Genomic DNA, 288,358 nt, shown 5'->3' with positions numbered 1-288,358 from the left:
ACATGATGCCGTAGAAAGACATTAGAACGTACACTTTAATGAAGATATTGTCATAAACCTTGCCACCCTTTGTCTGTTGTATGTTCTTTAAAAAAAAAACAACCACAAATCTATTTTCCTTCCAGGAATAGTATAATATAGTTGGGTGGGGGTTTTTAACAAAAAAAATAGTTTGATGAAGTAAGAAAAATAAAAGTTCTTGTCAACAAAAACATCAACATTTCATAGAAAATTATGAAAAAAGTCATTACAGCTCCAGTACTTTATAAACACTGTCACAATAGAAAATAAACATACAAAAAGGAAATGTAGATCCAGTGCTTAGAAAACAGATTGCTGCTTATCTACTAAGATGTTTCAAATCTAAAAAAAGCCTATGCTGCACACTAATCCCAAGGCATAGATATACCCTCTGTGACCTTGAGCAACAGAAATGAGTTACCTAATGTTAACAAAAGTGTTGCTGAAAACGTAGCCTCCAACTGAAAAGTGTGAAAACGAACAGGCATCATTTTTAGATGCTTTGATACTTGGTCCATTTTTTAAGTCTCCTACTTTATGACAGGGAGACTCAAAGACTGTAATATGGCTAGTCAGTATTAGAAATAAAGATAGCTAGAGTCATAAAAAGGAACAAATTCAGCTCCCATTGCCCTTTCACTTTGAAATTTGTGAAACCTTTCACAATTGAAGGTAATTTCTAAAACTACAGCTATTTCCCATGTGACTATTTAGCAACTTTTGGATTTATTATTTGTTCTAGTTATATTTTATTATGCTTTTGTGGCTTGCATCATTTTCATAACTATTTTAAAGCACCTTGAGACATCTGCAAAGCAATCTATAAATCAATTAATAGTAGCAGTTGTGGCAATAACAGCATCATTATTTTGATGGAGCTGGTGATTAATCTGTAAATAAAGAGACTAATCTTTAAATGCTTGATGCTTGTCTCCGATACCTACATGTTGTCATACTGGTTCCTGCTTAATGATAAATTCTTTTAAAGGAATGATTCAAGTTTTCTATCTAAAGAGGCTAAACATTTGAGAGCACACATACATGAGTCAGAATTATCTGGAACTACAACACACTGGATTTGTCTGAAAAATATGTAACATAAGCATTACAGGAAAAAATAATTCTAAGGAAAGCAACACCCTTGAAAATGTCCACAAAGAAGCAGCAAGCAGATGTTCAAAATACTGATCACCATTTTGTTTGCACTGCCATCATTTTCCCCACATTTCAAACATGTTCCAGATTTCCCAAAGTGCTACGTTTCTGTCCTGTTAAGCACTTGCTGTTCTCTGAATGCTGGCCAGTTCACAGGGTGATTGACGATGAACCTAAGTTGGTTTGCTTCTCTTGGAGTACTCTAAAGGATTCTTTTCTTCCCCCTTCCCCAAACAATTAACATGTTATCTTAACATCTATTGTACATACTTATAAAAAATAACCATCAGGAGGTAGTAAATAACTCTATACTTTCATGCAACACTATATTTGAATTCTGCTATGGCTGGGAAGTATATTTGAGCCACAGAACTTTACTACACAGTCCTTCAAAGACCCCTGGATACCACATCTGAACCCAACAAAATGCTACCCATGCCTTGCTCACTTCCACAAATGTGATGAAAAGACACAGAAGCGATGATTCACTGAGGCCAAATCAAATCCTCATTCTCCACTTCAAGCTAATAGCAAAACATTCTCTCATACAAAGCACTACATACAGCAATTGCTCCTGCAATGTAGACAAAGATAGTAATTCACTCTTGAAGATTTGCTGATGTCACAAGCGTATATGATGTCACTGAGACCTTTTTTGTGAATGTGGCTTTGTATTCTATCTATTATCAAGCTTATAATAAACGTATATACTATATCTCTGAACCTGTAATTAACCCTTAATTTTCTCAAATGTAGTTGTCTGAAAAGATCCAGAAGCATAAATGAGGTTGAACAAATCCATGCAAGCTTCCAACATTGCGATTAATAAAAACACAGAGATTATAAAACAGCATAACATCTTTAGCATTCCAGTGGTTTTGTACATATCCATCTTTGACTACCATAGAACCACCCATGGGCCTTAACCACAAGCAAACAAGCTTTCACTAGTTGTACATGAGAAAACCAGGTTTCAAAAGGAAGATTTTTCCATTCTGTGTAATCAGGTACACTACTATTTCTGACAAACTCAACTCTGCCAACAGCTGGTGAAGGGAAGAAAGTAGCCAGGCCCGTAAATTACTGCTCCAACAGATCACATTTTTTGATAACTACTGCTAATTTTCATGTCTAAAAAAACTCAGAAGAGCAACTTCACAGGGGTAACCAAACAGGACAGGCTTTTTAATTTTGATTTATTAAAACAAGTTCCTTCCTTTACTTATATACACAGAAGAAATATGAAGTTACCAAAAAAAACAACCCCTCTAAAAAGGAATTTGACAACAATGAAGCCAAATCAGGTAGCATTCAAATTTCACTTTTTTCCATGAAAGTGTGGCTTAAAACAACTTCTTGCAAAAAGAAGCTTTAAAGGAAAAATTCCTTTATTTTCTAGTAGAAAAATCTAGAAAATCTAGAAAAAAGGACCACCACACTACCTCCTCTGCATGCATAAAAAATATCTTGGAAAAAAAAGAAAAAAGTCAAGTTGGTCAAATTGAAGTCAGTTTTTGGTTTGATTTCTAACCCATTTGTCAAAAACATATTTCCTTTCAACATTTTCCCTAAAAGAAGTGTTGCACTCTGATTCAGCCAGCCCTCAGGCAAGGTGATCGTGCTGCAGAAAATACACTGAAATCAGAATAAAGTCAAACTGAAGTTTCACATCCACTCTGTTGACCTTGGTAGCTACCATACTCCACTAGCGGGCCTTAGCATAGCAGGAATGACCGAGGCTAGCTGTACTTAGGGACTGCAGTGGGCTGTTTATTAATCCGACAGCTACACTAAGGCAGCCAGACCCCAGGCTTTTAACAAGTACTTGAACATTAGTTTCAAAATTGAAAACTTAGATAAGATTCAGCTCTGCTTGTTTGGCTTTTCTCAACTTTGTTTGGCCTCAGTAATCTAAACGTGGTTCACTGAGGGCTGCAGAAGCTGTGGAACCTTGTGAATTCATGTAGGCAGCTTGTGGAATGATTTTTAGCGTTGGTGAATATTTTCTACAACAATTATGTCATTTGCCTTAGTTTCCCTGATAGCAGGCAGACTTCCACTCATTCCAATTTTTTAGATTTCCAAACTGTTACCTAGACAGTCCACGCAAATGTATAGTTTGAAAATTGTGCAGAAAAGGATTTTTGACAGTCCTTTAAGTTTCAATGTTTTCAGGTCCTATCTCTTAAACAGATGCTCTGTGTCTGTTCCGCACCTGCACAGGGACACTCCAGGAATCAAGGGATGCATTGAAATATCGAGAATCAACCTTCCTTCCACCACGTAGTCAATCATTCATACCGAAGAGCTACAAGCACTTTCAAGATGAGTGCTGCTCAAAATCAGAACTAGCCTTCAACGTGAAGGAGCTGAGCTTTTGCTCAGGTTCCTCAATGCCAGCTTCAGGCAGCCACAGTGAAAGCTCTCCAGACCATGCAGGACCTGGCGGAACCTCTAGGCACGTATGGGGAAAGCAGCACTGGGCTGAGTATTTTGGTTTGGCTGTTTAGGTTTTTTTAGCAAGTCATACTAATAATGCTTTCTTTGTAAATGTTTTCCAGTGATACTGGCTGCTTCCCAGACTCCAGCAAGGATGTCTCTGAAGTGTGCTGTGAGTATCCTATTGCAGAATTTTAAATGCCTACTAACTGAATGCAGTTGCCTTATTTGTGAAAGGTGGTGCCAGAAGTATTATTGCATTTCAGATTCTTTTCCCTGGATAATGGTGGAAAATTCTGTTTTAAATCCATCCAACACAGCAGTTAGACATAGGAATGTCCGGGTTTTTTGTTTTGTGTTGTTTTTTAATTCCAAAGATTACATTCCTTTGCATTCACCTTTGCCTTTTTAAACCATGTATCAAAAAATTCACATTGTTAGTAATCACTTATATAAAACCCCAGATTTTTTGTACGTACTGATAATAACATTTGTCAGAACAACTAAACACACACACAATAGCATGTGTGTTATGAATGCTAAAAGTAAACCCTGTCTGACAGGTATTTTGGTCTATTACTACTGTCTCTGACAACAGGCACCAAAAAGTGATTGAAGTAATTTGCTGGCTGCAAAGCTGACAGTGACTAATTTCCAAACTATGAAAATATGAAAGTGGAATGGGTAGAATCAGAAAAAAACTCATCTCAGGCAGGTAGAAAGCGAACTGACAGAGAAGTGACTTCCTCCAAAACAACAAGAATCAGCTGGACAGCTGTGTGTAGCGTTAATCCAATGTATGTTACATGTTAACTTGGAAGGGGCTTCAGTTTGTTTGCCACAGTTCAGGAACGTGCTCTTTATTCTTCACAGAAATGCATTGCTCTTTTAGATATTCACCTACTTTTTGGCTCCATGTGAAGCTGGTTAACCAAATCATGTTTTCTCCAATATTGTTTGTTTGCTAAGTGCTTGCTATATAGAAGTCAGAAGCAGCAAAGCATTTTGCATAAACGCAGTCAGTATGCTATTAATACCACCCAGAACTGTTAGTACAGGTCCAAAATAATTTAGGCTTTCTTCCATTTGAAGCCACAAGACAATAAGAGGAGGCTCCAAGAGAGGTGTGGATCACCCACAAGAGGTCTGAAGAGCAACGAGTATTTTTACTGGAAGTCTGCTAACTAGCCAAAAACCTTTGGAACGTCATGACACCAATTTGGCAAAATGGTATCTCTCTCTGCTTTACTGAAAGCATCTTAGACAGCATAATGAAAAAATGCACTTAATTTTCATTGGGTTTAAGCTTGTCTTTCTGCCGGCCTGCAGTCTGTCAGAAAAGTGAAGATTAGGAAACACAACAGAGCCTGACAGATTTCATTTCAAAATACAACAGCAAGAAAGAGGAAGAAAATTTGAAAAGAAAAAAAAAACCAAACTATCAAGAAGTCTGGGATGGGATTTTCCCCTCCAGTGATGTATTTATAGCCCCTAAATAAGGATCTAATCCAAAGTTAACTGAAATCAATGGGGAGACTTATTGACTTCAGCGAGTATTGGATCAGACCCTAAAAGCACAGCTTCCAAACCTATGGAAAGTATTTTGAGACATCTTGTACTAGAAATTATCACCAAGAACAGGAAAGAATAACCCAGTTATATTCAGGGTGCCTCATTGGTGACCAGAGCAGATAAAACAGCTCTTCTAGCAGATACAGGTCATAGATGGTGGGACAAAGTGTGGCACCTGTTCAAAAGTCCAGACAGTTGAAGTTCTCATTTTGGTAGAGCTTTCTGTCTCTTAGGCTTTCAGCATGACAAAGGTCAGAAATGCCTCCATGCCACTGAAAGATTAAGTTTATCTGATCTGTGAACATTCACACAGTAGAGATGCTACTTGATCAACTTGACAATACCTTACCTAAAAAGCCCCTGCAAACTTCTGTGCTATGGTAGTACAGGAAAAAATGTGACTACACGTACCAGAATCTGTTCTGATAACATATAAACTGCCACCTTTTGCAATGTGGCTAATAAGTAGGAGAGAAGTGGGAAAGATGTGGGGTAACAGCAATCTATTTTGATTATAAAATTAAAGTGAAATAGATGATTTTTCCAGAGCTCCCACACTTAAGAATACCAAATATAAATTCTTTTTACCTGAATCACACAATATGGAGTATTTACAGGTAATAAGCAAACCTACCAATTATCAGGAGTTTCCATATCTGCAAAGGCAGCTGAGAACAACACATTTTTATAGATAGATTTAGGCAGCAACTAAAGCAACCAAGTTTAGAAGTTTGGCTGTGTTCTTTAAGGACGGTTCCTCAGAGATTGTTACAACAAAACGCATCTGAGTATCTGTAAGTTTCTGGAGCTTAATTTCATATGAAGTAACAAGCATCTCAAGGGCACTGTCCATACTAAGCATGGGTGTTCCTTTCCTGTTAATCAGTCTTCTATTCAACACATCAGCAAGAACTAAGAAGCCCTTTAGAAAACTTGCCAGAAACCTGTTAACCTGGCAAGCATTCAGTTTTGAAATGTGTTATCTATTTGGCAGTTGCAATATCCAAAAGTTCAAGATGCTTTAGAAGAACACTGTACTCAAAACCATGGAGAAATCCAAGAAGAGAAAGTGAGTTGGGGATTAGCTCCTCCATACCAACTAAGGATCCAGTCTGCTGTATCCAACCAGCTGAAAGCTGACTAGAGTCAACAAACCCATAATAGAGCTGATACAAGGACTGCCTGAGTGCATTTGTCCCCAGAGAGCTCTATCTGCCATGAAAGATGACTGCTAGCTGGTGTGAGATCCATAGCTGAAGCTCGTTATCAGTTTGAGTAATGAGGATATGAGCAGATGAGTGGGGAAGGGTAGAGAAAAAAATTGGTTTGCTATGCTGGCAGACTTGCAAGTCACTTTATGGTTGTCTCATGTACCAAAAATCTAAGGTTTATTTAAGCCTGAAGACATGGATTTAACTAAGGTTACTATCAGGCAGATAATGACTAGGTGAGGTGAGAGCCTATACCTCTAACAGTTACGACAGATGGAACCATACTAGAGTCACTTCAGAGATATGAAAACAATAGACCTTTTAAAATGTTTTCACACTTGTCTTATACTTCCTAAACACAGAATCCGGTTGAAAAAATACCTGCTTTGGGTATTCCCAGTTAAAGACAGTGACCTTCAGAGGGATGGAGCACCTCTCCAGTGAGGAAAGTCTGAGAGAGTTGGGGTTGTTCATCCTGCAGAAGAGAAGGCCCCAAGGAAACCTCGTTGCATCCTTTCAATATGTAAAGGGGGCTTATAAGATAGATGAGGACAGACTTTTTAGTACAGCTTGTGATAGGACAAGGGACAATGGTTTTAACTTAAAGGAAGATAGAGTCAGGCTAGGTACAATGAAGAATTTTTTTATGATGAGGGTGGTGAAACACTGGCACAGGTTGTCCATAGAGGAGGTACATTCCCCATCCCTGAAAACATTCAAGGTCAGGTTGGATGAGGCTCTGAGCAACCAGATTGTGTTGAAGAAGTCCCTGCTAATTGCAGGGGGGTTGGACTAGATGACCTTTAACGGTTTCTTCCAATGCAAATTATTCTATGAGTCTGTATTTCCAGCTACTTGCAAACCAAGCAGCCCTGCTTTGCTGGACTTCTAGATCCATTCTTCACTGAAGGACAGCCTGCTACTTTAGAATCTAAGCATGAAACAGACTGAAGATATTCTAGACATTCATTACAGAGCTCCACTAAATGCGTTTCTTTAATCTTAATTTCATAAGCACCAAAACCCAAACCTTGCAGGAGATACTGGCTTTCAAAAACATTGTTTTTCCCCTTTTTTCTGCAGGACAGACCTCTAGCCACAACTACCATTGGGTTCTCAGGACGACTCCTGTGCTGCACTGCTATGAGTATCTTTTGTACTATCTCTAGGTGATCTTAAAAGATAACTTAAGTAGAAAAGAAAAAGCAATGAAGTGAGCTCAGAGGGGTAATTAGGCTCAGCTGAGATGCAGGCTATCCGGATCAGTGGCTGCCTACTGGTTCAGCTAGCACAGAAAAGATAACATCTACATGCTATGAACTAAGAACTACCTGTCTAATTACCTCATCTGCCCACTGACTGAGAATGCAAAACTCTGCAGAGTTTTTGACCGTGTGAGGAATATTCTGTATTACACTCCAAATCTTCCAAAATGTCCCCAGAGAAACAGATTTAACTTCTGGTTTCTATTTTATTTTCCTTTGGGAAATTTTTCCTGCAAACAGTTTTACACAGGGTTCTTTTAGGATACAGTATTTTCAGCAAATGAGATGCCTCTATTGCAACAATCGTGTACACAAACCAGACAAAAATCTGATTAGGAAATATAGGGTGGGGTGGAATCAACATTAAAGTGAAAGGTACAAGTCTTATTTTCTATTAAAAACCTTACCTAAAATTTTAAAAAATGAAAAATCATTAGTAGGTATCTATTCACCTGTCCACATCCACAGAACACATCTGCAAAGATATATAGCAGGAATTGACCAAGAAGAAAAAAAGTGTCATCATTCTTTGGATAAACTTGTAAACTTGCATAAAATTCTTAGGGCATTTTCAACACACTAACTTCCAAAAATCTGTTTGCAACTATGTTTAACGTCATACAGGTGAAATCATGCTACACTAAATAAGCTGTTTTAAGAAACATTCAGATTCAGAACAGTATTAAATACTACTTGACTTTTAATTTATTTTTAGATTTTGCTTTTAAGAGACAAACTGCAGGCCGTAGAAGGCTAGAAGAAGAAAAGAAATAGAGACTTTTCAGAGGTAATTTTTTTACAGCATTGCCATTATTTCTGGAATGCTGCACTCTAAGTTCAGAATATCAGAAGATAGACACCAGCTGGAAACAAGATTGAAGGAATTATGACTTATAAATCATCAGCGCTTTGACATAACCTATTTCCTTTAAGCACAGGTATTGTGCAATATGCATTCAGGCTTCTAGAACAAGCAGAGTCCAAAATTCAAGTGATATATGTAGCAAATATAAAGGATATATTTCTTACAACTAAATTTAATGAGGTTACATGTTTGTTATGTTAAAAATAAAACACAAACATTCATAACAAGCACATAGGGCCCTGAAACTAAAATCCTTTGGGGTTATACTCTTTCTTAGGGTATATACTGAAGTCTTGTGAAATTCAAGAGACGCTTTCTTTTGAATATAGCAGATCCTGGCACCTTTTCAGGTCACTAAACAGTCTCCTAAACCAGAAGGCTCTACAATGGTCTTGCTCATATGATATTATTGGTAGGTCTGTTGTTTTGCAAAGCTGGGAGGTTCTGCCAGCCTAACCAGTGTTACCAATTCTGGCTAACATAATGTTGTGTTGTGTTAGTAATTACCACAATACATTGCTAGAATATAGCTGGAAGCAAAGGAGTCTGAAAAGTCTATAGTCTTTGTGGCTGGATCACATGAAAACTTTTTGTATGGATTATCTCAGTGAGGTTCATGCCAAAGGAAACCTTTGGATCTTCAGATATTTTTGGAGTGTGGGATGGAAGATAAGCGGAATGTTATCCAAGGTAATGCAGAAACGTCAGTGAGAACCAAGGCTTTTTTCAGCTGAATTTTATAATATTACCAACTAAGAAATTCTTTTTCCCATCAAAATAGAGGCTGTAAACATATAAACACTTGAGGAAAAAAGCAGGTGAGAATTACAGAAAGCAGTCTTGACAGACTAATTACCAATAATATCCAGAGATAAATATTCTATGGGTGGGTAAAATTTTTTACCTATCCCAGTTGGGACAGAGTAGGCATTCCTTCTTGCAGCAGCAGGTAACAACCTAGAGTCATTAATGTTGACAGCCAATATCTACATCAGAAAGCAAATCACTGGGATTACTGATACTGACCCTAGAATGCTATCAGTGTATGGCAAGCAACTACTGCGATCCAAAACTGTGTGTTTAACACACAACTAGTCAAAAATATCATAGCAAGAAACTGAAAGGCAGCCAGCCATTCTGCATTTCAGCTACAAGGACTTCAAGTCTTTGAATTCAGATTAACATACTTTGAGTCTAACTCAACAAGTCCGCAGTTGTTTTCCAGCCACTGGGAAAAAAGTTAGGCATGGCTTTCAATGGAAGGTCATAGCAGTGTAAACATCACCCTCCACAGCACTGAAGCTAAAAACAAGCAGTAATATGCTAACCAGATTTTATATAACACTTTTATATTTTATCCTGTCCTCAAATGTCAAAATACTCCACAAAAAAAGTGGGTAAATAACCCTCTGTGGTCACAACTGCAGAGGCTGAACTAGGCACCTGGCAGTTTAGTTCCTCTCTTTTCTACACTGTGGAACATGAATGTTCCCTTGCCCTCCTTCCAGACATCCCCTAGTCCCTGCCACAAAGGAGAGGCTGAAAAAATAAACCAAATCTGGTTGGCTGGTAAAGAATACAAATGCATTCACATCTAAATACAAAATGGCAATCATGCCTGAAAGGTTTAAGTAGCATGCAACGCAAATATTGCTGAGTTCATGGGAAAAGAGAAACACAAAAGGTAGCCAGATGCTTCAAAGAACCTGAAGAACAACTGTCCCAAAACAAGACAGATGGCAGAAAAATCTTAAAGCAATAAGAAGCAAAGAGGTCACTTCTAGCTTTCCAGACAAACACTCTGAGTCACCCTCTGGTCCTTCCAAAATTCTAAATTAATAGTGTCAAAAGCTAATTAAGGAGCATACCAGGTACAACTTCCACCTTTCTAGAATATCTTAGGAAAAACGTATATTCCACAGAATTTTTCCATAGAATAATCAATTAAAAGAAAAAAAAAAAAATCACTCTGAAAAATGAAGTAGCTTTCCAGAAATCACAGGCAATATTAGAAATGTAAGCATACCAGACTTATTCCTCTAAGGGCCAGCAAACCATCAAATAAATAACATGTAGAATGAACTGAAAAGAACTGATGCTGTTGAAAAGTGGAAAGTTCTCCTAAGAAAGGAACTTGGGGGAAAAAAATAAAGACCATTGTAAATACTACGATATTATGAGGTAGTTCTAACCAGAGTTGTTCCTAAGAATGGAGCTGTACATCTAAATTGACAGCACAATTTCTGCAAACCTTTGCTTTCTAATACGGTAAAGTTCTCTTAAAAAATTAATATAAGTATAAATATGGATGCACTTGGAATTATAGTTTACTTAGATTTTCCAAGGGACTTTGATACATTTTCTCATGAAAGCCTTCTGAGGAAAATAAATATTCAAGGAGACTATTGTCATTTTCACATACATACACAACACACACTTGCACAAAAAAAGCAACAGGAGAACAGTTATGATGAAGACCTGGTCCTCAGAATGAAAAAAAAGAAAAAAAAAAAATAACTGCATGATAACTAAGGATCCCTTTATAATAGTGAGGTAGAATAGTCTTTATTCCACCAGGTGTTTTACTACATCTCATGCTTCAAAAGTTCATCTTGAGTAAGTTGGATTGTCATTCTGAGTCTAAGCCACAGATAAATTAATTAAAAATAGAATTGAATCGGAAGAGAGGTAAGATGGACACAGAAAGATAGGCAAATTCAGTAAAAAATTGTGGATAGGTAAGTAGACATATTTATGGGCACATTCTCAGCCTACCTTTCTAACCCTAACTCAGTACAGACTTTGGAAAACTATACTTTTGTTTTGAAGTTGAATCACTTTTAGCAGCAAGAAAAAGAAAATTAGATCAACCATGGGTTTAAATTATAGGAAAAATATGGTCTCTGAGCTCAAACTGGTTTTTGCCATTCTGATAAACATTTTAAATCATGCTACAGAAAACTTTAAGATCCACAGGGTTTGCATGGGACCCGTGTGCCAGGATATATTTAGTAGCAGGTTGTCCTCAGCTGCCACATCACATCTGTGGGGTGAGACAGTCTCAGAATCTTTGAATCCCAATATCCCCTGCTTGCAACACTCCTGGACCAGATCACAGACCAGCTGCGTTCCAGGTATATCAATTGCTTCTTCACAGCAATCTTGACACCTGAAAGCATCTCTTTTGGGTCAGAATTGTCTCCCCTTGTCCATCAAGCCTGCTGAATATATGTATAAACAGGAACAGACACTACAACTGCTTGGACATTTATGCAAATAGATGTATTTTAGTACCCATCATCTTGCTGCTCAAATTGCAATACATTTACAAGCTCTCTCACTAATCTGTAGCTCTACTAAACACCTGGAGTGCCAAAAGTTTTTTGGGACACAAGTTAAACATGGTGGAATAGGGGTTTGAAAGAAAGTACACCTGAAGCCAAGAAGAAGATTGAGTAGACAGCCAACATGACAGAGATTCTTACAGCGTCTGGCCTCCTCTAGTACACGTGCTAAGCCTAGGCACCCGGGAGGCCCCTCAGAAAGGCTCATACAATGCAGCCATCTGCCAGAACATAGATTTCCACTGCCGAGAGGTGCTACCTGCTGTGGCCCAACACCCATTTTTGACAAAGCCTTCAAAACCTGACCCAGCAAATACTGTTAAAATGAACCAGCCAGAAACTGGGGTGCCGTGACCCCTCACAGATCAGATGCATATTGACCAATTAAATTTAAAAGTCAGATGCTTGGGTGCAGGGTCCATCAATGTGCAGGGAGCTACACACATTTATACCTGTTGAAGAGATGCTGCATTACAATGGATGCTTTCACATAGCACAAAGCAGAACTTTGTTGTTTCCCTCCACAGGTTTAATGGAACTAGTATGTGTTCAACAAAACTTTCTCAAATTCTTCTTTCCTCCGAATACTTCCATTTGATTCTGCTTCCTCCCCTTGAGGAAAAATGCATATTTGCTCATTTGTTCCCTTTAATGCTGAAAATCAGGTAACAACTGTTGCCAGACATATAGGTTCAGAGAATGCTTTTTTTTATTTGAGGAAGGTAAAAGAGAAGAATTTTTTATTTCAGGAGTTTCTACTTACATACAAGGCTTTGCTTCCTGTTGAGATAGATCCCTAGTGCCCAGCTACTTTCTTTTTCCTATATGAATGTTTGGCTTTATCTGAATTATTTACTGTATTTTCAGACTGCTTACTCAGGTTCAAAGAAAGACTCTGTTTATGACTATTTGTGCATTCTTCTGGGACAAAGGAGTTTGTGTGCTTATTATGCACTTCGGTGGAGGAAGATTTTGTGCAATTACTTTGTACATGTGGTAACACAGATTTTTCACAATTACAGAGGAGAAAGATTTGTATTTTATGTTCCAATACTTGTCTTAAAACAGCAGCTAGAAACATCAATGGGCATAATCTTATAACATGAGTCAAAAAAGTTTGCTTACACAAAGTTTACTAGATCGCTGCCACAAAATAGAAGAGAGACATTTTTGTACAATGCAATTTCAGCTATTTAAGATTGTCAGAGTAAAAGCTGCCTGAAATAATATTGGCAAATATGCTTAAACTAGAGCTGGCTGGCAATCTTTGCCACCTGGATTACCTATAGCCTTAATCCTGCAACACCACTTGCAGCTGATGGAAAACAAGAGAGTCCCGAGAGACATCTGCTGATGGGTGGCGTTGCAGGGCTGTTGCTCAATCAAGTATGGGTGACAGTGCCAGACTTGGTTTTAACTGCTATCACTATGCCACTAGCACAGTGAGCTTTCATTAACCAAAGGCAGGCACAGGAGAGGCGTGAAAGGTGGGTTTCACACATCCCACTTCAGGTATCTTACTGAAGCACCGTAAGTATGTGGAGATGTCTTTCCTTTAAGTACAGAGAACCATGCTGTGGTCAGAGGCCCCAAACAATCCTTTACCTCAAAGGCCAATACGTTAGTATTAGTACTTTTCCCTACACCAATTTGTTAAATGTTTCAGAGTTTGTTGTCTATAGGACGATTTATTGCCATAAAAGAAATCAAAAACCTTTATTCTGGAGTATTTGCAGTATTAAAACCTCTGATACTGTATTTTCTCATCTTTCTAAATTACACTTTACATAAATTTATAAAAACTAGGCTGAATATTGACATGAAAGCATTAAAAATGAAATATCCTCTGAATATTTTATCTTCTGTTTATGTGGAATAATGTAGGAAATTTAAAACAAGTCCATAAAATTTTTGATTGGCCTAAATATGCATTTCTAAGTGAAAAAAGCTGGTGGGAAATTATACACAACTCTAGTCAGGATTACTTTTTCTCCTCCCAGTACTTTTCCCCCCATTAATATCTGACTGTCATGAAACTTCAGGAAGAGGATGGATCTCTTGATTAGCAACCCCACAGAATGGCAAGGGGTTTTACATGACTCCCCTCAGACTATTTGGTTTAAGGCATGCAAATAACAGAATCACAGTAATTAGGGAGAGAAAGGCCTACTAGATCATGTAAGACCCCACATCAGGGCAGAGGTATTCTCAACAGAGTAGTTTCTGGGACTCTGCAAAGAATGTTTGAATTATCCCAGCTTGAAGAGTACTGTGTAGGAACAGCATGTGTGAAAACCACACAGAGGAAGCTGTGTAGTCTCTCAGCAGTTCAGCCCGTGAACTGAGTGTTATCCAAAGCAAGTGGATCAATGACATCATGTCTTCAGATGCATGGTGGTGTCAGCTACTGACAGGTACGCTCAACTGAATGAGTTCACAGAAGTGAAGCAAATGAACTACCTGGAGTTGCTCTTCCATACTCTTTGAAAAAAAGCAAAAATCGGAGATTTCTGCTCTAGAAAGAAAAGGTAACTTCATGAGACACCTCTTACATAGAGCTGTAGCAGAAACAGATGCAGAGCAAGATTTTTCAGACAAATTTGTATAAGCTCCACAATGTTACATTCGGCCCCAAGGTATTCCCAAACACTGTTTAATGAGTGCTGTGAGAACTGAAATCTGTTACATCACCCAACATTGTTTACTGTAACAGCATAAGATCTCAATACACAACAAACAAAGATTTTACCGTGTTCTGAGGATAGAGAGAAATATTCCTGCTACTCCCAAAGCAGGATATTCTGGCAGGTTAAATAGTGGAAGAAAAATATTCAATAAACAGAAGATAGACTTTGTAGACTACTACTTACTCAACAAATTCTGCCAGTAAAGTAATCGAAAAGGGATGAAGAGCAAAGCAAGAAACTTATGTCACCATATTTTCTGCTCAACCCTCTCCTACACAGAACCAGACCAGTGGCACAGAACATCAATTCTTCCTGTCATTGGGCTAGAACTTATACAAATCTTCCTTAAAGTTGTTCAGTATCCTGAGTGGTGGAAAGGGGACAGAATATTGAGCTGGCTACTACACTCAGAATTTTACCAGAGACTGTAATCTTTCCCTAATCCTTGTTGCTTCTAGTATATAAATTGATACACTGAAGAACTTGAGAAGGGAGGAAAAAAATTTATATGCAATCTTCTTTGACTGTATCAGAGGTCTACATTTCAGAGCACATCACCCTACAGAAATCCAGTCACGGAGGAAGCTTTGTGTAATTGCAAAATAAGTCAATGACTGTGCTCTGGAAACATAGTAACTTTGAGTGCATCAAAGTTTTGTGCACAGCTTGTAGGGTGGTGCTACAAGGAAACTGTTCAGCCCTGATTTTGACACCCTCTCTTTTCTATATACATAGGGAGACCACCGATTTTGAAGTCAGCAAGTAGTGGGGGAGAATGAAAAGAGAAAGCTTTTCCTTAGAGGAAGAAAACCAACTTATCACATAGAGACATTCATAGGCAAAAATAAGAGTAACACTAGATTTTACTTTTGGGTAAACAGAGCTGTTAAAAAAGCTCTGTAAAAATGGGCTTGCAAAACATGATGACTAAGAACCACATTGCTGAAGTACCATTTCTTCCAGCTCACAGTGAAATAAGTGATTTCTGTTTCCCTGTAAAAACAATTCATTGCAGCTTTTGAGCCCATTCACCTTCAGCCAGCTAGTGCTTTCAGAACGGAACCTCCAGCCACTTTCCTTTTCTTCCCTGCCCAGTTCCCCTACTCTCATTGACACAGTCACTAAGGTAATAGATAAAATAATCGAATCCCTAGGCAGAAAACTAGAACAGTTTTGCAGCACTACATTCAAAAGTCAGCCAATAAAAAGAAAAGTAGAGATGATGGCCTTACTTCCAACATCTTATTTAACATCACTCAGAGCTGAAAACTTTTCCCGGTAACATAGGATCCTAAATAGATTTCCCATAAATACTGGGAAAGTGTTTTTAGCATGCACATTAGAGTAAAGCTTTGATCATGTCTACTTCATTTTGGCTTTTCTCTCTACTTCAAACCCTCATCATCATGCTGACCACATACCCCTCTGGCTTGTTTGTTCATGGTAAACACAAAGCAAACACTAGCAAAAGATCTTTCTATATGAATGTTCCATAGTTACAGCAGAAAAATCCTCAAAATGACTCAGTGTATGACATAAAGCCTGGGATATCCTAGGCATTCCCAGAATACTATGATTTGATGTGAAAAGAAAACGGGCAGGACACATTTGGTCTATTCCAGTTTGCTATGTAAGCAGGCACTGTTACCCCTCACATCTGGGCCTTACATCTAGAAAACCAAGTTTGGAAGAGTAAAACCTCTAGCTCCTTATTTCTTTGTGCAGACACATATTCCAAAATAACATTAAACCCCTAGATAAGCAAAGAAAGAGGAAAATTTCCAACAGAAGTGAATCGTTGCTGACTTTCTTTTTGAAGACTTTATCTAGAGCGTAGAGACAGTGTATAAAGCTTTGTCTTGGCCATGCAGAGAGCATAATGAAGCAGAAACCATTTTTCAGTATTCCACAATGTGCAAGTTTGGGGGGGGAATTGCATTGGGGTAGGTATTTTCTTGGTTAAGATATATGTACAAGAAATCCCTCAAGAGCAGTTAGAGCCAAGTGACAGCAATACTGTTTTCTTCCTAGAAGAGTTTTCATTAAATCTTATTGCAATTAAAGGTTCATTTCTAAACAAACACTAGAGGTTTAGGTTATGGAAGAAAGTACTATAGAGGAATAGCCTTTTCCTCACTTCAGAAATGCTTCTACAACATCCCAGCCTCCCATTACTACTTTTTGTTCCCACTATTGACTCGATTCCTGTAGTTCTGGGGGCACAAGGCACATGCATTTAGTCCACACAAAGTCCACAGAGAAAGCAAGAACCTGTCAGTGCTGCAGGATCACACACAATAGCAAGATGCTTGTGAAATGGCGAGGGAGGATGAAAGAGAACGCTTATACTTAATGAACAACCTCTGCTATGTTGGCTTGTTGCCAGAAAAAATAACCCATTACAATCTAAATCCAGTGAAGTCAAACGGTCCATGCTTAATTAAGCCCACTCTAAGAGTTTTCTGTTCAAAGCAGCTGATATTTTCAGCAGGTGAGACTGAAGCTTGCCAGCTCATAGTATCAAATCTAAACCCTTAAAATGTGGGTGTCCACATTGTGTGTGTTGCTAACGTAGAAAAGGGGGTGTAGAGCCCAGGACTACAACATTCAGCATACAAAGCTTCAATTGAAAACATCAGTGGCTATGCCTACACTACCAAATAAAGTGGGCCAGGCCTGTAATCCAGCCTTGAAGCCAAATGAATACACAGCACAGTTCACATCCACACAAGCTGAATATTTTTTCTCTTCCCAAAATGGTGTCCTCACTCACACTACCCACTGGGACCAGGACACTCCCTATTCCCAAAACATGTCTGGAAGTCACTCGGGTGACTTGCTGCATGTCAAAACTGTGCCGGGAGTTCTGCTCAACTGTCTAACAATTAAAGAACACAAGCAACCAACACGACCCTGTACTCAGACTCATGCCTCAGCCTTTTTCACTTTATTAGTATAGTGTGTAGCCCATCCATCCTGAAATCATTAACCAAAGCAAACAATATATTTTGAGCTTAAATTAAGGGTATCATCTTAGAGGTCATTACAGCAAGCCTGAAGCTAGCAAGTTTCCTTCCAATAACTCGAGCTTCACACCCAACTCACAGCACCGGTTCCTGTATACCGGCTGATACAGTAACTCAGAGCAGACCATACCCTAAGTATAATCTCAGATCACTAATATATCCTGACTTTTCTGGTGTAGAAACAAGCTCAGAAAAACCAAATTTGAATCTTGCTTGAAGTGTGTGGAGGAGGAAGGAGAAGGAGGCTGACTGAAAACAATGAATATCAGCTCATTTTAGCCATCTAAACCACAGAAATGTCTACAGTGTAGGTCAGTCATGAAGAATAGACAGAGAAGATAAGGAAAACAGGAAACCATACACCTAAACACACACACACAGAAGCACACATCTACACACATGCACCAGTTTATCAGTGCTGCTTGTCTGTAAGAGAGGCACAAATAAGCAGCAATGCTGTTCAAAAGATTTCTCCTCTCATTTTCAGACAGAGGTGTGCAAGCCAAGCCTTGACTCGTTTGGGGATAGGGTGTTTCATTGTGGTTTGGAGATGCATCCAAATTTTTTTATTACTCAAACTTTGGTTCTGAGTGTATTTTTATAAGGAGTCTGAGAATGAAATATGATTCATATTTACATCTGTTAGCATGTTGGGAACAAAAAAAAAAAAAAAAAAAGGATGAGCAAACTGCTGCTAAAAGAAATAAAAAATGTTGGTTCAATTTCCCACACGACTTTCTAGGTTTGGGCTGCAAATGTTTATGTTACCAGAAGTACTGCAAAAGAGGTAAAGGCAAAAAACAGTGGTAAAGTCATGATTTGAGCTGTGCATCTGGTCTTCTGGGAATGTTGATTTGCAAAGCACATAAGTGTTGCAAATTAGTAATGTCAATTTAAGATTTTGATAAAAACTGTTTAGTCCCATGATTTAATTTGCTCTGGCTAGCCAGAGCTCTTCCCCTGTAGAAAGAATACATTGTAATATTTTTGTCCATGTGAATGATGAGTGTACATATTCTTATAAACAAGATGTTATGTGTACTCTTTCCACATAAATCTGGGACAGCTGAAGTATAATGGAAGGAAAAATGTCGTGTATTGCAAAGAATTTTTTCCCCAAATTAACCTCCATAAATGTCTTAAGAACAGAGGAAGCATCTAATGAAAGGACCTTTATGCAGATGCAGATCATGACATTCCATTCATAAAACCAGAAAGGCAACATGATGTAGCTGAAAGACTGGGAAGGGGGGCGTGGTGGAGGTGAATTTTTTCAGAGCATGGCAAAAGCTTAGAGACATCTTGGCTAACACCATAACAATTTGCGTCATCCAGGCAGCTCATAAGGGTTTTCTAAAGTCTAGTTCTGAAAACCTAAGCTTTTTACAGGGCTGTGATTTCTCATATCAAGAAGCATTTTCCATAAAAATACTATTTATATGAGAGTAACTACATTACAGGCAATGATAGACAGGCAGTGATAGGCACTACACATGTAAACAAGCATCAAGTCAAGGCAGACATGAACAACCATAGAAAGGAGTACAGAAAAACTGTTATTCATTTCTTACAGATGAGTAATGACAGCAGTGAGATTCACCTACAGGACCTGCCTATGGCAGAGTCAAAGACTGAAATCACAAGTCCTGCAGACTAGTGCCTTTCTTTTAGGGTCTGCCATCCTCAGTCAAATGCCAGTTTCAGAATTAAAGCTGAAGTAAGAACATTTATTAGACATCTTACTACCTAGTAGGGTGAGGAGATGCCTCCTAATGAATGACTATTCAGCAAATGTTTTGTCCATATTGGGTTTTGTCTATCCATACACAGCAGGGAAGGTGGTAGAGACAAAAAGAAAGGTATTTTTTCAAGGTATCGTGTAGGGCAAAGTCTTTCCTCAGTGAACTACACCACCCCAAAAGAAAAAAAAAGAGAAGGCTCATTAGATACAGAAATCCAAGTGGATGCCTGAACAGACCCCCACCGCAGGCCTAACAGCGCAGGAGTACACTCAGGAGGCTGCAGACCAGATGCTACAGAGAAAAACTGCCAACCAGTCACAGCTAAGAGAGAAGCATTCAAAAGGAGAATCAAAAGGGTTTATGCTCCTTTTGTAAACATTTATTTGCAGGGGTGTAACTAAACAAATGGAGGGCTATGAGGGTCCAAGTACCTGAAAGAAGCTGCACTCTTCCGAAGTTGAAAAGCGTGCTCATGTGGCACTGTGAGAAGGCTTTGAGAGCTCCCGAGATGGAAACCACATGCTAGCATACCCCCCTGGAAAGAGCCCAATGTGCAAGACAGCGGGCAGACCACCAACTAACTACATGTGTACAAGTGCTCACTGGGTGTCTTTGACTTTTTTGAGAAGCAAAAAGGAGGGGGGCAGAAAGGTTCCCACCCTCTGGAAAGAGCCCGACACATGACATGTAGGTTTGCTGCAGAGAAGGAATCCCGCTGCAGGGAATGTGTTGGAAAAGCTGCCTGACAAGACAAAGTGGCTTGCTTCTTGCTTTCTCTGCCACAGTTTATCTTGCCTGATAGTGAGGTAAACCCAGCATGGGCTGGTTCGAATTGGACAATTGCTAATGGATCATATTTTGTACACTTCCTTGCTTAAACTAATTGCTGTAACTACTTCTAAGGTAAAGAAATAACATACTAACACTGCCATTCTCCTGTATCGGTAACCAATCATTTCAAAGTACAGGACGTAGGAAGAAGGCTGCTGCTGCCAGAGATTCACTTATCAACTCCATAGCAGGGTGAGGTTCGAGGTCCTCTCTTTATATTGCCCTTGTTCTCATTTCCTTTGGAAGCTCTCTCCTTGAAATAAGAATCTTGAAGTAAGATTCTCCCTTTTGCTGATACCTCCTTTCCATTCAATTACCTTCTCCCTTTTCACCCTTACAGTCACCCTCTTGCATCAAGCAGTACCCTGTATGTCACAACATCTTGGGATATAGCATTGTCCTCAGTGTATTACCTCCTGGAGAGGTGACAAGTATCATTAGAATTTCCTGTGTGCATCATAAAATACTCCTCTACAGTTGCTTATAGACTTGTCAAGCTTTGTGAAATACAGCATAACTGCTCAAGGAAGACAGGGTCCACTCATTGAACATTCCATTTTGATATTCAAATTTGCCCTTTGGTTGTGGTTTCAAAACTCTGTTTCTAGTTATGCTACACACTTTCACAAAACTTTAGCTTTCCTCAAGTCTCACGTATTGAGGTGCTTTTGAAAATCTGGCCTCTAATCTGTGCTGTAGATCCCAGAGGCAAGGAAAAATGCCTCGTTACTGCACAAAGCTTTCCACAGAAATTCCCAAACACTAAAGAGAAATTAAGAATGAAAAGGCCAATACACCTTTTGGATAGTTATGCAGACATTTTTGCCCTTTCGTCACTGTCCCCCTTAAAATCCTGCAGTCACATCTCTGACAAATTCTGCACTGCAATTGTTACCTATTGTGTTCTCAAACTATTACTCTGGGTAGATTTCAACAACAAAAAAACTACTTTTTACTTCTTTTTAGTCCAGCAAAGCAACAGAGAACAAAGATTTCTTTTGACTGTTTAGAAAAAGGTATATTCCACTGTCAAATTCTGCCAACACTTACATCATGACACTAAGTCATAAAATATTATAGGCACTGCGAAATTAGAGACCTGAATTTTGACTTCTGCAGAATACAGGTAAACAAATATTCTAATACAGGCAGGATTTATGTTTGGTAGGCTAAGTTTGCATATCTTTTTTTTTATTAACTTTTTGTATTGCAGAATTATTTCTGCCATAGTATTAGGCTTCAACGATTTAAAATGTTTTTTTAGGCTATGATTTACCAAATCTATAAATTTAGCTGTACTTCTATGACAGTTTGATCATCTTTATGCAGGGCGCTCACTTATTAAAGCTTAAATCCATGTGTAAACATCAGTAGACTAAAATCCTACTGTATTTCCAATGTAAGAAAACAAGATCTAAAACTATATTCACTTTAACATAGTATTGATTGTGGGGGAAAGAATAAAAGTAAATAAGTAAAAATTAATATACTAAGGGTCAGAAAAGCAGAAAAATTAGATTGCATGCAATCCCTAGTATAAAAAAGTAGCTCTACGTTAATATTAACCACAGAATAATTGAAGCAGGAATAAGGCATTTTTTAAATCATGTCTACTACATTTTATTTCAGCATAATAAAATATGAAATAAGTTAGTGTTAGATTTTAGTTCTTAATTATTTTTTGCAATTGGCAAAACATTCAGTATCTAAGCCTGAAGCATAATTGTCCATTGATCACAGATTTTAAACAGATGTAAGCTTGCACTGTTGCATTCAATGTAATAGCATTACATCAGCTGTCACTTCACTGATGACAGGCCTGACTTTCAATACAACTACCTGGAATATCCAAGTTGCACAGGTGCTATAATGCTTTGTCACATCAGGGCCTTAAGTTATTGACCAGACAATCCAGAACAAGGCAAGCAGGTGTAAAGCAGATTATAAATGCCCCTGCCAATATACATACCTGCAACCTCCAGCCCTCTCTCATGCTGAAATTCATTAATTGGATGAAGTACAGGCAGGGAACGAGATTTGGGATATAGATTCATGGCTATTAAAAACTAGAATGAAACAGACTCATTTTGACATATGACTTAAACCTGTATCTGGTGTCCAAGTTGAAAAACAATTGAACTAAACGACTGTAGAGTATTAGGGCTTTGTACTTTTCTTTCTACTAGAGAAAAATGTAGTAAATAACACTAAAGACAGACTGCTAATCTGCTCAGCATTGAAGTGAACCTGAACCCATTTTAAACTACATATTTCTGAAACAGATAATCTACTTCCTTTGGCAAATATTGATTAAACATTTAAAGAAACAGGCAGTTATCACTGAATAGCAATAACATCAGGATGACTTGGTAATCTCCCTACAATTTGAAATTTTATGTAACTACTGTAACAGTCATATTGAAACTTAAAGATACATCAATATGTAGAACCGATTATATAATAGCTATGGACTACATGAACAGTATAAGTCTTAGAAATCAAACAAATGTGAAATCTCCCCTGAGAAAAAGCAAGGCAGCAGACATTGGGGCTGTGGGGATGAGTGGCTGAAGTATCAGCACTTAAGTTTTGTTATTATGGATCAGCTCAAACCTGAGGTTAACTATCAGGTCTAATAGACCTTGTGATCTCACTTCAGAGGACAGAGTTATCTCAAAGCAGTAGCAGATGTGATGTAGTATCAGAGCTGCTGACGGAACAGCAGCCATTAATAAGAAACTGGTTCCTTTGTCCAAAACAGTTAAAACAGAGCTAAGCTGTTAGCTAAGAAATGCATTGACTCTCATTTTTGTAGAATTAAATATTTCTGGTTTGCAAGTGCCTCCCCTTTCTCTCCTAATCCCTTTAAAAAAAAAGTTTAAAAGTTGAGATTTCATTTCTTTTGGTTTTGAGGGGCTTTCTTTTTTTTAAAAAAAAAAAAAAGCATAGCTAACTAAAGTTTAAAAACTTCAACATTTGTATTGGAGAGTGACAAAGGACACGAGGGAAAAGTGCAGTTTATACCCTTAAAAAAGCTTCAGAGCTTGAGGAACTGCAGTCTCATCAATTCCACCCCCCATTTCCTCCTTTGTCCACCAATGAATAATTTGCTTACTCCTTGACAAGCAATTCTTGATTTTTAGAGTTATGACATTCAACTCAACCCCAACCTATCCCATAAAATTAAATGTAAATTGGTACATCAGCTTAAAGAAAATTTCCCAGAAACATTAAAAGAGCTTGTCTAACTTTCAAAAAAAGTCATGTCACTTTTCAAACAGCAAATCTTGATTTTATTATCTATGGTTTATGCTACTACAAAGCAGTTTCCATGACACATTTACAACTAGAAAGGAAAAGTACTGGATGAAGGCTCATACGGCCTAGCTTAGCATAAAACCACCAAGATCTTGCCAACTCTGCCACTGTATGTGGAAGATCTAGACTAAAAGAACTCAAGTGCAGTGTTTTTCCTTCAAATTGCTAAGTCTAGATTTTCCTCTCATGACTCTGGCTGAGCTCTATTAACACCAAAGTAACACGCAACCACTGAATTTCACTCCAAACATTTTCAACAGCCTTTGCCTACGTATGGAAGACCCACCAATGCTGTGCATATATCTTATTCTTTCAGCAAGCACAGGAATAGTATTTATTGTTTGAGCCTTCTCTGCCCAGCAATGCAAGAAAATTCTGGACAGAAGAAGAGACTTAGAAATGTCTTGTGTTTTAAGACTACATTAGATATAAAAAAACAATTTATTAATCTATTTATTCATTTTTACAGAAGTCGATGAGAAGTCTGACTGCCAGCCATAGTGTAATTCACTCTGATAACACAAACAGAGACTATAAATCTTAACTAACAGCTTAACATGTGAGGCATTTGATGTGTCTGGGAACCTGCTGTATGAAAGAAATTAGCTGTAAAAAAAGAAGCAAAATGCCTATTCCCATGGGAAGAGTCTGCAAGGCTGGTAATAGATCATTCGTTCATTTGGAAGACACTTGTTCCTCTAGTAAAACAGCAACTAATATTTTTGCTTTCCACTGCTCAGACAGGAAATATGGTGCTAAGGGCCAATAGACAGAGCAAATCATTGTGCTAATTACACGGTCAGTAAACATTTGCTCTCCCATGTTTCCTAAAGGTCTGAATAATTCCTGGTTAGAATTCAGCAGTGCAACCAGTCACCTTCCTCCTCTGATGTAAATGCTGAAGAGATGTATTGCATTTTATACCCCTCTTAACAGGATGATCATGTCACTTTGAAAAGTTTGAGCGCTACTATATTTAGAAGGGAAATGAGAGGGTTTCTGAAGTATCAGAAGAACAAGGTTCTGAAACCACCCCTCAATAGATAGCAAACATCCAAATTTAAACAGCCTGATAAGTTTACAAATTTAAGTAGCAACAAAGCAGGTTGCTTGCTGCAATTTTTTCTTTTTTTGTAGACAGAGCCCTTTAGTCTTACATTCAACTTCCATAAATAATTCAAATTTCTTACATGCAGAAACATTCAAAATTAACCACTTGATTACGCAAAAAAGGCATGATATGGAAAAGCCTCTACTTTCCTACAAAAAAACCAAAGTAAGTTAAGCGTATTTTCTTTTAAGACATGAAGATCTACTCGTCTACTATAAGTTTTGGGGTTTACTATACCTTGTCCGACTGACATTCTGGCTACCCCGATATCCCTTTATTGAGCCACAGCTTCATCTCTGCTGCCTTTCTAGCAGGCAAAGATCTAGTCCAGGAGCTAGCCACAAACTGAACATCCTAGGCATCTGGCCTCCTCTCAGGATAAGAATGGGCTTGTATGTTAAAAAGATACATCTACAGATTCCTAGTAAACTAACTTCCTTATAGCCTCTCCATGAAAGAAAGCTACTTCATCCACACAGTACTCGAGCTCCTGACTGCCACTTGCTAGATTAGGTTGAGCAAGTCACGGGAGGCAGTTGTGTCAACATCAAAGGAAAAAACAAACGTAAGTGTTTTGAAAATGCTTCAGAGTGAAATCTTGTTTGTCATGTGCCCTGAGTGTAGCTTCGCTCTCACACATTTTAAGTAAAACAGCTCACTAATAGCATTCTGAATAGCGCAACTGCAAAGTGCTTGGCTTCCACCCACTGCTTCTCCATGCTCTCAAAACGTGCCACCAACAATTTCCATTTTGATGTATGGTTGCTTTTAATTCTAAATGGGGGGGTGGGGGGTAGGGGTGGTGGTGTGTTTAAGGAAAAAACAACTGAACACTCACAAAGGGAGGAGGAGGAGGTGGGTTAGATCCTGCACTAGTACTGACTGTCAGACCCTTCCTAGAATGAGTACAACTGCTATAGTTGACCTCAGGAATCACCCAGCTCTGTAAAATTTCTTCTTTCACGTATCTACTGGGTTCTATCTCACAAATAATGTTCCCAAAGAGGACACCACTTTGGGAGTGCTTTAAGTGCTAGATTTTCAGAGATTCATAGGTCTAATAAACAGCATCGCTGAGCATGTGATTCCCAAATGCATAAAGTAGAGGCTGGGATTCCAAATATCTTCCCAAATCCAGCCATATACTATGGCTCCCACAAATCAGCAGGGGGAGGGAATCAGCACCAGACCACTGAACCAGAGACTGCTTCTAAAACCTACCCCGGAAAAGTCCAAGGCACTGACTTCAATGGCATTATCTGCATCAGGTTTGAACAGGGCGTGCTACACCCATTGCACTGTTTCACAACTACTGACTCTTGTAATTTGAAACACTGTTTATTCTATATAAAGTTTGAATATTACAAGAGAGGATAGGATATACTTTTCCTGGACTTTTCCTTTTTAAGAGGTCAGCTGGAGATAACAGTAATTTAAGTGAGATTTTTAGCCATATTTGTGACACTTGGGATTTGATAAACTTTTCTCATTGGTAGCAGGTTGTTTTCCTGGTCTTTCAAACATGCTTTACTGATTGTATTTTCACCTCCATTAACATTTAAATGCCTCTATGAGGCAGTACAGTCAGTTACTCTCCACAGAAATTGAAGAACACCACAAATGACTGTGCATTTATAAACACACAAAAAGTACCAGTTTTCTCCATTACTCTGTCATCAGAGATATCTGCTCTAGGTTGTGCTCAGAGCATTAGCCCATGTAGCCTGATATGAGTTCATGAGGCTGGAATTCAAAACACTAACCAGCTGTGGGAACCCGGGAAGAAGGCTGTCACAGTAAATGGTATCCAGATTAGAGCTGTGAGAATTTGGGAAAGCCCGTCTAGCAAGCATGATCTCTTGGGGGGAAGGGAGGGGGAGAAACAGTTCCCAAGTTGTTCGACTCATAAGCCTAAAGGAAACTAGGTCTCTCTGTTAGATACTGAAATTGCATGGCTTGACTGGAACTAAATCTGTATCAGGGGTATTTTCCCAAGGGAAGAAATCCAGCAAGTTATTTTCTTGGATTCAAATATAGATAACTACCTCTAGGATGGTTTTCTTTCTGCAGTGCAGTCTGGGGCTGGATGTGCACAACTCCCTGAAAAATCTGGCTGTGGTAGAAACTGATGGGAGTCATGGTCCAAAAAAATGGACTCTCTGTGCCACCTTGTATACAAAGTAATGTGTCTGACAAGCAGGTGCTAGATTTAAAGCCACCACTAACTAGACAGCCAGATTTGAGTGAAAAGGATGACTACACAGTTAAACATGCAAAGAAGAGAGAGAATGCAAACAGTTTATTACATATGTACCCTACAACTGATATACCACATGGAGGCAGGGAGGAGGAGGGTAGGAAACCTTTTTGTCTGTCCCCAGCTCCAATGCCACAAGTGATGTAATAAGGAGAGGTATCTTTACAACCAAGAACTACAATACCTTTTTAAAGGCATTCCTTTTCCAAGTCTTGCTAAGGCATGGCATACTTGAGGACCAAGCCCCAAATTTCCATGTGCTGCCTCATTACAACTGTCTTCAAGAATTCTTTAAGTAGGAAGAATGGGGACTTTCTAGATATGATCATTTGCATCCTGCCTGGCTTCCCTGGATCTAGCAAGACTAATTCATTCACACTCCAAACGCTGTGCCTGTACACAAATGGGCCAGCCAGAGTTTCAGGCAAGGACGAAGTGCTAACTTGGGCACATCCATCAGTGTCAACATCGGAAAAGTGATGCCCTTCAGGTGTTGGCTGTTTGAGGTATCCATCATGGAGTGGAAAAGGCCTGTTCAAAGGCAGAGATACCTCAGGAAGTGATCTTTTTCTGCATACTCAGTTAGTGACCCTGAACACAGGAGCCATGCAGATGGTGTCAGATCCCTCTGAGACTCCAAGAACATCATCCACAACTTGATTAATGTCACACCTGTAAGACTTGTGGGAGTAACTAATGACATGTGTCTAAGTGAAAATCCCATTTGCAGTTTCCCCCCCTTTCATTAGCGGCAAGTCTATTTATCTGCTAAACTTTGGTCCAGACTCAGAGGGAAGAAAAAATTCACAAGTGGTTCTCTTCTTTCATAATCAGACCAATTAACATGTCCCTGTGATTGCTTTCTGTTGACAATAGAAAAAAAACAAACGAACAAAAGGGCAAGACACTTGCATACTCTCTAATATGTATAGCACAGACAACAAACCAAGGGAAGAGAAGAGCACAACTTTCTTGCTTTTTGTCAATGAAGTGACTGACAGTAATCAGGAAAATTTATGTTCCTTTGTCTTCCAAAATATTTTGTTTCCTCAGCAGCAACAATAATGAAAACAGTCAATATACAATGACTTTGAATTGTTGAAACCTTGGTTTATAATGAAAGTTTGCACTATAGTCACATTTTTCTTTGCATCAAACAAAACTGCAAATTCTCATTACTTTCTTCCCCTTTTTCAGCTTCCTTTTCCATAACAAAATACTAGGCAAAAAGAAACCAGGGAACAGAAGGGCTTTTTGTTAAGTTTTGAAAAATGTATTTTGAGCATAACTTTCAAAGCTCAGAAAGTCTCTTTGCAGTAGTGACAGAAACCAAAATAGCGTGACTCACACATTCCCACTTCCATCTTCCCCTATAGGTAAGCCCACATTCATTTACAGAGATCAGCAAGTTCTGGTTCTCATGCCTAACTCAAGCCTCATTGAAATCTCTGCTTGGGATACTAGCCTCAAATCTGCTTTTGGCTGGCTTCCTATATGTTATAACATCAGATTCTAAAAGCTTCCGTATCTTGCATGTCCATACAATAGAACCCCTCGCTCCTTGGGAATCCCCGGATCAACCCAGGGCACCTGTCCAGTCACACAAGAGGCAAAGACTACGGATGCTAATTTTTCTTGAAGTTTCTCCCCCTTCTAGATTAAAAACAGCACAAGTTCCTACAAAAACCCCATCTGGCAGTTTTTACTCATGCAAAACTTCACCAGCTCCCAGCAGAGACATTGACTATGGAAGGATGTACAGGATTAGGCTGCAAGAGATTTAACCTGAGGCTAGTTAAATATGACTCATGAAACTAGACATCAATTACTGAGTACAGGAGACAGATTAAGGAAGAAGTGGAAACTTACTTTTCAGTAACTCATTTAAGCTGTGTTTGATTTAAGAGGTCTTTAACAAGAAAAGTACTTAAGGGTTTTAATATTTCAGCTATTCCAAACTGCAAATGAATAAAACCAAAGGCCAAAGCACCTTGACCCCTAAACAATCATCAGCCAAAAGCCAGTCAAGATACAACATCTAGCCCAACATCCTTTCCCAGATTTCATCTGTAGTACTACAAAGATTCAGGCTGTCATGATAAAAGATGGTAAAGCAACTCTTCTGGCTTGCTCTGTATTGGCTGCAATGATTAGCAGCAAGATAGGTCTTCTAGTGATATAGTCAAGACAAGTTCACCTTTCAATCTGAAATCCTGATGGTAGACAGTTTTCATCTGCCCAGTATTTATTACAGCAGTCTGCAGAAGCTTCAGGCATGCATGAGGACCCATTAAGCTCAATAATGGACACAAACAATTTGTAGGAGTCTGTACAGAACACACACAGTGTCTGCCAGATTTACATGTCAGAAACAGCCTCCCAAACTCAACAGACAAGTGAATGGCAATCATCATCAGCTGAAAGGCTCCATCCTGCCTCTAACCCTGGGTTCCACTATATCTAGGAAGATTCACTGGTTCTAGACCATTCCTCAGAATGCTTCAAGTGAGGTTTGAAAGAAAATTAAAATAGCAGTTACAATTTAACAATATGAGGATGCCTCTGCCTGAGAATATTTACATACATCAAAGAAGGGCCTGCCCAGTGTTTAAATAAGTTACTTAAATTTTAGCAACTATTATACAAGGCTTTATTTGTACTTCTGCTTTTGATAGTTATTAACAAATAATTTTCATCTGTTAAACATTTGCATCTTATATTAGAAACATCAAAAGCGTCAGACCTTTGATGACATTCATCCCCATCAGTGCATAGTAAATTACAGCAATGAAAGAAAAATCTAAACAGAAGGCATGTGAAGAAAACCAGCATGGAAGGCAGAAACACATCTAGCTCCTAGCAATTATATCTTAATGAATAAACATTGTTCTCCACTGCTACCTCATGCTAAGAGATACGGACAACGCAGTCAACAGGAACTTAATTCTTTCCATTCCTCTTCCTTCCTTACACCAGCTTTGTTACTTTTGTTACAGCCTAAGGTCTGCAACTGTATTATCAGCTGGGTGTACCCAACACCTATGATGAGACTATGGAAGAGCTTCACTCCCAGAAGCAAGATTGTAAAAGGGGTAGCAGGAGGGGAAAAAAAATCTCCTATACAAAGTGTGCTAATATTAGACGCTTACTGCCCAGTTTGTAACATCCATCAAGCCACAGGCTTCTGAAAGGTCCTACGCATAGAGGCACATATTCCAACTATTCAGATGCCATGGAAGGTGGGGGAATAAGGAGGCGTCATTTGTTACTTAACATGTGATTTAATCCCAAACAGCAATTAAGTACCACACATATCCTTCAGTGGCTTTTTAAAATTGAAGTTTCCATTAGATTAAAAAGTGCAAGGTATTGTAATTTAGCTAGCTTTAAAAATTACGTTAAGAAAATCAAAATGTTGATGACATTTAGCTCCAATGTGACATCAGAAAATTGGAAATACTCCATTAACTATGAGCACACTTCTCTTTTCTGAACAAAAAGCCCTAAACGTAAACAGGAAAAAAAGAAATCAGCAATCCAGTCTTACATATAACTTTGTTTATCAGTTCAATAGATGCAGTATTAGAAGTCTTAGGTGCAGCCTGAAGCTTGTCTCTGGAGTTCCCCTTATGACTCTCGCAGGTGGAATGCATTAGTTAAGTGTTCACCTATGTTCAGCAGGGAAATAGCTACATTTGTTTACTTGAAATAATTCCTTTTCTCCAGTAAAAGTTCATAACTCCCAGAGTTTCCTACACTTTCCAATGCAAGCACAGCTTTTTACTGTGCTAAACCAAGCCTATATTTCATCAGTTACACATTGCAAGCTACTCCATAAGATCAGTAGGAATACTATTTTCTTTTCCAGTTTAGGATTGGTAAGCATCATTCAGATACAATCCTTCAGCAATATCATGTAGGCAGATATAACCAGGGATATATGTAGCATCCAGTCTCACAAATGTCTTATTTATGGTTTTAAGACTTTGTAATACACATTGATCACTTAGATCTATCAGTTATACCCATTTGGCATGCTATGAGAAATTTTGACAGTAAACTTGAAATTTCAGGAAGATCTTTAATAGATTGCTTTCAAGGAACTAACAGGGACAAGTGCCTCCTCCCTCCTGTCTAGTACCCGATACCAGGCTACCTGTCAGCAACAGAGGAGAAGACATTCACCAGGCGAGGGGGGGGTGTCCTGCCCTACTCCAGCAGCAAGCCAGTAGGCCCCTAGCACCTGTGCACTGCTGTGCTAGCACAGAGAGGAGAAGCGTCTGCTGCTTACAAAACCAGAGTACAGGAAGAAACAAAAGACTTTATCCAGAAGTAAGAGGACCACAGTGGAAAAACATGAATCTCTGAAACAGGATTTCCTTCATGGTCCGGTTAAGCAGCAGCAACAGCAGCAGCACACACTCCTTTTCAGTGGGGTCAAGCTCAAAGCTATAAGCTTGCCCTCCAGTAAAATAAGTAAAACAAAAGGTTTCAAGTCTTCCAGGATTTTTAAATCCTTTACATAGCTGAAGTAGCTATGCACAGCAAAGATTTACCACTGGTATTGAAAGCGAGTTCTGTGCACATACATATAAACGTCAGGATTGGGTATGTACTTCAAACTGTCTTCTCCCAGATCCTATCTGTCACTTCTTTATCTAAATGAAGCAACCAATAGATTCAATAGGTGTAAGGTTAAAAAAAAAACCAAACACAAACACCACCACACAAACTGCAGGATAAAGGCCTCTTTCAGCATGTTAATGTTGATCAAAAATAAGAACCAACAAAAACTATTAAGATTTAGCAAATTAAGAGGTTGACTTTAGTGTTGATCTAATAATTGGAGTGAAATATTTATAACTGTAGTTTCACTGGAACCTCCTAAAACTGTCTTTTGCACAGGTTTATGCTAAGCCTACAGCAAGATGAATGTTTAAAAAGAGGTATCCTTAAAGCTACTCACGTTGAAGAAATTACCCTGTGGGCTGAATATCTCTTTCAGCTGACAATTAATGCAATCATAGAAAGAAAAGAAGGAAATGTGAGTGCCAAGGGATGGGAAATGGGAGGCCTAATTTCTTTTGCAAAATTAACTCTTGGGGCTGAAATAAAATTCAACCTGTTGGCTAAAATTTGGCTCTCTTCCTATTAAAATATCTTTCTAATCAGTTCAACATGTTAGATTTATATTAAACTGGACCTTGCACCTCTGGGGAATACACCACTGTTTATTTCTAATTTTATGTAGGGTACTACCTAGAACATTTCACACACCCAGGCCTTTTTTTTTTTTAAGCTAAGCATATAATTAGTATACAGAAATAATGTTAATAGATAGTACCAAGTTCAAATAAACAACACCTAAAATATTTTTCTAATTAGCAAGAAGTACTGAGGTGTCCAAAACTGAAGTCAGCAAAAAAACACTTTTACCACAGGGCAGGGTAGTAATTCAGAGAAGCTAAACATAATACACTGAACTGTAACCTGGAGCATACACATAGGCAAGGGAATATAAACTCATAGCAACATTTTTCTCCAGTGAAGCATTAGAGCACTTATTTTTAAGCATATATTTAAATCCAATCAACATTTAAAAGAATTTAGAAGTGTGTTGAAATGCTTTACCAAGCTAGGCTCAAGAAATAACTCACTTCCATAAGCTACTCTGATATTAGGCTGCAATACCAACGGGAATTGCCCACACATCCCCTTCCTGAAGATGAGGAGCCAGGACTGCAATCATCCTTCCCCCACTCCCAACTACTAATTCATATTGCTGTGCCACTGCAGGCACTTTACCATGGCAAAAAATAACAGCAGTATCTTTCCATTTTACAGCCTTGAGAGCCAAGGGAAAGCAGGGAGGGATTTTTGTCTCAGCAGTATGTCTGTGAGTCACGCTGCCTCCCGGGGCTGCTCCTTGGGTGGTACAGTTTACACACCATCTCTTGCTCGGAGGATGTGCCTAAAGTCACCATCAAGCCCTTTGCAAAGGGAACAAACAAAAATTTTACATACGCTTGGTCATATGGTCTATGTGATGTTATCCAACATGTAATTAAGAAGAGCACATTTTCTAAAGCTCAGACTGTTTGCTTCCAAAGTAATCCCAGTGGAAAGCATTTCTACTTCCACATTTCCTTGTTTTGATTTTTTTTTTTTGCTTTGGTTTTCCAGGTCCTCTTATAATTTATACCACCTACTCAGCAAGTTTCAATGCAGTCAATACTGACTGACCACATCCATAGAGCAACTCAATGCTCGTTCCAATCATTTTCAACAATATATGGATTAGATTACACACACACTGCCAGAAAAAACGATCTACCTCAGATTTAAATCATTAAGAATGACCCTCTGGAGACAATAATCTCTCCTAAATGTGAAAACTACAGACAAATGTCAGAATGCTGTCTGGCCCAGGAATGTTTCCTCATAACAAGGCTGGTTTGTGCAATCAATGAGGCTGACAAAATCTCTGATACGCTCTCAGGGCCTGATCCAAGGCACAGCGAAGTTTATAGTAACGCTCCCATTGACTAGAGCTGTGTGGGAAACATTTTTCTGACCCATGAGAATTTTTCAGATTGAGAGCTTTTTCCCATCCTGAACAGGAAAGAAAAATTGAAATCTCAAATTTTTGCAACCTGAAAAATCTACTTGCATCACTCCCATAAAAGAAGCAAGATTTAAAAAAAAAAGAAAATCAGCTTGATTAAAGTAATTTGTTTAAAAGCGAAAGGAAAATAAGTTTTGAAATTCTCACATTTTAAAAAAATCAAAGACTTTCTATAATGAAATTGGCATTTTTCAACAAAAATGTGACATCAAAAACTTGTTGAATTCCAACATTCTCTCCTGAATTGCAGAGCAGGCCTTTCCTGCATGAGTGAGCTCATCTGGGCTATTTTGCTCTTTTAAAAAATCCATCATATACAGGCAGTCTATTAATCTTCATAACTAGCATAATTTATGTTCCAGCCACTGAAGAGGGAAGATCCCCGATTGCACCAAGAGGTGGAAGCCATTTGATACAAGGAGTATTAAAAAAAAAAAATATAGTAGAGTAATTCCTCACAGCTAATTGCAAAAGTATAACCACATCTTTCATTTTTACTTTAATTGTGCTTTCTTCTGCAAGGTGATAACTGTCAAATCATGTCTTGGAGTAGCATTTTTCAGCCCTGAAGGTTTTGAACCCTGTGAGCCAAGCCCTGCATTCGTATTACAGTAGAAGCCACTGGATGGAGCTGTTATAAACAGTCTCATGAGCTCTGAGATTGAGTCATGTTTAGTCTTGAAGAAATCTACATTGACGTTATTTTTAAGAAATTTCCAATGGGAAAGCTGTTGCAAGCAGCAAGGAAGGTTTCTTTCCATTTACAACATTTACAGAGTTCTTGCTCAGCAGGTAACAGATCTGCTAGTTCTGCAGAAACAGGGACTCTCTACCAAGGCCCTAAGATATGACTGATATATTTTGTGTAATAAGAGCAAGTGGCACTAAGGATACACACCTATATCCCCATACAAGTTTCACTTCTTTTGAAGATAAACCATCTTAGAAGGCCCTCAATATGGATCATCAGTCAAAAAGGCAAGCAGAACAAAAACTCCACTCCATGTAGAGTAGAGGGAGGAAATGGAGGAACAGACAACTACTGGCTTACTGTAATCATAAAAGGAAACATGCACAAAAGTTGGAATTTCAACTAAAAAGTTTTGATATTAAGTGCTAAAGCAGCCTTCTATGCATTAAGCAGTTCCTGCCAAGATTTGAGTCTTTGCAATCCATAATTCTTAAGAACAGTAGTTTCCCAGACATTACTGTAGTTAATAGTAACAGAGCTGAGGAGTCCATTATTCTTTCTATAAGTGTGTATGTATATATAGCTAGACAATAATACCGACAATCCAAGAACTAGTAATAAACTGGGTGACACAACCTGTAAATATACACTTCCTCCAAGAGGACTTCTGAATTGACATTTTCTATCCAAAACCAAATTAATGTCTCTGAGGGCCATGTGAGCTGTTTCACCTACAAAACCTAGAGCACACTTTTCTGCATGACAGGGAGAACAAACGGCATCCAAGACTTCAGCTGGGTGTTAAGAGCAGCAGGCCATGTTCAGAAACACCCTGCAGCAGCACACACAGTGCTTGATGACACCGGCATCCGCTGTGGAATGTGCTGCTCCAGGAACACACGTGCACAGTGTAGTAAATCCTCATGCTTCTCCTGTGCCTGTGACTTTGACAACCAACAGAGTAAGTCAAGCTTCATATTTTTCATAACAACTTTAAATAAGTGCATGTGTCATCTTAACCAGCAATCTACCTAGGTATCTCCATATCTCTGGCTTTCAGTGAACTGTCAGGAAATTCAGGACAGCAGTCAGTTCCCTCATTTCTAGCTAGAGCCTAAGGCCAGTTTCACAGACACTCATTTAACCTCCCACTTTAAATCTCTTGCTGAGAATGCCATGTTTTATATCATCAGCACCTTTCTACAGCTATCATCTCAGCTCCCACAGCAAGCAAATTCAGCAGCTGTCCCAGCACAGGAGCCCTCTTGCAATGCCTCTTAGACAAAGTAGTACTAGAGGCCCACGACTCCTCCAGCACCTTATTCTCACATCCTTGCACCTATTCAAACATTCTTACACACCAGGCCAATTCACCGCCTTCTTTCCCAATCACCATCCAAATGCAAAGTCTTATCTGTTGTCTGAAAGGTTTTCAGATTATGTAGCAGATGGACAAAATGCTTAATTTTTCTCCATTTTTTTGTTATCAATGCTATGCATTGCATGTGCTGTTAAAATAACTAGGAAGTCAAAACATGCTTACATCTTGCTCCTTCATGGGTTACGGGTCAGGTGGGGTCCTCCAGAGCAAAGGAAAAGATTGTGTTTCTCCTCAAAATATCTTAATAAAGGAAGCTCAAAGTTTCTAGAGGGCAGGATGAGTCCAGCTGACATTATTAGAGAGCAAGCAAAGAGCACAAAGGAAAACTGGCAGATTCCTGAGAGGAGCAGGGACTTGTCTATAGCAAGGACGTGGGAAAAAAAAAAAAGCTTCAGCATTTGTGGAAAGATGCAGACTATTCAAAGGCTCCATAGACACTGCATGGAATTAGCTGCAACCTCAACAGTTTACCAATAACTATTAGGCACAAAGCAAGATAGAAGGCTATAAAGCACACTGCAAGGATGTACTCTGAGTACAAATGAATTCAACTGGTCTCACTTGGAAGTTGTGAGATTTCCACACTGTGGAGTTATGCACAGAGGGGTTTTTTCTTACCATTTTTTAACAAAAGCACAGCCTAAGAAACTGAGCTTTTTGGCATTTTCTAGCATGTTTAAGAAATAAGCGGCATAGTTCTACCTCAAGACTAATGCATCACCTCATTACAGATGGGCTCAGAGGATTTTACACATATATAAATATGAAGACTACAATAAAAGTGTGCCAAAAAGTCATCAAGAGGTCTGTCCTGCAAGGGACACAGAGAAATTAATATATGTACATTACTCAGCAAGTGATCTAATGTTCAAAATACTCCTGAAAGATGCACTTTCATTATTTGATAATCTTTGTTCTCCCATCCCTAGTCTTAGTTTCCATCTATGTATTGAACAGGTTTCTATACAAAAATGACATTGTTTATTCCCAACCTGTATATTCACATGCATAGAAGATGATTGATTGGAAAGACAGTGTATAATAATTCTAACCATCTCCAGAATATCTTAATTAAATTTGGAAATTCAATGCCCATTTCCTCTGTGGTATTCCTGGGGTTTTTTTACTAGAGCAAGCCAAAATAACTATATTGTTCTAATGCACAGATAATTGCCACGTTGCTGTCATAGCTTTATGAATGTATGTACACACATACAGCTGTTCATGCCAGCAAGAGCATGGAAAACACTTCACATGCAACTAAGAAAACTTTTCACAGAAGTGGAAATGAGATTTTCAATCTTTGAAAGGCCTGTTTATACTTTCTTTATCCATGTTATGACTAAGTAGAAAAGGATAAAGAGTGACAGGAATAAAAGTAAAAAAATAAAAAGGGAAAGAAAAAGTCAAGAAAGGAACAAAGCTTGCAGGCTTGAAATCAAAACTCAAAAGTTCTATCAGTATTTTTTCCAGATATAAGAATTTCCTCTCTAAACTTCTCTAAGAAGGAGAAGTATTTTGATTTCTTATAATTTGGAAAAAATCTTCTCTATGTCTGAATCTGCACTATTGGTACTATTGTTATGATGCTTGTTACAATGCCAGTCATCACCAAGGACTAAACAACTATAAGTGCAATATACACACATACTAAAAAGACAGCACCCTTTTCATACAAAAGGGCACATAAACTGTTAGCATTCTATAATTTACACCAAACTAATGCATGTTCTTGCTATTTACTGATTTTGGAAAATGCAAGAGAACAGGAAGTTTATTCATAAAACACATCAGTTTTGTATGAAAAATAAAACATGTCAGTCACAGCATTGCTCATTCCTGAGATAAAAGGGCAATTTACTTTCTCTGCTTTTCACTCATACATACCACTTGAACCCTAGAGGACTGAACAATGTCATGAATTTTGAAATTAAAGACACCAGTACCTCTAGTGTTTTTTTAAACACAAGCTCACTTTTTTGGCAGGAATATAAGATAGCCCCATTCCTGATGATTAAATGATCAGAAGATAGTTGGCAAAAAAAAAAAAGTTGTTTTATGTACAAAGTCTACATTTCATGGACTTAGAGAATAACTTTTGCTGTCATTCTGGAGAAGAAAGGAAGTAAACTCAAGCCACTGAACTCTCTGAATTGCACAGGCCTGCAACAATGACCAGAATCTCATCTCTGGCTTCAAATGTACACCAGAATCGTGATGAAATAAAATATTCAACACTAAAATTTTTGAAAGGGCTCTCTTTATGTTAATACCATAACTCACAGGTAAATAGCTTTAGCTAAGAAAAAAAATAAATGTTCTACTTTGTAAAATTGTTCCTTCAACATCCAAGCAACAGACAAGATGCACACACTTGCTGCTTTTGTGTTGTTAGGAATTTTGCCAGCATGTAGGATTAAGTCACATTTCCATATCGTACCCAGATGTGTAATCAGAAGAACATCACCTTCACAGTCTGCCCTAGGAATCAGAGCCATTTTTTATCCCACCCAGCATTAACATCTTTTCATAATTCTTCAACTAGTGAACAAGGACAGCCCTTATACTAAATACTGCACAGATTTAGTCGCAATTTGTTTAATGGGTATTGTGACTACAAGACCTGCCTCTAATTTACCATATTGTAAACTGCTTGGAAGCAGCGTGTTTTCCCAGGCTTCAGCTACACTGTTTGAGGAGATCCATTCCCTGTACTAATTTCCACTGGGAAAAGGGAGGCAAAGTGATGCAGCTGTGAGGTGTCTGCCCATGCCTGACCCTGGGTCAGCAGTGGGCCATGTGGGCAGCAGCAATAGCCCAGGAGGTGCTGGAATCCCCCCTAACCTTCTGGAGGATTTTCACAGCACTGCATTTCTGCAGTGCCACTCTTCCCCATCCCTGCCAGCCCCATCCCTAGCATAGCTTGAGAACAATACACAAATGTGATTTCAATTAGGTCAATAACAAATTCATGAGGGTTCAGCCCTCACCATCTGTCCAAAGGGAGCAAGGCTCTGTTTGGTTTGGGGCTTGGGCTTCCCCCCCTCCCTCCATTCTCCTTTCTTATGAATACTGTTTGACAAAGCCATCTACATAACAGAGAGATTTAGGGGGGTTTATGGCAAAAAACAAAAGAGCAAATTAAGGCAGTTCCACTATTAATTCCCAACGCACCGGAGTATTACATAATTTATCACTTAACATGTACGTAATCTAGCATGATTCAACATTCAAACACATTAAAGACAGAAAGACAATACTGAAAGCCTATTAATAACTAGTAGTTCTTCCTTTACAGAGGAGTTCCATGTGAAATAACTGTCCCACTGAAAACTTCACTTCCAAAAATTTAGGTGCACTTTGCATTAGATGCAAAAAAAAAAAAAATCTATCTTAAGCCAAATAACTAAACAGGAGGAATTTTATATTTTGTTACATGACTATCCCAACACCTTTACTTCCTGTACATACAGCCAGTAAATTTAGATTTTAAAAGTAACTTAGATCTTGATATATCCTGTCAGATACTTACCTTGTGCTGCCATGTCCTTCCCAGATGAAAAGGTCAGGCATAGGTCTATACAGACAGCTAGTGCCTCGCTCTATGGATATTTTACATGTGGTAACTTCCACAGCACTACATTTCTGAATTAACTTGGATGGTTTGTGGCCCTGGACCTTCACCCAGAAATCTGCATGTTCAAACCTTATTTCTACTCCATGAAAGTGGGGGGGGGGGGGGGGGGGGAGGTGCCATAAACCTGAATGCAGCAAGAAGTCTCAATGCATACACAGTGAGGTATGTAGGACAGTGCTGAGATATGAATGTACATCCCAGGTACGTCCAGACACCCAGCACCAGGTGTGTTTCTGGATGCTTTGCAGAGCCTGGGCCATTAGAGCAACTGCATCAAGAACATGGGGGGGGGGGGGGGGAGAAGAAGATAGGAAGAGGAAGATCTGTCTAACATACTGAAACAATTTCTTGAAACAAATTTAATCATTTCACTCATGTTGAAGGGAGTAAATTAATGCTAAACTTCCCATGACTTGTTCCATTATCTTCAGTATAGCAAGGAAGATGTTACTGAGTTGAAGAGCAACAAGGGAGAAAGCAGAAGAAGTGTTTGCTTTGCTTTTAAATGCTCTGTAAGGTTATGTCATCACACTGAGATGTAGGGATGAGTAATTTATTCAGAACATGGATTTTCCACCCAGGACTTTTCTAGCTTTGCCTCAGTCAGTACAAAAACTTAACAGTTCAACATCACAGTTTCCAAAAATACGGTGCATTTCCTATTTTAAGAAACTGTTTAACTTTTGCAATATAAAAACTAATACTTTTCTACATGTCAACCAAAACACAAACTGCTTTGCTCAACATCTGAAGCCTAAAAGGCATCTTTGCACACTGACATAGATATCTAGAAAGTGGGAATATACCAGACAGTAGAACCCTTATGATTTATCTGCCATCTGTGGAAAAGTAAATTGACAACACCTTTACACTTTCCTGCCCTAAAACAACAGTTGCACATAAACACAATAGAGACAGATTAAAATGAGGGAGCAGAAATCAGTTCTTCTACTTACAAATATTTAAGGCATAGGAGGATTAACCCCAAATTGTAGCTATATCATTCAATGCAAACATAAGTGACAAAATTTATAGATTGAAACAGAATTAGGAAAGATTGAATATCTAAAAGGATTCAGCATTGACTGAAGTGAGTATAAGGGAGCTTTGGTATGGGCTTCATGTGAGTCACAACTGGGTGCAAACTGGTTTTGAAAACCTGTTTCTAGACCTGTATCTCAGCAATTTAATAAGTCAGGGACATCCATTCAAAGCCTGCTCCAAAATCCATCTCCCTGACAATCTAACACTGGTGAGTCATCCTAGTTTGGATGACTATGGGACTGAGCACCAGAAGAGCTTCAGCTCTGTGTTTTAAGAATGTGTTCACATACTGATCATCCCTGGGCATTGTGAAAGGAAAAGAGTAAAGGATGTAACCATAACCTGTCCCTCTAGTCACAGGCAGATCACTGAAATCTTACCCAGACCTACCTAGGAAGAAAATGATGGTACCTCAAAGTTAACTTAATCCTTCCTTTGTAGGAATGGGAAACTCAGATATCTTTCACCAGTGCACTTATTCCACTGTTACTCTCCTTGATGACTACTGAAGACAACTTTGAGCTATTGGAGAAGTCTGCAGCCATAGGAATACAAAAAGCTGTTCCTAGAAACCACATTCAGAGTTTTACCTTTAAGCTTTTCAAACTGAATATTTTGTCCTCTGCACTATGTATTGAATATTAACCAGGGGGATTGATTTAAAAGGGAGACTTTTTTGTTGTGTTTAATAACTCTGTGCACCGAAGTCAATGGAAGTTTTACCTCAGACTTAAGGAAAGCAAAACTTAATGTTTAGACTGTACCTTTAGATGTCATCTAGCTCACAATTCAATGATATTTCACATTCTGGCTACTGACAACTTTTATCAGACATTTCTTGTCATTCATTGCTTTCACAGTCTGCAGGTATCTTTTGCAATAAAAAAAACCCTGTTTACATAAAGTTGAAGATGCTTCAGCCCATTGCACCACTTTAGTGACACTTATTTATGACGCCCTAAGGAAGAATTTGTTTTACTATATTTTTTTGAACAAATAATAAAATTCTCACACACAAAAAAAATAATTTAATTCAGGATAATATTTGTCAGAAGGTGCAACGTTTGAACAGTGCTCGGAGTGCTCTTAGATATAGCAAGATTAAGAGGACAGGTCAGGGACAACTGGCCTTGTCCCACAGTGTATGTTTCCAAAATATTTCAACACCTTAGGGACAAAGCCAGCATGGTTAAAACAGGCAGTATGTGGGATCAACATCCAGTTTTACTAAAGGAATTTTGGAAGCTTTGTAAATTCTTATCCAAAATATTTAAGCCTGCTGGGTTTAATTTTAATAGCTTTTGGACTGTCTAATATAATGCAGGATACATTTCCTTCTGATAAGGTCAGAAATTTAAGTTCTTCAACAAAACATTTTTTACACCATTTTTAACAAGAGAGCACACATATGTGAAAGCATTGAACAAAGCTGCTTTCTTCTCTGATCTTCCTCAAAATGTTCAAAGAGTTCAGCTAAGTTCATTGCAATAAATGAGTGAGGTTTTAGAATAATTCCCTTTTCTTTAAGACTAATTACACATTGTCATACTCCACTTAACAATACTGTTGCAAAAAAAAAATTGCCTACAAATGTACAGAATTTGCTTATGTAGAAAGATATTTCAAAGGACACTACAGACCAGTTTTTAAGAGCACCTGGCACCCAGAAGCTTCTGGTGTGAAATTGAACATAAGTTTTTCAGAGGAAGATTAGCGCTCAATACTCAGCAGTTTCTGAAAAACAAGACATATTTCAGCCTTTCTGAAAGTCTGTCCTTGATTATGGAAACTCAGCAAGATTAGTTCTGAGAAGGGAGACTCATCACCACTCTCAAAACACTTTGCTGCCCTACCATATCAGGATTTGGCAAGAACAGCACATATTCTTCACTGTCAGTTACAATCAGGATTAAACTGAAAGTCTTGGCTTCATTAAGGTAAAAATATTAAAATTTCAACATTTAATATTTAATAAAAACACCCCATTCCTACGAATATATTATCTAATAACAGCCAGCTCTGCTTTCAGAGTAAGAAGATTAAGAAGAGGAGTTCAAATTTTAAAAGGAATAATGCAGCAAATTATTACATTCAGGGATTATATCCTTCACTGGTGTAAAAGCTGGCACAACTTCAACAGAGACCTGTTGATTAACATCAGTACATGATCTTGTCTAACCTGTTTAGCACTGACAAATGTGTGCACTCTTGTGGTACTAGCCTCAATATCTAACATTTGCTTTCAGCTGTCAGCAGGTAGTACTCAAAGAAAGAGATAATTCACTTCAAGTTTTTCTTCTCCATTTTGTACAAAATCCAAAAATCTATTTTCTTTTCTTCTCCTTTGGTTATTTTTGCTCATGGAGGCTTTAGGACAGCAGCAGTGGAAACTGAAGCTGTCTGGTTAGTCTGAGGTCAAATTTTGTGTAGGCAGCTGCAATCCAACCTTCCCCACCCTGCCCTACCACTAACCTGAACTCTGACCTGCTGGGACCACCCCCTCACTCCTGCAACAACTTGGTCCACATTTCTACTGAGTGAACACAGACATTTAGCTGAAATGCCAAAATATCTATGTGTGAAAATTATGCATGCACTGTCAGGTCTCTGTGACTTTTTCTGTTGGACAATAACCAAGACCACCAAATGCATTTGGCAGTCTGGAAGCTACTGATGAATCAAGTCACTTAGCACATGTACTTTGTCCTTGTGACCAAGTTATATTTTTAACTGAAGCAGTGGTTGAAGGGAAAAAGAAAACACACAGAGAGCCACCACCAAACCCCAGCCTCACACATATACAGCCAGGCTCCTAAACCCATCTCTGTCTGTGACACCTGCAAAAACATTAAGCACCCCCAATTCAGGCCTACCCTATACACAGCAAATTACAGGGTGTTGAGCACTTCTGAAATCAAGCCACTAATTCAGGGACCTGAATATGGATTTAAAATTTTAATTTTCTAGCGTATTAGTCTGATAAGTCTCCCTGATACATAGATATGATCTTCAGGAATTTCAAAAACCTACAGTAAATTCTGGTCTGAACATTTGTTATATGTGTTACTTTAACCCTTAAGCTCACAACCAAGGTCCACGTCATTGATTTCAGCGTTGTAGCATTGTACAGAAAGCATTGGCTGTGGAGAGCTGACCACCTGAATGGTTAAGCCAAAGGAAGGGCAAGAGGAAGTTTTACCATCCTCATTTTACAGGTGGGAGATTGAAGCACAAGGAAAGGAGGGGCAGGAAAGAAGGGAAAGATGTAAGCGATATGTTCAAGGCCACCCAGGAAGACTGTTCCAGAGAGAGAACATGAATCCACATTTCTCACTCCACCCCCTTTCCCTCCTTTCTGTGTACAAAGTCTCCACTCTCAGAGCTGTGCGAGAGTTTATATGGGTCAACGCTATTGTGTATAGTGGTTATCAAGAGGCACCCACATCTTCACAGGTGTAAAACTGTAGAACTCAGTTTGCAGCTTTTGAATCAGTCCAGCAGAGAAAGGAACAGTGTATAAGCAAGAACTCACATCCTGCTCCCTAGGTTCAAGGAAGGAGACAGAGATGACAGACTCTTCAGCAAGGACCACAGTGAAAAGTCACAGGTAAGCATGGTAGGTGAACATTAGCTCATCAACAACTACTGAAGTGGGAAAAAGGAGGTAGCCTAAATAAGCAGTTCAAAAGACCAATACTACCAATTTTAGAGAAAGCAAAACAACGTAGGTTAACATGGAGACTGGAGCTAGGAGCTAGAAAATGCAGGCTCTAAGTCTAACTGGACTGATGACTCACTACGTTACTTCTGTGCAAGTCACCCCAAACCTTCTCCTTCACTAGTTTCAAGCTGCAACTGCCTTGAGGCAAGGACTGTGACCACATCTGTCTTCATTTCACACTGACATGTGGACAGTCACCACACTTGAGTTTGAACCCTGTTACCACTCACACTGAAAGTCTGTAACACAACTCTGAAGGGTTTTTAAGCCCATAATAGTTTATGAAGGTAGAGGTTCAGTTTATTGCCTAAACAGTTTTTAAATGGGTTTTAAAAAAAAAAAAAAAAATCAACCACAAGAACAGGCAGGATGGGAGGGGGAAGAGTCACTAAAGTACCTGCCAACCTACATCTCTTAAACCCTTTCCAAAAGAGAAAGAAGTTTGTCCCTGGTTGACAGAAAAAAAGCCCAGGCATAGGATGTCCCTACCCACACACAGGCAGAGGCAGGCACAGAAAGCACCAACACAGGCAGAGCTCTGCTGTGGAATCTCTCACTACTGGCACAGACCTGAGTGTTTGTTGTGTAGGTTCCCTGCACAAGGAGCACACACCTTGTGGGTCTGCACAATGAAGTCGCAGCAATTGTGGCTTTTAGGAATTGCTATTACAGGATTTTAAAACCCATAGGAAAAGAGCTAGCTTGATTTTCTCCTAGCTAACTGGAAACATGGCCCAGCATATTGAATCCAAAACATCCCACTGAGCTTTAGATAACATCCATAGTCCATTGATAGCCCAGTTGACCAGAGTTCCCTGTCTCTGACAAGCAAGGATAGATTTCCTTTCAGATTTTTATAGGAAGAATTTGATGCACACAAACCAGTAAAATGAAGAAGATTATTAGTTAGCTGTAGTCTGGTTTCTAGACTATACAGAACATTATATCCACCACTAGGCTTTTGTCTACACACCATAGACTGTATTGGTGACAACAAAACACTGCATCCTTTTCAGCATTTGCATTCAGGACAACAGTGCAATTTTGAAGCAAATTCACCAGCTGTCCTCAGTGAACTCGTCCAGGCTTGCCTCAGTGTGGCATACAAGCTAGGCACCTTCTCACAAGTTTTGGACCACAGGTATGGGGATATATTCAGTCCAAAGTACATCCCCCCCATGCAGCACTGATGCTCATACAGCAGAGACTCAAAGGGCTCAGCACTGACTGGTTTGATCTACTGATACACTCCTGCACCAGATTACCCACTAACAAAGCCAAAGCAACTTGGAAATTACTGAGAATTGCTCTGTTGATGTGAGCATTTGCATAAGAAATAATCACCACGAGCAGAGATAAAAATTAAAAGCAAACTACAAAAAAATTCCTGCAGTAAGAGTAGCACGGCAATGTGTAAACTGAAAATGTAGGAATCCAAGTCACAGCACACAACTCTTGTCTGTACTACTATGAAAATTATTTTCACCGAGTGGTCTTTTGAGAACAGCAGAGTTCTGTTTACATAAATGTTTTCCCTCTGAAAAAAAATAGTTTGCAAGTAGACGTGTTTCCTTCAGAAATATAAATTTAATCTTTTTGTACTTATTTCTTCAAAAGCAGAAGAATCACTGTAGAGGTGTCAAGTCAGCAACTCAACAATTACACAAATTAAGTTTCTATTTTATTTAGATCAAATGTCAAACTGCTTGAATTTTTGCTTTACCGACATTTCAAGTTTTTGTTCTGACTTAGAGGCAAGTTAGCCTTTAAAATGATGAAACTCTTACAGAGGAAAAATTATCACCTACACTCTTAGAGGACAAACAGAGATTAAGTATTACTACCTTATAGAGGTGTCAGCTGGTTCAAAGCCTGGCAATAAGCACAAGACCTCCCTCTACATACACCTTTCCCCTATGTAATTGACCCCAAAATCTGAAAAAAATCAAATAAATGTACACCTTAATTACATCACCATTTTCCCAGCCAGTAGTTTGTCAGTATGGGCCTCTTACTAATAGTTAGTCCCACAAACAGAAAGATTAGGAGAAATTCTGACTTTCTATTGATGGAAGAAGGTAAGTACAATTCAAGAAACAATGAAGATTAAAAAAATCTCAGCATCAAACTCAATCCACACACATTAGCCCAGGAGAAGGGAGGGTTTGGCATCCTGTTGCCTAGTCATCCTTGATTTCATTGAATACTGTAAACACAGTCATCATGAAAATCTGTTTCAAAACTCACTGGGTAGAGTACATATATGCGGTAGGACATGATAGCGCTCTTGAGGCTTTCAGTCTAAGATGTTTACAGGCTATAATGAAAACCAAAAGTTTCTTCCATTGCCCAAATCAATACACATTCCTTTAACCCACTGGCAAATAGGAGACTGAGGAAAGGTTCACAGTGATTAGTCAATTTTTTTCCTGACAGTTTAATGGGATTCTAGGAGTACCATATTAGCCAGCAGAATACCAATACTGATTTTCTTTTTGGCTTTTCACCAGTGAGAAGTTTGCGTAGGTTTAGGGTTAAAACAGATACACAAGCAATTCTAATGCTACTGAATACAAGTATACCTCTGAATTTTTAGGCTGAATGGGATTTTTCAGGCCAGGAAAGAAACAGCAAATATTAAAGCACCACCAACTCTATCTGAGTTAACTCTTTCCTCTTCCTGAGAAAGCAGTATAATGTCATGGCAGTTATGTTATTTCTCTCAGGTTCCATTAATCTTCTTGGAAAGCCCAGTCTAGAGGTGACGAGGAGCAAAATGAGTAACACTCAGCTATATGAAGCAGAACATCCAGCCAAAATCTGCTTGCTTAGAGACAGATGGCAAATACAGCCATGCTCTGCAACTACAGCTGCATGCCTGAGATCTCTCAGATCTATGTGTGTGATCATTAACGATTTTCAAATTATCTAATAGAGCAGAATCTCCTGGAGATTTGGGTTTCCAGATTTTTGTTTTCTTTACTGAGGACCACATTAAACTTACTCAGAACAAAGTCAGAAGAAAACAGTTCTCAAGCTTTCTATTTAGAAGTGTTATACACACACAAGCACTCCAAGTGAGCTTAATTTTCTCCTGCAAGTGCAATTTGAGCACACTTTGTATCAGCAGGAACAGTTAGAAACAAATTACAGCAGGGAAGACTGAAAAGCTCTCACTGCACCTTTCCAGTCTGGAAGCTTGCTAGCTGTGCATCACTCTCATCCTTTTCCCTTTGCTCCAGAGGACAGCTATGGCTTTCTTTTGCACCCAGGGGCTGAGCACAAAAACACGTACCTGCCTGCATGTTTGGAGAGCTCCATATAGAGCCCACGACCTTGTACCCAGTCTGTCGCACATACACGTATTGCTAGTCAAACAGATATTTAGCCTGGTGCAGACACCAACATAGTGTGTACAAATGCAAAAAGTATACATGGCAAGGCTCATGCATAGTATTAACTGCATTGAGACTGAGAAAGCATTTATCTTATGCTTGTTCAGTGGTAGAGGGGAATCTCTCTCATGCTTTTCCCTAAATACCATTTATTCTTCTCTCTTGACATTTTTTTTAGATATCTGTCTTATTCCAGATCCTATCAGCAATACTGCACACTGTTCAGACTAGAGCAAAGGAAGAACTCAGCCAGTGACACACACTGCATACCTTCCACTGCTACTTCTTTCCAAGAGATGTGAGCTCCTCAGTCCTAAAAGCATGGCCAGCATTCCATTACCAAGGCTGGGCAATACCACCATAGCTGATTATTACAACCAAGCTGGTGAGAACCTGACAACATACTGGGCTAAGAACATTTGCTATTAACACTCATCAAATACATCAGCAAGAAATTTCTCTCCAAAAAAAAAAAAGCTTTACCCTTTTGGGGTAGAATGTATCTGTTCTGAAAATGCTTAATGTCAAGAAGTCAAAATGTCTTATTTCAGTAGTATCCTCCTGACCTCTTATTTCAAGACATTTTTTCAATAAAACAGAGCAAACTTCAGCTTTTCCTCTTAGTTGCACTAAACAAAGCAAAATTACTTTAGCTATATAAAAAGTTTCAGTGCTTCTGGATTAATATATTTTATTGAAATTGTTTGGCAAGAGTTTAAAAAGTATTCATTTGGAAGGAGCTGCTTTTTTTTTTGGAGTCCATATTAACCATGGTATGGAAATCCCACTTCCTATATAGCTAAGTATGCTTCCATCTCTTTTTACTGGTTACATGTGTAAGGGGTTTTTTTGTTTGTTTCTTTGCCTTTAAGTACATAAAATGCTTATGAAGGCTCTTGGAGGTATGTTTTTAATATGGCTTGAGACCCTAACTCCCCTAAAAGACCAGCACCAAAACCTTGCTGCAAAACATGCTCCATATAAAATACCACAAACAAATGCAAATATGGAGGGTGGTTCTCTTGTTTCCTGATTTGTCACTGTGAGTAATTCTCTTAAGTCACAGGTATTCAGACTATAACCCAAATTTTCCAGGTAGAAGCAGATCTGAAAACAAACAGTACCAAAAAAAAATTACTTCAGTTTGATATCTAGACAACTGATTTGTCAGCCTGAGAAATCAAAGAATTCATTTTCAAATGACAATGACATTTAGCTGTGTGAAGTCCACTATAATCCTACCATCTTCTAGACTGAGAGGCAAATATATTTATACATGACCACAAACTAAAAAGGTGCTTAATCGGGGAGTACCGCACAATGAAGGTCTTAAGCAAGGAGTCCCTAGGAAAAGGTGTGTTTACTTCACAGAAACAGAACAAGTAGGCTAGATTGCAAAGCAATTTTTCTTTCTGGCTATGATTGATAGAACTCATATGCATGCAAATGGAGGGAAAACAACAACAACAAAACCCTTTGCCAAGCTGCATTAACCTGTTTATTTAGAAAGCTCGTCTCCAGATTCAGGGCAACACTTCATTAGATAGCTTTGTTCTACAGAACTTCTTGGCCATGTAAACTACAGACAACCTATCATAGTGGCTTGCAAAGTAAATCACTTATATGTAAAGTTTATGCAAACAACAAAAACCAAAACAATCCAGCTCATTATTTTCTTCAACCAATTATGTCAAATACAAACAAACAAAGATATCACTTATGTTCAGAGAACACAGACCAATGCTGGTTTCACAGAGGAGTGACCGACTCCAGTAAATTAAATGCCCAGGGCTTCAGAGGCTTCATCTGGTCCTAATTTTCAATCGGCAGTAAAATGATATGTTTTTTTCACTTTCTTTGTAGATTGTTTTCATCTAGTTTGTTCCAAGGCATCCTGTTTTTCAAGCTCTGATCTGTCACACTAAAAAGAAAGTGGACTTGGAAAAATGTTCAATAGCCAATGCAGTGGCACTGCTAAAGCAGTTGAGCTCCTGCACTCAGCTGGCTGCAGAATCTCTCTTCCCAAAGCCAATAAAAGTTGGGAGCAGAGAAAGGTATAGGAGTTACCCATGGCAGATTCTGCATAGGTGGAAAGCGTCCAACTGCTTTAGCTTCCAGAAAGTGGGTGAAAGCACCACCTCCCCCCTCCAGTTCTCAGCAGGACCCAACTGCCTGAAGGACTCGACTCTCCTGTACTGCATTTCAGCCTCTCTGAGGTATGCCTAATATTTATGAACTGCAAAGTGTCTTTAGATCTATTCCAATACACTGCGCTTTACCAACAGAGTGGGAGAGGAAAGGAAGAGAGAAGAATGAATTTGTCATCACCACCAAGCCTTCCCTCTCAGCAACAGTGTGTAATCCCTCACCTTCCCTAGTACCAGCAGCCTACAGGAATCAATTCACTAAAAGCTTGTGAAGATGAGTCCATAATAGCAATTAACAACATACAGTTGCAGTATCTCTTATGCCATGTACAAAATAAATCATGGTAATTTGCGTAAGGACAGTTAGCCCTCTCATACAACCAAGAATGACAAGCCTTAGCCAACTTCCCAGACAAACCATTAATAGATTATATGGCTATATGTGCATGGAACACAACTGCGGCACATGCTGAACTACAGCTGCAAAACTGAGCTTAATATCAACTGCAAAACCTTCCCAAGAAGATGGATAAATATATGGCGATTAGGCTGTGCTGAGCTCCACGCTGCTTCAGGAACATTGTCATCAGTGCCAGAGGCATATAGAGTTACACACTCAAAGTACCCTGTTTGACTGCAGCAGAGAAGTATTCCAAGGATCAATTTGTTACCCATAAAATGAAACCACAGTTTTAATGGTCCCATCCAGATTAAATTAGAACATTTCTAAAAGTTAATTTTGCAGATGTTTCTAAACTACCATATCTCTGTGCAACAGGCCAGGCATGAGGACACTCATTTGGATAGTATACCAACATTTCCCCAGAGTTCTAAACAGCATCTCCTGACCACCTGATTAATTGAAAGGTCTTTGTCAAAATAGATGTACACAAACCATGTACATGTAGATTTCCTACGAATCAAACACTATTCTCCTTCTGCTTTCCCACCTCCCCCTTGAAATAAGATTATCACTTCACATCCTCTGGTTTGAAAAAAATAAATAATTAGGAAAGCAGCTTGCAGCCCCTCAGTCAATTTTCCCAGGGTAGGATTGCTCAGCCTCAGCACTCCCGTTGCAGCTTTGCCTCCCGCCCTGTTTGACTTTCAAACCTGCTGCCAAAATCTCTCTCACTGTCCTTCCATATATTCCTAGTTTTCTTTCTTCACTTGCAGGATCACATATCTGCAGCTCTCTCAAGACCCTGCAGGACCTTTCTTGGCTGGTGTAAATCAGAAGAAACTTTTCTGATCCAAGTCACAGCAATTCCAGCCTACAACAGCAAAGAATTTGGCCTCTCCCTCAGTCCCTCTGTCCCCATGTTCATTTCATGAGCCCATGCCTTTCTTTCCCTCTAGGAATTTGGTATCAGGACTCAGGTTTTCCTCATCCACCATCGATTTGACCCCAAATACACCAAAACTAACTGTGCAGTTTGCATCTAACTCACTTTCCAAGAATTATGCTTTGGTTCATTTACCCTGGCTACCTTTACACTCATCACTAGGCTGTGATGGACAAGATAAGTTCCACAGGAAGATGCTCCGCAACTTCCCTTCCTTGCAACTATCTAGTAACAGGCACAATGGGACAAAAAAGAAAATAAAATTCATGATACATGGCACTAAGAGTCTTTCTATGGACTCTAAGAGGATCTCCACATTTTTAAGGAAGTTTTCTTTCTCACCTGAAGATGTGTCCTTCCCTTTATAGGGATTTTCATGGGGACAACTTTATTTTTGAGGGACCTGGGCATTTAGCAAGGTCCATTTACCAAATACCAATGGTAGCTACAGTTCACTTAATCCTGTTCTGTCTCAGCTTCCACTGCTAAGACTTTGCTGTTCATTCTAATAGTAGCTAAAGAGGCAAATAAAAGAAGCTTTTACACCCCTGATTTTGAATACTGCGTGTAGAAGGGAGGAGACAAAGAAAAGTAACATTACTTGAATTTTCCCAGGAATTCACAGCATAAAACTAAAATAAAGAGCTGCCTCATCTTTAATGGTACTATGCTTTCGTCATTTAGAAATACTTGTCTTAATCCTTTTTCTGTGAGGACTACCCTGTACATTGACAGGTAAGCCTACTTAAAGGTGTTATGTTTTGTCTTTTAAAAAGGAATGTAAAAACAGCAGCTTCATTTGTACCATAATCTTCCTCTCTTGCATACAATCAAATGGGTGAAAGAGACAGGGGGTGGGGAAGAATTCCCAACATAATCATTTGGCAGCTTATATTATTTTCTTTCAAAGGGCATTGCAATACACTTTTCTCACTTGGGGAACTTCAAGAGAAGATAATTATTCTTGTCTGCCTTGTAATATATATTAAAAATGTTCAAATGTGGCTTTCCAGGGAATTCTGCCAAATATTTTTAGGCACCAGACCCAGCTTTACTTAATTTTATATTGCCTTCTTAGTCTATTATAAAATACCCTTCCATGCAGTTTGAATTTGGTAAAAAGGCTGAAGCATACTCATTTATATTAGAAACATAAAAATGCTTCTTTCCTTGAAATAGAGATCTTTAACTCCTAATGTGACAGCCATTCTGATGTACAGTAATTAAAGTGTCTCTACAGAGCTTAACACACATCAGTAAGCTTTTACTGCCACAAAAACGAAGCAGAAACAGAGAGGGTTGGGGCTTTTTTAGGAGACAACATACCAAGAACAGAAAGTAGCTTTAAACATTTTGCTTTTATAAGCACTTTATTAGTAGTATAACAGTAGCACCTTGAGACTGCAAAGACAACCAGAGCTCTGCTGCATGAGGCATTGTAAAAGCTTCAAAGATGCAAATCCTAAACCTTTAAGTGCTGTCATCAGCTACAGTCAAGTATGGGGTTACACTATCATTTTTCTTTTTAAAAAAGCTATTTGAGGTAGCAATCATCTCATTATTAGCAATAATGTTTATTACAAGGGATAAAACAATGGCAGTGGGCAAACCAATCTGATCCAAGGAGTTTACAGTCTAAGCAAACAAGAATGCCAAGCCTGAACACACAGAGCTCATTATACGAGAGTAGAATATGAAAATTTGGAAAAAGATAAGCTAAGTAACAGAGAGGAAGGAATAAAACAGATGCAGAGTGCATTCGAAGAGACTATTATGCTCACAGTACCACAAGGCAAATAAATAGTACAGAGCTGGCAGTCTCAGGACAAAGAGCAAGTGGGAAAGAGAGGCACAGAGACTTGCTCTAAACCACACAGCAGATCAACTAGCAGTGAGAAGCCTGACAACCAGATCCTCACTTTAGCATCCACCCAGCGACTTCTGGTATTTCACTTTTTAACAATTGAAGTCTACCTTAATATAGCTCAGTGAGAAAGGCCAGGCAGCCCTCATCCTGAACTTCTGAAGAATCCGAGATAATTTACACAGCAAGATCAGGATAAAGCCCACAGTACTCCCATCAGTACACTTTCTGAATATTTTACTGTCTTCCCCCTACCCTTTTAAAAGTCAGCATCAGAAACTGTAGATAATTAACACAAAAGTCCATGTGAAATGCTGTATTTAAGTGTTTATTTTGGCTTCCTAAAATGGGCTGGAATCCAGCTCCTGAGATCAGCCCCACCTTAGTTATATTTGTCCTGTTATGCACAACAAACTTGGAGCCACATTAAAATATGAAACACTTTGAAACTATATTAATGCTATCACTTTAGCATTAATACACACATTAACTCCCTTCACAACTGACCCACAGGTTGATTGGTGGACCTAGCTTGTTTTAAAGGATACGTTTCACAGAGTGGCAACGCTGGGTTACTTTTCTTAGCTTTCCCTGATAATCAAAAGGAAGCCAGTCCAGACTGCATGTTAAAAATTGAAACAGCTGAGTGGACTCCTCCTACCTCCTCTCTTGTGTTTTCATCTTTTATGGTGGCAGGCTAGTCTGTGCCAGACAAGCTAAGATTTCTTATGTTCTTCAGTCACTTGGCTGTTCTTTCCCATAGATATTCCATAGCAGATTAATGTCAAGGCATGCTGAGCCAAACAGATGAATCTCTGTGAAGACTTCAGTTGAGCAGGAATGCTGCTTGATAGTCTTTTTTTGCTGTTAAACTAAGAGATTACAACTGAACCTGGTCTCACATGTGTGAGTTAAGAGTAACTCTCATCAGTGTCAACTAACATGGGTGTATGGGAGGTCAAAATCAGGTCCCTTAAATAGCATCTGAAGAAACACAGTTGCATAGGGAAGTGAAGTGTTCCCTCTTTAGCCTGCAGCTGCCTACACCATCCGCACAATTTCAAAGCGCTGGACTTCACAGATAAAAGGAAACAAACAGCTGCTCCGCTCCCAACAAAGCCACAGGCAGGAGATGCTGCTTCCCCAGTGCCCTAAGTATCATGTCTTTTCCTTGCTACAAACGCACCCAGTAACTCAGCATGCATCTCAGAGGGTGGACACAGTGGACGAAGAAAACACCCAAACTCACAAGCCAATGAAAAGCCTGCAGCACCTCCTTTTAGGGTCTTGCATTGCTGAGGTGAGCTGGTTGGGTCTGGCCTGCAAGACATACCACCTTGCATCTCTTAGGGCAGGATGAGCAGCCTGCAATACAAGGGTCCAAGCAGACATTACTATCTTGGGTAGCAGGCCCAAGGACATCAGAGAGGAATCAGTGGTTCAGGAGAACACTCCCATCAGCTCCAAACTCCTCCAGATCTGCTGCCTCTTGCAGAAATAACATGCTAGCATGTTCTTACCTCTGGGAGGAGCAGCAATTCCTACTGGTTTTCTACCTTCATGTTTAGTGTCTAACACAGGAACAAAAGCACATTTCTGAGTCTTGTCTCACCACCTCAAAGCGATGATAATCCCTTCAAACACCTTTATAAGTTCTTCACAGACACAGATGAGGGAACAGAGGGGAGTCTTCCCTCCTCATGACAACCACAGACAAATAACACAAAGGGAGAATAACTCAAAAGAATTGAAGATGGGCAAGTTCGATAAATATAGCAGGGCAGCATGCTCTTGTTAACACAGTTTCTTTCCTAGAGCACATGCAATTAAGCATTCATTAAGCACCTGTTGCACCCTTTTGCAACAAGATCCCAATATATCCTTTACATTGAGCAAAATCCCTGTTTACATTTAATCATTCTTATCAAGGCTGTTTACCTGAACTCATCTTGTACACTGCAGCAGCACAACCACTTAGCAGTAATGTGACCTTACCAGCCTGTATGTAGAGGCTTTGCAGATCTGCTCATGATGTTCAAAAGATTACTCTAAGGAGAATGCAGATCCCATTAAGAAGTCAGTGACACAAGGAGCCCCTGAATCCAGAAGGTCAGCCCAAGCCCAGGACTTTTACTACAAGCAACCCAAGCTTTGGAGAAGGTACAGAAGACCAGCTCCTTGAAGTCAGAGACCAAGCTGATCTCATCATGCTGATAGCCACTGCTATCCGCCTCTTTGCAAGTCAGTCCTCCAGCCAACACATAACCCATAACCCTACAATTTCTAGATATCACCTTAAGTGCAAACCACACAAGGAGGAAAAAAACACACCAAAAAAAACCCCAAGCCAAACCAAAACCAAACCAGGACACACACAAAAAACCACAAAATAGTTAACCCTCAGCAACACCATACATACACGCTTTCAATTTCTCTCCCCCACAAGTCAGTGAAACTACATTTTCCATGTATATCAGCCATGGAAACTGTAGCTGCACATAGACAAAACTTAAAAAAACCCAGTTCTTCAATAAAAAAGCAAGCCAAAAACTACTAACCTAGAACAGGCTTCTTTCTTCCATGAAACTTGTTCCTGAAACACAATCTAAACCTCCTTTTAGAGGAGCAACTCTGAGGAGACTTTTCCAGAAGAGAAAAGCCAGTTTGCCTGCAGGTGTGCCTATAAACTGGTAGCCACTCCAGGTGTTGCCACTCTCCACTTCTGCCCCTCTCCAGTGGCTTCTGCCAACTTTTTGTTTGCGAGTTTAGGGTTTAATTCAGGGCAGTGCACCTCTTGAAGATGGTGAACCAAGACTCCACATGTGAAGAAGTTCGTGTGTGTATATGTTAGGCCTGTATGCAAATCTAGATTGCCCCTTCGATTCTACACAACTAGCAGTCCTTGTCACCCCTGTTGCTGTGGTGACAAAAATTGGTAGATTTTTGTGCTGTCTACAGAAAACAGATCTCCAAAACCATCACTGCAAGATGATGGACTCAAATCATTACTTGAACAGAGATACTTCAGTCTTCAGCAGTATATATCTTTCTTCCATAGCATTCCAGGAAAATAGAATCACCATTTGAGGGGAAATTACATGTACAACCATGAGCATACAAATCTATAAGGCTAAATGACAATAAATTCTAGCTTTCTTCAAGAAAAAAGTCAGTCTACCATTGAAGTAAAGGATGTAGCCCTGTCAGCTGATAGGCAACTGATGGAAGAGATATAATGGGGTTTTTTTTCAGTAGGAGACACTAGAATCCACTAGAAGCTAAACATGATTATCTGCATGACTGACAGAAAGATATGAATTATTTGTATGATCATGAAGGGGGAAAAGAACCTCCAAGCTGATATATACATCAAACTATGGAATACTAGTCCTTCAGTAGGTCTGTAATCAGCTCACAAGAATGCATGAAAAAGTAAAATCTATAACTTCATTTCTGTGCAGTTGTGCAGGGGGTCTGCAAGATGGATCAAAGGTTGACAGTGGGTTTGCTCTCCAAAATGTTTGGAAACCAGGGCTCCAAACAGTACAGCTTGTGCTCTTCATCTATTGGCAGCTTATGTTTCTAAAAAAAATACCCAAAAATTTAAATGCCAAACTAAAAGCTTCTCAGAAGACATACTTAAAGAGCTAAAGGAGAATTGGATACCAATGTTTTGCAGTTAAAAGTGCTGGCACTTTATAAAGAGAAGCCTTTTGTTAGAGACAGGAAGTTTAGTTTATTGCCTGGTGTATACAGTTCGGCCACCACATTATTTTGGGCTATTTTCATTCCTCACACAGTAAAGAGGAAATTCTAAGAACATTTCACTGCTTTTCTTTGTTTGATGAACAGCAAAGGTTTGCAGTTTACTGACCACTGTGTTGCTTTGCTACTTTTGACATACAATTTCACTTCACATAGATCCTCCGGAGGTTAAAACATTTGTTTATAAAAATCAGTTGTTTCTGTCCCATTCATTTTAAATCTGTCTCTTACCCTCATCTTTCGTTACTTCACAGAAAGAATTCCTAAAAAATAAACTAGAGAAAAAACCCAGAAGTTGACACTTTTTTTTTTTTTTTAATGAGCAAAACTTCAGGTTCAGAAACGACTAACAAGCACACTATGAAAACTTTTCTGCCCCTCGCAGTTTCCCCAGATTTTTTTTCAGTAGGACGCAGTCTGAAGCAGAGTAACACCACCAGAGCTATGGTACAGCACTATTAATAATTAGTAAGATTGCTCTTCTAAAGGGCATTCATTTTCATCATAACAGACACTGCATCTTGTGTACTGACTGTTATGATTATGTTGTCTCCATAACATGGTTCTATGCAGCTGAAATTATAAAGCAAAAAGCTAGAACATATGCCTGTCCATCTACTCTTTTACTTTTCATCAATTCACAAGGTTATCCCAAATGTTTTATACCAGTCTTGCTTAACAGGAAAAAAGGATTCCTCATAAAAGGCTTGGTTTCTAAAAAATGCTAAGCATTTAAACATTTATTAGAAACAGTTTTAGTTCCTCATTAATCTGAAGATGAAGTATTATTGATTTACAATGAGCAATTCATCCAATATCCATCAGCAGCATATAAAAACAGAGCCTGAGAATTAAAAAATGGGTGATGCCTGTTTGGCAGCAGCTTGCTATGTCCTGCCAATGGCATAACCTGTCCAACTGGATGGGAAACAGCCCTGCTCTTTCTGTGTGTTCTGCATGCTTCACTGTGTATGTCCCACAGATCATAGACTAACCTACATTTATTTTTATATTACAAGATCAGCAAGTATATATTAGATCAAGGCTTTGGGGACTTTACATATTGCTTAACCTCAGTCACCCAGGCTCTTAGTCACTCCAGCAATGAGCATGGTAAAAATAGATAAATTACACAGATAGATTGACACAGAGACATATACACATCTGTGCACCTAGAGATATATATATCCCTAGGGCCCAATGGAACAACTCCAGTTGAGTACAGTGAGCTTTGGATCAGGCCCAACATCAGTATATGATACAGACTAACTGCCTCTGATCTTTGAAACCAGTTTTAAAAGGCTAACATAGGGGGTGAGCCTCCATTCTGTGACCCTGGTTTTCCACCAGCATCACTCTACTGGCTTTAGTGGCATGTAAAACCAATGTAATGAAGTGGAGAATTATGCTCACATTATGTTTTTTAAGTAGCTTATTAGCCTGCATATTACACCCTTTTTAGTGAGTTGGCAGCTGTGCAAAGGACTCTAAGGACCTAATTCGCTGAAGCTGATATGGCTCGTCCCACTGGCTTTGGGTCATGGCCCTAAATTATTCTGAAAATTCAGGGGAAGAGGATATTATAGAGTGGTACAATCAAGGTAAACGGGTGTTAATGAAAGTCCCTTGAGGATGTCATGGATTTTAATGGCTTTTATTCATTTAGAAGAGCTTTCCATGAGTAAAAAACAGTTTAAAAAACCCTATTTTAAAATGTGCCAAATGCTCCTGAACATGACTTTTTCTTCCTTGTTACCATTTAAGAAAGAACCAAACCCAACCAAATATCGGGGGGGGGGGGGGGGGAGCGAAGATGGTTTTCCAGCCTAAATACATTTGTTTATACCTTGTAGCATGCAGTAAGTGTACTGGGTGAGACCAGAAGGTAGGGGGCAGGGAGATAAGAGAAACAAACATGTCTGTGCCACCCCTGACTCCTTTGCTTGGCCCTCAGGGTGAATTGCATGTCAATGTTACTTGATCTTAACTCTTCTCTCTCACTCCTTTCAAGGTTGCCTACCTCTCAGGTGTGCCAGAGTCACATCTCTCAGCCCTTAGGGCAGCACCTGTTTTTCCCCTCTCTGCTGCTATTGGCCAGGCACGTCTTTTCTGGAGGCCTCCTGTCACACCCAGCCCTACTGCCCACCCCAGCTTCCCACACACACACACACTGAGCAGGTAGACTAATTGGTTTCATAACATTTTTCCCACAATGACATTTCTTGGTTTGCTCAGCCAGGATTTAGTGTTATTGTGCCTGCTCCTCAAGCCCTGTCTCAGCCCAAGTTCCCTCAGCATTACTACTAACCAAAATGGGTGCTTTATCCAAGGAAGGGCTACTGGTCCCATAGCTATAAAAGCCTGGGAACTAGAGAACTATCAAAGATTGAGTGCAAAACCCAGCTCCTCCACAATCTCCTGCTACCTCTTTGTCCCTCAGCTTTTGCAGAATGGAAATTAACAACAGACATTTACCCTGCAGAAGAATTATGATAGCAAATGCCTCAAAGACATGCAGATGACCAATTCTCATGTCTACACAAGTACCTGAAACACAGCTAAAGTGCAAAAGAGTATAACTAACAGATTTCTGAAATTACGCCAGTCCTTGGCCAGGATTTAGAACCAAATCCTTCAAAAGAAGATAGGCCAAGTTTCATTCATCTGATATGTCAGTATAAAGGTGGAGGCCAAGGGGAAACTACGGATTTCAAACAGGATATACCCAGAGCCTGTATACCATAAAATACTATTGTTACTGTCCAGACTTCTTTGCAATGGACCCTGAAGATTCGGTAATGTTGATTTGACTCTTCTCTTTTGGCATTGGGTCAGGACCCTGAGTTACCATGAGAAACCTATGAAGGACTCCCAAAGTATGAAGAGCTGAAGTATGACAGAAGACTGATAATGAAGGGTTTTATTACTGAAATTACAGTAGCTCCTGGAAACTCCAATAGATGTCACAGTCCAAAAGTGAAGGCATCCACAGAGTAGGCAGACAAAAGTAGTTCTTGATCAAACTTGGAGAAGAGTGCAGGTGGGCTGAAATTCATACAACAGATGAGAGTGACAAAGTTAAAAATAAACCCCCAGTCTCACATGTTACAGTGCTACACCCATTGTAACACACTGCCTGTCAGTGTGTTCCCTAATATTTCTTGTGACTCTTTCTCTGACTTTTGTTCCCCAGTACCCAAAGAACAACTTTTCCTTTGGGTATGCTGCACAAAGAGGTGACAGGCAACACTCAGAGGCACACTTTGCCTGGACATTTTATGAGCTAACAGCAGCTGGTCAACAGGGAAAGCAACTCTCAGTAATACCTGGAATAATGTAACCTAGAGCAGTAGGCAAGCAAAAGTCCATCTTGGGGCTCTGCCCCTCACTGCTCTTCATATCTGAAATTAAAGCTAGTTCAAATGACTGAATTTGGTAAAATTTCCCTTCTGAGAGCTGAATAAGTTTTCACTGAAAAGCTCCTCTTTTCTCAAACACTTTTAGTTTTCCATTTATTTTTTCCTATTACTTAGAATCATAGAATCCATCACTAAAACTTTTTTTTTATGATCTTAAATCCTGCATTTAAAAATTACATGCCAATAGACACACATTGTTTTTCTTTCAAAGAATTATAGCTATTAATCTACTAAGTTATATTTCAGTGAATCTCAATAATTTGCAAATGTTTAAAATTTGAACTGAACTATTTTGAATAGAGATGAATAGAATGAATAACTATCCACTTCCCTGCCCCCCCACCCACCCCCGAATATTTATCAGATTCACCAGAGGAAAGAATTATGAAAATTACAAAATCCATTGCAGAAGTGCCAAATATTTAATTTAGCCATACTAATGGAAAAATGAAGTAATGAAATTTCAATGTATTTTCATTTCAAAACACTACCTTTGGTTTCAAAATATTCTTAGACCAATAAGAAAGTGCAGGGTAATCCAAAATATATATTCCATTTCATGCCAAAATATGGATGTAATTTGGGAGGTTCACGTTTTCTTGAAAGACACAGAAAGTGTCTGCTTCAGTTCCTGCTCAAGCAAATTATTTTCTAATAGTTTGGTTCAGTTAGCAAAATACAAAGAAGAAAAGCATCAATTCTACCAAGTCTACAAAAAATATTTCTTGTGACACATCATGACTACAAGATGTCACATCCCCAGAAAGTGATGATATGAAAGCAGCAACTTTATGATTTCAAGAGCTGAAGAGGGACATTGGTTCCACCCTGTATGATGTAGCAATGGGAAGCAAATCCACCCTAATTTTACAGAAATGGGGTAGGCAGCTTTGCTGAGAAGCTATGCAGTGTTCTAGCTCCTTGCATAATCTTTAACACCCTTTGTTTGTAAGACTACCTGGTCACCATATGCATAGATCTTTTTCTATGGAAATCTTCTCAGAAAGGAAATCAAATCACAGAGGTATCATGCACAGAATCATGCATGACAGGGTTCTCTCAGCCACTTCAGATAGTAGTAAGGAATGCAGTTTACTGATAGCTGTGGACCTTCTGTGGGTGCAGTGAGAGAATTACACACAATAGACATGTTCTAACAGCACACACTTAAAGGGTGTTCTTTCTTATGTGGAGGTGATAAAGTAAATTAATAGTAGTTTCTATCAATAACAGTGAATGCTTGTTTTTTATCACCAGTGCTATCTAAATCATTGACCATATGCCCATTTGTTAAATTAAGATACACTTACGGAGGCAGAATTTTCACTATGTGTTATTTTATTGGACTTAAAAAGATCCAATTCATTTCACATCAAAATACTTAACAAAACCCTCCACACACCTCAAAATGATGTGCTAAAAATGGGGGGTGGGGGGGGGGTGGGTGGGGGGTGGGGGGGAATTGCTTTCAAAAACCTGAATTGTTGTATTACAAAGTTTTATTGATGAATCTTCAGGAATGCAAAACTCACGAGGATTGTCATTAGGAAAAGAAAAATAAAAAATCCAAGAAATATCTCTTGATAACCATTCACGTTTTCAATTTAAAAATTCTCTGCAATAATTTTGGGTGAAATTTATCTTATTGAAAAAGTTCCTACACAAGCTTTTATACATCAGATTTTGAGTCCTTCTCCTTCCAGATCCATGTCACTCTTTGCATGATAAAAAGCAAGGAAAAAGTGTGCTTAGGTGTAGCAGTAATGTACAAAGCCACTGGTGAATGGAAACCTTGTAGTTCTGATTTGGTATTATTTTGAATAAACTCGTGTTACTCACTGACCCAATAATAACATTGCATCAGAGGCTCAGCGAAGACAAGAGGAAGGAATTTATCATTGACAAGGTGAGCCTGAAACACTGCCAGTCCTCACAGAATTTTCTTGACTTAATGATATACATACCATAACATGTCTTGACCATGCCACAGACAACTTTATGTTCAACACAAACATCTAATCAGCGTCACTGGATTCTGTGACTTACGTCATTGTGACTACTTGTATGAATGCAGATTACTCATATGAATAAGGGATTGAGACTTCAGTCAGCACAGTGTCTGGACACCCTGTTGATGAACGACACAATATGGAAGTGAATCCATTAAAAAGTCAGCAGTGGGCTACAAAGAGCACAATGGCTTTTGAAATATTATTGGGATAGGGGGGCACAATTTTCCAGTTTGAGTGGGAAGGAAACACATTGTCTTTGATACAGTTGTGTTTCAACTATGAAAGTACTGGGAGTTCTTGAAAATGACCCCTGGACTGTGCTGCTGCAGCAGGGTGAAGTTTAACACACTGCAAAATTTTAACTGGCCATGATAATGACAAGGCAGGCCCAGAGGTCAGTTAGGCTATTTTCAAAAAGAAAGGATGGTGCATTTTTCTAGTGGATCCAAGGTTTGGCATCAGTTTATTGGTATTAAAATTATTATTAAGCTTGAATCTACAGGCCAAACCCAGGACCTGCTGTATTTATTTCTGCCTGTGAGAATCCCTAGTATTTCTACAAGAGTTTTCAAACAAAATCTAAATGAAAAACTGGCTAAAAAAATCAGTTGCAGAGCTATATACTGCATCTGTCAGTTCAGGACCGATGGAATGTTTTGGTTTCACCTATTGAATCAGCCCAGATTTTTGGTTCAAGATGCATTTCCCAGTGGTACTCCATTGCTTCACAGGTATGTGATTTAGGGAGTCTAATGCTCTCTTTGCTTCTAAATGATGCAGTATCATACCATTAGACCTGCTAAGAACTCTTTCCCCTTTAGGCAGTTAAGTTCTATAGGTAAAAGCATACTTCTTTTTCTGCACACTTACTGTCCTACTAACTCCATCTTCCAACATAGTTAGTAAAAAGGGATTCTGTAACAAACTCATTTGAAGACAAACAGAAAAAAGACTCTAGTTATCATAAAATTAAATCCTTAAATCTTGCTTAATCCTTGACCACAGAAATATCATCAGAAAAATAAATAGAAATTATTTACATATTGACCAGTACTGCAGCAAAATAATATCCTCAGCTATTTACTGAGTAACCTGGAGACATGCTAGTTCTTTTGCAATAGTATCCGAAGTGTATTGGGCACTGTGTAACATAAGAATATACACTCCCCACTGCTAGTCTTATCTAGCATCCACTTTGTTTCTGTTAGCTTATTCGTTTCTCACAGGGATCGCTAAAGAAGTGGTACTTGAGCAGGACTCAGCAGCTGTGAACTCTAGACTTGGGCACATGTTCACATTCATCGGCGACTAAATTTTAAATTGAGACCCCAAGTGACCCAGTTTGCTTTCAGTGTTCTCAGTGGGTCTGCCAGAACATTTCCACTCTGCCGTATTCATCTGAAATTCCCAAACGGCTGTCAAAGTTTGAGTTGCTGGCAACAGTTGATCCCTGACTGTCCACTGTGAGGGACAAGGCAGACAGTAGCAGTGCAAACCCTTTTTACTACGTGATGTTTTCTCCTCTGCTCATTGAGAGACTCCAGCTGTCCCAGCCAATGTTATGTGCATGCCAGTGGGCCAGAACATGCACAGTGAAATGCTCTAGGTTATTCTCCATGAGGACTGAGGATCTGCTCCTCCCAGCACATTTCTAATTTTTTGTATTTTTTTTTTTTGGTTATTAAAAATGAACAGTTCCAGGCCTGAAAGCCAAGCATTTAACACATTGTACCATGTAATTCTGTTTCCTGACTAATATGATCCATAAAGACTACAATTTGTTAATTTTGCACTCAGTCAACCTTTTTTTCCTTGTTTAGACTCATATTGCAGACATCATAAATTTTACATAACACAGTGACAGGACCTTTGCTTTACTTCAAATATTCTGAATAAAAGTGTGTCTCAGCAAGGCAACTTTCTCTTTATATCAAGAACTTGAGAAACTTTTCTTTTTGTTTCTGCAACATTAAGAAATTACTTTAAAAATGGAACAGACTAACCAGTTTCATGTTTGGTGGCGACTATGCTTTTCATGCTCTATAGCATTTTACACAAACTACTCTTACTGCCTTTTGAAAACACTCTTTGCTTGGAAGGCTGTGCATACACAGGCAAGAATTGTAAGATTTGCCTATATGGTGCTCTTTCTATCTTAAACTAGCTGCTTGCCCATTAAGCAATTAGGGTAAACAGTAAATATTTGCAGCTTTGAACAAGCATCTGGGGAGTAGTCATTACAACTGCCTAAATTACCTCAAATGGATTGGCAATCAGTTAACTTGAGGGAAAATTATCTAGTATAGAGTAGCCAAAGAGGAAGAGCTGAACTCCCTAACGGCCCGAAGTGGTATAGTAGTCAATAATCACAACCACTCAGATAACAATGGGAATTAGACCTGCTCAGTCTGTTGAAGCCTATTCAGCACTCAGTAAATTACAGAACTGGGCCTTTAATGTCTTTAAAATCCCTGTGAGAATTTCAGATATTCTGATACAGAGGGGTTTTTTAAAAAAGATGAGTCAGTTCTTCTGTTGAGAGAGTTGCTAATAACATAAAGACCACAGGTTTCTGAGTCATGCATACGCATATGCAATAATGTTCTTTACCGGAAACATAGCACTGATGTATGCAGATAAAGCTAGATATAGATGCAGACAAGTGATGGTATAAAGGCTTCACTGGCAAAGGTTTGAGAAAGCTGAATGGCTCACAATTAGTGAATTATGCAAAATGTCCTCAAGGAGTGATGATGCTATATATTTCAGAAAAATTGTTATACAGTTACTTCAGACCTCTATTTTTTTCTTAAGCTCTGCCCTTAAGCCAAGTGCATACTTGACAGATAAGCAATGAAGTTCTTCCTACCATAATCTTAGGGCTTGTTCCTGAACAATCGCAATTCCTGAAAACTCCTCAAGCAACATCAGAAGATTGCTTATTTTTTAAAAAAAATTAAAAGTAAATTTTGGAAATACTGGTACAATTTGGTGGCCAACATAAAAGGAGATAATTCCATGAACAGAAGTGTTCTTTGGATGAAAAGGAATTTAAAAGCACATAATTCTCCCTGAATTCAGGAAAACCTAGTGTGCTCAGTGCTACTGAAAATCTCACAAACTAATTTTCAAAACTGAAAAATCAAACACTTGCCAAAAATCTTTTTTATAGACTTGCAGAGGATTAAGAATAATCCCAGCTGTATTGTTAAGAGGGCTCCAATTAAATTCAATCAGTTTGATAAGTTTATGTCTTAACCTTACCATCATTTTACCATCAGTTTTATGTCCTATAGATTCTAAATGCTGATAGGTTGTCTCAGTTCCCCATTTTTTCCATTACCAAGGTTTCATTATGCACGTTAAGCATGTTTCCATTTGCCTGAGGTACACCAGGGGCAGGGAAGCATTTTTCAAAGATAACTCATTTAATATTAAATGTCAAAATATTACTCACTTCTTTAGCAAGATCATGCAGCTGCAACCTGGAGAATTAATTTGGGATGGTGTCTCTGTGGAGTTCAGGGCGTTGGTCTAAGCATACCTTTTGCTAAACAAAAAATCATTGACTTACCCAGAATTTAAAACATTGTACGGAACTAACTAAAGGGCAATAATGAACAACTAAACATATAAAGGAAATGTTTATTAAGCCAGAAATACTGTGATTAATTATAGATAAAACAACCAGGGGAACTTCTCATTACATAAAGTAATGAAATAAGTATTAGCATGGTAACAAAAAAGTGGAAATGACTGTAGGCTTTATTTTGAAGATTATCACCATAGCATTTCCCTTCTGCACAAGCAATCAAGAACCCATTAAAGAAAAGAATCATGAATACCCCTCATTTTACAGACAGAAAATTGATGTAGGAGAAAAAAAGCAAGCTGATTGTTAACACTTACTTCCTGTGTTTCACTGGAGGCAATTCCTGATTTCATCTACATTTATGTAAATCAGGTTACAGACAGCCCTTAAATGACATGACCAGGGATCTGCGTCAACAAAGTGAACCATCACCTGATCCCCTCCATCTCAGCTCTGAGAATTTGTAACAAAGTCTTCCTCTTCATGGGAAGACTAAAATTATACTCTGACTTCCAAGAAGAGGGGTTTCCCACTGCCTGCAGAGGTAATTGTTTCAGGAGCAACAGACACTGTCCATCACTAAATAGTGCATTTGTCAAAAGAATAATAAAAAAAAGATGATAACTAATCAATCCTTATGTGAACTTCATTATTTATGTTTTTATTTGGGGGATAAGGCTTGAGAATAAATAAAAAAGATGATAACTCATCAGTCCTTCTATGGACTTCATTATTTATGTTGCTATTTGGGGGATAAGGCTTGCGTGTTGTGGGGTTTATTTCTAAGGTTTTCATTATGAATGCAGACAATTCCTTTCTCCTACACAATATCAAACTAGGAAACAAATCTTGGGAGGGAGCAGGGTTGGACTCACACCCTTTTAGAAACCTTCCACACAGAAAAGCTATTTCAGAGAAAAGGCACAAGGTGAGTTTAAAATAGAATAACCGTACTGGTGAACAAAACCATATGCAGATACTTTGATTTTACATTAAGAATGTCCAAACTGATTGCCAGTCAGAAGCAGTAATACTGCTTCCAACTTACATCCTTTCTTAACTTGAAAACTGTCAAGAGTCTTTAAACCCAAACTGACCAAGCTCTCCGCAATGCAGTGCGTTAATACACATTTTGCAGTAGGTAAAACAGTCACCTTTATTGATTTACTGCAGCTCATCCATTACAGAAGCTAGATGAAACTTATTTTCCTAAAAAAGCAAATTAAGAGAAGTGAAATTGAATTATCCCATGTTCTTTAAAGGTGGAATTTGAATGTGATAATGGCCACCCTTTTGCTTATAAAACAAGACAAGATCAAAGTACTCTTTAAAATTATATGCCAAACTATAAGTCTGACAAACATTTTAGTCCCTCTGTTTAGTTCTGTTATTTAGCAAAACAGCTAAAGTTAACTAGACTTATTCACAGGACCTAAAGTTTCTTCCTGAAACCCTAGACTTGCCATTAAATGGCCTTTTTAAATGCTCTTCTGTTAAAGTCTTCCCTCTGTTCCCTGCCAGTGTCTTCTACCAGACCATCTTTCTGCTTGGCTTAGACAACCCTTTCTTTAACCCTATGATTTCCTTTCAGGACCTTTGTTTTGAAAATCTCTGTCTTTTGGCCATCAGGCAATTTTTGGAGCCCCAAACCAGCCTTCGACATCTTCTTTTGGGTTCTGATGTATTTTTTTCTTTGACCCTTTGCTTGCAAAGGAAAATAAACACCTCAAGAATGCTCCTGAGGTTTGCACTACAGCTTCCCTCTAGGGCTGGCTACAAGCCAGACTTCTAGGTGGGGCCTTATAACCCCAGGATGAACTAAGATAACTCTGTAGCACCAGCAAGAAGTAGTTGGGAATGCAATACTTGCTTCTATTTCAGAAAATGGCAAGTAAAAATGGCTTTCATATGGCTATATGCAAATCCAAGATCTGAAGTTATACCTAGTAGTATATAGTATCAGTTGGTATAACTGGCACAGTCCTATTGGGGTAGTTAGTGCAGTGATGGATGCAATATAAATACATTGCTTTTCCTATAAAAATTATAAGCTTTGGGGTGCACTTCATGGACATCATACATATTGGCACAGCTACTAGCATACAAGAAATGAGTTCTGCTTCTGACAGGTTGTTGTTTTGTTCTTCACCATAATCGAGCTCTCACAAATATGTCCAATTTCCAGAGAATCCTTCTGCCTAGTACACAATAATGATAAAAGACAGAGACTCCTCTAGTTCCTATGTAAAGACTAGGAAAGGAAAGTGAGCAGGGAAGAATTGCCCCTAACCGAGTAGAAATTTTTCCACACTATCCTTTTCTTGTCAAGCTGGCAATGTTTTCATTTATGTCCAATCCACACAGATGCTTCTATAGGTACCGATGGCAACATCCCTTAAACTGAGACATCTAGTAATACATTTAACATAGTTTGAGGGCTCTCAGAGACAGACACATAGAGACAATGTTTGGTCTGAAAGGCTGTCTACAGAGCTGTGGGTATATAATCAGCCCAGCTTTCCAGAAAAAAGCTATATTTCCCAAAAGCCAACACAATCAAAACGGGTTCTCACTTGGAACTGGTTCAGTACTTCTCTGTACTGATCTTTCACACAGTTCTGCGGTCTTGCAAGAAGTTGGGAAAATGGAACTCTTTGCTAGTTCCAACACTGTTAGGTGCTGCTCATGCTAGCACTGCTTTTCTAGCTGACAAAGAATATCACCACGCCCTGTAAAATGCATTACACAGTACAATGGTTATGCATGTTAAAGAATTGTTGCTGCAGGAAAAAATAAGCATTAATTATAGGTGAGTAAATAAATTTATAATTGTGTCTCTCCATTTAAACTTTCATATTTTATTAATTTCAAATTTTTAATGCATGTTTCTCATTAGGATTTTGAAATATCTAAGTTTCTCTGACAAACACTTCCTTACGGTACTTCACCTTCAACACTCACTAATTGGTAATGACCAAAATTACTTGGGATACTGTTTGTTTCCAGACTGAATAATTTAAGAAGTTCAGTTGCCCCACTGGATTTGACCCAATCTTCTTGGCATCATATGCTGTCTCTTAGAGTGGTCAGCTTCAGATCTTCCAGAGGAATTGATAAGGTCTCAGTTGCTGCAACATGTAGTAATTTCATTCCCACCAAGGACTTATCTTTACAGTCAGGTATTGTCTTAAGCCTGGAAGCTCAGTATTTCTTCTCTAATGTTGCCATGAATAATTCTAATTCTAGAGGTGTTTTTTGTCCATATAAATAAGCAATATGCATTTAAGCTGAAAACTCTACATGTGGAATATTAAAATCAAGTGGGAATATTGGTTGGATTTCTGTTCAAATGTTAGTTTAACATTTGCTCTTGATAAATATTTCCCCTGGTAAACCCTGGGCACTAAGTATTGTCATAAACCAAATATAATGAATTGTGGATGCCATGCAACTGAAACTCAGTTTTGAACATGTTAACTAGTTTTCTAAACAATTTCTGTCTTACTTTTTTATTTTACAGATTGTCTAATAACACCATATTTTTATTGTATTTATTTGGCTTTATGATTGATACATTTCATTGTTTGATGACACTTCACGGCAAATCAGACTACTATATTTTGACAAGGTAGCCCCACTGAGAATTCATGCTTTAAACAATAGGATTTTATTCCAGCCACCATTTTCTTAGATCACAAATTAACATGACTCTTCAGCTTTTACCAATTCATTGCTGTACACACCTTCATAATGACTTTTGCTTCATTAATGAATATGTGGTTTGCCCTGAAGTACTGTGACACTGATTGTGGTTTTTAACATGCCTTGATTTTTTGGTCATGTGTTACACCTCTTCTAATATAATGGCTTCTGCAGTGTATCTTAATAAATCTTCAGCATTTGAAGCATAAAATTACACTGCAAAAGCTAAACTCTGCTTGGAATGCCATTATACAAATCACAGTTGTTTATTGTTGCACAGAACTGTAGTGGAGGGGTAAGTCATTTTTGTAAAAGATTTAAGAAAATTCTGACATTTCCAATAATTTTAATTAAAACTCTGCTCTCATGACTCACTTATGTCACTTTAAAATGTAGACATATATCAAGCTAGTTTGTGGGTGTGCACTGATGCTATGATGTACTCTCAATTGCTGGCCAGACTTATCAGTTAAAACAATTTAAAACACATGGGATGGATTTTTTTTTTCTTGACCACTGACTAACAGGCAAAAGTGAAATGGATTTAACCCCTCCAGTTTGAGAGTTGCGTGGGATTTGGCCACACAGCTCTCATTAAAGTCAACAGAAGTTCAAATCCATGGGTGTGGTATGGCACCCTTCCGTGTAACTCTCATAAAGCTGGAGGCTTTTTGTGTCTGTTGGGGTAAGGGGGTGGGCAAAATCACCTTGTCTAGTGGGAGTCACAGCCATTATGCTGACTTCAATGGAGAATCTGACCTGATAGCAGGCTAGGCAGGTAGGTGGGCCAATGTCCAAATGGTAATTTCTATCTGAAAGCATGGAGCAAGTGGAGCTTATGCCACTTCAGAGTAATCCATTTCTTGTGGCTTTTCTCAAAAACAGGCCACTTGTGACTGTGCTCACTGTAACTTGTGAGTGATCATAAAGGTCAGTCTCACATTGGGCTCATTGCTGTAATCAATCTGATGGTCACAAAGGCACAGGCTGTAAACCAAGCAGCCAATGCCTCCCCTTGACAGCAGCAGCAATCAAAGATTCAGATGAACCTTTTAACTGTTAAGGTCTTTAACATAATGCAAGCAAAATCCATGAATTGCTGAGACCATTTAGTTTGTCAGGTTGGCCATAACAGCTATTATGTTTATGCTCTATAAAAGATCTCCTCCTTCTCTACATCCGAACGCAACTCAAGGTGTTGCCTGTTGCTCTTTAAAAGCTGTGGAATCTTGGGCCCATGGAAGAATATGGGAATGTTGCCATGAAAGACTTCACCCCACACGTGATTCTGGAGATATATACCTTTCTAAAACAAAATTTTCTAGAGGACAAAGACAAATTTTGAACTTTTTAAAAGGCTTTCAGCAACATTTCAACTTGTCCCAAGCTCTATTGCCTTTTGCATATTTTCTCAGTTCTGAAGAGAGCTTGGGAAAGTCTTCCAGGAACTGATATGTAAAAGCAGGCTCTGACTCCTGCATTTCAGCATCTCCAGCAGCTCCTGCTGAGCTATCTGAGCACAGTTTTGGGCTCTGCCTCAAATCCACTTTGTGACCTGGGATAAAGTTGCTTACCCTCTCTCTTCCTCAGTTTTCCAATCTTAAAACACAGCTGATAATGCTTCCTTTCTTCTGTGTCATGTCCTGTCTACAGAGACCATCAGCTTCCACAGAGGGTCTCTGCTACAAGGCAGTGTTTGTTCTGTGCCTACAACACAGGGCTGAGATCCCACTAAAGGCTCTAGGGGTACTGGGCGCTAGGCCAAGATTCGGATAAGCTTGGCTTTTGGTTCAAACAAAGGTTCTCTCTCCTCACAGGCCATCACATTCATTTATTTTGCCCTGTGGTGAAGTTAATGCTACATCTGTGATGTCACAGTTGTTTCCATGACAACAGGTTTATGACTTCAATGTAAAGTCAGATGCAAGGAGAAGCTCAGGGACATGAAGGAAAGCTCTTACTAAAATCAAAAACATCTGACACAATAACAGAGAAAAGAAATGGCCAAGAAGGTACATTTCTTTTATTGTTATACATGTTTGTGGTTTCTTCTTAAGTTTTCAACAAGGTCTACTCCTTCCATCACATGTTTTAATAGCTACTCTTCCACTTATGTTGCTTTAGTTAAAGCTGTTTTCTTTCTTATTTTAAATAAAAAAATAAATTTAATACCATTTGTTTAACTAGTTAATGAATGCCTTTGCCTTTTTTCAATTAGGTTTAATTTAATAGGAGTAAATTTGGACTTTGGTATAGTCTTCCTTCTGATGCCAAATATGAATGATACTATTTCTGAACAAACAGGGGAACTGTTAAAACTGTGGCTTGCCATACTTAGCAGAATCGGCTTTCAAAGAAGAAAATAAAAAAAAAAACACCACATCAAAGTTTTTTTGAAACACAGATTTAAAAAAAAAAAAAAAAGATGCAAGAAGGCAAAGCTATTATGGAATAGAAATAACTATTGGGCAGGGTAATGTGAAGAGTCAGAAGCTTTTCATTCCATGTTTTTTCCTTTGTTTGCTGGGGTTTTTTTCCTTGAACCTCAAACACAGCCTCCTTAAACTCAGACATCTCTCCATGGATTAAGGTGTCACCAAAGTACAGACTGCAAAGTGGCACGGATATGGCTCAGCATCTGTTCAACATGGGAACCTTCACAGGAGCTATCTCTTCTGTAGTCTCCATAAGGAATTCCCAGGAGCATGTAAAGGTGGAGATGATGCCTAAAGCAAGTCTGTGAAGTTTACCGTCCATCCTTGTTAGCAAGTCTAAACACATAAACTAGTCAACTCAAAGACTCTGAGAGCAACAGTAAAAATTAGGATGGATAGCAAATGCCTGTTACGTATTGCAGTTTGATTCACTGAAAGTACTTGATAATGGTTGCCAATAATAAAGCCATTAAAGTTTCAGATGAAAAGTTTTCAGGTAGCTACTGTGCAACCAAAACTGACTAGGTTTAGCATGTTAAGTCTCTACTGCTTTGTTCACAGATAGTTGATTGAATTAGTTAATTAAGATAAATAGTTAATTAAGGCTGGAATTTTCAAAGAAGCCACAGGAATTAGGTAACCAAATTTAATGAGATTTGGTACTGAACTCCCTTAGACTCCTTTGAAAAGGGTAGCTATAAACGCTCACCTCTTTAGCAGCAATTATTTGTACTCACAGGATTGTGAGTGCAGCTGTTTATAAATGCAGAAGCATGGCTGCAAAAGCAGACATGGCATGAGAACAGATGTGTCCGTGCATAGCATAGTACATAAATGTATACAAGCAGTGGCCATACATTTAAACTATCCTTAAAGTGAAAATACCAGTAGAGTTAGTAACATCTCTGAAGTCAGTAAGAGCTTCTGAAGCTTACCTAATTAAAATCAATTAGATATACATACCCAAATATACATGTGCACGAACTTATAATATATATATATACATAGGCATATATAAAAGTATATGCACATATATAAAGAGCCAGATGTGAACATGGGTGCAGACAGTTGTTTGGTTTTGTATGCATTTTTTCTTTGCAAAACAGTAAATTGTAATAGTATTTGCTACTGGGAAAAGGGGCGGCTAAGCTGCCATGGTAATGCCCATGATCTTATCAAAGTATATGAGAAAAATGCCTTTCTTAACAGGTATGTAACACAGGCAGTATGGAGGTAACTTATTTAAGCAATATAGAATGAAGCACTGTAGCAGAGGTATCATCTAGAACAGTAACCATCTGATGGATAAAAAAGTGAAAATGACAACCTACAAATACTATAAAAAACCAACCCTCCAATGAGCAAAACCTGACATCTTGACTTCATACCTGACTGCAGGGCAAAAAGGATGAAAACAACAAGTCTGTTCGATAATAGCTCTGGGTGTTAATAACAAAAATGTGGTACAGTCGTCCAATTCATCCTTGGTGCTGGCTCCCAGTGAAACCATTGCAGCTATCCAGGGGCACTCTGACACAAGCAGTTAAACCTTGACCCTGCTGAAGTGAATGACAAAACACGGGACCTATCATTGCCTTCCCTGAGCACCGTGCAGAGCTTTCATTGGCATGATTCCAGCCTCCCTCAAAGTCCACTGTCTTTACAATTACTGCAAACAGTAAAGTCTGCTTTGCCTCAGACCAGCGTTACTTATCCAGCAAAACACTTTCAGATGTGAGTAACCTTAGGCCTACAAATGCTCAGAGATACACATGGGCTTAGGTACTTTGTTATGAAGAGAATCTCAAAAAGGAGGATATATCCTGAGGCCAAAGAAGTGGGAATGAAGATCGTCCAGCCAAATCCTGTTCATTAGTGGGCAACATTTTTTTCTATTAAAAATTGCCAGGACTTTAATTCCATGTGTTCACAGCAAGAGTGCTGGCCCATAAACAAATCCAAAATATACAGAAGATCAATTTCTTCTAATAAGGAGGGCTGGTGACTTTCCATTAGAGTGAGTCACTGAGTTCTACAAACCCTTAAGGTGTAGTAGAGCAAAGGAAAATGAGGTTAGCTGTGGAATGCAAACAGATATATGGCACATATAGACCTTTAGCTTCACTCCAACATCCGTATGTGGCCATAAAATATAGCTTCTTAAACATAAAATGTATGGATTTCCCTCTGCAACAAAGGCATAAAATACCTCACTCCCAAACAAGTATTTGAGCATACGAACATGATCTTTCACTTCATTTAGGACTACCCACCCAGTAAACCAAGCTGTATTCTTTCTGGGTGGCTCAGAGAATAGCATATTACAGTGGAAACACCCATTTATTTCATTTACTGCCATTTATAATATTTTCCACTATTTGCAGATAATGAATTCATCCACTTTTTGCCAAGATTATGCAGCCTGTTTTATAGCCAAATTTATCCAGAATCCTTCTAAAAATGTGTTACCCTTCATTTTCCATGATTGCTTAGTGGTTCTCTTGGAGCAGGACCAAAATCAACCATATTAACAATGCACAGCAATAACTGAACTGTCATGCTCTCCTAGCAGCAGGAAGAGTGCCATTGAGCTGGTCCCTGAAGTATGCACAATTCAAGAGCATAACTGTTCAGGTTAATTAAAGCCATTAGATGAGAAATGAGGAATTACTTTTGGAGTTCTTTCCTCTACATGTTCTACAATAGTCTTCTCATAATGTATCTACATTTTAGATTATCTGATGTTTTCTTGGTGCTTCTGGCTCTTCAGTACTCCAGGATAAATTGTATTTGTAGAATATAACACGATGGAGACCTACAATGTGTAACACGCCCAAACAGACCTAGCTCCTGACCCTGTAAAGACTGACACACGTCTTTAACATTACACACCATGAGCAGCCCTTTCAGATTAGACAGAGCTGCAGACAGCGGGTAATACAGGCACTCTGTGACCAAGCCCCCGCGCAGGGTGCTGTATAGCTGCACCAAGCCACAAGCAAGGCAAGTAGAAAAAGCTGGAAAGGGGCAAGTCCTTTGTGGGATGATGTCTGTTGGGTTAGTGCTGATTTCTTAGTAGAGAACTTCCCGCTCCATTCACTGGCTCAGCTGTGCTGGCATGCTATGGAGGGTGGAGCTGCAGCACCATTCACTCCCTGCTCTGCACAAGGGAAGAGGAGAAACAGGCCAGTCACATCTGCTCTTCCCTTGTGCAGGATCTGGCAGCCTGAAAATCCCATGCAGGGGAGAAAGAGGGCTCTTTGCCATCACCAGGCTCAACAGCTGGGCCCAGCATGTAAAATGAAGCACATGCAAATCTTTGCAGGAATTCCCTAGTGCTCAGCCTGAGGGTTTGATCTTGGAGTCAAGGAAACCTACCTCAGGATCCTAAATGCAAGAAGCAATCCCTGCCCAGAGGTTCCAGTGGCCAACGTTAGCAGTGATAACAGAAGTAATCACACCAATAATTATAAAGAAAGGTTAAACAAAAAAATTCACTTTCGTTTTTTTATAATTTTATAAATTTTATACAAAAAGAAAATTAGTGCAGTAAATATCCTAACAGCCAAACAGTCTTTGTTTCCAAACATTATCACTATTTTCTTTGGCACCACTGGGAATCTCATAGCAGGAGCTAAAAGGAAGGAAAAACTCTGGCTCATCAAGGGGCTCTGTAGCAGCCAGAATCTGCTCTTCACCCAGATCACCATTGGTCTGCAAGACTGAAGCTGAGCAGCCAGTACTGAACAAGTTAATCAACCACCATGTGTGACTTGAGAACCAGGGGAGGCAGGGGAGCCACACAGCAGGTTGAGTTATGGCCACTGGAACAAAAGCAGGTTGTCATGATATAACTGAAGATTTCTTAGCGATGACAACTGACAGCACTGCAATAAATATTAATACTCCAAACTCCTACTTGGATTCCTATAAATACTCCAGACTTTGCCAGGAACTCCTTTCTCTTTGGCCACTCCATTATTCAGTTTTACCATATGCAGCTAGTCAGGGCCTTCATAATTTCTCCCTTCCTCTACACACAGCACCCCAGCACCATCACTTCACCTTTACCAACACAGCAGGCTCCACTGATATCACCCAGTCTGGCCTGGCTTAGGCTTCTCCCATCAACTCAAAAACATACAGATTTTCTCTTTTTTGGCTCCTTCCAAGTAACATCTTGAGGCCCTAATATTCATCCAGTTATCTCAGTGGAGAGGATCTCAGCTGATTAGCTTTATTCAGATAGGTGTGTTTAATGTTAATCTCTCTCTTTGCCTTGCTTTTTCTGCCATTTTTTTGTTTTTTACCAGGCTCTGTGATTCCCTTTCTGGTTCTCCTCAGGGTCTCCAAGTTTCAGGCACTTCTCTAAACACCCTCTAATGTTTTGACTTTTGAAGGTTAAATTTAAACAAAACTTAAAAGCTTTCCCAACTATTTTTACTCATTCTCAGAGTCATTTATCAGTCCCACAGAGAGCTTGGATTCCTATAGAAATGGCTTGCACTATTCATGTGTAGCTAATGTGTAACCTCCCTTATCCCACAAAGACAAGAGTCTGCCCCTTCCTTCTGGGTAAAGCAACCAGAAGCCACTGAATCTTTTCTGCTCAAAATGTAATGACTTCTAGGACCCATCCTGCCAGAGCCACCACTAGGGTCACAACCAGTCCAACTCCAGGCCTTCAAGGCAGTTAAGGAGCCCTCAAGGAAGCTGCAACTTTTTGTGACTCCAAAGGTAATCATCTTCTTTGCCCTGGCCCAAAAGGCCCCATGTGATTCACACTCTAGCCTGGACAGCTGCATACCAACTCTTCCCATGTCCAAGGTGTATTTCCTTTCAAGCCCAGCTGCAGGCTATGCGAACTATATGCATGCTGCTCCTCTTGTCTGTCCAGTTCCCCTGGCAAAAATTTTACTTGCACTTCTTGTGCTTATTGGAATAGCAGAGAGGCATAAGAGAAGGAAATGTGTGGCCTCTCAAATGCTCTAAACATCGTCCAGCTGCCACTAAAAAGGTGCCCTGACTTGAATTCATATTTTTATTTTATTTTTTAACAGGCAACTACTCCGTGCTTTTGTACAAAGCCATAGGAATTTTATTCTTGGACCACTAGATAACCACAGCACATCTCTCCCAAGTTTCCAACCCCACAACCATTTTTCTTAATTTCGAAACTTTAAAGGAAGAATGCTGCTTTGGCTTCACAATTTTACACAACTTGTTAGAACCACAGGAGACTGTTACAATACCAAGCCACATGAAATGGAAACATTTGAACAGACCTTTGGGCTGGATCCTCTGCTTCCACCAAGCTGCACTCAGCCCATGACTGAAGAGTATCTGGCTTGGGTAAAAGACAGTTTTTTGTGACCTCAAGTCCTGGTGGCCAGCAAGTGGTTTGACCTCCCAGTGCAATTAAGAACCTTCTCACATCTACTGAGATTTGTGTCTCTGACTCAGGACCTCCCGGGGACCTTCTGACATCTAGTGATAACTGAAGATAACCAAACACTCTGTGCGGTACTCAGGGACCTGGGAGTTACCCCAGCTTGCTGACACAAAGAGCTCTTTCCTAACACCTTTGGCAGGAGGCTTCTGAAGCTGGCTCTGCAGGTTTCACTGCCAACATAGCAGTGCAAGGAGACCAGAACAGTTCCAAGGAACCGTTTCCCCTAAGAGGAAATGAAAAGAGAGACTGAAGCCACTGGCAAGCCATACATTAGACATTTTGGTTAAAAGCAGCTAGACTGCACTTTGGAATCACTACTTCTTGCAGAATGCTTTGTTCTTCTGCAGGCATCGTACCTCCCCGATTCATTGCTTCAACTACAGACAATGCTTTTAGTTTAGTCCTCCAAACTGTACTTTTTTATCACAGATTTCCATATCACAACAGGGCTTAAAATACAATAGAGGTACTTTAGTGGTGTTCTGCTCCTGTAGACTAGCTGCCTCAGTCATTGCATTTTGAAAGGACACAGTCCAGTTATAAGAAAAATAAAGGAATGTGCACGGAGAAAAGCATGGTTAGCAGGAATCAAAAACAGAGATTCAAGAGAGATGGACTTCCACATGACAGGCCTGTACTGGGGTCTACATAGCTCAGTACTCTTACAGTGGAGTTGCTTCTGCAAGCACAGTGTTCAGCCCTCAGCCACCTGAGCTATCCCATCTCGGGCTGATCATTGCTGATCATTCCTTAAGCTGGTCTGCTCTGCTTCCCAGAGCAGGACTAGGTATTCCCTGGTCCTTCTGGCCTTCAGCAAAGTAGACAGCCACAACCCAGTATGAGTTAGGTCAGGAGCCTGTGCCATTGTGCAAGGCACTAGTAAAACATATATATCACAGTATCTGCCCCGACAATTGGAAAAACTACATATTTAATGCAGCTAAAGTTTTAGTAAATAATACTACTGTATAACCTCTCTTGTATACAGAGAAGTGAATCACACAGCAATTCTGTGACCTGCCTAGGGTTATGGACCATCTTGACAGCTAGCCCACTGCCTTCTGCAAAGGTCATTCTGCCTCCTGTTCGGAACACTGTTCCATGCAAGGTGAGCTTATCTTGCAACAACACTTAAAGTAAAATCCCCCAATCCTGGTTTTGAAAATGTTTTACAATGCAAATGTTATAAATACAGAAAGAAGCCAAAAGATGGAGCAGAATGAACTTATGAAGCAGCAGCAAGGAAAGAGAGATAGATTTCAACTGAGATGGAAAACCAATGAAGAGATAGTCTTTCCAGGTGGGTGGAGCCGTAACAAGCTTCTTGCTCTGAAGCTGGCCAGAGAACTTTCGGGGTGATAACTTGGCTTCACTAAGGTCCCAGAAAAACGTTCTTTGCAGCAGGTCAGAGATTCCTCTCACGGAGAGGAAGACTGCTGGTGAGCTGTCAGATGAAAGTGAAAAAGACCCTACCTGTAAGCTCAGGCTGCCCAAGGAGAACCAATGCAATCTGGCAGAATCACTGCAACTCTTCTGGAAGTAGTCCAATAAAGTACTAACAGCCATGTAAAGGCAGTAGCAGCACAAACCTCACTACAGGATAAATGCCTGAGCACTTACTCAGTCATCCCAGGTGGAGCTTGCAGCCTTGGCCGAATCTGCATGGCCTCTGCTTTGTTGTGATCAGTACCCCAGTCTGACCAGTCCAAAGTGACCTCAGAAGCGTTCTTATGGCTGCAGTCACATCTATAAACCACAGCAAAGATGCATCCAGTGATTTTGCAAATCCACTCCGACAATGGCTTTGTATTCCTTAGCTTTGCATGCTTGGAAATGGCTGAGAAAAACCTACAGGCTAATATCTCTTGCAATTACTTTTAAGGGCTCTTTTTTGTCAGATTCCTCACCTGCTCTGTCAGGATGTTCTTTTAATGCCTTTCATATTTCTCATGAAAGGCCATAAGCTCCCAAAGCCCCAGCATATCTGCCATCTCAGCGCTATCAGGAAAGAGCTGATGAGAATATGATTGTCAGTGATGATTACAAGTACTTTACAAACACAGGAAAGCATGTTCTGCATTAATTGCTAATCTATTTCAGCCAATTTGGCACCATGACAAATGCAACTGGTTGTATCTAACAAACCAGGGGATCGGGAATAATTCTGTTTCAGTACAGTATGTCCAGGGAGAAGAATCAACCGTTAATCCCAGGTGACTAGTTTCTTTATAAATATATTAGCAACATAATGGAGTGCTTTTTAATGGGATTATAACCACACAAGCAGACCACAAGCAGCTGCTCTGCTAGTCAAAGGGAACATGGCTGACAATAAGATTTAAGAAACTGAATGAGGGGAAAATGGCAAACCTCTGGCATGGCACACTTAAATGACCTTGTTGCTTAAAAGGAATTGGATCGTGTTGCGTACAGGAAAAGAAAATCAAATATGCTTAAAGCAACCTCTTTGGGCATGGTCAGCACTACTTTCTCCCCCTGATCCTCTGCGTCAAAAGTAGAGAAAATGGCCAAATGAAAGACAACTCATCTTTTTGTGTACTAGGGATAGATTTTAAAGCCAAAAAGATTTCACTCATACACTGTGTAACTGAGGGGTCATTGTCAAGGATGGCAGGGCCCATATATTGTCACACAACTTTTGTGTTACTCTCTCTGCAGAGCTGAAATAATTCTTCATTCTGAGTACAATTTAAGAGCTCAATGTTGTAAATATGTAAGTGTGCCAGCATGTCTTTGAGAGAGAGAAAGTGTGTGTTTGTGTGTGTGTGTATGTGTTCGACTAGACGATGTTGGGGATTGGACTAGATGATCTTTACAAGCTCCTTCCTATCCAACTCGTTCTGTGATTCTAGATATGAATATATATAAATGCACACACAGAAAAGGACAGCAATGGCATGAGCAAGAGAAGAAACAAATCTCTCTCAGAAATCCCTCTCAATCCATTGTACAGGACTGTTAAAATCATGAGCCTAGATTCTGTCCATGGTAATACCTGGGTTCCCTTTCTTACTTTAACTGAGAGCTTTAAAGATGGTACTGTAACTTACTAAAGAATTATATTTTTTTAGGTTGGTGGAAGTAATGAAAGACAACTGTGTCTGTATAAACGGCACATACACCTCAAAATATCATACTTCTATATATTTTTTGAGCCATCATTTGTAGTTCAGTGGCTTGAAGCTGAGGCTAGGATTTGTATCTGTGGCTTTGAAAGGAATACATTATGGTATAATGCACATCACTGTTATGGAATACAAGCACTGCAGTATGTAGCTGCTCTAGCAAGGAATATTTAGGCAGCTTAACTTTAGCATAATGAAAATAATTTCTAAAGCCCAGATCTAATTCTGAGCAGCTCTGGAATTCTGTTACTAGAGGCCCTTAGTTCAGGGTGGCAGAATGACTCGCAAGAGTATTTAAGGACTCATTTAACATAAACTACACCCTACATCACTCTGAAATGCTTTTGTTACAATCAGCTGAAGTGAAGGACACTGACTCACCTAGCCTGACCTACCCACACTGCTTGTCTGCAATCCACTGATACTAACAAAATATCCCTAGTGATTTCAGTGGCTTGGGATCAGACCCACATTATTCTTGAATACCTCTTAAACTTTCAGGGCTTGATCTCAGTACATCCTGGCACCAATCCAGATAACACCATGCTTGCTGTCAAACAGCTGCATGGACCTCTGAGCTTGATCTCCTGTTGACGAAACACTGCTGAGTCCACTGTGGTGGCACAGGAAGTGTTTAGGATACATATTCATATACAGGTGCGTGCATTAGCAGGGATACCAAAGTGTGTAAAAGTTTAATTGGCCACAGTTTTCATGGTTGCGATGGCAAGCTAACAAGGTTCAATAAATGCTATCACATTGTGATGGATTCTGCATGCATCACCAAATGTCGGCAAGTACCTAACAGTGTCCTCCAAAACAATTTCAACTGTGCAAGTATATCACCCTCCAGCTAAGTAACCTGACTATCTTCCTGCCTTTTCTGTGTGACATTCATCACTGTTATGAAAGCTCCCCATCTCAAATCTAGTTGCTGACAATACTTCCGTAGTGCACATAACAGTGGATATAATGTGATCCCCTGACACGTTTACATTTTACTAATGATAAGCACTGGCTATGATGCACTAAAAATACTGTGACTGGGGAGAATTAAGTGTATCTCTAGTGCCTGATTCAGGTGAGCGTTAATGCTGTGATTAAGTTCATGGGTAGTCAGGACAAGACAGCTTATGTTTGAAGAGAGCTAAGTATGTCCAGTAGTACCATCCTGAATAACACCAACCTCCAGAACTGGGTCTGTACCTCTAAGTATACAGCATGGAGCTGTAAGAAGCTAAAAGCCACTACAACCCTAGCTGTCTGGTACTCGAAGGGTAATATGTGCTTTTTTGAATTTACTTCATCATAAAATGTAGCAACCTGTGCAATTTTAGATCTATGTAGTTTTAAAAAGTCTAAGACAGAAGACTATACTGCACACATTTTTCCTCCTAGGGAAAGAATGAAAAAGTCTGCATGGGACAGCTATTAGGCACGCTGAATAACACGCTGCTGGCAGGGCACTCAGAGAGTAGTTATAGATGCCTATCAGAATCCATACAAAACCGACTAACAAATGCTGGAATTAAAAATGAAGACTTGCAGGGAGACAGGGGCTTTGAGCAGCACAGTATTTCAGATCATCTTACTGAAAGCTTCAAAATATCATCGGCTTTCAGTCTGAAATGCGTCAGCAATCATTTCATTTTTATCAAAACACAATTAGGCTGTGGTGAATGACAGCATAAATCTTAAGTAGGAAAGATACAGGATGAAAGACCACCAGGGTGGAACATAACCGTAAACCTCTCCATAAAACTGCATTTGAGTTCTGATCACATACACAGGAACTCCTTTAAATGATCCAGCAAGAATCTTAACTCACTGACTTCCAAAGAAAGTGTTACCAATTAAGTGGGAGAAACTTTAACAGTCAATTTTAATTACGCTAAGAGATTCACCAATCAATTCCCAGCTCAAGCTGAAGTTTTTACTAGAGACAACTGGAACCAATTTACATGCTTTTATGTTGCGTCTAGACTTTAATAAATGGTCTAAGCATGGAGCAATTCTATGCCAGTATCAAACTAATTTTCATGTATACTGAGAAATGCACCAGCTTTTCTAAAATTCTCCAGTCTTTGTGTCTTGAAATGCTCCCCTGAGAAACGATTGCAAAAGTTACTGAGTATATTACATAAGCACCACTGTGAGGATTGCTTACAATACATACCAAGATAGTGATACCACAGGTTGTCCTCCAGTTCATTGCTTTCATCTAACAGACATAAAGTGTGCCAAGCCAGCTCTTCCCTTTAGCATGAAATGGAATAGCCTTTCCGATTAAAAGACATCATGCCTATTGAGTATTAACCCAAGTCCATTAGACCAAAAAAGATCTAAATACGGAACCGCCCAGGACAGCTACAAATATTTAACTGATGGCCCAAAAAGGTTTTGAACACCTAAAAAACCTTATCTTTCTGGTTCTGTCACCCCTTCTCTGTACCTCTCATGGTCCTGATTCAGCTGTGGGCTACTGCTATGAAAGAACCTGAGCATCCAGTCAGTCCAGCAGCACTGATACAGAGGAAAACAAAGCACCTGGTTGCTAGATTGTTTAAACATTGAGGAGCCTGCCACAGCACACTCGGTAGTACTCTACTTATGTGAGACTCACCACTACAGCATCACTTTGATCATTGCTGTAGGTCATGGAATCACTCTGAAATCAAAACAGTCTTGTTAAAAAATTAGGTTGAATTACCATTTAGGGAACTCTGATGCATTTTTTTTCCTCTTCCCTCCTTTCCTTCTTTCTAAACATGCCTATCAGGAGTGTGAAATTGTATACATTTATCATTGCCCTATTGAGCACAGCTTGTTAAATTAAGAAAAACATATTTAATTAATTGGCTTGATAGACATTCATATACCAGTATTCACAGGCCACTGTATATAATTTTAATTTTTAAAAACCAAGCGGTTGCTTTGGTGATTCAGAGCCTCTGAAGATGTTTCCCACAGGATGATGTCAGACTAATAAATCTCCAGAGAGTTCTGCACGACAGAAGTCTGACAAAGATGGGCCTCCTGTCTTCTGTAAGAAACAAAAGGATTTACCTGCTACAGTACTTTAGGAAAAGGCAGCAAACAACTCTGGAAGTGCTGCACTGGCTTGGCTGCCACCAAAGATAACAGCCATGAAACCCAGAAAGATTTGTTTTCCATTTTGCAGTAGGACATAACCATTTGGTGCAGCAATGAGCAGAGGGTCCCCCAGCTCACACCTCCCTCCTCCCACCAGCCTGCTGCGCAAAGAGATCCAGACTGTGTGGCTCCATATTAATCTACACTGCATGTACCTGCATGCTCTGTAGGCTATTGGTTTGGGCAGCACACCCTGAGGATTGTCTTTGGAGCTGTTCTAAACCTGCAACATGGAGAAGGACTCTTCTGTTAAGTCCAGTACAAAGATACAGAAAAGAAGTCTGCTTCCAGGACAGGACAAGGCGGGCAAACAGGACAAAAAGAGGGAAGGAAAAGGAAGCAACTAATAAATGAGGTTACATGTCTAAGATCAGCTGGCAGGCCAGTAACAGCTTGGACCAGCACCTGCCAGCCCGGGTTCTCTGTTCTGTTCACAGGATTTGTCCAAGGCATTACTTATGATTGCTGCCAGAATGAGCAAAGCACGCTCGTACTCAGGCAGCTGGAGTCTTGACTTGACAAAGTAGCTCTTGCTCTCGGGGACTAACTGTGCTGAATGGCAATAATAGCTTGTAAAAATCAAATAAAAACCAAGTGCACCGCATGTTGCAGTATGCTGGGATTGTATGGGGTACAGTAAGCAATGCTTTTTGCAAAGACAAGGAATGTTATTCATCATAGTTGTCTGTGGTGGGCAATTTGGTCTTTTTTCAGGGGACTCACTCTAACATAGGATCCCTGCCAACATAAAGAAGAACTGGTCAAAGATGAAGGATTTTTTCCCCTTCTCTCTCCTTCAGAAAAAGTACCAGACTTTGAGAGGTCACAATGATCTCTGTTGCTGTAAATCTATTACTAGCAATTAAAAATCTTCTGTTTCCTGCACAGTTCCATTACACAGAATACTATACAATGTAAAAATTCACAGCCTTTCAAGGAAGCATCATGATCTTCAGACCTGACCTTCTCAGTAACATAGGCCAAAGCACTTCACTTAGTTGTTGCTGCCTCAAGCCCAGATCTTGTGGCTGAACTGTAGCAGCTCATTCAGAAAGACATTCATCTTGATTTACGGGTACCAGTCTTGATGTGAGAATGCCACACAAAGCAGTTCCTGTCTTGAGCTTCATGCAATGAACTGTGAAGTTAAGCTAGTTCAAGGGTTTGAAATGCCTGTAATCCAGTAAGATTCTCTCTCCAATACCAGGCGGAAATAGTGTGTAGGTGGCTTACAAAACTTCCTTTCTACAGTGACCCCAAATCTAAGCAAAAGGTCAGAATCATTTGTGTTGTTTCAAAGGCTCAATTGTTGCTCAGGCCAACTAGTTAGCCACGAAAAAAACTATATTCAATTCTTCAATCTATGACATAGCTAAGATAAACATGGTGAAAGATTGTTATTGTTTACACAAATTCTTTCTCTACTGAGAGAAATTGTAATACCATTTTTCAGCGCATTAATTGCTTATGGCTGTCATGCCATGATTTTTAAATCCTAGGTGCTAGTAACTACAGTTTGCTCCCAGATACATACACAGAAATAGACTTGCTTTATAGAAATTCTGAAACAGGTGGATGAAATCCTGGTTGTACTAAAGTTAAAAGGATATAGTGTTCATATTTTAGTGCCAGCAACTGAAATGGGGACCTCACAATACAAGTATTTGACTGACAAGTGCTTAATGGCCAGTACCTTATAAGATTTAAAAACAAACTAGACAAGGCAGGGAAACAAATAGTAGACGACTGTGAAAGAGGAATTGATTTACTGATGGCTACACAGCAGAAAGCTGCAAAAATCAGGAACTGGCCAAGACAGATCAGAGAATTAATTCAACCATCTACTATTTCCCAACAAATATTAATCATTCAAATGCCAGAAAGTCATTACTAATTTACAAGGCCCTTCAGATTCAGTCAATAACCATTCCATTTCAACCTGGAGTGTACCTACCAAACATACGTAAGCCCCATGGAAATGTTCTTTAAAATGCAAAGTATTAGCTGAAGCTTCATGTTTACACTTTCAAGTCATGTAAACCTGAGAATAAATCCACCTGTTACCCTATCTTCAATGAGGTCAGGAAAAAAACCCTCCTTTCTATTTGCAAACAGCTTAGTGGCTACCAAAGAGCAGTCACCAATAAACTTGTTCCAAAGATTAATTCCTGATTAATCACTGAGAAGGGTTATATCAGCATTAAGGAACATGCCAGCCACTGAAAAGTGAGAGTTTTCTGCAGTAATTTATTGCAACCTTCCATGCTGAAGCTAAAAAGACTTGGACAAAAGAAAATTTTAAAAATTGTGAAAAGTAAAGTGAAAGGCCATAAAAACAACAACAAAAATCCCCAAACAGGGTATCAGGAAATATAACAATAACGACATGACAAAAAAAAGTATACATTTAGATAATAATCTGGGAACGGGAAGAAAAGAATAAAATTCAGCTTATGAAAAGCCAGCTCTGAATAAGTCATTTGAAAAGAGCTGAATGCTATCCTGTTTTTTCTAATTAACAGTGTACCAAAGTTAAAGTAGATTTATTATCAATGATAAGACCATAATACCTTTAACAACCAACACATTTATATTTCCTCAAAATATCCTACAAAATTTTCCTATGGTTTGCAAATCCGTACACTAAAATAAACAGTTGCTGAGTGTTCCTTACTGTACATTCTGCCTGTAAACAGTCTCAGAATGGAGATGGCAACAGTCTTCTAGCTGTGTAGTACACGGGCTTAACTGCAAGTGATCCTAATGTGTCTCTGAGAGAAATCCAAGATGAGCACAATATAATGAACCCTCTGCCATCTACACTGTATTAAATAACCAAAGAGTTAGACTGAGGCTGATAGAAGGTCAAATCCTCCTCGTGCCTCAAGAGAGCGGGGAGCAGGAAGATGAGCTCTGCACCGTGGCTCCTTTCTGGAGACAAGGGGGCAGCACAGACTGACCCACAGTGCCACAGAGGCAAGTGAGCAGGAAGGATCCTCAGCAGATGGATGAGTTGCTGCACTATGGAGAATGGACTCCAGCTGGAGATGGGAGGGCACACAGCTTCCTCCAGGCTAAAATCTTCTGATTTGAGGGACTGAAAATGTATGCAAGGAAGTAGACATGGAAAGGAGAAAGGCCTTCTTCCCAGATTCTCATGGGAAAGCCCAACTTCTTGTTAGGCAACAGCCTGGGGGGAAACTTTTTGACCTGGCCTAGCCTTAACCAGAGCTGGGTATGAGGTTTGTTTCTCTCCCCAACCAAACTCCAGAAATACCACCTTTAATAAAACACAAGCAATATAAACACAGATTTTAATAAAAAACAAAAACAACTGTTGCCCTAATCCAACAGCCTTGAGCTAGGCGTTTTACTTAAATAACTCAATAGAATCGTGCTTCTTGATCTTACAATTTAAGTAGATTTAAACTCTAAAAAAACCAAAAAACTAAACAAACAACAACAAAAAAGAGCAAGTACAAACTAAATTAAAAAGGAAAAATGACCCAATACAAGACTGTTATTCCCGTGTTGATCAAGCACCATGAGCTAAGCTCTGGGCCTTTTTGGTAAAAGCAGTTCCACAAGCAACCCTTAGAACTTCCCCATTGTGCTGCACTACTGTAAATTAAATTGTTGGCTAACTACATAATATAATGTAGTGTTCACAAAGCCTCTGAGGCTTAGCTTTATTCCACTCCTGTTTACATCAGTAAGAGTCTGGCAATTAAATTCAATGGAAGAAAAGGTAAACTTCCGAGTCCATGTTTTCTTCAGTATGCTCTCCGAAATAACTTCCTAACACTGAATAGACGTTCATGGGATGTTGTTTGTTGGGGAAGTTACAGTGACATGCTTGTATTTTTTGTTCTGTATTGACAATAATGCTAAACACATCTGTCTTAGGCAAGGAATGTTATTTAAGCATTGGAGAAGGATGCCTTTTGCTTGAAGCATTGCTCAAATTATGTGGTTTTCTCTGACTATTTTAATAAGGCAAGGCAAGACCAGGAAGGGGAGAGAGGGAGAGAGAGAGAAAGAGAGGAGGGAGAGGAAAAAAGTAAGCAAGAAAGTGATAAGGAGAAAAAGAAAGGAAGAAAGGAAGAAAGGAAGAAAGAAAAAGATAGAGGAAAGAAGGCAAGCAAAGCAAGCAAGGCAAGCAGCTGCTGCTGAAAGTGAGCAAGACTCTCATTTTCTTCTGTCTTTTAATAAATCATTGTAGCAGCTTTGTGACAGGTCTCTGTTATCCATAATGCCCAAGCAAACAGCTTTTCTTTCAGCCTCTATTCAGTTGGCTGCCAGGGAAGCAGGACCGCAGGCAGGAAACTTCAGTGGCTCAGCCTGCTTCCCTGTAATTCAATTAGAAAAGCAAGCATGAAGTCAATATTCATTGCGCCAGGCCAGAACTGCACTACACAAAGAAATGATAATGAGAAAGTTCACAAAGGAGACGGGCTTAATGATAAGTTTTTAAAGAGGTGCTGCAGCGGGTGACCCTCTGTACAACTGGCAAACACACATGGGCATATGGGTCTTTACCCTCAGGGATTTACTCTCATCCCTTACCATCTGTATCCAAGGCAGACGGCTGATTGTGAATCCAAGGGAATCTCATGATATACTGTCTTAGGTCACCCTATTCAGCTATTTTGCATCTCTGAAGCGAAAGAAGGCATGTTTCTTAAACACCCAGGCCACAAGGGAACACACACAACTTTCTGGATCACAGGCAATGCAGTTTCAAGTGGCATGGAGCTGTGATTCCCAAGCCTGGCAGGGAGGCTGGGCCCATGGGGCAGAGACCAAGGAAATCAGAAGAGAGAACTTCCAACACTTTGTGGAAGCGCAGAAGAACTGTACCCTTGTGCTTTCAGAGCAAGGCAGCACTCAGTCCCTGCAACCGTGAGAACTTCAAGCATTTGTGCTTTAAACTGATCAGTACTGAGTAAATGCTGGACCCAATTCTGCAGCTCCCTCTCGAAGAGATCTCCCACTGGAGAAGGTCTCTACATGATTTCCTTTCTTCTCTTTTTAGTACTTTGCTGGTGACAAGAAAATATGTAGTTATTTATTTTGTAAACATCATTGTATTTGGTTTGAAAAATAATGAATGACTGAAGTAGTAATTAAAAAAACAGCATTGTGTGTACAAGCCCAGAGTTGCCTTGTTCTAATTTTGCTTTGGGATTCAACATTCCAGATATGACAGAATTTGCTCTTTTTAAAATTACTTCTATGGTAAAGCCCTGTGTCCCTCACAAAGAGACTTAGGCCTCATTCTTTTTGGTGCAGTACAGAAAGAACTCTAAGCAGGCAAACATGAGAAACAGAAAGTTTTTCTTTTCTTCTCCTTCAACAAAAGGGAAACAGGGCACGCAGAGCTTATATAAGCTCCCTGAGGTCACACAGGATGTCAGTGACAGAGTCACAAATTGAATTCAGATTCTCAGGCTCTCGGTCCCTGTTCGTGTCATATTGTAATACAGGGCACTCCAAAGCTTTAAACATAATTTTCAGAAATATGTTGTAATTTCCCTAAATTATTCTCTCAGCCTAACATATATTAACATTCCACATATCCCTGTCATTGGTAATGGCTGCTTAATACGCTGGTAAATAATTAATACAAGTCAACAGCTGTATATTTTCTCAAAATCAGGAGGCATTTTTCAGCATTGCTCATGACAACAGTCCACTTTTTACTTTGGAGCCCAACAAAAAGGAAGTCAATTTTGCCATTCTTCCTGATTCAAAAAGCCTTCAACTGCTAATAATAGAAGTGGGTGGCGAATTGCTTCATCTGCAGTAGGAAGCTCTTCATGTCCTATTGGGCCAGTTCTTCAGCTGCTATAAACCCACACAGCTTCACTGAAGGCAATTCAGCTTTGTCAAGTCACGCAAGCCAAGGGCAGATGTATTTGTGTTTCCCTGCCCACTAAACCTCTTAAGAATGATCCGATCTCTGCATCTCAAAGGGAGAATGAAGCACTGACCACAGCTGGAGCTATACTCAGGGATGTAACAGGTAGAACAGGTTGGCTGGATGCCTCTTACAGCTGCCACTCTTCTCCAGAAATCCTTCATGGGGAAAAGCAGAAGTAATGTGAAGCCTGTCCCAACAAGCTATGCCAATGTCCTGGACTAAACACCCTTCTTTCTGGAACATAACACAGGGTAATAACAAAGCGTCTCAGAATGGGCAGCTTTCTTCTGACGCTGACCAAGAGATGTTATGTGAAAAAAAAAGGAAGAGTTTTATCTCTAAAGCTGCACACACTTGTGGCTGCTTCTGCAGTCCACAGTTTTCAACATTTCTTTTGCCCTAACTGCAATTTGTTGGCTTTTGTTAGTATTTTGAAGGGTTACAGACCCTTGGTGGATGTAAACCTCTTCTTCTCCTGGTGAAAGGGAACAGAAGCTGAGCTGATGTACTTCCATATCTATATTGAATTATGCCAGGAAAGAGCCAGATCACAGGATTTTTCTTTTGGTTAATTAATCTCCAGTGCAACTCTAAGAGACTAGAGAAAAAGGGGCAGGATAGCCGCATCTTCCATATGTATTTGTGATCGTTCTTACTAGTATATAAAAGGCCAGATACAATAAGTAACTAGTTCCTTTAGAGTTAATACAGAAGATAATTTAATTCTTTCCATCTTTTCACAGGTATTAAACCCAAATTTTCACAATTACATACAAGTTTTGGGTACCCTCCAAAGGCCCAATATGTAAAATGAAGTCCTCACCACTCAAAACAACTAGAGGTCAAATATCCCTGTGCAAATCCTGCATGTAGCTGTCAGAAGTGATCACAATAACTTCCCCTTTCTTATTTTAGAGGCAGCACTCTCACTCTTATGTAACGAAGGCAAAATCTGTTGAGGTCAGGGATTCAGAGACACCAGCTTCATCCACTAAACAGCCTTTGCCTCTCAGTGACAAGCCCTGGGAAGTTCACAAGACACTGCAGGTATCTATCTCCCTTTAGTTATCACTCCTTCATGTCAGACCCCACTATCCTGTTTTATGCTCTGTGCTTTGATGGAAGATGTTGTCTGCATAATATCCTCAGCTGAGAATTGTTTTTTTCCTGGAGACATTAATGCATGTAATTGGCACATGCTTTTCTGGAGTATTTCTATCACCTTTCAAAGATAGAGACAATCCAATCTCTCCTCCACTCATCAAGGAAATGCTTAAAGCATCGAGTGCGGAATTCCAGCCAGCTTATAGCTGGTACTTACTTTACATTTTCTCAAGAAGCAAGGTAACATGGGACAAAGACTGTCAAGGTGTTTATTTTGAGTTCCTTGGTGAGAAAAACATATTACACTTATCTGGTATGGTTGAAACCTTCCTCTACTCCTGGAGAAGTGAGCTATCTCTGCCGTTTGTATAAGAGCTGTTGTTACTTGATACACATCGCAGAGAGGCATCGAAGTCAGTTACCCTAGGTCAGGCTCTAACTTTCACAAAAGTAAGGTAAAACAGAGCTGTCATCTCTTGCTAGGTCATAGTGCTCATTAGAGATGAGCCCAAAACTCATAAGCTCACCTCAAATAATAGTACTAGGAAAAGACCAAAATCCTGCTCGAAGTTCTGCACCTCTCTAGTTCTTGCCATGCTGTTTTCATTCCTGAACTAGGCCATTTCAAAATGGAAGTCAAGAAAAATACACTTAAAAGGGAAAAGATGGTCCTGTAATTAAGAGATTAGCCTGACCACGGTTTATTTTCAAACACTGACATAAGACTGCTTTGTATCAATGGGCAGATGGAGCTATGGGCTCTCTTCACCATACCATTTTAAGAATAGATGAGAGAAGATAACATTTTTCTCCCATTCTTTGTTTTGATTGTCAGTGTTTAGAGACAGATATTTTTTATTTGATCAGAAAGTAGGTTGCACAACAGCCTTCTCATCTTCTGAGAGATCGCTCTGTTGTGATACACCTTTTATTTCTGCACTACAGAACACACCCAGATGACAAGCAATGCAATGCACCTCTATGTTTCATGTATCCTTTCAGCAAAAAGCATTAAATTTAGAGGTGGAGACACATATGATTTACATACAGGTTCTAGCCAAAGATCTACAAAATTGCATGCCAAATTCAATCCAGCAAAGAAATTACAGAAACACAGAGAATGGGGAGTCTATTTATGTTATTAATAATAAAGGTACTGCAACCAGTGAGTCCAGAGCTATTCAATTACAAGGAGACATGCAGTGTACACAATCAGGAATCCTTATCAGATTGTTTGGTCTATCTTTTCCATTTAAAAGTGATGTTTAAACTATGTTTATAGACAAAAGAATTGATCAATGAATCTGTCATTTGGTTATGAGTAACACGGAAAAAATTAATCAGGTGATGAAAATATTGCTGTTTCTCCATTTGGGAATAAATTGAAGATATTTCAAAAAGATTTTGTCAAAATTATGGGGACACGTGCATCAACAAAGTCAAACACTACATCTTTGAAAATCTCCCACCAGCAAACATCTCTAAAGATTTTCGGAAATGAGATTTTCCAAAGGTAAAATAGCTGGAAAAAACAAACCCAGAGATTTACTATTATTTAAGCTTTTCAGCTGCTCCCTAAGAAAATAAACTTAGAGTTAAACAAAAACTTCACTGTTTTCCTACAAAATAAATAACAGTAACATTATACCCACTAAACAGGAATCAGCTGTATAAACAGTTTACCTGTCTCTGACAGCATCAACTATAGAGAGAATTTCAGGGCAACTGTATTCAAAGAAGGAATAACCCAAGTTATGGTCCACATTTTAACCCAATGCATAATAAATATGAAGTAACAAGTAGAAGGGAAAAAATACTTAAAAACTTCATCATCTTGACTAAGCATCTTCAGATTTCATACCTGAAAAAAGGTGACAATCATGACACTCTTCTCCTGCTTGCCACTTTAAGCTTGTCCAATAGTTACCATCATAAGCCCTTGATTCAAAATCTAATTGTCTTTAACTAGCTAATCTCAGTTCGTTCATTTCTGAAACTTGGGTATCTGATTTTCCACACTCGTTCCCTTCACCCACAAGTAGACAGAAAGACATTGTATGCAATTCAAAGGTATTTTCCAGCTTGGAAACAAACCCCTATGTTTTTGTCACATAGTCCCCCTAGATACTTTGATTAATTTCACTGAACTAAATCTGAAGAGCTCACAGGCCTCACATGGTCCAAGCAAGGGAAGAAGAGAGAAAAAAAAAAAAATAAAATCAATCATTCTCACAGTATCGTTCTCTGCAAACTTGAGCTATAACAACCCAGTGATCAAACAATTTGCAGTTGTGAACACTAAGTAATTAGAGCCTTTGAAATATGTCAGCATGGCAGAAATGTATCTCATCCTTCCCACCAGCTCAGCATATGTAAACTTTTAGGTACTGCATGTTCAAGTTGTTCCCACAATATATAACAAAAAAATGTATGCTGTTGTGGAGCAGAAGCATGTGTAATAAATATTTTGTGTGCTTAGGAGCCTAGAAATAGCTTGTAGGCTACATTTGTATTAAAGACTTGTGTCAACATAGCTAGATCCATCAGGTGCATGAAGAGAAATGATCCTGATGGACACAGCTGGGTTTCAGAAGCTGCTTCTACAGCCTTATTTATAGCAGCAAAACTGTCCGTGTTCTAGTTCAGCTCTTGAAAAAAAGGATATAAAACACAGCTTTGCTAACGGGGCTGCATCTAGAGTAGGAGAACATCAGCTGTACAGCATATGATATTTGCAACTGATACAAATCACAGTATGAAACTGGCGTGAGATCTAGGGACAGAAGTTGGATATGAAGGGATTACGTACAGCACTTTCTAAGGCAGTACTCTCTGAAGAATGAAAAGGTCTTGAAACTACCTCACCCCAAATTGTGTGCTGTCATACTCATCAAAGCAACCAAGATGAAAAACCTTCTCTCTTCAGTCTTGGATATTGGCAGTTTCACATAACTTTGTGAACAGCTTTGTTTAGTGACAAAGTGCCTTGATATAACAAGTGACTATATAACAAACCTGAATCTTCTCCATACAATTTCAGCTTTGTCACACCTGTAGTCACTTTTCTTTTAGAGGATTTGCAATAGGAATTGAATGCTGAATTCCTCTTTGTGCTTCTTTGGACCAGATCCCCAGCTAGTTCCACTAACCGGTTCCACTCAGCTAGTTCCTCAGCCAGATCCACTAACTTAACAGCCACAGATGTCACAAAATCTTCCCGCATTTATACCAGCTGAAGATCCAGCCTTTGGTTGCCAATGAGGGTGTTGCTCTACTGTAATACTGTTTCTAGTCCAAGTAACTCCTAACACTATTGTAATTTACAACACTTCCAGGCACAAAAGGGAAAGAGTAACCACCAGGAACAAATCCTCTTTTCTGTTTCTCTAAAATTTGTTCATGTAGCTAATACATAGTCAACAGAAAAAATATATGGTCAACAGAAAAAATACAGGCATACGGCCATAAAAATATCCTATAAGTATCTTAACCTGCTGCTTTGGGACAGAATTCATTGTTCACTTCCTTCAGATGCTCTCCTGCCTCCTTCTTCACACCCTGAGTGCTGTCAGTTTGCTGTCAGCTTTACAGTATCAAGTGTGGGATCTCTCCATTGGTACCCTGTTCAGTGTCATTTAAGCTGGCCAGTCTGCAAGGCCACCAAGGTCAAGGAACTATCAGGAGTAAGGTTTCTTAAGTGCAATGTGTGAGACACCATCTGACACTGTTTATAGATAGAGTTAGCCTCTTATTGACCACAGGATAGAAGTTAAAAGCATTGCTTTGGGAGTTCAAATGTGTTAACCTCTGAAGTGATGTTTGAATTAGGATTATAAAGGGCCTAAAGTTTTGATCAGAGGCTTGGAGAATAAAAAGAATTTGGAAAAATTTTAGAGCAGGATCAGAGTAGCTACACTGAGTGTGCCAACTGCTATATTATTGTTGATTTAATTGAGTACATCTATCAGGTCTGTGCATTATGTGATCCAGATCCAAAGATGTTTCCCTGCTGCAGCTGACAAAATACAGACTATACACTTCAAATGCAGTTGTTGGTCTTTAAAGTAGGCAGTTACAAAACATGTTGGCTGCTCTAGCAATCAATAATGGGAAGGGCAGTGTATGTTGGACTAACTCCCGAACAATGAAATACTTGCCAGTGTAAACTAAAAAAAGACGCGAGACCACGCCAAAAGCTTGTTCACTGTTTGGCAACCCACAGTATTACAAACACCAATGGTTTAATAATCAGGCAAAATTAACAAAGTTGGAACAGCAAGAACATTTTCTGAGTTTTCTGATTAATGCACTGAAGAGGTAACAAACACACCTTCCCTTGAACTGTATCCACATGACACCTGGAAATCCTGATGTGGTTTTCCTGTGAGTTGACTCACAGAGGAGGTTAGGTACCTGTCATGAATTGTGCACACAAACTATGAAGACACCACAGCACCTTCAGCGAAAGAAGCAGTGCCTCTTACCCAGAAAGGAGGCACCTAACAGCTGAAATGTTTTGGAACACTGGACCTGCACTGAGACCTGCAGACTGAGAATGAACAATTCAGCCCAGCCCTGAGAATAAGGGAAGGAAAGTGCCAAGTCAGGGTGCAGCAAAGGTCAGTTACTCTCCAAGGGACCAGTAGCTGAGTACTGGTCTGTACCAGTGAGATGAGTAGGGCAGGTCTAGGATGACAGCCCAGGGGCAGCCCAGAGCCCAGACCACCAGCCAAGTTCATGGAGAGCTGAAGCCAGGCCAGGCCATTAGACTGCACATTGGACCTGGGGCAGCAAGGCCTGTGGCCAGGCAGGGCAGGGTTGTGACAGAGACGGAAAGTGGCATCCTACAGCATCGCTGGGGCAGTGAGTGCTGACCCCAGCTGGGCTGAACTGGAGCCCTGAACCACACACAGGAATGTGAGTGGAAGCCCCAGGAGAGGCAGGCAGGGCTAATAAGGCCCATTAATGCCATTTTTTCCTTAAGAATTTCACTGTTTTTCAATATTAAATTATGTCTCTCCCCATGCCTTGGTTTTGCCAGAACAAAATATTAAATATGTTGATGTTTTGAGCACTGTTATTAATTTTTCCACATTTGTAATCTATCTTATCAATACAGAAAAGAGACAGAAAGAGCACCAAACCAGCAGAGAAATAATGGTAGAAAAGTCTGTGCTATATGCTATCCCAATGGCTATGCTTAAAAAGCAGGGACTTCCTTCTACTACTCCCTAGTCTTGCAATAAGTATGTTACCTTCCTGCACCAAAATAACAACGCTTGGGCAACCATGCTTTGATTTACGGGTGGAAGGAGAGAGTCATTTCGGGACTTAGAGACAACCTCCCCTTTGCTATTATGTGGTATGTTTACTTGTTATCATGTAACATGCAGGTACATGGCCGTTTTCCTCAATCTCTCCATTCAGAAAAGGGCTGGGCATAGCCCTGCTTTACTCCAGGAAGGACTGAGAGGGGTCTGCAGCCAGACTGGATAGATGATGCCTCACAGATGTTGTAGTGTCAGTCAATGGTTATTGCTCATGTGGCCAGAAACAGACACCCTAACTGACATTACAGAATAATCCTGAGTAGAAACAGGCCCTGCAGGCCATTGTTTTTCTGGATTCATGCTAACAGCTACAACTTTGTTGCAAATCTCCTCATCTTTCAAAGTGTGGAAAATACGGCAGATTTTGGTATTATTCCTTTGAAATAATAATAACAGTATATGCTATGTACTCAACTATCCTTGTTGCTTTCTACTGTGGTGTACCCTGTCTGCAGTGACATTATGGGATATAAGGTCCATGCTCACCTTTTCTATCTCCATCAATTATCTCAGATAATAATCTCTTCGTACTTTATAATCTCTCCACTGCATAGCTGAGGAAATGACAAAGTATAGGTAGCTATTAACCTTCTGTTTAAGGTCATTCAGAATGCTCCTGTTACACACACACACAAACCTATAAGCTGAACTTATCTTCAAAGACATTTCTCTTTCAAAAGAAGGTGCATGTGTCTGGGACAATGAACAATACTAGAAAGCAAATATTCTGGTGCCTAAATTAACAGAAAACAGGATGACTTCCCTACCTCTCCTCCTTTCCCGCCCCGCCCCCCCCCCCCCCCAACCTTTTCTCACATGCTCTTTTTTTCCATTTATCTCTTTCTGTCTTCCTTTCTTGCTTTCTTAGCTGTGGTACATGAAACTAGCATGGGAGTAACTGGATATAGAATTACATACCTATTAGCTCTTATGCTTCTGGTAAACACAGTACTGTGTGATTTCTAGGCATGTACAGAGAAAGATGAAACAAAGCAAAGTTACCTAGCATCAGTCTTGATACCTCAAACTATCATTTCAGAGTACTGCAGAATACAGTTCCCTTTCTTTAACCCTGCAACAAAATGTGTGTCTCTGTAGACCAGACCCCAAATAGTCCAAGTCTCAAGCTGTGCAACCCTTCCATGTGCCACTCAGCTATGAGTAAAAGAACTGTCCCAGACAGGGTATGTAAACAAATTGTCAAAATACAGTAATCTGTAGCACGCAAGTCTCAAAGATGTAGGCCACAATCTCTGATAAATGAAAGAGAAAACTCACGTCAGTCAAACCAAGAAGTCCTAGACCTGGAGGTGATACCATAGGTATATCACAGACACATTCCCAGCCAACAATGAAGAAGGAAGGTAGTGACAGAGTGGCAGATGACATTTACCTCATAAGTGGCAAGAGGTGGATTCTTAAGCATAGTCCTACAGCCGCTCAAGTGGGACTAGGAGCATGGGCTACCTAAGAAACCAGGCACAATCTCACTAGAATATGAAGCCAGTGTTACTTAGGCATGCATCTTACTTTTTACTCTGAGGAAAAGGAAATGCTGTGAGAAAATTAATTCTGTTAAGACTTATAAGTTTGTAGCAAAAGATACAAAATTTTATTCCGTGCTTTGTAAGGAAACGCACTAATTTGCAATGCAGTCTAACTCAAATTGCCTGCTGGCAAACAGTTCAACTGAAAGCCTGGGAAAACTGGACCAACATTATGCCCTTTAATAAAAACCTAAAATATAGTTCTAGAAGCTAATTCTGACCCCAAAAGCTTTTTTGAGCTCTCTCATAATGCAAATAACTTTTTTCTAAGTCGGGACTGTTTCAGATGGAGGTACAATCTAATCTGCAATTTGCAGTTATTCAGACAACTTGCAATATCTCACTGACATTAAAATTGATACTTTGGCTGAGTATTCTGTCCTAGCAGGAATCAGCAAATATTTAGAAGAGAAACCTTAGATCCTGATTGCTACCCATTTGCAGAAATCATGTAAAAAATCAGAAAGAAAAGTTTGGTCTTGAAAATTCATAAAAATGCAAGCTTGACTTTCCATATTTTAAGAGCAGAATAAAACATAAGTTAGTTGACTTAAGGTAATATTTTAACCAGAAAGCACAAGAAAAGAAAACATCTTAATTGACTGAAAATCCAGCTGTGGACTTAAAATAGAATTTTTAAAAGTTGCATTTTTCATGTTACTAAGTTCAGCACTGTCTAGTCTTTGAAGAAATGGATTGGCTCAACAGAGCTAGCTGGAGCACTCACCATTCACACGGGAACTCTTTTTTGCTGTCAACTGGCCCAAAAGCATGGCTGTGAGACTTACCATATCCTGGCTGCTAGCTATTAAACATGTCTGCTAGGGCCACCTTCATGCTTGAAGGACAAATTTAGAGATGGAACTTTTTAAGCTTTTTGTCGATGCTTTGTTCTGTTTAAAAACATCTTTGCCTTTACCAGAGAGATTTTCAAAGCTGAGGAAAGAATCCGTGGGCTGGATCCATTCCATTTTAGTAGTAATTAAACTCTATTCCTAAAGGCCCAGTCTAACTCTTAATGAAATTAACAGCATAGCTCCCATTGCATTCTAGAGAGGCAGGATCCAGTTCCATCTACTTAAGGTTCTTCACATGAATGCTTCCTAAGTGTGATCAAGACAGCAGCAGATAGAAATCAAAGCAGAGCAAAGTGTTTGAAATTATTATCTCTATAATAATGATTAATCTGTGCCACATTTTCCATTATCAGTTCCTCAATTGGAAACTGCAAAAACCATATCCACTGTCTGCTATATTAGCATTCTTTACTTAAACTAACGTTTACTTAACGTTGATTTCCAGGTAACACCCACCTCGTAACCATATACATTAAAATCCTGCAGTGCCAAGTGTTGCAGGAATCCTGAAATGAGTCCCTGCTAGCACTAACTTTTCCATCTTCAAGGCCTTTACCCTACTCACTGAACTCTCCCCTGTTCCCTTGCCGCCTCATGACTCACCACTGAACCATGCTGTCCATGCAATGCAACCAAGCAATCTCTAGCCACTGAGCCCCAAAACTCTCCTCACTCAAAAGCAGTACAGTAGCAGTGTTCTAAAATTCAGCTGAACTTGCAGGGCTTCTGACTTCTCTTAGAACCAATACACGTTGGAAAAAATGCTGATTTGGTGAAATCAAGGCATTCCAAAAGAATCATTTTTACTTTTTTTTTAATGAAGGAAAAATATCAAGAAAAGTTTCAACCTGAAACCTCCTTAATTTCCCAACAGCTCATCTATCCAGCACATTGACAGCTCATCAGGTGGAGAGGCATCCAGCATCTGCAGTTTATTACCCAGATGGAGCCAGGGGACCTCAGGCTTCCGACTGATCACTTGAAAGCTCTGTATTTATCTAAATTTATACACTTCAGGGACAAGGTTCTTCAGAAAGTGAAAAATCAATGCAGCTGAATGGAAATTAGCAAATGCTAGGGTGTTTGCAGGAGCTGGGGATTTGGCCCTTGTTTTGTAGTATTTGGTTAAAACAGACCTCCACATTCCAAATGCTACACTTCCAAAGTTGAACATCAACTGCCTAAGCAGCTATGTGGCAGGATGTAGAAAACTACTTTGTGTTAATGATTCTATGCTCTGATCAATATTCTACAGTCTCCCCATGAAAAAGTTAGTGTTTCACAGAAGATAACACAGTGGAAGCAACAAGTGTCAAACTGCTAGGGCACTGCCAGATTTCACACTGCTACAAGCCCATACTGCAAGCATTTGAAAGGCTGCCTGAAGCAAAATAGTAGTAATTGCACAAAATATGTGCAAAAGAATCTCACTGTTCTATGAAATGTAGCATTTAATCACATGGGTTCTTGCTGTTTGGAGGGTAAGAGAAGCAAAGAACTCCAGTGAACACTCTTCAATAGGAAGTCAATCAGCTCATGGCTGTTTATATCACATAAGGACTTGATCATATGTCTGACTCTCATTTGGTATTTTTAAAAGAATTAATGGTGTGTAAATCACATGATTAAAGCCATTGCTGGGTGTTTTATAACTGTAGGCTTTCTTTATAAACCATAAGTTTACTATGTGACCTAAACCTGGCTATGTTTTTTTTTTTATTATTACTATTCACTTGCCAAGAAAATCAACTGGCAAGGCTTCCCTGATTGTCTGCATATACATCTAGAAGGTTTTCAAGGATTCCTCTTATCCAAATCTTTCTACCTGCCTTTACTGAAATTCTGTGAAGCTCTGCTGATTAGCCAGAAAGACCTCCACCTTTAGCAGCCTGTTCCATCTGTGATTACAAACCTGTGTTACTCTCTCCAATGGACTTCACCAAGGCACCCATTCACAGGGTGAAAGTACCAAACATGAGCCCACAGTGACTAAAGTTCTATACAGACACCCTCTGCTTGCCCACCAATCACACAGTTTTTTTCCCATTCACAATTTTTTCCAAATCCCAGAACCCTGTTCTGGGTGTCTGATCAGTAAGTCTTTACCTTATTTTATGAGGTCTGGAAGAGAATGAAGAATGTTATGAGACATATTTCACTACCATGAGTGTAGAAAAGATCTTTGGATCTGTCAAAACCACGTTAAAATTAATATATTTAACAAAACATTATCTCTCGCTTTGATATGAAAAGCTAAGCACTTTATCCCAAAGGTTTTCTCTGCTCTCATTTGTTTTTTTCCAGATCAATTTCCAATTCTGGTATTTAAAGATGGCTTCAAACTGTTTCTGCCTGTAAAGTACCACACAGTCTATTTGTCTGAAGACAGGAAGTATTCTGCTTTAGAAACCTCTTCTGCTCATGTGCGGTTAGAAATTGGAAAGGTTTAAATATCTAGGCAGTGTGGATTGTTCACGTAGGAGGCCCAACAAGTCAGCAAAGCCAAGCCTTTTTTTTTTTAGACAGCAATACAAGAAGAAATTCATAATTAGAAGAATAACAATGAAGCTACTCTCACATTCTAGGAATAGAGAAGCCTATGAAGGCAATCATGAATTAAAAGTTCAGAACCCAAGTTCTTCATTCTGAAACTAGAAGACAGTTGAGGGAGAAGAGACATCTGTTCCCTGAACAAGAGGCCAAGAGGGACAGGATGGGGGGAGATCAGCTTGTTGCAGCCCCTCCCTGAGCTGCTACGTAAGTTTGTTTGTTTTAGCCTGGAACAATTTTTAGCCATCTTTCGAAGATGCATGCATTTGACACTGTGCTTGTTCTACTTATTGTCACTACTAAACCCTTTTTATTCCTCTGCAGGGAAAGCTCAGTCACCCCATATGTCTACTCCTTCTCCCATCTCCTCCCCTCCCCTCTGACCCTCAAAGCCAAGACATGAAGTTATATTTCTCTATTTCTTCCATCAGCTATTGCAGTATGAGAGTTCCACTAAGACATGGGCATGTTCCAAAAATAACATGTGAATAAGGACTTCTGTGTTTTTAAGACCTGACCCAAAATATTTATTTATCCAGAAGTTGAAATTCTCACGAGCAATGGGTGAAATTTTGAGGAGAGGAGATCTGCAGCAGGCCTGGACATAATGCTGAATCTCAGGGCAACAAGTGCTGCAATATAGGCAATGAAGGATAAGCCACAAACCAGGTGTCAACAGAAATCTATGTATTTCATAACTCACATCAGTCACTTTTATATTAGAAAGAAGTGAGAATGAAAGCATAGGTACACTTAAATAATAATAGGGATTCCTACAAATCCTGGAATGATTTACTACTGACAGTGCAGTAATGGATTGCTTATGACAAACAGGAGATTCACAGTTTCCCAGGAGGCTTATTCCCCCACTGCAGGATACAAATAATTCCCATTGACTTCAGTGCCTTTCCTGCCATGAAGGACTAGGAATTTATTGGCTTCAGTGGGAGTTACGAATAACTTGCATGAGGAAAATGAAACCCTAAAGAAACAAATTAAGAATGACTCTGTCTACTTCTTAAATCTATTTCAGATATTTCTCTTTATGTCAGCTGGAAAGAACCCACACTCAGCTCAAACTTACCCATCTATAGAAACTAAAAATTCTAGCAACATCTATAAACAAATGTATATGGTCAGTGTAGAGCATAAGTAGCAACAAGAGCCATAAAAAGCTGAAAGATTTCTCATGGAAGTTCTCTGTAAAGTATCTGTCTCCTGGGCAGATTTCACCAGCCAACAGAAAAGACACCATCACCCTGCAGATGCACACTGGATTCCCTCACTAACACTGTGTAGTCATCTTGCTGTAGCTGTGCACTTTGTTTCATTTGCCAGTGAAGAGCAATTACAGTTAAAAATCAACCCAAAGAATATATTCTATTTTTTGACAGTGTGTACCACTTGTCTGACAGTATATCTGGTGCAGAAGAAAAGAAGGAAGAAACGTCCTCTGAGAACCATATTTGGAGAAAATTCATTGCTTTAAAGGACACATCAGGGCTAATATTTAATCTGGTAGACCAGGAGATGGACAATCATACAGCTGTTGTCCTACCTAGTCAGGCATATCATATTGCTCCAACAGGGAAGTGTTTTTACGAAACCAGTGAAATATGCATGTTTGGCAGCTAAGTGGGTGAGCAGAGGACTGTGGTGGATTTCTTACCACCTCCTTGCAGCTATCTGGCTGGGACAACTCCTAATAACAGGAAACACGGCCAGCCGATCTGCTTCAGCATAGCAACTTGTATGGAAGGTGACCCTACCACAAGCTCCACTGGAATGGCAGCACTGAAGCAATCACTCCTGGAAAGAGGAATAAATAAATTACCCTCAGAAATCCTATGAAGTCTCCCACTGATGTCAGTGAAACTATGGACATAGGTGAGGGAACAAACCTGAAAAGGCAAGGCTTTTCAACAAGGGGAAAATACATATAGTACTCTTTGTGTCTGAATCAGTAATTATATATGTGATATAGCATTTGGTTTCAGCTGAGATTTTCCAAGCTAATGGAGACTCACAAAACTGAGTAAATTATGGAAATATGTCCTTGTAAATGATTATGGAACATTTGCTATTTTCATCTTCTATTTAAAAATAAAAATACTTTTGCTTTGACAAACTCCATTGCCCTTGTGACATCCTCAAAAGATATCGCTGTCAGATGTCTCAGACTGTGCTGGAAATGCCAGCTGATTCCCAGTCACATAACCTTCACTAAATTGAGGGGAGAATTGTATTATGGTAAAGTGCTTCAATACTACCATAGAAAATCTACATCCAGATGGAAAAGAAATCACATCTGCAGAGTATTCAGTACCATATATGCTGGCAGGACAGTTTGGGGACATAGGAATTGCTCCATATACTTATTTTCCTTTTAAGCAGAAACTAGGCTCTGAAAAAGCTAACAGTCAGTATGTATGCAAATTTATAAGCAATTTGTTTGCTAGAATTGGTTTGCCTTTACTGTTGAAGAAAATGTGGACAAGCCTGTATGACTACGCAATGCAGGTTTTGCTGGAAGGGGATGAAGTAAAGATGCAGTTTTATAAGGGATATAGATGGAAGCAAGTAAAAAAAAGAAGAGGCTTCATTGTCTACTTACTATTTTTTAAAATACCTGCCATTCAGTCAGTTCCTAAAGCTCAAAAAGAAAGTAACCTTCCAGAGTATTTTCATGGGCCCTGGGGCCGGATAGTTGCTAATCTGGGTGAGTCAAGAGTATCCACTATGGAGGAAACAACAGCAGGAAGCATGGAAATCGTCTCAGACTTCCCCTGGTTGTAGTGACTTAGCAGTGAGACCCCACCAGACCCCACCAACACATTTAATAGGGTCAAAGCCATAACCTGAGGTATAGGGTATACAGATTCTTGATCATTCTCTTTACAGTAGGGACGTACACTTCTAGTGAAACTCACAAACAACGCTGAAGAGCTACTTAGAAGATTAACAGGACCTCCCACTTCATGGAAACAGTGACTGTTTACATAATATGTAATGACAGTAAATCATAACAAATCCTAGGAGAAAACTCCAGTGAGAGATAAAATAACATGACCTTCTGATTTTTCTTCTTTTCTCAGTCTTGCAATCCATGTATTTATTCTACTGTAAGGATTTCTGCATATGCTTAACTTTCAGCACATCAGAAGTCCCCACAGGTTTCAATTAGTCTAATTAGGTGCAAAAAAAAAAGTGCATGCATAACAGAATGTCCTTTTTTCCCCTTTGCTTATGCAGTGCCTAACACGGTAGGATGCCTCCCGACAGTCTGAGCTCCCTAGCACTGCGAAAGAAATAATGTGTTCCACTTTGCAAGGTTGAACAATTAGCATTCTAAATACAGGGCTGTTATAAAGTAGCACCGCTATTGATCTCCATTACTGAGCTGAGCTAGACCAGCTGGGGATCAGACTCTGCCTAAGGTGGTGAGTAGTTTGCAATATGCAAAGGAACTAAACAAACAACATACTTCTATGGGGAACAAATTTGCAACTGGACAACTGGTTTCTGAAACTCATCTGGCAGTTGAAACTAATTACTAAAGAATGTCCTGCATGAGAAATTTTCGTTGTATCATTTGCTGTATTATAATATAAGATAGCTTTCGCAAGACAGACTTCATTACTTTTCCCTTGGGAACTCCTCCACTCTCTTTTTGTGCATGTGCATGTGAGCAGATCCATAATTACACAACCAGAACTCAGATTTGCTTGAAATGAACCATTCTAGTGTTTATTCCCTGACAGGACAGTCCTATGAAAAAAATATCTGTTCCCTGCTAAGATAACAGTCAAGGCAAGGAAAAAACAGTATTAAAAAGAATATTCTTTTCACATCTAGCATTTACCTGTGCTGCCCTCGCATCAAGAAGCTAATATATCAGGCCAAAAGTCAGCATGCTAGATGCTGTACCGACATATGAGAAAAAAATAATAAAATAGTCTGCTCCTGAAGCTTTCGATCAGAAGTGTGTCTGCATTACATTACAATGTGTGACTTTTAAGGGAAGGGATTGCCTGTAGCAGATGTGCAAGGCTTGGTGCAAAAGGTCTGCATGCCTGCAAATCCTTCACATCGGTGCTAGGAGATGATGCACATCACAGGAGCACTGTCTGCAGCATTCTGCCAGCCCTCACGACATGGCCAGGCTGTCTGACACAGACAGCTTGCAGAGTCCTCCGGCAGAGTCTCCCCACGTGGCCAGCAGTTGGGAGAAGGTTTTGGCTGCTCTTTTAATATTATTAGTGACTTAATCACCCAACAAAGAAATAAAATTCAAAACAAGGACTCTTGACATGAATTCACTACACTTCAGCACTTGCCCAGTTCCCATTAATATGGCAGCTAAAAGATTTGGTGGAAAAGAACAGACTTTAATGACCATGTGTCCTTGTGCTCTGGAGTGTGGGGCTTCAGCAACTAGTAATAGATGAAGGTTTACATGTTTTTCTTGTGTTTCTGCTGGAGCTATTGTGTCATTAATTCAGCTTGTGCCTGGCTACTTATGTTAAACATTCCCTTTGTGGCTTTCTCTAAATCTTAAATTTTGCATGTGACCACATGTAAATGTAAATGTGTATTTTTATGGTCCTGTAATCTCAGTGCTTTTAAATCCCAGTTGCCTCAAGGCATACAGGGAGCTGAAGCAGAAAAGCTTGGTCAGTTTGTGATCATTTAGACCTAGTTTATTTGCTCTTTCTGAGTGGATTCAGTTCCTGTAGAGGTTTTTGCCTTTTGTGTAATAGAGTAGAGATAAGATCTAGGAACCTAATTAACCCTGCAGGGCCTGTGAACAAGGCTCATTAGAAAACAGTCAAACACATTTATATTTAAATACCTTATTTACAGGAATTCATATCATATTTCTGAACAGCAGATATACATGCCACACACTCATACCTTTAACCACTGTAAACCATTTCCTTAAATAAAGCTGAAAAGTGCACCAAATTTGAGCTCAGTCAGCTGGACTCTATGTGTAAATAGCCTATAGTTTTGAAGACTACTCAATAATAAATTAAAGTCCTGTTTGCAGGACACTGTAAACTAAACCGTCCGTTCACCTGCATCAAAAAAAAGAGTGCACATTCCACAGAATCATCATTCTTGTAGCCCACATCCTGACCAGTAAACACTCTGAAGGAATTTCTCCGGGGACTTTCCTATCTGTCCAAAGCAGTGACAAAAAGACATATGCAATCATAGACATCCCTGAGGACTTCTGAAAAGACTTCATAAGGAGTCAGAATAAGGTTATTAAAAACCTCTTTCTGAGATTACTTCATATCTCTGTAAATATCTCGGGTCGGGTGGTAGCAAAGTATAGGTTCTAGTACTTAGTGCTTGTGAATATGTATGTTCTTGTCATTCAGGTTCCAGTGATTTGAGAACAAAAGTATCCTCAGCAATTCTGAATTCTCCTTCTTTCCTAACCCTTCATTCCTTCCACCCCCACCCCTCATCACAGAGAAACAGGGGAGAGAGATCTTTGGAAATATCTGACCCAATTTTCTACTCTAATGAACGCTATGGGAAAATAAATGTTTATTCATAGACACAATTGGTAGTTCAAATCCACACCCTCAAAGTGCCAGCGCTTGACATATGCTGTTGATCCAGGACTTCAGGGGCCAACAGCCTGATGCTGGCAATTAGCCCCTGCTTCATACATTGGCGCATTACTGGGTGCAGCTCTACATATGTACTGTGTGCATAGTGGCTTAAAAGCCAGAAGAATTAGCCTTGCTTCTCATGACATCTTGAAGGGCAGTCTGGATTTAGAATAAGGTCTGGTCAGTACTTAACTTTTTGTAAGTGACTGCCTGCCCAGTGAGTAGGATAAATGATGCCACTGGGACTGAAATGTATCCTAAACTTAATAATTTGCTTAATGGTTCTCCTGGAGAAGAATGGTTTTAAATACAAATTTAAGAGCATGTCCTCCTTCAAAGCTTGCAGGAGTGAAGATCCCATCACAGAAAGATTCTAACAAGACAGACCTAGATTGTGTCATGGATATTTTAAAATCAAAGACATTATAAATTTCATTTATTTTAAATTCTATATCCAGACACAATTGGTAAAAGCAACCAAATCAGTACACTATAAGTTCTTCAGGAGAGGAATGAGGGGGTTTGGGGATTCATATGGTATTTAATACAAAAAGAACCAGTCTGGGACTGGGGCAACTGCACTGTAATGCTATACAAATGAATATAATTGTGGTTTTTAAAAAAACCCTTAGCTTAAAATTCTGCTTCAAAGGCCTGAAATTAATATTTTATTAGCCAGTTTAAAAGTGTGCTGTTTAAAAAAGACAAAACCTCGGCTGCTTCTATAAGTAGATCCATGATTTATACTGTGAATCACTTTGGCAAGAGCAGGAAAATCCCAAACCAAGTTACTCTTCAACCTGCACTAATAAATCCTGTGTTGACATGAATTCTTTTTTCAGTGCTTCATTTTCAAGGAGTCATGTGGGTTTTTAATAATCAGTCTTGTTGTTTCCTCTTTGTCCTATTCAACAAAGTAGTGATAACTGCAAAAGCATCTTAGGCAACACACAGCAACTCAAATGCAGCACTGAGAAATATCTCTGTGAAATCGAGTTTAATGAGATATCATAATATTACATCTGCAAGTCTTGGCTGCTGGACAGTACTTCAGAAAGCAGTCAGATTCCCTAGTCCAGATTAGTCAACATCAGGTTCATTGGTCTAACATTTCACAAAATATTTTCCCACATCTGTCCGACTGCAGTTTGAAGGGTGTAGCTGACAACATAAATATGCCCTAAGGTGAAAATCCCTAAATATTTCCCTCAGCGATCTTTTCGTCTGGACATTACCAATGCAGATGTCTGTAATCAAGAGATCTCTATGGACCTGCTAATTATTCCCTAGGCTTTTCCACTGGCAATAAAAGTCCCATTTGTCTCAGCTTGTTTGCAGAACTGCTTCCATTTCCACAGTGGTGGCATTAATTAGCAAAAAACTGTGAAAATTGTTGGAGTTTATAGGTTCAAAAAAACCTGCTAAGCATTGCTCCTAAATATTTCTATAAATTCAACCATGGCAACAAGTCCTGAAAGTCCAACTTTCTCTGTTGGAACAATTTTTCATGCTTGTAGCAATAAGTGGGAAATAATGGGGGTCTCAGATTCACATTAGGAAAGTTGCTTCTGTGACCTCTTCACGCAGATGGATGGTGAATTTCTCAGACAATAAATCTAAGTTTCCTGATGGTACAGTGGCATCTCTTGCTGAGGCCTGTAGAGCTGCTGGCTGCCTTCTATTCAAAGGCAGCAGGCCTCTACCCCGCAGGATGCTTTCTCTACAAATCCTTTAGTCACAATCAGGAGATATTAGGGCCTCTATAAACTGCCCAGGCATTTTGGGGAACAGCCAGCATCCTGCTGGGAAATGGACACTTTTCAACTTCATTGACATCTGTCACACGTACAAAGAATAGAAAGCGATCAGGAAAAAAGCCACATTATGACTTTCCCATCAGCAGGGCCAGTTAAATCTTTGTTCTTAAAAGATATTTAAAAGGTTCATCAGAGCTACCTTGCTTAACAGTATCTTTATGAAAAGAATCTTACCTTTGGGTTTTAATGACCATAGAATGTTTCTGTTTCTTGATACTTTCTGTATTCAGCTAACTTTCCTGTAAGAATCTAAAAAAAAAAAAATAATAATAATAAAAAAAATAGCTGTGATGCTAGTTTTTCCATGAAGTTTTTATTTTCCGAATATGTCCCTGCAAGGAAAATGACACCGATCTTTATTATCAGAAATATATTTATTAAGTGACAATCTAACTCCTAGAATAGCAGTGCATTCATTTTTTGGGAGTTAAAGCTTTTTCCCAAATGACGCTAAAATAAGCATGGGAAAGCAGTACTGTACATACAGTAATGAACTTCAAGTGAATATTCTTTTTTCTGTCACTGTATTGCCTATATTAAACATGGTTTGAGTCATAGGGCTGTCAATTATTGTGCTTATACAACACAAGAATAAAACTTAAGGTGATGCTCTCTTGCTATTTATAATAAATTTTAAGTGTCTTAAATGTAGATGACAAAACTTCAACAGGAATTTCCACCCCTCTGAGTGTGATATATACACAACTATTTTTTCAGTTCCTTCTTTATGCAAGTATTTCCCTCAAAAAAGCAATAGAATCCAGTAGGTAAAGACATCTGGTAAGGAAACAGGAATTTTCAACTGTAGCTCAGACACACTTTGGTACCATGGACATACTTCTGGGACTTGGTTTCTTCAGAAGCTGATGTGCATAATGTAAGTGCATTTATATGGCACTGTAATACGTAATGATAAAATTAATTTTTAATTGCTTTTGCATTTACCACAGAAGTCAATATAATCTCTTCTCTGGGTTTTCTCTATTGACTTCAGCAGAGTCAGTGTAGTTTATGTAATGGTAACTGAAAACAGGATTTGGCCGACTGGCTTCAGTCTTTTTACTAGTTCCGGCCAAGGCAACTAAATTCAACAGTGAGGTGAACAAAGCAAGCAGGGCTGGGCCATATTTTATACAACAACAATGTTGAGCTTGATCCAGCAGAAATATGGGAGATAATGTACTTAACAAAATAAAAACGGGGGGGAAATCTCAATATGCCTGCTTAGCTACAGTGACAAAGCCCTGGTACTGCATAGGTGCCTGGGAAAAGGGATTTAGCTGCTGGTGGCTGGACAAAGAGGAGCAGTGACAAGCTGGGATCATCAGTCACTGAATGCTGACCATGGTATAATATTTGCAATTTAAGATTAGATGTAAGATTAGATGAGTAAAGGATAAGGTGGGCTTATAAATGGGTCCTGGTGAGACTTATGGCAAACCACTAAGCCCAAAGCCAGCTGGTGCCCTGGTTTCCCAAAGCAGCATGAGCACCAAAGACTCATACAAATGAGTCACACCTGCTTAAAGCCATCGCAGCAGAGTGATGAAGGGCAACCTGGTAATGGAAAGCAGTCTGGAGCCCTCCATTGGGTGATAGATTTTTAATAACCTTTCCCCCAGCTTTAGTCAGAAGACTTTTTTCTGAAGGTTGAGCCTGACTAAGAAAACCTTGCAGCAATGTCAAATTTAGCAGTCTTCAAAGTTTTAATGGAAAACATTATCAAATTCTGTTGGGCAGAAAATGTGCATTTCATGAAGAAAACCGCTTTGTTAAAAATTAACATACTGAAAGCATTAACATACTGTTTAAAAGACTAGGTTCATTTCGAACACCTTAAAACAAAAGTAACTACAACATTCCAGAAATAGGTTTACATTCATGCAGGAGTTTACCAGTTAAATATCTTTAATGGTCCGAAGTTTAATGATTCAGACCCTGGAATGACTTTTAGAACTGCCTAATTTTACTAAAGCATGTAATTTTTTATAGCAAATGGGCTTTTCTGAAATAAAGCTGCAACTTCCATCTTTCTTACTATGATTTCATGGACTGCCCACAGAATGTAGTTCACTCTACACTTCAGTTCTGGGTGTATGTGAACACGGTACAGGGTGATGGAGCTCAGGACAGTCAAGTCCTACCTGTGCTCAGAGCTCACATGTGGAGCACAGGACAGCCCAGTGAAGTATTTAAGCATACACTCCATATTCTTAAGAGACAGTGAAACCAAAGTAAACAAGTCTGAATGCTTAAAACTGCTCACAACCTCAAGCATTTTGCTAGATGAGCCTAAAGTACTCCCTATCTTGCTGAATCAAACTCTGATGTAAGGACAAAGAGGTGTAAAATTGCAACACAGCCAAATCAAGCCAAAGGCAGCACTGAAGTAAAGTCAATGGACTTCCCAGTTCATGCTAAAGCTGCTCCATACAAAATATTTAAAATGTCAATGCTTAAATGATGTATTGTCTCTACTTGCAAAAAGGGAAATGATTCAATATAATTCAGAAAGGATCCTTCTATTTGTTAACACAGTTTAAATATTGCAAACTGAAGTTTTCAAAGTCTTGCTTTGTTTTCCGTTTATTTTCTGTAAACTGTCAAATAAACTATTGCTCTTCTTCTATCAGGCTGTACCTTTTCCTGAACAGATGCATCTTTTATAACTCTATATTGGCATTTTATCACTGAGATTTGAAACAATCTAGATATCTGGAATATAAATATTCTAAATGTCCCTAACAAATTGCAAGTATCTACATATACTAAAGAAGTGCGTTTAATATTGACAATCAGTGCAGAGCTAAAGTCTTCAGGCAAACATCACAAATTCTGTCACAGAGGCATTTATGGGGTTTTGTTTTATATAATCAGGTTCTCTTTCTAGCATTAAAATACAGCTTCAGAAATAATCTGATATGCACCCTGTATATAAAAAACCGCTCTTTCTTTTACCTATTGTCTTATTCCATGGAGGGACTTCTGGGTTCTTGTTTTGTTTAGTAAAATCCTGCAGAATGCTGAACATGCCTTACTGTCATTCAAGCCCATTTAAAAGCTAAGGGATGTTTCTCCTCTTCTTGGATCAAATAATTTCCTCTGTGTAAAGATGTTTAAGATTTTAGAACTCCTTTTACACATGAAAAAGGAGTTTTACCCAGGCAATATTTTCCCCAGGATTTTCTGAGAAACACATGAATACTTCATACTCCTGTGCTGTAAAGGGGAAAATTCTTTCATCCTCTGACATCCATCCTCTGCAGCTACTGCAGAAGATAAGCTAATGACCCAAGATTTGCAAGGAGACTACCCCATGCTGCGACTTCCAGCTTTGTAAAGGCCACACGGAAAGTTTCTTTTGTCTCATTAACTTTCCCACTGTGCCAACCAAAAGTTTATTTATCATACAGTACTTTTCTCTTTCAACTTTTACAGTTCATATACCTCTGCAGGAGCCTGGACACAATGACCCAGGACACCCCTTCCAGTCCTAGGTTCCTATGAGATACATGAAAACACAAAGGTTCAAAGAAGTATTTTTAGAAACTTTAGATTACATGAAGCACAACAATGGAACATATAATGACAACAACCTTCAAGGTAATATGACAGACACAAGCCATATTGTGTTGTATATAAACTATACAAGTATTTCCACTTGATTTCCTAAGGAAATGAGGCTTATGCAGTCATGCCATCTGGCTGTTCACATGTCCCTCTAATAACTTTCAAATCCACTGGCACATTAAAGTTGTCAGGGGAGAAGCAAAAGACTTGGAGATAATTATGTTCCTATAGGTTCTGTCATGGCACAGAGGAAAGAGACCTAAATTAGTGCCCTCAGATGAGAAAAATCTCCTTGCAGGTGTGGGATCAATAGTTATTTGTCCAGTCCATAGAAATCAGCTTATTTCTAGCCTTCGAATCTGCACATGCATGGTTCCATATAGGATGCAGCAGAAGCTGCCTTTTGCTCTTCTGGTTATGAGTGGTTCTGGGAAGGATCTGGGGGTCTCGTGAAAGTCCCTAAAAGGTGCATGGGAGACAGAGGATATGGTTCCATAGGGAACTGAGCTTCTGCCTGCTCCTGGAACAGCTCCTTATATTTTTTTCACAAAAGGGACAGGATAGTTTCTGATTTTAATCCCTTGGCTGGACTATTTCTGCTCTGTCAGTTCTTCCTTTGGCCTCAAAGGGCTAGGAATCCAGTACACAGTCATTCAAGAATGCTTGGTCATACTACTATCTGCAGTTTTCATTTGAGATCGAGAAATTTATCACTGGGTTCAGGATTCCCTCAGACCTTTCAGAGACTCTTCTAGAGAGGGCATGTCCCATTCTCCTAACCTTCCAGTAATTTATTAAACCATATAAGTCCCTGCTGGCATGCAAGGTTTGCTCTTTCTCACACTAAAGTTAAATCTACCTAATTTTATTCTTTTGCCACCCTTTGCTTCAGGGCATCCTTTGGAACCAATTTATCTTCCACATTTACCTTTCTTCCTGCCCCCTGCCCGCCCCCCCCCCCGCCCCCCCCCCCCCCCTCCCCGGCCCCTTCTCTTTGTATTCCCAAATCATATACACTAACACTGCGATATTCATATGTGTCCTGAGACACCTGTTAAACTCATGCTAAGTGGAAAGCAAAATGAGAAGACACTCCTTGAAGCTGTGCTGCTGACATGCATCATATGGAAAAATTTTGTGAAAGAGGCTGACTTCAGCATCCCGTGGAGCATTCTAAATCCTGTTGCTGCACTTGAAAAAAGAAAAATCTTAAATTAATACGTCTGGGTGCAAGAAAAATAACCCTGAAAAAAGAACTAATGTTCTGAAAAACATCTGACATGGTTTCCAAGATGCTAAGAAAATCAAATAGAGCAGGTAATGCAGCAACTTGAGAATTGAGTGGCAGAAAAAGAAAGCTTTAATCCAAATGTACTTGAAGTACAATACTTATGGATCCAGCAAGGCCTGTTCCCTCAAGTTAATGGCTATTAAGTACTCACACACAGGGAAGAAGGACAGATTCACTGCATGTGAGATAAAGAGAATACTGATGCCAAGTTGGGGAGTCTTTTAAAAGTCAGATCAATTCAGTCAATAAATTAAGGATTGCAATGCTTTACACACTTGGGATGTAAAGCTTCCTCCCCCTCCAAGTTATCTGACACTTCTTTTGAGGAATTACAGTACACATAAAGGATTTCTAGAGATCATGATTTTGGAAAAGGTTTATGCTTCATTCTTTGCTGAAAGTGAGTTACTTGCTGGGATATTTTTGAAGGATTCACCAGCAGGCTTTATTTTTAGTAACTGTTTAACCATTCTGCCAACAGAGCATTAGTCTTAAGGATTAATGAATGGATAATGTTAAAATAGTGTTTTTCAAGAAGGACCAAGCAAAAATGAAACTGTAATAAGGGCATCTGAACAAACAACACACATCCTCCAAACCCAGTGTTGTAACTCAGCTGGGCACTGTTGCTGAAGTCAGTCTTGTTATTTGCATGGATATGAATTCTGAGAATTGGGCTTTTTTCTTTTTAATGGGTTATTGATTTTAGAAAATCACTCAAGGCAGAAAATCCATACATTAACAGGCTGGCTTCACTTGCTGAGATGTGTTATTTTATAGCACTGCTGAGAAAATTCAGTGCATAAAGTCCTTTCAGCTACACTAGACAAGACAGATCAATACATCTTTTAGAGATCAGCGCTTTACAGTACTGATCAATAAGGAAATACCTGAGAGACTCCTCCCTCAGAGGGATTAAGATGTTTACACTTCTTTAGTATGACAAAGACCTGCGATACAAAACTAGGGAGTGAAGTAGATATCCTTTTTATTGTACACAGAGCTTTTATAGATTTCTAGCAAATTTCCTTGTATAAGAAATTTCAGGTCCTGAAAACTAAAAGCTTGTGACAATGCAAAGGAATATACTCTTAAACTCAACAAGATGTTAAAGCAGATGTGTTTTTGAAGAAAAAAAAGAAGAAAAGCAGCAAGATCCCAGAAAATGGAACTCCCTTAAAACAGCTGAAGCATACAAGCTGTATCTCCAGTTCAGGAAAGCATCCCTGTTCAGAAAAGGTGTTTATGCACAGAATTACATGTTGTCCATAAGAATGATGGATTTCAGTATGTGTTTCAGTGTTGTCAGAGTCTGGGTTGACAGCCTTCTGTAAAATAAATCTGTTCAAATACATTTAGAGAATATTCCTGAACAGGAAATGCAATGGTAACAAAGCTCAAAGGGACTTTTGAGAAGGATTTTTTCTCTGGGCTTACTTGTTTTTTAAATACCACCCCCCCAAAAAAAAAAAATATTAATTAAATTCCAACTTCAAATATCTTAGGTGTTAAAGGTACTCACTTCCTTGTGATTTGTTAACTGACAAATCTTTCCAAGTTAAACATTGATTTTCCATTGCTTCCTTTCATTCCTGTCTTGAGCAATCTCTCAGATTGTGGGATTACAAAAAGAGTACGTATATATTTCAGTCATTTCAGGTTTCATGGACTTCGGAATCATTAGGTCTTTATACAGTAAACCTACAACAGCCTAGTCAGACTACATTTTTGGAGAGTGCTCTTGCTTTGAAACTGAAGTAGTTAAAGTTAGCAGAGGTGCGATCTGGCCCACTATCTGTCAGGAAATAGTTTTGCAGAGATAACTAAGTGGAATTCTATGGCATGCAAAATTCATATGGCCATATTAGATAGTCTTGAGTTTCCTTCTCATCTAAAATCCATTAATTTAGTTACGTTTCCTTGGTAAATGAAAGAGTAACTTTTGATAAGATGCAGATATACTTGCCTCTTCACTAAATTTCTGCTGTACCTCTTGAACTCAATGGTTCCAGCTTTGGACTAACTTCACTGTGATTTTACTGCTTTCTGTTTATGAAAGTAATCACAAAAAAAGAATAAAATAAGCACAACATCTTATGAAAAGCATTTAAAAAGTAAAATGTCAGTGGAGTAGACAAAGCCCAGAACAAAAATCTTCTGAATTTTGGGTCTGCTTTGCTACTTGCTCCCAAGAGCTAAGTTACTTGTTTCATTTTTTCTGCCCCATTTTATTCTTAAAAGTAAGGTAAAAGCTGCCTGCTTGCTTTTCTCTCAAGCATATTGTAAAAATTAATTGATTTTTGTGCTTGCTTGGTTTATTTCGTTTACTCAAATTTAATAAGGCCTTCATCCAGCAACGCTCCTAAGCATATACTCCACAAACAATTAATTGTACAGCCTTCTGTAAGAATAAACACCTTGAGCCTGACCTCACAACTGTGATATTTTGTCCTGCTTTCTGTGCATGCACTGAAGTTTGCCAGTACATTTAGGAGTTCTTGTTAAAATGGATTTCCCCTTCTACACTTGCAGTGACCCTGACCATTCTGTGATTCTGTGGTACTACCTCTAAAAGCAAACATGCCCTACAGCTTGTCTTCTCTGGGCACAGTGGAGACTGCACCAGTGAATGGAGGAAATGACAGAAACACAGGATCACAGAATGGCCAGGGTTGGAAGGGAGCTCTAGAGATCTAGTCCATTCCTCTGCTAAAGCAGGTTCTCCTAGTGCAGGTTGCACAGAATTGCATCCAGGCAAGTTTTCAATGTCTTCAGAGAAGGAAACTCCACAGCCTTTCTGGGCAGCCTGTTCCAGTGCTCTGTCATCTCCAAGGTAATCCTCATAATCAGATGGAACTTCCTGTGTTGTGGTTTATTTGGGTTTGCATTTTTTTGCAGGAAGAGAAAAGCTGTTGGAGAGAGATGTGAGGCAGGTGAATGGGGCTCTATGTTTCCTCTGCAATGAAAAGAGAACTGATATAAGAAGAAAAGATTTGAGACACTAGTCTGTGTTCTTCAGGTTTAGGCAGGGGTCACCTACCCTGGTTTCTAAGGAAAAAAGCCAAACAGAGCCCAGCGGCGATACACCATAAGGAGCATGCATACCCCAGAGTTTGAGTACCTAAATGGCACATTTAAGGCTTATGGAAACTGTACCTTCAATAGGTTCTAATATCTGTCAGACTTGCATTAGCAACTCAGGCTCCATCATTAAGTGATGCTATTAGGAGTGAAGAAGGCTATTGGTTAGGCTGAGTAGTGTCTCCCTTTATCTGTAGCAACTTCTGAGAACTATAAAATAATAGGAATAAAGTGAACAAGGACAATATTCTGTGTGGAAGAAAGAGGAATTTAAAAATCCCACCAAAGTCAAAGGCCTTCAGAAAGACAGAGCAGCAATAAAGGAAGTTTAAGCAGTAACTTTCCTTCCTAGCCAACAGGAACATGGTCTCCTTTCAGGTAACAGCTGATTCTGAAGCCATAGATGATTTTTATAGTTTAGTTAACTCAGGCAGGGGAGGCAGACTATTAAACACAGATGAGTACTATGCTGAAACAGTACCGAAGCCGAGATGGAAATACTCTATTACTACTTGATAGCTGAAAACGCAAGCTGATACGAGGGTCAAGATGATGGGGGGGTGGGGGGGGAGAGAGAAAGAAAAATATTGTGAAAAGATTTAGGAATAACCTAATCAGAACTTGCCAAGAGGAGGAAGCCACTCTACCCAAACTGAAGCTTAGAGGGTAGGGACAGTTCTGACAGATATGAGAGACAACATACAGAAAAAAAGACCTGTGGCAAAAAATATTCGAGTCTGCAAAAACAAGACATAGTTTGTGAGTAGGAGAAGCCAAGACAACATCTGGTATTTGGAAAAAAGATACCAGAACTTGAATGGCTCACATCATTTTGGCAGTTGCAAACTCTTAAAGGGAGGTACTGGAGAAAGTCCAGTACAAAGTCAACGGCCACTGCATGACTAGCTCAGAAAAGGTTGCAGGACATTAGATAATGCTGCAGAGGATCAACTGACTGCTGAGAAAATGGTTTCATTCAAGCTGAATACAAATGTGCAAGACAATTTGATCCCAGAAAAAACAGTATTTGTGCTACCTTGTCATATTAATGACAGCCATAGAAAACAGCCATCAAAAAGGCAAAACTCTCCTCTTTACTAAGTAAATGTCAACTAAGCACTGAGGTAGATAAACTAGAGATATATATTGTGTAGCAGTACCAAAAGAAAGTATCTGTTGTACTAAAAAACATGTTCCTGTGTCTTCTTAAGAGTGTACGTTCACTGCAAGATTATGAGACAAAAAAAATGAAGACTTTTCTGTAAATTTTCAGAGGCAAGCAACTTCTCTGAGTACACAAAACTCAGAGAGCCCAAACATGTGATATCTTACACCCCTGGGAAAGTGCTCCTAGAAGCTACTAGAATATTTGAATAAGATTACTGTTTGAGAATAAGCAGAAGAGCCAAGTGTCAGTTCAATCATCTGTTCAGATTAAGGGAAAAACTGAGTTCTTCAGCTGTGTATTGGCACCTCCATTCAGATTAAGGGAAAAACTGAGTTCTTCAGCTGTGTATTGGCACCTCCATTCTCCCCCAATAACAAAAAAGCAGACCTTCAAATGTGTTCACTCAAGCAGCTGAAGAGATCAGATACAGAGATCCATTGGGAGAGTAGTGAGAGATATGAAGATAATGTTCAGTCTAACCATCCAATACTGATCTGAGAGTACAATGGCAGGGAAGAGACCTGAGGGCAAATTACAGTAAAAACCAGGAAAAACTGAACGAACAAGTTAAAGGTGCCAGACCTAAAGTGTGACTGCAAACTTAAAATCTCAACTCCCTTAGAAATTTCTAAGGTGGGTACCAGCACAGCTTGACAGCTGGGATGATGAGGTTTCTGAAGACCCACAGCTTGCTGTAGTGGCACAGAGCATCCTGAACACTGAATGAATATTACTGATTAGTCAATAGATATTTAGACCACATAAAATGCCATACTAGGTTAATGTTTTGTGGGAAAATATCTTTAACATAATTTATTATGAGCAAGTCAGAATTTCATGTCACACAGTCTCACATTAAGTAAAGCTGAGTTGGTCAGATATGTTGGCTCCAAGCAATTTCTGCATGGCAGAAGACCGGATGCTACCCTTGCTTTTTACATGTTTCTCAGTGATGGTAGTCCTCTGCCAAAACTTGCCAGGTTGTACCTATATCAAGTTCATGGTGAATGAGGTAAGGCTCTGGTCACTCTGACGTAATCTGAAATAAATGGGATGGACAAGTGATCAGATTAAAGAAGTGGGTCAGATCTGCCGCTGGCACCACTCCACTGACGTCAATGGAACTAAGCTGATTTACACCATCTGAGTATCTGGCCTGGAGGTTTCAATGTATTTAGAAAAAATAAATGAAAATGCACATAAAAAACTCACCTTAGAAGATCCCAAGTCCAAACTTCTCATTCCTAAACCAAGTAAATAAATTACAAGAAAGCAGTCACTGTAGAAATCACTCGGTACAAGTCAACAATGAACAGAATAAAGGTCAGGCCACCCTAAATCTTTAATTGCCCCTTACACCTCTGAATGAGAAAGAAACTGATAATTCAGCACAAAATCACCTTAACTCTGACTCGAAACAAATATCTTAGCAGTAACTGTTCCTGGAATGAACAGGTGCTGTCCTTTGCCTCATGAAACATTAACTTCAATATGCATCAGGCAACTAAGGCTACAAAATAAGGTTTAGCTTCTGCCCAGCACTGGGTCATACCATTATCGCTGAAGAAAAGCAGTGTTTGTGCTTTATATACAGCAACACAAACACTTTCTGAACACAAATCTACATGCTTACATAAAATTTCAGGTGTTCCTCAGACTTAAGTTCTCACCCCCACATCATTATCCTAACTTTAACACAATTTCCTTTGGAAAATATCTTTATAATTACTGTTCTTCTAAATAATTATTTGAAAACATTACAGTCAGGTATTGTGTGTGCATTACAATGCTTTGTAACTTCATCCCTGATGAGGAAATATTTAGCTGTTGATAATGTAAAACAACCATAAGAAACGGAAAATCAGGCTTATTATAATGGAATTATAAATCATACACATTTCTTTGCATCTAGGAAATATAGGCCATGTCCTCAAACTATTGGAAATCAGTGTTGCCCTACAGAAATTACATAGCTTTGCAACTCGCACTGAGTGAATGTTTGCTTTGGTGCATTTCTCATACCAAAAATTAAAACATACATTCAGTTACTTAAGGATAGTGATCTAAAGAGGCAGAATTTAGATATAATTATTTTCACGGAAGACACCAAGCTGTAGGGATTTCATACAAAAGCATTCTAATCTATGTTTCCAGTTTACTTCAACCTTAGCAATTCCTAGGTGCCTCTGTTCACACTGTGTTGACTTAAATCACTTTCTGCTGAGGCCTAAAAGAGAGCTGGAGACTTTTATCATGTTTTCAAAGTCCATCAGAAATCATATATTCAAGAAGCAGTCAAATTGTCTTGCTGAACATATAAACTTAGTCTGGCATCTCCCTAGTCTCTACTGCTTATATTTCCCACAATAAACTTAGGTGTGTTTTACATACGCAAACTTCCCCCAAAAATATTTGCAAAGTAAATATATTTGTTTATATTATTGATTTTTTTTTCCTCACAGAAAAATAACTATTTTCCATTTCTACACTTCAGCCTCAGTTTTGAGGTCTTACTGAGTCCAGCTTTGTGCTGTCCTGGGACTCAACCTACACCAGCCTTGTGCTACAGAGAGCATGAGCAAGGATGCAAACCTGGGAAGGCTTATTTGCTAGTCTAATCTCTCCTGCTCTACATGCAATTACCGAAGCCTTCTTTCCTGCTGTATTTGTGCACTAGAAACCCTCCACTCCAAGCATTTATCCTGGGTAGTTGTATGCAGAAGAAGTCTTGTGTTGAACTTAGGCTGCCAGCATTCCTAAAATGCTACAGCTAAGCACAGAATTTGACCTATAGCACAGTGGAGGAAAAGTTCAGACAGAAAATGAGATATCCATTCCACAATCTGAATTCCAATAAGCAATTTCCTTTTCCCAGTATACAACAGTCTCAACAGATAGAAAATAACAGAAACCTTACCAGTTTGGGGTGGTTTTTTTTTCATAACCCATAAAATTTCTTCAAGCAATTGTACAGATTTCAGGCTTCGCTTTGATCAGTCTTTGCAACAATGACTCTGGGCCTTTGCCTAGGTATGATTCCTCAATCCCAACGCATACAATGGAAGTGCCCTAGCCCACAGAAAGCCTTCTCATTAAAGCTCTAATCTGTTCCACTACATTCTTGCAAGACAGAATTATCCAGCTTTAAAGCATGCCTCAATAGCGAGCCGTAATAAGACTGATAGAAACAGCTTAAGTAATTGGATTGCTATATGGTATTGAATGTCTGACAACAAAAGATATCAATCTCTATTCTACTACCATATCTTTGTTCCAGCAATGAATTCATTTAGTAATGCACTTGGAGGCTTGCAGTCCCTGCAGGAGAAATAACAGACTGCGGACACAAAAGCAAGGCCATCTGATGAGCACAGAGAAAGCAACTGTGCCATTCCAAGAAGTTAATTACAGCGAACAAAAGCACAAGACTATGACTTGTTGACCATTACCATAATCACATTACTATAGTCTTCTTTTATTCCCAGGTCTATTCTTTCTTTCCATTTGGCACTGTGCATCATATTTGTGTATTCATATTCACCTGAAACACATTGTAAAACAGATCTCCCTCTAAAGATAGCTGGAAACATCACACCTCTGATTCAGTACTGTTTCTTTTACAATTTATTCTTTCAAAGCTGATGTACAAATACTGTAAATCAATTACCTTTTTTTTTCAACTTCGAACAAAGACAACTGCTCCCAAGCAAATGAAAATTTGTAAGAATTATTACTTATGAAAGCTTGTGCTTATAACATGTTATACTTCTATGATTTATGTATGTTATTGTAACTCAGACACAATAGAATGGTTCATGACATACTGTTTATACCCACACCACTTTTGGAGCTAACCATATCCCACACTTGCATATAAACTAAAAGAAGGTAGATTTAGACTAGATATAAAGAAGAATTTTTTTACGATGAAAGTGGTGAAACACTGGCACAGGTTGCCCAGAGAGGAGGTACATGCCCTATCCCTGGAAATATTCAAGGTCAGGCTGGACGGGGCTCTAAGCAACCTGACTGAGTTGAAGAAGTCGCTGCTCATTGCCAGCTGGACTAGATGACTTTTAAAGGTCTCTTCCAACCCAAAGTATTGTATGATCCTATGGTATTTTACAATGTTTTAAATCCTTCCAGTTACTCTTGATTTACTCTGCAGTAAGTCCCTTCTAATAACACATGACAAATATTTTGCTTCAGACAAAAACTTTTAAAATGGATAACTTGATGGAAATAGCACAGGGACCCAGTATTTTCATATCTATTAGACACAGCAACATACCAGGGGGATAGGATACCTAGAATCGAGGGAACTGGGTGGCATCTGTGTCTGAGAAAACCCTCAGCTTTTGATTCCATATGCCAGGGGACAAATTTTTAACTGGTGTACATCAGCATGGCATGAAGTTAATATATCTGGTTCCAATAACTCCACACATTTCATAAAAAATACAACCAAAATAAAATGTAGCTAGATCTCTTCTTCTTCAAAGTAGCTTAAATGGCACAGTGAATTAATTCCCAACCACTTAGAATTACTCAAATGGTGCTGTGCCAAAATCTGTATGAATTTATTTTTTTATATTATGATCATCTTCAGTTGAGCTGTAAGTACTTCCCAGAGTGGAGGACAGTGAGAAAAGGGATTGTTTGCAGTGGAAAAAGATCAGAGCAGTGTCCATTCCTCCCAAAAAGCTCCAGAAACAAGATACCCAAGTGCTCTCCAAGAAAAAGAAGAAATGAACAAAACCATGGGAGATTATCAAGATCACCAGCTTTCTCTGGTGTTCAACCAGTGGCCAGAAGGAAAAGGGGTAAGTTGCAGGAATCTGCTTGCAATCAATCATGGACTCATAGTTTCTGTACAAAGGGCCAAATATCTCTGCTGTTTAACTTAAGGATCATAAATTAGCAGGAAAATGCCTTTAACTAACCAGCCAGGGTATCAAGAATGCTATCATAGAAGCAACTGAATTGCCAAGTGCTAACTGAACAATCAAGCCTCAAAAGAAGCTCTAGTCTGTCCAAACCCTATCTCACCCATGACTGGTCACAGAACACCTTAGCTAGTCATTAAAGCCCACATCCTGCCTCTGTAGTGAATGGTCTCTGTCACAGTGCAGTTCCCAAATGAAGGACAGGGAAGTTCCGTGAACCATGGCTCCCCAGACCTCAGCTGACCAGCGTAATTTCTACTTTGCTCAAATGCATCTCACCCAAACCAATCCTTATCACACCCAAAAAAAATTCCTTGTGGACCAGCCAAACCCTGAAAAATTTCAAGCAAATCAGGACATGCTACTGAACAAGAAACTCCTCAGCAGAGCCCTGGGGAGCCCACTGGATGACCACAGCGCAGTCCGATAAAAATCACCCACCATTGACTGGAATCGCTCTCTGTGGTACAGTCTGACACACCACAGCACATTTCCTGTCATATGCAGCCCATATTCCAGCAACAGCCCATCGACACCAAGAAACAAAAATACCCATTTCTCTTGAAGCATTTCTGCCCTCCAGAATGGCAATGTGCTACAGAGTGCCAGCCACAGAACCCAGTCTTCAGACACGGAAACTGAGGCACCAAATGGCAGTGCAACTTACTGGTTAGTTAAACCTAGAGAGGACCGTGCGGTATCTGCTCTCCAGGCCTCTCCTCTTTCAGCTGTGAATTCAGGAATCCCAAAAAAAGTTTTGTTTGAATTGTGACAGCTTCTATATCCAGGCCTGACTTTTTAATAGCAGCACTGCTGGTTTGGAAACACTAAGCAGTATAGACACTTCCCTATGTAATGATTAAAATCAGCAGTGCTGTAGTGCTGTAGGGTCTCTTGAAACTTGCTGAAGATTTATTCTTTAAACAAGAGAATGATTTATTTCAACAATTATCTTCAGGCAGATTAAATTATGTGCTTTCAGGGCTCTTATTCACCACAAAATTAAGAACACTGGGTGTCAGCCATGGAAGCCCCGTGATCCTTTGAGACTCAGCACTGACAGAGACTCATCCCGACCCAGGAGAAAGAGCTGTCTCTTTCCCATGGCCACAAAATGCCATCCCTGACCTTCTGCTTGGCTCCACCATTTGCACAAATCCTTTGGCTTCCCCCTACTTGACCTCCTGCAAGTTGCAATGGACATATAAGGCACATGGCTCCCCAGGACCACACTAGGCATGCTCTGGATCAGTGTCATGACAGAAGAGTTAGACTCTGAAAGGAGTGACTGATTACAAGCCAGATGCCCCAAAGCAATAGCATTTCCTAAAAGTATCTGTTTTAAAATACTCCAAAAGACCAAAGATTTTTCATGGAAGCAGTAGCTTTCAATGAGTGGGAAGTCTCCACCAGGAATACTGAAAGCATATTTTGTTTAAGAATAAAACTTAAGACAGCTTTCCCTGCATCTTATGAGGAAGACCCTAGCTTTAGCTAGCAGTCTTGAGTGTATTTATCATCACGTAAGGCTACTTTGGGCTTTGATGAAACAGGCTGCAAACTGAGAAGGAGGGAGTGTTGGTGAATTCTTGCTGATAGGTAATCTCTTCACCTCCAAGAACCTAAAATCCAAACTTAAATGAAGGGGTTCTTGCATCAAGCAAAGTTTTGGAAGAATGACTCATGCCTTTTCCCCATTGCCGGAACCCAGATCTCTGTTTCATACAGAAGAACCGTCAAATGTTGATTCTCCTTTTCTCTTCCCACTCCATTATTTCTATTTCCCTTGATTTCAGCTTTTGCTCCCTTTATGGTTTTACAGTTTTGACACAGTAAACAAAAGCCAGTTGTTCTGTGTGTGCTGGACTTGTTCCTGTTCTTTTTACCACAGACCAAGATCACTTGAAACGAGCAATTCACACTGCCTAATGCTCAGTGTCAGCAGCAAGATGCTCTGAAATATGGACAGTGCAAGCGTTCCTAAAACATGGAATCCAGAATTAAAGATACCCAAATGTACAGGAAATATTAAAATGGTAATGTGATCATCCTGTAGAAGACCACAGGCCCTGAACCAACAGATTTTCAGTACCATCATGCTATGAGTCACCATCAGCTTACCTCCAGCAGCAATATAAAAGATCATGCTCAGGCTGAAAAGTCATGCTCAGTGCTGCAGCTCTCCTGTAATTTAAATACCTTTATTTTCACTCAACTGTAATTATTAAGTAGTAGCAGCACAGCATGCCTACCTGGTTCAGCCAAGCTGTTATTTTCTTAGCAACAGAATTCATTATACTTCTACTTTGATAGCCTAAAACCTAAAAAATAAGAACCTTGGACAAGTAAGTGTTGTAAAATCTTGTCTAGATGTTTTTTTATAATATATGGGCATTTAGCATAATTTTTTTTTTTTACTTTCCTATGACAATAGTGTTGCTATGTAAGTTCCCCATCTGAAACACTGAATCGACAGGAAGGAGAGAAGAGAGTAGAAACAAAAGATCCATAGACTGGCAAGTGAAGTGCCTCGAAGCTTAAAGAAATATCTGGAAAAAAATAGGCTGAAAACACTAGGATTATCATGGTTAAAAGAAAATGAGATGAGAGTTAAGTAACAGATTAAACATACAGAATGAGCCATGTTCTCTTCAGCCTTTATCATAACAAAAGACAAAGGTTCTGTCAATACAGTAGAAAAATAATATTTAAAAGTGATTTAAGAAAAGTCTCAATATTAATAAATCATCTATGGAACTCTGCAAGAAAAACAACTAGGAAACAAAAAATGCTGCATTTCAAAGTGAATTAGTGTTATTTATAACAAGATACAACTAAATGGTTACAAAGACCTGTGATTCTAATCCAAACTACCAACTAAAGGTTCGGGATATTTCTTTCCTCTAGGCAAATAATTAATTTTTTACTAATTTCTTTGCCCCTTGTACTGACCAACACTGACAAGTGTTGTCACACTGGATATCTTACCTGGTATGACAGTGTTCATGTTTCTATATTGCTTTCCTTCTTATGTAACTGACTTCTCTAGAATATAATGATATTAATAGCATTTTCCATTTTTGAAAACAGTCCCTTTCAAGCTCAGAGTTGTTAGAAATCTCCTGAATGCAGGACTTTCATTGGGAAAGTACTGCTTATATGAAAATTATTCTGATTATAGCTTTTTGTTGACAAAAAGCCAATAACTATTTTGAGTGAGATACAATTCTTGTGCTAACATATGTAAGCATAACAGACACTTTGAAGGAACCACGCTGTAATAAAATAGCTATATTAACGGTTACGTAAAAGCAGCTGTTTCGAATGTTTAAAGACCTTCTTTACAGGCTTTTGAGCTCCTAGAAGTTTGGGGGCAATTGTTTATTTATTTTTGAAAATCCTTGAATTATAGACTAATCACCATTAACTGTGGTCAAAGTTATCAAATATTCAATCATGTTTTAGAAAGCTGTGTCCAGATGTAAAATGTGTAAAATAAAAACCCCACAGGTCCTTTTAGATCAGCTTTTCTGCTATGTTTATCAACACTGGTTGAGTTATCAGAATGAAAAACTAGCCTTGTAGTCATGGGGCACACAGCAAAGGATTTCAGCAAAAGAACCTCAGACAATTGATGTCTTCAGTTTCATGTTGAAGTATGTATTTCCTGATTGGGTTGATTTTGTGTAAGGTTTGGGCTAAGCGCTTATTCCTAAGCAGGCTTTTTTTACACACTTTAATTCACTTTGTGTCTCTATGCCATTTTTCTGTCCCAACTACTTAAACTCAGTTTTATGGACTAGGGATTGTCTCCTGATTAATATAATTGATCTCTGATACCAGTTATCAGTGCTAAGCGCAACCATCACAATCATACTGGAAGCTGTCTCACAGGCATCAGCCTTTCACTCTTCATCTCTGTACAAGGCCTTCACCAAGCAATTTGTGTTGTTCTCATATGACTTTCCATTCATCTGGGGCCAGTTAAACACAGTGGGACAGTGTAACAACTCCTGAACTCAATGAGAAATTTTCTAGCAACTTGGAAATACTCATAAAATTACTGAGTTGTCCAGCCTGCTTTAGGGCTGATCTACTCCATGCCTTTCATCAAGGCCTCTTCAACCTTTCTCCCATCAATGAACTTCCTCCCAAAACTCTGCAAGTCCAGCATCTTCTCCTCTGGTGACCAGGATCATCCAGTTAGCCACTGGATGCAGAGTGCTGACTGAATATCAGACCTGCTGGCCATATGTCTACCAAGAACAAAGGAGGTCACAAATGTAAATTTCTTCTGTACTTGGAAGGCATCACCTTGGGAATAAATTTTGCAAAAATCCTCCTCTAGTAGCAAGTTTCCCTTAGTAAACTAGCTTGAGCTCGGTGATTATCATCTTTCAACAACTGCCTCCCCCTGCTTTTTTGTAACCTGAAGTCACAAAAATAAACACCACATTTGAGCAGAAAAACAGAAGTCATTGTATGGACATACTCTTTTTAGAATGCCAGCTTTAGAAGGCCAGTTCAGGTCTGACAGCTTTGCATTTTGTCACTTAATGTGGATAGGTTGAAACAACCTAAAACCAAGCCATGCACAAACTTCTGTGTAGCAACAAATCTTCCCAATCACCTACCACCAATGACTGCAGTGCATTCACCCTGCCTACAGAGCACCATAAGCACTCTTTCTAAGGGAAAACTCATGCTTAGAATCACAGCATAGTGAACTGTCAAGTCTTATTTCCCTTCTTAATGGGTTAGCAAATGGGCTGACATTTTTTTCATAAGCATCTAACTTGTGAATCGATAGTGTTTACCCTTGGCTATTATTTTTAAGAAAGCCTACTCTGCCCACAGTACAAACATCCCTCTTGCTGCAGGCTGCCCCTTTGTCTAACAATCTGATACATTGAGCCTATTGACTGGTCCACTGCTTACACAAAGATGAGCTTCCCCAGATATAGAGCTCAAACTTTCACTAGTCTCTGTTCAAGCTAAAAGTGTCCATGCTAAAAAAAAGTTCAAAGAACTGGCAAACAATTCCAGAGTCCTAAAGAAATAAAAATTTGCTAGAGGAAATCTTTGTCTGACACAAGCAAGCCTCTACTGGTACAGCAGGAAAGCATTGTTTTCCACCTACCCCACAGCCATAGAGTGACAGTCTTCAGAAGAGTAGCATTTCTACAGTAACCTGCCCATCACACAATGAGCAGGCATCTTTCTGTGTGCAGCCAAGGGGAAGATGGGAAGGTGCGACGTATATCCTGTGACCTATACAGGATGGGTGCAGTGGGGCCTGCCCTTCCTGATGGCAGGCTGCTCTCGAAAGCAGAGAGAAAAGGGGCTGCCCTATGTTAAAAAAAAAAAAAAAAAAAAAAAAGGAAATAGAATCTTAGAATCTTTCCAACTACCAGGACAGCGTCAATCCAGTTTGCGTCCTGTCCTCACATCTATAGAGCCCTGGGGAATCCACTGTGCTCCAGCCTTAGGCAATACGAACCCAGGTGCTTTCAAAAGGTATGTGGTTGCAGAAGCAAGAGGTGGGGGGTGAGAGGTAAGAGGCACATTTGGTTCTGTGCAAAGAAATGTAGCTCATAAAGAAAGGCTGCCTTCTCACTTGTTGGCCTAGTTTAAATAAACTACCTTCTACACAAGAAAAGAATTGTTTCCTACCAAAGGTGAGGTTGGTGCCACACATGCAGTTTCTTCAGCTTGAGAGGCACATGGAAGGAGCTAACAGGACAAAAGAGACAGGGAGAGGTCTGCAGGACCCACAGGAGGGAACACAGCTATCCCAGAAATCCCAGACTCTTCATGGCTGCTGGAAAAAGGACCCTACTCCCTTCTGCAAGGTCCTTCCTCTTGTATTGAGAATTCTGTGAACCAAAACCCTGAGGTGTTCAGGATTCATATGCCCATTCACTTCATGAAGATGCATTCAAGAAAGGACTGGACAAGTCATTAAGCTAAAGAGTGACTCCACTGCAACAACTGCCAAATCCCTATCAATTCATTTTTTACAAATATTGATTATTGCGGCAACATATTTACTTACACAACAGTAAAATAACGACTTTAAAACATTTAGCAATAACTTTGTCTTTGTATTTTCTGTTAAAAACAGTTCTGAGGTAGATTTGTACTCATATATAACACATTAAAAAATGCATTCCCATTTAACCAGCTAATACCTATATACATTCAGAATTGTTCTGTTCAGAAAGTATGAAAAGTTAAACTACCTAAATATTGAAAATTTAGTTATAGAAGATTATTTGATGATATGCTTTAACAGCATTATGGGAAAGCACTAAAACAAACATGTTTTGCCACAGACTTACGCAGAGGGAGGCTCAGGGAAGCTAGTGAGAGAAGGAAAGTAAAAGGTAAGATAAGAGTGGTGAAAGGCAAAAGTTGATATCAGTGAGATCTGCTGCTGAGTATGTCCCTTATATGTTACTTTGCAAATACAATGGACATGCAAAAACAGGCTGGAAAAAAACATCTGAGGAGAAAAATCTATAGCCTTATATGCCCCTCTCAGGTATCTTCTTCAGTAATCTTGCATTTGGTTTCAGTGTAATATGAACGGACCTATCTACTTACAAAAGCTCCCCTCTTCCCACCAGACTTGTTTGTTATTTTATGTGTTTCTGCATCATTTGCAGAGTTTGCTTTGATCTACATTCCTCCTGGATGTGTGGTTTCCTTTTCGGCTACCAAAAGGAAAACTGTTTGGTTTGAGAATTTGCTTATTTTGAAGCTCTGCTGGCCCAAAACACCTATTTTTAATCCAAATGAGCACAGCTCAGTGCTTTCAGCTCTTCAGCACTGGTTGCCTTCCTTTCAGGAAAAAAACTCTTTGTAACAATAAGTGGCCTCTTCATACTCTAATAAAATTGCCAACTGTAATCCTAGCTAGAATAAATAAGAGCATTCTGTTTTTAACAGCCGAGTTTGAGTATTTATACTCATATCTAATTTGATCCTTGAATTGTTTTTATTTTAGCATCACACTGAAATGGTTAATACTTTGTTCCACATCTGACACCCAACAACAGATACCATGCTGCTCTAAAACATCATCAGAGCAGGTAATTATGAATTCCTTCAATATTTCTCTACTACTAACTCAATCTATCTTCCACTGATGGCAGAATTCCTGCTGCCTCCAAGGTTTAGCTGGGCTTTGTGAATTTGTAATATGACTGTAAATCCTTCTGCATACAATATGTGATGTTGAATACAAAGTCTGAGCCTTTTAATCCTTCCTCCTTCTCCAATAAGCATCACAATGCCACCATACTAGGAATAGTCCATAGACAAAACACAGTTCATAAATAACAGGTAAACAATCTTCAAATAAGAAGACAGGACACATCCTCGGAATGACTCTTTGACTGAGAAACAGGATATATTCTTCAAGGACTTTGCAGGCATAGTCCCAGAGGAGAATTAGAGATTAGATCTTCTTTTCTACGGGGTTAGGCCACAGGAGTTAAGTTGGGAAACAATTCAGATAAACAAGGCACTAGCAAGAGGAAGGACACTGTTAGATTTTGCTTCTGTGTCTTTACTAGGCATGGGCCTTCATGTCAAGCTCCACATTAAGAACTTAGTTTCAAATGGTAACAGAATATGAACTGACATCACCAGTACTGGAAAGGAGGAACCCACTATGATTCTGGAGACCAATTATTGTGAGAATATTCTTAATGACATAGCCTAGAATTAAAGTATCCTGATCCACTGACTGAAAGTAAGGGCAAATGCGGTTAGTATCACTCAGCAAATATACAACGCCTTCTGTAAAAGCAAGTGCAGAAGCATGAAGATTTATGGTCTTTTCATTTGCAGACTGGTCTACTATATGCAAAGGCAGACATGCACTTTGTGAATAATCTTTTTTTTAAGAAAAAGTTGGTGAGGGAATTTGTACTCAAGCATGTGCGCAGACAGACACCGCCACATATAGAGCTGCGTAAGTAGTGGGACAACAGAGTTACTACTTTGCAGGAAGAAAAACATTCCTCATAAAAACACAGCTATGCCCACTTTACCAGAGTAAATAGTAAGAAAACAGTTATCAAGGGTGAGTAACTGAAATATCTAAGAAGAGCTCCTCTTTTTCATACAGATATATGGGGGGGTGGGGGGGCAGGGAATGCAAATACATGGAGCAATGTATATGCTTGTATACCATTGTAAAACTATATGAATTACAAAGAAGCTTTGCTGGAAGAGGAGGCACATATATATAGTATCCAAACCTCTAAGCTGTTTTGTATCCAATCTAAAATTAAGAAAATGGAAGCTCTTTCTTGCTAAGTGTATGTAGATGAGGCTGTTGCAGATTCTAATATAAAACATAGTGGGTTTCTGTATGCTCTCTTTTGAAACATACTTCTCTGTATCTCCAAAATACAAGACTTTAATAATGAGGATACATTAGAATATAGTGATGGCTCTCTGTGTGGTTCATTTTGTGAAGTCAGGTTCCCCATCTCAGAAAGTGAGAACATTAAAATCTCACAGAGGAGAATTAGTACTTGAGGCACCAAAACAGTAATGCCAGTGGATGATGCAGGAAAAGGCCTGGTTTCTTTTTTCTGGATTTAAATTGTCTGGAAACATATATAAATTGTAAATCTCAGATAAAGAAGTTAAAAGCAGGAAATACAACATGTCCCAGCTGGCAAGGCATTACAAAAGCAGCACTTCAGAGTTGCCCTAAGACAGACACCTAAGACCTGTGTTTGTCCCACTGCCTGCAACGTAGTGCCTCAGCTGCACTGCCTGCCATCTTCTGCATTGTCAGTACCACAGCTTGCATCATTAAGACTTGAAACTGATCCACTTCAGTGATTAGGCTGATCCAAGGACACGGACAGAAGAGCAGGATTTAATGGGCAGGCGGGCAGGCAGGCAGGAAAAGTCTTTTAACACTTTAGAAAACATTGACTTGGTGGAAGGAATTGGCTAGCTCAAAGGATTAGTAATGAGATACTGAGCCCCTTAGCTCTAGGTCACCACACTGAATCTGGTCCAGGTCAGTAGAAATCAAAAGCTGTTGCTGTTCAGTGGCCTTCAGGAAGTCAGTTGGTGGTCCTACTCCAGCTACTACTGGCAAAATATCTGTACCATCAATACCGGTAACAGTTGGCAGCACTTACAGGAAAGGTTTAGGACTGGCACAGTGCAGGAAAACACTGAGCAGAGAAAGATGTCCCAGCAAACACACTAAGCTGGGACTCAAGAAAAATGAGAAAACAAGCTCCCTGATCATCTACAGATTTCCAGTGTAACTTGGGGCATAAGATTAAGGACCCTGTTCCAGAAAACTTTTTTCCTCGCTGTTATGGTCCTCACAAGGCATTTGTGGCTTAAATGTCTCTGAAGGGCATAGCAATCACTGAAGTTCCGAACCTCACCTTTGAAACAGGGATAACTACTTTGCAGGGTTGCTGCAGGGAGATCCACAGTGAAGGGGTGATTAGATACAAAAGCTAAACAAGAAGCCAAGACGGGTGAGCAAACCCCTTCTACCCAAAATCAGCTCTGCCCAGCAGAGCAGCATCAAAGAATCCAGCTGCTCCCAGTTTTTATCCCACCTAGGATGAAATTCTAATGTCTGTGTTGTGCAGGAGGTCAAATAGATTATCATAATAGCCCCTTCTGGCCTTAAAAACTATGAAATTGGAAAGCGAATCACAAAATATCAGTCACTATTGAAGGCAGGATGGTAGGCGGCAAAGCTCAGTGATAGGGTGTGATACAGCAGAGTAAATCCGATGTTCTTAGGCCATGTGAAGCTGGGAAACTGACATTTTGCCTTCTTTGTTGCCCCTTTGGGACACCGAGAGAGATGTGGGTTATTATAATAATAAGCCTAGTCCACTCTCAATGCAGCCTAAGAATATTGCCTCTTATGGGAGTGAGTGCGTGAAGGATTGAGAAACACTAGTTATTTTCAAACTGGATTAAGTCTTTCAAAAGCTAATAGGTTTCCAATGAGCTGTGGTGTTGCTGCTGCAGCTGCTCTAATTTGAGAATAAAAGAATGCAGGCTTTGTGCTTAGGGACCTGTTATTGATCTGAGCAAGAAGGATGGGAAGGAAGGGGGTAGAGGAGGGTTATCCTCCTTTCAGCTGGGGGGTGTGTGTTCTTTTCAAAGTCACATTATCTGCTAGTAACAACAGAACCTAACCCCATGACATGCTGCTCTATACAGGATTGCACTTGTTGAGAACTAAAAGCATTAGAGAAAAAAAACCTCCTCTGGCAACCTTGCACAGCTAACTTCATTGAGGACCCACGAGACTCAACAGATGGGTCTCGGGACTCCCTCATTAGGAACCGTGCCTGTCCCTTTGCATCTGGTGCCCTGCTTTGCTCTGTGCCACGCACTCATTAGCATTGCAGGCTCACAGATTCCTTAGCACGTGCTTCCAATAAATATCAGAAAGAAAGAAGGGGAGGGAAGCCACTGCTTGGAGCAGCAAGATGAGAGGTCACCCACTAGGCTGGGAAATCCTTCTACATACACACACACACATGCTTCCCTGCAGCCCCAGAGAAGGGAGGACAATAAAAGGCAGCCAACCACAAATGTGCATTTAAAGGAACAGGTGTGGAATTGCTTCTGTTCAAGTTGTGGCAGATTCTCATTCGTTCCCCTCTGCCACAGTAAATAAAAATCATCATTATATATAAAAACCCAACAATTCAGGGCAACACACAGACTGTGGATCTGCGAGAGTCTGTGGCCCTTTTCAGACATAAAGAGGATGCACACTGGGTAATTCAATTACCTTCAAAGAAGTTAGCTGGTTTTAAGGGTCCAATTCTACAGCCAGGCTCTTTTTCTTTCAGGTCTTCACCAAGCATGTCATGCTGCCACAGTGCTACAAATCAGAGATGTTCTTCAACACACTTGGAGTGGTCCATGACCCAGGGCCAAGATTAGGAGCAACTGAAGAGAAAACCGTCTCTCTTGTGAGTTTGAAAACGTTGTGAGACAGAACAGCTGGCAGGGAAGCAGGAAAATAAAACCTTCCAGGTACTGTGGAAAGTGCAAAGCAAAAACCTTCAATTAGAGAGGCAGGTTAACAGGGCACTGTATCTTGCTCATACTCGCAAGAGTAAGGCCTTTTATCTGACATCTCTCCATGATGCCCCCAGCCTGTTCTTAGTCCATTCTTTCCCATTCACTCTTGTTTTCTCTATCCTGCAAGTAGTTGCAGGCACTTTGATCACAGCTAACTCCAGAGTGGGTCTGGGAGAACCTCAAGCAATTAACTGCTGAAATTGATAGGGACCTTCTTCAAAATGCAGTGTTTAAACACCAAAACTCTCAAACTGGAGCAGACTCAGACTCTTCTGAATGCTGCTGGCTCTAACATACAGTCCTGTCACATCTCTCACCTCATGACCGGTGACAGACAAGCCCACAGTGCATGTACAGGTAACATCTGCATGCCAGTGGCACTGTTGTAACATGCAGAACAGTCAAGCGTTTCTTTCGAATTCCTATGTAAAGGATGGACACAGAGAAAGCCATTTTCAGCCCCTTTGCCTAGGACCTTGGCTTTATCTGTACCACAGCGGATGCTAGCCACCCTCTGGGGTCTGTGCTTTAAAAATATTGAGCTGACGCAAAAAGGTTCCTTCTCCCAGGGAGCAGGCAGTGCCAAGGGACTAGATAAACAGAGGGCATTGTGCCACTGTATATACCCCTAACTCCCCGGAGAAACGTATTCCATGTAGATCAGCAGGGTCATTCCCATCCACCCGACTTTGAGGTTTGACTCACTGGCCGTTCCAGCAAGTGACTTAAGCACATCCCTAATTTAAAGGGTTTTGTTCCTTGATTTAGGGACATTTATATTTTGGGCTGAATCTGGATTTTAGTAATCCTAACACCTCTAAATGTTTTTTCATGCCAAATGAAGCAACTCCCTTTATATCCACCATGCAGGACTAAGTAAACCCAAGACCCAGAATATTAGACCAGCCATGGAATAGTAGTGGGCAAGGGCAAGAAGTCATATACTGTACACCCAAATTTAAATTCACAGCTTTCTCCTTTTTAGTCATTGCCTTAGCTAAATGACAGCCCTGTATACTTCGGTCTTGCACGCTTAGGATACTTTGTGATTGAGAGCACACTGAACACATACTATCATATGCATTTAACAATGAAGAGAAAACTACATGAAAACTTCAGGCACTTTGATACTTTCATAACAAGAAAAAGAAACTTGATCACTTACTCAATAAAATTGGCTAAAAGAAGCACCCTTGCAGAAAGTTGTGAGGGAAACCCTACCAGAAACTTGGAGCTCTCTTAAAAGCATCCACTGTTTATCAGAAACAGGGCTCAGCCTAGGTTTCAGTGCAGCCTTTTCTACAACTGACAAGAATAGCTGAGGTTTCTGCTTATCAAATGAAAGTGTCATCTTGTCTGTGACAGACGTGCCAGCACTGCTCAGTGTCATAGTCTTTGCACCTACTGGAAGCTACTCTAGCTTGATAAGCCATACCCCTACTCAGACCTAAAACTGTAGTCTCAGCTCTTCCGTTTTTAAAAAACAGGGATTTGAGATCAAATCACTGGTGCACAGGAATCTCATCACTGGGGAGGATAACTGAAGGACAAAGCAATTGGGTTCACAGGTTAACGTGGAGGCATCTGATCCTTCAAGGGTTAACAGAGAAACAACCAGAAAGCAGGTTTTATATGCATGTAAGTAAAGCGAACTGAAGGAGAAACAGTACTATTCTCTGGAATAGAGTAAGGTCTCAATTTTAAGCTGTGACAGAAAGCAATAATGTTATGGATTCAGTTAATTACAGTTGGATGAAAGTTAAAAGCTCTACAATAGACATATTTTTTTGATCTACAACTTTTAACTCTTTCAGGGACTTTACTGGTTCTCACTACAGTTATTTCTGTGTACCGCACAGTCTTTATTTTTTATTGTTCTCAGAGTATCCTCTGAATTGGATTTAGTGCCTCATTTTAATTCCAGGGAGCTAAAGTACAGAAAAACTAAGGTGGGAATTTCAAAGTCACAAAACGCTCATGCACAATATACACAACGGAGCCTTGAAAATTTAATTTTCTTAAGCAATATGCTCCAGGGAAAGAGGAAAGTAAGTGCTTATAGCAGTGAACTGCATTTGGGTCTCTGGTCACTAGAGCATCTTCTTCTCCAAAATCATTTGTTCATTTGGAAAGCTTGCCTAGAGATACCACTTTAAGAAATCGAAGGACTGAAGAAGTGAAGCTTTTATGGAAGTAGGCATGCACTGCTCCGTGTTTGGTAAACTGCACTCATTCTCCTAACCTCTGCCACTTGCTCAACTTTCTCATTTGAGGTAGTTTTCTCTCCTGATCCGTTTGTGAAATAGTCTAACATGGGGTGTGGCCTCCCCACAAAACTCTTTCCAACTAGTTTCTAAACATTAAGTGATTATGGAAGTGCAATTCCCATTCCACTCAGGTGATGAAAAGCTTTACAGGAGTTCAGTCTCACTTTGTAATTAGAGAAATTAGCTTTCTAAGTTTAGATCACTCAACTGTGCAAATGGGTTCATCTGTTGGAATGTGTTGCTCTGAAATGCGTGTCAGCCAAGCAGCATGGCACAGTCCCTATCTCTGCTTCCACGACACTCACCCAAGTGGGGAGGTCAGTTCCAGTACAGCAAGAGGAAAATAAAGTGTTATGGGTGTATTACAGGAAAGGCCTTATCTAAAAGCTCACCCATCCATGATTGACTGGAGTGATATGTTCTTCTCCTTACAATAGGGAAGCTTAACTTACAGATGAAGGATTTTCCAAGTGGACTAAATTTCCACTTTCACCCAGTTTGGTCATAATAATATCTAAAACTGCAGCAAATGAATTTTAGAGGGTGGCTAATTTCGAGAAGCAAAACATCTTTTATAAAAATCTGAAGAAACAGAGGGCTCCTCTAGCTTCTTAATTTGCTGTGAAATGAGACCGTCAAGCTTTATGGATTCTTTATGACTACAGATTCCACATTTCAACAGATTCTTTTCTGCTAGCCCTTTCTGCTGCTTTATAGAAGGCTGATGCAGGATCAGGCCCCCATGATTATGCAACCATCTTGATCTGCATTACAGTAGTAAACAAAAGTTTAGTCACTGACTTGAAAATGAGATGGATCCGGTCCCTGAAGAATTTTTCCAGGGGCGCCATTCCAAGCTTACCTTCAGGTATCACAAATCTAAGGAAATCCTGTGGGATTGTTCACAGCCATGATTCAATGAGTCACTAAGCATTAAAAGGAAATTACAACTTTCCTAACACAAAGAATTGACTTCACGACACCTGACCCTCGTAAGCCAGGCACTCCCTCTAAAGGCTGTGATCCTCATCCCACTAAAGTACCGGGCATTCTCCCAGTGGCTTCAGTGGTGCAGGATCTAATTCTATATTAAGGAACTGATTCAGGCCTGAAGCAAAGTACTGTCTGTAACACTGGACCTTGGCACACTAGATGTTTGTAACGGCTTCTAATGTGGATGTAATCTAATTATGTCAGAATAGGAAGATTAGCAGGAAGTAACTTTACGCAATGTAAAAAGCTGAGTGCCAGACATTGAAAAGTTCTTCACCAGCCTCAAAGGAAGACGCATCAGCTCTGCACCTCGTGAGATATGGACATATGCAAGCAGAGCATTGCAGCAGGAATTTTACATGCACCCGTTTCAGGCTACTCAAAGCAACTACAATTCAGGCTCCCTGTGCCTATGAAGCAATTTGTATATTGCTGTATATGTAGTGAAGTGGGCCTCTTAAAAAGATCCTCAGGCTGTGTAATGCACCGTGCTCAATTGGTTTTCAGTGCTGCCATGCAGTGGCTAAAGATCTGGCCATGAGGGCTCAGTGAAGAAAAGCAGGAGATAGGACTTCAAGGGTGAAATCCTGGTCTTCATAAGTTAAGGGGATTTTACTTCTGACTTCTGTGAGGTCAAAATTTCTTTCAGGGCTGCAAGGGAGAGGGTTTGAAATGAGCTTCTGCACAGGACTCACACTCTGCCTTGGTTTACCTGTCATAGCGCTTCATGTCTCAAGACATTGGGAGGCTTAATTCATTAGTGTTTGCAAAGCATTTTGAGTTGTTGGACGAGTAATTCTGTTTAAGGGCAGCTACACTGCTGAGTCACAAGCACTGTGGGAACCAGAACTCTGGATTTCCTAAGCACTAGAGTCAAGCAGGTGGAGTAACCTTTTGCAGAAAGGCCAACTCCAGACCTGCCCTAAAGGTACAGAGCATACCAGCCAGCAGCAGGGTATTTAAAGGCCCAGAGGAGCACATGTGTGGCACTTGTGAATGAGTAAGGCTGCGGAAGCTAACCAACACCCACTAAAAAAAAAGGAGAGAGGCACTGGTTCTTGTATCACCAAACTGCAGACGCTTTGTGGATAAAACACCATGAAGGTTTACCAGCCTAAGAAAATTTAATGACTGCAAGTAAGAAAACAACCAGCACTGTTAGAACTTCTGGGCTGGATGAGGCTGGAAGGAGTATTTGGCAACCGCGCGCCTCACAGGCATGCTAAAATTGCTGGTATGTAATCTAAGTTTTGAACTTGCAAATGGGAAGTGATCTCCTTGATCCAGTCTGATCAAAGTATGAGCATGGTTCTAGGGTTAGGTGCACAAATACCACCAGTTTCACAGCCTTAGACTCTCTGTAACAGGACAGATCGTACCACAGCCAAGAACAAGCATGCACTTTGATTTTGCCATAGGAAATGAAAACAAAGGATACAAAATTAGGTCAGAAATCTTGTTTTCCTCTATACCACTGACTCCGTTGTGTAAAATAGACATTCACACGTCCACTCTATTAGATCAGGGTAGAATAGGAGATAGGGACGTAAGAATAGCTGTTCTGGGTCAGACCGAACGTCATGTAGGCCAGGTTCCTGTCTCCAGTGCCTCAGGAAGAAAGGGGCAGTAGTGTAGTGACAGTTCCCAACACATTTGCCCAACTTCTAGATCATCGGCTCAGGGACTTCCCGAACCAGAGACAAAGTTAGGGGTGGGGTATTTTTTGGTTCAATGCCCTTTGATGAGTGGCTCTTCCCCTGGGACCCAGTCTGAACAGTTTTGCTGCTGTGCAGACTGGCAATCTATCGGGCTTTTCAGTGTCCTGCGGCAAGGAGTCCCACAGGTGATCACCTGGCTATGTGCCTCCAGACCTTGCTCCTGAAAGGTTGTGGCTGACCAAGCCCAACATCTACTGGGAAGCTGGGCAGTATGTCTCCAACGCTGGCAGCCAGAGCCCCAGCACTCAGCCAGAGCTGTCTTCCCTGGACTCATCAGCCAGGAGCTGTAGCTGAGGATGCGCCCTGCTTCCAGCTCGTTCCCCCCTGAACCATGGAAGATGCTTGGCAGTGAGGCCTCATGTTAAGGAGGGGGCGACCGCACCTCCGCTTGCCTGAGGAGAGCCGCTGGCCAGGGGAGCGGCCACTTCAGAGGCCAGGCCGTCCATCCAGCCCTCTTTTCCCCTCAGAGAGCAAAAACCCGCTCGCAGGGAGCGCCATCACCTCAGCGGCCCCGCCGCCCCCTCAACGGTCCCTCAACGGTCGCGCCACGAAGGCGCGCGCCCCCCGCCCCATAACGGCTGCGCTGCCCCAGGTAACGCGGGGCAGGAAAAGACGGGCGGCTGCCGCCGGCCCGGGGCAAGGGAGGCTTCCATTGCAAAAGTGACCCCAAAAGCTTCGTGTCTCCTACGCCCAGCCCCGAGGAGGCACGGAGGAAAGGCCTACGGCTCCCGCTCCACTCCCGGGCAGGGAGGACCCGCACATCTCCTCAGCGAGCGGCGGGCGGGAAAAGCCGTCTCCTCCGCGCGCCGCCGCCTCAGCCGCGGGAACGCGCCCGCCCGCCGCTCCCGGGCCGCCTCAGCCAGGCCGCGGCGGGGCTGCCCTGCCCAGGTAGCCCGGCGGACACCTGCAGAGCGGGGCTTCCCGAGGGAGGCGGGGTGGCGGGCTGCGACCCGGCAGGGCGGCCCAGGGCCGGGGCTCGCCGCCTCCCTCCGGAGGAGCAGCCACCGCCCGCGGCCCGCTCCCGCTCGCGGCCGGCCGGCCGACCAACCCTCCTCTGCACCCTCTTCTCCGCCTCCGCCGCCGCCTCCTCCTCTCCTGCTAGTACCTGCCTTCCCCTGCTCCTGCCATTCCCCTCCTTTCCCCCCTCCTTCCCCCCTCATGCATATGGATGGGCGCATGCGCGGGCGGGCGGCCTCCCCGCCTGCCGCCGTGGGCTAGATGAAGCCGAGCGGCGGCGGGGCTCCCAGACGGGCGGCCGGCTCCCGGGCGGTGTGTGTGCTGCATGTGCGTGTGTGTGCGTGTGTGTGTGTGTGCGTGTGTGTCTCGGGGGGGCGGGGGGCTCGCCGCGCCTCCACCGCGCGGTGGCCGGCGACCTGAAAGAAATAAAAGGATCGGGATAATAATCGCAATAAAAAAAGAGAGAGAGAGCGAAAAGAAAAGGGAAAGAAAAGAGGGAGGCGAGAGAATAAGGAGAATAAAAGGAGGCTGGGCTGCTTTGCATTGAAGACTGGGGCGCTATTGAAAGCGCTTGAAAAGCGGCGTTGTTCGGCGCGGGTGCGCGCCGCGGCCGGCGCGGTATATTAGAGCGGGGCGGCGGCGGCGGGCAGCAGCGGCGGCGCCTCCTCCTCCCCTCCTGGCCCTCCCCACGCCGTCCCGGAGCGAGCGGCGGCCTGCAGGCGGGCGGGCGGGCAGCGCGGCGGCGGCATGCGTGCGCCCCGGCGGGCAGCCGCGGCGGCGTGCTCCCTCGTCCTCTTCCTGGCCCTGCTGGGGCTGCGGGCAAAGGTACGTACCTGGGCGCCGCGCGGCCCGGGGCGGCAGCTCCTCCGGGAGGGGCGGGCGGGCGAGGGGCGGCTGCGGCGAGCCCGAGGTGGGCTTGCGGCTCCGCCGCGCCAAGCGGGTTGGAAGGATTTTGCCGGTTTTCGGCGAAACGCGGTTCCCGCAGTGATTGCGGGAGATAGCTTTTAAAACACCCCAAACCTTCAGCGGTGCACAAGGCGCTTTTGCAGGGCTCCTTCAGGGAGAGCGGAGTTGCTGCCGCAAACTTCTCCGCCGAGATAGCAAACGCAGAAGTTCTCCTTGCAGCAAGACTTAATTCCCTGGGAATAAAAAATGCAATTTCTGCAAACTGCTTATTTTCGAAATTTCTTTTTTCTTTTTTTTCTTTTTTTTTTGTTTGTTTTGTTTTTAAACCAGGTCTAATTGCACTACTCCTGGGGTGACTAATGAGCAAGGTCTGAATCTCAGCTGGGCAGCCTTGAGCAGGGAGGCAGTTTTCCCTGTCTCAGCTGCACCTCTGAGAAGGCAGAGGGACTGTGTTTCCAGGGTGCTTTAGTTCCATCGTTTTGTTGGGTTTGCCCTCGCCTGTGCACTCTTGGTTTCGTTTAGTTTTATTTCCTAACGATTTAGAAGCCTTCCTCACATAGTGTTTTATGGAGTTGGTACTTAAGGTTCTTTTTTAGTGTTAGTGGCATTATTTAGTTGGGAAGACTTACGAGTCTTTCTTATGGATGCCTGATAGGGAAAAGCTTGCAGTGGTTGCCTTTTTTATTTTTGGTTTGTTGCGTGTGGGTTGGTTTTTGTTGGTTTTTTTTTTTTTTAATGCGTGTGCTTCTTGAAAGCATACTTAAAATTACTTTCTCCTGTTTGCAGAGTTGTTGTAGATTGCATTTGTGGAAAAAAGTGAGGTAACTGTTTCTTGTTTCTTTTTTTTGTGGATTTTTTTTTTTCTCCGATTCTTTCTTGGGATTAACAGGTGACTTTAGCGTCGGGACAGTTTGAGTTGGAGATCTTATCCATGCAAAATGTGAATGGTGAACTGCAAAATGGAAATTGCTGTGATGGCACCCGAAACCCAGGAGATAGAAAATGCACCAGAGACGAGTGTGATACCTATTTTAAAGTTTGCCTGAAGGAGTATCAGTCGCGAGTCACTGCTGGCGGTCCTTGCAGCTTCGGATCCAAATCCACTCCTGTCATTGGAGGAAATACCTTCAATTTAAAGTACAACCGGAATAATGAAAAGAACCGGATTGTTATCCCTTTCAGCTTCGCCTGGCCGGTGAGTTGCGTGGCCTGCTCTGGCTCTGTGTCTGTTGGATGGTGCTGTTTGAGATGTCCATAGTGAGCTGAGCTCTAACTTCTTGCGCAAGGGGAAAGGGACCAGGATTGGGGAGGGAGCAGGCATCCTGGCAAGAGTGTCAGGAATCCACTGCACAGAAAGAGTGAAATGTGGTGGTGTTTTTGTTTTTGTTCCCTGGGGCTCACAATGCACAGCCTGTTAAATTTGAAAGTCAGATGTGCAGTGAGGGGGATCTAAATGGGTCAGGGAAGCAAACCCAGTATCTCTGCACTTTACAGCATGAATAAGTCTCTTGAGACTTAGAAGGTCAGAAGTTCAGGGTTTTTCTTTCTCCCCCCCCCCCCCCCCCCTTCTTTTTCCTAACCAGTGAAGTCTTGGGTTTAAGCCAAAAGAGCAGTGGGTTAGGGGCTGTAGAGGGATCCCGTGTGAAAAGTGTGTGTCATAGCTGGCCTCCTTCCCCGGAGCTGTGTTTGGGAAGGCTTCCTGCTTCTCCCAAGGGGAAATCTCACTGCACAGCTTGGTGTTGATGGGAGCTGCCGTTGCTGCTCTTAGCGAACTAGTTGCCAGCTTCCCTGGGAAGCTCGCTGTGTTTTGAGGTACTTGCAGACTCCAGAAACTAAAGACTGAGAAAAGCCTGGCCTTAGCTTTTGGTCCATTTCTCCCACTCCTCCCCACAACACACCTTTTCCTGGCCGCTTGCCTTTGCGGTCTGTAGATTCTGGCTTCCCTCTAGTGTGAAAAACTGGATGGCTCACAGAGGTGGGGCTCTTTGCCAGGCACTTTTCCCAGCGTTGCCCACTACTCTAGCAAATACTGGTCAGCCTTGTGGAGCGGTGAGATGGAGAATGGGTGACCCCTTCATTAGCTGAAGTATGCTTTGTTGTTGGTCATGTAAAGAACACTCGCGTAGACTTGAAGTGCTGCTTGTCTCTTCTGGGGCTCTTCTTCAAGAGGGTTGAAGCTTTGGTCTGGTCAGCTCTGCAGAGGAGTCCTCTGCTTGCTGCACAGAAACCGAGGACCATATTTCCAAAATGGCCATCGCCCAGTACAGACCCACAGATGCAGGCTCCAAGGCTGTAGTGTTTCTCGACATAAAGACTGCTGTGGTCTTGGATGGCAGGAGGTGCATTATTTTGTGCCCTGCAGTTCTGTGTGCAGGCAAGCAAAAACTGAGGACGACTGATCTGGGGGTCTCTTATGCACATGCAGTGTTCTGTCTTTTGAGATGTCTCTCTGGGATACTATGGTATGGAAGCTGAAGACTCCCGAATTTATGCTCTTAAATTTAGGGATCACCTAGGAAACAAAACTGTTTCCCCCTGCCCCCCTTCTCCAAAGGTGCTGAGCAGACAGTTTCCCACCAGCTGCCCTGGGATACGTTGATGCTCAGCAGTTTTGAAAAGCCAGTCATCCTAACCTAGATGCCTAAGGTCATTTTTGTGAGGGGAGGAGGGCTCTTACATGTACGCAGGGGTGGGGTGAATCTTGTTTCCTATCCTCTGTCACTATCGCTGCTGGCGAGGTGGATGCATGTGTAGACTTCCCGCTCCCTCCAAAGCTTGGCCCTTCCTAGTCTGATAAGAACTGGTTGCTGGGAGGGCCTGGACTTTTGTGGGGGGGAAAGCCCGCCCCAAAACCGTTCCTTCTCCAGTTGTAGCATAGACACCCACTTTGCAGTCCTATGGCCAAGTGCTGCAAGACAGCCGTGTGTTCTTGAAATGTCCTGTGCTGCCTCCTGCCTGCCTCCTCTGTCGGCTGTGACTTCTGGAGTTATTGAGGGCTGGAGAGGCACAAGGGTGAAATCAAGTCTGCGTTTTTAAGGAGATAGTATTACAAAGTACAATAGCAGAGTTAACAAAAGTATTCTGTGTTGGAACTACAAGTCCTTCCTTTCTTTCTTTCTCTTTTTTTTTCTTTCTAACTTGAAATGAGATAAAACTGTTATCAAATATGCCATCAAAGGGATAAAGGGCTTTGTAAAAATCTGAGGTATTTGAAGCTCTGCCAGTGGCTGCAGTGCTTGTGTTGCAGATTTTGACTTTTTTTCAGAAAAGTCAGGTTCATCAAGGATTTTTTTTAACTAGACCTCTGTGCTGCTCCCAGTAATTTGAGCGTCTTGAATCTGAAGATGTGTATATAAAAATGATGGAAGGAACACGTTCAGTTTTCACAACACAACCCCTTTCTTTATAGGTCTGGGAAGGGAAATGTGTGTAGAGGATGGATTTGGGGGGTGGGGACCCTGGGAGAAGTTTCTTAAGCTTGCCTGCATCTTAGTAAAAGAAATGGTTCTATTGTCCTGCTGAATCTAATTGAGCATTTGAATCCTAGAGCAGCAGCAACAAAACTCCAGTGCAGCCTTTGAAACATGTAAAACTCGACAACTTCAGACACTCAGGTTCTTAAGACTGGAATTTTTGGAATAAACTCTTGCATGTTCCCATGCAGAAATGCACTTTTTGAGATTGTGATGATAATCTGTTTGCAATTATCAAGCCTGCCTCCCAGCTTTAACTTCCGTAGGACACAGCTTTTATGCTAGCCATTGTGACTTTCAAATGGCATTTGAACAAAAGAATATCTAATGTGGCAAAGCTCTTACTGGTACTAAAATTGTGTACACAAATCACTTTAGGCATTTTGAAAGCTCTACAAATAAAGTAGTAAACGTAATTAGTCAACTCAAATCTGATGCTGAAATTTCAGAACTTAAATTTCTTTAGATGGGTGAGTACTGTTGACTTTAGTAAAAGCTTGAGACTAAGCATTGCATTTACTAATGTGGCTAATGATGAGAGTTGTCTTTGAATACATGCAACTGTAAATTACAGTAAAGGTAATAGGAGCTAGACTGAAATGTTAATCATGTTGCACTTATATTCATGCTCATCTCTGAATATGTGCTGTTTGTGCTCTACTGTCTGAGGTGGGCTTTTCTTAGATGCTTCAGCTTGAGTCAGTAACATAAAGAAGTCTTGTTGCCTTGACTACTTTAAAAAAAAAGTCTCTTCTCATGTCAAGCTATCCCCTTATGCTGTTTGTGAAAAATAGTTATATTGCATTAGAGGCCTTTAATTCATCATGCAGGAGAAGAAAAGAGAATGGTGTGCTTTAAACGCATTGTTAGATTTGTCTTGTAGTTATAATGTAGATTTGAAGTGTTGGAGTCTTATTAATTACTTATGCGGCTTGCTTTTGTCAGTTTTGATATGTACCCCTGTGAGTAATGGGTGTGGAGATGGTGGGCCATAAATTAATTTAAGTGATGGGAGGCTTGAGTAAGTTGCTAGGAAACAGGGCAGCAGACCAGCATAAAGGAGCTAGGGTGTATGAGGAAGCTGCCCCTGTAGAGGCTAGTAATTCTTGAGAAAATTGAAACAATAGTGATGATTATTTAAAAAATAAATAAATATACATATTTATTTTATATATGTGCTTGCTTCTTGCATTCGAGACTTCAGTGACTTTCTTCAAGGGAAACTTGGCTTATGAAGCCGTATAGAAAAGTATGAAACAAAAGAATTTCCATGTTCCACTTGTCAAAGTCTGTCTCAACAAGTTTTGTATCGTGGTATACACATGTTCTTCTCTGACATAAATCAAGTCTCTTGCCTTTCTTAAAGAATCCAAAGTGTGATGTGTGCTATACCTTAAGGGAGCTGCGCATGAATTAACTAAACAAAGCTTAGCACTAAACCTTGCTTTTATGTAAAGAAAGATATTGGGGGGGTTTGGCGAGACTGTGAGTAAGAACGAGGTCAAACTTGGCAACACCTTTGGTATGCATAGCTCCAATTTCAAATGGCTTGTTTATCCTGAAATTATGATCCTTGTAATTATTTAATATTGGGGCCAATTGCACCAACACACCAGGAAACTATTGAGGTGGAAAAAAAAACCCCACCAAACCTCCAGCATCTAAATGACTTTAGCATAAAATACAATTAAAAAGAGTTTTGAATGTGTTATTTAAATGTTATTCTAAAAAATAAAATGGTCAGCCTTTGCCCTTCCTAGGGACAAGTCTTACAGCTACCGGTACCTGAAGATATTCCCGAAGTTTCTGGCTAGAAAGAGACAATGAAAGAGCTTCAGTGTTTTTTTTTAACCTGTGTGAACTTTCTCCCCCAGTCTTGATACAAGAGGCTTCCAAAATACTTATCTGCATCTGATACTAAAGTAACAGCCTTTTGGATCACAGAGAAAAATATCACTTCATTCAACTGCTTTTTTTTTTTAAAAAAAAACAAAACCAAACCAAAGCAGAACACCAACAAATAGTAGGTAACAGTCATAAGACTAAAGCATGTTTTTTGATTTGGTTTTTCCCTGCCTCCAGTTGACTTTTTGAAAACTTATAGAAGCAAATGCTAGATAGTCTTCAAGCTTTTCTTAGAATGCCTGATAAGTAATCTTGGAGCATGGGCAGATGAGAAGAAATTTTTGTAATAACAAAATGCATATTAATCAAATCCATGCTATGTCATTTATTGTTGACTAATAATTTAAGAATAAGTCTTCAGCATTCAAAGTGCAATGTTTTGCCTAGGATTACTAGGTTTGGATAAAGAGACCTGAGAGTATTAAGTAACATCTGAAGCGTAGTTAGTGTCCACGAGGTTGCTTTTTTCCCAGGACTGCAGAGAAGCAATGCATCCATTCAGAGTCTTACATGTTTTTAAGGGTTATTTATGTTCCAGTCAGTTCAGAACTTCATCTTCCTGGTAAATCCATTTGACTGTATTATCATAATATGCCTAAAAATAAATCCTCTTCTTGCCTGCTCCCAGAATTTTTGTTCTTGTTATAATAAAGGCCTGCTCCAGTTTAATTTCAGTGGCAGCTGGATTGGGCCTGGCATTGAAGCTTATTCCTAAACTTTCTCAGACTACATACATCCAGCACTGTCAGATTGTTTGTGCAGCTGGAAGTCTGCATGTCTGAAAATGAATTGCATAAAATTGATGCTTTATGCTTAAAATTCTAGTTAACTGAAGGAAACTAAATGCTTCATCGTGGACTGAAGGCTAGAATAGCAGTAAACTAGTTCTGAAGCTAGTAAAGTTGGGCCTTAGCAAATTGAGATGATGTGCCGTACAAGAGGCTTGCAGCCTCAGACATGGCACTTACTCCAGCTTCAGTTCTGAAGTCTGGTGCCCTGCAGTACACACACAAACCTTAAGCTACAGTTCTTAAACGTATTTCTATGTAGATGATATTAATGACAGGATTGGATTTGAAAATTCAGACTGAACTTGAGTTTGCATTTCTGCTGACGAATAGAAGTTTTATATGTTAATTGACACAGTTCTAATAATTCTAGCTGGTAACCCATATGTCTTGACATGGGGAAAGATGTCAAAACTAGAAGCTGATGCATTCATTTCTTGTTAGTCTGTGGAGCTTATGGTTCTGTGGTCACTATTCTGCAGCTTAAATTACACTCATTATTCTTGTAGTATTCAGAAGAAACTGTAAAATGTGGATAGAAGTGGTTAAAGTGGTTTGTAAATAGTCAAACATCCAGAGTCCTTTACCAGTTCAACCCAGTTCTTATGCACTTAGGTAAATAAGTAGAAAGACTTCTTGTTCAGGCTTGCTCTATGTGAACCTGACTGTTTTGCTTGGCTGGCTACTAGGTATTCTCTCTATTAACCTTGCCACCCTTTTGTAACTGGTGGATTTAATTATCAGTGGGATGCTTTAAACAGGTAGGGGGACTGATAAGAGCAGGTAATCTGCTTGTTGGGGAAGGTTGAAAGCAAGCATTGACATTTTGGCCTACCTGTTAGTCTTTGACAAGTGGGGCTCCGTGAGAAAATACCTCTGTAACTAGATAAGGTGCTGATTAGAAATGCTGTTGTTGTAGGAAGCACCCTGGTAGCCAAGATCATTTAAAACCATTAGTTTGAAAAGAAAGGGAAAAAAGGAAGAGGGTGGGAAGACACTGCAATTTTTATTTATTTATTTATTTTTAAGGTATGGAAGGAGGGAGGACCCCAAGTCTCCCCCTGTTATCCCAGTACATTGTTTGGTTAATGCATGCTAGTTTTATGATTGGAATACATTGCAGTCCGGCCACCCAGACAGAGGCATTGACTGCTAATATTAACCAAGAACAATAGCGTGGCCATACTGACTGCAGTGAGGATTACAGAACATAATGGGGCCTATCCAAAAATAATGCTAATACAGGACAAGCAACAGGAAGCAGCAGTAGACTCAGCATTGCTCGGCTCCCAGACAAACCATGGACTTACTTCACACAATGGCAACTTCAGCACATTATGTATTCACAGGATACTCATTATTCCAGCAGGCTTGCCAGATCAGAGATCAGCCTGGTTTACTGGATGCTTAAGCGTATGCATAGTTTGGATAGCGGTACTTTTGTGTCCTTCATCATTTGGCAGGAGGGTGGCAGTTGTATGGCAGAGGTCTTGATTTCGGTTACTCGCTTGGCTTGTGCCAAGGCAGAGTGGGGGGGAAAGTCTCCCCTGGAAGCTGCTAATACAGTTAAATTTGTTTTCACGTATTTTCCTTTATGTGGCAACAAAGTGTTTACTGGCACTAACAGCAATGAAGGGACTACTTAAAATGAAGACTGAAGTAACAACATGCTCTGTTTTCATGTGGGCATATTCTGATGAGGCTCTTGGCTGGGCTGCCGGCTTGAGGTTCAGCCTAGCTCTTGGCCATGGACTCTGAGGCATGAGATTGTTAAAGCTTAGACTTTGTTTATATATATGCAGGGTTGAGAGAGTAACAGCTTTATAGGGTGTTGCCTTATCCTTATTTCGGCTGGCCCAAAAAAGAGCTTCCTGATGATGTCCCTTTTGACAAAGGGTTAAGAGGGTTAGGTTGTTTCCCTCCTTTTCCTAAGTATGTCTGTATTTCCTCTCGATGAGGAACCAATTTGCTTCAGTTCCTTTGAAGGAATATTCTGTTCCCAAAGGTGACTGGCTGACCATGATGTGATGTTGGACACATCTACATAGAGTCATCATGACTTGTCACATGGCAGCAAGGGTACCCATGTGAGAGTCCTACTGATGTTTAGAGGAGGTGGTTTTGTGAGTAGCCTTAACTCTGCTTAGAGATGCCCTCCTCCTTGGCCCTTGAGTACTTTGAAATATGCCTCAGTTTCCCTCTTCCCTGTCTCACCCCTTTCCAGCTGAAGGGAGGAGGGTTAGCCAGAGCTCTTGGCAATGTGTTGTGGCCTGCAGTGACAGCATGCCGGTCTCCTAGCCTTCTTTCCTAGGATGCAGGCAGGGTGTGAGCACTGTCCTCAAACTGGTCTTCACAGCTGTGTGGCTGGCAGAGCGTGAGGACAATGTTGTTGGGCTTAACCTGCTCTCCTTGTTTGGCAGAGAAGGAGCAGGCGCAGCATTCAGAATGCAAACTTCCCACTGCATTTGTCTAGTCATGGTTTCACATGCTCAGCAAAGCTCTTGCATGGTTTAACCACAAGGATAGGAGGGAAAGAAGTTTGACTAGTTGCAACCCCTTTCAAAAAGGAGGCAGTCCTTTCATTAATGAGCCTGATATTTTAATCTTGCTGTGTCCCACAGACTTGCAGAATGCCTTTAGAAGCCAAAGTACAAAAACACCTCTCTTGGGTGGATGTCTGGATGAAGGGAGGGAAGAAAGTAGTGAAGCTGAGAGCTTTAAACACCTTCTGCTTACCTGGAGCTGCTAGCATTTCATTTAAATAACCAGAAAAGAGGTTGCATTGCCCTTTCAGACCCTTAAAAGGGACAGTTTCCCACGGATGTCAGGGTCTTCAGTCTTTGTATTATCAATGGTTCAAGATTAAATCCTGGTGTCTTGTCATTGAGAAGAATAACTTCTGCACATTGGTGCTTTCTTTGATTTTTGAAGTGTAAACTTAACCATTTTCATCCTCTCATAGCTGAACTCGTAGGAATTTTGCTGTAGTATGGCCATGCTGCATTTCAGTCCTCTGGGCTGATCAGACTGTAGATCTTCTGCAAAGTGTGCTGGCTTGCCACTCCTTTCAAGCTGCCTTTCCTCTCAAGCCAGAACCCCTGCCTTCTGGTCAAGCTCAGGTTTACAGTGGCTAATTGGGTGTGACTCTGGAAAGTTCACTGCTGCGCTGCCTTGTTGCCTAGGACATTGCTTTGAAGGAATAAGGTGCATGATGTGGAATACTTGTCTCTGGATATATATTTATTCAAAGACGGGCAGAGGTCATCTATGGGCATGGGAAAACTTAAACCTTCACGTTGTAAGTAGTCATTCCTGAGATCTGAACTGTTGATCTATAAAGTGGGGATGACATGGACTTCTAAAAAATCTCCACAGTGCGGTCTTTGCACAGGGCCACTTTTCTGAGGCAGGGGCAATTGGCTTAGAGCAATGTGATAGTTAGATTGTTGAGGGGGGCTTGCTACTGTTGTTGTGGGGCTGTGGGTGTTTGCATGTCTCTTGTTTAGGAGTGTCCCATCTTGAGCACAAAGTCTTGTCCTTCCCCCCTACCCCCTCAGCTGACGGGGACAGAGCCATTCTTTGTATCATCCCTTCTCAGGACTGGGATTCCTCACGTAAATTATTCGGGAGGTGAGAGGAGGCATATAGAAACAAGGGAATTGCCAGGGTAGGTCTGTTCCCCCTGCACTTTTTTCCGTGCAGTTCAGCAGAACTGTCTCTTCTCTTTAACCAAAGTCCTGCGTGGTGTTGGAAAGTGGTCACACAAGTATCTAGCAACAGGAGAACTTAAAGCTAGGATTCAGCCTTTCCTTTCCTTAAGGGCTAGGCGTGTTGGTAAACAGTCCTGAGAACCAACCGGGAACTGTTGCTATGAGTTTAGACAAAATATCTTCCAAAACAATTATGCAAGGCCAAAAGGAAAACATCCTTAACTTTATTGGAAGTAGTGCTGGTTGCCATAATTCATTCTCTGTATCATAATATTTTTTTCAAGCTTGCAGTAACATGTTGTGCTTGTGCTTCTCAATGTTGGTAATTAAACCAGTGAGGAAGCACCCAAGATAGTGCAATCTGTATCTGTAATGTGGCTCAGGAGTTCTATTCTGGTTTTGTTTGTACCTCTAACTTGTGTAAGGACTACTTAAATCTGCTTTAAACAGCGTTAAAGTAAAACAAAACATGATTATTTATTTTCAGAGTTTCTTTCAGGTAGACAGACTTGGTCTAGAATAGTAACAGATAATATGAAACTTTCATGAAATATTAACCAAAAATGGTTTGGGCCAACAGAGCCTCTGCATAATAGCTTGGGCACATGCCTTGGCTTGCCCAGCTTTGCTTACTTTTGGAAGCATTTTCCCACAGTTATCAGTGAATGAAATAGAATCCTAGTCTGCTTTGAATATGAAACATATTTAGGCTATGTTGCAAGCCGGTGTCCATCACAAACTAGGTTTTCATTCAGAGGCTGCATGCTGTGTCCAGTCATGAGAAAGCAGTCTGTTTCAACTTCCCCCTCCCCTCCCCTCCCCCGCCCCGAGGAATTTGAGGTCTGCCTTACACTTGTACCTTGTAGCAGCTTGCACTCGGAACTGTATTTTGATTTCTGTTACAGAAAAGGTGTTAAGCATTGCAGACCACAAATGAGCAGACTCTGGCAAGGCACAGATACAATTAAGGAGAAATAAACTTCATGAAACACAGCTTCTATGGCAAAGCATTGAAACACTTTATGGAGAGTTTTTATTTGTTCTGTGGTTGTTCTGCTTACCAGAAAGATGTTACATTTACTATCTCATTTATAGTTAATACTATACTTCTTAACTAATATTTTTTTTCCCCTTATTTTCTCTCAGCTTTTTTAGGGGGAGTGGGGTGGGTGGGGAAGGAGGTGTGTATGTTTGTTTGAATCGTTTTGTAAATTTAGATATGGCTGGCTAAACGGCAATCTTGAAAGATACAGCCTGGATAATAATATTTTAGAGCAGAGCTGGGGGAGGAGATGTTTTAATGGCTCTTGTTTTCAAGTGAGGATTGAAGATAAAGGTGGCTTAGATGTAATAGCTGGCTTCTTTCCAACTCATGGAGTCACTTCAGTTAGTTTATGCTTATGATTGTTATTACTGGAGTGCTAGAGAGCTCATTGGCAGATTAGTGCGTCTGTAAATGTGACACGGGGTGGATAGTGCATCTTCCCTTTCCCAGCTCTTCCAAATAGTCTGATCTTAGCCTTTGTTTTACAATGCTTCTCTCTCACCCCGCCCCCTTCCCATCGCCCTCAGTCCTTCCCTCGGTTACCTGATACTTGTGGGAGCTGCGATGGCCCTCATGCAGACAAAGCTTTCAAAGGGGGTGCTGAAAAGCAAAGTCCCTGGAGATTGCGCTGTCAAGGCAGAGCACAGTAATCTTAGCAACACTTCTTGCTTTCAGGATGGTTGGGGGAAGGGACATCAAGACTACTTTTCTGTAACTAAAATTCTTTTGAAGAAGTTTTTGAGGGTGCGGGTTTGTTTTTGGTTTCTTGGGGCGGGGGGGGTGGGTGGGTGGGTGATGCTGCTGTGCTAGCCCAGTGGTTTTGGTCTTCCATGTGCAATTCTTCCACACGTGCTTTATTGTGGCTACAGCACGGTGTCAAAGGCTGTACTTCCTGGTTAAGTACATAAGATGCATTAATGATGACAAAGATGAGCTATCCAAGGTGAAAGGTCTTCTAAGTCAGACTGGATAAGGTAGCTTACAGGGTTTCAAGAAGATCATGTTTGACTCAAGTATAATCCGTTACCTATTTATGTTTTCAAGTATTCCATTTTAGGGCAGAGACTGAGATTTTTCTTTTTAATTGTTATTGTGGCAATTTTTTGTTTTTTTCCTTAGTCATGTGTGTCTCTGAAACTAACTCTTACTTGTCTTTTACAGAGATCCTACACTTTGCTTGTGGAGGCATGGGATTACAATGATAACTCTACTAGTAAGTATTCATTCCACTGGTTTACGTAGTTTGGACACCTTGATTTCTTGTCCATCGAAAGGCCTTTGGTAGTCTAACCAGCTCACTGTGAAGTACAGCATGAGGAAAGGGAAGACCTCTTCCCCAGACAATTCAGAGCAACTGCTCCAGGCTCTGCAGCAGCCTGTCTCCCTCACATTGCCTGTGGAGGGTGAGTAGCTCGCTCACCTAAGCACCAACGGTTTGCTGCCTAAAAATAGATGCTGTTAATTTCCTCTTTCTCCTTAGGGAGAATAAAAGCCAAGGGGTTTCTTCAGGGTTTTTTTGTTCAGACTGGTTTTTTTCTTTTTTATAATTGGGAGTGATATTCGGAAGCCTAAGTCTTGTTGATTTGGGACCTTTCTATAAACTATGCACTTCTCAAAACTAAACACGCTGCTTTAAAAAAAATAATCTCTGTAAGACTTGGTATAGATATCAATCTAATGACTGTAGATGAGAAACAGGAGTGACTACCAGCTCTTCCTTGAGAGCTGGCTGTCTAGAGATTTATATTCAGGGGCTGAAAAATATTTACCAGACACCACCCGGCAGAGCTGGTTGGAAATCAAGGGTGGGAATCCTTCACCTGGAATGGCTTTGATTAGTTTCAGAAACTCTCTGCTAAGCTTTTCTTGTTGGCAGCTAGAGGAAGCTGCACGGAGTCACTTGGCATATGAGCTGTTCTGCTTATTGTCTAGCGTTACTGAAGTAGGTGGGCAAAATTAGCTCTATTTTCAATCTAAGGCTTTAATAGTGTGTGGTAAAAGCCACAGGAGAAAGTATGAATCTGAACTCATAAACCTTTTGTTGACACAACAAGCCTTTTCCTTCAACAAGGAAGAAGCAGCACTGTGGCCCATCTTGCAGGAATCTTATAACAGCTTCTTGTAGTCTGCTTTAGAATGCCAGGTGACAGCCGCATGGTAATGAAATGGACTTCATGCTTCATGAAGGAAAGTCCTTATTAGAAATGTGCACAGGTCTACGGTTTTATTTTTTTAATTGGTTAAGAGAACACTGCTTGGGAGTGACCTTTGAGTCTGGGAAACATTCTGCACAGATATGCTCTTTAATATTTATTTATTTTTTAATATACATGGGATGTCCTGTTAGTTCTTAGTTCCGGAAAAGAAGTTGTCTATTGCAGATGCTTCATGTGACCTGTCGGTGATGGCCATGGTTTGCTTTACTACTGGCCACATTCAGCACTGTTGCAGTACCTGTGATCTCAGGCCCTACCCCAGCACAGTCATGGAGCAGTGGCTGGGAGACTTCTTGGCTCTTGACTATGGAGTGTTTTATGGAGAAGCAGAAAACAGTTTGCTGCAGCAGCAGAGATGTATTAAAAATGGAAGATGTCTGAATTCAAAATGAAGGTCTTGTTTACAGTGGGATCTGAGAGGATTTTTTTCCAGACTGGGTCTCTGCCATTTTTACTATTATTAGAGCTCATCTTTTTTCATGAAACAACTGCATTTCCAAAGCAACACAATGAACCCTTTCTTTGCTTTCATGATCTGGAAGTACAATTGTCTTCAGACAAAATTGTCTTCAGACAAAATTGCCTCATTTCTCAGCAGTGCATTTGACCAAGTGAGGACATGTTCTAACATGTGTTCCTGATTTGCATTCCTGCTCTAGCTTTGCTGTCACATAACCATCTGTAGGTCACTTCAGTCACTGTACTGCACAAAGCTTTTCCTTTGTACTGCATCGCTTTACTTAGTCAGCTTTTCCATAGCTGAAGAGTAAGTCTTGAAGAACTAGTTAAGGAAATCCTTAGAACTAAACAATTATCATCACATAAAATTATGAGTATTCTTTTAATGTCCACGATTTTATTTTACCCTAATTACCACTGAATTATAAGGACTCTGAGAGCTCCAAAAAAAAAGTGGTTTTAGTAGGCTTTGTGTAACTTCTCAATAGCTCTAGCATCATCTGATCAGTGCAGTTGTTAGGAGATCCTAGAGTAGATGCTTCTTCCCCCCCCCCCCCCCCCCCCCCCCCCCACATTCCACTCCTCCTACGTTCCCTTTACCACATACTCTCTCTTGTCTCACTTCCAAGAGTGGCTTGCAGTTAAAATCTGGCCCTGTTGAAGCTGATGAGAATTGTGCTTTGTTGGAGCCAAGATTCAACTTAAATGGTTTTCTTACTCTGCTTCTTGTCTAGATGCCATCTTGCTACTGTCGCTTCATACATAAAGCTAATGGGGCTGACATTGCATCTCAAACTATGTCAAAGAGCTATTGTAAATTACTGGTATCAGTTGCATGTGAATTCCAGTCAGGCAAAAAAGACTTCAGCGCAGTGTAAATCAAGCCATAGCTGGAAGTTGTCTGAAACAAAGACTCAAAAATAACTGTGGTGTCCTAGGCCACCCAAACTGCTTTGAGAAGTCTGGACCTTTTTTGTTGTTGTTTGCTTCCTGATGCTGCATAGTTAAAATTTCCAGAAACAGGAGCACGTGAAAAGCAAAGGTGCACAGTCAAAATAGCCTGTTTCCCTGTGCCTAAAACCTTAGGTATGGTTGGCCACTGAATAGAAAGATCAGTAGCTTTGAAGTATAGCCACAGAAAGTGAATGTAACCAACAAACTCTGACAGCAAAGTGCAGAGTGGAAGCTAAAGGTGTACGGAAAGCCTCTCTTCCCCTTCATCAGTTTCTAATTGGTTAACATTTCCTCTAACCTTTCTATCAAAGCATGGGGTTCTAAGTCAGACAATGCCAGGGAAGTTAAGATCACATTCTCTCAAGCCTGGCTGACTACTGCTTTTTATTTAATCAGGCTGCTCCTTTGGGACTGCTTACTATAAAACTTAAAGCATTATTGGTGCAGGCTAAGAATGGAAGAGTTGTTGCAACGCCTTCCCTGAAGTCTGGGTCAGCACACTTGTGTAAGTGCGTACTGACAGGTGGGAATAGGGAAGGGTGGAGAAATTTTTGTACAAGAAGGAACATGCCAATACTTCATTGTGAAAACTGTGGGTGATGGCTAATGGAAAGGAACTTAAGTCTGTGAGGCCTTACTTGAATTTAAATGTATGGTGGTAGCTTTATAATGTGTATCAAATGAAAGGCATTTTAGCCATGATCCAAAGTGAAATTGCAGCTGGCTTTCATCTGTGCCCTTAAAAAAATACAGTCCAGTGAACTAATAAGGATGTTTCCATTTGAGTTCAGCATGTGGTTAAGGGCTCAAAAGAGCCGGTGGCTGGAGTGAGATGTTGTAGACATGCAGCAAGGACATGCTTCCTAATGAGCTGGCAGATAGGGGAAGAATGATAGAGCAGAGGCAAGAGGAAAGATCTCTTTTCCAAGGCGACTGTTTTTCTGGTGCCAAGGACTGAAATAGCTGTCAGTGGTGTGTTCCCAATGAGGAACAGGGAAAGACTGGAAAACCAAGAGTGAGTGTGTGTGTGTGTGTGTGTGTAGGGGTGGTGGTTTGCACAACTACGTTGAGTATTGTTCCCCTTTTCTGCCACTTAGAGGAGAAAGGGATAGAGTTGTTTTACTCGCAAGAAACAGGTTGTCTTTATGCTCAGGCTCGGTGTTTGGGGAAATGCAATTGCTTTCCAACTGTGCTGTAGATCAGGGTGTAATCTTGGCAAGTGCAGCAAAGCCATCTCCAGTGTGAGTGGAACTATAATTGCTTGACTAGCCCCATTCAAGACAAATAGATATGCATCTGCTTAAGTACCTCTTAGAATTAGTCAATAATCTTGTTGATGAGATCTAAGAGCCTTACACCTGCACAGTACAGGGCATGATATTGCTCTGGATATACCAGTATGGAAAAGTCCTTAGGCATCTAAGTTACTTGTGAATGGGACTTACATTAATAAAGGCCTGCATGCATTTGAAAGTCTTACACATGGAAGTGGGGTTGGGGGCTTGGTGCCAATGAATAATAAAAACTGATTTAAATGGAAAATATTATAGAACCAGAAATACCAGAAGGTGAATAAGAAGTTGTTGCCCTTAATTTCACACTGTAAATACTTACAAATGCTGTAGTCTCGAGCCAAGAACACCCCCCAAAATGGGGAATACTTACAGTGTCTGTGTATTGACACCTTTCTGTGGTTATGCAGCAAGTGCTTTTACTTTATTCAAAACTGCAGACGAGGAGGCAGGACCTAGTGGTGAATTGATAATGGGTATCTGAAGCTTGAGAAGCCTGTTCGGAAGGTCTGCTTGAAAGCTATAAATCAAAGGTCCTTAGCAATACATTTTAAAAGTATCTTAGATTAAAAACTGCCCGTGTGTCATCTTAAGCTTTACGCAGTAACTTCGTTAGTCTTCAACTCTGCCTTATGTAAAATCCCCAAACCTTATTTTGTAGTTGTTGGAAGAACAAGCTGAACATCAGTACGTTTTAATTCTTAACACTCAAATGTGCCAGCACTTCACACGCTGCTTTCTAACGCATCATTGGCAAACTGCCCTTCTACCTAAAATTCTTCTGTTGCTGGATTATGCTGCCATATACAGAACAGCATAACTGGGTACTTGTTGTTGTTTTTGTACTATGTCTGCAAGGATATTTTGGCTGTTTTATGATAAACTTACACTCGGCAGTCAAGTGCTTGCTAGCAGCAGGTTGTAAAGCAGTGTCGGATCATTTAAGTCACAAGACCTGGACTACAAAGTGGAATACCACAGATATATACAATGTTTCGAGCTAATGTGATCAAGCCATGATTTAGACAGTTGTAGGGCTCTGAAAGCTGAAAGCCTCTATCTGGAACTAAATGTCAAGTACAAAGTCTGAACTTTGAAATGCTCTGCGGAGAGAAAGGAGGATCTATAGCACATATATACAGTGAATTGAGTTTTCTGCTTTGAGCTCTGATAGTCTTGAATTTTTAATGTCAGCTAACATCTGAAGAGAGAATTTCCACAGTACTTCTCAGCCAAAACCTGTGATGTCACTGATGCTGTCAGAATGCCAAGAGTTGGTAGTTTTCAATTTAGTGTTTACACCAGAGTCCCAGAAGGCTTCAAACCTTTTGTGGTGCTTATGTTCAGTTTGTAGATGATGCTTTATTAGGCTGCTGCAGTATGATGTTTTTGTAAATATTCCAGTTAAAAACAAAACTTGCACCATTAATGGAGAAGCAGAGAAAACCACATTATGTACCAACCTATTGGAGCCAAAGGTAAAAGCAGCTGAACGTTCGTTATTCATGAACTGTATGATTCTTATTGGATGTCCTTACGCTGCAAAAGGGATAAGTGATTGGCACTAACCTAACAGTCCCTTTTGATTTCAAGCTTTGTTCAGTTCGATAATGTTGCATGGGTGTTTTAGATAATGGTTTGTAGCTCCAGGGCAGCCTTATCTTGTTTTCTAAAACAGAAAATTAATAAAACCAACTGGCTGCCTTAGTCTTGCCTGTGAAGCTGGAGAGCTGTGATGTGGGAGCTAGTAATACCTAAACCAAGTGTTAACTGTGACATCTCTTCTGACTTCTAGATCCTGATCGCGTTATTGAGAAGGCATCCCACTCTGGCATGATCAATCCAAGCCGTCAGTGGCAGACTTTGAAACATAATGCAGGAGTTGCCCACTTTGAGTACCAAATCCGTGTGACTTGTGCAGAACATTACTATGGCTTTGGCTGCAACAAGTTTTGTCGGCCAAGAGACGACTTTTTCACTCACCATACCTGTGACCAGAACGGCAACAAAACCTGCTTGGAAGGCTGGATGGGACCAGAATGCAACAAAGGTTTGTGATGAATGCTCAACCCCCGGACAATCAGCAGGCTTGGATAGGATTTGAGTGCATTGTATCCAGGTGGCAACTCGGTGATCAGTTTGTGCAGACCACAGAGCTAAGGACTGATGGGACAGCGACTAATGCTTTACCCAGAAAACTAGGGGCAGGAGAAGACTAGTTTCAGCCTTGATTTAAAATCTTGGAGAGGTCTGACAAGTACTGGGCACTTAGCCGATGTGCTCTTTCTCTGATTATCCACATCTTTGCCCTTGGGAAGAAAACCCAGCCCATTGACTTCAATGGGAGTTCTGCTGCTGACTTCAAAAAGGATTTCCCCTTTGGTGCAGAACTTCAAGACAAGCAGGAAGGAGAGACTTGTTTTAGAGCTGACCTGGCAAGTGTAAAGCTTTGGTGTTTGAAAAGTCCCAGGCTGTTTGTTCTACCTAGATTATGTATAACATGTTTATTGGGGAATGGCAACTTCCTAGGTAATTCAGAAGGAGAAAGCAGGACTCTCAGTAGAAACAGACTACCAACATGTCTTGCTGACTTGAGCTTACCTGCAGTTTGAATTGACGCTCATCTTAATATCCTGTCTGATCAGAGATAGGGCCCAAAAGTAAATCCAGAATAGTTGAAAGTTGCTTTGAGTTAGATGTAAAGCCAGAGAGAGTGGGCCAGTTCACCTGCAAAAGACAGAGAAAGGAAACGTGTAGGCTCAAATTTACTTGAGCTCTCTAAGGTGAGACGATTTCTCTTGCATAGAAACAGCTCTTTGAACAGCATTAGGTACGATTCCTTTGCAAAGCTAGTTGATAGATTTCCTACCACAGGGAGCCACCTACCTTGGTTTTCTGTCCAGCAGACTTGATATGAGAGACTTGTTAAACCCCTGGATTTAGTAGGATTACAGTGTTGGTTAGAGATTAAAACATTCCCACGAGTGTGAAGATGCAGGAAGCAGGCAGCATGCTGATACTCTTCATTTTTTGTGTTAACAGCTATTTGTCGTCAGGGATGTAGCCCCAAGCATGGTTCTTGCACAATTCCAGGAGAGTGCAGGTAAAAGCTCCCTCTCCCTCCTTGTCCTCATGTCCACACCCCCCCCCCCCCCCCCCCCCTCCAAATAATTAAACAAGTGATGCTAAACCAAATAGGACTGGGGGGGGAGGGTGGCTTTGGAGTCATGTTTTTGACCAAGGCACATTATTCATGCTGACTTGCCCAGAATAAGGGGGGAGCGGGTTTTTAATGCACTGATAATTTTAAGAAGCTTTTGGTTTGTGAAATGGTGGCACCGGGGCGGGGGGGGGGGGGGGGGGGGGGGGGGGGGGGCAGGGAAGAGGGGTATGGGATAAATGGTGTGAATGCTGCTTAATGAGCACTAACTAATTGTTTCTGCATAAATAGTGTGAATGTTTTGTGGGTATGGGTTGTTTTGTTTTTTGGTGTGGGTTTTTTTTTTTTTCCCAACAGCCTGATTAATAGGCTTTTTTCAACTACAAGCTTGAAGTACAGTGTGGCTTTTCTCTCTTCTCCCTTTCACCATTTCCCCCTTCTTCCCTCCCGCCCCCTGGTTTCTTCCATCAGTAGGCAAAAGTCAAGCATTCTTTAGAATGGGATTAGTTAAATCTCTCAGTTCCTTTACCATTGTGAGCCAGGCTCTGAGTGCTGAGAGGTTAATAGCTGGGATGAAATCTTGTCAGTAGGCTCTGATGAATGCAGAATTTTGCTCTTGTGCTTTGAAGTCTGTTCTGTCCTGGCAAGGAGACAATGAAAAGCAGAGTTTATCCATAACCCAACAATTAAATATGTGGAATGCCTCAAAATATGCAGCATCTATTTACAGTACGGGAGAAGTTTTCTCCCTTACTAACAGAGGGTTAATGGATATTACATGTGGACATTCTTTATCGACAAACAGGTTGTAAGCTGCTTCACGTAACCCTTTGTCATACCTGTTTATGTGCAATAGGGAACTGAGAGCTTCTGAGGTTACAAAATGTTGATATTCATCCTGTGCAGGAAGGGTTAAAAGTGAAGCTTGGGTATTCACAAATAAAACTCATTAAGTCTGAAGCAACAGAATGTAATTTTTCTGCCTAACAAACATATTGGTGGATTCTCTACTGCTGGAAACTTCTGCGTGAAGTGGACAGCTTTTCTTGTTCGAACTACAGCTTATCTAGAAAGAGCTGAATCTGGGGTGCCTGACAGACTATATGATATAAGAAGTCAGCCTAAATAGTCACATTGTGGTTCATTCCTTCTTTCTGCCCCTGTAATCTGTGCTTCAAAAACTAAACAAAAAAACTGTCAAGGAACCTTCTGAAAGTAAGGTAGGAAGTAACTTCTAATCCGCCACATGAGATGTGGCAAAGTGAAAGTCAAACTGCAGGATGGACTGTTCTAAGTTCGTTCGGTGTTTTTAATGTTTAGTGGTACTGATACAAGCCAGTTAACCCCCAGAACACCAAATCAAAACCTTTTTTAATTAAAAAAGCCTAGCAAGTAGTAAGAAGTATTGGGGGGCCAGATGGCAAAAGGAGTGTATCAGTCAAGGCTACCAGTGATTTGTGCTTCTGTCATCAGAATAAACATGCCTTGTAAGGGTTGCTGTCTCCTAGTCAGAACAACAGGCTTTGTTTCCAGATTTTTTTTTTTCCTTTCTCTTTCTAAGTCTCTTGCCTCCCACTCACTGCCCAGACATGCACTAGTGCTCTTATTTACTTAAGGTGCAACTTTCCCACACTTGATTTGCATAGTCTTGAAACAATGCTGTCCTTCTGGTGCTTTCAGATAACTTCTGCTTGCCAAGTTAGACCAATATCTTTAAAGTGAACACAGAAACAAGATTTTATTTTCTTTTAAGTTTTGATGAGTCACATAGCCTGTATGTTACAAATGCAACAGAGTTTAAAAATAACATCCCAGCAGAACTGCTCTGTGTTCTGGTACAATAGACAACTTGCAAACATTCTTAAAATATCCTTTTTCCTTTTGGTGCAAGTCACTTTCTTTAATTCAGGCTAGTCAACAAATCCATATTTACTCATTAATCACTCTGCAAGGAAAGTTAAATTTCTCATGAGAAACTGCTGCATACATGTTCTTAAAGTACCACAGATCATCTTCTGGAATTGATATGTAACATTTTTTTTTTTAAAAATGCCCATAGCCTTATCCAATTTTGTTTGTTACACTTTGAAGCTAATGTTTGAAGAATGTCGTATCTTTGGCTCTAAAGCTCTTGGCTTTTTTTGTGGTGTTTGTGTAGTTTTTTGGTGTGTGTGGTGGGGTTTTTTTTTGTTTGTTTTTAATGTTTCTCTTTACACTTGTTTTAAAGAAAACAAAACCCCCCACCCCTTTGATTTGGCAGAAAGGAGTAAAATTCCTGCTTTGGATACCTGGTTTTGCAGGTTGAGGTCCCTTAGTTTTGCTTGCTTGTGTGGAAGCTCACAGGCAAGTTGCTTTCAACGCAATATAAATTAAAAGGGTACGTTCTTAAATTTTGATCTTTGTGCGTTCTTGTTATATTCCATATACAGAAGGATTTTCCAAGAGCTACTTGAAAGAGGCTGTTTTGCCTGATCTGGTTTTCTTTCATGTTCTTTGCACACAAAGGCACACAAGTTGGACTAGCTTTTATTTTTTAAAAAACACACAAACTAACAAGAATTTCCCATTGACTTTGAATAGGCTGCTGTTGAAATAGCTATTTTTAAAAAGTTAATTAGGATGTAGTTTGTCACCTGAGATTTTTAGAAGGCAAGTCAGACTTACCACGAGCTGTGTGTGATTGGATAGATCCTACTAGCTTTTTCCCATGAGAAGAAATTGCCAGTAGAAGAATGGTGAGGGGTTTTACAAATAGAAAGCTTAGCTGACTTCTGTACAGATGAGTTTTGTTTTCATAATTTAGTGACAGCTTAGTGCGTAATTGCTGCTGATCAATTACTCTCAGGACCTGTTAATGAAATACCGTACCTCAACAAACCCTTGCTTTTTATTTCCAAGTTGTTTTCCTTGTTTCTCTCTATAAATCCCCTTTGAAGAATCCTTGGTGTGCCTTGTTAGTGAGAACTACATGAAAACCAAAATGAGCTTTCCTTTAAGGGGGCTTTCCTTTGAAAGAACATCTTCCTTTTTTAAGTACAGAATTCAGGTAGTTTCTTGACAGTGGCAATAAATAATTTAAATAATAATCTTCTCCATACATGAAACTAAAGTTTCTCAGAATTGGATATGTTTTAGTTCTTCTCCGAAAAGAGGTTAGCATAAATCAAACTCTGAAACACACTGACAACTGATCTTTGAACACATGTAAAATCCTGATGCGTGCCGTTTGCTTTCATCTCTTACTGTGGCCCAGTCCATGCTTGCTGTTCAGAATAAGGTTAGCTTCCGATAGAGCAGATTGCTCCTGATGCTTTGCTGCTGCCTTGCCAAGGGCTCAGATTTTGGTGTTTATGGTTTTGTTTGTCTTCCTGCAAAGCCAGCATGGCTGAAATGCCTGGAACCTTGGATTCATGAGGATCTCTGGATAACTATTGTTTCCACTGACTTCCCCCCACCCCCAATTTATAAAGCACCCTGTCAAAGTCCAGAGATTGATTTGTAGTGCACACCCACCCTCTCTGCCACATTTGTGTGAGGCTCCAAAACTGTTATTGTGCTGAATGGCCTCATGCTGGTTCTCTCGGAACAGTTATTCTTTTGTCAGGAGGCTGGCTACAGAGACCTTGGCAAAACTACTAAAATGTTTGTTTACAAGAAACCATCAAACAAACCTTAAATAGCTTCTCCCCTCCTCTCGTCCTGCCGCTCTCCCCCACCTCCCCAGTCTTTCTCCAAGCTTTAGGGTTCTGTGCTCGCATCCACACAGAGCAATTCTAATTTGTTTGTTTCCCTGTTCTGACTTCTTTTTTTTTTTTCTTTCTTCTCCCCTTTAAACGAAGGTGTCAGTATGGATGGCAAGGCCAGTACTGTGATAAGTGCATTCCACACCCAGGATGTGTCCATGGCACTTGCATTGAACCATGGCAATGCCTCTGTGAAACCAACTGGGGTGGTCAGCTCTGTGACAAAGGTATGCTAATCTTATGGATAGCCAAGTATAACACTTGAATTTTAACACTGGGAGACTTAGCATTGAGAGAGGGTACACACGAGACTCAGGGAGGCTCCTGAAACACCGTGGGAGTTTTTTTGTCCCTCAGCTACTCTAGGGTTGTCTCCTCTGCTGTTCTGGTGGCGTTGGCGTACGTCCTTAATTTTTGCCTGTCCTGGCCTGTTCTTGTGTGTGGATGTATTCTGTAAAGGCTCTAGAATAATGGAACAAAGCATGCCACGTGGTGATGTTTCTGTTGCTTTTCAACCATGGCTTTAATGCTCCTTGTCTCTTGCAGATCTGAACTACTGTGGAACCCACCCACCCTGTTTGAATGGTGGTACCTGCAGCAACACTGGCCCTGATAAATACCAATGTTCCTGCCCTGAGGGCTACTCAGGACAGAACTGTGAAATCGGTAAGTGTTTGAGGCAGCGGCTGAGCTGCCACTTAGCAGTTAATTCTTGCCAGCTTTCAGTGGCTGGTTTTGGATATGCTTTACGAGACTGGGGAAAAATCAGTTTCTAGCGTTATGATGTCAGGGCTGGCTACAAAGATCCAGACTCGCTTGATTGCGCTTCATTGCGAACAGTCGGTATCTCTGAACGTCAGCCCTCTGCTCACTTGAGAGATCGCTACAACTTCCCTTGTCTGGCTGTGACTCGGACAGTTCCAAGTCAGCATGGGGATGAGTTTAGCGTGGAAGATGACTTCCTGCCAGCTAGTAGCTGTTCGACTTGCAGCTTTCACAGGAGTGTAATACCTCAAGAGTAACAGTGGTGTGTCCAGAGTAGAAGCATGTGGAGGGAGCAGGGGGTGGCTTCTGGTGATACTGCTATAGTCTTCACCATGATGTACTTGTGTCCCGGTGCAGCGGAGCACGCCTGCCTCTCTGATCCCTGTCACAATGGAGGAAGCTGCTTAGAGACATCTACAGGATTTGAATGTGTCTGTGCGCCTGGCTGGGCTGGACCAACTTGCACTGATAGTAGGTCCTTTCAAAACTGTATTTAAAAATGTGCTACTTTGCTGGTTTAGATCAGTCTTTCTAATCCCTGATAAACTTACAGGACAGCCTACTTCCCCTTTCCCAGCTTTAGCATTGGTTCTTGGCAGCTGTTTATGCCACTGCGCACTCTCTGCTCCTTCGCTTGTATCAAGGTTTTTGTTAAATGCCTGGGGAGAGAACGGCCAATGGCTTCTCGAAAGAAGCAGAATGCCAAGTTCTTGTAGCATTCCGGCAAGCTGTTTAAAATACTGTTTGAGAGACTTGCTGGATCAAAATGACTCCCGCTTGCAAAAAAGGCCACAGGTGTAAACTTACTCCCCTGTGCTTTGAACCCCCTTTCACACTACTAGTAATTTTTGAAGGAGGCTTTTGCTGAAATCAGAGTAGACCTAGAAATTCCAGGCAGAAGTCCTGTTGTCTTTCTGCTCCTCAGGGCAAATCCTAGTAGCAGCAACCATTTATCAAATTTCAGTAACAGAGCTAAGCCTCTCCTTAATCTGCGTTACAGATATTGATGACTGTTCTCCAAATCCCTGTGGCCACGGAGGAACCTGCCAAGATCTAGTTGATGGATTTAAGTGTATTTGCCCACCTCAGTGGACAGGCAAAACGTGCCAGCTAGGTGAGAACTGCTTTTCTCTTCATCCAGCGTTGCCCTGGGTGGGGAAGGTAAATGCAAAAGGGATCGTAGTCCAGTGGGCAAGGGTTATCGTGCCCGTTGCATCAGGCATGCTTATGGCTCTGAAGCCTGCGGATGTATTCTGGCATATTGAGAATATGAAGGGTCAGTGTTTGCAGGACCGGGGTCTAGGACAGTCTCGAGGCATAGAGTGGCTTCCTTCTGTTGTCGTTTTGCTGATGCATGCTAGCAGTTGAAGGAAATAGTTAACTAAGCTAAAGAGACATACTTTAAACGGTAAATGAACTGAAGTGGGGAGGGTGCATGTGTATGCCCTCCAGTCCTACCCCCACATGCGTTTATTCCTTTAGCCTGTGAGAAAGTTGCTGTATCTCTTCAGCCATGTCAGCTCCTCCAGACCAAGGAGTTCACAGCTGGGTTCCAAACTGTAGATGATCTCACGCAGAATGAGCTGTCTGCATTCTTTACACAACACACTCATCCCAGTGACCAGGCTGCAGCACTCCTCCCTCAAAATGCTCAGTGGAGATGGGTCTGTGGGGGGAAGTTGCTCTTAATGTGTGGCCGGGTAATTATCAAATAATTAGCGTAGCCTGTGTGTTCTAATTGCAGAGAAATCGAGACTTCAGAGACTGATGATTGACTTTTGTTCATTCAGGTCCTGCTAATCCATGCTGTATATTACAAGTTCCTCTTAGATCTGAATGAGCTGCTGATTACTGCTGTGAAAACCAGCTGTAGGGGTTGTTTGTTCGGTTTTTTTTTTCTTCTTCTTCTCCCCCCCCTGCCCCACAAGCCCTGCATTTGGCCATTCACATTGTTTTTTCAGATGCGAATGAATGTGAGGGCAAACCCTGTGTCAATGCCAATTCCTGCAGGAACTTGATTGGCAGCTACTATTGTGACTGCATTACTGGCTGGTCTGGCCACAACTGTGATATAAGTAAGTGTCTATACCCTTGGGTTTACTAAAGGCCAGTTGCGTGTATGTATACACGCCACGGAGTTCTAAGCTCAGACTCAAACTTCAGGCAGAGTCCCAGCAGTTGATGTTTTTAGAAGGGGAGTAGTTGGTGTGGAATGAAAATACACAATTTTATCAAGCTCATTAGTCCATAACATAGCTATATTGTGATAAAGTGACTAAAACAATGATGTGAAGTTTCACTGCCTCTAGTAGAAGAATCGAGAAAGCTTCCCACCCATTATAATAACCTTATCTCAAGGCAGGCATGCAGGAAACTTGACAAAAGGTTTATCTAGCTGAAGTTTTAAAGAGACTTGAACTCCATATCTAGTGTAAATATATTTTTGCCTTCTAACCATGCTAATTTCATTACAGATATTAACGACTGCCGTGGACAATGTCAGAATGGAGGATCATGCCGGGTGAGCCATTCTTGTGGGGTGTTGTTTTTCTGTTGTTTTTTGTTTCCCTGAGACTTGTAACAGTAACAAAAACATTTGAGTCTAAACACAAATAGTGTGGAAAAAAGCAATTAGCTGGTATCAGTTGCCATTTGTTTGAGTTGGGGGGAGGGCCTGTGTCATGCTACAGCATATTGGGGTATGTCTGTAGAACAGCAAGGGTGAAAAATGTAACTGCAGTAAATGACTCGCTCTCACTGCCAGTGTCACCAGTGAATGGGCTGGTTGTTGTGCAAACTGCCTACTGTAAATGTAGATGCTCCCCTTCAAAACACAGAGTAATGCAGCTGCCTGGCCATTAAGAGCATAAGTCAGTACTGGGGTGTGTGTGTGTTCATTTTCCCCCCCTAAATAGACTTGCTATGTTTGGACATAGTAAGAGGATATGTTTTTTGGACTGTGTGTTGTTTTGTTTTGGGTTTTTTTTTCTTCCCCTTTTAAGAGTTTTTTCCTCCCTCTTGATACTTTCTTATTAACTCTAAACTTTCTTGTTTCTTCCCAGGACTTGGTTAATGGTTATCGGTGTATCTGTTCACCTGGCTATGCAGGAGATCACTGTGAGAAAGACATCAATGAATGTGCAAGTAACCCTTGCATGAATGGGGGTCATTGCCAGGATGAAATCAATGGATTCCAGTGTCTGTGTCCCGCGGGTTTCTCAGGAAACCTCTGTCAGGTAAGAAGCATGGGTGAAAGGCAGACCCTCAGCCAGTGGCGTTTCTACCAGCACTCTTGATCTGTACACCAAATGCCTTGCATCCAGTGAACCATAGTATAAAGCTGTACTTGATATCGCTGTCAGCCTGCCAAGAAAGTGCTTGATTAATATATATTGGGGGCAGAAAAAAGAAACCAACAAAAAACCCTGATGGGTTGCTGAGGATTCCTTTTATTAAACAGACCGCAAGTGTTTGCATGTCTGGTTTTGTTGCGCACTAACTATTAGCTTTGAGTGGCTGTTTAATATCAAGAGTGCCGTCTGCTGAAATAGTTGCAAGTCTAACTACACTCTCTGCGTTATGAACAATTCATTGAGGCAGCAGATAAAAAGGTCAGATTGCACAATGTTTGTGACTACTGCCGTAGTGAGGGAAAGCTATGATAAAGCTTGTTTCACTCTGCCTTCCCCTGTTCCTACCCCCCACCTTTTTTATTTCCCTTTCCTTCCTCTGCACTGCTTACAGCTGGACATAGACTATTGTGAGCCAAATCCCTGCCAGAATGGTGCCCAGTGCTTCAATCTTGCTATGGACTATTTCTGTAACTGCCCTGAAGATTACGAAGGGAAGAACTGCTCCCACCTGAAAGATCACTGCCGCACAACTCCTTGTGAAGGTCTGTGTTACCTTGCAGGTGACCGGGAATGAACAGCAATAGTTTGTGCCCCTCCCCTGGCTGGAGCCATAATGCAGCTGCAGTAGTGTAGTCACTGGTGTAGCTCTTGGATAACGAGGCTGAATTGTGCCTTATGCCTCAGTTTATAGAAGATGATGGGTAATATTTGTACGTAGCAGCTATTCAATTGTGTTCACAGGGACAGAAAACACGTGTAACAAATAGCCTGCTGTGTTGAATTTATTCTAGGCCACCAACGTAGCCCAGCAATCTTCAGATAAGATGCTGTGATTATTTTATGCGCAAACAGTTGGTATATTTTTTTTTTACTTTAAAGCAGCAAGCGTATTTGGCAGTGTCAGGTTAACGGTTGGACTCGATGATCTTAAAGGTCTCTTACAACCTGTGTGATTCTATGATATGTATGTCTTTTCAACTTCCATCACTGGAAATTAAAACGTTGCTCTTAGTTTTAGGAAACCAGACAGAATGGCAATCCTCACACAAGTCTCTGCTTTTTCTACAGTAATTGACAGCTGTACTGTGGCAGTAGCTTCTAACAGCACGCCAGAAGGGGTTCGTTATATTTCTTCAAATGTCTGTGGTCCCCATGGAAAATGCAAGAGCCAAGCAGGTGGAAAATTCACCTGTGAATGCAACAAAGGATTCACTGGCACCTACTGTCACGAGAGTAAGAGCTAAAAAGAAAACATATTTTACTTCCCCTACTCGTTTTCGAAAAAGATTCCGTCCTTTCCTCCCAGACTGCTTTAAGGTTTCTTTCTTGTAACAGTGAACCTTGGAACTGCTTTAAGTTTTCATATCCCGCTTGGGCGAGGCAGATTGGAATTTGCTAGGCCTTGGGGAAAGTTCACAGTAATGAACCTTCTGGCCTTGAATTGTATGTTTTTAAAAACCTTATGTATACAAGGTCTGAGGTAGTTAATAGGGGGGTTGAATGTGGATCTTAAGGACTCCTGATTTTTTTGTTTGTTTGTTTGGTTGGTTTGTTTCTAATAGTAATTGTTGAGTGACAGGCTCATCACTTTGTGCGCTGTTTTTCAGCTATTTCTTATCTTGCTTAAAACCCTTTCTCTCAAAAGGGTCTTAGAAATGGAAGTAGCACCAAATAGTCTGCAATAAGATGACTTCTGGTAGCTGTATGATATTTTTTCTTTTTTTTTTTTTTTTTCTCCTCCAAACTGTTGCAGATATTAATGATTGCGAGAGTAACCCCTGCAAAAACGGTGGCACTTGTATTGATGGCATCAACTCCTACAAATGTATCTGTAGTGATGGATGGGAAGGAACATATTGTGAAACGAGTAAGTTAAGCAGTTCAGCATGCAGAAGGATTTCCTGGAAAAAAACCAGGAAAGGAATGGCTGGTACTGTCTTAAGATGATGGTGACCAATGCCAATTCAAAATAAACTCCCCTTCAAAGGCCACAGAGGACAAGGTGTCCTCTTTTCTCCACTGAGTCCCAGGCTTTTGTGTCGGAACTAACCTGAAGTTACGTAGCTGGATGGGGAACAGAACCTGGCTCTCCTAACTGTTTGGCTTGCTGCTCTGCCCTTTGGATAACTCTCTGTAAGAAGCCCTTCGTGTTGGTGCACACCATTTTAGGAATGGCGTATCTGCGTATCACGCTTTGTTTTGTTAGGCTCAGAAAGAGGAGTGAGTGTTCAGCTCCTCTCCTCTGACTGACAGGATAGTTTATGTAATAGGCCTTTTCACTTCTTGTTTACTGAAACAAGATGACAAAATGAAAACAAACCGGAGGAATGTGGTGGAATAGTCTTTGTCTCTGTAACAGTGCTTAAAGCTTTAAAATACTGACTTAAGTGTTTAATCCATGATTGAAATACAGGCCAAAACTAGGGATTGGGCATGCACCTTTCAAGCATCACGTGTTTGTGAATTCTGTAAACACCACTTGAGTTACTTTCTCTCCTTAACGTATCTAGATATTAACGACTGCAGTAAAAACCCTTGCCACAATGGAGGAACTTGCCGAGACTTGGTCAACGACTTCTTCTGTGAATGTAAAAATGGGTGGAAAGGAAAAACTTGCCACTCTCGTAAGTTCAGCATTTCCAAAACATAACAGGCATGATCTGTTAGGCTGCTTAAACTTGTTGAATTGCATTAAGAATGCACCAGTATTCAGGGTAGTTTGGGTTCTTCACAGGTGACAGCCAGTGCGATGAGGCAACGTGCAACAACGGAGGAACATGCTATGATGAGGGGGACACTTTCAAGTGCATGTGTCCTGCAGGATGGGAAGGAGCCACTTGTAATATAGGTAAATACCCTGCGTAATCACCAGGAAGCAGATGCAGCGCTCAATCTGTGACCTCAGTTTTTCCTCTTGGCTCAGTTTTGGCAGCTGTCTAACAACTCAGTGGCAAATCTTGTTTCTGTTACAGCGAGGAACAGCAGCTGCCTGCCAAACCCCTGTCATAACGGCGGTACCTGCGTAGTCAGCGGGGATTCTTTTACTTGTGTCTGCAAGGAGGGCTGGGAAGGACCCACATGTACTCAGAGTAAGTTGTCTCTGCTTGAACTTTTCCAGAGTGTTGCATGATGAGAACATTAGCTCATCCTGTCGCCCTCGGAGCTGAGATTGAAACCAGAAGGGAAAGCTTGTTTGATGTCGGCTTTAGCATCACCTGAATCTTTGTTTTTAATGACTTTATGTGATAGAGCCTTGACCTGGGCATGAGAAAGTTGCAAATGAGCTAAGTGGAGACAGATGTTGTCTTGTTTTCTCCTGCATTCTTTTTCTAAGAGCAGCTCTGTCTGCTTCCACTCCCCCCCCCCCACCCCATTAGATTCTTTACAAGGATCTCTTCCTGTGTACATGTGTTCCACAATGTAGTTAACAAATTTTGTGGTAGAAGCCTGGAATCAATTTAGTAGAGAATTTCAGCATATTTTTGTTAAAGTTGAGCAACACATAACTTGGGTATTAGGGGAAGTTTGATCCTTCTTTACCGACAGTCGAGTTGTAGCGGTCAAAGTCTGCATTCTGCATATTGAATGTTGTCTGGTTTTGCTTTGCAGACACCAATGACTGCAGTCCTCATCCTTGGTAAGTTGAGTATGTTTATCTTTCATCCTTTCCTTGTTGTTGTTGTTGTTTTAGAATTCTAGATTGCTTTTATCTGTAGCAGTTTTTTAATGTGTATAATGACTTCTCTTTGTAGTTACAATAGTGGCACTTGTGTGGATGGAGACAACTGGTACCGCTGTGAATGTGCTCCAGGCTTCGCAGGTCCTGACTGCAGGATCAGTAAGTGTCTTGACAGCACTCCTGATTTTTGTTTTGCTTGAATCTTGTTGCAATCATCTTAATTGAGTTAAGCGATAGATCAGATTAATGATAGATGTCCTGTGTCTTCTGTATCCCTGCCCAGATCGTGGCTGTGGGGAGGGCAGGAATTTAACTGAAAACAAAAGAAATCTTAAAGTCTGTTCAGCTGGAACTGAAACCTCTTGGTTCAGCTGAGTGGGCAAAATGCCCTTCAGGGTAGTCTTCCCAGTTAAAATGTGTTTGTGCGGCACAAGTTTCTGCTTGAGATAAAACGGTGCCAGCCAAAAACCTTGTCAATTAATAATCCACCTACAAGCCCTGAGGTGATGTATGCACTTCCCTGTAGTGTAATAATTATTACAGGTAGGAGGACACTAACACTTTTTTTTTTTTTAATAGCAGCCACGGAATGACAAGTTTCGTAGTAGTGTTAAACCCCTTTCGAGCTGTATTGCTGTCATCAGTTGAAGATTCTAGTAGCAGGACAGACCTGGAGTATGTCAAAGGAGAGGAAGTGCGGTTGTGTGAGAAGGAATGTGTCCTTGCCCTTGAAAAGCTTAAGCAGTCATAGGGGTCAAGTTTTGATCTTTGCTAGTGCCACACAGCAGAAACTTCAAAGAACTTGCTGTGACGTTATACTGGCGCTGCTAGTAAGAACCCACCTCTGAGCAGACCCCAGAAAATGAACATAAAGCTCCAGCAGGCAAAGCTCTTGTATGTTTTTTCTGACAATGTAAAAGGATATGATAGAGTAACTCTTTTATTCCCTCTCCTTCCCATTGTAGATATCAACGAATGCCAGTCTTCACCCTGTGCCTTTGGAGCTACGTGCGTAGATGAAATTAACGGGTTCCGTTGCATCTGCCCACCAGGTCGCAGTGGCGCAGGATGCCAAGAAGGTATTCCAGGTGTCATAGCTGGTCATAGCACTTGTAGCGAGAGCTGTGTAATTGCATGTGAACAGGTTTGTGGTTGTATGGGTGGGTTGGGTGGGTTTGCTCAGTTGGGTGTTTTGGGGGGGGGGGGGGGGGCATGTGGGGTGTGTGTGGTGTGTTAAGCAAGTATCTACATCTATTGAAGAAGCAAACTTACCACTAGGTTTAGATGAACCTGGGTGCTGGGGTTTCTTTGACTTGGTGGTTTTTCTCCCCATGTTAAGTTTGTAATTCTGTTCAATCCCTTCAGTTACAGGAAGGCCTTGCGTTACCAGTGTTCGCGTAATGCCAGACGGGGTTAAGTGGGATGATGACTGCAATACCTGTCAGTGTTTGAATGGAAAAGTCACCTGTTCTAAGGTACATCTGTCCTGCGATTTGAGTTTGATTACTTCCTCCTGTCCTGTAACCAGTGGTTACTTAGCGGTATTTATTCTCTTCTAGGTTTGGTGTGGTCCTCGACCTTGTGTCATACATGCCAAAGGCCATAATGAATGCCCAGCAGGACATGCCTGTGTTCCCGTTAAAGATGACCACTGTTTCACTCACCCTTGTGCTGCAGTGGGGGAATGCTGGCCTTCAAATCAGCAGCCTGTGAAGACCAAATGCAATTCTGATTCTTACTACCAGGACAACTGTGCCAACATCACCTTTACCTTTAATAAAGAAATGATGGCACCAGTAAGTAGCAGAACATAGCATGTGCGTGCCATGGCATGGGGAGCTTGCTTCCCAGAGCATGAAACAACTGTTTAAACTGGTAAAAGTCCAGTAAAAGCTGATGCTCCCTTATTATCAAAGAAAATGGAAGGTATAGAAGGATGAATACAGACTTCTGCCCCCAATGCTTTTGTGTCCAGCAAAGAGCACGTGCTGCTTTGGAGGGAATTCCACTTCCTCTTCCCTTGAGAGCTCTTACTTCAGAGCAAAAAATAATTCTTTTATCTGTGTGTTTGTGTGCATATATATATTAAGAAAAAAAAAACCCAAAACCACACCACCTTTTTTTTTTTTTGTATCCTCCAGGGACTTACCACAGAGCATATTTGCAGCGAGTTGAGGAATCTGAATATTCTGAAGAATGTTTCTGTTGAATATTCCATCTATATTACCTGCGAGCCTTCACACTTGGCAAATAATGAAATACATGTTGCTATTGTAAGTATTCCTGGAATATTTTTAAATGCCTTAGTAGTTAATTGCTGGGATACGTGTGCAATACGTGGATTTCATAAAAATCATAATTCCTGGCTTTGTCAGCACTTCTTGTGGATTACTTTCCATTCCAATTCCCTCTAAGAAGAGGGAAGAAGTCCTAGTTACATGTGCATACCCGAGAGCTCCCATCTGGTGGCAACCGGAATCAGAGCAGCAAAACACTTTTCTGTTATATTCTCCTGAGCGCTGCTTATTGGGGGGTTTTGGCCTTCTTTATAGGGATGGGGACAAAAATTCTGCGTTAGTAGTTTCTGCCCATAGCTGGGCTTCTTGTTTGTTTCTGTTCTGTTTTTCAAAAGTACTGACAGCCTTAACTGACTGGGAAAGTTTATAAATAGCAGATTACCCACACATCTGATCTGGCATTTGGTATTTACTGTGTGTTGTCTTCTGTAGTCTGCAGAAGATATAGGGGAAGATGAAAACCCAATCAAAGACATCACAGATAAGATTATTGACCTTGTCAGTAAGCGTGATGGTAACAACACACTAATCGCCGCAGTTGCGGAAGTCAGAGTACAGCGGCGACCAGTTAAAAACAAAACAGGTGAGCTTTTCCTTGTCTCCAAAAACTCGCATGCTTGCCATGACCAGAACAGTCTCTGGGAGCGGGTGAAGCTTTTCTCGCTTTTGAGATTTGTAGCGAGTCTGAGAATCTGGTTCTTGGCCTTGTTAGGGAGGCTTTGCGTCAGGGAATTACTTAAAAAAACAAACCCAAAGTTCTGCAGATGCTTTAAAACAGTGGCTTAACCTGCTAGAAGGGCTGTGACCCTTCTGCATTCTTCGTGGAGAAACAAGGAAGAAGAGGAAGGCAGCTGGCTGGCTCCGAAGGCTCCCTGTACTTACGTTGCTGCTGTCCGGGCGCGATGCGTTAGCTGGTGGCGGAAGTGTCGCTGCGTTTCCGCAGCACGCCGGGCACGTACCAGCACCTTGCTGCCAGCTGAGAGAGAAGGGCCCGCAGCAGTTCCCCCCGGGCCGAGCTGCGGCAGGGTGACGTGGGGAAGCCCGTGTCGCCCATCCCAGCGTGGCTGGCTCTGTGATACCAGGAAGGTGTTTTGCCACGAGGGCTGCCAGGTGGCACTCCCCCCTCCTGAGCGCGCTTCAAACGCCCCGTGTTCAAAAAGAGCCAAGATTCCCCTTGTGTTACCGTCTGGACACCTGTGAAAAAATAAGGCTTAAGAAGCAGCTGTGTGTTCTTTGTGCAGTCCGGGCTCTCTACACTCGCTTTGCAGCAGCGTTAACTGCTCTTGTCTCTCTTCCAGATTTCTTGGTGCCGCTGCTGAGCTCGGTCCTGACAGTCGCCTGGATCTGTTGCCTGGTAACCGTGTTCTACTGGTGCATTCGGAAGCGCAGAAAGCAGAGCAGCCACACGCACACGGCGTCGGATGACAACACCACCAACAATGTAAGGGAGCAGCTGAACCAGATCAAAAACCCCATCGAGAAACATGGCGCAAACACTGTCCCGATTAAAGACTACGAAAACAAAAACTCTAAAATCGCCAAAATAAGGACACACAATTCCGAGGTGGAGGAAGACGACATGGACAAGCACCAGCAGAAGGCCCGATTTGCCAAGCAGCCAGCGTACACTTTGGTAGACAGAGATGAAAAGCCCCCCAACAGCACACCCACCAAACACCCGAACTGGACAAATAAACAGGACAACAGAGACTTGGAAAGTGCACAAAGCTTAAATAGAATGGAGTACATTGTATAGCAGACGGTGGGGTGCTGCCATGCAGGGCCTTTAAATATCATTATAAAGGCACTCAAGAGCTTGTAGTTCTTAAACTGTTGTGTAATATTTGAGTCTAAGGCTATTATTTACTTAGAATCCCTGTGTTAATTTAAGTTTTGACAAGCTGGCTTACACTGGCAATGATAGTTGCTGTGGTTGGCTGGAATACCAAGTGCTGCATTTCACATCTATGCAAAACTAGTCAAAAGTGCCCTCATGTAAATTCAGCTGTAGCTGATCCATCATGGAACCGTTTCATAAGGTATTACATAGCCTTATTACTCTGCCGTAGTGTTAATTTTTTTTTCCTGCCAGATGTTCCAATTTATACAGTTTCTTTAGAATAATACTTTTATTTATATTTATTGAATCTGAGTTTTTTGTATATTGGTTTTATGGTGACGTACAACTAGTTCTGTATTTGAAAGTGCCTTTGCAGCTCAGAACCACAGCAACTATCAAAAATAAGTTTATTATTTATTTTTTTATTGTATTTTTGTTGGGGGCGGGTGGGGGGAACTTGTCAGCAGTTGCTGGTAAATGAAGAATTTAAAGAGGAAAATGTGTCAAAAATAGAAGTTTGTATAGATATGTAAATAATTCTTTTTTTATTAATCACTGTGTATATTTGATTTATTAACTTAATAATCAAGAGCCTTAAAATATCATTCCTTTTTATTTATATGTATGTGTTTAGAGTTGAAGGTTTTTGATAGCATTGTAAGCTTGTGGCTTCTCTATTTTGAATTTATTTTCTTGTTACATGTTGCCTATATGCCAAAACTAAGGTGTTCTAAAATAGTTTATTTTTAATAGGATGGGCTTTCACGCCTTGATGCTGGTTTTTGTACAAAAATGTCAAACGTTTGAAACACCTTCCATAGTATCACTTTAAGACTATTTGTAAGTACTGACTGAGGCAGTTTAGAGAATTAGACTAGAACATTTTTATTTTTTTTTTTTTTGCTGCTTTAGACTTGAAGAACGAGTGACAGGCAGATAATCTGCTAAGAAGCAGTTTAAGGGAACAAACCTGAGCTATTACTTTATGTAGATGAAATGTGAGTGGATGCATGTAATTAAAATATCAAATTAGCGTGTGAAGTTGGAAACACAGCAATCTTATTTTGTAAATTCTAATTATTTTTTCTCACCATGAATATGTAATACTGAACCACTTGTAGATTTGACTTTTTTTGTAATCTACTGCATTTAGGGAGTATTCTAATAAGCTAGTTCTTGAATACTTGAACAGTAGAATGTCCAGTAAGATCACTGTGTAGGTTTGCCATAGATTACACTGCCCGCCTTAACAAGTGAGGAAATCAAAGTGCTATTACGATGTTTAAGATCAAAAGGCTTATTAAACATAGTAATCTCGGTGGTTAACCATTGAGATCATGAAGATACCTTGTATTGTGATATTAGTGTTACATGAAAATGCATCTTTGATGTGTTGTTCCTGGCAATAAATCTTGAAAAGTAATATTTATTAAATTTTTTGTATGAAAACATACAAGAGCGTGGAGATTATTGAGCTTGGAGGGGCTCCTGCCTCGGGGGTTGTGCAAACCCAGCAGCAGGGGTGAGGTTCCATTTCCAGGACCTGCCACCAGTGGTGGCAGAGTCAGTTTGTTGTTTGATGATTACACGCTCCCCTCTGGCTCCAAATCAGACTGAAAGGGTTTAGAAGCAGCACGCCCCTTGTTCCCAACAGCTTCTGGCTACCTCGCTGCTCTGTACTTCTGAGAGACCGATGATGTGACTGGAATTGTGCAACAAGTTTGCTTTGCATGGGCCAATGAGCTACCACCAGATAGTAACCAAATCTTAAGTAGCTAGGCAAGGTACAAACTGCTGACCTGGATGGGAAAGGCGCTGTAGATGATTCTGATTCCTAATGGGCTTTCCAAAGCATAGAATAAACTCTTAAAATATTCAACACAACAGCTTTTAGTGCTGAACAAGTGCAGCCCCTCCTGCCTAAGAGGGGCTGCGTGTGTGAGGCCGAGTTAGCCGTCTGCTAGTCTACTCTTTATTTTGGCATGTTTTACCAATGAAGCTGTTTTGGTAAGGTGCTAGTATGAAGCTGAAGGAACAACTGGCAGCATCTAACAAACTCAACTGAAAAACAATTCAAGTACTTCAGCTTAAACCACCCCGCTGCCAGGCAAGGCCCTTCCAGCCATGTTTTCTTTGTAGGAACTACAGATACTTTTTATAAAAAGATGGCTGCAATACAAAGTCAATGAACACTTACAAAAATCCTCTGAGCACCAGCCATAATAACGCTGTTCTGTCTTCTTTACAGCTGTATAAAAAATAATTATTTAGTGTTACTTTTTATTTCAAACTTGCTTTAAAAGGAGATTTCTAGCTTGGCGCGATGCTGCCTTGCAAAGGGGACTGCTCTGACTCATCACAGCCCCATGCTGCATAACTTCGATACCAGAGAATCATCTCTTTACCCCCTGCTAAATGGGAAGGCAACAAGATTAGCTTCACGGGCCCACTTCATAATTCCTCCTCAAACAAATCCCACCAGTATTTCTTTCCCTTTGTTCCCCAGCTTCTACAAACTGCAATAAAGCAAACACATTGTGTCGAAAAAAGCCACTTAAAGATAATGAAATCTTCCACCTGCCTCAGAAGCACAAAGCGAGGCTGTTCACTGGGCGCTTTTCCATACTTCCAATGCTGAACTAACCATCTTCCAGAGATCTGCCGGTCACGTAGGTCTCAAGTTCAGCAACACAGAAACCAGTCACCTCTTCTCAACGTCTGAAACATTTATACCTGAATTTGTGGGAATAAATCTGAGTCTGCCTTCTATTAAACAAAAAGAAAAACTAAACTGGGGCTTTTGCTAGTCCTGGGAACCTGTACTTGACAAGCTACCATGAACCCTACCGAGGCAAATTCTACTGACAGACTCAATCATTTAATGCAGTGACAAAGCTGTGCAGATCTCTGCAGGCCCAGTGTGGAGCAAAACTTGGGGCCCTCAAGCTTCAAAACTTGTCGAAGCCCTGGGTGCAGCGTTCCTGTATTCATTTCCAGCCTTCCCTGTGCTCCAAAGTACCGTGTTGAGCACGCGGAGGTTCTGCTACGGCAGTTTCTCTGTACACAGCCTGGTTTTCCTATACGACTCATTTGATGGCCACCTCACCATGTTCCGAAAGTAGAGCCGCACAAGTTGTACGGGGTGGGGGATGAAGAGAATTCTGTGAAATTGCTGTAATGGTATTTTTAAGTTATATCCTCATATTGCAGTGGTAGCTTGAAAATTTACACAAAAACAGGCTTCCGAAGGCCAGAACCACCACCAAGCCAGGGGCCGGTGTATGAAGTGTTTTCCATTGTCATGAAAATAAACAGAAACGCAAAGTTTAAGGCTTTCCCATTAGAACACCAAGGCACATTTATTTTTGTGGAAATTATACTTTGCCAGTTCACAGTTTACTACTCTGGGAAGATACATTCCGTTTAGTCAGGAGAAGTTTCCTGCTGCTAGTGTGTGTTTGTTCTTTAGATCCTTACTCGTCTAAGAACAGAAAAATGCATGTTTCCCGAGCTGCCGTTTAGACAGAGGAGTTTTAAAAAATAAAATAAAATAAAATAAAATTACTCTCCTTAGCACCCTCAGCCTCGCTCTACCTAAAGCTGATTGAAGCCGTCGAATCTGGGCTTGGTTCAACTCACGCTGCATCCAGCCACATCAAAGCCTCTGCACCTCCGCGTGGAAAAGGCCCATCTCATGTAGAGGTAACGAGCGAAAAGGTGCTGATCCTGCACGTTCCCTCAGCCGTAACGCCAACATATTCCTGTCACTGGGGGAAAGGCAGCCTCGGGAACAGCTGTTCCTGCATTGCTCATGGGAGCCAACGACAGCCGGCTAGCGCTCCTACCTCCAAAGGCTCCTTCAGCAAGGAACATAAACCAGCTTAGGGCCTAAACATGAGACCAGCATCAGGTGAGTTTGCTGATGAAGCTGTTTTCCTTTCCACAGAAACAACCCTTGCCCTCACACCAGCTACACACCTGCACAGCAAGAGTTAACATTTACTAATCAGCTTTTGGTCAAGCTGGAAAGCACAGGAGCCTGTGCTCCCCTCCGCACTGCCCCTTGAAGACGAAGGGCTCAGGATGTCACCTGCCAGCCCCGCCATCAGGCTGACCTGGGCCTTGCCTCCTCAGCTACCCTGCCCTGCTGTTCGCAGGCTCCCTCTGGAACGAGTCACAGGGCACAGCCCTGATGGCTTTATCACTCTATGCAAAGATGAGAAGTCCTGACAAGGGAAGTCCCAAACTCGGCCTTTTCCTCCCCGCAAGATGGAAGTGATTGCGCAAGCTCCCCCTCCCCTTCCAAACGGAGCAAGAGTATTTAAGTACATTCAAGAATTTTTCAGCTTCCTCTTTTTCAGCGTTGACACCAGGGGCCATTGTGATTGCAGCACGCACAGAGTTTGCTTTTAAAGGTTAGCTACTGGTCCCCCACATCGGAAAAAAGCAGTAAAATAGCTGTGCAACAATTAGTTCTGATTTCTGGGGGTGAGGAGGAGGAAAGCGGCGAAGGTTCCGCGGGCCACCGGCCAGGCTTTCAGCAGACTGCTTACCGAGCGCTGGGGCGGCAGCAGCGGAGCGATGTGGTATCAGACAGGGCGTCGGACCAGAGTTCCAGCCCGGATCTTCCAGTGAGCACCTTCCCTGTGATGTGCAAATTGTTTCAACCAGTTTCTCTACAGGGTGGAGAAATGAATCTCTGTTCTTTTCATTCTAGCACTATGAGATCATATTAATATTAAAAAGGGGCATGCCCATCTCTAGAATTATAGCTCAAGACACTTTTCTTTAAAGATCTGATGCATAAATCAAAAAGATAATTATTATGGCAGCAAATAAAGCAGTTATGGAACTAGAATACCAATTCCTACTACTGTGGTACTATGTCTGAGCTACACCAAAGGATCTAACTTTGACAGAATGGGAGCAAATCCGTGAAACTGTCATTCAAGAAAGGTGCACTGTCAGGTCTCACAGGAACCAATTCCCAGCTTTGGAATAATTTAAATGGATAGTAGAGCACACAGGATGGTGGAAGTTAATTCCCTGGCCGACTTCCAGGTGACAGCTGAAATGCCGGGTGACACTACATCATCTTCACAACTCTTTTACAATTTCTCAGCTTAAGCCAACACCAAACAAACAAAAAGTCCCCATCTCAAAAATGTCACCTTATTGCCACCATGGAAAGGACAAGGTCACACACTACCCAGAGCCATTTTAATTAGTTGGGGAAAAAAAGGCGTGAACAAGATGGGAGAACTGTGTTCAAAAATACTGGAACAAGTTGACAAAGGAATCTGCAGTACAAGTTCCTTAAACAGGCTGCTTTACCTTGAAGAAACTGCTTACCCTCGGTGCTGCCCCAACTATCAAAATAAGCATATTCATATCCCTCCCAGGTTCGGCTGCAGAATGCTTTGATATCCCTTTGATGAAAGGTTCAGCGTGCTGCTATTCCCCCGTCCCAGATCTTCTCGTTCACATAGGGCTTTGGATGCTAGTTAATGCTTGTTAGAGAAGAAAAAAGCAGAAAGCAAAGCAGTGAGGAGTGCCTTTTATTAAAGCTAATTTCTGAGGCCAACCCACACTTCCCACTGCTGGCTAAAAGACTCTTGCTACTATTAACTCTGTTTGCTCAGGCCTACATTTGAGTCTTTTAATACAGTATGAAACCTTTTATTAGATACCGATACAGGCAAGGAGGTAACTACTCACACTGTGCGATCTGGAACAGTCTGTATTTTATATCCTTCCTATTCTAACTGTAAACAAAAAAATATCTCCTCCCTCTTCTTCCTTAAAATGAATCCATCTTCGAGTCAAAAGCCAATGGGTTTATGATATAAAAATGTCAATTAAAACTCAGCCAATGTGGCCCACACGCAGAGCAGCGAGAGGGAAATTACTGACAAAATAAACGCCTTCAGAAGGCTACTTAACACCTCACTTGGTCAAGGCTTTCTGTAGCAAGGAAAGGTTTGGTTCTGAAAATTTTGCTTTTTTGTTAGAAACAGGTGCTCTTGAAATTATTCAAGTCAGACATAACACAGAAAGATGGGTATGCAATTGTCATAACACAGTACCACACGCTCTAGACCCTGGTATGCAGAACCACAACCTGACAGATAACATCAGAACTAGCACAAAGCTTATTACTCGAAATAACTCGTACGATAGCTAAAACCTCCCTACCGATCAACACTGGGCAAGGGAGATTTTACATCAGCCTGCTTCCTCTTTATAAATAAATATGTAAAAGGCTGGGCTAGCTTTTGATGTGTGTTTAAACACAAAAGTTCGCTAAACAAATATCGTTAACTATTTTGAAGTAAAGAATAATGGAAACAATAGTCTGTACACATTAGAAAGCGTTTGGCTAGGAAAGGACCGTTTCACTACCAGCAAACAGCACAGACCAAATAAACCAGATGATCCATTAAAAAAAAAAAACAACCAAAGCTGACTGGTTTGGAATAAACAGTTATTTCTCTTTAAGGCAAACATGCATTTTTTAGTGTGAGCTCTGCATTGAGGGCTTTAGCCAGTCTCAGATTTACGCATATTTCACAGGAGTTAAAGAAGCTCTGAAAATGAAAAAACCCCAATGTAACAAACACACACACACACACAAAAAAAAAAGCCAAAGAAATTGTTTCTGTGTTTCAATGGCAGCTTCAGAACAGAACAGAGCCTTAAATATTTATTACTTTTAACAGAAAGGTATGCTAATGCTGCTCAGAAGCAAAGAGAAAGCCGCAGCCACAACTTGCAAACTGCTAATTTTACTCTCTCTCAATTTCCAGCTTCCCCCCCCCGCTGCAAACCTGATTTAGGAAATCAGTTTTGTTGTTCCAGAGCATGTCAGAGCACAACTCCACCAGGCATCTGGGTGCAGGTGGATTATTGATAAACACAGACTGGGAAGATGACCTTGGGCTTAAAGTACAGAGATAACAGAGACATACAGTAACAATACAGCCTGGATGCCACAGCATCATGTAAAGCACCCATAAGGTTTGCAAAAGGGAAAATTCTATAATAGTCCTGCTGCACAAACAAGTTTTGAGCAGCGACACCATATAAAATCCAGAAATAACCATGAATTCAAAGCTTGTTCCCTGAATAACTGCATTTCTGAGAGGATCCAAGAGACAGATTTTTGAAGTAAGCAAGCTCTAAATACACAGCTCCAAAGAACTAGGAACCTAACAAGTCAGTAATTACAGTAAGAACGATGCAGCTATGCACTTTTGCGAAAGTCCACTTGTATTTCTTCTCTCTAGGCTCTAACACCTTTAATTGATCTAGCCTTACATTTCTTACTGTTGCACAATCACTGTTTGAAAATGAAGGTGTTCCCGTGCCACCAGTGAGGTGATGGAAAACAGCATTTTGGGTAACAAATATCCTAAAGGAAAAATCAAGTGTTCTTAGCTACATAGACAATGGCTTAATCTACCCAAGCCCCTATAAATGCATGAGATTCATTTGCAAGGGTGCATGCAGGTAGGCTATTCAGTTAAGATTAAAACGAAATTGTATTTATAAGGTTGAAATATATATAATAAAGTATGCAATGATACAAACCATATGTGGTCACCCTCTGGCTTCTAATACTTGAGTTAAATGGATTAGAAGAGGAGAGAGGCAAAAAGGGAAGCTTCAGAAATCCAAAAAAATTTGGGGTGTACTTGCTCAAGACCATCCACAGATACAATCAGTACATCTGCCAGCTTGCAAAAGCAGGCATAAGGTCTTTTTCCTAACCAGAATGAAATGAAAAGTAGTAACTGAAGTGGTTTTATAAACTCAACACATGTCTGTTACTGCATAATCATATAAACCTTTCCTGTACATATCTGTTACAACCAAGAACATCATCACAAAGATCCAAGGAAAAGAAAACAGAAATAACGGACATTTTAAACTGCAGTCTAGAATATATGCTTGTATCATTTTTTTATCAGTTTATTCACTGTGAGAACTTAAAGAAGCCACCCAGAGAATCTAAGCTAAGACTTTAAAAGAAACTTTCAAATTATTCCATTTTAATTACTCTTGCTTTTCTGATACTTACTTAAAAGTTCTTATACCTCTCTTAAGTCTATCAGAAAGGTGCTTTTTACTCCGTGCCTGGCCCAGTCCATATCTCCAGTAACAGTAAACATACCTCAGACTATTCTTCCTCCAAACCCAGGTTCATTTGCAGCCTTGGTTTTGCTGTTACTAGAAACGACCTTTTTGTGGAGCCCGAAGATTTGTAAGCATTAATACCTTAACACAAAGTGCTGTGAAAAACATCATGTAAACAGGCTGAAAGAAAAAAAGAGAAAATGTCACCTAGCAGGCACACAGAATCTTTTTCATTTATAGCAAAATCAGAAATTATTTACAGCAGAAAGGTGCCGTTCAACGGTCAGCTGCCAAGTTGCTCTCCTAAGGACCTGTACTACACCACCAACTCTAAATGCTTATGGATGTGAATCTTCTTAACCCAAATGAGGATATCCACAGTTGTAAGTACATGTCAGTAAGATTTTTTTTCAATATTACTTCACATAAAACCTCTGCAGTCACACTGATTAAGAGAATGATGAAAGAAGGCTTATAATTTTATTTTAAACATTTTAAAAATAGAAGCATGAAATAAGAAGTTACATTTCCTTAACTCATTAGTATATAAGATACAAAAGTAGTATGAAAATGCACTGTGCAATTAAAAGTTACGTCTATCTTAAAATAACAAATAACTCGAGTAATGCTAACACATGAAAATCAGCGTGTCATCCCTGCACACAAACAAGGCCTGGTTTTGACACATGACTGTGTGAAGATGTGTATGCATGTTTATGTATGAACTTTTCCCAACAGCAGTGTTTGCACATCGAGGTGAGTGCATATATAAAACCAACCTCCATTATTCCAAACGCTCAACGCATGATCACTTGTATCCACAACTCGGGTTCATATCAAATCTGCACAAGCAGAAACCGTAGTTATTTGAAATATTTGAAATTTGAAATAACTATTTTGAAATAACATAGTTATTTTGAAAAAACACTGAAAAGGTGGGCCTGAAATTATCAGCAACATTAAATACTGGTTAAAGCTTTTTTTTGAAATAACCTTAATTTGCCTTACTGCTGTAAAAATCACGTGAATAAACCATCAACTTCCTAACACAGAAAGGATTTTCACTAAAACTTTGTTCAGAAACAAGCAAAACACTGTTGCTAACAGATCACGAAAGTAGTTTTAAGTTTTACTGTCATCTGAGTTTTTTAAAATAATAAAACATACACAGATCTAAAATTTTCTAAGTAAATATTATTTTATAAGAGATTTTTCTTTCTATAAATACCACACTAGTTTGTACAATATTAATGTCTAATTCCTAAAGGGTTAACAGAATTACCTTCATTACAGTTCCAAATTACGAAGATACTTAGTTAAATAAATCTTCTTAAAAAGTATTATCTAATTTTGGCTTTGTATTTTTATTAGTTTTCATTATTTTGTATTGCTTCCTACTTCTTGCATATGTTTTCCCAACACAAATTTGGCTGTCCACCCATGCCATCAGGGTAATATTTCAGACTTTATGATTTCTTATGCCTTCGCAGTTTTAACTTGCTGAGACCATTTTCAACTTCTCTTTTTCTTTTTTGGATAAGCTTCTCTGAAGACACGTGCTGCTGTTGTAAACAAGATGATGGCTTCACTGGCAGTTCTTTGGTGGTTGTGCTTGGGCCATTTTGGTTTGTCTGCACTACACTGTTCCTCACAGAAAGAGGCCGGGAGAGGTTTTTTCTCAAAGTTAGTGACTCCTCATCAGATGCAATCTTTGTCGTGTCTTGTTTAGAAAATAATGTGGAATTAAGTGGGGTCTTCTCCTCCGGGAACGGACCTAAACAGTTATCACCACACTTGGTTGTTTCTGCATGGCTAGGAATGAAAGGAGTCCCTTCAGAGGATACTTCTTTGAAATGCTCTAACTTTTCTTCTGAACCACAGCGCTCTTGTTGAGCCTGTGTTTTGGTCACTTTTTGACTTTGTTTTGGACTTAGCAGTGCTGACTCAGAGCTACAAGAAGGGTTCTCGCTTAGAAGACTCAACTTCAACAACTCCACAGAGTGAGGTTTTTGCTGGCTGCTAACACCATCTGGCTGTCTCTGATTAACATAATTTTCCAGCTCTAAAACAGGAAGCTCCAAGTTGCTCTCAGCTGTATTTATGCAGTTCTTCAGCAGTCCTGCACGGCAGAATTTCACTTCAGATTGAGGACTGAGAGAAGTTTGACAGTTGCTCTTTCCGTTCCCTGTCTGCAAGTCCACTGAGCCAGGATACACGTTCTCAGAGTCCTTACTGATCTGAGGTTTGCTTGTGCTCCTTTTCCTTGTTTTTGTCCTTTTCACACTGCAATAAAAAATAATTTTGTTTTAAATTAAAGACGACTCTTCACTGCCTCAATCTGCATTTCTTACAAACTCTGAAACACCACAAGGTCAACCCTCTTTCTGAATGGGGAAAAAAGCCCTGTGTATCATCTTGACAAGCAGTAATGTTTGTCTAGTGTGGATAATATCAAGTGTTATCCATCTGATTTTCCACTGCACTAGGGGAACCCTATTTATTAATGACTAAGCCTTAAAAGAGTTCACATTCTATTCGAAGAGGCAGAACCGGATTCATTACAGATGTTAAAGGTCAACACGGCATAAGTACATTGAACTCCTTCCCAAACTGGCTAGATAAAATACTATTTCAATAAGCGCCTAAATTATTTCAAACCATTCTCATATATTCACTTGTATAATGTATATCTAAAGCATAGAGGGGGGGCAGGTGGGGAGAGGCAGCATGCGCATTTCTGTGTGAGAATTTCTAATCTCTATTTTAAAATGTTCCTCTGGAATTTTTCCCAGGACATTTCAAAGCATTTCTTTAAAGTTAACCACTGCTCTTCTAGTATCAAGCCCATTCATCTGGGAAGGACTTCGGTAATACAAGTAGATGATATTCTAAAAGGAATTATACAGGAAAATGGGATCACAAGGGACCTGCTGGAGTGTCAGTACATAAACACTCCACAGCAGTGTGTTACCTACAAATCTAGATTTCACATACACTGTAAAATTAACTTTACGCACAACTACTGAAGCTGCATCTCGAATCTAAAGATATTACTATAGATTGTCCCATGCTGAGACCGCTTTCGGCTGCTCTGCTGAAGCTAAGCAATTTCCATGTTGGCGTACCTAACTCTTCAGAAAAAGGACTCTTCTGAAATAGGTAGAGCTGGCTTACCTCCAAATCTAATCTCACTTCTAAAGACAACATGGGTAAGAAGAAAAGTTGCCGGGGTTCACAGCAAATCCCTGATTCCACAGCTGATTTGGGGCTACCAACAGCTTGCACAAGCAAAGAACGACATCCTGGTACAGCAGGGACCCAGTGAAATGCTCAGCTGACCAACTAACCCTCCCCACCCGCTACACCAGGGCCAACTCTTTTAACTGTGACCAAGGATCCAGACTGCACTGCAGACTCTCCAAATGAACAAAAAATATATTTGCAAATGTGTTTTTCACCAGATTCAAGCATCACATATTTATTTTGGCTCACAGCTTCATTCAAGGAAAAAACACCCTGTTTTGATTCTGCCTAGCGCTATGTGAGATATGTATGTGGGTTGTAATAGCTTTTGTCAGGCCGTACAAAACAACGACGATTGTTTTAAGTGTTTATCCACACTATAGTAGTAGTCTCAGTAATTTAAAATAATCTTTTGTAAAGTTTATATTATTAGATTTTTTTTTACATAAGCTCGATTCTATCTACCCAAATTTTACCAGATTATAATTTTAACACCTTAGAAAGGATAGTGACATACATTTCTTTCAATATGTCTTGCTTTGTTTGGTCATTCAGGTTAATTTTGCGCTCATTGTTCTCAGCAGGTTCAGTAAAATATCTAGACGTTCCACTGGCAACATCTTCTTTCTGTTCCAAAAGAAAACACAGGTTTAAAACATGACACACCAAGCTGTAAATATTCAGCATAAAACTCCATTTCTAATATTAAGACTTACAGATGTTCTTTATTATTTTGATCTGAGCAGTCTAAGAGAAACAGAATTATTTTTTAATCTTTTAATATTTGGGAGTCTAGTCAGCTCCCGCCCCTTTCAGAGTCCCAATGAACATATTTCATATGCTAAAATACACCGCAAACAAACAAGACTGTAATGTAAAGGATGTAGCTTTCCAAACCGTCTGAGGAAACTGTTGGCAAATATTTGACATCTTTGTGGCTCAAACTGTGACAAATGCCAGGAATCTCTCTTGCAGACAGCAGCATGTTTGTCAGGTTTTTTTCTGAAGAGACTGACTGGCGCAGTGGTCTATACACTTATTCTCAGAAGAATTCCCATAATTTTCCATACTTACAAAAAATATACAGAGCGTTATCTGCTCATTTAAGAAGGCAAGGGTTAAAACTTTTAATACTAACATTCAAACGCTCACAGCTTGTAGTGGTTGGCTACTACAGGACAACAGGGGAATTCTTTCTGGTCTCAGCTAACAGCAGCACCATGGTTTTATATAATACGAAATTGGGGCGAGAGGGAGGGAAGGAAAATGCTCTTTTTCTTCAAGCTGTGAGCATTTCCTTTCATAATGAAACGATCTCAATCAGAGAAGGGCCATTTGCTGACTTCACTACTAACTACCACATACTTCAAAAAAAGTATTATCTCTGAGGCTATGGAGAGGACAGAAAAAAATGTGGCCAAGTCAAGAAGAGAAGAGGCTTTGTGCATCTCCTTTTCTTTGACAGCATCTCTCTTCATCAGCCTGCATGACGCAACTTCTGATCGGGGCTCATCAAATGTAGGGAGTACTCATTTATACCATTTCTTGCTCTGCACTGCGAAGCTAGTGCGCTGGAGCCAGGCAGTACAGAAGAACTGAAGAAAGCAGAGAAAGACGGTGCAGGCACAAGGCCAAAGCATGTACATGACTGCTGCCTGGAACACCTCTCAGGAACCTGTCACTTACAGAGGACGAAGCCCTGCCGATTTTTATTTTTATTGCTGTTTTACAGGAGAGGGGGTAAACTTCACCGCTCTTTCCAGAAGAATAAACCAGTGAAAACAACTTCCTGTTTTGTAAGCAGAAGGAGGGCAGTCAGGCAAAGAAATAAAGCCATTTTGACAGTTTAAAAAAATACAGCTGCTTTGAGTCTTCCTTTCAGAGGCAAATTACATGAGAGTGTGTGTGTGTGTATTGATAGATGCATGAAGTTCTGTCCACTAATGATGCAACACATGTGTTTACAGCAGGCAGAAAACACACGGACATACATGCAATGTGATTTCAACCTCAGAAATCAAGCCTAACTAGTTTAATCTGAGGGATTAATTGCTGCTTCTATTCTTGTTAGAGGTACGGACTCTCCTAATTTGACTATGTTTTCATATTTTGTAAACTATTAAATGGAGTACTATTAAGATATTCGAGAGCCTTGCTAATTTTAAGAGAAAACACAGACTCTTAACTGTGAAGTCTGTAGAAACTATTCTGATTTCCAGTAACATTCACACAACTCAGACTGAAGGATCTTGCACAATCCTTCTGCATCAAAGCAGCTGCAGGGGACTCTTAGTTAACCAGAGAACAAGAGCACAAGCAGAAGCTTTTGAATTTCTGCTTTATGGTAACTGGTAAGGCTAGTTCTATTAAATCTTCTTCAGTCCTCAACACAGCAGACCACGACAGGTTCGTCGGTGCACTAAGGCACTTCGTGTATATGTGGTAAGCAGCGCTAGTGCTTTGTACAAAACCCAGGAGGACTGGGGACAGTTCCTGTCCACACGTACTCACTACAGTTCTAATTTGCATCAAATTATGGACAGCAGACAATCGTTGGCTGGAGTGTACTGTCATGCCAGAGCATGAAGAACAGACCCTGGAGAGAGGCAAAGATGACGAAGCCATGTCACTTATGAGCTGAGTCAGAGGGCAGTTAATGGTCCAGAGTGGAAGGGCTCACACATTCCCTTGTTAACGCCATCGGCAACCTCTCCTTTGGTCTTCACAGAACTTATCACATAAAGCAGTGACAGAAAAGGGTTAATGCATTAAAAAATTAAAACTCAAAATGATTTATATGTGAAACACTTCTGAACATGCCCTCTAAGTACAGTAGATTTTCCCCTTGGAACCACACCCTGTAAGTGCTGTATTTTGAGAGCTGAACAATTAACATAAGGCATATGAGTCAGTCTTTGAAAGACTCTGTGGGAACCAGAGAGCCTTTTGCTATTAGGAGTGATGTAAACTCCCTAAGGCTGGAATAACTCCACAATAGAAGGCAGAGAGAGTCATAAATAACAACAATGGGCACTCCATATACTACTAAGACACTCAGCCATTATTGGTGATACTTCCTTTATTTTCTTTATTAGACTTAATAATTTTAGTTAATTAAAAAAAAATAAAAAACACTGTCTGTTTTGGGAATACTATTTATTTCCTATGGGAACTTCAGGACTTGTTAAAGAAAGAAAAAAACCTAATCTGCTCTCATCCTGTCTAGTAATCCCAAATTCCTTTTAGGCAGTGAAATAATTAAAGAAAAATATTCCAGGCATAAAAAGGAGGACAGCAGAAGCAGACATCATATAAACAATGACACCATGACAGAGAAAAACGTCAAAGCACCGCCAGACTTGTGACTTGACTCTGAAAGAGCTGCAGGGAGTGGGATTGCTGCTAACAAATTAAAACCACATTTCTTGGCAAATTGTTAAAGACAGACATATTTACATTTGTATAGAGACTGGGTGGGCACAAAAGATTAAAATGCTTCTTTAGCCCTTGAACTGGCAAGTTCTATTAGAAATATGTGCTCTTAAAATCCTAGCGTAAGCTCACTCCTTTTTGTCACTAAAACTTGGCAAAGAAGGGCTTGCAAAAACGAAGCTTACGAAGTCTTACTACCCTACCTGCTCATAATACTGGCCTCTCAAAACCTGATTTTGTGATCCTTAGTACTTATCCAAAGAGATGTCTGGGAAAAAAAAAAATTCTATTAAGACCGACAGAGAAATACGACTGCTAGGCACACAATATACTTGGTGTAAGGCTTATCAAATTGAAAATTCTTTCTTTTACTTTCTTACTCAATTTTTCCTCAAAATGAAAAAGAAACCCTCAAAGTAGTAAAAGTGGTGACTGCCGTCTGCAGCAATCCCCAGAACAGCTGAATTCAGCAATACAGCGTTAAATACCTGTAAAAGAACTACTTGTGGACGTGCACTTGTAAAGAATCTTCACAACTCATTATCCTGAAGAAGAGCGAAATGTTTGGCCTTTTCAGCCTGACAATAATACCCATACAAACACTGATTTCTTTTCAGTCTAGGGTTTGAGATACTGGGTTGAAAGAAAAATTTGCAACGTGAACAACGCTGCTCCCCTTCCTGCCCTGCCTCTCGTTTGGTTTCACATTCTCTAGCTGTCTCTTATGCTTCCCAGGATAACGGTTGCACATGCTTATGTACCAATAAGGTAACACTAAAGGATAATTAAATGTCTAGTTAAAAAAAAACACGTATTTTTTTCTGAACTGCATTTATCAATGTGGTTCAACTTGCTCATCAAAAATACTTAATAAAAGACATCAATAGGTCAATAAATCAAATTTAGTATCAGCGTGGCATACAGGAGGCGGGTCAATATAATAATCTAGATTAAACAATGAAATTAAGTATTATCCCAGGTACACACAAGCAAATAAAATTAAAATTAGTAAAATGAATCAGACAGAAGCACTTATTTAGGGGAACTTTATGTAAGCTTGCAATTGCATGATTTCTCTTAATGTCGCTCTAAGCAGTATCATGAACTCAACCATCTAAGAAAACCTTTAGGATTCAGAACTGTTCTAATAGATCCGACGGCAGATCAGAGAGGTCAGACAGGACTCTTTCCAATCTGATAAATAGAAAAGGGCTCCTAAAGCAAGTGAAGAGGCTTGTCAGCGAAGGATGAATCACACACCATAATCTAACAGATAGAAAACAGACACAGACAGGATTTTGGGTCTAGCCTTCTGCCCTCTCCCATCCCACATGAAGGAAGAGCTTCCCACAATTTCACGATGCAAATTTTTCAGCGTTTCCAATGTAGTGATGCATCTGTCCTAGCAATTCTACTTAGGAACTTCTACCACGTCATACAACATTCATAGTTTCCCAAGTACAGACATGGATACTATTTTCAACCTGACATACAGTTCCTTGATCAGACTTGTGGAATATTGCTCTACGTTTTAAAATGGACTGTCCTGCTCTGTATGTCAGCAAGTTCCAGTAGAAACATTAAGGATCATTCCACATTACACATGGGAATACTGATTTTTCATTTCAAATAGATATTTTTAAGGAATGCTGGTGGTTTTAAAAATTACATCAATTTCAAGACAGAATCACCAGACAAAACTGCATGAGTCCGTGAGGACCAGAACTGTATGGCCTTGCACAGGAAGGAAAATCTAACTCCCAGATCAGTGGAGTCTTCATTATCTACTACCAAATACCACTTTGATTTGACACCGTGGATATTAACTATTAAGTTTTTGCTTGTCAAGAGTCCCTGCAGTCTGTACCACTTAGTCCGAGAGCTGGCTCAGTCTGTTACAAGTCCCTGTGATACACATTCCATTTTCTCAAAATACAAGGTGTGAACCCAAGTTTCTCAATTGATGCATAAGTCCTGGCAATTCCAAACACTCCAAAGGTCCCCAAAGCATCGTCAATTAGCTTAAGGTGTATGACTTCTATGAGGAAAAAGCCGCCTTCTTTTGAAGTCTTTTGTTCTGATTTTAATCGTATGATACACAGAGCAGGAACACTAGACTATTCCAAGTGTAGGAAATTGAGTTCTCTAGATTTTCATTTGAATGCTTGCTAGATAATAGAAAACAGAAAAAATCCTAATAAGCTGTAAATGGCACAGAACAAATAAAATGTGATACTTCATAAAAAAACCCAAAGCTGCAGGGGCACCTTTTTAAAAAAAGATGCACTTCTGTAACACAGATAGCAAGAACATACACAACAATTTCTAAAGCCATAGAAGGTGCTCCTGAAACAAACGATTTATTTACATACCGAGAAGTACATGACACATGCTGTGTGTATTTGCTTGAAGGCAAAAAGTGTCAAAATTAATGTTAAGTAATTGAGCTATTAATCATTCTGATTTTATATACTGATGCTACAAGACTCAGATTCTATCTTCAGCGAAAGTGTCCACTGATAAGAAATGGAGGAAAAGACAAGAGCTTTTCAACCAAAATAACTCCTCTCAATGACACTGAAGAAAAAAACCCGTAAAGCATATTAATGCTGAATTTTGGGTTTGTTTTTTTTTTTTTTTTTTAGAAAACCAATGTCTTAAAAGCATACATCTTTAGCTAGCCTTTCCCATCAATCTTATTATTCCTGCTTCCAGTAGTTATGAAAGAGGGCATGCACGCAAGATATACATGTTTTATACTTCAAAGACATTTTTATAAAATAAGACAGCAATTTTACATGGCACTCAATCCCTTCCCCCAACTTACAAATCACGGGGGAAGGAATCTACTACTCAACTGTCACGACTATCTGAAAAAGCAAGGCACTCCTGTAATCCTGTACCGCATTTTTTGACATGAGGCTCCTCTATCTCACCAAAGCTAAATGGGTATCAGCAACAACAAGTACAGATGTCTAAACATCTATCAGTAATAGTAAAGTAAATTTTGTATTTATCCTTCCAGATATAGCACAGGTTATATGACATAACAGAATACTACTTAGAATCCGTTATGTATACAGCAACATGATTTGTATACTTAAAACAGAATTCTTATGGAAAGAAAAATCTGGAAAAGAATACAGCAATTTTAAAAACAGCTGTTCTCTATATACAATTACAATAGCGTTTAACAACTGTAGGAAATCTTGGAAAGATTAACTTATACTCTTGATCTTGCTGGTTATACAGAAGCAAAATATGTAAAATAGACAGAGCTGCACAGCCCACGAGATAATTACTGTTCAACAATTTAGTCAATGTTTTAGCTTGGTTTCCAAAACAAACACCACCACCACCACCACCCTCAAAGCCCCCAAGATTTCTGAGCTCACGCTGGGGATATGTCCCTCCAAATACATTCAAATCATGACAAATTGTTCAAAAATCCTTCCATGAACTTTACCATCACATATTTCAGCTTACTATTCAGTCAAGTTATGAAATTCCTATTAGTTGTAACAGATTTCTGCTGAAGGCTGAGGAACAGCTTGCTCTTTTAAACAATTTCAATCCAAAATCCACCAAATATTCTTTGCCCGACAGGAATACAGAGAATTATTATCAAAACATGAAGCAATTTAAACGTTTTAAAGTCCTAGAGTCATCAAAAACTTGCCGGTGCACAGCAGCTAAATCAAACCTTTAGCTCGCTGCAGCTTTAAACATTATCACTGCCAGCCTTCCACCCTGCACCGCTGCTGGAGGTGCCAGCCCCCTCAAAGTCAGCAGAGAGGAAAGAACACATTCAGTGCAAAGTCCAGAATCTTAGCTCAGATCTGCACTAACCACCAGCACGAGCTGTGACAGCAAAAAAGCGAGAGGGGAGAGGAAAGCAAGGGAGGTGAAAGGATGATGACAGACGATAATATCTTAAATAACCACAAGGCTTTGACAAATGAGATCTTGCGAATGCTGCTCAGTAGTTATATTTAAATCAACTGGTGTTCTCATATATATAAGAAACAACTACCAAAATCAGTAAAAGATTATCCAATTTGTCCCTACTTTTTGAAGACTGCTTCAGACAGAAATCATTTTACGTGCTTAATCACTTACACCGCTGTTATAGGGCCTTTTGTATTTCTGTTGTCTTTCATCTGGATTTTGCATAATGAGAGAGACATAATCTTTTATTGAAGAAGTATTCAACTTACTGGCCTTAAGACAATTTAAGTATTACTTTTTTATTTCATTCCATATATATTCTAATACTCTGTCTGCTTTTCAGATAAGTCATCCTATGGAACAAAGATTTTCAAATCAGTTCGTCGCAGCAGTATTTAGGCCTTTTTCCAGATCCTGTACAGTTAATTCACTCAGTGGTATGCATGAGCACTGTAATTGCTCTTTTCAGTAAAAATACCGTGCATTTATCAACAGATGATTTTCATTTACAGTCCTAATGCCCTCTACCCAGCTCTGTGAGGTTTCCCTGAAATTCTCCACAGCATTCTCCAGTCCTGGACTAATTAAAATAATTGTGTCAGATTTCATTTCATCATTTGTCCACTTCTCCAGATCATTAATATAACAAACACCAGACAGCTATTAAGCTTTTTGCCATGCAGAAAGTAAATCAGTCAGTTGGTAAGCTATAAGAAGAAACTAAGACAAGTTCAGACAAATGTCATTGAGGCAATTCACAGCTTTACTGCTCTCAGGTATCCTCCCTCCCCTTTTGCAGGAGGTTCCTACCCCCGCACACACACACCCCCAGCTGCTTCCACCCACAATTCAATGCACTAGCTTAAAAACCAGGGAAGTTTGGTTTGCATGAATCCACAAGACTGTGATATGCAGCAAGATGAGATGCAGGCACACAGCCCTTTTGGCACACTGCTGTAGCAGTGGTAATCTGCATGGAGAAAAGGCAGACAGCTGGGACAAAAGGGAATATTGTAAAACTGCCATAGCCGTCTTCTTTATGACCAAGGCAAAGACATTTGTATCATTACTTTGCAATGTAGTTTCTCAGAGAGAACAGCCTTATGATTGAAGCTAATTTAAAGCCATCCTAACATTGAAAGGGAAGTCTCACCTTCACCCAACACGTGGTCCTGCCAAGTCTCCGTGTCAACACCTGTGTTCATGCAGCCATGCAGTGAGAGCCTGACTTAAGTCATCCAGCCAAAAGTTAACCATGCAAACAACAAAAAACTCCCAAACAAAATAACCCTCTTTTTTTTCCAGAGGAATCAATGAATTAACCCAGCTCCCCACACATGCCAGTACTGACAGACACTGTAGACAAGAATGCCTGGATAAGAGAAGGCAGGAGCACTGCATGTTTCAGTATCATCAGTCTTGGCATCAGCCTGAGAAGAATGTGAAGGGTAAGCAGAAAAAAGTGACAGAAGCCTGAAGTGTCAAAAGTGAGAACTGAAAGAGAAAAGCAATTCTTTACCTGTCCCACATGGTATTTGAATAGAGCTCATTAGTTTCCCCTCTCTACCTTTTTGAAAAAACAGTGAACCCTATTCACATCAAACTACAGCTTTATATCAAGTTCTTTTCCTCTAGCTATGTTTCCTACAATGACTGAAAAGAATTAAGCATATTATCTGAAAACACATAAAAATTAGATTTTATGAAATTTTAAAAAGGATAATGAAATTGAACACCATCAGCAAGACAAGTATTAAAACAAATGTAATATTAACCTGTGTTTTGGATGTTACTTCCAAAGCAGGGCAGCTATCAGCTGCTACCTAAAGGGGTGGTCCTGCTCTCTTCATCCAAATCCTGGCTGCACGTTCCTACAACATTTTTTTGTGTGACAGTTGGCAAGTGTGTGGATACAGGATGACTTGATTCAGTGAACTGACATGATGGAAAACTAATCCTCCAATAAAAGACACAGAAACTACATAAGTGAATTGGTTTTTGCCGGGTCAAGTCAATGAACTAATTCATTTTCAAATGAAGAATCACTTGGCCCATTGTACCCAGAAAGGAAAGGAATACGTAGCTGGAACTAGAGGGGATATGGACTGACCTTTTCAGCAGTAGCCCACCACAACAACAGTTTAACTATAACATTACATATATCTATATATATATATATACACACACACACACTTCCATGCAGAGATTAGCACTTCCACAGCGTGAATTGTGCAATTGTATTTCACAGTGTTTCCTTCTTCCCCTACCCAATCTGATATCACTTAACAATAGTCTTTAAAGTACTTAACTAAATTCCACTTGAAGTCTTTACTAATCTTTACAAATTTCTGCTATCTGAAAAAAGTTTTCATTCTATCTTCCAATAACACACTATTCCAGCAGCATATACTCTCAAGTTAAGTCTCCTGTTAATTACAGCTAAGTGTACGTGTTTTCATGAAAGAATCAGAATCCTCTTCCCAGAATAACCAAAATCCAAGCAAATTATGTCATTTATGCTCTTATGAGTTCTAAGAGAATTCTCTAATGTACCTGAAGTATGTTACAATGGCACAATTTATGAAGTCCGACACATATGAAGAAGATGAAACAGTTTGCTTTTATTTCCCTGTTGGGGATTTAAAAAGCACTGGGCATAACTTTAGCACCTTTCTTCTCTTGTTTACCTATCCCCACTTTCTTTTCTGACTTCATATGCATGGTAATTTCAAAATTCCACTTTCCTATCATCATTAGCTTAACCACCTTCATGCTTTCCCTATAACTGCTTCCTCTCATAGATTCTAGTATAAAGTTGATGTGGTTATCAATGAATACTCCATTGTTAGCACATTTTCAAATGTTCACAAGCCTCCAGTAAGCCTTCCACCCATTTCCATTTCCACTGTTTCTTCAGATAACCCACTTCCAATTTTCCATTTTAGCTCTCTACATAATAATCATCAAGAAAATGCCGTCATTGACAAAGATGACTAATGTTTCCAGAGTGCTCATATATTTCCCTGGGTTTCCTCTTTTGCCATGTTCCCAAAACTGCCATCTTTTTCAAGATAAAACTATTCAAGATTACAAACAGTTTGGCAAAACAGGAAACTGGTTTTATGTTTAAACTTAGCATTAATCAGCCAGGCTATTCTTCCATCTTTTCCTTGAGACTTCCAATTTGCTTATGTATTTTCAATAACTTGCTGTATTGTTTCTTTAAAAAAATTTCCCTCCTTCCAAAATGATTATTATTGCCTGCAGCCTGATTTTTAGATATGACCACAGAAACGCCCATTTCTAAACATTTTCTTCTGTTTTATTTCAGCTCTACTCCTTAGAAGTGCTCTCAAATATTCCTTAGTTTATGCTTAAAGCTAATTTGACAGAGATTGCCTAATCTACCTTTTCCTTGGTCTTTACAACATGCATCACAGAAGGCTGCAAATCACTTTTCTCGGCAGCTGATGCTAAGGTTTATGCTTGTGAATATCTCAAAAGCAATCTAACGATGATCTTTCCTAAGAAAGGACGTAAGAATTTAGTTTCATATCTGGCCACATCCCTCTTGGTTAAAGCACAGTCTATTTCAGAGATACAGAAAACAGCCTAAAAGGCAGAGAAAAGGCAAAGAATGAAGTGCTGAAGATAGGTGAAGAAAAAGTTGCAGTAAGTGAAAGTAATGCATATCAGGCTGACATAAAACTGGTTCCACATAATAGGAAGGCAAGACATTGAGCCTGACTTGTCTTGACAGAGATCAGGAATGAAAGCTTGACCCAAACCATAAACCAGCATAAAAGCAGTTAAAAAAAAATAATTGTTAAATTGTGACCAAGTCAATCGCAGTGACATTCAGCAACACTGAAAAGTGACAAAGTCTCCATTAACATATAGTCAACTACTTTTATAAAACACAGATAGGCCCTCAAAACCAAGAGTGTGAGATGACTGAACATTTAAAAGAACTTGCATGCAACATTACGAAATTATGCAAACCCAAACAACATATAGAGAAAACCAAAACATATGCCTCATTTTTAATCCGTGACAGAATACACTGGAGTATATCAACGGAAAGGTCTTGGGTGGTCTTTTGTAGTCTAGTTTAGAGTTCAAGCATACTCACTGCTAAATTGATATAGAAAAGTACACACACAAAGTGCAGCTCCTTAGCTGTTACTTCTGGAGTGCCAAAAACTTGAAATTACCTCTCAGTGGCAATCAAAACACTCCCCCAGTTTGGCAAAGTACTGAACTGGAGTATATGACAAATTTGGTACTAACGTGCCGTAAAATTCTGGATCAACAAAACAGTCTGGAGTGGACCCTTTAAGTCAGAGCAGTAAGAATTAAAAAGATACTCCAAAACATCTGCTGAGGGTCTGTTTGCATCTTCTTAGACTCTCTCCTACCAACATACTACACTCACCTTTCCAGCCAGTTCTGTGCGCACATATTGCATCTGTAAGTAAAGCAGGCCTCCAAGACTTTATTATTGATTAGGTTATGATCCCACTAAGAGATTTATTTTTTTAAAACGTAAACCTGTTTAAACTGGCTTTTTAAACAAGGAGTTTCCATAGATCAAGATCAAATTTTGAAATAGTCAAGCTATAAAGTCCATAATATATTTTTCATTTGCCTTCTCCTTAATAGACAGAACCATGTGAAACAAGCTAAAGGAAACTTCTCATCTTTTATTTTATGGAAAGATTAAAAATACCAAATGGGGTAATTGGATATCTCATAAGAGACACTTAAACAAGTTTAAAAAAAAAAAAAAAGATAACTATTTCTCGGTCAAAATGCAGAGACAGGGTTTTCTACTTAAAGCATCTAAGTAGTTTTCAAGACAATACCAAGAAAGCAGTCATTTTCAAAACAGCAAAGTATTTCTAAAGCAGTTAAGATTTTTTCTGAGGGGAAAAAAACATTTGCTTGATCCTCTGACATTTAAGGATACTTGTCAATCTAAAAATCAAGATAATAAAATCTGCATTTAGTATAATAAATAAAAGCACTCTGCTTGATATTAAAAAATATTAAGTTGAATGACTAGAAGAAAAACTTTTTCTTCATGGGTCAAATATACTTTACTATGTTTAAGATAAACTACTAATATATATATATAGACCTCAGCATGTAATTCTGACTCTTACTGTGAGCACAGAAGAGACTGCCTGCCATAGAGCAGGCCACCTGGGTCAATGTGAGCACTCCTGAGACAATCAGCAGTTAAATGTGGCATAAAATTTATAAGCCTTTGACCCCGATAAAGCCTTCAGGATGAAATATTTAAGTAGAATTGTTTATGCTATTTAACTACACACCAGTGCCTTTTTCTCCATAAATGTTTGGGGAGGTTTTTTTCCCAGCAGGGCTAGCACTGATCTATTTCAGTTGTTTTGCGGAACAAATGCTAAGAAAACACACAAGAAACTCATGGATATTAAAACCTACCCCGTTACAATTTTGGAAAGTAAAATGTTACAAGGATAAAACAGAAACAACAAAAAAATCCTTCAATCAAGGTGCTAAAATCATACCTAGCTTTCTAAATACATGGTCACCTTCTCTGAGCCTCATATGGCTCAGAAAACCTGAGCTTCAAGAGTTCCCTTCACTCACTTCAGTATGTCCTTTTGAATACTTTCACCCAACTGTTAATATGACTTCTTGGTTCCCAAGATGACAGTCACAAATAGGTTAATAACTACCTCTATATATAAAAATTAATCTTAATTATAAAATACACCAGAAAATTTATGTAAAAGTTTTGTACATACCAATATGCCATTTTCATATGTCCAGGCACTTGGATTAGATTCCAGTTTACTGACACAAACTATAAGCCTGTCTGGAAACACACGTAGCTCTATACAAAAATAATTGAAAAGAAGATTATAAAAATTATAACCATATTCAAAAACACACACAATGACAACATACATAGCTGTTTTTAGTGAACAACATAATTTATTTTTTGAGTTGCACTCTAACTCACTTCATACACTCCACTAGTTTCTTACCTACCCTCTTCAACACTGCATCCCTCCTTTTGTTCTGCTTTTTTAAACCATTTAAAAAAAAAATCAATTAAGTCAGAGTAAGTTTAGTTCCCAAGAGGATAGCCATGGCTGCAAATTAGTCCACCTGCACCCCTGGACAAATATGCCAGACAGAACCAACAGACAAACTACTTAATGATGATTTCTTTTGTGCTCTTCTGGTGATGAGTCTTTCCATCACAAAAGCTGTAAATTATGTTTATAATACAGCACAACATATTCAATCAGGACTTGGCATAAAAACTCAGCGTAAGGTTAAGTGTTTCAAAGTCTGACTACAGTGATTTTTGAAGTCATCAAACAAACTAGTTTACTACTACCAAGTCACATTTCACTCAAGATTACATGGTTTGTTATGAACACAACAAAGTTTCTCCATTTACAAAGGATTAAAAACTGAAGGGTTATCAGAATAGAATAGACCAGACAAAGCTTTATTCAGTACCTAGCAATGCTATGAAAAGAGCGTAGCTGGATATTGTGTTATTTTACATCTCAGACTATTTTCAGATCACTACCTTCATATTTTCAGCTCAGATTTTTTTCTGTGTTGGGTTTTGTTCTGGTTTGGTTTTATAAAAAGAGAGTTACTAATTTTTAATGGTTGTTATACTTGAAAAGCAAACCATAACACCCTATTTTCTGGGTCAAGAAAGAGACAAGACATGCAGAAAAAACATGAGGCTTTGCTCATAGATTTATTTTTTTTTTCTGGTAGAATGTCTTCTCACGATGAATTGAGCACAGGCATGATGTGAACAATTTGTCAGTGATGATCAGGTCACCCACATGGATGACCGCCTCTCTACAAGGTACTGCTTCTTCACCAACAGCGTATCTCCATTAGTATCTGACAAACCTCTGTGAGTGCATACCAACAGCGACTCTTCTAGAGTCATTACAATGAAAGATGGGGATGTTGAAACAGATTACCTTGCATTTGCCATTGGTTGAAAAAGCATACACAGAGACTTCTGATGCAGCTGTATTGGCACAATAGCTTGTCAAGCTACCATGACTTGATAATGAATAAAGTCTTTCATAACTCTCTCAGAAATAACAACTCTGCAACACAAAATTGTGTCCAAGGAAGTAGTCACGCTGTGCCTTATGTCCAGACTATTCTTTTTCTGCTTGTATCCTCAAGACCTGAAAAGCCACCCACAAAGGTCTAGTACAACGGCTTTCAAACTGCAAGCAGTCTACAGGCATCTTCCAAATGGGTTACAAAACAAAAACTGGACAACTGTTGCAAGGACTGAATGTTTTATGTGGGGTTCCAGTAATAGCCTCTTAGATAAATTTACTTTAGTCGTTGAGTGAGCATCACCGATTAGGCTCAATGTCTGGGTTTTGTATGCAGAGTACTAGGGGTATCTTACAGAAAAGAAACACTGGTGCCAAATTCTATTATTTATTTTTTTTTTTAGGATATATGCTTATTTTGCTATTTATTGGGAGCAAAACCAAGCAAAAAGAAGTGTTTTTTATTTGTTAGGAACTTCATGTGGAAGCCAAATTTTGACTGCAGCATCAGAGACTCTCTTTTTGGTAGCACTAGTAAGGCAAGTTCATTCCAGTTAGACATTTTTATTGTTACATTTTATAACAATCCCACTTGTTGGCTAACAAAGTGAAAATATCTTTAGGTATTCATTGCTGCTTACAAGAATTTCAAATTTAACACACAGAAACCAATGTTGAGATACCAATGCAGACACTCTTCTATTCTATTCCAGCTATTCTTCTAGGAAGCTGTGAGAACAAATTGATAAAATATTTAAGATCAACACTCCTATCTCTTCTACCAATATAGCCTTAGAAAAAAACTAGCTGGCATTTGAAGAGAGATTTAAACATGTATGAATCTAATGAATTACTATAAAAATAAGAAATTCTTTAAAAATATCTATTCAAGCATTCAATATTTTTAAGGGCACTTAATTGATTTATTTTGCTTCTTTTATTATGAAAAGGTTAACACAAAGGGCACAAAATCACTTCCTTACAGAGCATCTTGGCTTGAGAAAACATGAAAAAAAGATCTGGTCCAGTGACATCACCTACGTAAAGATTTTATAGCACTGAGGTGAATAAAAGCCTTTTCTTGCACACACTTGTAGCGTACAGTTGATGTCACAAGACACATGAGCAATAATGAAGTGATTCATACTGCAACCTCTGGTTGATTCACCCTGCAGAGACTCAGTAAAATGCTGAGTCTCATCGTACTTACAGAATTTGGTGTGGCTTAGCTGATTAGCCTGGGGCAAGGTATATACAAATTTAAAATTAAGTTTAAAAAACCACCCCATCATATGTTAAAAAACACTTGCCTTTTTTTTTTTTTTTTTTTTAAATTTCTTGGTTTTAAGAAACATTCTCTGGAAAAAAACCGAAAACCAAGCTCTGAAAGAAATGTTGATTAAGTAGAACAAAATCTGACAAAGTATTAGTTTATGTTCCCTTTTTTCCCCTCCCAGAAATGCAAAATTCTATGTAACGATGTAACGATGTAAGAAAATTATTTCTTACCACGATAATGTTTCCCTACAGCACAACGGAGATTAACCCATCTCTTCATAAAGTAGGCAGTAATGTGAAAACTGTTGGCTGCAACATAAAACAAAGGGATAACAATAAGTGTCAGGGTATCTTGGGCATTCTGGTCTCAAAGTGTTGCACATCTGTGAAGACAGGATTGAGAGAAAGCAGCAGCAGCTCAAGAAAACAAGAAAATGTAACTTTAAAGGAATATTTTTCAAAAGAAACTGTTCATACTGAATTTTCAAGAAATTAGTATCTGAAACAGGGGAAAAAAATCTACATTAATTACTAAACACCAAGTTCTGGTATTCAACCACAGAAATAAATTAAATTTGATTGATTGATCAGAGGTGTCATCCGCTTAACAGCCTCATGTCATGGTCACTAGACCGGTAGGCTAGAGTCCTATTCACTATGGTGGTTTTGTGCATATTCTACAAGAACATTACAGATGACCATTTACCTACCTGCATTCTAGGGAAAGGTAACATACTCAAAGCTGATAGAAGGAATGCTGGCTATAACAAAAAACCACCAAACAAACAAACACGAAAGGTGCTAATTATCTACAATTCCACTGAATTAAGTGAGAAATGCATGCATTTAAACTCCTCAGTACCTATAGGCGTAGCTGACCCAGCAGACACCTGTAACATACGCAGAGGTTTCTTCTGTTTCTATTCCTGAGAATGACAGAAATCCTCATGCACCAGGAGCATAAGAAAAGGACAGAAAGGATTATATTGCAGCGAAGAGACTATTAGACTATGGCTAAAGAAATCAGCTTTTACTTTTGTTCCACTTTAATTTCCAAATGACCCTGGGTAAATCAGTTAGGACTTGATTTATAAAGCTATTTAGCAACTAACTCCTGCTGAAATTGAAAGAAGTTAGCATCTGTGACTCCTCCTCCATAGTCTCTCTGTATACCTCACTAAAATGAATGTGCAAAAGAGGGTTAGTGGTATTTCACTTCCCCTAACTCTGATGGGTTTTACCAGACTTAAATTATTGCTGCTTCCAAGCCAGTACAGAAACCCTAGGTGCAATTACAACAGGAAAGTTATAAAATTAACTGCTACTGCCATTCTTCTAACATAACTATTTAAAAAGAAGGAAAGCTTGTTTGTTCCAGTCTTAATCTCTACTGAGCAAGTGCCAAGGCATGCTTATTTATAAGTATAAGCTCCAAAATGCATGTCCTCTCCTGCAGAGTTTACAACTCTCCTATTTGTACAGCAACTCCTGGAGCTCACCACTGAGCGCTATTTAGCATCACCTCTCATTAAGAGCTATAGTTATTGATCACAATCAATCCCTTTGAAATTTATCACCCATCTTTTTTCCTTCTCCTCAGGAAGATACCTAAAATTTGACTTCCCTTAAGAGATCAAGTCAAGATGTGACAAGTTGAACCATCCCTTAAAAATGATGAGCGCTAGAGAAAAGTTTGGATGTAATCCACCAGCTTTATTATTTACGAGCACAATTAAAGAAAATTACTTTTAGCTATTTCCAGTTTGGCATCCACAATTCTTTAACATTGTTAGCAGGGTTAGCCAAATCAAAGAATTTGCCCTGTATATAAATAAGTTATTAGTGTGATAACAGCACCTTCCACTGTGACCTCCATAATGCTGAAAAAGTAACATTCCTGAAAGTACAACGTCGCAAAGAAAACTTCAAACAGAGTAAATACTAAAGAGTCTTTCTACCTCCATTTGTCTGAGATATTCCGAATGTAATCTTCTCTAGAGGAACTTAAAAAGGCGTGAATCTTTTGCTTTTCACAGGAAAAGCACAATACTTCTTTCCTGAAATTCTTTATGAATCAGTGACACGTATATTTGTTTATTTTTCTTGCTATCTTGGTATTCTCTGGGAGTTTAAATGTTTAATCATATCTGATTGACTAATGGCCTGAACAAAGTTTCAATTCCTCTTAAAGGCCCTTGATTCAGTTAGCTACTGTTCTCTGGAAGAGAACATCTACCTCAAATCCAACAAAATAAATAATTACATAAGAGGTCAGGACATCTCTACACTATTTTTGCAGTGTCAGCTCAAGTCTGAAAGTCTTACAAAGCCTTCACAGGGAGTTGCACCTGAGCTAATAAGCTCAGCCTAGAGGGACTAACACCAGAAAATAATTTTAGTTACCATGATTATTTACTACTATGCTGAAAAAGCATGAACTGATTATTTGTTGTTACTTACTGGTAACTGTAAGAACATTTTAAGATGCATTACATTCACGATACTTATATTTTTAAAGTACCACACAGCTATGCTCATCAAATGTTTTGAAACCCTCTTGTATGTGCCATTTGATTTAATCCATAGTCAGCTGGAGTTTACAAAACTTCCCTAGTTTTAAAGTTGCCAGAGTTACTGCAGAACTATAAAAAAACATGATATCTTCCTTCTGCTTCCTTCAAGAGAAATATATCATCCAATTCACCATTCTACTTCATGAAATAAGAAACTAAAAACTAAGCCCTGCAAGAAAAACTTCTTATCCAACAACTTCATGTAAATCACAGCTTTTTAAACTTTCTACACAGTTACTCAGCATGAGTCTAAGTCTGTTCTCAATTCCCGACTTGTCCACCATCCATGTTGTTTATATACTAGCTGGCTTTGAGCAAGCTGTGGATTATGCTCCAGGGAAGATGGCGAGTATCTATTCAGCAAGGACCAAAAGCTGCTATTCATATATGGAAGGAGGGACCAACTAATCTGTACCAAATGATCCATCACTAACTCCTTTTAAGTGCACCATGGAAGTTTTAACTTCAAGTGACGTACAGTATTTTGCAGCCACTAACGTAGAAAGTCCACAGATACTAGTCTCAGCAAACCCAGTGAGCCCAATCTTCAATTTCTTCATCATGCAACATAGACAAAGCTTCATTTGTAGATTACCAACATAGAAGTGAAATGGTTGTTTAGTGATTTGGAGTTTTGTTTTTCTTACTTCAAAACTGTGTATCTAAATCACCAGATCCAGGTTTCAAACACAAACAAGAAAAACAAAACAAAACAAAAAAACCCACCAAACAAAAACCCCAAACCCCCACACCAAATAAAATAAATAGACACTGAAAACCCAAAATGTGACAGAACAAAAGTGGTTCTAGAAAAGCCACAGTTCAGTTTCAGCTGCAATAGGCACCAGTGAGTGCTGCATTTTAAGGGAACGGTAATTTACCCTGCTTGTTATATTTCATAGTCCCACGACACCGGGAGGAAGTATCAGACACTGACTCCTTACTGTAAGACTATCCAGCAACACTTGTTTTCCAAAGGAGTCACAGCCAAGCTGACTTGTGCTTCCAGAGGGCTGCCAAGAAGAGGCTGTGGTACAGCATGGAGCAGTGGGAAGCCCTCTCCCACGGCTATTACGGACCATTCATCTGAGAGCCTGGGAAAATGCCTCTGAGCTGCTGAGTTATCTGGAGCAGCCTGGCAGGTGTTCACTTCCCAGCACGATCTGGCACCTGCATGGCTCTGGAACTAAATTCAGTCAAGTCTTCTCCAAAGCCACAGTACAAGCCTAAGAAGGCCAACCAGCCCCCAAACATTTCCACATCTGTCAGGGGCCTATTTCTCATCACACAGTATTTTTTATACCACCTTTAAAACACCACCTATTTTTCCTCCCAGCCTAGATGTTTCAATTTCTAACAGGTTGTTATGGATTAGCACTGCCTCTATGTTCGGAAAGTAACAACAAAATAAATCATTGCAACGCACAGGTATTAAAAAACCAAGAGGATGACTATCTTATGTTACAATGTAAAAGTAAATACATAGGTATATTAGACTTTCTGAAACACTGTACTGTACATTCTAAAAAAAAAAACAACTACATTTTGCTTATGCTAGATTAATTATTCCACACAGATTAATCTATACTAGTAATAATGTTTACAGTATATAGAGCTTTTCATCTTCAAAGGCTTCCACAGACATATCATTACACTGCTTTTTAGCAGTCACATTTCTCCACTTAAAATTATTCACCACCAAATCCAAATTCCTGATTGTTTGTAAACAAAACAAAACCCAAACATTTTATTCTAAACCTACTGTTAATCGTGCAGCTTTACTTCCCCAGAACAAATGTTCATATTCATAGCATGTGCTCCACAACAGGTTGCCATTTCTGATTTAGAAGAGAGTCAAAACCCAAATGTTGGCATGTAAGTTGAAGTCCACGTCTAGGATAGACCAGGGACAGCAGACAAAAAGCTTTTGAGAATTCCTGAGCTTTTTCTGGTGTTCAGAATGGGTACAGAATTTCTGTGTCATCTCAGACACACGCACACAAAATATTAACTTCACAGTTAATGAAAACAAGCATCTTCACCTAGTGCTAATTTTTATACACCAAATAGCGGCTTTCAAAACAACTTAAACAGCTCAGGATGACATCCATTCTTTCCATCCCTTCTGCCTTCAGTTCTTTGGGGTTTTTTTTAACTTTTATTATTTCAAGTGATAATCACAAGCACATACACATTAAAATGTGTACTGATGAACATTAAATAAAGCCCATAAACTTTTACAAAAATATTTACTACATGAGAAAAAAAAAGATTCAGCCATTAAATTTATATACATAAAGTATGGGCAAAAAAAAAAAAAGACAGTGCAGTACTGAGTGAATGAGTATTGCTGCAGGGTCTGATCTTGCAAACTTAACACCTGCAAATAAATTCAGTGATGTAACTTGCCTCTGTCTTTTTCCAGGATGCCTTACAGTCACGTCAGCTAAAACCAAGTATAGACAAAAACAGATTACTGATTTTTTTCACCTTTCACAATTTTATTAGTATTAAGGCTATTCTTCTATATGTTAAATCTTCTGAAAATAGGCCAGTTGCCAACACAGATAGGCAAGAGATCTGTTCCATCAAGGACCTGGGGACAAGACGTAGTTCCTATCAGGTAACAGGGTCCCTGACTGGCAGACACCAACCTTTAAATGAATTCTGATCAAGACAGGATGAGATACACCTAGCAGAATCCTCTCTGCTATCAGAACATTGATAGCGAGCACAGCACACTGTCTAAAACCTTCACAATATGAGCCATGAACAGTGAAACTGGACTGAGCTGTTTTATGAAATCCAAGAGTAGGGTTGTAGGGCTCTCCTCTAGCAGGAGAGGTGTGAAATTCTCTGAAATCAGAACTATACTGGCCAATCTAGATCCAGAATAAGGCATTTCTTACCATGCTTGTCAGGGGTATTCTGGAGGAAAGAATAGAGAAGAACAGCATGTATGAGACCATACAGCCGCAAGATGATAAATGTGTTTGATGGACACCCTGAGAACACACCAGCTCTGAAGGAAAAAGACCGTCTTCCCCTCACTAATACTTGAGATGGAGAGGCAGGCTGATCCAGTCCTGGGAAAGCGCTCTTAAGATACAGTCTCTTTATAGCCATTCCTAAGGCAGAAGCAAGAATCGCTAGCACCGCCTGCTCATGCCTTCAAGCAGATAAATGCAGAGCAGTATTTTGAATGGCCAGTGCACTGCTATCCCAGACAACTGTTTTCTAATAGCAGACAAGATCTGATTTCACCTTTTTGTTGATCTCAGACTCAATGACCATATTATTAATTGCATGTGATGGGCTTTAAGACATGAACTGAAAGCCATTTATGAATCCTCACTGTTTTGAACACATAAACTGTGTTCCAGAGGAAGCCACGTGCCTGGACTTCTTTAACCACTGGAACAAGCCAGGCAGCTGAAAGAAAGGCTGAGAAAGGCATCTGTTGCTACCAGCCAAAAAGCAGACAGAACTGGAAAACAAACTCTGTGGTAAAGGCTGTCTGACAAGTCAGCAGCAGAACAGACTTCAGATTCTCCTCAAAGCGGCTGTATCACCATGAAGGAGCAGCTTAGCTAAAAACTGTCTGATGCCACATTTGCACATCAAACTGAGCATCTCCCCCAAACTGGCCAGACACAGCTGTATCTAAAAAGAGCCATGTCAGCCAGTTACATCACTGAATTCCTCACAGCGATAAAAGTAAGGTAGACTAGCTAAAATGAAGCAGACACTGTGATGGTGACAAGCCTGACTTCAGGGCACTCAGGAATGCATACAGTCACCTTTTAAAGCATGTCTCTTTCAAAATATATGTCATTTCAACCTAACTATCTCCGCAGTTTTTTCCTTCAGAATATCTGTGAGCTTCATGAAATCTTTGACGCAGTGAAATACTTGAAGGGATGAGTTTGTATTTTAAGTGTCAGGAATCTCTACAAAGCAAAGTCTCTTCTAGCACAGAGACTCAACCAAAATCTGGAAATAAGCCTTTCAGACTTTTAACAGACATGACTGATTCCCCTTATTGTTCATCAGAACAACATAATTGTGGGTGCTGATACTACATTGCTGATTTTCAAATAAAGTCAATCAAAACCTTCACAGGTCTCCAGGCTTTATTTCCCCCCCCGGCAATAGGAAATAACTTCTGCAAAACTTCTTCCCCAAGAGGAAATACAGGTTTTAACCCTATACCTCCCACAGCTGATGAGACCTTCATCTTCTACCAATAACAAGGTCTCTAGGCAACGTCAGGAATATATTGCATCACATGGTTACAAAACCTATGGGTTTGGTGAAGAGAAGCCTGACAGTGTGCCACTGGAGACATAACATGAGAGAATGAGATGGAAACAAAAGCTAGTAGCAGGTATCTTCAGTAGAACTGAAATGAGCATGAAAACGTAGTTTCTTGTTCTTATCTTTCTTTTTTGGAGGCCTCCTGTTAGGATAGCCCAGTGGAGCTAAGAGGTAGATGTTGATGGTCATGACTCCTTTTTTTTTTATTCTACCCTATTGTCTAGAGGACGCTTCAGAAGAAAGTGAATCCTAAGGGACATGCGTGGACTTGAACCAGCAGGCATTTCATGCTGTTCTCTGAATAAAGCAAGTTGTGCCAGTTTTTTGTCTTTTCACACAACAGACTCTTGTTACGTTTATAACAACTCAGAATATAAGGAAATTCTGGAGCATAGCAAATAGGTGGCAAGTCACCACAACGGATCTTTCAGTACTTCCCCTTTTTAAATGCTGGCAAATAGACTGTAGTTAAGTCAGCTGCTGAAAGACTCTATTTCCAAGTAAGTCTCAATCTCCTTCTGCTCTCACAAACTCTGATGCAAAGAGGATACCACCAAAAAGACAAAAAACCACCCATACTTGTTATAATCTGATCAGTGCCACTCAGCTCTAGCCATGAAGAAGGTGCTGGCTGTGGGGCAAAGAGCTGGAGACTGACTGCAAGAGTAAGTTGTAAAAAAATGTCCGTTTTAGCTTACTCAAGAATGCAGTGTTACAAGGGACCACCTGAATTATGCAGCTCAGTATCCCGCAGTTTCTGGCATCAGTGTAACAGATGCTAAGTGCAAAAACATTTACATAGAACTTCTCAAAATTTGGTATCACATTGAAGGTCTTTTATACAAAAGACCAAAAACCATGAGCCTGTCATGTGCCATGAGAAGATAACAGAAAAGAACAGACAGGCGTTGCTCATATCCCATGACCCATATGTGCACACACACAACCCCCCCCCCCCCCAAATATTTTAACTAAAAGAATAAGAGAAAGATACTCTGAAACAAATACAAGACTGTCACTTTCTATCCTCTCTAAAGCAAGCATTGTAATTTAAAACAACTTTGGTTTTCATGAATTTGTACAGTGAATATTTCACATGTACAATGTTTCTCTCTGAATACACGTAATTTGCTCTGCACTAGAGCATCTCTTACTGTTTGAAGATGATGGAATACATCAAGTTCTGTTACTGTGCCCACAGTTCAAGATTGCACTGGACTTTTTTCCCTCCTATTTTCAAGTAAAAGTCTTTATTATTTGCTGCACTACTATATGGGTTTTTTAATTATTTCTACATGTTTTTAATAAATTAAGGCCCAAGACCTGCAAAACTTTCCTGGTGTAGGCTTGGTCTGTCACTGGTGCCTTTGTAGTCAATAGAAATACTCAGTGCGCAATACACCCAACAGATCTAGTACTTTCAGTGGTGAATCAAATGCACGTAACTGCTTTCACTGAACTACTTACGCAAAGAAAGTATGTAGAACTTTTTCAGGAATTGGCCCTCCATCTCTATCTGGGCAGATTTCTGTAAAGCCTTGTAAAAATTTTCCAAATATAAATAAACCCACAAAAATGTTTGCAATTTAAAAAGCTGTATTTTCTCTCTACCTTTGTCATATGATAATGAAACCTAAGAACAAAAGAACAAAGGAGAGTATTATTGTGTAATATGGTAACATGGAAAGGATAAAAGAAATTCCTATTCATATTTAACCATGAAATTACACCCACAATTACTCCCAGTTATAATGAAAATAGAACTTCAATGTTCAACACATATCTATAATGATTTCTTTTTCTTAAAACATAATGACAATTTTTGTTTTTCTTGGGACTGCTGGTGATAGTTTGGGGACTTTTATATTGAGACTTTCATGGAATGCAGGGGTTAAAGATGTGTAAAACAGATTTTCTCACAGTTTAAAGAGAGCAAAACAACACATTTAGGAAACCAGACAGCTAAAAGGTCAAAACGTTACACTTCCAGGTCAAACTTCTGGTTGCAATTAAGTAAATTCCTCTAAACATTTCTGGGGAAATCATATTTCTTTTAGGTTTTATTTCAAATCCCTATTCTTTCTTGCTTACATTGTAACCAAAACAATATTGCTCTCTTTAGAAACATTTAATAAAGAATACTTACTTTTTTTTTTTTTATAAAGGAACCTGACATTTCATCTTAAAATAAAAATCAAATCCTCATTTTTTTCCATCTCATTTAATATACAGTTGAACTAATTAAAAAAACACAAAAGAAGTTATTAAACCTGGTTAATTAAAAAAAAAAGATAGTCTTTCTTTTCCCCTTGGTAATCATATGTCTTTTTTCATCCACTTTCATTATCTGTATTTGCATAGTAGGGTTTGGTTTGGGCTTTCTGGTTTTTTTTACCTAATCAAACTATTTTCCCTCTCCCATGCAGTTACACGAAAAACCCTGAAACCTAAGATGCTGACAACAGTCCTGATGTAAACGCTTATGTGCCTACTAAAACACACCAGTAATCTCATGACTCCTATCGCTGCCCAACAAGACTACTTAGGTCTAAAATCATAGAATCTCTGCCCCAGTAACAGACAGATTTTCAGGTTTTTTCAGAAGTCCCAAACTCATAGCCGCCAAAACTGCACAGCACACAGACAGATCATTATCTGTACATGGACAAGAAACACAACAGCAATGAAGTGTATGTGAGTTTTATAACATATGAGAGGTAGACCTGGTATGTATCCAAATAGCGCAACCTACTATGTATGTTAGCAAGTGTTATATGCAATCATATGTACCCAAGCTGAAAAAACATATTCCTAAAGGCATATTCATATTATATGAACAATACAGCCCAAAGCATATGACCAGATTCAGACATTAATTGCAAACACTTCACTTCAGCAGAATGCACATATTATGTTAAACTGTCCTCACTAATTTATCTGTAGCATATTCCAGGCAGCACAGTGTTCAGGCTGCCCCACACACATATTTGTAAAGGTCAGACAGCTAAGGAAAGTCAGGTCTATCAGACTGACCAAATCATTTCTTCTCTGGTATTTTAGACATTCCAATGCAAGGAATTTGACCATTAAATGCAGACCACAAAAACTATGAAATGTTTCTAGCAGAAATCCTATTTGCCATGTTCACAAAGAACGGGAGAAGACAATTTAAAGTCAAACTTACTCTTCAGAACATTTCAGCTGCAACAGTAAGCACTCAAAAAAAACCCCCCAAACCTACTGCTACCCATTCCAGCTGTGCCTAATGCTTAAACAGGTCCACAGAAGCTGTACACTGACACCCTATCCTCAGTATTCCTGCTTCCAAGTGACTACAGAAGCTTTAAAAGGCTATACAGTGCACACAAGAAAGAGTACCTTCAAGAGGAACAGATGTTACAAAGAATAATCAGGCAGTCAAATCAGAAATGGGAAGCACTTAGGGACATGTTTTTAAAATCACTCCATTTGGATTCCAAAAATGCTGAATTCCCACTTGGACAAACAGATGCTAAGGGCTCTTTCGAAAGGTAGCTGTATGTTTCCTAGACTAGATGAGAGTCACTTTCATATTCTCAAGTATCAAATCAGAAATTAAAGGTTGGGTTTATCTTGCCTAACTTGTAACATCTGCACCAAACTAGCATCCTAATTTAATTCTTAACTGATAGAGATTAATTGCCTATTAACTTCTAGCCAGCTTTGACAAATTGAAAAAGGAGACATAATTCCACTTTGTAAATACACGATTAATAGATACAGATTTTTTGCCTAACTATATAATGAAAACTCCAAAGATAAACTTTGAATTTACATAAATATATGTCTTGTGCATAAACTGAAGTACTAACAGAAAAATTACTATGCAGAAGTACTTGGATGCTATAGACAGACCTTTAGAGCTTATATAGGTAAGACAGTAACTGTAAACATATGTGCATGCAAATGTATTTTTTTGCACACACACATACTTAAAGAGTAGTTGTCATTGTATCTTTTCTTTTCATAAATTGGAAAAAACATACAAAAACAAGAGACAAACAAAAGATGGAAACAAGAAAAACAGAATTAAGGCAGACAGTAATTAAAGGTTAAAGGTCAAGACTGTTTTCAAAACCAACAGCAAATTCTTTCACAAAAATACACTCAGTTAAACAACTCTCTTGTTTTAAATAAATAATATTTCTTTTCAATACAATACTAACTATATAAAGTACTTTATTAAGGTCATCTGTAAAATAAATACACCATTTCATTTCCTATCCAAGACCATAAATAACTTCACATGGGAGCTGCAAGTAGGGAAGAAGTAAAGTTAGGAGAATGCATTCTACCCACCTGGTGCTGCAGCTGCAAATGTCCCATGTAAGACAGCAACAGCAATTGCTAAAGTCTCTGCAAATCTTGGTGTAATAACAGGAAGACAAAGGTAGATCCTTCAGTCTAGAAAGTGCAGAACTTTCTCTGACAGTCTTTGAAACACCAACTCTCTCTGGCATACTAATGAGTTTTCAGTTTATAGTGCAGGCTTTTTCCAGAAAAGTACAATAAAAAGGCCATATTGGGTAAGATCAAAGGTCCATGTAGCTAAATACCTTGCATACAACAAATGGCTACAAGGCAAGGGGAAACAAAATACAAGTGCAAAGTGTATGCAGCTATTTCCCCAATATTCTCCCAGAGTCCAAGCACTCTCAACTCAGGCCTTTATCGAACCAAAACAGATTTGTGAATTCTGTACCCTCCCTGGATCCCTCTCCCATGTCCTTGTGGACTCATTGTAAGCTTTCATCATACCCATTATCCTTTGGCAAAGAGTCCCACAGCTCCTTTAACTACCATGGTGCTTCCAATACCTCCATTTGATGCCCTTCTGTTCTCAAGTTGGAAGAGAATGAGAGAAGAAATTATTTTGCAGAACTCTGTTGCATTCCCCCCAATTCATGTATTTGCCAGGCTCAAGAGTCCTATCACACTTGACTGACTGTTCCCTGTATTTTGCATGTTCCCTGTATTGTATTTCCTCATCTTGGATCATCTCTGTTGCCCTTCTTGACTTTTTTCCCAATTCTATTGTATTATAATCTAAGGTAAAAAACCCCACACACCAACACCAAAAACCCACTAAAAAGAAAATAATCCAAACAGTGCATAAGTATGGGGGTTTCTGTGCTTGTAAAATATCCTCTACACCAAGAACAACAACAAAAAAATATTCAGATATATAACCTTGATCTTCTAGAAGAAAAATGTTTTGATGAAAAAAGATGCCTTTATTTCCCATTAGCTGGCTGAAAAAAAAATGGAAAAAAGCAATCTAAAGCAAATACAGGAAATATTAAGCACAAGATACTAATCAAAACATTTTTCTTAAGTTATTGCATAAGTTACTGCATACTTCAGGGAGCTAGGAGGCTCTGTTGTCACAGACAGATGACTGCAAGTTTAAAGTTCACAAAGATCTGCAGGACTTGGCTACAAATCATAAATTACTCCATTGTAAAGAAGCTGCAATATAATTCTTTTGAGAGACAGAAATTACAACGTGCAACTGTAGACATGAAAGTTCATTAAAAGACTTCTGTCCTCCTCCGTCCCCTATGGTAGCTTATCTGCCATACCTTACTTTCCCTCCAGTTGTACCCACCAAGTTTTCGTGGAGTTGCTCTTTAGGCAGGATAGGTGAAATAGTTCTAGTTAAAACCAAACCAAACAGTTTCACAGTAGGGGAGTAAGTTAACAGCTGGGAGAATAAATCAGTTTTGCTGCTACAAGACTGTAACATGGAACATACCCTACGAACACCTTACACAATTCATGATCTACAGTAATAGTGAACCCTCCTAAAGCAAACTAGGGCAGTCTGAAAAGGGTGTTTTTCTTAAAAACATCATAATGTTCAAATTAAAATGCAAGGCCAAAACAGTTCAGAATATTTACCATCATGTATTTTTACCATCATTGTATATTTTTTGTGTACTTACAGGAGCCAAACAAACTGATAAGCAATAGAAATGTATTTTCTTATGAAATTGCATCTTATGGGGGTTTTTAATACTAAATAAGGCATGAACTTTGACTCCATATCTTTGTAATGCTGAACTATTCATGACAGCTCTTATACTTCTTCCAGTTTCTCATTTTAGTAAGCTTATCAGAAGTAAATGTCTGAGACTTCTACCTGTTGATAAAGTTCAATCGTGTTTGCAAAAAGCAACAGGGGGGAAAGATAGACAGACAGACACAGAGAAAACATGATCACAGTAAGCCCCATTTCCTCAGAAAATCAGGTTGAAAATATTAAAAAAATATACACAATCCCAGAGAAAGCAGATAAAAATCAAGCTGGGAACTCATTGTACCATGTGACAGCACACTCTCTAATTATTTTCATTGTAGAAGAGACTGTACAATAAAAAGATCTGAAATCAGAGCAAAAATGTTCCACTCTCAAGCCAAGAAAAACAACAAGGATGCTAGGGAAGGAATGAGAAAAGATCTGAAAATTACTTGTAGGATAAACGTAGTTAACTTTTTCCTCCCCCAAGAGGGGGAAGAAGGTCAGTTTACCAGATACCTTCTTCCTTCCTTCCATTTTGAATATGGACATTTCTACCAGCCATATTTTCTTTCTGCATCCTCCTTTTTGTTTCCTCTGTGCCCATATAAACTTTGCCTTCTTCCTTAGTTTTCCACAGTCCTTCCTTCCCCATTGCCCTACATCTTCGTTCAGTCCTCTTTATAGCCTCTAGTTACTTCATACCCATTGCTTTTTATGAAAAACAGCCACCTCCCATGGAACATGAAAAAACAGGCTCTGATTTTCACTTGTTTACGTCTACAGTAAGGTGAGCATTACGACAAACTAACATCCTTGACATCACTAAACCCCACTACGTGTTACTGAATAGCGCAAGTGGTGCAAAGTGAAACTGTATGGCACATATATATAAAAACATAAGTTCTAACTTTAAAGATTACATATCTGTAAAGTGAGGTAGTGGGGTCCTTTTAATGAGAGAAATTCACTAGTACATGGCTTTTGTTATCGAATGGCATGCATTCATCAACTTCAAATCAACGACAAACCATACATGATCGATGCCCTTCTTGCATGACTTTGGCCATGCAGATTGGATGCAAGCAAAATAATCTTTGAAAATCTGCCCCATTTTAATTTTCTCTTAAAAAAAATAAAACCAACCAAAATCAAACAGGTTTGGACATTAATTAAACAGAGGAAACACAGAGTTTATACCAAAGCCTATGTCCAAAGACTAAATTAAAGCTTACTTTGGCAAATTATTCATACTGGCCCTTTGGGAGGGGTGGGGAAATTGTTCAGACAGAAGGAAGAATAGGAAGAACTTGCTTGTCTTGGCTACTTTCTCTCATTTTTCCATTCTTTCCTTCTTTCTTTCTTCTCCTGTGTGTAACACCCACAGATTTCCTAATGAGATGGTATGCGACCCACCACACACTGCTGTGGGGGTGTAACTTAAATGAAAAAGAAATGTAAATTAACAAGTAACCTGCATAGATATTTATATTATGTGCCACAAAACTGAAAGGTGGTATTAAATAATATTAATATTAAACATACTAGAACATTAAAACTAAACAGAAATTATGATAGGTGAAAATTTTCTCTTCAAAATAGTTACAGTAGCCAGCTTAACAGCCTTCCCTGATTAACAGATCTAGACAGCAGGATGAGATCTGCTCATCAAAGTAACGTAGCTTGGCTTCTATTTCTGAAGAAAATCCTAAAACAACATGCTTTGATATTAGAGATAGACTAAAATCTTACTAATACTGGTCTAATAATTCTGATTCTAATAGCTTTTGAATACATCTTGCAATGCAGAGAGCAAAGTAATTAAAATTGACCTGAAAAGATGCGAGTTCAGATAAGGGTGGAATGCTGACCTGGATATTCGAAGTAGTAAATAACCAGCTAATAAGCATCTTAATGTTCCTTCCATAGATACGCTCTTCCTTTACAATAGCAGGGATTTTACAGCAGTGAAACTCTAGACACAGACTTGCATAACTTTGAGCAAAAGAAACCACATTCAGTCTGAAGAGCTCAAAACCTTCTAATAACCTCCAAATGCAACAATAGCTGCAAGCTTAAATATTTCACCAGCAGCACCTACAGTATGTGTATGTCCTTAGCCACATACCAAGCCTGCGCATTTCTTTGTATACACCAACACAGTCAGCCAAACACTGGCCAGCTATCTTGCACTTCATCTGTTTGTGAAAAAACACAAAAACATATCATTGTACTCTACAAACAGAACCTGTGATCCTGGAGTGGAAGGCAAAACACAAAGAGGTTTCGGAGCCACATTTAAGTGATGGTAACTGCTGAAGACTATTAGACTTGCAGGCCATCTAAAAGGGTCAGTCCCTTAGAGGTAGGCCCCAGTTGCTCCAGTGAGCACCCACTTATCCTGTTATTTCCTTCTCAGGTAAGAACAGACTTGAATGTAACTTGAATAAACTTGATTCTGGGACTTGAACAAAGCACTTCTTTCTTACAAATTACACCCTGAGCAAAGCAAGCTGAGAGAAGAGGAAAAAGATGGACTTAGAAATTAAGTTAAAAGTGAATGTTGATTACCACAGACTATTGTCTTCCTTTATTTCTTTACTGTTAATTAATGACAGTGAGATTAACTTCAGAAAATTGATGGAACAGTAATTCTGCCTCATACAAAGCAAATATTTTTTAATTTAAAACTGTCACAGATATTACCGATAACCTCCTCAAATGCATATCCTTAAGTTTTTCACTTCCAAGAAATAAGGGGAAGGGTCAAGCAGAAGATCAATTCACAACCTTGGGACAGCATGCCAGTATTTTTACTGAAAACGTCACAACATAAAAGAAAATGTAAGATCCTAAAATCTCACAAACACCCTCAAATTAGTGTTCCATCTGTCTACATATATGAAACCAATTAATTATGTCCGGCAGTTTTATCTTACAACCTCATTGTTTTTGAAAAACTACTATTTTATTGAAGCAGGAAACTTAAAAAAAAAAAAAATCATAAAAAATATCACTCAGTAAAATAAACCACAGAAAACCTGCAACAAATCTCAGAAATTCTGATCCCACCCTCTGTAATGCCCCTCTGCTTTCACTGCAAGGAAATTCTATTTGTCCACTCAAAACCAGAGAAGTATGGAGATCTGATGTGTTTTATAAAAATTAGTAATATTTTGAAGTTGTTACTACAACTTGTAAGGAAGAAAGGGCTTGAAAATCCTTTAGTGTCCTGAAGCACTTTTTGCTTACATGGTATTGTTTTAGTGGCTGGAAAATAAACCTTCCTGTCATGCCATAACAATCTGGCTCCCACAATATGCTTAAAATTTTGCAATAATAAGCCAACCATACAGTATTTAACCTGCGTTTTCTTTATTAAGAACAATCGTTAATATTGATATTACTGTTTAAAGCTGCAACCATTAACTAGAATTCTATAGAATACTTTTTCAATAACCAAAGATATTTTGAAAGGCGAAGAATTTGTTCTGAATTAGAACTGTTAATGTAATAAACATTGAATTCAATATTTTCTATCAGTATACTGATTGTATATTGCAAGTGCATAATTACATTCATTACAGAATTCATAGTTCAGTACAGACCTATTTCAAGATATTTAAGGAAATGTGAGAAACTATTCTGTGACAAGTTTATAACATGCTCCAGGCTGGTAATAAAAGAAAAGTCATTCTTTCTTAAGAACTATTTAAAAAGAAATTGCTTGTGTGATATAACACCAATACACAAGCCTATCAACTGTAAAACCCACCATGATGACCACACCACCTAGTGAAATAACATTAAACAAAAACTGGCAAGCCATTTAGCCCCCAAAAGATGGTCTAACGTTAGAGCACAGGCTATAGTGATCATTATCTTTAGTTTACAACATGCGTGTACTGAAATTGCACCGATTAGTCTACCACCCTCACATACATGAAGAAAAGTTCTAATTGGGTAAATGCTCTTACTACTGTTCTCTTCTGGACATGAATTACTCCCAAGGTCATTGATGCTACTGCCAAGCCTGAAGTAACACCGGTGAAATGATGAATGCTGTTTATCATACCATAGCAACTTTTTAAGACTGAACTCTTAGGCTCTCAGAAGAGGAAGTAAATAAATTATTTCTAAATAAAAAAATTAGAAACTAAATACTCAAGTTGAGAGTAGACTTAACAAACCAGCACCATCAATTTAGGAGAATTATACCATTTATTCAATTCTGCTGACAGGCTCTCATACCAATAGTACTAGCACTATGTTCATTTTTCAATAATGTAAAAAATTAATATCCATGCAATTTTTTCAGTAACGTAGCTCAAGTAATTTCAGACCCAAACACCAGCTATTTCAGGCTCACTGGCTTTACTGATGTCAAATTTCTCAAGGAAAAAATAAAGAAGTTTCCACCATACCTTATCTTACTTTATTTCACATTAAATTAAATAATTTATCTTACTGGTAAGAAACAAAGGGCCAGATGGTGCACGTTCTGTTGATTTCCCTTGACCTCTCTGTTTAGGTGCTTCCAAGTAGTGTTTGACTCTTGAAGCCACAACTTCTTCTAGCAGCATGCAGACCTCCTGAAAAAGCAACCATTGGCCTGTTTAGATCTAAATTTATATACGTGCCCACAGACACACAGCAGAAATCAATAGAAATCAATACAAAATCACTGCCTTTCACATAAAAAGGGAAAACATTATTTGCAATTACGTACTGAGGTATTACATAGAGGTGAGAAGCACATAAATTAGGAAATGAATGGGAACAAGGGCAAGGTGGGTGGGGAACCAAACAATTTTGCTATAAAACAAGAGAGGAAGTACATTATGAAACTCTTAACTTGGCAGATTAAATACATTATATTACAATACTAGTAATTTCTGAACAGCAAATTAGTTTCATTTGCGTGCAAAGTAGGAAAAAATACATGTTAAAAATGTATCATAACATTTGGTATTTAAGCAATATATTAGTAAAAATCCTCCCAGGAATTGCCAACACACTATTTCTCTGCAAGAATTCTTACGAAATGCATCAGATATTTTGGTTCAGATCAGGGAGGGGGAGGGAAGACTCAAAGCTAATTAGGTCAAAACAACCTAATTTCTCTAGTCCATTTTGATTTTTCTGCTCCTAAATATAACTGCTCCTATCTTTCATACTCCCTTCAGCAAAGCATGGTAAAAACTACATACAACTCAAGAAGAACAAACCCTTCAGCCAGAATAACCATGGAAAAAAAACCTCTGGAGTAAAAGCAAAACATTAATGTCTTGAATACCAGAATGAAGCTTCCAGATTAATACATACACACATATTTGAACCTTTTCCCTCAGTATTCCCATTTTTCATTGTGCATAACTATGTGTTCACAGAAACGATACTTTGTGGCACACAAAAATATCATTTTACCTTTTTACAGCATTTGGACAATAGACAGAATTATATTAGTACTACCTAAACTAAAATATCTTTGCTTGAAATTTACTTTTGATTAATCTAGAAAGTATGCAGAGCAACAAATTTTTAATATATTGCTCTAAATGAAAGCAGTGCACATATACTGGTCAACCACAAACAGTATTTTCTCCTTACCGTAAGAAATAAATTTTCCTTTCTTCTAGAAGAGTACAATTATAAAATACTATATTTACTTATTCTTCTGTTTAACTCATTAAAGTGATCTCATTACACATTCCTTCACAGGACTATGCATTCAGGTTAAAATGAAAAGGTCTAGAAAGCAGCGGAAACATCATGTGCATTTGGTTCCTTCTGCAACAATAAAGATTAGCATGCACTTCCTTAATTTACATGGAAAATATTTTAGTTGTTATGCTTATGGAAATATTATTTAAACGGTTCTTCACAAAAACCTATACAGATCTATACTTAAGAAAGCATAAACAAGAGTAGGCTTCAAGAGAATTGTGTCTACGTACTTTCCACTGCTAAAAAGAACTTGTAACTGAGACCTTCTATATGCATATGGAGAGATTATAGCAATGACATGAGTAGAAATCAGTTTAGTAAACGTTTCTCAAAGTACAAAGGCAATCCTTTGACTTTGTGATTCCAGGGGAAAAGAGATAGGACAGCAAGGGCAGAAAGAGAGAAAAGCTCAAAAATGGTGGTCTTTACAATGCCCAGCTAGACAACATGCACTGTGTTTGTCTTCTTACACCAGTCTCATGCTTATGGGCACTCATTCAGTTCCCAGCCTGCTCAACACAACCCACTCTCCAAGCAGGAGCTTACACCTGGGACCGCATCGCCAGTTTCCATTTGCTACAAACAGCAGCCGCCGACTTTCATCCAGGGTAAGCAGGGGATCAGCAGAGATGGTGTTTTAGTTACAAGGGGTCTAAGAAGCATCTGCTTTTCCCACAGACAAGCAGAGAGGGCTGTACCACTATTAGTGTTTTCCAGAATCAGGAAATAACAAAAACTCAGAAAACTGTTTGTGATGAATGTGTAAAAACTCTCATAAAAAAAACATGTAGGCATAATTTTCCTGTAATACCTTACTGACCTTTTTCTTCCCACTTTAACAAAGATTCTGCATAGGACTTTCAGGAAGCAAATTGTAAAGCTATTGGAATCACACTTCTCGGCTGTTGAAAATATGCAACCTTTGTACTTCACTCAAAATGTGTGGTCACAGAAATGTAATGAATGCTGCCCTGTCATGCCTTTTTATTAAATCAATCATGATCTAATTTCCTGAAATTCATATCTTTTGTTTTGGCAGTCTTACAAAATACATATTGAAAACACTTAGAAGTCAGATAACCAGGATAGTAAAACTGGTTATAAATAGAAGGGGTAAATGAGTATTCATTTAGTTAGAAAAAAGAAGTCTAAAAGATTTCCCCTATTTTCTTTTTTCTCTGCTTAATAAAGCACCAATCAGATGAACCACATGCTGTTAAATATTCTGCTTTCACTGCCTCAGGATATTAATTTATTGTTTCTTTAAATTTTATTTAAACATATTACTTTGAGATGTATGAGGATGCTCTGGAGTGACAAGTTAATTATGTCATTATTAGGAAAGCTATCTGCTGAAAATTACCGTAACAGAGACTTGCGGGAAAGTCCACAGGCATTTGAAACATGTCCTGCATTCATTTTCAATAGGGAACTTCTCAAGTTCCCACACAGACTGAAATAGGGGAAGGCTCCCACCAGTAGCTCATCACAAGACTCTAGCAGAAGTCACACAGAATCTGATAAAAGCTACACTCACAATTTTGCTGGTCATTGATGCACTGATTTTCAAAAATTTCATCTGTTGTCAGGAGATAAAATGCTACACTTAAAGATGAGTTTCCTTTCATAAGATACAATCTTATTTTATCATTAGTTAATCATACATACTAATGATGTTTTCTTGCACACACTACACACAATATCATTCACATTTCTCAGAATGAGAAAAGACAATTAATAGAAAGATATTTCACCAACAAGCTCTGCAAAAGTGATACCTGTCACAATCTGTTTTACATCACTCAGGATAATTAACAAACCAAGAAAAATATGTTTTATAAATTAAAAGTTAAGTCAGAAGAATCAAAACAGCATGCACGCTGCATGTATGCACACACACAGAGTTTAAAAATTAAAAGGCAAATTGAAAGTAGTCATTAGTGACCCGAAAAGCATATGTGGTTGACTTAGGGGTCCCACAGCAACCATTGACGAATAGGTATAACTAATAATATTCTCATAACTCTGAAAAATTCTTAACAGTCCAAGGCAATCCAACTTTTCCCCTGCAGCCACATGCTTTTGAAGTAGAATTTATATTTGTTGTACCTCTTTCTCATGATCTGAAAACCAGCTGGTGTCTTTACTGGAGCCTTGAGGCAAAATATGAACATCCACCAAAACTGCAAAGTTCCCACACTAAAAAAAACAAGAAGAAAAAAATGTTCAGCTGTAGCTGCTATGAAGCACATGTCAAGCAGACAAGGAGGTAAACGATCAGGTAAGCATATGCATCTGATTTAGAGACACAGCAGGCAGAACATAAAACTGTGAAAGATTATGAAGTATGGAATTACAAATTTATTGTTTGTTTGTAGGCACAGTGAGAAACAAGAGCACCAGACCTAACTTGGATAACTCACTGAAAAGTTTAAACACCACCAACAAGCACAAGTACATGGAATTTTCCTCTGCTATCTTTGTGTCACTTTTAAATCTGAATTCAAGCAAATTTTAACATGTGAAGAATTAGCTGTTCCTTCACCAAACTCCCATCATTCTGTTTTCTGAGAATTTAGTACCATATTAGTTACCTAGTTTGCATTTTAAATGTATTAAGTCCTTAAAAACTCAGTCTCTTTAGAAGCCTTTTTCTCTCTCCAGATTACCCAACGTAAAGAACAGCAAGTTTGAAGAACTTGTGGTAACTACCTAATATTCACTGACACCTGCCATTTAACCAATGCTACACTTTGAGTGGTTAAATGATAATAAGGCTAACTTATTAATAAACACTGTACCTAGCTAGGATGATACAGGCTACATCCCAAGATGCATCAACTATTTCTGAAATTCATTGATAGGCTTCAACTGAGGACAGTGTGACATACAAGGTTTAATTATTTTCTTTCTTCAGTACAGCAGTCTTTAAAATTACCTAATATAAGGCAGAGTGAATGGCACAAACACATCCCCTTAGCTCCACTGTGTACTAACTCACTCCTAGCAAGAGAAAACTGCCTCTTTTCTTGCACAAAGGTATGGTGCATCGCAAGCTAATGCCTTCCCTTTCTTCTACTGTAACACAGCACCCAGCCTCACTCAGGCATCCTTTAACTAAACAACTTGCAAGGTAAAAGCCAATTTCATCATTCTATTTTGGCTGCTGTGCTGCACCTGTGATGCAAGGAACTCACTCTTTGAGAAGACTGGACATGTGCAGTCATGGCAATCGCACATCCGGAATGTCTGATGGAATAGAAACAACATCCTGCTTCCAGACAAATCTCAAATGTGTATGTACAATCCAGCATCACTTTGGTCTTGTTTCAAGTGGACGTTGCAGCACACACTTCCTGTCCTAACTCATTCCCTCCATATTTGCTCTTCACCGCCAAACATCTGCAAACCCCATGCCAGCATTCCAATTGCTAACAGAATTTGTTCTAGAAATGGTATGATGCATATTTTTACACTATAATTCTACATCACCTACAGTCTAAGAGGTACATCTATATATTAGGCTTACGACACAGATGTATGGTCTTTGAGAGTACCCTTATCTTTACAGTTAGTACAAAGAACAAGATTTAGCTTTGATTTTATTAATCATGACAGCGTATACGGTAAATTAGAAATTTCTGAGTTTACAAAACACTTAGATCTGTTAATTATCCATTTATATATATATATATGTATATTTAAATTATTTAAATATAATTAGAATATAATTATTGCCTAATGCTGTCTTGTACCTAGAATGCCAAAGTTTGGCAAATGAGACAGGCACTGTGAAATCTTTTCGAGAAACTTCTAAGTTACTTATAGGTATCAGTCACTGAAAGAGCAGAATGCTTTGATCTATTTTATCAAAAGGTTTCTCTTTCCTCCAGAGAACGAAGAATTACCAGATGGCTGCAACAGCAAACCTCTCCAAGCTTTAAACTGATGACAAACTATCTCTCAAAAATCTCTGGTGAATCATCAGTCAGCTCCAACAAACTTTTGAGTTGACTACTGAACTTCAAAGTTAGCAGACACTGCATATTATAAAGAGAAAGGCAGTAAATTATTCATGGTTCAGCACTTAGAACAACGAACAAGCATTTGATATGTCAAGAAAATTCAAATTATCAAATGTTGCATGTTAACTTGCATCATTTTCTATTGAGTACAGAAACTTTGTAATAGATACAGATGCAAAACATAGACCTGTTTATTACAGAGAGATACTGTTTACAATTTATTTTCTTTTGAATGGCAATATTTGTCTCAGTTGCCAATCTTGAAACAACTGGAGAAAAGAAAATCTTGAACCACATTTGAAACTATATAAAGTAACAGTTCAAAATTATCTTTAAAATATTACAAACTGACCAAACATTTGTAGCACTCCAGAGAAAGACAAATATATATGAATAACGTGTAAATCCTCTTAACAGACGAGCTTTCCAAATGGAAAATTTCTATCACTCTGAGTCTTGGAGCACTCTTCTTATAGACAGCATAGCTGGAACTATTTCAACATCCCAAAGCCAATGGTTTTACCACTCAATTAGAATAGCTTTGGGACAGGACACAAGGAAACGTAACTGTCACAGACAAAGAGGAATATGGTGAGTAAGAGCACATAAAGCATAGATCTTTCTGGGTCTTGTTACCTCCTATTTTTTATAGTCCTGAATATGATATAAGCAAGAGCTCCCATGCAGGCTCCTTCGTGCTCTCAAATGATACAATACTTTGCATACCTTACACCTTTACTTACAGTTTATATGCCTTCACTTGGTACACCTTTATGTATGATATTTACACTAAGCAGCTCAAGACAGTTTTGGCTTCTCCAGCAGCAAAGGAGTTCTCTGTACAGACTAAAGTCCAATACAAATAATTGTGGGGAACAAAGGGAAGCGGAAGAAAAATGTATACTGTTTATAATAACAGATTTGATGATCTTATAAAAGTTTCTAAATAGTTTTTATTTCTATTCTGAAGACATGCAATTCCATGAAAATACTAGCTTTTATTTTAGAGGAAATGAAGTGTTTCCAGTCATTGTGGCTGCAAGAAGCAACTCGTGACTCCTAGCTACTGTAACTGGAAGGCAAACAAAGAACAGAGATTTAAAATTGTATGTTTTCAACCTCAATCTCAAAATTTGCACTAGAAATGATTTTGAGGTATGATTGTCACAACTGAAATCCAAACACCTGATTTGATGGGAAACACTTTTGTCAACAATCAATAGAAAAACACGTAACCAACTAATTAAAGAGAGAAACAGAGGCACCAACTGATATCCTCCCTTATTCTAGAATTCAAAAACTCTCTCCATTTTTACAAACTGTTTTTTAATGGTAACATATTCACTGCAACAGTCTAATAACATTCACTGTGTTACTATACAAAGGGCTTTAAATGAAATCAAAATGTTGTTAGTGCATTGTTGTACAACAACGGCATCTAATTCAGAACATATTTTCAGGAATCAAACCGTTTATACAAACACATGAAACACTTCATAGATTCTGGAAATGGAAAAGATAACCAGACATATAACATAAACAGAATTATTACCAATGCAAAGTGTTAAATCAGTCAAGGGAAGTCATCTGCTCATAACCTGTTAAAACCCTTGCCCAGGATAAGCACATATTAGATGATGGATTATTATCTCACCCCACCCCCCCCCCACCCCCCATGAGCAGATAAACCCAAACAAATGCTTTTTATTGCTGTACTTGTTTTTACAGTCAGGGAACTCCTACATGGGTACTCTCATTTCTTTAAACTGCCTCACTTCAAATAGTGTAAAAGCAGTCATTACAAAAAAAAACCAAAACAACTTGGGATGCTGGGGACAGGCATGGTGAGTTTGTATTCAGTTACATCATTCCAAATGTGCTGTATCACTAAAGGAGACAGGACTAGAGATCCAGCCTCCCAAGACACATATTAGCATTTCCCATTCCTATGATCCTTCTACAGATGTGGGCTGTAGGGTCAGAATTAATTGAAGCTTAGTTGAAAGGGAAACATACAATATTTTGGCTAGCTTTTGGAGGCATGCAGGAAGGAGGCAAGCTGCAACTGTCACACACACTTTCACTTTCAAGAAAGATAGCAAATATAGGTGACACCATCAGCATAACAGTAGCAGTTAGCTTGAAGTTTGCTGTCTCTGCTTGAGATCAGAATGGTCTTTGTAGTATCAAAAGCTTCGGGAGTTTGTTGTATTAATTGGTCTACAGAAAGACAACACCCTTCCCTATAAACCTCAATTTGTTTATAATAAATTTTAATTAAAGATGATTTTGAAACACATTTCCCAGTTTAACTGGGAGAGAAGCATGCCCTACACTGTAAAACTTCAGTTCTCCAGGCTAAACATACAGCTTACATAAGCAAACATTTCTATGTTACCTCTTCCTTGAAAGGTGGGATATTAGTTACAGTGATAATTTTATTCCACTCTCAGATGTCGTCAATAGTTTAAAAAAACCCAACACACTAGACCCTGATGACCACTCAAAAAATGTCACGATGCTGAAAACTACTTCCAAAGACATAATTGATAGGAGGCATCATCACTTTCCAGGTGGCAAAAATATGGCTAAAAGATTGAAGGGCGGGGGATAAATATGATATATAAAAAGAAGCTTGTGTGAAGTGTCTTGTTTTATAATAAACAGGGAAATTCTAATTACACAATTTTAAACATACACAGAATTAAATACAACAATGTCTTGTCATTAGCTTATACATTGCACCAACTGTATTATGACTATATTTTATTTTTCCATGTTTCCCAGGCTTTCTAGAAGCAAGTTTGTTCTCCTCCTTTATTTTTCTGACCCCAAAAAATATGATATGTCTTCCTTTTGTTTACACATTTAGCAGCAATGACTTTCAATATTTTGACTTTTTCTCTTTTACAGCATAGCAACAGGCAAAAATCATTTAAGCAAGGGAGCATACATCACAGGAGATCAACTTGTCATTATACAAAATTAATTTAGCTTTCATTTACAAGTTTGTCTAGGAGAACTATGACTCGAGGTTATACACAGTTGCCCAAACTGTAGGACACACTCTTTCAGTAGTCAAATGCCTCAACCTGCATAAACACGAGTCAGGATAGCTATTTACACCATCACCACTGCCGATGGCTACACAGGGGCAAAGGAGGTTTGGTGACACTTGACATTACCTATTTATGAGAAATGTACAAAGTTATGATTTGATATGTGCGTACCTTTTCTACAGATTTTTCCAGAATCTCCACTTTTTTGGGGTTTGTTTTTTTTTTGGGGGGGGTGGTGGGGGTGGTGGTAGAATAGAATTTTTCACCATACAGTCAAATTGCACAGAAATAGTACTTCTAGTAGTTACTGTTCAAAGCAAGGTGGTTTTTCAACTGAATTTCACGAAGGTGTTTAGAAACCAACAGGTCAACAGTGACTGGTTTTACTGTCGTGACATTAATCAGAAGGTCACCTAATAAAAGGAACTGGCGATTTCTCACCAGCTGATTCAGAAAGAGACCAGACAGAAGGATCTGGAAGAAGCCACCAGCGGGAACACTCATGGAATTTATAATACAAGGCCATTCCTCAGATTCACAGAATGGTTTGGGTTGGAAGGGACCTTTTAAAGACCACCTAATTCCAACTCCCCTGCCACGGGCAGGGACACCTTCCACCAGCCCAGGCTGCTCCCAGCCCCATCCAGCCTGGCCTTAAACGCTGCCAGGGATGGGGCAGCCACAGCTTCTCTGGGCAACCTGTGCTGGTGCCTCGCCACCCTCACAGTAAAGAAATTCTTCCTTATATTTAGTCTAAGCCTACCCTCTTTCAGTTTAAAGCCATTCCCACTTGGCCTATCACCACATGCCCTTGTCAAAAGTCCCCCTCTTTCTTTGTAGGCCCCTTTTAGGTACTGGAAGGCTTAAGGTCTACATGGAGATTTCTCTTCTCCATGCCAACTCTATCAGCCTGTCTTCACAAGAGGGGTGCTCCAGCCCTCTGATCATCTCTGTGGACCTCCTCTAGACTTGCTCCAACAGGTCCATGTCCTTCTTATGTTGGGGCCCCAGAGTTGAATGCAGTACTCAGGAAATAAGCCGCAAAGGTCAGGGAAAAAAAAAAAAAAAGTATATGCCACTTCTGACCATTTTTCTGGATAAGAACTGCTTGATTCTGGAAATTTTGCATAGTTTGTAGTCTGCTGTAAATATTACATGGCTCTGAGGAGGTGAGTTGTTACCCAAAACCATCCTGAATGCCAAGCCATTCACTATATTATTGGGGCATCCACAGCTGCCTGTACCAGAAGCAAAATGGGACTACAGGATCTCAAATTATAAAAAGGGGAAAAGGACAGAAGATGTGCACAACTGGAAGAGTAACTAGAAACTCATGCCAACAGACTGAGCTCTGCTATGTTTCAGAAAGCTTTACAGTATCTGGGCTGTATATTTTAGTTTTGTCAGTGTCCAGCAAACCACCAGGCTGCCCTTTAGAAATCTCAAATGGGATTCTATTTTAATTACTAGAGTTGTAGAACCGTTTTGACAAATAGCTGGTCTTGTTCAAGAAGAATTATTGCCATCAGCTAACATCACCTGGATTTTTTTAGTTCTCCTCAAAAATATATGGGAACACTCTGCCACAGTAAAAGGGAAGCAGCAGATGAACAACAATGGCAAAAGCAGGTCTAACTTGAAGATCTATCCTCAAAGATAGCTGTACTAAATTATACACAGATCCAGCAGGAACTGGACAAACCTAAAACGCATTCAGACTTTCCAAAAGCAGGAAGGAAATTCCCCCTTTTATAACCTGAATACGAGTGAGATATAACTAATCTTTCTCAAGTGGTTGGCTTGCTTTTTTAGGAGTATAGTTTATGCATGAGAAATTCCTAAAGGGAGGAGTGTTTAATTTTCTGGTATTTTAGTGGAAGAAAAGAAGCAGTTATCTGAAAATTCAATCAATGAGCTACAGGAGTGTTAAGATCACATTCAGAGGTTCCCATGCCAAGCAAAAAAGTCCAAGCAGAAAACAAGACTTCAGAACTTTCAAGATATGTGGTCTGAGAACACGAGAAACTAGGATGCAAGATCAAGGCAGTATTTTAGACTCTGAAAAGATGCAGATGTGATATTAAACATCAGAAATCATGAGGAAAAAGAAAACAAGAAATACTGGCATCTGATTCAACCCTTAGGAAAATGTCAAGAAATCTAAGTTGCTTCAAATGTGATGGAGCTGTGTATGACTCTGGAGACTTTCAAATGAAGCACTAATATACTGTTGTCACAGCACGTAATTGTGAGAGATCCACCCAAATCAACAGATTAAAATAAATTAATCAAGACAACTCCTTCAAGAACACCCTAAGTATCTGCTGAGGTAAAGGATCTGCACGTTTTTAGAAACATACATAAGTGCTTCAGTGCAAACAGAGCCCTTCAGTTCATCACCCACAATCAGGCTAAGCAGTAATTACTTAATGAAAACATCTGAACTGGTCTCAGAGAACTGCTCTATCAGGTACAATGTTGAAAAAGAGGCCAAATTGCATGAGAGAATTAAGCTTAATTTAGCTTGTCAATCTCTGCTGGTCTGATCCCAATTCCGTAGGAGGTTTTGTAGCCTACATATTGAAAGGAGCCATGTAGCTGGAGCTCAAACAATTGCAAAAAGCAAGTTTTTCCTCAGGGCAGTCTCCAAGTAGCAGTGCAATCTCAACATTGTTTTGAAAGGATATATACCATGTCCCTGCCTGTGTCAGAACTGATTCAGAAAAACAGAAATAGCAGCACAGTATTTGTTCAAGATGATAAAAAGATAATGAGAGATTCCAAAAGGCTGCTTTCACCCTTTTGTCATAAAATATTACTACAAAAATGATGGTATTTTCAAAATCATAGCTAGCAAGTGATGAAGAAATACTTATCTTTGCAGCAATCTGTATTCATGACGCTTTGGGTTGGGGAGGGTGAGAGCTGATATATGGATACTGGATAGCTGAACATATTCACAAGCTATCCAAATGCAACTAATTCTGAATTGTAAATTTCAAGGACATTTCCTACAGCTTGGACACACCAACAGCGTGCCACAGAAGAGCATGTTATTGTCTATCACCTGATCTTTGGTAAGTGAGTGCAGATAAAGATTAGAGCTATTTTACCTAGCTCTCACCCCCTAAGCTATCAACAATAGAAGTTTGGTATCATGAAAGTGATTCATGACAAGATGAATGGCCTTGTCACTGCCATAATAAACTGGAATTTGGGACATCCTTTGTGGTTCTAGAAAGTCAGTTCTGGGATTTAGTTTCTTACCCAAGTGGAAAGACAAAGGAACTACTACACACCTTGTACAAAGAGCTCCACATCTGAATAATTCATTTTTAAATGATCAGATAATACAGTAATAGGTATCGTTATATTAAGTATTAGGAACTGGTAACACTAACAATGATTGTTACTTTTCTGATTTCTGTACTGCAGATCAGAGAAGTATCTAGTTCGCTACCAGCTTCTTCAGTGCTTCCTCATAGTAACTAAATTGAATTTCAAGTTTAGCTATTTCTAACTATCACAGGTCTAGCAATTAGTTAAAACTAGAATAAGTAGAGGTTCATAATACATAAAAGGGTTTGCTTAAAGTCCTGCTAAGAAACAGCAGGGATGACTAAAGCTTCCAACAAGCCTAAAAATCATGAACAGTAAAGTGACAATATACTTTTCTAAGAAATTACAGCCAGTAATAAAAAGGCTTGAGGGCTTTTTAGACCTTTAACTTGTTAAATAATTTTCACAGGTTTTCGCATACATGCTCTACATGCTATATTTAAAGTTTGGCTCATTAATATTAAAAATATAAAGAAAAGATCACCAAATGCGTATTGGCAAGCTACTGATGTATTCGTTAAGCATATGAAAAGAACCATCATACAGGACAGCTAAGGAGCTTAGCAATGTACCACCTGATTTTACGTGTTTCTGCCTATGTAGTTGTGAGTAGAAAGTTAACATAAAAAGACCCCACAGTCAGTATCTTTTGATGTAAGCTCTGTCAGGGGAAATGAATCCAGCCATCAGATAGCATGGAAAACACAATTCACAAAATTCTCGTAAGGTGAAGAAGAGATAAACCACAATGTATGTTTGGTGAGGTGAGGTGCACATTACGAAGACGAAGGGAGCAGCAGTTCTCAAGCATACGATACATCCAGTAACATATTTCTTGAGTTTATTGTACAACAGCTGCAGGGATGGGCCGACTTCCCTCTCACAAAAACAGAACGGGGAAGTGAGGGCAGGTCCCACGCAGGAAATTGTTCCATGTTCCCCAACTTTGCTATTATTTCACAAAGCCTCTCACTCCTTTTTTTACTAAGAGCCAAGGTCTCACCTGCCCTAAAATTTACTTCCTTTCCACCCTCTCATGAAGATGTTACCTACCGCAGCATGCAGCTACTGAAGTGGGAAGCAAGAGGTAACAGAAAACCAAACATCTGCAGTCCATGTTTCAATATAAAATATTTGCAGATGTTAAATCTTTATGCCAAAATAATTTAACAGATTAAAGATACATCGATTACACATGCTCAGACTTTGAGACAAATACATAAAAAGCAAAAGTATTTTTTTATTTGCAAAAAAAAGTACTAGCAAGCCAAATTTCTTAATATTGTTAAACTTGGTTAAGTAGTTGAAATGTTACATTTTCCAAGTGCGTAAAAGTAGTACCTTTTAACTTTGTGTTTTAACTAGTTTGTCTTCAAAACAAAGCTAAGCCAGGAAAATTTCAGAACTGCATGAAAGCTTTTTCAGAAATAACGTAAGAAAAGTGATTCATTTCTGAAAGAGGCATATTGCAAAAGTGACACCCTTTGGACAAAATCCTGCTATTAAATGGGAGCATATTTAGTCAACATAAAGCAGAGGAAAGCTCAACAAAATAATCAATGCTTTATCTACAGAAGCAGAAGGGAAGAAACCGATGAGCCTTTCAAGTGACCAAGCGATACTCTAAATCTTACTGCTGAAAAAACAGAATCAAATGGATAGAGAATACATTGTATTTCAAAATGGAAACAGATCAGCAAAACCCTCAATGAATTACCAGCTGGAAAGCAAAGGAATATGTGTATTACTTTGCTTAATGTCCAAGGGCAAAATTATTTTCAATCGGTATTTAACAGAGCATATAATAAATAGACTTTGTGCATAAATAAAAAGAAAAATGGATACAAAAGGAATAGGAGCAACAACTGACTCATAAAAATGCATAAAATACTAACACAGTTTAACACTGAAGAGTTGTGAAACAGATCACTGATTCCAGGCAGAGGTGTTTGTCACCAGAAAGGCTGCTTAGATTAAAATTTAATCTGCTAAGGAAGCCATTTCCCCATTTTTCTCTCCTTGCCCACTCTGCCTCCATCTTACTTCTTCCAGAGGTTACCACTTCCAGAACTGAACAGGTTCAACTGTCCCCTAAATAAACCAGTTTCGATACAACATCTGTTTCAAAATGCATACCAAAAACTATTGAGTTTGATAGAAATAAATATGGAGTGACTATTCATGTATCTCTTCTAGGAAACTTAAGCAGTAACCTCTGGTAGGAGACCAGGGCAATGAAAAGCAGGTGGCAGATCACTAGTCCTTAACTGTAATCAGATACAGCTGAAAAAGAACACCATCGGGCCTTCAGGATGCACCCAATAACACATTACTTTTGCCTACAAGGAAGACAGGCGTGTACAGGATTAGATTATACACATGATACTCAGTATTTACATGCACATAGGAGGCACATAAATTTGTAACAAAAAGTGACTCCTGCAAATTTTCCTCTTTCTACAACTCAGTTTCTCAGGTTGGGGGGTTAAGTGCCTACCATTTCTCTTCTCAAGATTTTTACAAATGAGTTAAACAACAAGTCTTTTCAAATTGGGGAGAAGAAGATCCAAACTACATGTGATTGTTTTTAACAGGAAAACAAACATTGAAGGAACATAGAAAGAAATAAACTCAAGTACTTTACACATGTATAGTTTAATCTATAACTGATTTTGTCAGTTTCTATAATTATTTTTCACACTATGTGCATTGATAAGTATCACATTCACATGTGGTCAATCAAGTAATGAAAACTCAAGGGAAAACACTTGGGTTTAATACAATGTACAGACAGTATGGGTAACACATTGCTCATTTTCACCTATTATGAAATGTAATAGAAACAACATGATCCCAAGATTTCAGAGAAGCCTAATTTTAAAGCTAGAGGGGCGGAAAACTGCTAGAAGGACTGAGTTATTCTCAAAAAATATTTAACTATTTGACTGAGATCAAAAAAAGCTGCTGCCTCAAAGAAAGGACATCATTTTAGTAATATTAAGGACTATTAGTACCTAGGATTTCTATTGATATTTGGGAATGCATTTCTATAAAAGCTGAAGTTTTACATTTCAAAGCCAATTTTTTCAAATTTCCTGTGGATTACATTACTAATTGAGAGTATGTGGAAAATATTTCCCACAATTATAAAAGTTCCAGTGATAATTAGCATCAATCCTAACACACGTGGAAAACATTAAAATCACTGAAAATTATAAATAGTGTCGATTTTATGTAACAAAACGTATACTTTAAATACAGAAAAAGTTATATTGGGTCATTCCAAAGGTCCACAGTGACCCATATGCTCTGACAGTGACTAGCAGTAGGTGTCTACAGGAAAAGGTCAAAAAAAGATTAACAAATAATGATACTTTCCTCAGTAGATGTATTAGACATTCAGCAACGTGATATTCCGGGGCTTTATAGCCTATAGGCTGTATCTGTATTTAGAAGTCGTCAGTGACCGTTTTCTCTCAGAGTTTGTTACACTGGTTCATAAAACTGTGTGAATTTTTGCATCCACAATATCCTGTTGCAAGCAGATCCAGATACTAGAATTGTATCTTCTAGTTAATTTCAAATTATTGTGTTGGTTTAATTAAATATCCTTGGCTGTTAAATTAGAACAAGCAGTCATTTGTTATTTATCTCTACCTGCCATTCATAATTTAATAGACCACTATTATTCCCCACCCACTCACCTCCAGCTTTTCGCTCTTCCAGGCTGAAGAGTGTTAAATTGTTCCTTATACTGAAGAAGTTCCACACCTCTAATTCTCTCAGTTCCACTTAAGGAGAACTATAAGCATACATAGTGTTTAAAAAGTAGATGTGCCCTCAATTTGTGCCATGGCACAGCGATGGTATTAACTTCTGTTTTCTTCATTCCGTCCCTACAAATTCCTCAAATTGATTTTGCTTTTTAAAATGCTGCTGTGAATTGAGCTGATGCTTTCAGAAAGTATTATAAACTTTAAAAAGTCATTCTTTGCATCCGTAAGTTTGAAGGTGTTCTCCCTCATCCCCACATACATCGTGTTACCTGTTCATCTGTCATTTAATAGTACAGTCATTGAACATCCTTGAGATGTTTTGCAATACTTCGTTGTATGCCCTTGTTATTCAGCTCTCTTCTCAGGTCATTTACAAATACAGTGTCTGCCACAGTTCCCTGTTCAGCTCCACTGTTGCCTCCATCCACCTTTATCCTTCAGCCAGGTAATCTATGTAGGTACCTCCCTTCTCAAGCTCATTTAAAAGAGACTTTGGTGAGGCACCTTGTCAATCACTTTTGGAGAATCTAAATGGGTTGTACCAACCAGATTTCCCTGCCCCTCTTGCCAGTGACTGTAAAGAAGCCAGAAGGCTGTGATGCATGACTTCTCTTTACAATGGATCTTTTACCTTTTTCCCAATGTACAACACACATCTGTATAGCCATTCATTCTGCCTTAATGGAGTTTGTGCTAATTTGCCTGCTAAGATGTTAGACACTGATATGACAACTTTCTAGTCCTATCATACCAGGCACTCTCAAATAAATAGAACTAGAGCAGTTTAAAAAGATCTGCCAAACTTCATTATTCACACACATGCTAAAATCCAGGTTTCCGTGTGCTTATTCCAGTGCAGAGTACAAACTAACTAACATAGACAACTATATTAAACTCCATTGTTTCTTTTGCAACTAAGAACATTATTAAACTGGAAAATTAGTTTTCAAAGTTAGCACATCTGTTTCAAAAATTTTGGCTCTAATGACATCTTAGCAAACAGCAAAACTCTACAAATGCATCTTAGCACCTTCTCCTGTTGTGTGCAAATACAGAGCGAGAATCATGCTCGGGCTAGTGCCTTCTCCCTCAGGAAACTCGTTCTGCTTCACTTGCCTCCCAGATTCACCCCATACTGAACCAAACTGCTGCTCACCACCACCACCACCTCTACATAAAATTATAATCTCGCATAGAACAATCCCGTAATTTTTTATTTTTATAATGTTCTAGCCAAAAATACATAAATTTCTACATTTAACAGATTTTTTTTTTTCTCCTTGCTCTATCAGCAAGCCTATCATGAAAAATTGCCATAGGTCTCCTAATGCTTTCTCCATGACTGCCAAGGTCACAATTCCTCCTTAACACATTCTGAACAAGTGAGTGCTATAGTAAGACTGACAGAAAAGAGCAGCTCAGTAAAGTATGCCATCTAATAATGAGCATCTAAGATATCACCTAGTTGAATTAAATTTTTGCTTAACTGCAATGTTTATGTACATCCAGCAATATGTTAAAATGGAAAACAAACCGGATTACTTAACAAGTCTGCAGTACACCTAGTTTTCCATAACCTGTATCTACCTGCTTAGCTCTGTAAAGGGGGAAAAGAAATACAGCTCACACACAACAAACATCCCCACCTGCTGCATGGGAATTTAATGCCCATAATCAACAAAAACAAGATAACCATCATTGTCAACTGCTTCATATCTTGCAAGGAGTAAATTTCCATAAGTTCCAATTTTACTCCTCTGAAAAGTGAAATTTTGAGACTGGTATCAGCATTTTAAATTAATAAAAATAGCACATTTTTCTTTTAAAAAAGTCAACAGTCACTTGTGAGAGCTGTAAAAGTAGACCCAGTTTATACCACATGCCAACAAAAACAACTGTTTATTAACTTGTTAGTCCTTTTAATTTATTACCATAGCAAGGAGATATAACACAAATTTGTAATTGACAAAAAAAAAATAATTACTGGTGCATCAGCATAAGAAAAGACTTTTTCCCCCCTGCTTGCTGAAGTACAGTTCTGGTCTATATCACTCTCAGTTCCCAAGCCTCTTTCCACCTCTCCTTATCTCTGTCTTCATTTTCCCACTGTCAAAGCCTGTTTTTCCAGGAAGGAAAGTTATGGTAAAGATGAGGAATATTGTTCAGCACCTCTTTGCCCTTTGGCACTGCTATCAAACACTGGGATTTTATCTGCCACATTAGCAGAGATCTTACAAAAAACACATTCCTTTTTGTATAATGTACATGGTGGTCACTCAAACAATAACCAGTAACAGATGTCTGAAGTGAGGAGAATGGACTATTTAAATAGAACTTTATAAATTCTGATGATACTTTCCCAGATTTGAAACCTTGACACTTAATTTATAACAATCAGTATGGCCATATACTTTCCTTTGTGTGTTTATTTCTAGTTCCAGCCTCAGTAAGTATACTTTGTCCATTATGCTTCAAGTTTCACTATGACCTTTGCAGATAATCTTACCCTCAACTTGCATTCATTTAATAGTGTAAAGATAGTGGTAAAAAATTAAAAACTCTTTGCAATGAATCCAATAACCAAATAGGGAATTCTGGCAGGGGCTATGAACTTAAACGCTTACATAAAATTACTGGTCGCATTCAGTACCCTGCAATGACCACCTGGGAAAGTTTTTCTTTCAAAGAAAACACAAAAGTATGAAAGAAATGTAACCTGCCAGAGTCTTTTCCATTGAAGTTTTAACATTACAAGATTTGTATTTAGGTCTGCTTTCCAAGGATTTTTAAAAAGCACTATCACTCAACATGCATGGGAAATGAAATAACTGTTTTAAATATCCTGACAGTATTTATACTTTAGTATTACAAGAAAGTGTTGGAGGTTTTAGAAGAAACTTCTGCATGAATCTATAGAAATAAACCTTATCTGCCAGTAGCACTTTTACTCGTACAGAAACAGCAGAACTAAAGATCAATTTGGCATAATACAGAAGTGGGTTTTTAAGACTTCATTTAAGACAGCTTTTACAATGCAGCATCATGTTTAATTACCTTGTTTTCATAATCCCTTTTAACAAATAAAGATTCCTATATGTATTTCTGGTTACAGCTGCTTAAGTAATTTTTTTAAAGTCTAATTAAAAAAAAAAATCCATCTCCACTACAGAAACAAATGATACAAATAACAGCAGCAGTAATGGAAAAGAATAGATTTTAAAAGACGGGGTCAAATTCTGCCATTGTAACTTCTTTGCATAGACGCAGAAAATTTACAGACACACATTTAGAGACAAGTTGTTGTACTTGAGGACAGAAAATACGCTTCAGGATCTTGAAACCTGCCGATATGTACAAACAAGCACATTCAGAAGCTTCACACTGATTAAATTTTTAAAACAGTTGAATAAGATGAATAATCATCTCAGAAAACATGCGACTCTAATATTTTAAAGCTTTTAATCTGCTTCAGTAGTGTGAATCTACTTGCATTTTGCTCATGACATTTAGCCATGAATTTCAGGGTCATTTTTAGGGAATACACTTTGCCTTTCTTCTAAAGGTAATGCAACAGTAGTATCCTGTGTGAAGGTTTTACCCTCTGTGGGCAGTAGATACACAGATCTATGAAGCATTCTTCTTCCAATAGACAGATCATGTTACAGGTCAGAAAGTTTCTTTTCTTCCTGTTACAAAATTCACCTGTACCCATGTTATTGGAAACCCACTAAGTTCAAAAAGAAAGGTTGACAAGACGGAAAGGCCTCTTTGTGTACAGCACTAACATTTCTGATAGAACTTCAGCAATGCCTACCAGTAGTCAGAAATTTTGTATTAAAATATGTGATCGTCGATGCTACTAATATAATGTGATTTCATTGGTTTAAAAAAACCCACAGCTGTCATACAATTTTAAGTGTGAAAATCACAGGAGCAAAACTATTGCAGAAAAACATGTTGCAAAAAAACACGCACCAAAAAAACAACGGCTGGTAAGAGTACACCAACGAAGGATCTGCAACAGTAACTGCAAAGCTAGACTGCCATGGGTGAGTTGTCACTGCCTACCTTTTTAAAGGGCTAATACAGGACAGAGTATACTTTATAAATCAAGCAAAAACCCCTAAATTTTTCCATGGTTTAAAAAAAAAGACAAAACCACAAACAAAACCCCAACCATTACAGACAGAGGGAATTACCCCTTGGAAAGCAACAGCTCATTTTTAATAAAAAAAAATAAAAATTGATACTATGCTAGGCTTACACCTGTCTGTTAGAAGGAATGAAGAAACAGAGATGACAGCACACGACAGATTACAGTTCCTCAGTGTCAGGAACACAGAGTACCACAGAGACAGAAACAAGTGAACCACTGTCCATTTTATCTTAGTAAGGGGAAGACAAAAAAAGAACTTTGCTTCATCATGAAATCATAGAATGTCGTTAAACTTCATTATACTTACATATAAGCCATGTATTTATAGCTTTATATTATTTTTTTGCTTCAACTTAGTAACAAAGGTCCACTCAGAACTTTTTAAAAAGACAGAAAACAAGTATTTGTATACAGAAAATAGCAAAAATACATTTTGTTAATCAACTAATAAGACCTACTATGTTGCCAAGGAACACAGTTAAATGAAGAGGAAGTATTTCCTTACTTGTCTGACACCAAGAATGAATTTGTGATCTACTGTACAGTAATTAACATCAAAGAGAATACTAGAGACCAGGGTGTGTAAACATATTCATTCATTAATATTAATGATCATCACATGACAGAAGTACTAGATAGTCCAAATCTTGCTGGCTTTTAAGTTATTAAATACGGCCTTCAACCTTTCCTTCATTAGGGTGAAGAATACTGGGAAATAGTTACAATAGAAATTAATAGATAAAAAAGTGATCTGGAGCTTAAAATTTACGTCTTCTTGAAATTATACAGTAAAGTCATGAATAACTGAATTAGCTTGACTAGCAAAAATAAAGTTATTGATAGGATTCAGTGCAAAGTTCTTCACAGACCAAAATTTTACATTTGATGTTTCAGAAAACCAATGAAAAATAACAGCACCTTAAAAAAAATATTCTGCAATTTATCAACCAAGCATTTTTGAAACATTCAGGCAAATATACAAGTTTTTAAAAGCCATTAAAAGAAATACACACTTTTTGGATAAAATGTTAGACCTTTTATATAACCATAGATGATAGAAACATAATGAACTAAGAATGTAAAAAATCTAGTCATACAGACTTCCTGTTTTAAAAGGGGTTTGTTTTATTTTCAAAGAAATACTGTCCTTCTATACTGCTGAGGATGTGGAGATTATGCAAATTTATTTTATCCTCCATTAACTGATTAAAAGTAGGATTAGCTAGGAGACAAATGTCTTGAAAACTGGAACTTCTGGAATAGCTTTAGCTATATGCCAGTTAAGTACACCTTTAAAGACTTACTCCTGTAAGAATATCACATTGAAGTGAATTTTTGTTTTTTCCAGCCTTACATAGATACTGTTCATCTCTTTGTCTGAAAAACACGCAAAGCGAAGCCGTGACAAACTAAAAACACAGTCACAATATACTACAGAAAGACTTAAAAGGCCAAGGACATCACACATGCACCTAGATGACTGCAAAGTTAAACAGTTTCTGAGTAGGACCTTGGTAAGAGCAGGTAGACAACTAATTAAGGAAAATCTACCATATGGTGATACATTGACTCCCACAGGGAAATCAGCAGGATTGGAAGCACCACAGAAGTCTCTGCCCATTGAACCAATACAATCTACAGCAAACCATCATCCTTTCTTTTGATTAGTACTGGAGAAAGATAAAACATTTTGCAACTTTTTTTTACTTCAGGGGCCTGAATTTCTCCTTCCATTGTGCAAAAGACAGCACAGACTATAAAGCAGACAACCGTGCCCACCATCCCCCCAAATCGACACTTGCCAGCATCTGGGTATTCCTAATCTCTTCCCCATTCCAAGCTGCCAAAACCAATGTTTTGACCAGTTAATCTTGCCACTCAAGATTTTCCATCCGTTGGAATATTGTTTACAACTCCCAATCCTCATCTCATGATCAAGCCATCACCAATTGCTGTTTTACTCCCCCTGCTCCATACTTCGCAAAAACAAAGGGCAAGCAGGAGAATTCTCCCCTGTTCCTAACCTTCTCTCCGTTCAATCTTTTAGTTCATCTTTCAGTTTAACACTACCTGCACATCCCTGCTCTAGTGTTGACGTCCATCATTAATTTTCTCTTCATTCTTGCTCCACTCCTCTCCTTAAGTATCAGTCTTTTCTTCACCCAGACTACTGAATCACTTTAGCCCATCCTCATGTCAGCCACCTGCAGTCTCTGCCACATAAATAATAAGGATCTTCAGCAGGTTTTGGTTTGTTTGCCTTTTGCTGTTGTTGGTGGGTGGTTTTTTGTTTTGTTTCGGTCACTCATCCCACCCTTTCTCTTTTTTACTTTCAAATTAGACAGCCTCCATCTTTCCCCTTCTAAAATCCAGCCCAGCAGGGCCCACTAAGATCAGTCTCAATAGAGTTTTCTTCCCTAAAAATTGAATTTAGTGAATAAATGTGAACTGATTTTCCCAGATGTGTATAACTTGGTGGGAAGATTGTGAAACCATTGGCAAAGGGCTCATCACAAAACAGCTTACAATTACTGTCGCTTCTTAAAGCCTGTGGCTTGTTACCATTCAAAATACTAGAATACATAGCTGGTAAGCATGTCCAAAATTTACTGTTTGCAGGGGAAAATGAAGTAAAAAAATAACTTTTTAATATATCTAAAAATATACAGATTAATACAGAAACACATAAATATTATACAGTACATATATATATATGTATCGAAGAGGCCAAATGTTGTCAGTAGCCATTGGAAGGGTAAAAAAACCCTAAAATTATTAGGAACAGTTCTAAAGAAGCTGCTTTACAATACCGTAACATACAGCTAGAAGATGATCTGGTTCTGTAAAAAAAAAAAAAAATATTCTGTTCCAATTACCGTACTAAAATTCTTTGCACAAAACTCACAATTTAAGTGAAATGTTTAAAATCTTAGAAAAAAAACCTGCCATCATGAATTTAGTTTTAACTAGCAGATAATGATCATTTGCTGCCTCCCTTTGTAATTTCTATTTATCATTTTTCCATCAAAGGAAATGAAGCTGGGCCAGACAGCTGAACAGGAATGATGAAACACATTCTCTTTGTTCTTATGCTGTTTGGGAGAATGGTATGTTTGGTTTTTACTGGGCAAAAGACTCATTCAAATTTTAGCACTTACAAAACATCTGGCCTGAGTGGTATTCAGTAATGGTAACAGAATTTAAGCAGCAAAGAGCATTTAAGTCTTAAAAATTAAAGGATAGTGACCTACCAACTGAAAGTTTTAGTAACCTCCTATAGTAATACTGACATATTTATTAAATATTTTATAATACTGACTTTAAAAATGCAGGTTTGCCTTTTAAGAGTTTCAGATAATAGCTTATTCTATAACCTGACTGTTCATAAAATTGAACTTCCTCCCAGTAATTTAGTTCATCTATATTGCAATTCTGTCTTTGAGATTTTTAAAGTGGCAGTCTTAGAGATCAGTGCGCATTCTATACTATACTATTATTTTTCACTTGAATAAAATACTCATAGAAAACAAATACTTCAATTTGTACAAACTTACAAGAAAAGCTTAACATTTTAATTCAGTGCCCCTGAGATCACGGAATTAATTAATGGCAACCTTCTCAGGAGCAGTGGCAAGTTTTATTTAGTGACTAGACAGCCTACTAAGTAAACAAAAATATCCTTACCAAAGTTTGGTAGATGTGTCTATTAAGTTCTGAGGTTTGTTTGGGATTTTTTTGGTACCTGTAAATCCTCAAAGATATGCTGAATCTAAGTTCATAAATTCTTAATAAAGACCTTGAGAACAGACATCAAAGACGCTATATAAAAACAAGTATTTATTGTTTGACTAGATATGATATCCATAAAAATGCTTCTATGCCTTTTTACTCTTACTAGCTCCATACTATAAATAAATGAAGAATAGTTATCAGAACTTGTAGTCTTCATAATTCTTTGTGAAGATATGGCACTCAAATAACATTGCACATGACCACTGCACTTGCAGTTCCTAATGGTAAAAAGAATGCTGAAAACGTGCATTCATTACAAAAAAATTTACACAAAACAAGAAATCCTAGGTGTGCTGAAGCCATGCCAAATCTCATGATAACAAAGGTCTGAAACAGATGTATGCTCCTGTCTCTATAGCAAAATTAATGTCAAATAGTAGTTACAGAATCTTAAAGTATTGTACCTGTGCCTACTAACAAACTGATATAAGAACAATATTTATGAAATTTATTGCTCCAATATTCCTTCAAAGAGCCCAAAGCCAGCTAGAAAAAAAAATCCTTTGTTTTACTACAACCAGAGTGATGATGCAAAATAATTCTTTGATCTATTATCTATTTGAAAGTACTAAGCTAAATGCAGACAGCAATTGCTGACAAATCCCAGTAGTAAACAAACCAGTTTCACATTTTACATATTATCAAGAGGCTACAGAATTAATGGTTACAGCCAAAGAAATGTTGACACAGTTGCAGATTGAGCCTTAACATGCTGATCATGTTAAAATACTGCACAAGAAATATTTTTCCACTTTGTAAAAAGCCAGACTGTTTACATGCGTAAGTGGCTAGAGACCTTGTTGTCTGTGTGTGGTCTTAACATTTCAGTATCATAACCATGAATATAAAGAGAAGCAGCATGAAATAACCTATTATACTTACAATGAATGCCAGACTGCCAATATTAGAAGCGGTGAGATTTAAGTTTCTTAAAATGAGTACTACAACATACATATACCTCCATCTTCACCCCCTTTTATAAAGCAATTAATAAATTGAAACAAAGCTTTTTCTAAAAGTAAACAGAGAACTCTTATTTCACAAAAGTTAATTTTTCTTCTCTTTAAAGTGTTTAGAAAGGAAAAGAATTTGGAAAAAAAAACCCAATACAAGAAATTAAAACCAACAAACATTGCCATCATTAAAACCCAAGACAATCTGCAATGATGGTAACTTCACTCATTCTCTTAGCATGTAAGATGTATGTAATTAATTTTTATTACAACTGTAACTACGATATCACAGCCCTAATAACATGAGTGGCTTAAATCTCTAATTTTAATTTTTAGCAAGTTTTTGCCATAAATTGATGTTGCTGATTTACTTAGAAATCACTGGAATTTCTTCAAAACTACTGGTAAATGTTATTTTTTTATAATAAAACCCGAAGTCCTACACTGCTGTCATAGTTTACTGAGGAGGGCACTGTGAAACCATGAGGGGAAAGAAGATGCAAGCTATCTGCAACACACAGAGATCAATTAGCGGCTTTATTATTCACACATGGATCTAAAGACTGCCACAGCTAAAGGGTATCAAAACTGTCCCATCTTCCCACTCTATGCCTAGCAATAAAACATGCAATTTTAAAAGTCAAATATGTAGTATAAAAATATTTTCTTCAATCACTCCATCCAAGAATTCTCAATATTTTTCACACTAATTGGGATTTCTTCTCACAGCCAGCAATAAAAAGCAGAGGCCAGCATCTATCTGTGAACCGCACTTCCATGGCTGAAATTTCTATGGTCAAATTGAGAAAAAAAAAAAAAAAAAGACAGATAGAAAGTAAAGTTTGTTATGAGGAATGTTGAGTGTAAAAAGATCAGAGACAGGTTTCTGGTTCTATTTGCCTGCTCCCCCGTTCATTTGCATATGGAAAGCAAGGTTCTGCAAAACATTTCTTCACTAAAATTACAGGATTAAAATTAGAAGGAAAACTCAGATATAATGGATTAACACAATTAACATTGTGGGACCATTCTAATTCCATTTGGGACACACATACCTCATGAGGTTGTGTTTCTGTTCCCTAAGTCTTTAAGAAAAATAAACATGCCACCAAAAGTCTACTTCCCAAATTAGAGACATGATCAAGAAGTCATTGGAAAAGAAATATATATGAAGGGTAATTCACTATAAAAACAAACAGTAAATGACCCTTGGAAGGGGTTCTGAGTTTCCTCAAAGGAAACAGTAAGGCTCTAACTAGACAGAACTGAAGTGACCTAATGCCGCTTTCCATTTCTCTGTCTTTGAAAGAGGGGGACTAGTTAGCTGAACACACCGGAGAGGTAAAAACCACGCAGCATGTCTCGCTCCCACGTCAGGCTGCAGGCTGGGTGAAGCCTGGGCCACGGGCCACCACTCCCCTGCGGGAGCTACTGCCTGAGCCCAGCCTGGTGCTGGAGCCTCCCCCCGCACTGGTGGGGTCCCCCACCACCGCTAGCACCACCTCATCGATGTGCCCACTGCTTTCATATCACTGGCCTCCTAGACCAAACTTCATCTTGCAAAGGCGGAATACAAGAATGGTAGCCCACCATGACTGGACTCTTTTAACAGAGAGTTTAGGGGTTTGCTGGTTGTTTTTCCGGTTTTTTTTTAGTTAAATAGAGCTTTATGCCATGCATTTCTTCAGCGTGGAGTTACTTGTAAGCATTTGGCTTTTGCTGTAGTCCAGAAACATTAATGGAATGGTTGAAGACAGCTGCAAACAACAAAGTAAGGCCCGAGAATTTATTTTTTTATAATGCCAGATTGTAGAAGCTTCCTACAGAAGTCACTGAGGGAAACTCCAGAATACACAAGTATTCAGTGACAGATTTTCTTTCTGTTTAGGTAGCAGTATAACCATTCCAATCTCATTACCTGCTCACATGCAATCTGTTCTTTAGAATATTAATGGGACATTATTACATTTTCATGCTTATAATATGCAATTTAAGTCGCCAAACATACACCCCTGCTATTCAACAACAGTTACACAGGTGCAAGCTTATCCCAAAGCTGCACCCCCCAGAGGACCCTGACCTTCCACAGCCTGCTCCGCATCCCTGTCACTTTTCACTTTACTCTCTTTCCCTAGTTCCACCCAATTTGTAAGTCTCTGTAAGGTGCTGCTACAAACATGAAAATAAAAGCAAAGGAGGTCTTCACCGCTGAGAATAAGTTCTCAACAGAATAGAATTTTTATAGTATTTTCACTTTGTGGAGAAGCCTGGAATCCTCACCTTAGTTACATGGGAACCTCCATCACACAGCCCACAACAGAACTACCATTTGAAAGAAACCTTGCTGGTTTCCACCTCTCTAGTAAGATAACAGACAGCATCACATTTAAACTACATATAGATTTTAACACATTTGGACTAATATCTCACTACTTTACCATTTAAACATGGAGCATACTAACTTTTTGAAGAGATCCAAACTATTACTGAAAAGACAAGGGAACTGTTCTAAACATCTTGATGATCACTGAACTGCTTTGCAGATGGCCAAATTAGAGAAATATATAAACCACTTGCTGACGAAGGTCTAACCACTAAATCTGCATAGCAATCCAAAGATTAAAGAAGTAGTATTTCAAAATCAAGTACCAACATGATGACAGCCAGCAGCAGAGAAGATTTTGATTTGGGCATTACTATAAAGCAGATGTTCACAGTGAATGAGCTTACCTTCTTAACTACCATTATGTTGCTTATTCTGAAACTACCATTTGAATCTATGTAAAGTCACTAGTATCTAGGTAGATGAAGTCAGGTGTTAAGGTCACAAACACTTCTTACATTGAATAGAAACACTCAGGAGGAGGATACAAGCTAAAGTTATTCCAGGAACATCCATATTCTCTGAAGAGTAGGCACAGCTCTGTCTTATTATTAAGGCACCATTTCAAAAAGCTCCACGTAAGAGCCCACAGCCGAAGACAGTTAATAGTGATACTGAAATTTTCCACTTTTTGCTTCTTAAAAAACGCTAAAGCATTTGACAATCTACTATTCCTAATACCTCCATGTAAAGGAGGAATACCAAATTGGCAAGAGCAATAGAATGTGAGGCAAGGCTCTGCTTACACGTGGGTCTCTGAGGAACATGACAAGCAACGCTGCTGGTAATTCCAGAGGCATTTTCTCCTTCTAAACTAGTTTTGAACTTGTAGTCCACTACGAAGATCAAACTTTCTATTATGTTTCAACAGTCTATGAGAATCAGTAGTCTTCATAACATTTTGTTACAGATCCAACGGCCTGGACAACTTACAAATCTGGAAATTTTATTTTGCCCACCTTCATTTTCTCTGCGTGGAGTGAGAACGCTGTCTCATAATGGTATGTGAGTAACAGCTGCCTCACCTTGTCACAACAGTTGCTACCAACAACACAGCTTTAAGTGATTTTCTAGGTGTACAGCTTTAAATATGGTGAGATTTCTTGATGTGTGCAAAAGATACTCTAAAAAAGGTAGGTTCTAATGATATCTGAGTGTTATTGCACTTTTGAACTTACAATATTTTTTATTGTATCCTTCATCACTGGATCTTGCCTTCCCAAAATCTGTACACAGTTCAAACAGGAATTTACAAAACCAGGCTAAATCCCAAGTTTCTACACGCTTTATAACATAGGCCCCTCTAAGACAACAATGGCAACATATGACCCATCACTAATAGTCCTACAGAAAATGACTTCAAATTAGCAAAGAGTTTTCTGAACTATGTAGAATACGCTGGTCATCTGTAATTAAATCTCTTTTCAGTCTATAATCAGCAAGTACTCCTAGCTGTATCCAAATACTCTACAAACCAAATACTTCCTGCCAGGTAGAAGGGTGAAGGAACACAGGCAAAGAAACATTTTCCTTAATTTTGTCTTTTGAGACTTTTAAGAAGCCTTTTTATGTCACCTCTAAAAGCCACCCTGTGTTTTCACCAATAAAAGCAAAATAAAATACTTGGTTCCATTTCCTGAAAGATGCATAAATTGACATACAAAGACTTAAAACTAATGACAAATTTTAACAATTTTCTGAAGATATCTATAAACCAATGTTATTCTTTTATTCCAAATCCTCCTGTAAGATTTTTCTCTGCTGGGACGCCCATGGCAGCCAATGATGATTAAATCACCAGTCACTGCTCTTCGGTATTTTTTTATTATCCTACAAACACTCTGGACTCAGTACTTGTTTGAGGTGATAATATGTTTTTGTTTGATTGCTTTTTTTTAAATCATGGGCTTCATTTTCAACTTTTGATGTGTCAGACTTACTCATCTTTTAAATTGTTTGCAAATTCCCTAAGACACAGACTGCAACTATGTAACAGTTTAACATCCAGCAAAGTAAGAACCAGAGACCTACAGACTACCACAAAGGGAATAACTTTTTACAAGCTTGTTTTCCACTACTGAAGATTACCTTATTATGACAAGGCAACGCACTATGGCAGTGGTACTTATATTAATCTCCTTCCTATTTTTATTCTACAGAAATGTCAAAATAAAGAACGCAGAGTTATGTACTGCATGATCCTACCAACTGTCAAATCCTAGGATCTTGGCATTGAACAGATCCTCCTTAATGGCCAAAGACTCAGCTCTTTCCCAGCTCTTTAGTTCAGCAAATATTTTATGTTCAGAGCTACACACTTCTCTTCTATCAGCCTTTATCTGTATGATACAAAGCAGGATAAACCATGACCATGTATATTTGGTTAATTATGAGTGCTATTAAATCACTAGTATATTCAATGAACAAAGACAGCCCTCTAAGTTTAAAATAGGAGAATATTGGCTTGAACTTTAAAGGCTGTACTTAACTGTATCTTATATAAACTATTGTTTCACCAGTTGAGTGGTGTCAGATATGCCAGGCACCTTACTACTTCCTGGAAACTCAGAAGGGCCTTGCAAAGAGGACCCTGCATGTGGAATAGAGCTTAGTTTAGTTATTTTACAGGTTTTTAGAGTAAAATGAGGATAGAGGTCTTGAAGTACCTTTACAGATATCCTCAAATCTCAGTCATCAACAATACGAAAACGCGGAGAAAACGTTCTGTTGGTATGTCACATTTTTTCATGTGAAAACCACTACATCATTTTTTCTTACCTCTGTTCTTTCCCTCATTCTCCCTCAAGACTAACAACTATTCTTCAATGAGCATTTGATGAAACATCTTTACAGTGATCCTCCACTTGAATGCTATTTCATATGTACATGGTAGGTTACACAAAAAAGGAATAAAAACTTTTGTTTTGCTGAAGCTTGTAGATTTGGGATTTCATGCAAGGAGGTTCTGTCTGTAAAATGTACAGACAGCAGAAAGAGCAAAGCCTCAATGAAGCTACAAAACCAAGAAAGGTGACACTTGCTTGTAAGGCTTCATAAACAGACCATAATTCCCTAGCAAAGTGTACATAGCCAACAGGAAGAGACCATCCTGAAGAACTCAAATCACTGAAGTTAAGATTCTGATTCAAAACCATCTGCACATGATCTAGACCACAAACGACTTTTTCCCCACTTTCCCAAGAGAAAATCTCTCACCAACAAATACTGTTTTGTAGTAAGAAGGCAGAGTTGTCTTTTGTGTAGGCTGCATTAAAAATACTGCGTTCTATGAAGCAGGGAAACAAAAAGTAGGTTAGCTTAATACGCAAAGGTACAGACACCATGGCTTGGCAAGACCTATCTTCATTTACCAATTGTCTGTATGACTAAAGGAACCTTTACAGCAAATCTAGGGTTTTTTCATTATGTAAAAGTGGTTATTCTTTCTGTTCATTCAGTATCACACAAAGACAAAAGTAGATTCTGTTACAAAACAGAAGGATAGAACAACATACTACAGGAGAAGGGCTAGGATACAGATAAACTCTACAGAACTTGCCTTCTGTAGTAGCAGTTCTTTTGTCAATTCAGATACCATTTCACTCCATAGCATAGCTTGTTTTTCAAATGTGTTTCTGACATTATTACTACATTTCATTATTAAATCTGCAACTTTTTGCTTCTTCATTACTACACTGCTTGTGGTAATGAAAATGGCAAAGAGATTCATGGGAAAAAAACACCACCACACAAACAAGCTATTATTTCCCCATATGTAATTTGTTGGCATAGTTTGTATGACTGATACTTTAGCATTTAAGAAATTTATCTCGCTCCCACCTTCTTTTCTTAGTATCTGAAGTTAACATTCAATTCGGTCAGACCATTCTTTCTCAAACTAGATGGGCCCCAGTTTTTACTACAGAATAAATACATAACTTTTATCATCTAAGTCTGAAATGAGTCAGCTGGAAAATAAATCGAAAAAAACCCAGGAATGGAGATATAACTACAGAAGTGTAGGAATCTGCACGTTAAATTTTAAAGCATGAATTTTGATTAGTCAAAATCTGTTTAAAAAGAAAGAGAAAAATCAAAGTTTTCTAATGATCATTATCCATTCTAGCAAAATTTTCAGTCATACACATTCAAAATCAATTCATATTTTTATTTTCTTACGCATGGTGTCTCACAGCATTTCAAGTTAGAAATATTTCCAGTTACCACAGGGAAACTAGTGTAAGGCAAAAATCACCGAACTCCTGATCACATAAGCGTGAATGAGCCATCCCACACTACCCTACACATTCAATTACTTGTTGACAACCTTTTTCTGCTTCGTAATACAGAATCATACACACCTAAAGTCTAATTTAATGGTTTTTTTCATAGTTCTATTTTCACTTTATCAATCTTTTCACAGTCCCTGGGTAATCACAAGTTGGCAACACAGGGAGTTTCATTTTACTCTTTTCAAATTGGAATTTGTTTTTGGATTTATGTTTTATTATTTGGCTGTATCACTTTCCAGTATTTCTCCAATCTAACTTCTTTAGACATTTAAATTATAGACAAACAGACTACATTTAAAAAAGACAGATAAACTGAACTGAGGAGGGCTGTTTATAAAATAAATTAGTATGTCCTTAGTCAGGTACAGTGTGCTACCAATATACTCCTACAGGCTCTGAACCAAAGCCCGCTGACTTCAGTGAGGTTTGGGTCAGATCCACTGTAAAAAGAACTTAATTCAGTAATGGTAAATGAATTCTAAAATGTATAATCTGATTAGAAAACACTCCAAATAACACTTCAAAAAATGTTGGCGACTTCTTCATAGCTCACACAGATTTTAGTTCCTTAAACTATTATTAAAAAAGTCTGGAATTTATAGTTTTTGCCAACCACATTGTCACAGCTTAATTGAGCAGCTGTCAACTGTTAGAAAATAACTGCATCGTCATCCCTTTTAGAATAACTCGTGTGGGAAGTGAAACACATGGGATCTAAAGTATCTGGAGTCATGGTAATGAATCTGTTTTCATCAGGTGACCATGAGTCATCATTTTATCAGCAGTTTAAAGGGTTTTCACAATAGCTGAGCGTCATCAATGCTTAGCAATGACTGCAGCAGAGAACTGAAATAGGGTGCCATGTCCTGTGGTACCATTTAAAGTCTGGCTATTGAGTCAAGAAAAATACTGCAGAGTCACAGCTGAATCAGAGCTGCAGGGAACACAAAATGTCCAGAAACAAAGCTTTTATTTAAGAATTGAAACTAAGCAATAATTTTGCTTTTAAAAATAGACTCCTTTTAAGGAAGTTGTGATCAACATGGTTGAAACATAAGGAAAAAATAAAAATATGCTGTCAGTGTCTTCTCCCAGTCCACTTCCTACAGTCTCTCTTCTCCATAGTCCAGTCAGAACACTTATGTATCAAACCCTCAGATAACCTCCATATACTGGAATCCATTTACGTTGTTCAGAGTGGGGAGAGGCCACATGAATAATTAAAAAATATTTTATATTGCATTTTCATGATACTAACATCAAGAGCAAAGACTGCATCTTGAAATTGTTTGTACACAGCATTACCAGGTACTGCATGAAACATGGATCCCTTTACCTCCCACAGCCCACTAACCTCCATCTGAACTCACTGGAAAGAATCGAAGTATTTCACCTACAGTGCAAGCTGAAGCCTCTCCCAGGACCTAAAGGTGTTTAGTGACCCCATGCAGCATCTCTGCTAAGCCCTGATGCTTTGTTGGACTCAGAGACTGAAGTCTGCATATAAGCTTCCCATCCCTTCTTCCTTCGCTGCTGGACTCAGGGGGCAAGCAGGCAGTACCACCAAGATCTCTAAGGAGCAGAAGAGTAGAGGTGTAAAATATGGTAGCGCTGGTCAGAAGTAAAGCCTACAGCAAATATTACAGAGATTACATCTTTGAATTAATTACATCTTAAAAAAAATCAGTACCACTTGATATGGTGTTTATTTAGGTTCCCATATCACTGCCGCAACAGTATAGTGCTCACAATTACCAAAAGCCTAATTTTCTGGCACAATTGGTACTTTAAAACTAACCAGATTTATGTGAATTACCAACAAAAGTAATGCAAGTTCAACTACCCTTTTATTCCTTATTTGAAGTGATCTCCGTGAAAGCAGTGTTTCCACTATTGATGTTTACCCCTCTGGCTTCCTATTCCTTTCTCCTTCTGCTAACACTTTAATCTCTCAACTCTTCATCCACTCATCATTTCCCTAGGCTTGAAAATTAATCCTCTGAGGTCAGTCAGGAAACTTCCATTGACTCCAGAAGGTTCAGAATTAGATCACACACTTAATTTTCCTCCCCTTTCTACTTCCCAAGTTCCTGGTTTCTTTCTTCTGGGATTTATTTACTCATCACTTTAGTTGTTCCATATCTGGTCCCATGAAATTGAGAATTAAATGCAGAATTAAGAAAACTAAATAGATGCCCCTCTATCCACTGTTTTTCTATTTCCTATCTTACACCATATTGTCCCCTGCCACCCAGTTTTTTATCTTCTTCTTTAAGACTTTTAAGCCCTTTTAGACAAGTATCATATTTTATGCATTTATATAGAAATAAATATCACAGCCCAGTGAAGCATATGATGCTATTTGACGGTAACAATTCCAACCAACCTGTATTTATAGTTATTCTGAGCAATGCCACTTTAGAACTCCATCTCTAGAAAACCACTATTTAATGGTTAATATAACTATTTCTTAATTTTTGAAGACCCAAAAAGCAAACATAAGAACCTACAGAACATGTAAAATTCAACAACCTTTAATCAGTTTGGAGAACACCAGTACCTTACTTTGAAGATTTAGAATACTTTTACAAATGCCATCTAATTGCAGAAAACCTAATTATAGCACATTTCTATTGAAACATTTGTTGAATACTCCAGGTACAAGAATTTCCTATACAAATGTCTTAGTTTTGCAATGGGGAAAAGAAATGGGCATGAGAAAATACTGTATTTATTAGTAATCTTAACAAAGCACTCTAAAAAACCCTAGTACTGAAACTAGAAATCTGCATGCTAACAAGTTCAAAACTATGTATATAAGAAAATAATCTGTACTCTGAGCAGTCACAACACACAAAATTTTAAACACAAATAGTATTCCTTATTCTTGCTCTCCACTTGAGAGCACGGCATTCATGTATCTATAGTCTTAACATAGCAGTAAAATGCATTTACTATCCTCCATTACTCATTATACAGGAGAGAAAATAAATAAGATTAGAAAACCTACTCATCTCCCTAGCTTTTTTCACTCCAAACAACTCACAAGAAGCAAACATACCACTTTCTCACTGGGCAAAATATATACAGAAATATTGATCAGCTAATTCAATGGACATACTTCAGAGGAATGTGAACTTTAATCTCTCCATCCCACCTAGATGTCACCTAAGAATCATCCAAACAGGCACATTCAATACAGAAATCTTTGTTGAGATACTATCACTGTATTACCTTTCAACTGGTAGCTAAAAAAAAAAAAAAAAAAAAAAAAGGAAGCACTAGAAAGGCCAGCGATGTGGTGAAGCGTAGCATTAGAAATCTATTAACATTAACACAGGGAAATATCAGAAAAAGCCTCTTCAAATTAAACTATTCACTTTCTTATTCCAGACCAAACACAACAATACTACACACCTGTGAACAGACCCTAAAACTACCTGTACAGCACTAAGTACATCCTAGTGTATTGTCTGATGGAAAGATATCTTTCCATTTCCTTCTGCCTACTGTTAGGGCCTATAATCAACATTCTTTCTACCCGCACTCTCTTTCATCCAGTACTTCTATGAGACAGATGTTAAGATGCCTTTTAGTTATAAATCAGTATCTTAATGGTTACATTAAGATACATCAACATAACAAAGGAAACATACAAAAGCAAAACAAAGGGGGAAATTGACCACATTACAGTCACACTGTCATTTTTCTGTCCAATCATTTCCAGTACTTCCATCTTTGTGCCCAATATAAAACAGAAAAACATGTTCGCTGTTTCAAAGGAACTTGCAATTTAAAGCAAGCAAAAAGTCTGAAGTAGGAATAACCAAAAAGTTTCATATACACTTCCAGCAGGCAGTATTTTAAATTGATAACAAGGAACACTGCTGAAAATCTGACTGCAGAGTATGCTGGCTGACCAGAGGGAACATCGAAACTATAGTTATCTTAATCTATGTGCTAGCAAAGACCTACAAATCTGAGACAGAACAGAGCTCCTAATTTTTCAAAGTAGGAAATGGCAAAGTAAAAAGAGCTTCCTTTTGAGTTGAGCTATTGAATTGTCTTATATTGAATTGAACAACTTAGTCTTCAGTGTTTGGCAAATGAATGAATTGCAGAAAACCATAAATTAGATTTTTCTATTACAGCCATAAAAAATACTAAATTTAGCTCTGCAGTTTGGCATGAATAAAGTCAATTTACACAATTCTGGAAGAGCAATTCTTTCTAGTTTGTCCAAAATTTTAAACAAGGCCCTAGTGATGCTATTTTTCAAATCCATACAGAGTTCATGATTTTGCTTTAAGCCTCACCAATTAAAGTTAAGATTTATATCTCAGAACAGCAGTAAAATATTTTAGCAACACACAGAGAAAACTTAATTAAATTTGTATGGGTTTTTTTCCAGATTTGGGGGTATTTTACCATGCAATGCTTTATGAAGTATCATTATTTCCTGAAATTGTAAATTGCCAATCAAATTAACTTGCATAAAATATTATCTATTGCACATCACAACACTATAGCATCCAGCCACTTGGCAAGTGAAGAAAGCATGTTTAGGACCTAACTGTAGGTTTTTGTATTAAGGTTTAAAGCTATTTTACTGCACCAATTATTTTATTTCAATCGCTGTTAATTGCCCATAAAACCAAGGGTAGGATCACCTTTCAAAAATAAGGAAACTACTCCCTCTACTGAAAAAACTGAGCATTACACTGGAGGCACAGAGACTCATATCAAATACATGTTGTTAAGAAGCAAAGCCATTAAACACATTATAGGTGTTTTCCTCTTAATTACGCCCCAGTCAGCTAAGACTTGAACGACTGATAAGCTGTACTTTTCGCTATCTTACCAAAAAGATTAAAATACACATGCTTGCAAAATCAAAAAAACTTAAAAGTAGAGAATACAGAAAACAAAGCATGCACTAAACAGACTGTAAAATACCCCTATGTCAAACACAAGGAACCTGTAAGTAAGAATATAGTATTTTCTATACTCCCCCTGCAGAAAGGTGTGAGAATATTTTCTGCCTTTTAATGAAGAATCTTAGGCACAGGGATCTTTCCTGAAAAATTTATGTGAAAGTTGAACAGTCCTGAAAAAAAGGTAGTATTCACACACAAAATCCCCAGTCTAGTAAGTGTTAGCATCTGTGCACAAAGTGCATTTCAATCAGCTTTTCACATATTTACATTATATATTTGACACATTTCAGTCAAGGCAAAGTTAATTTTCAGCATTCAGCAGATGCAAAAATGTATCCTCATTTCTCAAATACTATCAGAAAGAGAATATCTCATTAGCACTCTCAGAAGTTCTGTCTGTGCTATTCCTTACATACAAACACATGCTCAATGAGAACCGATCCATTTGCTCAGATACTCAGTGATGTTGAACTAATTAGTGATGGCCAGGGTACATTCTGAATACCAGTACAGTGTCTACGCTGAATCAGCAAGCTGTAATAATGGAGGTCAGTAATCAAACATCTTCAGGCTTCTTATCTAGCGAAGATGTTTCAATTCACACCACTTGTTTTCTTGGGTGCCTACACTAATATTGATGATATCGAGAGTTCTCAGCTGAGAAAAACAATGCCTTCAGGCTCAGCCCCTATTGTTACCCGTATCGGTGACATACAGACTCAGCGTATCAACTAAAATATACTCAAAATTAAAGAAATTTCTCCTAACTCCTGTATCAATTCAGAAGCAGTGAATAGTATAGACATTATACTGGCAATTTAAGGTTTGCAATCATGTTAAACATTAAAAAGATTAAAGCAAACGTCCCACTAAATGACAGCATTTTTCCTTGGAAAAGAACACATAACACACAAAAATTAAGCATTTGGTCTGCTTGTTGAACAGGTTGGTTACCCACAAAAACAAAGCTTCAGCAGCTTCCACAGCCTGATCAGTCAGGAAGGTTTTTGTAGCTGCCCTCCAAATAACCCAAGCTTATCCTCAGAGGAAAATGTCTCCTCTGTTAAGAAAATTCCTGGAAAACACATTTTCCAAGAGAATAATATATTGTGCTAATCACTTCAAAATGTATGCATTACCTAAACTACACTAGACACAGAAACAAGACAGAAGGTCCAAAAGATGGGATTTCACAATTTTTACTGAACAAATAGTTTTACTTATTGATAAGCTGAAATAGTTATGGTAGAAGAATGAGGAAGTGCTATGTTTATTACAGAATGCTTTGAAAGGCATCGTTCTTTGGATATATAACCAAATGTCAGATACTGCAAAATAAACTGCAATCGCTTTTTACTGGATATAAGACAACTAATCCCTGAAAATGGGAAAAGCAGCAACAAAAGATGCAAATGAATCAAGTGATAAACAGTTAAAAAACATTGTTACGCCTTAAACCAGGAACTCTTAGATTATCTGGGAAGTACACAAAGAATATTACAAGATTACAGTAAGAGAAGAATCACGTATTTTAATCATAATCATAAATTTTATTTCAGGTAGAAAACACTTTTATCGAGAAACTATGCAATTTCTAATTTTAACTACACAACTAATCACTTTTAGTTATATGATTTTAATCTTCAGCTGACCTCAGACACACTCTCCTGTGATACGGCAGCTATTCAAGAAGTTTGCTTCCAAAGTGAGAGAAAAGCTGATACAAAATATGCTACTATGACCAGAAGCCTGAAGGATGCACCTCATCACCATTAACTTTTAAAGTCAAGATACACACATTCTAAGTGGTATTACATTTTTATTTTTTTAATTAAAGCTATGACATTCTACTTACCTTAATGACAAATTTGTTGGATGCCATGACAGGTCAGTGGAAGCTGGTCCTACAAAAACATCAATTAAAAGTGATCAGCGCTAGAGAAAAACTCAGATCTCCATACCAACTGAAAAGCATTTCTAAAATCTATTACTCTTTTTTTTTCATTACTACTGTTCTTCAAACTCCGTATTCTGCTTTAAGAAAACCAAGGCAAACTTTTATTTAAGGGATAATTACTTAGCTACCTGTGTTGGTTTCCTTTAGTGAACCTCATAACTGTTCAGGCACTTAACATCCAACACATGATATACAAAATTAGAATTATTTTTCAGACCAGTACCAAGACAGACAAACCCACATAATTTATCCTCAAAAAGCCTTTCAAAGAGCAGCAAACTAAGCTTGCCATATTCCTTTACTAGTCTCAACCACTGGTCTCTGTGTATATGGCCCCTAGCCTAGTTTCTCTTTCAAAATAACACCTTCACACGAAATCCCCTTGCATAACTTAAAGAAAGAAAGAATGAAGAGGGGGAAAAAACCACACAAAATTTAAAAAGTAGTATTTTCAAGAAAAACCAATCTATGAAATAATATGTGTTCCCATCAAGAGTCCTCACAACTCTCTACGTCAAGTTCATCCCTTCCTGTCTTGTGGATACTCCGTTTCTACCTAGCTAGGGAGCTCACATCAGCCTGCACATATCAGTGGCCCTATAGAAATAATATCCTCCATATGCTCTCTTAACAGGGGCTCAGTAACACTAAGCAACTTCCAAACTTTGCCTTTGGACCAAGCAGTAGTAAGCAGACTTCGAACTGAAACACCCATTCACTACCTGCAGTTCTGGTAACCAGTAGTGTCAGAGACTGAACCAGTTCAAGAACAAAGCACAGCCAATTTTTTTTAATTTTTTTTTTGCAATAAGAAACTATGGCTTCTAGTTCACCTAGCATGCATATATACACATAATGCATATTTACAATTTTAAACTACTACAGGCATAAAGCAATGTAACCTGAGCATTATTGCGGTTGCACAAAGGTGAAGCAAACTTTGGATGTCCTCTTTTCTTGCTTATCCCCAAAAGAATTTAGATTACTTGATTTAGGATATTGGGTGAAACGTGTAGCTGCACAGACACTGACCTTGCCTCAGATCATTCCAAGTAACTCAGGAAGCATTAATTCATGCCGAAAGTTAAATGCACACTACCTTGTATGCAAAAAGAAACCTTCAATTAATTGCTAAGATTTCCATCACTCCATCCCCCTTAGAAGAACCTTGCGTCGTGCAAATGACTACAAGCTTCAAGCTGGCTTTCAAGCCAAACCACAAGTCTAGTCCCCTTCCACATCAATTGCAGTTTTTAAACTTTTTTTTTCCTCTCCAAACTGACAATTACCATTGTACCCCTAAAACTACTGAGGAAGTCCATCATTCTCCCCATAAATGGGAACTAAACATTCACTTGTCAAAAGGCAGAAAATTAGGTTAAATTCATTAAAATCTTTCCAGCTAACCCCACAATGTTAGGATGCACAAGAGACATGGAATGGCCCTATAGTACCAAATTAATATTTACAAAAACCCAGAAATAAAAAAAAAATTGAGATACACTATTTTCACACAGGATAGGAACAATAGCAACAGGCAAGGACAAGACTTGGATTGGACAGAAAACCCAAGCAATACAGTTCAAGCTTCAAAATCAAGAGGAAAAAACAAGTGTCAGCAGCTACTGCCTGCAGTAGACGAACTGCAACAGAAACTACACTGGATACAGCTGCCTTTTACACTCTAAAATATCTTAAAGGATTAGTCTCTTAATAAGATGTAGAAATCCAGTCAATTTTGTAGAAGTCGGTATAGGAAAACAATAAGAATGCAGGAAGACATACTCATTTCTCATTGCATACTTCCAGTTAAAGTACTGCAATAGAGCTGTCAAAATTTCAGGATACAACTCAAGTTGGTGATACGTGTCTCTGTCAGGCACTACACATACACATTTCAAAATGCAGTCATTATCCTTATTTAACTTCAAAAAAGTGCAAAACGAGATAAAGACCCACGTAGCATAACACAGGTAATTTTGATGTTAAGATTCAACAGTAATCATATTTAACTAAACAAACACCTCTATGTAGTGCTTCTATTCCAAATATCCAAATGCTGAAATCCAAGACCGCAAAACAACTACGAGAAAACGTGTAAGTAACAAGGGCACAATTCCATATACTGGCTCAAGGAAAACTCCAAATTACTTCAATGGTTTTTTTTTTCTATGTATCTTATCAATATCCAAGCAGTAAGGAACGGAAACAGTAAAAGAATAAAGAGAGAGAAGTAAAATGGTTGTTACTGTAACCAGGTTAAAATGAGTTTGAACTGAAAACGATTCTGCAAGTAACTAACTACTGAAAATAAACTTTAATACAGTTAATAAAGTTCGTTCTGAAAAAGCTCAAAGTTAGACTTTTATCAGTTGCAAGTAAGCAGAAAGCTACATAGAGCAAACCCAATTTGCAAGTAACAGTCATGCAGACAGAAGCTGGAATACCATGCCTTGTATTACACGACAATCATTCTCCCTTGCACAACACAGCCCTATAAACTTTTCTATTTTATCAAGAGTAAATTCTGTCAACTTTACCGACAGCAAATGTAAGGAACAGTGCTCTGAACCACTTGAGACATCATACTTCAATTCAGTCATGCAGTAAGGTGCTACTCTATAGAAGTAAACATAGTACAACTATAAGAACCACCATAGTAGAAGATAAAACTCGGAAATGCTTGAAACAGCAGCTGCTAGTACTCGGTCAGGAGAGACACTAATGGGAAATGGCAGCTACCAACTGAAAATCAACTGCATTTCATAGTTCCTTATAACTGTGTACAAGATTGTATTCTCGGTGTTCAAGAACTCCAAGGAAGGACTACCCAGGCCATCTTGCAAAACCAAAAAGCAAATACTAAGATATATCACAACCTTTTTACAACACACAAAACCTGGGCACATACAACTCATCAGATTCTCTTAACGAAAAGAAAAAAAAAAAAAAAAAAAAAGACAAGGTCTCAGCAGCATTTCAGAACTGGGGTTTTAATATTAATGAAAGGCTAGTACCTAGAGCTTTACTGATGATCCCTACCTCCTCCCCCCAAGCAAAATAATATCAAAAATAGGAGAAACAGTAGGCAAGAAACAGCAAAAAGTAGGACAGTTAAATGCTCTAGTCTCTTCTCCAAGCATCTAGAATCATGGCCTGAAGTTCGGAAAACTGTAATTACAAACATAGTTTGCTATGGAGCACACCATCAACTAAGAGCTCCTACAACAGCAATGACAAGATTGAACAGACCTAATATTGACATGGAATTGCTTGCACCTTGTAATATGGTAGAACACAAGGTGCTTTGCCTCATGCTTCCAGGGACATAGTTTACCAAGATTGTACGTAATTACTGAGCTGCACATAGCATACAATTCACAATGGTACTGCAGGCCTGTGCTCTGAAGAACGCTACTTGCACTGCTAATATTTTATCATTAAACCTCACAGCAGCAATAACATGAGGAAAAGTTGCAACAAAACATGCAAGAGCATTATCTCTTCTCCAAATGCTCACAGCCTGCTTGAGAGCAAAGCACATGGAAGAATCAGCTGAAATCATCCTGGTGTAACAGCTCTCTTTTTCCAAACAATTTGCCATCCAGAATAACTACTGTTGCAACAAGTCTGCTACTACTGATGTAAGAGCCACCACTGGCAGTCAGAAATCCTCTCCAAATCCAACCTACAAAATAACAGAATTAAAAAATAAAAAGGATGCACAAGTTACCTTCGGTTCAATTTGCTCTTCGTGGGAGTAAGCTCGATTTAGGAGTATGCCAACTATTCCACGCTTTGCATTGACCATATAGATAAGATAAAGGAAATAGAGCAGACTGAATAAATGTAAGCAAATCCTTAGGAAACAAAAAAGAATAGACCTAATGTGTGAACCATCAGGAAATCACTGAACAAATGAAAAAATATTCAGTGCTAAGGTATGAGAAAAATGAGGAAACCCACCCATCAATTATACAACAAAAGAAGCCAGAGAGCCCCAAAAGTTCCTATTTTCTGTGTCTAAAAAACCCACAAGAAACACAGATCTATTACAACTGCTACTATTTGGTAACAAGACTACCTCTCATGGAACACCACATCTGTTGCAAACTAATGCAAAACTCTAAAGGAAACTATACATAAGGAAATGTGAAGATAAGCAAGGAAGGCAGAAAAACTCCTTTCAGAAACTAAATATATATTTAGAAAAAAATATCGATGTGGTATTTGGAGTATTGCAACATCTAAATTTTTGGTAAGACAGCCTGTACAAGAAAACATGATCTAGAATTAAAAACACATACATTCCTTGTAACTAGAGTGGGACATGCTTCAAAAATAACATGGCAGAATACCCTTCTTTCTTAAATTTGACATTAAGTGGAATGGTAGACATCACAAGAAGCCAGGAAAGGAAACATGGCCTCCCAGACAGCAAGCTAAAGTGTCTTCTGCCTGCTGATAAACAGCATCTTACCTCAGCAAGGCAGCAGCTTCCTGTGGTGAGGGAATTTGGAACACAGTGGGAATGAGGAACTGAAAACTGCCACACATGCCCGCTTGAAGGTACAGCGGCTCCTAACACAACAGCTGCGAACCATGCACAGGCTGCCGGTATCTTTGGGCACCTTTACCACATGTAGGCCTGAAAAAAGCAGAAACAGAAAAACAAATGCTAATCAAAGAACTCCCTAGAATAAATTAATATTAACCAATTTTGTAGTTCAAAATTAACTATCATAGCATAAAAGAGAATTTTTCTGAACTTCTCAGTCATTAGGTATCAGTCAAATGCTGTCCAGCCCAGATCCAGCATATGTCAGTTTCTAAGAACTGATCCTAAAGCTTAGGATGAACAGTGTAATACTCAGCTACTCATGCATTTAATGAGGCATTTCCAGTTCTGAAAAGACAAGAATCTTCACATTTTGCAGTTTCAGAATTTTTAGGCCCACTGTTGCTCATTTCACCACTTAACCTTTAGAAATTACCCTTCCAACAAGTTAGCATATTTTAAGGTCATTGTTATCTACACTCCTTCATTCATGAACTGCCAAAGGTGAATTCCTTTAAAGTTCAACAATTCAATTTCAAAAGTGTTACCCGTTCACCAGACAACTGCATAGAACTGCAGGAAGGAGAGATTCTGAGGAATATCAGAGTGCTTATTACAGATGGGTGCTGGCTATTGTTTTGTGAAACAGCTAAATGCAGTTGTACTTCTGAATTGCATTCAGAAAGGAGTTTAACAATTATTTTTTTAAGCTTCATGACACAGCTAAATGCAACTGCATTTAGCTGTTTCATGAAACTTAAAAAAAAACCCACCTGTTAAACTCCTTTCTGTATGGAGATAAGGCATTAAAAACTTGTCTGTTGCCTACAGTTTTACACTCTGCAACTATGCACAAAGTTAAAATTAAACCCATCCATTAACACGTTAATATAAGACCAGATATCATGAAGAGCGACTGCAGGAGTAGGGCGAGAGATAAGAATGAATACAGAAAAGGTGCATGATACAAGAGCTTAGAAAAAAACCTGAGGTCAGACAACAAAGTTTCCTTGTTCTGGCCAGGGCAAGGCCGTCCGCCTCAGGCAGGCTCCAGCAGGCGAGCGCAGAAGTAATGCAAAGGGCCTACAGCAGGAGCTGGGAAAGAACACAAACCAGGGGGCCGAGTGTTGCGGGCCGGCGGGCGCTGCCGAGGCTCGCACCTCGCCGGGCCGGGAGGGGGTGCTGACGCGAGGCCGGCACAACAGGGAACCCGCCGAGCCGGCCCCTGCGGGAGGCGCGCCGGGAGAGGGAGGGCAGCGCCACAGCACCGGCCCCTAGCGTATCGCCTCATGTTTATCTAGGGAGGAAAGCGAGACTGAACACTGAGGCGCTGCCGCTTCCCCCTAGAGCCTCCCGGCTGTGAGTCCCAGCCGGGCAGTAGCAAGTCCACCGCCGCCACCGCGCCGTACCTCCTCCCCACGCTGAGCCTGCCTCCAAGGGTTCTAACGGCTCCTCTGCCCCCAAGCAAGATGGCAGCCAAGCACGAGCTTCTTCTCCCCTATCCAAAATGGCGGCCGCCGGCCGCCCTACTCTGCCCGAAGGTAAAATGGCCGCCCGTAAGCAGAGCGCGTAGCGCGCCTTGTGATCACCTGGCGCGGAGCTTGGCCAATGGCGAGCGAGAGGGGATACGGCCGCGCAGCAGCCTCAGCCCTGGGCGGGGCGCGAGCCACACTTCCGGGTCTGCGTGAGGCCGCTTCCTGTCGCTGGGGGCGGAAAGGGGCCGGGGAGGGTGCGCAGCCCTGGTGCTCCGCCCGCCGAGGCACCGGCGCCTGAGGCCTCCCCGTAGTGGCAGCCGAGGTGAGCCCCAGGGGTGTGCCGGGGGTCGTCGGACAGCGCCTTCCCGCCCGCGGTCCCTTGCTGCCTGAGGAGAAGGGAGAAATGCCTCAGGTGTGCCGTCTCCGCCCGCCGCGCCGGGCCTCCGCAGCTGTCCGTGGCCCCAGGGCAGCCGCTGCTCCCTCCGGCGCCCGTGCTGCGCGGTGGCTGGGACGCGGCGGTGGGGAGGGTGGGTCGCTGGGGACGTGTCGCGGTGTGCCCGAGGGCGGTCGAGCCCCTGCCGCTGGCCCGCCCGTAAGGAACGGGCTGCTGGGGCCGGGCGGCCGCCGTTTGTTTCAGCGTCTCCTCGGCAGCCGGCGCGGCTTGCCTGTGGCGGTGCGGCCGGCTGGGTGGCTGGCGAGCCTGCCTGGCCCTGTGCGCCGGGCGGCGTGAGGCTGCGAGGCTCCTACCGCCGCGCCGAGGGGCCTCTCGCATGACACGCTACTCCTACCAGGCGGATAAAGTTGGGCAGGTGTAGGAGTATTTACTCTGAGTTGTGTCTTTGTCGTTGTTTAAACCAAGAAATTAGTTTGCTAGACTGAGTATACCTTTTTTTCTTTACGGTAGGTACTGCTTAATGAAACCCTGTGAAGAGTAGAGCTTTATGCATTCTTTTTAGGTAAGGATGAATTACTGTGTTTGCACTGATGCTGTTGTAGCCTCTGAGGATCAAAGGCTGAGACAGTCAGGCACAGTTTCCACTCCGGGCAACGTAAACTGATGTCAGCAGCATCGCAGCGTGTTTGGTCAGCAAGTTCCATATTCTGGTAGGAGCTTGCTTAGTTACTGAATGTTATTAAATGTGAGGGGAAAAAAATACTGGTGTGTCTTGAAACTGCTTTGTTTTAGACTCTGAATATTTACTATCGGAAGCAGTAATATTTGTAATTGGATAAAGCTTCATTACTTTGTTATACTTAAGATTTAGTATGGCAAAGCTTGAAGCAAATGCAGCAATTAATGTTAAAGATGTCTGAATTGAGGTTATTTATGCTTTTTTTTAAAAAGTTAGCAAAGTAAGACTTCCTTGTGTCATTTTGTGTTTTAAATGTCTGCTGCACTAATTAAAGGTATTAATATTCAGGCTCACCTGTTCTTTGCTATTATTGCAGAGTAGGAAAAGGATTTCTAGAATATATTTAAAATAAATTATTATCTCTACCTAGGTAGATGCCAGTTTGCAATGAGTCTTAAAACCATCTGGAAAGACTACAAAGTTCTGATCGTTATGGCACCTAGCCTTGCGCTGGTGCACTGGGGCTGGTTTCACATCAAGTCTAGTCCTCTCTTCCAAGTGAAGACAGAGAGCTTTGTTCCAGAACCTGGGATTGTGGCATATGTGATGCAAAGCAATGAGAAAAATAAAGAAAAATAGCATTAGTCCTGTGTATTTTGGGTAAGTTGCCTAATCAGTTGTATCTGTATATTTGAGGCAGGAGATGAGTAAATTAAATGAGAATTTTCTAACAGATGCAGTCTTGCTGCTCTAATTTTAGTCTTCCAGAGTTTCATTCTTTTTTGCAGCTGAGTTAATCCGTTAGTTACATGGACCCAAAAAATGTATCTTACATCTCAAAAACTACTGCTAGGTCCCATGTGATAGTATTAAGTGATGGTATTGCAGGTCTTGGAGATACTTAAAACCAAACTCCCAATAACTTCAAGGCACCAGTCAAACTCTTATGACTGATGGGGTCTGCAACAGTGTCCTTTCAGGTTCAAAACTGCCCAGAAGTTGTGACTTTACATAGTAACACATTCTACATTGGTAGTAGGGCAGTAATTATAATAGATGACAAACAGAATTAAGTATGAGAGAAGTCTTAAATACTGTAGAGATTACATACAAATGTAAACGAATATCCCTTTAAGTTTGAAAGTGTTTTAGAACTTCAAAAAAATAATTGTATGCTAGGCATCTTGAAATAAGAAACTTTTTTTCAAAGGCAAAGATTTCTTACAGTTGTTTGAACATTAAAAGCTTTTGTCTCTGAAATGGTTGCCTGGGAAGCAGTGCTGAGTAGTTCAGTTATTTTGTTCTTGAATAAAAACAGTTTAGCGTTGTAGTTTTGACGCTTCAATACAGTTCAGTGCACTTTATAGTGGCCTGTTAGTTACAGACCTACAAATAAAACAGTATATAAACTGGTGGTCAGAATTGAAGCTGTTAACAAACACGTAAATTTGTGTACTACATGCGTGTAGTATATGTCATACTAGTAGGTTTTCTCAATTAAAAAGCATTATAGCGTGTATAGACCAGTTGCATGGGGTTCAAAGAGCCAAGTGTTGGGTCCTGCATTTGGATCACAACAATCCCAGTAAACGCTACAGGCTTGAGGAGGAGTGGCTGGAAAGCTGGCAGGTGGTGAAGGAAGGACCTGGGGGTGGTGGTCCAGAGCTGGCTGAACGTGAGCCAGCAGTGTGCCCAGGTGGCCAAGAAGGCCAGTAGCATCCTGGCTTCTGTCAGAAACTGTGGCCAGCAGAGCCAGGGCAGTGGTTGCCCCCTGTGTGTGGCACTGGTGGGGCCGCACCTCAGACACTGTGCTCAGTTTTGAACCCCTTGCTACAGGACAGACACTGAGGTACTGGTGTGTCTGGAGGTGGGCAATGAAGCTGGTGAAGGGTCTAGAGCACAAGGCTTAAGGGGAGCCGTTGAGGAAACTGGGATTGTTTCGCCTGGAGAAAAGGAGGCTCAGGGGATGCCTTATTACTCTCTACTACCTGAAAAGAGGTTGTAGCGAGGTGGGGGTTGGTCTCTTCTCCCAAATAACAGGTGATAGGACAAGAGGAGGCAGCCTCAAGTTGTGGCAGGGAAGCTTTAGATTGGATATTAGGAAAATTTTCTTCACTGAAAGGGCTTTCAAGCATTGGAACAGACTTCTCAGGGAAGTGATTTGAGTTGCCATCCCTGGAGGTATCTTTAAAGACACATGGATGTGGTGCTTCGGGACATGGTTTAGTGGCGGACTTCATAGTGCTGGGTTAACAGTTGGACTGGATGATCTCAAAGGTCTTTCCTAATCTAAATGGTTCTGTGGGGTTCTGTTTATGTGAGTTTTTTGTGACAAATAAAATAGCAGTTCAAGCTATGCAATATTGTCATAAGATTATCCTAATATCTTTCTGGTTTTTATTGTAGGAATAACTAGTTCTGAAGCTTTTAATCTGTGAGTGTTGCCAGAAGAAAAGATGAAGAAAGCAAACTGGAGTAGAAAAAAATTTCTGCTTGTGGCAGGGCTGTCACTTATAGGTTTCCATTTTGGAAGCATGCTTGTAAACTTTGCTGCAAAAAAATCTGTTCAATCACATTCGGAAGCTAAAAAAAACTAGTCATCAATGAAACCGCCTAATGCTGTCATTATGTATGAACTTCACAATAAGATTTAAGCTTCATTCAAAGAGATCATGAACAGTCACAGGAATGCTGTTATGGTACTGTATGTACTGTTTCATATTTGAAGTACTAACTCTTGGCTGCAAAGAATGAAAGTGTACTGCTTTAAATTTTAAAAGTGCTATGAATTATAGATCCAAGTAAAAATTAAATCTGTTTTGTTGTCCAGAGTTAAAATCTTACTTCAAAAATGTCTCGTCTTGAAGCTAAAAAGCCTCTGTTATTTATTAGTGAACCTTTAAATAAAGATACAGTTAGTCAGTCACTGTCTCTGCTGACTGGAATATTAAAATCTTGCTATGGTCCTGCTGGTAGACTCAAACAGCTCCACAATGGTGTGGGAGGCTATGTTTGTACAACTTCACAATCTTCAGCTATACTCAGTCGTCTTTCTGTCAGTCATCGTGTGCTGAGTGTTTTGATGGCCTCTGTACAGAACCATATATCCCGCTTCAGTGACTGTGGCTTATTTACTGCCATTCTGTGCTGCAGTTTGATTGAAAACTTCAAAAGCCTGAATGTTGCACCTTGCATTGTCATTAAAATAAGTAAGCATCTTTTGAGTTTGTGTATGGACTATCTCAAATCTGAGGCCTGTGGTTGCCGAATATGGGTAGATTTTAGCAGCGTTGAGACTCTTCTTTGCTTGGTACGTAGCATATTGACAAGCAAACCTGCTTGCATGCTTAATAAAACTGAAGTTGATCATCTCTCCACTCTGATTTTAAAGGCTTTTTTATTTACTGTTCCATGTCATGTGGAGAGTAATGCTGTTTTAGGAAAATGTGTAATAGTACCTGTGAAAGGTAGAAGAGTTGTGGATTCTGTGGTTCTTCCTGGTCTACTGATAGAAACACCAGAAATTCAATTGGCAAAACCACCTACTGTCAAAAGAACTTGTTCAAACATGATCAGGATAGCTCTTTTCTGTGTGTCCATGTCAGGAGACAGCTTCAACCCTGAAGAAGGAACTATAACAGTCCATCATGGAATTTCTATAGAAACATTAGAGCTGAATCAGTTGCTTAATGTAGGAAAGCAGCTGGTTAATGATGAGGTTGGCCTTGTAGTGTGCCAGAAAGTTATCCATCCATCCTTGAAACAGTATCTGAAAGAAAACCATGTCATCGCTGTGGACAGAGCTGGGCTATCTCTGATGGAACCTCTGAGTCAGATGACAGGTAACAAGCGGCTTTTTCTGTACTAAACAATTGTCCTTAACGCTCATGTCGTAACAAAAACCTGTCTAGGTTGGTGCTGTTGTAGAGTAAGGATTTTATTTCTCTCAGTGTGCTACCTTAGCAGCTGAGCAAGAGTTGTTCTTTTCTAATCTGGAAACCATTTTTTAAGGTGAGACTGGTCTTTTGCAGGTCTAGTGATGACATACTGCATGTATCCAATTGTAGTAACTGTTTGGAAACAGATTATTTTCAAACTCTTATTTAGAGAGAATGAAACAATTACTTTTTCATCTTAAACTATTGCTAAGTCTTGCACTTTGAAAACATTTGTTTCTGTTTGTGATTTGCTGTGTAGACTAAAATGTTAGGTATTGAAGAATATACATAAATTTAAAAAGCCAAGAGAAAAAAGTTCATGCTTTATGAAATGCAACAGATGGCTGTTCTGATGACAGTAATACAAACTGTTCTCTGCTTTTCTTAACTGGACAGGTTCAAAGCCTATAGCTTCTGTACATTTGTTGTCTCCTAGTTGTTACGGCAGTTTGAAAGATGTGCGCATTGAGAGTTTTGCTTCAAAATATTTTGTGCATCTGATTCCTAATGATACAGTTGTCTGCAGCTTGATACTCTGTAACAGAAATGAAACAGCATGGGATGAGTTGAAGGTAGGCAACATTTCTTGAAACTTTTCTTGAAAAGTCCTATTTTTAACAGAAAAATAATGAAAAATATTTTTTAGTTTAGGAAAGTGATTTTTCAGTATGTAAATGAGTTACGTTAGAGTTTAGGTATTCAGTTTCAAGAAAGCACTTAAGAAATGCCGTGGTTTCAAGAATTTCAAAATCCTTGAACTGCTCATGTTCATTTAATACCTCTATTTTAATATGGGAAGTTGTCTTGAGATGGAAACATTTTTCACCTGTTCTTGAGCCCAGTGCTTGATAGACATTTTCATTCTCACTACTTGGTCTATGAAAGCCTAAAGTAAAAATTGCCCAACAAAAGGCCAGCAACAATACCTGCAATGGTAGTCAGGCGTAGTTTTGTATTGAATAGTTGCTCTAGAAATGTCATTGATACTGATTAACTTCTTATCTATAACCCTGGTTTGCACAAAGAAGGAATAAAACAGAGCTTTTTTTTTTCTTTTTTTCTTCCTGCTTTTCCATACCGTGTGGACAAATAAAGACAATTTCTCCTAAAGTGAACGTGGTTTTTGGAAATCACTCAACAGCTTTATATCCACACATACTTCAAGTTTATGAAGTCTGTACCAGAAACTGCAGAAAATCTTATTTCAGTTATTTTTTCAATGGGGACAAATCCTGTTAATCATGGTATATGTAACAATAAATTCATATGGTTTTCAGCGTACCTGTGAAACTGCAGAACATGTGTTACAGTTAACAATCAAGGAACCTTTGGCATTATTAGGAGGTGGCTGTACAGAAACTCACCTGGCTTCATACATAAGACACAAGGTATGTGAGACATAAGGGTTTTAAAAGCTGCTTAATATACATAGGAAATAAGAATTTACATAGCATCACTGCTATAGTTAAAGCACTTCTAGATTAATGTTTGATTTTTGCTGTCTAACTACTAATATAAACCAAAGGGCGGGTCTATTTGAAGCAGTCAGTGCTAATTCTGTCTTTCAGACTTATTAATACTGTATTTGTACTTGTTAATCTTTCTTTAGATACCTATTATGGTAAGTGTTTTTTAAGTGTTAAAACAAATGTGTAGAATTTTTGTACTGAAAGATAATCATGCAGAACTCGGTTTTGACTTGTCTAGAAATCTTTCCTATTGTGGAGTAATTATCACATGAACAATTTCTGGTAGGACTGAACCATCTGTTTAAAAAAAAACCAAAATAACAGTACGATGTGTTTGATTAAAATTATTTCTGTAAAAGTGTTCTAATTTTTTGTTTTCCTGGTTTTGTGTTTCGTTTGTGTTTTGTTTTTTTTTTTTTAGAGTTGTAGTCTGTCCACCAGCACCTTTAGAGATCTAGATTGTTCTCGGACACAATACCAATTGGTTGCTGATGGTTTTTGCCGTTCCCTGGAGTCTGTAGCTTGCTCTCTGAATCATGATGAAGGAGAAATTCTTACAGACATGGTTTATGGACACTGTTGGTTTGTTCCATCAGGATTTCCCTCTGTCTCTAATTGGTCAGATTTAGTTTCAAAATGTGGCTGTGGGATTAACGGTAACACTGAGAATCTCAACTGGAGGCTTTTGCAAGGCCAGTTTGACTCTCCTACTATACAGGGCTGCCCTAAAGAGCTCTCAGTAAAGGTTGTGGACTTTCTGACATTGGACTGTTTTGCTGCGAAGTGTAGTGGCCTACAAGTAGCTCTGGAGACAGCCAATCTGATTTTGGATCTCTCATACGTAATTGAAGATCAAAATTAGGTCTAATCTTATGTGAATCATGTTGCACACCAAGATACTTGATTGAAAGCAGAGTAATATATAATGTGTTAAGATACTTCAAATGGTTAGAATGTGTGCAGCAGACAGGAATATTAAATCAGACAGTTGACCATTAAGTACTCAACTGACAGTTAATCTGCTGTGCCTTCAAGAATTTTTAAATGTTTAACTTTTTGTTAGGAACTGTTAAATGATTAGCTAAATATACAGTAAATCATAGTAATGTATGACTTAAGAGTATTAAAATTCATGTATTCAAAAGAGCGAATGACACTTTGATATTCCTCTGCATTAAGCAAAGTTTTGGATGTATGTTAACTCTGTGGCATCTTCAAAGGAATAGAAAGATGGATTCACTTGCTGAGAAAATACATGTTATGAATTGGAATTTATGTAGGCTCAGCAAAAGCTTTACGTACTGAAACAGACTTGTATTGCAGCAGAACTTTGTCACTGATATTTTTAATTTTGTAGGTAAAAAAGAGGGCTTTCCTTACAAATATCTTGAGCCACTTGTTTTCAAATTGTATTCTGAAGTTCTTGGCACCACGTACTGTATGCAGTGTTTGTTTCTAAATGTCTGGAAGATTTTAATTCATTTATGTAATTTATTTAGCAAGTTTTTAAAACTCAGCCTGGAGATCTTAAGGTAGCAGGTAGGTAATAGAAGATTCGAAAAGAAATGGCAGACTGTGTGGAAAAAAACTTCTGTGAAGTGGACCTTGATTGTCTTCTGTGGAATACAGCACAGATTATAAATAATGATACTTCTATCATTTAAGCAAAGCTGCAAGTTAGTGTCCCACTTACCATTCAATTAACTCTTTGACTGTGCCTAGCTTCTTTTCTTTTAATGAAGTAAGGTATTAAGCTGCTCAGACTTGTTTTGATCTTTAAATAAGGCTGTAGACTGAATGATCAAAACTTTATTCTCATTTTCAGTTTGCATGTAAGACCAAAAGGGGTGGTACAGTTTCTTGCTTCTAACTCATTTTCTTTGTCCCTTCTCCCTCTTTGTTTTCAGTCACAAGGGACAAATTGTTCATGACATGCTTTTCCAGAAAACCTCTGAGTTGGCTATAGACTAGTCTGCTTATTTGTTTCCTGGTCTCTTTAAGTTTTTAATATATTTACTGAGTAGAAGCAGTTGAATTGTTATGTAAAGTCAGTTTTGAAATATATAATTAAAAACATCTTTACAGACCTTTTGTACAAAGTCCTTCTCATTCTAAGAGCAAAAATAATAATTTTCTCACTGGAAAAAATGAGAATTTATTTAAAATTCCTTATCTTTTTATGACCTGAAATATTGTTTCAGTGCTGTAAGGCATCATTTGGGATTTTGTTGAAGAATGTTAACAAGGGTTGAGATGGAAGCTGGTTACTAAAATGGCACCTTTCATATCTTGATCCTCCCATATACCATGAACCATGTGAAAACATCAGGAATAATGAAGCCAAATGATGGTGTATATCTTAAGGCACAGAGGAATCTTGGTGATACTTCATGTAATTATGCGTCTCTAACTCAGAGTGTTGAATTAGAGTATTTTACTTCCTATAATAGCAGCTTGTTATGCAGTGCAAAAATGTTGTTTAGTGACTACAGCTGTGAAGTGAAAATTAAAACAATATTTAAGTTGAAGTAGTTGCTAGTATTCTTTTGTCTTTGTATCTGAAGGTTGATTCACAGCTCCTATAAAACCATTGTTAGCTCTGATTTTGTTCCTCCTCCTCTCCAGTTTTAAGAAAATCACACATAAGAAAATTGTGGGGAAAAAATTCAGTAAGTAGGTAAAATTTCATTTATACCTGAACCAAAGATTGTTCTGTACATAGCTGTTATTAATAACAATGAATTTTGGTCTCCCAGTGTGACTGAAAAGGATAAATAAGTTGCTGGCAGTGCTGCCTATGGACAGTTCAGGTTCAGTTCTTAGTTGTACTACAGTCTTCCTCAACCTTTAGTGGTTACTGTGACACTATCTTTAATGGGTAACCTAAGAGGAATACAAGTTTGGATACTGTTTAAAATGCAAGTAAATAGAATTTTGACTCTCAATCCAAGAGCAACATAAACTCTGCTGACGTCCCGTGTTTCTGATAAAACGTAGGTGCAAAAATGGTGAGGTTTCCCCCTGTGTTTTGAAACTGACAATATAAAATATCCTTAGTTGCAGGTCCTCTGGGAAACCACTATGTTGTTTTTTTTCTTGCTCCCTTTAGAATTTAGTTTGTTCAATGGGAAAAATTAGCATTACACAAGTATTACGAAGAGACAAGTGTTTTCTGATCATGACCTCAGTTGTTTGACTTCCATAGATTGCTCGGGGGCTATTAATTTAAATTTTAATAATTCTACCAGTAATGCAAAGGAAGTAAGAATATTCATCTCCAGCCTTCTCAGCTGTGTTAGTGCTCCAGGCCTAGCAGGAGAAATAAGAAGTGCTGATACTATAATCACTCAGGTCAGCAAATTTAAGTAAGATGCCAGTTTAATGTAGTTGTTCCTCAGTTCAGTATTTCAGTTTGCATTTGGTATTTCAGTTCCCATTTGGTATTTAAAACTTCAAAGTGAAGATGACCTGAAAATGCTGATCATTTTAGGGAACTTTACTATTTCTATTATTGTGTCCTATTTCAAGTAGACATACCATTAAACATTACTATTTTGGCATTGGCAAAGAATGCAGAATACCTGGTTTTTACTGATTCTGCTACTGAACTGTGAATTTGTAGGCTCACTCTGAGCCATATCTGAAGTCTTTTTCTGTCTATTTTCCTATCTATAAAATGGGAACAAAGATAACTCTTCTTAAGGCATAGAACTTTGTGGCTGAAGAGTTCTAAGATCCAGATGTAATGTGAAGAACTCAGAGGAACAAAGAAATAGATAATTCAAAACAAACTCAAATCCTTGCTAAAATATTAAAATTTTATTAAGGGAACTTTGGCCAGAATTTATGTAGACTCTTTAAACTAGTGTACTAGGTAAAACTCCCCTGTTCTCCTTTGTATATTGAACGTGGATGCGTTTTCTTTCTGTCGGAAATTCCGGCAACAGTAACCTAATTTATTGCCTTACATCTTCAGTACACACACCCAGAGAAATGTGACCTTCAGGCCCTGTGCAGAAATGGTTGAACTGCAAGAGAAGCATTGTCAGACATCTACCTCAGCAACCCTTACTGTATCATGTATGTCTTCAGAGTCTGTGCTCTGCATGTGTTTCAAGACCAGATGCTCATAGGTGCTAATCCTTGAAAACAAGGTAGAAACAGATTTATAAGTTTGCTTGCTGTATTGGTAGTGTAACACTGATTATTTATTTTGGGTTTTGTTCTTTCAGAAATGTTTGGGCATTTTTAGGCTAATCAGCTGTTAGAATGTTAGATCTGTCCCAGAAAGGGAAGAGAGTATTTATTGTTGTAAAAGCTTGTAAGAAAAAAATTGCATGGGATATCGCAACCACAAAACAATTCACCTTACCCAAAACCTGAACTTTTGAATTTTGTTTGTGCCGTTATGTTGCTGTGCTGAGAAGCAAAATACAGTATTTGTCACATTTTCAGCAGCGCCATGTGAACTGAGTCATGTTAGTACTGCATTCTTCAGTCTTGGAAAAAATCAGTATCTGTGAGTCAGTTGATGTCATGGGAAGAATTTTAACTGGATTTGCATTTACTACGGTTGTGAAGATGCAGAAACAGTCTGTTTTTATTGCAAAGACTGCCTCCAGCATGCTTATAATCTGTGCAGACTGGCTTTTTGAGAAGTCAGTTGCTAGTCACATTACAGTGTTTATTTTAAGAATTGTAGTAGCTTTTATCCGGTAATGTAAACATGAGTTATTTCTACCCACTTGTCAGCAGAGACAGGTTGCACAGTACTAATAAATAACTTCTTGGCCAGTAGCACTGTGATCTTAAATTCTCAGTTACATACCTTTATTTTTGTCTATATATATTACACTGTATAAATTAGTCGTGCACATTGTAAGCTCAAACATATGTACAAGTTTATTCTTTATGCTGGAAGCAGAAATATAGTCATAGTATATGTAGATAGAGCCACCATGTCATTAGTCCGCACACCAATAAAATTAATTGCAGAATAGGTTCCAGGATGGGGCTCAGCACTTTGTATCTTTAACTGTGCTGATTTCCATTATTCTTGACCTAGTTTTACATTAAGATTACAAATTTCTGGTAGACATTCCTCCTGCAGAATTTTATTTTCATACCTTATTACAAACATCTTTATAAACTTGAACTTACAAATCTGCTTGCACATGAAAACCTTTTATTCAAGCTTTCATCGTGTGCCATGAAGGCCACAGCTGTGTACTGTTTGGCTTCTGCAGACTTGATTACTAGTATCTTTCTTGTTTTCTTTCATGACAACATCAGCGCTCTTTGGATACACAATAAATACTAGCTGCTTCTTATTATGACAGTATTACATGATGTCTGCTAAGGATTTCTGTGGCAGCATACTACACCATCAACAGCTATTCCTTATCCAGAACTTTCTTTTTATTACCATTAAGTCTTTTTGGAAGTAGAGAAGGTACGTTGCCTGTCATTAATCTTTAAAAGCTATCCTTAGTATCTTTTGCCTTATGGCATATGATATTGTTCATCTGATTTGTTAGAGCTGGTGAGTATTGGGTAAAAAAAAAATAGGAGGTTAGGGACAAAATGAGCTCCCTAGTCTTTGGTGATGACTTGGAGAGCCTCTGCATCATCACCTGTGTGTGGGGCTAGGAAGGACCTGCTGATGGATGGTTACTCAAGAGTGACGATGGAATGATTTTCAGTGAATTGCTGGGACTGTGGTACTTCCAGATCTTGAAAGACTTTGTGAATTAGAGAGGCAGAAGCAAAACTATTATGCCCTCATTTATGACTCCTTGTCCGTGTGCCCAAGGAGCCTGAGCTGTAGTGGGGTTTGACTTCGGGGGTTTCTGATATATCTGACTGCATTACAGGTGTGCTTTGCAGGCGACTGTGGGCAGTCTGTGGCTGGCTGCCAGGTGCCTGCCCAGCTGCTCCTGCACTCCCCGCCTCACCCGGACTGAGGGACAAAACGGGGTGGAAACCCCCTGGGTTGAGGTAAATGCCCTTCCACTGCATTTCTCCTGCTTTCCTCCCCTCACTCCTCGCTGCTGAGCAGCGTTTTGCCCTTTCTTAAATCTGTTTATGCAGAGGTACTGCAGCCTGGCCTATGGCATGGCTCAGGGGCTGGGCTGCACCCTGTGGTGCAGCAGCGGAAACTGGCCAGAACTGGCTGGAACTGGCCAGAACCGGCCTCTCCCTGTGGGCGCTGCACAGCCCCTCCTGCTGGCGCCTCTGAAGTACCTCACAGGCTGCCGTCTGTGAGCCCTCTCGTCGTCGTTAAAGGGTGTGGAAAAATTTTCAAGAAACTTGGAGGAGGGGGTGAAAGAGCTAAGGAAGAGCACTGGAGACGTTAGCAAAGCCTAATCCTGGAGGAGGTGCTGGGAGAAACAAGATTATTATTTTTTTTTTATGGCTTGTGCAGTGAGTGTGTAAGGAGGTACGTGTGCCGCTTCTGGAGATCAAATGGCCAAAAGGGCTGACCTCGAAAACCAGGTGAAGAAAATCCCAACTTCTGTTGGCTGTGGATGGTGTAAAGGTGTGGTTGTAGGTGGCTGTTACCTAGAGCAGGTGTGACAGGGTGCCTGTCATGATCCACATGCTCCTCTGAGGTAGATCGCTGGGACCTACCTGTGGAGAAACAAGGTTCAAAGTTGTACTTAAGGACTGAGGAACTTTGCACTTTCTGGGAAGGCTGAGATGGCTTCCTAATACCTTTGAAAAGGGGAAAAGGCCCAAGAGCCACTTCCTGTGGGCCTCCCTGGCTGGAGGTCGGAAGACCACCTACCTGCACCCATAAAGCTTTCCTCAAGCGTGATCTGAGGATATGAGCACATATGTGATTTAGGCAGAGGATTGACCCACAGCCCTTCTGTCATCGTATGAGTATTGCAGTCCATGAGGTGACTCCAAAAAGTGAGTTTTTCCGTATTTAATTTGCACCAGCATGGTGCCTACTAAACAGGGGTGCATGTGGCATGGCATATGTCTATGCCAGCCTTTTGCAAATGTTTCCTCTGTAACTAACAAAGTTAGGACAAACTCTTCGCTTTGGTTTTGGTGCCTTAACCCTGGCCTCTTCTTTGTTGAGGTCAGCCAACAGAGTTGAGAAAAGGAAAATTAGATTGTTAGTTTGTACCTGAGTCCTTTTGGGGTGTTCAAAATCATGATCCTAGAAAGTGGCTCCTGAAACTGTCTGTCTCTGTAACGCTTAAGTGTCATGTTGTTTTATGATCAGTATTGCACTGACTTCCATGCTTCATGTTTGGTCCAGATATCTTTACTGAATCAGGTCTTGCCTGTCCTGTTGCTGTACTTGTATGAATTTGTCCCTAAATTACGCTTTTTCAGTATTATACACAGGCACTGATGTGTTTGGTCTGGCCACTCAAATATGTTAATGCTCCACAGCTGGGAACACTTCTCTTGAAAGTTGATCTCAGCTGAGACGATTAATCAGGCAGTAGCTAAGACAGTTGGAGATGTCCCTGCTGTCTCTTATCTTTAGAATAAATGGTTTTATATGTATTGGTAATTAGAAGAATATAATACAAAATTTTAAGAGTGGGACAATTGACCCATGTATTAAATAATAAATAAAAAAAAGTCTGGATTATTGGTATTGTGCAGGCCTTTCCAAATAAGCTATTCAACTCCAAAGGAAAACAGCAGAGAAATTAGTTTAGACTTTTAATAATGAAAATTGCTGTGTAAAATCCTCCTTTGAGTACTGAAATATTGTAGTGTCAATAAGAAATGCTGTATGCACTTGACGTCTTTGTGAATGTAAAATCTCTTCAAGGGCTTCTTCATATCAGTGCTCAACAGAATAGCGGCGTTCTGAGCAGAGCTGAGTGCACGTGTCCTGGTTTTAGGTGTTAAGACAATCCATTGCATATGTTTAATCAAAATGGCTGCTAAATTAAAAATCTTATTCCTAAAACTGCATGCGAGACAGCAGGTGTCACTCCAGTCTGTCTCTGTGTGGGCCAGGGAAGTATTTGCTCCTGTACAGGAATAACTTGTGTGTGACATTATTGCTTACGTTTAATACAGTGTATGTTAAGGAATAGATGGAATGCATTACGAAATTGCTGAGGTTAACTGTGATTGCTGTTTTATATACTAGAGAAGCACTGTTTCTGGACTGCCTCCATTTGGATCTGTGTATATTGGCATGGGGTGGAACCAATTTATGAAGAGATGTGGGCAATGGGTAGCAACACATACCTTTCTCTAATGCATAGCTTATGTTTAAGACAGTGGGGTTATTTATTAACTGAGAAAAAGATACAGTTGCATGGCTGAATTGTTCTAAGCAATTGCTTTAAGATTGCATTATGGTTCTTAAGTTCATGATGAAGTTAACATTTTAAGCAAACTACAGGAAATAGTTTGAATGAGCAGTTCGTTTCAGTGTTCATAGTTTGGTCATAACAATTGCTAAATTTATAATAAATTTCTATGTGTAGGAGCCCAGAATGAAAGTCTTAAGTTTCCTGAAGTAGTCCTGATTCAAGTATGCACCTCGTCCATGACTTTGTATGTAGTATGTGGTGCAAAATACGGGCCAAAAATCTCATGGCAAAGTGGCAAAATTCCTGTATCACAAAGAGAATCATAAGCATCCCCAAACTCCGTATTAGATGTGAGTATTCAGTGTAATCTTGAGAAAGTGGTTTTCAGTGTGTGGGTGGTTTTGGTTTGTTTTGCACACTGGTAGGGATTTAATGCCTACCTTGCTATTGGCTCTAAAGACACTAGAGTAGAAAGCAAGGAATTTCTTTTCTTATAGGCTATTTTTGCTTAAAACTCTTACTTATGGGCATAATGTCACCCAGGACTAAATCTGTCTGAATCTGGTGCCTTTAAGCGAAGGAAGATGGAGTTGTTCTTACATTGGGGGAAGAAAAGAATAAAGTTTTACAATATTGAAATGCACTTTACAGGAAAAGAACTGTGGTGTTTTGTTTTTTAATAATATTTAAAATAACAGTATAGACCCACATCATTCTGGTTTAAGAAAATTAGACTTAATGAGCCTCTGTTACAGAAGACAAAAGCTTAGGAATTGTAGATATCTTTGGCACTGCACAGAAGTGTAAATTTTTTGTTTACCTGTAAGTTAAATCCTCAATTATTAGTTTCTCTCCTGAGACTTGGATCTTAGTACATTAAAGTTCTGCTGTTTTAAAGGCTTTGCAAGCACATACAGCCTCTGCTCCAGTAAGTGCACGATCTGAATTTTGTTACTAAATCTTGGTATTTTAAATAACTGACTTTTCCTTTCCACCTTTAAACCCTGATTTTTTTTAATCTTGAGATATTTTGAGAGGGACAGGAAGGGGAGAATCCAGTTGTCTTTTCTCTTTCTTGCTTCCTCTTTTAAATCCACGCCACCACCAAGTGACTGAAAAGACCTGAACTTACAGTTTTAGAAAGTAATTGTAAGAACATTAGTTCGGGGCATTAGATGTGATTTTCTGGGATGTGTGTGGAAATTTCTTGAGTGGTTCTTGACAGTTCCTTAAAGTGCCTGTGACCACTACCTAAGAATTTTGGGAACATAATTGTTGACTATGAAATGTCTGGTCTCCGAGAGAGGTGTTTATGTGAACTGAACAAAAAACGAGGCTTAACATTTCATTGAGCTTTGCCAAGAATAGTTCTACTTCTGAGAAAATCCATAGGTGAGTTTACATTTTGCTGACAAGTGTTTGACCTGAAGCTTTGCATAGTGAAAGGTGCTGCAGATAGTTACCTTTTTAACAGGTTAATATTAACCTTTCTCGAATATGCCTACCAGCCTCAGAAGGACTACTTGTATTATTGGGAAATAGGAAACATAGCAGTTGTTGCAAGGTGCCAGGCAGATGATATTAAAGGATTCAAAGTAAATGTGCAAATCTGCTTTGGATATTGTGTTTCTTTGTTGTGTTGTGAGGCCTTGTGGCAAGACTGCCTGGCTTACTATGAGTTTTGCCTTCAATTCAACACTGGTTTGTCATTGCTAGAATTGCAAGTCTTTCTTATCTGCATTTATATTAATAGCTTCAGATAGAGAATAAGTGCCAGTCTAAATGTTGAGGCATAGTGAGTGGCAAACAATCAGTAATTTGTAAGGCACAAAATCAGTTCCATAGCTGTAATAAATACAATTTTTAAAAACAGCCAAGAAATGCAGAGGAGCGAGTGGATTTGAAACCACAGGCCAAAAGATTATTTCTCTACAGGAAGGGAAGAAAAACGCACAATTTTATCATAATTGTGTAGAAAGGCTCCCTGAATAGAGAATTAGATTGATATTTCCAGGTAATAAAAGCATTAGTTCTGTGGTAAGTACACTATGGTCTTTACAAAAAATCAGTGGATTGCATATATAATCTTGAATTTTATTGGGTAAAAATGGGCCAACTATGTCCAATATGCTTGTCACTTGCATTCAGTAATGTTTAATCAAGGATTGGTCAAATTCCTACACAGACATATTATTTGTAGGTGCCACAGTTACAGTCGGAGATCTGGCTATCAGTAGAAGTCCAGCGGAGCGTGATCTCTGTTGTGAGCAAGTCACTTAGATATGAACTTTTTGCCATAAGAAGACATCCAGAAGTGAAAGTGCTGTGCTTCAGCCTCTTCTTGGCAGAATCCTCAGGGTCAGTTTGATAATAAATAGAGTTGAAGAAATGATCTCAACAGAAGGTTCCTCATGTGATGAATTTGAAGGCAGTTGTAGGTCTCTCTGGTTCTGGTTATCATCAGTATATGGCAGGCTCTGTGTGTAGACCTTGATGGAGAACCTGGAGATTTTGTGTGAAAAGTGTCTTCCAGAAAGATTCCTGGCTTCAGCCAGACGGTAGGTTCAGAAACTGCTGTGTTCCCAGAGTTTGCACATTTGTGTGTTGGTTTCTTTTGGCCTTAATGTGTCAGGGGGATGTTGTAGTGCTGTGCACTTAGCTTAGCTTGCAAGAGCTGGAGCTGATGAGAGAGATTCTGACCTTCTCATAATCTAACATTTTTTATTTTGATTGTCTGGTGTGTTAAGCTTTTTTTGTTAAGATTTTTTTTCCCTTCCTTTTTTTATTGGTGGGATTACAGTGACTTATGTGGTAAGAAAAACTGTAAACCTGATTTTACTCAAATCTTTAAAAAGGAAAATACTAAAAATTTGGGCTAGATCTTAGGTATGTCAAGGAGACTTTTGTCTCTTCTTTGTCCTCGGAATGTGGAAAAGGGTCATTTCCCCACTCCCATGTTGAGAATTTGGTCTGTTCCTTGATGCTGTTTGAGTATACAAGGCACAAAACAAGATACAGACCAAAAAGATGGTCCCTGTCCTCAAAAGATATGACTAATGATGAGACAAAGTAAGCACACTCTCAAATGAGATCCAATTATCCTTACTCTCTACAGTGGCCTTTAAGTACTGAAGAAAGAACACCAAGAACTCTCCTGACTGCTCTTGTAGCTTCTAGCAATCAGCAGTTTAAGGGCTTTCTGGGTCAGGCTGCGTCTGGATTCTTAGTTTTAACAGGCACTGTTAAGACTATTTCTCAGTTATGCCTAAATGTGTGTTTCTTTAGGTATGTCCATATTTGGAGCAAGTGTTTAAAAATCTGTCTCAAAAGAAAGTGAGGGGACAAAGCAAGCAAGGTTTTGGATCTGCAAGGGAGTATGTCTAGAGCTGAGCCTTGCTTTGGCTAGTTCTAACACCAGTACCTAAAAGCCATAATGAAAATACTGAACTGGCAGGATGAGATACAAAAGTGTTTACATGGACTGTCTGAGGCCCTGGGTCATGCTTTAGTGAGAGATTTTCAGGCTCTGCTTTGGTCGTAAGAATCATGAGATCATGTGAAGAATCAAGTGATCATGGAGTCGCTTTTATCCGCTTTGAGGACAGAGCGGGAGGGCTGAGCTTCAGATCCAGACAGATTTACTGTGTGACAGCAGGGGAAAAAAATCTGAAAGATGTGCATGTCCTATTCTTGAATTCTCTACATGTCGCTGTTCTTCTGCCCACCCGTACTGAATGCCATCTCTTCTATAACTCACAGAATCAGATGATAACAGTCATAATAAAAAAGATTTACAGTTTAAGTTGCCTAGGAAATTTACTTCATAGTAAATGTACTCCAGACTGGTTAGCTCTTCTGTAATAGCAAGTCTTTAAAATGGTTTAGGTTCCTGATGTCTAAATGGTCACATTTTTGTGAGTAAACAAATGCACTAAGTTGTTATAAGCATACAAAACACAGATTAAAAAATACCACTGCAAAGCACAGTGTAGGCTGGGCAAACCACCCATGATGGAGTACTGTCCTCTGCAGCAGGAGCAGCCTTGAATTATTCATGATGTAAATGCTAGTAGTAAGAGGCCACAAGATGAATTTAACAGATCTTTTAATGTACATTGGGGACTTAACTTTAGACTTGTTTCCATTGTTGTGGTAATAAAGACAGTAAAATAAGCCCTATTTGCTTCCTCCTCCCCCCAGTGTGGGGATGGAGGTAGTTAGGAGAGATCCACTTGAATGTGGCTGATATTCTGCTGATTTAGGGCATTCACCTGAGAATCCAGTTAAAGTCCTTGTGCTGTGTGGCAGCATCCCACAGTCCATGGGATTGCCCCAGCTACCAAGCTGAGTCTTCTGAGAGGAAAAAACCCATGTGTATTTCCTGGTTTTATTAAAAAAGCAAACAAAAAAAGTTGTTCTTCAGTCAGAACTGTCTGCATATAAAATAAAGGGCAGAGTCAGGTTCACTTTGTTAGATAATTCTTAAAGCAAAGCAAGTGTGGAGAGATGCAGCTTCCAGATAAATTAGGTCTCTTCTAATCTAAGATGCTGTAGGTCACACCTTAGGTGAGAAGAGGCGGTATTTGATCTTTTGTCTCATGAGTCTTAAACTTGTGTCTTGTCTACCGAGGGCCTGGGATTTTCTGCTTTACATCCACATCCTTATAAATTAAAGATTAAGTGTTCGTTTGGTCTGGGCATCTGGGATTTTGCAGCTCTGTATCAGAGTTCTGCTATACCTGTGTGTGAAGTTATTACTGAAGTTCACTTTACATTAAAAGTTGAAACCTTTGAGATGCCCTTGATGTCAAGAATGAGAGTCCATTCTTCTAGAATTAGCTTTTTTTGCGAATTGTTAGACTAAGGAAACTGTAAGAGAGAGGAAGTTGCACCTTTTGCTGAATTTATGTCTGCAGTAACTGTGGAAATCAAAGAAAATATCTGCTGCTCTGCTTTTGCTGCTTTTCTTCCCTCTGCTATTTGTATACTTCAACACTTTTATCAGCTGCAGATGGGCAATAAGTGAAGGACAGAAAATGGCAGGTGTCCAATCCTTCCAAACCCACTCTTATTTTAGAAAAAAAAATAAAAATTGGTTGCTAGATAAGACTAAGTCATCAATTACTTTTGCTTGCTGCAATGCTGTCATGGGACTGCAGTCAGGTTGCTGAGGTAAGGCAAGCATTTACTCCCAGTCATTTGGTTTAACTTGCATAAAATGCCTGTAAAATTTTGAATGGTGATATAGTTCTGTTGCAAATGTACATTTTACATCTCTCTTGGTGTTGGACATATCTATTTCCAGAGCAGCTCAGGCCTTAGCAGTATTCCTCCCCTGCTCCCAATATACCAGTGAAACACTGCAGTGCTGCTTATGTCGGTTCAAAAAACTGGCAAGTGAAACATGCAAAACTCATGGCAAAACTTTTACAGAGCAAGCTGTTGAACTTGGGTTCTCTAAATATTTTGTTTCTGGCTGGTGGGTGGGAATAGCAAGACCAAAGAGGTTAAAACCCCCAGTAGTCTGGCCTGTCCCTGGGCTCTCATTGCTGAGCTCCAGCAGTTTAACCCACTGCCTTTTAATGCAAATCAGTGATTGACATTAAAACAATACTGTGCTATAAATTACATTTCAATAGCTCATTTGTAGTTATTTCAGTCCGTTATAGTAGGTGTGAGTCAACCAGTTGGCAGTGCTGTGTCTGCTTATTGAACAGGTATCTCTAAGCCATTGCCCATGCCAGCAGTCAGTCTATCCTTCCTCCTTATCATTAACCCCTTTGGAATAAGCAATAGTTTGGGTTCTCAGGTGGTTTTTTGCCTCGCTTGGTTTAAGTGGAATGGATTAAGTTAAATAATAGCAAATTAAAAGTAACACTGCAGGCATGACATGACAGCCAAAGACTGTTCTTAGAAAAGTGAGAGCCAGAGCCGTCAGCACTAGGGGAAAGTATTAAATCAGTTTTAAGCAAACAGTAATGGTGCTTTACAATAATCTGCAGTAATTAAAAAAAAAAAAAAAAGTTCAGCCAGTAGCTATCTGCGTGGTATACGGTGCTCTAAGGAAGAGCTAGCATGGGTAAACAAAGGAGGTAGAGCTGGAGAGTTTTTCATGCTGAAAGCTGTTTATTTCGATCTATATTTATACCCATTTTCTTTAATAAATATCTCTGTTTAGGAGTTAGTGTTATGCCATATGTTTCAACAAATCTAGTATCAAGCAAGTCCTAATGGCTGAAAAGCATTTTATGAAATTTCTAGTCTTTTTTTCCTTTTCAGTGGGTAAAAGCAATCTATGAAGTCATGCACAGTGTATCCAGATGCTATGGTTCTAAAAAACAAGCTTTTCCTGTGATTTTAGAAGCAGAAAAGCTAGAAATTCCAGTTGCTTTGAATTTTCCACTTCACTGGTGTGTCCAGGGTAAATGCAGGTAGCTCTTTCCACAATGACAGTGTGGTGTGAATTCTATCTTTCTTTTCCTTCACAAGATCAAAGTAGTCTATTGGTTTGGGATGACAAGCACTATTTCTTTCACTCTTTAAGTTTTATATCTCAAGTATCTAATAAGTTCAACTTTTTTTAATTGCAATGTATAAAGCATCTTCTACCAAAAGCAGTTTTCCTTCCACATCTGGCCATGACTGTATCTCAGGACTTCTATTTTAAGACAAATTTTGAACTCACTTTCCTTATAGAAGCAAATGTGTCCTGAACTATGTCTGAAAATGTTCTGATCCAATTAATTTATTTTTAATATATTTGCTAAATTCACCTATTGGTGTCCTAACTTTGGCAGGAGGTGGAGAGTGTGGGGGATGACTTTCTTTTCCATGAGATTAGCAGGCGTGATCTCTGCAGCAAAATCCAGGGTTGTGATTTGTGTACTTGGTGAAATTGAGAAACTTTTTTTCTGTAATGCTTGCCAGTCAGTACTTATTTGAGTTGCACAGCCAGGAGTGTCATGACATTCAGAAGACTGAGTTATTGAGTGTTCAACACTTCTATTATGTGAAGAATAATCATGTGGTCTTGGAGCAGTGCCATGTAACATGCAGCATCTCTCACTGCATGGTGTTGTCATGGCTCGAGCAAATCCCCTCCATGTAACCCATCATTTTTTATCTGATTTAAAATGGATCCTTCTATTGTAGTAAAAAGTCTGGGATCCCTTCAATAGGTTCTTGTTCCTGTGATTCAGTACTTAAATTGGCATCTTTATTACAAAGGAAGTAGCTGGACATGAGCTGTAAGTCCTGTTAAGATGTCTCACATTGAGTCATCTTGACCTCCTGTATTTCACAGGTACAGTGACTGTGGCTTTATAGTCACCTGCCATAGCCAAAGGGACCTGATCTCCAAAGGTGCCAAGCATTATCTTTTTTAAAGAAATGACAGCATTCAGATTTTTGCACTGGTCACAAACTGTTTTATAGTAAAAATCACTAGTCATTTCTGACAATTGTCATCCTGTGGTAGGTTTGCAGTTTTCTGACTGCTTCACACCTACTCACAACTCCCTGTTGCTGTGACTCAGCAGCAGGAGTGTTCTGCACTGCTGTGGCTGGCCTGGAGCAACACTAGTCCTATTTTTGTCGATTCACATCTAAGCAGTCCTCTTGGTTCTGATATATTTTGATTACTTGATGTGAGTGCTGAGCAGGGCAAGCTACTGAAACTCTGCACAGGCTAGTGCTTGTCCTGAGCTTACTGTGAAAGGGAAGGTGATGACTGTGAAGTCGTTAGTGGAGTTCTTATGTACTCCCAGCCTCTTTGCTTGTTGACAAGCTATCCTTGCTGTTCATTCTCAGTTCTCTTACAGGTAACTAGCTGGGCCATAAAACAGATAGTTTGGGGTGGGGAAAAAATAAAGCGCTCTTACTCTGATTTCTTCCATGCTCTGTTTGCACTTCTCCTTTGCCAGTGGTCACAAAGTGTCATATCACTGTAGCTGATCCAGTACTGGGATATCTTCTGTGTCAGTGTATTGCATCAGCAGAATTTCTTTACAAAAAAGAAAAAGAGGTGTCTTATGTTTTACCTGGATATCTCATTCCACCAGCTCGGTTAATTGAATACAGGAATCCTTAGGGCAGAATTGACAGTGGTAAACTATTCAACCAGCTTTCAGCATTCAACACTATAGCTTATAATCTGCTTGCTAAAATAAAGCATTCTGGGGAATAAAATGTATTTTGTTTTTATTGAGTTGGTCTTGTAATGAAAATATAGGACTTTTGCACAGAGAAGAAAAGAGAAAGTAAAAGAAAATACCAAAGTCCTTTTTGTTGCTGTTTTCTTAGTAGCACAGAGCAAATGAATGTTTAATATAAAAGGAAATATAGATAAGATTAATCATTAACTAAACTAATTTCATGACAGGCACTTGATTGAATCCATTTGAGACTGGCTTTATGATATCTTCCTTTTCAGAGTGTGTTTTAGGTTAAAATACAATGAAGCATTACTTGATCACCCAAGGATATGATAAAAATAGGATTACTGCGTGGTTTTTGAGGAAAAGAACTGGTGCTCTGTAATCTGAGTGTTGAGACACTTGAAATGGGCTCATTAAATTAAAGGTTACTCAATAACAGTGAGTATTAAGTGGCTGCCTTAAGTTATTATATAGCAATTACAAGGATATTTTTTTAAATATTTCATAGGTATATTTGAAGTTAATGGAAAGTCTTGGCATAATTCTGTTTAAAAGTCAAGCAAGAAATTTGTGGAGAACATAATTTTACAGGAAGAGATGTAATAGAGATTCCAGGACACACAATTGACTTAGTTTTGCCATTCACAGGACTCCATAGTGCTCTTGGTCCAGTAGTTGAACAAGAGTTTTCTGGAATTAGCCAGCCAAAGCAAGGATGGTTTTGTTTGCCGGAGGTAATTTACCAAAATAATTTGTGCCCCAGTCTATGCTGTTAACTTTCATTGTGCTCTTCCATCTCAAAACAGCAAATAGGAAGAGCAAGCACTCTTACAAACACAGAGGGAGTTCTTTGTTCAGGCTGCTATGCATCAAGACCCAAAAATTCCTTGGCTCGTATCCCCAGGAACACAAAAAATCATCGTCAATCACAGAATAAATTGCCAGGATTTCTAGCCCATTGATTTGTTGGAGAAATGGGTGTTAAGTATTCTTCAGTCTTTATTTCTTATAACTGGTTACCTGTGTTGCTTCTGCTTTCTAGCCAAGATTAATCTAAGCTGTTCAAGTAAAAATTTCCAAAATGCTCCTTTTTGTCAGTATATTTAGGCACATACTTTTAAATCCTACAGTTTTTTCTCTAAAGCGACTAAGGTGTTTTGTCTGTAGTTTAAGACTTCGGTAGTTCCTATCTTGAATCCAAAGTCAGTGTCCTCCTTTTCCTCCTTATTTTGACTTTGTGAAAGACATTCAGCAGTATAGAAAGTCTGAAAAAATTTAGAGCTCTCTGAAGATCTGATTCACTTCATCTCAGTAGTGGTTTGACTATTATTAGTCAAAGCCCTGTTTTACTGATCTTTATGTCCCTTGATCTTTTTAGGGAACTGCTTCAAGTGATGTGTGCAGTCTATCTGGATTCTCAGATACCCATCTGCATGTATATTGTTGTTCCTAGGAAGGCTGTCTCTGAACCACTGTAGTGGCAAACATGGCAGAAAGTTACTGGAAAAGTCTGATAGAAAGGGCAATAGGACCTAGGCAGATTTTGTTTTACAGCAACATCTGAGGCAGTAAATGACTTTTCACAACTGTGACCATAGAGACTGGACCACCAGAAAGCCTGAATGTAAGACTGGCCTGAGAATTAGGATAGCATATGAACACTGAGTCTCAATCTGTATCAGGAAACTGGGAAATCTGTGAGTTTGGATGAGATATTTTACTATCCTTTGAAAAAGAAATTATTTAAGAAAGTTCCCTTTTGGAATCAAAGAAAATATAAATCATAGTTGCCTTTAGTCTGCGGTTAAAAAAAATAAAATACCCTGGTTGCTGAAATGGTAGGAACTAATGCTAAAGATCCAAATCAACCTTCAAGAAATAATAGGTGAATTCAGATTTTTTTTTTGGTTAGGAGGGTTCCCTCCATTTCAGTTGGACTGCTTTACTTTAGCCTTGTTTCATTTTGTCCTGTCTGTTTTCACAACATCAGAACAAATGAATTCCTGGCAATTCATCCACTGCAATGGCCCTCCTAATTTATATGTTTGAATATGCTTTCATTTATGCGCATGTATATATGAATGTTTTTTGCTTGAAGCTGTA

The 288,358-nt window shown here is 39.4% G+C and overlaps 5 protein-coding genes and 1 long non-coding RNA gene across 9 annotated transcripts; 4 read left to right on the top strand and 2 right to left on the bottom strand.

Moving 5' to 3' along the window:
- Positions 1-139,354: 139,354 nt before the first annotated feature.
- On the top strand, positions 139,355-175,854 carry JAG1 (jagged canonical Notch ligand 1). Its single transcript, XM_055816570.1, has 26 exons — positions 139,355-140,048; positions 141,019-141,324; positions 152,212-152,263; positions 157,767-158,021; positions 159,014-159,074; positions 162,971-163,101; positions 163,421-163,540; positions 163,997-164,110; positions 164,640-164,753; positions 165,601-165,714; positions 166,114-166,160; positions 166,702-166,875; positions 167,384-167,534; positions 168,061-168,225; positions 168,746-168,859; positions 169,503-169,616; positions 169,727-169,840; positions 169,965-170,081; positions 170,602-170,629; positions 170,745-170,830; positions 171,637-171,750; positions 172,037-172,146; positions 172,231-172,467; positions 172,813-172,944; positions 173,401-173,551; positions 174,267-175,854. Exons 1-26 carry the CDS (start codon positions 139,971-139,973, stop codon positions 174,722-174,724), a joined length of 3,657 nt encoding a protein of 1,218 aa, XP_055672545.1. The 5' UTR covers positions 139,355-139,970; the 3' UTR covers positions 174,725-175,854.
- LOC129785343 (uncharacterized) lies at positions 173,558-183,770 on the bottom strand. Its single transcript, XR_008749267.1, has 3 exons — positions 180,161-183,770; positions 177,006-179,484; positions 173,558-174,162 (listed from the first exon to the last, which is right to left on the bottom strand). It is a non-coding gene; the product is annotated as an uncharacterized LOC129785343 (long non-coding RNA).
- Positions 183,771-184,118: 348 nt separating this feature from the next.
- SLX4IP (SLX4 interacting protein) lies at positions 184,119-263,422 on the bottom strand. The gene is made up of 9 exons (XM_027788387.2): positions 263,257-263,422; positions 261,770-261,937; positions 257,188-257,236; positions 222,730-222,819; positions 219,362-219,485; positions 202,177-202,254; positions 199,360-199,448; positions 186,705-186,814; positions 184,119-185,227 (listed from the first exon to the last, which is right to left on the bottom strand). Exons 3-9 carry the CDS (start codon positions 257,212-257,214, stop codon positions 184,411-184,413), a joined length of 1,335 nt encoding a protein of 444 aa, XP_027644188.2. The 5' UTR covers positions 257,215-257,236; positions 261,770-261,937; positions 263,257-263,422; the 3' UTR covers positions 184,119-184,410.
- A 107-nt stretch (positions 263,423-263,529) lies between these two features.
- On the top strand, positions 263,530-267,004 carry LOC129785341 (uncharacterized). 4 transcript variants are annotated; one of them, XM_055816573.1, is made up of 4 exons: positions 263,530-263,644; positions 264,279-264,426; positions 264,826-265,055; positions 266,802-267,004. In XM_055816573.1, exon 3 carries the CDS (start codon positions 264,843-264,845, stop codon positions 265,032-265,034), a length of 192 nt encoding a protein of 63 aa, XP_055672548.1. In that variant the 5' UTR covers positions 263,530-263,644; positions 264,279-264,426; positions 264,826-264,842; the 3' UTR covers positions 265,035-265,055; positions 266,802-267,004. The 4 variants fall into 4 exon arrangements, with proteins under 4 accessions (XP_055672548.1, XP_055672549.1, XP_055672546.1 ...); XM_055816574.1 differs by lacking the exon at positions 264,279-264,426 and having other exon boundaries at positions 263,538-263,644; XM_055816571.1 differs by lacking the exons at positions 263,530-263,644; positions 264,279-264,426 and adding an exon at positions 264,222-264,278.
- On the top strand, positions 266,852-267,321 carry LOC129785342 (uncharacterized). Its single transcript, XM_055816575.1, has one exon. It carries the CDS (start codon positions 266,852-266,854, stop codon positions 266,990-266,992), a length of 141 nt encoding a protein of 46 aa, XP_055672550.1. The 3' UTR covers positions 266,993-267,321.
- Positions 267,247-272,330, top strand: MKKS (MKKS centrosomal shuttling protein). Its single transcript, XM_027788418.2, has 4 exons — positions 267,247-268,237; positions 268,730-268,905; positions 269,611-269,721; positions 270,224-272,330. Exons 1-4 carry the CDS (start codon positions 267,247-267,249, stop codon positions 270,662-270,664), a joined length of 1,719 nt encoding a protein of 572 aa, XP_027644219.1. The 3' UTR covers positions 270,665-272,330.
- The last annotated feature ends 16,028 nt before the right edge of the window (positions 272,331-288,358 follow it).

Source organism: Falco peregrinus, chromosome 11, assembly GCF_023634155.1.
Source record: "Falco peregrinus isolate bFalPer1 chromosome 11, bFalPer1.pri, whole genome shotgun sequence".
Taxonomy (NCBI): Eukaryota; Metazoa; Chordata; class Aves; order Falconiformes; family Falconidae; genus Falco; species Falco peregrinus.
This window is presented reverse-complemented; position numbering and strand designations above follow the sequence as displayed.

Excerpts from the sequence above, each read along its gene's own strand:
- JAG1 (XM_055816570.1), top strand. The coding sequence starts at position 139,971 with ATGCGTGCGCCCCGGCGGGCAGCCGCGGCGGCGTGCTCCCTCGTCCTC. Across the intron at positions 163,541-163,996 it reads AGGACAGAACTGTGAAATCG|CGGAGCACGCCTGCCTCTCT; the intron begins GTAAGTGTTTGA and ends GTCCCGGTGCAG. Across the intron at positions 168,860-169,502 it reads AGGAACATATTGTGAAACGA|ATATTAACGACTGCAGTAAA; the intron begins GTAAGTTAAGCA and ends TAACGTATCTAG.
- SLX4IP (XM_027788387.2), bottom strand. The coding sequence starts at position 257,214 with ATGGCATCCAACAAATTTGTCATTAAG. Across the intron at positions 186,815-199,359 it reads CATATGAAAATGGCATATTG|AAAGAAGATGTTGCCAGTGG; the intron begins GTATGTACAAAA and ends CTTTTGGAACAG. Across the intron at positions 185,228-186,704 it reads CAAGACATATTGAAAGAAAT|TGTGAAAAGGACAAAAACAA; the intron begins GTATGTCACTAT and ends TTTTTATTGCAG.
- LOC129785341 (XM_055816573.1), top strand. The coding sequence starts at position 264,843 with ATGAGTCTTAAAACCATCTGGAAAGACTACAAAGTTCTGATCGTTATG.
- LOC129785342 (XM_055816575.1), top strand. The coding sequence starts at position 266,852 with ATGAAGAAAGCAAACTGGAGTAGAAAAAAATTTCTGCTTGTGGCAGGG.
- MKKS (XM_027788418.2), top strand. The coding sequence starts at position 267,247 with ATGTCTCGTCTTGAAGCTAAAAAGCCTCTGTTATTTATTAGTGAACCT. Across the intron at positions 268,906-269,610 it reads CAGCATGGGATGAGTTGAAG|CGTACCTGTGAAACTGCAGA; the intron begins GTAGGCAACATT and ends TATGGTTTTCAG. Across the intron at positions 269,722-270,223 it reads CTTCATACATAAGACACAAG|AGTTGTAGTCTGTCCACCAG; the intron begins GTATGTGAGACA and ends TTTTTTTTTTAG.